At 39.8% G+C, this 288,358-nt stretch overlaps 1 non-coding gene and 1 pseudogene across 1 annotated transcript; both read right to left on the bottom strand.

The window, feature by feature from the left end:
• Positions 1–1,257: 1,257 nt before the first annotated feature.
• On the bottom strand, positions 1,258–3,877 carry LOC148142207 (uncharacterized; annotated as a pseudogene).
• Positions 3,878–150,660: 146,783 nt separating this feature from the next.
• Positions 150,661–150,743, bottom strand: trnas-uga (transfer RNA serine (anticodon UGA)). Its single transcript has one exon. It is a non-coding gene; the product is annotated as a tRNA-Ser (tRNA).
• Between the last annotated feature and the right edge of the window lie 137,615 nt (positions 150,744–288,358).

Below are 288,358 nucleotides of genomic sequence, written 5' to 3'. Positions count from 1 at the left end.
TCAGGATTAATCATTAATGGTATTGTTTGGAGATTTGACTTTAATGTCTAACACATATGGGCAGCTGACCAAGGCAGGCAAGACAGGAGGGAGAGTACAAAATCAGGCCACCGAGAGATTTGAAAGGGAAATCGTTTAAATAGGATTGTGGATTGTTTAAGGGCCAATTTTGGTCATGGGGGTCAGGGGATGATAGATTAGTGGGACCAGATATCAGCGTATCAGTCCGATTCTGGTTTTTGTTAGGGTGCACGTTGGACGGTTCGAATAGTCATCCAATCACGAGGAATAATATAAACGGGGAGTGCTGAGAAGTGAATGAAGTGAAACAAGGAGTGAGGTGATGGTTCCCATCTGAAAGGAAAATATTCGTACTGATTGCATGAGTATCTGTCAGAATCTCACCTCACTGTCAAATATGGGTAATGTATGATTAGTCAGGACCATCAAGAAAGAAATTGCATGCTGAGGGGTGAAAATTGTGAGCTGCCATGAAGCTACGACTAAAGGATTGTCATGTGCAGGAATCACGTCATCTCACTGCTAAATAACACCCATCTTCAATCAAAAGATAAATAGAACCCAAAACTCTAATGTCCACTGCTGAGTTAACAAAGTGCTATGGGATATGGAAAACAAAACTTGTGACAAGCAATTTAGTTTATGTCAATGAAGTAACGCATAATCTTTTCTTTATATGCCATACGTTTAGTGAGGTGAGAAAACAGATAATACATTGCACTTTGATTTGATAGCAGCATAATACCAATACTTTCTCTTCAGATGTGAGAAATGTGAAATTCGAAACACAGGACTTGGAGGCGAGATAATTACTTCGTCCTGACTTCCTTGTCTTCAGTGAAGATTTTGATTGTTTTCTTTCCACCCCGTTCTCAGAAGCATCAACTTGCAATTTTGATGCATTTTTTAGAATTTCAATGATCCAAAATTAAGCCTTGTATTAATCATGGCATCCTGTTAACAAGCCACCTTTGCAAATTCTGTGATGGGGGCTGCTTTCTACTCCTAAAGCTTTTGATGACTAAGTAAAATTTTCTCGCGATTTGACATTCAACATTTTTTTCTTAACTTGATGCAAAATGGCTTCGCGGTTATCTGAGGACAAATTATATCCTATGGTTCACACTTTTTGACATTCACCTACATTTTTTCATTATTTTGAACAGAACCACGCTTCTCCCTTCGGTTCTTTTATAATCTATGTTAACATTATATATAATTATCTTTGTGTGGCTCTCATTTCCTGTGATTATTGATGCATTTAACAAGGAATATGACGGGATATTTCAATGCACTCTTCAACTGTTGTCTGAACATGGTTTGCGTTGTCTCATAAATAAACGTGTTTGTGCAGCAACTTAAATTCCGCAGCATATAGGATAAGTTGTCAAATATATCATTAGGGTCGTCGATATGGTCATCAATATCAAAAAAATCTAAGATATAAACAAACCACAATAAAATGAAACTGATTGATATGGTGAAGAGTAAAATCATCGACTTCCGTCTGCTCTCCATCTCAGGGTCACTGCGATTCTCTCCCTTACCCTGACCTTTCAGTGATTTACGAACTCGACTGCCCATTAATATGTGTTTGACTGTCAGAGCGTTCAGCAAAATAAGCAAAGCAAACGGTAGCAATGGCGATAAAGCTTTTTCAAACATTCTAAATCCAATCCATCCCGGGTCAGTAAAATAGTTTTGCCTATTCGAACAGCGCCACTCCATATTGTCAATTATCTACCTATTTTTATATCTAAATAGGTAGGGATGTTTTTCAAACAGAAGAAAACCCCAGTTGTTCCAAGAACAACAGCCGCAGTTTTCCTGTTACAATATTTACTTTTCAGCTTTTGGCAGCAAATGGCAACAAATCAGTCAAAGGTGAAAGTAACAGTGAACCAGACAGAGCAGTCTATAGATGATCTGACCAAGACATAAAGAGGGCGATACACAGATGTGAGTTTCAGGAAGTTTAAAGGGAATAAATAATTATTTATTCGACGAAGAACCACTTCAGTAATAATCGTCAGAAGATCTGCTGCTGCCATAGCCACCAGGTAGTAAGTCGTACACTTGGAGAGCCCGCACTTTCCCCTGGATAAAATAACCAATGCTGTTAAATTAACTGCAAGAGGAACAGATGGAAGAAGAGATTAGCAATCACAGGCATACCTTCACACTTTCTGAGCACAAACAGTCAGGACATTTGCCTCAGTGTATGTGATTTGGGAACGCATATGCTAATAACTTGAATAATCAGCTGATCTTATCGCCAGTTTGCCTGTGTTCAGTAATACCGTAGAAGTTTACTGTAGTGAAAGAAATAGCTGAAAATGCGCCACTTTGATGTCTAAACATGTTAGCGAAGAATCATAGAATATCCAGCAGTCCAGAAAAACTTCGGTACAGTTTGTGAGGAGTGGAAAATGTCAGGTCACGGTTCTGAGCCTATCTTCAACAGTAATCTGCTGTGGACCACTCTCTGAGTTTGAAACACAGGGATCTGCATTTAAATGAACTTATAAAGAGGAAAGAAACTCAAAGCAATAATGCAAGTGAAGAAATCACTGACGTTTATTTCGATTGAAAGATTAAAAGAGGAAGATATCGGTGTCCACTGAGATAGAACCGTATATTCTGCACACTTAGGATAAAATACGCAATATTTGCATGACTGCTATCGTGGATGCAGTTGCATAACGGGTTGTCGCCTTTATGTAATGAAGAATCATACAATAACTGAGGATCATGATACGTAGGGATGTATTGCGACTTTATTGTATATGGACAAAGGCCAAGAAGTGAACCAGTCTTGGGTAAGAAAGTAATCAAAGAATAACTAGAGCAATGATCGAGAAGTTATTCCCAGTATGATGTTGCCCTATCCTGAAATTCGTCAAAATAGTTCAGTCAAAAATAAATCCAGCTTTAAAAAATACATATTTATTTCTAGAATGATGAGAACGTGGTAGAGAATCACGTGGAGAAGTTCAAATGAGAAGCACTGAGGAGGAAATTATGCATTCGTATTAGAGAACCAGAAATGAAACGTCAGGCTGACAACGAAATGGAAATGGAACTGGAATGTGGCTCTCCCACAGCAAGAAGACAGTAATTGCCCAGATTTGCCAAATGGCCTCATTGTGGTCTATCAAATATATAGCAGGAAATAAATATCGATAGCCTGCAGGGTATTTTTCACAATTATGATGCAGAGTATTTTTGAAAACATCATTTTGCTCTATTGGTTTTCAGAACTGTGACTGAGAAAGTGGATTCGTACTTATCTGAAAGAACTTTTGGAAATGACTGTACTTAAGTAGATTTCAAATGTACACAAATGTATAGCGACAAGTCCTTCCAAACATTCATAATCGCTCTTGTTAGGTTTTACAAATATAGAGTCAGCCAAATTCAGTAAAAATTTGGAGAAGCAGATAGACAATGCAATGAATGCCCACAGTTGCCAATGGTGGAAAAAGGCTCGACATTAACCAATAATGCAAGGAAATGTTTTTTTCTCAAAGCATTTGCTGCTTTAGGTTCTGTTTCCAAAGAACAAAATGATCCATGAAATCAATGAAAATACAGATTCTTGCGAGAAAGTAACAGTGTAGAAAGCAGAACTGAGATAAGTCAATAAACAGCAGAAACTTCATTATATCATTAAATGTGTCTGTATATGACGGTGAACATTTTATCCTATATATCTTTAATATTCAGCGTTAAATATCAGAAACCATTCTACATGCACGTTTGCACAGCTTCATTTGTTGTAGCACTTATCAGGGACACCAACTATCGCAAGAATCACATAGTACACATTCCGGACCCATTGAATTGGTAGATGCATCTTCCGTGTGAAGTGATCTTTTTATAAAGCAGTCTGCTGCGAACCTCGTCTCCAAACTAAATTTTGAGGATGGATATTCTGAGCAGCAGCTTTATAACTGTCAGGGCTACTGGGGACCCAAAATTGCAAAATTATTTATCTGCCTTTCATAATCATTGCACAAGCAGATTGCGACAGTTGTAATCCTTCCCTGATGGTGTGACATAATTAACACTGAATTGGAGTGCACTCAACATTTAAGTAAGAAATATTGGTGAGCAAAACTGATAACTGATAAAAACAAACGCAGTTACGCAGCACTGGCTAATTGCCTTCAAGAAAATTCAACTGCATCTCTGTATCTTCATCTTGGTTATGTGATTGTCCTCAGCCTGCAGGGCTATTTGGTAATTCTGCAACAAAAATACAAAATAGGCCAGGCTTGTACAAATGTAATCTTGGATATATCCTTTCTCTTGACTTGTAGCGATCATCTTGGAAAAATCATCTGTTCGCAAAATAAATCAGTTTTTAGATTACAACCTTTGCATTGCATTGCCCATCTTGCGTAAGCTGTCCACAAGAGCAACCCTGTTTATCTCACACCTGCATCACAATTTGGCTTACGTGTTCCCTTAAATATTTTTCACTTTGTTTCACTTGAAATGAGGTTTAAACTAATTCTCAGTCAATATACTAAAGAACACAAATCAACTGCTTAGATCTAGAGGTTTCCCTTTGTTTCAAATGTCTTTCGTTTAATTCTGTACGCTTAAACATTCAATATCTCTGTCAATTGGAAAACCTCCTTCCTATGACCACCAGCACACCCCCGACCCCCCTCCACCCCACGGTTCTGTTAAATTTCTTCTCAACATGTTTTTCACTAAAGACAATTTAAAAAAAGGTTTCTTGCATCTGATGTCAAGACAGAAGCCTCTCATTACTGGGGAATATAAATGTCTTTTTAAGTACTTTCTTTAAGCGCTGACATTGCACTGGTGATGCACAATAAACTGTATTCAAATTCTTGCTCTTTGCCTCGTGTACTCTGAGTTGTCCGACTTGCTTGTTGCATCTCGCCAGAAACTAATCTGATCCTTTATTTCTGACAAACCCTTGTTTAATAATGAAGCTAAAAATGTAATGAAGTTACTTTTAATTGTGTTTGGCTTCACGTTAAACTGTTTCCTTGTCAATAATTTCCCGAATTCAGTTTCTGAATCGCATGGGCTAATTTTGTATCAGAGCTTACATTAATACTTGGCATTACAGCACCTAAAGACTCTTCCATCGACCTCAACATTGCTTCAATGTATTACAATTTGTAATGTCTGCTGAATTTTCTGGAGTTTTATTTCCACATATTATTCAGTCTTCCAACGGCACACTCTTTTTATTTGATTTGAATTCTTTTCGTCATATGTCTCTTAGTACAGTGAAAAGCCTGGTTTTGCGAGCGTTACACGCAGGTCACAGAAATAAAGGACATACAGATCCTTTATTTATTATGACTGATTAGAAAGCGCGAGGCATACAAGTTACAAATGCAAATGGCATGCGTGAAGAAAGATCAACATTCTAATGATGGCAGGCAAAAAAAATTCTTCGAAAACCTGTTGATTTATGTGGTCAAGCTTCTGCACCTTCTGCAAGGCTGAGGACTTTGCTGGAGCATTGACGGGGTGCGATGGGTCTTTGTTGAATTTGCCAGTCGTTGGGCAGGAGAAGAACAGTCAATGGAAGCTATGGCTGGGACGTTGGCTTCCGTGATAATCTGGGTTGTGCATACCATCTTCTTCTTGTTCTGGTCAGAGAAGTTGCCAAACCAGACTGTTATGCACCCGGACAGAATGCTTTCAATGGCGAATCTTTAAACCTTGGTGAGGGGTCCTTATGCATATGCCAAGTATTTCTGAGCCACCTCAGGAAACAGAGGCATTACCGTGCCTTTTTGACAGTTGCATCTGTGTCGCGAGTCCAGGGCAGTTTTTGGTTATCCTCACTCCTCGGAACGTGACGCTCATGATCCGCTCAAACTGGCTGAATTTATTAAGACAGCGGCGTGTTGTCTTCCTTTCTTCCTGAAGCCAATGGTCAGTCATCCAGTTTTGCAGGCACTGGCAAAAAAGCGGTTCGTATTGCACGACGACACTAAACCCTCTATCTCCTTTCAGTAATCTGACTCATCGTTGTTTCACATCCGCCCTCCCATGGTGGTATCATCACCAAATATGTAATTTATTTTTGTTTGGAATATGGCTCACAGGCCTGGGTATACCTGAAGTACAGAAGGCGGCTGAGAACACAAACGTGGGTGTGGGAGTACAGTTTTATTGATGAAGAGATGCAGTTATCTATTTTCATTGATTGCGGTCTGTGGATGAGAAAGCTGAGGATCCAGTTGCAGAGAGCAGAGACGAGCCGAACCCAAAGTGATACACTTCTGAGATCAGTCTTCAGGGGATTATGGAGTTGGAAGCTGAGGTGTATTCGATGATTAGGAGTCTGACATAGACGTTTTTGTTATCAAGATGATGAATGTAAGGCCAGGGAAATATCCTCCACTATGGATCTGCTTTGTTGGGAGGTAAATCGTCACGGATTGAATCAGAGTCGATGTGGGCCATGAATAGCCTCTCAAAACATTTCATGCTTATGGACGTCAGAGCTACTGAGCCAAAGTCATTAAGCACGTTGCAGATACTTCCTTTGGTACTGGAATGATGGTATGTTCTTGAAGCAGGCAGAAACCTCACCTTGGAGGATAGAAAGGTTGAACACCGGTGTCAGCTGGTTTGCACAGAAGATGAGTCGTATCTCTGCAATTGTGACATCGGGAAAAGGTGTACTCGGGCTGTCAGAGCATAATGTACTGCGCTGCTTGCATTTTGCTCAAACTGAGCATTGAAAGCATTGAACGCAATAGGGATGGATGTGGGTTTGTCCACTACCATGTTCTGTTCATTTTGCTTCACATTATGCTTTGCAGGGCTTACCACAGGAGATGACTATCAGTCTGTTTGTTTTGACTAACTTGACTAGTTACCTCCTCTTGGCATCTCTGGAGGCTTTGCGAAGATCATGTCTGAATTTTCGATTTGGGTCTAGGTCTTCTACAAACATATGAATATTACAAACATATGAATAACGTTTGATTCACTGAATCAATGATTAAAGTTAGATTCAATGAGTCAAGATTTCAGTTTGTTTCTATGAATGAAAGCGTAAAGCTTGACACATTGAATGAATGAGAGAAGCTCTTCTCATTAAATTAATACGGGCAGTTTGGTTCATGTCGCGAACGTGTGCGATTTGATAGAGACCATGCGTGAAACCTGTGCCATTGAATGATTGAGAGTAGCTCTACTCATTGAATTGACAAGTGCAGCCTCTTTAATTGAATGTACGTGTGCAGTCTCTTTCTTTAAATAAGGATGATAGGCTTGTTCCATTGAAACAAGGAATAAGGTTTGATTCATTGAATCAATGATTGTAGTTTGTTTCATTGAATGAAAGCACTAAGCTTGACACAATAACTGAATGAGAGTCGCTCTACACATTGAATTGACAAATGCAGCCTGTTTCATTGAATGTATGTGTGCAATCACTTTCACTAAATAAGGGTGATAGGTTTGTTCCATTGAAACAAGGACTAAGGTGTGATTCATTGACTCAATGATTGTAGTTTGATTCTATGAATGCAGTTTGTTTCATTGAATGAAAGCGTTAAGATTGACACAATGACTGAATGAGAGTCGCTCTACACATTGAATTGACAAGTGCAGCCTGTTTCATTGACTGTACGTGTGCAGTCTCTTTAACTAAATAAGCGTGATAGGTTTGTCCATTGAAACATTGAATAACGTTAGATTCACTGAAACAATCATTAAAGTTAGATTCAATGAATCAAGAATGCAGTTGGTTTCCTTTTATGAAAGCGTGAAGCTTGACACATTGAACGAATGAGAGAAGCTCTACTCATTGAATTAACACGTGCAGTTTGGTTCATGGAGTGAATGTGTGCAGTTTGAATAAGACAATGTATGAAGCTTGTGATATTGTATGAATGAGTTGCAGTATTCATGGAATTGACAAATGCAGTTTGATTCATGAACTAAACGTGTGCAATTTGTTTGATTGAATCAATGCGTTCAGCTTGTAGCTTTGAACGGTTGAGAGAATCTCTACTCATTGAATTATCATGTGTAGTTTGTTTCATTGAATGAATGAGTGCAGGAGGATTCACTAAATAAGTGAGTTACGTTTGTTCCATTGAAACAAGGAATAATCGTAGTTAATTTCAATGATTCGATGAATGCAGTTTCTTTAATTGAATGGAAGCGTTGAGCTTGATACATTGAATGAATGAGAAAAGCTATTTCTTTGAATTACCACGAGCAGTTTGGGTCATAGAGTGAATGTGTGCAGATTGATTGAGACAATGTACGAAGCTTGTGATATTGTATGAATGAGTTGCAGTATTCATGGAATTGACAAATGCAGTTTGATTCATGAACTAAACCTGTGCAATTTGTTTGATTGAATCAATGCGTTCAGCTTGTGGCATTGAACGAATGAGAATACGTCTAACTCATTGAATTATCATGTGTAGTCTGTTTCATTGAATGACCGAGTGTAGTAGGATTCACTAAAAAAGTGAGATAGTTTGTTCAAGTGAAACAAGATATAAGATTTGATTCTTTGAATCAATGATTGTAGTTTGATTCAATGATTCAATGAATGCAGCTTGTTACATTAAATGAAAACGATGAGATTGACACAGTGAATGGATGAGAGAAGCTCTACTCATTGAATTAACAAATGCATTGAATGACCGAGTGTCGTAGGATTCACTAAATGAGTGAAATGGTTTGCTCGATTGAAACAAGGAATAAGGTTTGATTTATTGAATCAATGATTGTAGTTTGATTCAATGATTTTCAGTTTGTTTCCTTAGATGAAAACGGTGAGATTGACACATTGAATGGATGAGAGAAGCTCTACTCATTGAATTAACACATTCAGTTTGTTTCATGGACTAAATGTATGCAGTTTGTTTGATTGAATCAATGCGTTAAGCTTGTAGCTCTGAACGGTTGAGTGAATCTCTACTCATTGAATTATCATGTGTAGTCTGTTTCATTGAATGAATGAGTGCAGGAGGATTTACTAAATAAGTGAGTTACGTTTGTTCCATTGAAACAAGGAATAATCGTAGTTAGATTCAATGATTCAATGAATGCAATTTGTATAATTGAATGGAAGCGTTGAGTTTGGAACATTGAATGATGCGAAAAACTGTCTCTTTGAATTAACACGAGCAGTTTGGTTCATGGAGTGAATGTGTGCAGATTGATTGAGACAATGTATGAAGCTTGTGATATTGTATGAATGAGTTGCAGTATTCATGGAATTGACAAATGCAGTTTGATTCATGAACTAAACCTATGCAATTTGTTTGATTGAATCAATGCGTTCAGCTTGTGGCATTGAACGAATGAGAATACGTCTAACTCATTGAATTATCATGTGTAGTCTGTTTCATTGAATGACCGAGTGTAGTAGGTTTCACTAAATAAGTGAGATAGTTTGTTCAAGTGAAACAAGATATAAGATTTGATTCATTGAATCAATGATTGTAGTTTGATTCAATGATTCAATGAATGCAGCTTGTTTCATTAAATGAAAACGGTGAGATTGACACAGTGAATGGATGAGAGAAGCTCTACTCATTGAATTAACAAATGCAGTTTGTTTCATGGACTAAACGTATGCAGTTTGATTGAATCAATGCGTTAAGCTTGTAGCTTTGAACGGTGAGAGAATCTCTACTCATTGAATTATCATGTGTAGTCTGTTTCATTGAATGAATGAGTGCAGGAGGATTCACTAAATAAGTGAGTTACGTTTGTTCCATTGAAACAAGGAATAATCGTAGTTAGATTCAATGATTCGATGAATGCAGTTTGTATAATTGAATGGAAGCGTTGAGCTTGATACATTGAATGAGTGAGAAAAGCTATCTCTTTGAATTAACACGAGCAGTTTGGTTCATGGAGTGAATGTGTGCAGATCGATTGAGACAATGTATGAAGCTTGTGATATTGTATGAATGAGTTGCAGTATTCATGGAATTGACAAATGCAGTTTGATTCATGAACTAAACCTGTGCAATTTGTTTGATTGAATCAATGCGTTCAGCTTGTGGCATTGAACGAATGAGAATACGTCTAACTCATTGAATTATCATGTTGTAGTCTGTTTTATTGAATGACCGAGTGTAGTAGGATTCACTAAATAAGTGAGATAGTTTGTTCAAGTGAAACAAGATATAAGATTTGATTCATTGAATCAATGATTGTAGTTTGATTCAATGATTCAATGAATGCAGCTTGTTTCATTAAATGAAAACGGTGAGATTGACACAGTGAATGGATGAGAGAAGCTCTACTCATTGAATTAACAAATGCAGTTTGTTTCATGGACTAAACGTATGCAGTTTGTTTGATTGAATCAATGCGTTAAGCTTGTAGCTTTGAACGGTTGAGAGAATCTCTACTCATTGAATTATCATGTGTAGTCTGTTTCATTGAATGAATGAGTGCAGGAGGATTCACTAAATAAGTGAGTTACGTTTGTTCCATTGAAACAAGGAATAATCGTAGTTAGATTCAATGATTCGATGAATGCAGTTTGTATAATTGAATGGAAGCGTTGAGCTTGATACATTGAATGAGTGAGAAAAGCTATCTCTTTGAATTAACACGAGCAGTTTGGTTCATGGAGTGAATGTGTGCAGATCGATTGAGACAATGTATGAAGCTTGTGATATTGTATGAATGAGTTGCAGTATTCATGGAATTGACAAATGCAGTTTGATTCATGAACTAAACCTGTGCAATTTGTTTGATTGAATCAATGCGTTCAGCTTGTGGCATTGAACGAATGAGAATACGTCTAACTCATTGAATTATCATGTTGTAGTCTGTTTCATTGAATGACCGAGTGTAGTAGGATTCACTAAATAAGTGAGATAGTTTGTTCAAGTGAAACAAGATATAAGATTTGATTCATTGAATCAATGATTGTAGTTTGATTCAATGATTCAATGAATGCAGCTTGTTTCATTAAATGAAAACGGTGAGATTGACACAGTGAATGGATGAGAGAAGCTCTACTCATTGAATTAACAAATGCAGTTTGTTTCATGGACTAAACGTATGCAGTTTGATTGAATCAATGCGTTAAGCTTGTAGCTTTGAACGGTTGAGAGAATCTCTACTCATTGAATTATCATGTGCAGTCTGTTTCATTGAATGAATGAGTGCAGGAGGATTCACTAAATAAGTGAGTTACGTTTGTTCCATTGAAACAAGTAATAATCGTAGTTAGATTCAATGATTCGATGAATGCAGTTTGTATAATTGAATGGAAGCGTTGAGCTTGATACATTGAATGAATGAGAAAAGCTATCTCTTTGAATTAACACGAGCAGTTTGGTTCATCGAATGAATGTGTGCGGATTGATTGAGACAATGTTTGAAGGTTGTGACATTGGGAGAATGAGAGTAGCTGTATTCTATGAATTGACAAATGTTGTTTGCTTCATGAACCAAATGTGTGCAATTTGATTGATTGCATCAATGCGTTAAGCTTGAAGCATTGAACGAAATAGAGTGCCTCTAAGTGCAGCCACTTCATTGAATGAACTAAAAAACCGTTTGTTTCATTGAAACATTGAAAAACGTGTGATTCACTGAATCGATCATTAAAGTTTGATTCAATGAATCAAGATTGCAGTTTGTTTCTATGAATGAAAGCGTTAAGCTTGACACTTTGAATGAATGAGAGAAGCTCTTCTCATTGTATTAAGACGGGCAGTTTGGTTCATGTTGTCAACGTGTGCTGTTTGATAGAGACAATGCGTGAAACTTGTGCCATTGAATGATTGAGAGTAGCTCTACTCATTGAATTGAGAAGTGCAGCCTCTTTAATTGAATGTATGTGTGCAGTCTCTTTCACAAAATAAGGGGGAGAAGTTTGATCCATTGAAACAAGAAATAAGGTTTGATTCATTGAATCAATGATTGTAGTTTGACACAATGACTGAATGAGAGTCGCTCTACACATTGAATTGACAAGTGCAGTCTGTTTCTTTGAATGTACGTGTACAGTCTCTTTCACTAAATAAGGGTGATAGGTCTGTTCCATTGAAACAAGGAATAAGGTTTGATTCATTGAATCAATGATTGTAGTTTGATTCAATGAATGCAGTTTGGTACATTGAATGAAAGCGTTAAGCTTGGCACATTAAGAGAATGAGAGTCGCTGTACTCATTGAATTGACAAGTGCAGCCTCTTTCATTGAATGATCGTGTGCAGTCTCTTTCATTAAATAAGCGTGTTTAGTTTGTTTAATTGATACATTGAATAACGTTTGATTCACTGAAACAATCATTAAAGTTAGATTCAATGAATCAAGAATGCAGTTTATTTCATTGTATGAAAGCGTTAAGCTTGACACATTGAATGAATGAGAAAAGCTCTACTCATTGAATTAACACATGCAGTTTGTTTCATGGACTAAATGTATGCATTCTTTTATTGAATCATTGCGTTAAGCTTGTGGCTTTGAAGGATTGAGACAACCTCTACTCATTGAATTATCACGTGCAGTCTGTTTCATTGAATGACCGAGTGTCATAGGATTCACTAAATGAGTGAAATGGTTTGTTCGATTGAAACAAGGAATAAGGTTTGATTTATTGAATCAATGATTGTAGTTTGATTCAATGATTTTCAGTTTGTTTCCTTAGATGAAAACGGTGAGATTGACACATTGAATGGATGAGAGAAGCTCTACTCACTGAATTAACACATTCAGTTTGTTTCATGGACTATATGTATGCAGTTTGTTTGATTGAATCAATGCGTTAAGCTAGTAGCTTTGAACGGTTGAGAGAATCTCTACTCATTGAATTATCATGTGTAGTCTGTTTCATTGAATGAATGAGTGCAGGAGGATTCACTAAATAAGTGAGTTACGTTTGTTCCATTGAAACAAGGAATAATCGTAGTTAGATTCAATGATTCAATGAATGCAATTTGTATAATTGAATGGAAGCGTTGAGTTTGGAACATTGAATGATGCGAAAAACTGTCTCTTTGAATTAACGCGAGCAGTTTGGTTCATGAAGTGAATGTGTGCAGATTGATTGAGACAATGTGTGAAGCTTTTGACATTGAATGAATGGGTATCTGTATGCATTTAATTGAAAAATGCAGTTTGCTTCATGAACTAAATGTGTGCAATTTGTTTGATTGAATCAATGCGTTAAGAGAACCTCTGCTCTTTGAATTATCATGTGCAGTGTGTTTCAATGAATGAATGAATGTCGTAGGAATCATTAAATAAGTGAGTTAGGTTTGTTCGATTGAAACAAGGAATAAGGTTTGATTCATTGAATCAATGATTGTAGTTTGATTCAATGATTCAATGAATGCAGTTTGTTTCATTGAAGGAAAGCGTTAAGCTTGACACATTGAATGATTGTAAGAAGCTCCTTTCATTGAATTAAGATGGGCAGTTTGGTTCATGTAGAGAACGTTTGTAGTTTGATAGAGACAATGCGTGAAACTTGTGCCATTCAATGAATGCAAGTAGCTCTACTCATTGAATTGACAAGTTCAGCCTTTTGCATTGAATGAACGTGTGCAGTTTCATTCACTAAAATAGGAGAAAGTGAGGTCTGCAGATGCTGGAGATCAAAGTTGAAACTTTATTGCTGGAACAGCACAGCAGGTCAGGCAGCATCCAGGGAACAGGAGACTCGACGTTTCGGGCACAGGCCCTTCTTCAGGAATGAGCAGAGAGTGTTCAGCAGGAGAAGAAAAAAGGTAGGGAGGAGGGACTTGGAGGAGGGGCGTTGGAAATGTGATAGGTGGAAAGAGGTCAAGGTGAGGGTGATAGGTCGGAGTAGGATGGAGGCGGAGAGGTCACGAAGAAGACTGCAGGTCAGGAAGGCGGTGCCAGGCTGGAGGGATCCGGCTGAGACAAGGTGGGGGGAGGGGGGATGAAGAAACTGGTGAAGTCCAAGTTCATCCCCTGCGGTTGGAGGGTTCCCAGTCGGAAGATAAGACGCTCCTCCTCCGACCGTCGGGTTGTTGTGGTTTGGCGGTGGATGAGTCCAATGACCTGCATATCCTCGGTGGAGTGGGAGGGGGAGTTGAAATGCTGTGCTACAGGTTGGTTGGGTTGGTTCGTCCGGGTGGCCCAGAGGTGCTCTCTGAATCGCTCCGCAAGTAGGCGGCCTGTCTCCCCAATATAGAGGAGGCCACACCGGCTGCAGCGGATGCAGTAGATGATGTGGGTGGAGGTGCAGGTGCATCTGCTGCAGCCGGTGTGGCCTCCTCTATATTGGGGAGACAGGCCGCCTACTTGCGGAGCGATTCAGAGAGCACCTCTGGGCCACCCGGACGAACCAACCCAACCAACCTGTAGCACAGCATTTCAACTCCCCCTCCCACTCCACCAAGGATATGCAGGTCATTGGACTCATCCACCGCCAAACCACAACAACCCGACGGTCGGAGGAGGAGCGTCTTATCTTCCGACTGGGAACCCTCCAACCGCAGGGGATGAACTTGGACTTCACCAGTTTCTTCATCCCCCCTCTCCCCACCTTGTCTCAGCCGGATCCCTCCAGCCCGGCACCGCCTTCCTGACCTGCAGTCTTCTTCGTGACCTCTCCGCCTCCATCCTACTCCGACCTATCATCCTCACCTTGACCTCTTTCCACCTATCACATTTCCAACGCCCCTCCTCCAAGTCCCTCCTCCCTGCCTTTTATCTTCTCCTGCTGAACACTCTCTGCTCATTCCTGAAGAAGGGCCTGTGCCCGAAACGTCGAGTCTCCTGTTCCCTGGATGCTGCCTGACCTGCTGTGCTGTTCCAGCAATAAAGTTTCAACATTCACTAAAATAAGCATGTTATATTTGTTTCATTGAAACATTGGATATCGTTTGATTCACTGAATCAATCATTAAAGTTTGATTCAATGAATCGAGGATGCACATTGTAACATTGTATGAAAGCGTTAAGCTTGACACATTGAATGAATGAGAGAAGCTCTTCTCATTGTATTAAGACAGGCAGTTTGGTTGATGTCGTGAACTTATACTGTTTGATGAAGACAATGCGTGACACTTGTGCCATTGAATGATTGAGAGTAGCTCTACTCATTGAATTGACAAGTGCAGCCTCTTTAATTGAATGTACGTGTGCAGTCTCTTTCATTAAATAAGGGTGGTAGGTTGGTACCAATGAAACAAGGAATAAGATTTGATTCATTGAATTAATGATTGTAGTTTGATTCAATGAATGCAGTTTGTTTCATTGAATGAAAGCGTTAAGCTTGACACAAAAACTGAATAAGAATCGCTCTACACATTGAATTGACAAGTGCAGCCTGTTTCATTGAATGTGCGTGTGCAGTCACTTTCACTAAATAAGGGTGATAGATTTGTTCCATTGAAACAAGGAATAAGGTTGGATTCATTGAACCAATGATTGTAGTTTGATTCAATGAATGCAGTTTGGCACATTGAATGAAAGCCTTAAGCTTGGCACATTGAGAGAATGAGAGTCGCTGCACTCATTGAATCAATCTTTCATTGATTTAAGGTGTGCAGTTTCTTTCACTAAATAGGCGTGTTAAGGTTGTTTCATTGAAACATTGAATCACGCTTGATTCACTGAAACAATCATTAAAGTTAGATTCAATGAATCAAGCATGCAGTTTATGTCATTCTATGAAAGCGTGAAGCTTGACACATTGAATAAATGAGACAAGCTCTACTCATTGAATGTAGACGGGCAGTTTGGTTCATGGAGTGAATCTGTGCAGTTTTACTGAGACAATGTGTGAAGCTTGACTCATTGAATGAATGAGTAACTGCATGCATTTGATTGACAAATGCAGTTTGCTTCATGAACTAAATGTGTGCAATTTGTTTGATTGCTTTAATGCGTTAAATGAGTACCTCTATTCATTGAATTATCACGTGCAGTGTGTTTCATTTAATGAACGAGTGTAGTCATTAAATAAGTGAGGAATCATTAAATAAGTGAGTTATGTTAGTTCTATTGAAACAAGGAATAAGGGTTGATTCATTGAATCACTGATTGTAGTTTGATTCAATGATTCACTGAATGCAGTTTGTTTCCTTAAATATAAATGGTGAGCTTGACACATTGAATGAATGAGAGAAACTCTACTCATTCAATTAAGACGGGCAGTTTGGTTCATGAATTGAACGTGTGCAGATTGATAGAGACAATCACAACTTGTCTGAATGAATGAGAGTACCTCTACTCATTGAATTGACAAGTGCAGCCTCTTTCATTGAATTAACTTCTGCAGTTTCATTCACTAAATTGCGTGTTAAGATTGTTTCATTGAAACATTGAATCACGCTTGATTCACTGAAACAATCATTAAAGTTAGATTCAATGAATCAAGCATGCAGTTTGTTTCATTGTATGAAAGCGTGAAGCTTGACACATTGAATGAATGATACAAGCTCTACTAATTGAATTAAGACGGGCAGTTTGGTTCATGGAGTGAATGTGTGCAGTTTGAATGAGACAATGTGTGAAGCTTGTGATATTGCATGATTGAATGATGCGAAAAACTGTCTCTTTGAATTAACACGAGCAGTTTGATTCATGGAGTGAATGTGTGCAGATTGATTGAGACAATGTATGAAGCTTGTGATATTGTATGAATGAGTTGCAGTATTCATTGAATTGACAAATGCAGTTTGCTTCATGAACTAAACGTGTGCAATTTGTTTGATTGAATCAATGCGTTCAGCTTGTGGCATTGAACGAATGAGAATTCGTCTACTCATTGAATTATCATTGAATTATCAATGATTGTAGTTTGATTCAATGATTCAATGAATGCAGCTTGTTTCATTCAATGAAAACGGAGAGATTGACACAGTGAATGAATGAGAGAAGCTCTACTCATTGAATTAACAAATGCATTGAATGACCGAGTGTCGTAGGATTCACTAAATGAGTGAAATGGTTTGTTCGATTGAAACAAGGAATACGGTTTGATTTATTGAATCAATGATTGTAGTTTGATTCAATGATATTCAGTTTGTTTCCTTAGATGAAAACGGTGAGATTGACACATTGAATGGATGAGAGAAGCTCTACTCACTGAATTAACACATTCAGTTTGTTTCATGGACTAAATGTATGCAGTTTGTTTGATTGAATCAATGCGTTAAGCTAGTAGCTTTGAACGGTTGAGAGAATCTCTACTCATTGAATTATCATGTGTAGTCTGTTTCATTGAATGAATGAGTGCAGGAGGATTCACTAAATAAGTGAGTTACGTTTGTTCCATTGAAACAAGGAATAATCGTAGTTAGATTCAATGATTCAATGAATGCAATTTGTATAATTGAATGGAAGCGTTGAGTTTGGAACATTGAATGATGAGAAAAACTGTCTCTTTGAATTAACACGAGCAGTTTGATTCATGGAGTGAATGTGTGCAGATTGATTGAGACAATGTATGAAGCTTGTGATATTGTATGAATGAGTTGCAGTATTCATGGAATTGACATATGCAGTTTGATTCATGAACTAAACGTGTGCAATTTGTTTGATTGAATCAATGCGTTCAGCTTGTGGCATTGAACGAATGAGAATACGTCTAACTCATTGAATTATCATGTTTAATCTGTTTCATTGAATGACCGAGTGTAGTAGGATTCACTAAATAAGTGAGATAGTTTGTTCAAGTGAAACAAGATATAAGATTTGATTCATTGAATCAATGATTGTAGTTTGATTCAATGATTCAATGAATGCAGCTTGTTTCATTAAATGAAAACGGTGAGATTGACACAGTGAATGGATGAGAGAAGCTCTACTCATTGAATTAACAAATGCAGTTTGTTTCATGGACTAAACGTATGCAGTTTGATTGAATCAATGCGTTAAGCTTGTAGCTTTGAACGGTTGAGAGAATCTCTACTCATCGAATTATCATGTGTAGTCTGTTTCATTGAATGAATGAGTGCAGGAGGATTCACTAAATAAGTGAGTTACGTTTGTTCCATTGAAACAAGGAATAATCGTAGTTAGATTCAATGATTCGATGAAGGCAGTTTGTATAATTGAATGGAAGCGTTGTGCTTGATACATTGAATGAATGAGAAAAGCTATGTCTTTCAATTAACACGAGCAGTTTCATTCATGTGTGCAGATTGATTGAGACAATGTGTGAAGCTTGTTTCATTGAGTGAATGAGAGTAGCTGTATTCATTGAATCGACAAATGCTGTTTGCTTCATGAACCAAATGTGTGCAATTTGATTGATTGCATCAATGCGTTGAAGCATTGAACGAATCAGAGTACCTCTAACTCTTTGAATTGACAAGTGCAGACTCTTTCATTGAATGAACGTTTGCAGTTTCATTCGCTTAAATAAGCGTGTTTAGTTTGTTTAATTGAATATTGAATAACGTTTGATTCACTGAATCAATCATTAAAGTTAGATTCAATGAATCAAGAGCGCAGTTTGTTTCTATGAATGAAAGCGTTAAGCTTGACACATTGAATGAATGAGAGAAGCTCTTCTCATTGTATTAAGACAGGCGGTTTGGTTGATGTCGTGAACATATACTGTTTGATGAAGACAATGCGTGAAACTTGTGCCATTGAATGATTGAGAGTAGCTCTACTCATTGAATTGACAAGTGCAGCCTGTTTCATTGAATGTACGTGTGCAGTCACTTTCACTAAATAAGGGTGATAGGTTTGTTCCATTGAAACAAGGAATAAGGTTGGATTCATTGAATCAATGATTGTAGTTTGATTCAATGAATGCAGTTTGGTACATTGAATGAAAGCGTTAAGCTTGGCACATTGAGAGAATGAGAGTCGCTGCACTCATTGAATTGACAAGGGTAGCCTCTTTCTTTGAATTAACGTGTGCAGTTTCTTTCACTAAATAGGCGTGTTAAGGTTGTTTCATTGAAACATTGAATCACGCTTGATTCACTGAAACAATCATTAACGTTAGATTCAATGAATCAAGCATGCAGTTTGTTTCATTGTATGAAAGCGTTAAGCTTGACACATTGAATGAATGAGACAAGCTCTACTCATTGAATGTAGACGGGCAGTTTGGTTCATGGAGTGTATGCGTGCAGTTTGATTGAGACAATGTGTCAATCTTGACTCATTGAATGAATGAGTAACTGCATGCATTTGATTGACAAATGCAGTTTGCTTCATGAACTAAATGTGTGCAATTTGTTTGATTGCTTCAATGCGTTAAAAGAGTACCTCTATTCATTGAATTATCACGTGCAATGTGTTTCATTTAATGAACGAGTGTCGTAGGAATCATTAAATAAGTGAGTTGTGTTAGTTCGATTGAAACAAGGAATAAGGTTTGATTCATTGAATCAATGATTATAGTTTGATTCAATGATTCACTGAATGCAGTTTGTTTCCTTAACTATAAATGGTGAGCTTGACACATTGAATGAAAGAGAGAAGCTCTACTCATTGAATTAACACGTGCAGTTTGGTGCATGGAGTGAACATGTGCAAATTCTTTCACTAATTAAGCGTGTTGAGTATGTTTCATTCAAACATTGAATCACGCTGATTTCACTGAAACAATCAGTCAAGTTAGATTCAATGAATCAAGCATGCAGTTTGTTTCATTGTATGAAAGCGTGAAGCTTGACACATTGAATGAATGATACAAGCTCTACTCATTGAATTAACACGCGCAGTTTGATTCATGGAGTGAATGTGTGCAGTTTGAATGAGACAATGTGTGAAGCTTGTGATATTGTATGAATGAGTTGCTGTATTCATTGAATTGACAAATGCAGTTTGCTTCATGAACTAAACGTGTGCAATTTGTTTGATTGTTTCAATGCGTGTATATTGTGTAGTCTGTTTCATTGAATGACCGACTGTAGTAGGATTCACTAAATAAGTGAGATGGTTTGTTCGATTGAAACAAGGAATAAGGTTTGATTCATTGAATCAATGATTGTAGTTTGATTCAATGATTCAATGAATGCAGTTTGTTTCATTGAAGGAAAGCGTTAAGCTTGACACATTGAATGATTGTAAGAAGCTCCTCTCATTGAATTAAGACGGGCAGTTTGGTCCATGTAGAGAACGTTTATAGTTTGATAGAGACAATGCGTGTAAATTGTGCCATTGAATGTATGCAAGTAGCTCTACTCATTGAATTGACAAGTGCAGCCTTTTGCATTGAATGAACGTGTGCAGTTTCATTCACTAAAATAAGCATGTTATGTTTGTTTCATTGAAACATTGGATATCGTTTGATTCACTGAATCAATCATTAAAGTTTGATTCAATGAATCAAGAATGCAGTTTGTTTCATTGTATGAAAGCGTTAAACTTGACACATTGAATGATTAAGAGAAGCTCTGCTCATTGAATTAACACATGCAGTTTGGTGCATGGCGTGAACATGTGCAATTTCTTTCACTAAATAAGCGTGTTGAGTTTGTTTCATTGAAACATTGAATCAAGCTGGATTCACTGAAACAATCAGTAAAGTTAGATTCAATGAATCAAGAATGCAGTTTGTTTCATTGTATGAAAGCGTTAAGCTTGACACATTGAATGAATGAGACAAGCTCTACTCATTGAATGTAGACGGGCAGTTTGGTTCATGGAGAGAAGCTGTGCAGTTTGACTGAGACAATGTGTGAAGCTTGACTCATTGAATGAATGAGTAACTGCATGCATTTGATTGACAAATGCAGTTTGCTTCATGAACTAAATGTGTGCAATTTGTTTGATTACTTTAATGCGTTAAAATAGTACCCTGCAGGGTATTTTTTTACATGACATTCATTTTGTTGGTACATTGGTATCTGTTTCAGTGTGTTGGTAGATTGTGTGCTACCATGATGCTCAGGGGTTGGAGTAGTCTAGTAGTTATCTTTGAGATGTCTTTGAAATCTCTTCCTGGCATAATTTGTTAACCATTTCTCATGCTTATAACTTTCTCTATCACCTTACCCTCTCTCCTTGATTTATTTCATCATCCCAAATTTTACAGCTTGTGCCAATTTTTGTGGAAAAACTCACTGTCTTACTGAATCACTCTGCTCACAACTTTTACGTTGTTTAGCTAAATTATTATTATTATTTTCAGGTTTCACTTCTTAATTTGGTGCCTTGATCATTATACTGACAAACACAGAAACTCTTTATTCATCCTGCCTGTGTTATTGTTACCTATACAGAAAAGCTGGGGAGCTGGAAAGAGCACAGTAGGTCAAACAGCATCAGAGGAGGAGGGGAGTCATGCATCAGGTCGCAACCTTTCATTAGTATCTGCATGGATCACTATGAGTCAGTCCAAACCCCCATTCCTTCTTTTTCAATTTCCTTTTCAACCCTGAGCAGGTAACTCAAGTTCTGGTACCTGGTAGGCAAAATAGCTTCGCTGATTGCTACTTCTTTGCTGAAGACAGCGCTGACAATCCTTATTACAGTGGTTCAAAGTCAGATTATATTAACATTTTCTTTTTTATTACCCCTCCCTACATCCACTAGCCATATTTTGAATGGCTTCTTGAACTACAATATCAATTTCAGTATTTTCAGTAAACAAGCAGGAGACCAGAAGAACACAGCAGGCCAGCTCTAAGAGGTGGAGGAGTCAACTTTTTGGGTGTAACCCTTCTTCAGGACGGAGGGTGGGGGTAAGGGGAACTGCATTTAAGGGACTACATGGAGGACAGTTTTGGGTCGGGAGAGGGCGCTTTGGCGAGGTACGGATAGGTGGACAGTACAACCTGGTTGCTCGATGGGAGTAATGAATCCGGTTGTTAGCTGGAAGGAAGGGTCAGAGGAATGGAAGAGAGGAAGAGGGACTGGGAAGGGAGCCAGAGGATGGGTGGGAATGCTATTTGAAATTGGATAACTCAATATTGAGTCCTCCGGGCTGCAGCTGCCTAGGCGGGATGACGAGGTGTTGTTCGTCCAATTATAGTGTGATTCACTGTGGCAATGGAGGAGGCCAAGGATGGACATGTTGGAGAGGGACTGGGAAGGGGACTTGAAATGGGTAGTGGTTGGGAGATCAGGCTGAGATGTATTTTCAACCCCCTGCAGCTCTCACTCATTTAAACAAGTTGAAGTAACTAGAAACCTGTCAAAGGTTTGCACCTGCTGGGCCTTCTGTCATCTTACGTCCCTCTTACTTCCCTCATTTAGTGTCACATTCACTTATCCTAGATCGCGGACCAACTCAGATCTCCAAAGGGATGCTAAACGATTCTATGGCTCCCTCATAGAATCCAGATACTTACTACAATCGTGATGTGTCACAGAATCTGCACCTGCAACTCCAGTTCATAAACCCTGCACTGAAGTTCTTCTGGTCACCAGTCCCTAATGCAGATGTGTCCTTACAGGATCAGACTGGAGTCCAAGAGCACCCACATGCTGCATTCATAATGCAACACCCGGTTCAACCATCCTTAATGTGTTTTGATGAAGTACTTGTTCTTTTTGTCTTGACAGAATAATGTTAAATTATACATAACTGTCTAAACATGCCAGCAACTGCTATGTTGGAATATAACTGATTACTAGATGCTCACCAGCTGTTATGTTTTAAACAAATTTTGTAAAGCATGGTGATGTTAGAAAATAAAGGAATGCAAGTGACAAGCTCCTACTCCTTTCCAAGTATTTTCCAAAATCGCCAGTTTATCTGGAATTAGAGCATAGACCATTACAGCACAGAAGAGTCCCTTCGACCCTCGATGTTGCGCCGAACTGTGAAGCCAAACTGAAACACATTCAACTTACACTATGCCACGATATGTTTATCCAATGACAATGTAAACTCCCTGAAAGTTGGTGAGTCTCCTACTGTTGCAGCCAGGGTGTTCCACACCACTACAATCTGAGTAAAGAAACTACCTCTGCCATCTGGCCTATATGTTTTTTTCTAGCAGAGAGCGGCTGGAGCTGGGTGGAAGTCAGGTCGGAGCTGTTAGGAAGGCAAGTGATTGCTATTTAGGGCCTCTCTCCCACCCTTCATCGAAACAAGAGTCCACAGATTCGCAGCAGGAAGAGCGGGAGCATCGATTAGGGGGCCGACAGGGAAGGTGAATCATTGCTTTATAAGGTTTCAAAAAACCTTAATTACCTCGACTGGCAGAGCCCTCCATTTCTGTTCCGGCAGCGGGAAAAGCGGGAGCTCTAACCAAGAACGACTCTAACCAAAGATCAGTAAGGCGGCCTTTGTGTGGAGCCACAGAAAATGGGGGAGATACTAAATGAATATTTTGCATCAGTATTTACTCTGGAAAAGGATATGGAAGATATAGACTGTAGGGAAATAGATGGTGACATCTTGAAAAATGTCCAGATTACAGGAAGTGCTGGATGTCTTGAACTGGTTAAAGGTGGATAAACCCCCAGGACCTGATCAGGTGTACTCGGGAACTCTGTGAGAGTTCTCTGCTAGTGAAGTGATTGCTGGGCCTATTGCTGAGATATTTGAATCATCGATAATCACAGGTGAGGTGCCGGAAGACTGGAGGTTGGCAAATGTGGTGTCACTGTTTAAGAAGGGCGGTAAAGACAAGCCAGGTATAGACCGGTGAGCCTGAACTCGGTGGTGGGCAATTTGTTGGAGGGAATCCTGAGGGACAGGATATACCTGTATTTGTAAAGGCAAGGGCTGAATCTGGATAGTCAACATGGCTTTGTGCGTGGGAAATCATGTCTCACAAACTTGATTACATTTTTTGGAGAAGTAACAAAGAAGATTGATGAGGGCAGAACAGTAAGACGTTCGACAAGGTTCCCAATGGGAGACTGATTAGCAAGGTTTGATCTCATGGAATAGAGGGAGAACTAGTCATTTGGATACAGAACTGGCTCAAAGGTTGAAGACGGAGGATGGTGGTGGAGGGTTGAAGGAGAATACCAACAGACTGGTCAGCTCTGCAGAACAATGATAAATAGAATTCACCTTGGAATGGAGTGAGATGTTATAATGTGAGAGGTCATTAAGGCTGACAATGAGTAATTTGGTACAAAATTCCATAGATAACTGAAGGTTCAGCGCAGATAGGTAAAATGATTAAGAAGGCAGATGGAATACTTGTATTTATTATTCAAGGCATCGAATAAAAGAGTAAGGAGAAACTACTGTAATTGACCACAATTGGTACAGTTGAACACCACACTATAGGAAGAACACTTCTATTTCTTTTCCTTCCTCAGAAGGCTAGGGAAATTTGGCAAGTCCACAATAACTCTTATCAATTTATATAAAAGCACCATCCAATCAAGATGCATCATACTTGGTATGGCAACTGCTCTGCCCAAGACTGCATGAAGTTACAGTCGTGAATACAAACAATTTTCCATCCATTGACTCCATCTACATTTTCTGCTGCATTCAGAAATCAGCCAACGTAATCAAAGTCCCGACCCACCCTGATTATAATCTCTTTGACACTCTTGGGGCGACATGGTGGCACAGTAGCACAGTGGTTAGCACTGCTGCCTCACAAAACCAGAGATCCGGGTTCCATTCCCGCCTCAGACGACTTTCTGTGTGGAGTTTTCACATTCGCCCCGTGTCTGCATGGGTTTCCTCCGGATACTCAGGTTTCCTTCCACAACCCAAAAATGTGCAGGTTAGATGAATTGGCCATGCTAAATTGCCCGTTGTGTTAGTTGAACGGACAAATGTAGGTGAATGGGTTTGGGTGGGTTGCACTTCGGTGGGTTGGTGTGGACTTGTTGGGCTGAAGGGCCTGTTTCCACATTGTAAGTAATCTAATCTAATCTCTTCTATTGGAAAGAACACACAAAACATTCAAGACCGCTTATTTCCTGCTGTTAAAAGATTTAGGAATGGACATCTCATATTTCAGAGTTGATCTTTTATCTGCACCTTTTTGTCTAACTGTAATACGATATAAACTTGATAGCAAGTACTGGATAGCACACAAAACAATGCTTTTCACTGGATCTTGGTACACGTGACAATAATAAATCCAATCAAATCAAATAATCTTATCATACTTTGGGGGAATCTGGTCTGGTCCATAACACCCTAAGTCTTTATCCCTCCATAGTTGACATTTCTACCCTGGGGTAAAGACTCTGACTAGCTATTCTATCCATGCCTTCATAATTTATAAACTTACATCAGATCACCCCTCAACCTCAACATTCAAGTGAAAACAGTGATTTGTTAAATTGCACACAGCCATTCGTGATGGAGGTGACAGGTTTGCAGACTTTATGTCTGATCCATAGGTTGTGGAATCCCTTAACCCTGTCTACCTGTTGCTTTGTATGGTTCCTTACATTCAAGTATTTATTTGTTGTAGTTTCACCAGGTTAACACTTTACATTTAGATATACCTAGTGAACACATTTTTCATTTAACCAAGTTTGATCGCTGGTCCCATGTATAATCTTCCCATTCATCTGCCTTCCCTGTTAGTTGTCATGTGTTTGGAATGTACTTTCTTCAGATCCTTCGTAAATTTGTGCAGCGCATCTTATCAATGGTCCACACTTCTGCTTCTGAGCATCAGTGGGGCAGGGAGTGAATATTTGTGGATAGGGTGGCAATCAAGGGGGTGGCTTCGTCAAGCTTCTTGAGTGTTGCTGGAACTGTACCCATCCAGGTAGAGGAATATTCCATTACACAGATGGTGAACAGACCTTGAGAGTCAACAGTGGTGTTATCTTTTGCAGGAGACTTAACCTCGATCTCCTTTGGAGCCACAACCCGTCTGCTCACAATCCTGTGCAAGACCGCCCCCCTGTTCTTGCCCTGCCCACCCCAATCCCGTCCAAAACCCCACCGCATCCGCCCCCACCTGCCCTGAACCCCACAGCCCCAACCCGCAACCCCATCCATGTCCACCCACCACCTGACCCCCATCCGCATCACTGCCCCCTCATCTGACCCACTCCCCCATCTGCCCTCACACCCCACTCTCTCCTCCAGGGGAGCCGGACTGTACACCAACAGTACCCTGCAGCTGCCTTTGTCGGGTAAGTCTCCAAACAGACAAACAGACACACACACAGCTTTTTGACAGTTCCACCTGAGCCCTGTACAGGGCAATGTTGGAGAGATTATCTGGGGAAGGGGGAGTTTAGAGTTAACCCCTGTGTAGAACTCCAGGGAGAGTATGGAAGAAGAGAGTGAGGGAAAGAGTGCCTGGACTGTCCAGGACTATTCTCGGCATTCGTTGAATCATTGAATCAAACTTTAATGATTGTTTCAATGAATCAAACGTTATTCAATTTTTCAATGAAACAAACGTAACACGCTTATTTAGTGAATGAAATGCACACGTTCATTCAATGAAAGAGGCTGCACTTGTCAATTCAAAGAGTTAGAGGTACTCTCTTTCGTTCAATGCTTCAAGCTTAACGCACTGATGCAATCAATCAAATTGCACACATTTGGTTCATGAAGCAAACAGCATTTGTCAAATCAATGAATACAGCTACTCATTCATTCAATGTAACAAGCTTCACACATTCTTGAAATATCAAACTGCACACATTCACTTCATGAAGCAAACTGCACGGGTTAAGTCAATAAGTAGAGCTTCTCTAATTCAGTCAATGTGTCAAGCTTAACGCTTTCATTCAATGAAACAAACTGCATTCTTGATTCATTGAATCAAACTTTAATGCTCGATCAAGTAAATCAAACGTTATTCAATGTTTCAATTAAACAAACTTAACACGCTTTATGGAGTGAACGAAACTGCTCACGTTCAAACAATGAAAGAGGTTGTACTTGTAAATTCAGTGAGTAGAGCGACTCTCATTCAGTCAATGTGTCAAGCTTAACGCTTTTATTCAATGAAACAAACTGCATTCATTGAATCAAACTTTAATGATTGGTTCAATGAAACTGTAATCAATCAATTACATTTGTTTCTTTGAATTAATGATTGAAATATGAATCAATGAAACAGACTGCATTCTTGATTCATTGAATCTAACTTTAATGATTGTTTCAGTGAATCAAACGTTATTCAATGTTTCAATGAAACAAACTTAACATGCTTATTTAGTGAAAGAAACTGCACACGTTCATTCAATGAAACAGGCTGCACTTGTCAATTCAATGAGTAGGAGAAAGTGAGGTCTGCAGATGCTGGAGATCAGAGATGGAAATGTGTTGCTGGAAAAGCGCAGCAGGTCAGGCAGCATCTAGGGAACAGGAGAATCGACGTTTCGGGCATTAGCCCTTCGAAGGGCTAATGCCCGAAACGTCGATTCTCCTGTTCCCTAAATGCTGCCTGACCTGCTGCGCTTTTCCAGCAACACATTTCCATCTCTCAATTCAATGAGTAGAGCTACTCTCATTCATTCAATGGCACAAGTTTCAGGCAATGTCTCCATCAAACTGCACACGTTTACTACATGAACCAAACTGCCCGTCTTCATTCAATGAGTGGAGCTTCTCTCATTCATTCAATGTGTCAAGCTCACCTTTTCATTTAATAAAACAAACTGCATTCATTGAATCATTGAGTCAAACTACAATCGTTGATTCAATGAATCAAACCTTATTCCTTGTTTCGAAGGAACAACCCTATCTCTCTTTATTAGTGAAACAAACTGCATACGTTCATTCAATGAAAGAGGCTGCACTTGCCAATTCAATTAGTAGAGCTACTCCCATTCATTGAATGGCACAAGTTTCATGCATTGTCTCTATCAAACTGCACACGTTCAATACACGAACCAAACTGCCGGTCTTAATTCAACGAGTAGAGCTTCTCTCATTCATTCAATGTGTCAAGCTCACCATTTATATTTAAGGAAACAAACTGCATTCAGTGAATTATTGAATCAAACTACAATCATTGATTCAATGAATCAAACCTTATTCCTTGTTTCAATTGAACATTCCGAACTCACTTATTTAATGATTCCTATGACACTCGTTCATTCAATGAAACACACTGCACGTGATAATTCAATGAGTAGGGTTACTCTTGACGCATTGATTCACTCAAACAAATTGCACACATATAGTTTATGAAGCAAACTGCATTTGTCAATCAAATGCATACAGTTACTCATTCATTCAATGTCACAAGCTTCACACATTGTCTCAGTCAAACAGCACGCATTCACTCCATGAATCAAACTGCCCGACTTAATTCAATGAGTAGAGCTTCTCTCATTCATTCAATGTGTTAAGCTTAACGCTTTCATACAATGAAACAAACTGCATTCTTGACTCATTGAATCTAACTTAAATGATTGTTTCAGTAAATCAAGCGATACACACAAGCACTCCTGTACATACATACTCACTCACACACCCCTGTACACTCACACACAGACACACCTCAAAGAAGGCTGATCTTGCTAAGAATGACATCTAAGCCATGGTCTTCATCAATACATTCGCCACATGCCTGACTAGGATGTGAGAAACAGAACTAAGTAATTCTACAACAAATTGGATGGGGCAATGGGCTGAGGAGTGGTGGATGGGATTTTATTTAGATAAATGTGAAATGCTGCATTTTGGAAAGGCAAATCAGGACAGGACTTATACACTTAATGGTGAGGTCCTGAGGAATGTTGGTGAACAAAGGGACTTTGAGTGCAGGTTCATTGCTCCTTGGAAGGGAGTCACAGCTGGACAGAATTGTGAAGAAGACCTTTAGTACGCAAACAACCAGAAAAACTCACTTTGCTTCATAATCTGTTCAAATATAAGTGACAGAGAACACTAAAATTCCACTATTTAAGAAAACAATATCAATGTATTCTTTAATAACTGTTCACAACTCAATGTATTCTTTAATAACTGTTCACAACTCAAAGCCCCCTGCTTATTATCTGCCTCCAAATCTATAACAATATGTTGTTCTAGTAAAACATTTCATTATATCAACTTAATTTCAAAACCACAGGCTCTGTTTTCTTTTGTGTCTTCACTCTTCTGGCTGATCTCTCTGGGTCTTCTTAATTCTTTTTACTGCAAGTATGTTTCTCACGAAAAGGTACCTTTGATGGAGAGTGCTTTCTAATTTCTTTGAGTGCAAAATGTTCGAAGGGCGATTAGCTCTCCAGGAGTTTCTATCTCTCCAGTAGTTGCTCTCAGACCAATTTTCAAAATTCTGCAATCTTATACCCCCAACATCAGATCATCTCATTGGTTTGATGTTGGCCAAACAATATATTCAAACTTTATTGGTTTTTAATTTCCTGGGGCAAAATTAATTAAATTCAAGTTGTTGTCACAATAGCAACCAAAACTCAGGTATCGAATTCACAGCCAAAATTTTCAATTTTCCAATGCACTCTCGGTCTGCCATCTAGTCACATACGCAGATGATTGGAAGCACTCAGTTGAGAACAGCATTGTCTCTCTGTTAAGGGGACAGTACATGCCTTCAACATCGTAACAATTGAATGTAGAAGTTTGGAGGTCATGTTGCGGCTGTCCAGGACATTGGTTAGGACATTTTTGGAAATCTGGTCTCCCTGCGAGAGGAAGGATGTTGTGAAACTTGAAAGAGTTCAGAAAAGATTTACAAGGACGCTGCCAGGTTTGGAGGCTTTGAGTTAGAGGGAGGGGCTGAATAGGCTGGCACTATTTTCCCTTGAGAGTTGGAGGCTGAGGGGTTATCTCATAGAGATTTATAAGGTCATAAAGGGCATAGATAGGATAAATAGCCAAGGTCTTTCCCCGGGGTGGGGAAGTCCCAACTGGGAGGGCACAGGTTTAGAGTGAGAGGGGAAAGATTTAAAAGGAACATAAGGGACAAATCTTTCACACAGATGGTGGTGCGTATATGGAATGAGCTGAAATGAAATGAATTTAAAAGGATGGTTATTTGAATAGGAAGCATTTAGAGCGAAGTGCGACTAATGCTGGCAAATCAGACTATATTCATTTAGCATATCTGGTTGGCGTGGACAAGTTCAACCGAAGGGTCTTTTTCTTTGTTGTACATTTCTACGTCTTTGTGACTCTTTGACGTCATCTAAGTCCTACAGACCTGCCCTATCCAGTTATGAATGATGGTGAACAATTAAACAACTCATTGCAGGAGCAGGCTCCACATTTATCACCAATAATAATTTACAATGGTAGAGCCAAAACATCAGTGCAAAGATCAGGCTAAATCCATTGGCACAAATGTTCAGACAGAAATGTTGATGTCTTGCTCCAAATTGACCTCCTCTCGCGGACAAAGGCTGAAGCTCTGACAACATTCCAGCAATGGGACAGATGACATGTACTCCAGTATTTGTTGTATCCTGAGACAAGCAGTTCCTGCTGAAGCACAGTACTGGCTTTTACCTGAGAGAGTGGAAACTTGACATGTGATGTGCAAAAAAAGCAGGACAAGCCAACCCAGTGAATTAGAGCCCCAGCTCAATCATGAAAATGTGAAGGAAAGCTTCACATACAGTGTTATGAAGCAGCATCTGCTCAGCAACAACTCCTGATCACATTTCAACCTTTGGTCAAACATGGACAGAAAGAATTGAATTCCAGAGGTGGGGGAATCTGATTGTGCTTAATGTAACAATATGGCAGTGAACCCTTGTTAATTGAAGGAAACAGGGAGAAGGTGAGGACTGCAGATGCTGGAGACCAGAGTTGAAAAGTGTGGTGCTGAGTGTGGACGCTCCTGGATCAATGAGTTCGACACGCGGCTAGACATCGAGCATTTCTTCGGCCGCCTTCGCCTCCACGCTTTCTTCTTCAACCAGGACTCTCGCCCACCCTCTGACGACCCCTTCTCCCGCCTCCAACGCACCCCATTCACCTGGACACCCCATGCTGGCCTCTTACCCACCCTCGATCTCTTCATATCCAACTGCCGCCGTGACATTGACTGCCTCAATCTGTCCACCCCTCTCACCCACTCCAACCTCTCACCCTCACAATGCGCAGCCCTCCACTCCCTTTGCTCCATCCCCAACCTCGCCATCAAACCGGCAGACAAGGGAGGCGCAGTGGTAGTTTGGCGGACCGATCTTTACATCGCTGAAGCTAGATGCCAACTTGCGGACACCTCCTCCTACTGCCCCCTTGACCATGACCCCACCTCCCACCACCAAAGCATTTATTGGAGGAGGGATAGAATTTTGGAGACACACGATCATACTGCAGGTGCACAAAACTCAGGTGTGACCACACTTGGAGTACTGCGTATGTTTCTGCTTGCTGCAGAAACATGGAGCGTTTGGAAAGGGTTCAAAAGAGATTTACGAGGATGTTGCCTGATTTGGAGGGAAGGTCTTAGAAGGAAAGTCTGAGGTAGTTGCCGCTGTTTTCATTTGAATTTATCTATATAAGATAATCAGAGGGTTAGATAGGGTGGACAGTGTTATGATTTTTTAAGTGTACCATACCTTCAAGAGAGTTGAAAGGCTCCCCAGAGTACTGGAAAAATGAAAAATGTAATGTTTGGTTAAACAGCTAGCTGTATCTGGATTGCTATGAGAAAAATTCAAATTCAAATTCAGCCAATCAGTTTAAATAATGTGTCAAAATGCCAAATGCTAATCAAGTTTGCAGTGTTTTGACAATATTAAAACCAATGAAACAATCCAATCTTTTGGGGTATAAATATCAAACATTTTTAACAGTTTGCCAGAGCGGCAAAGTGCAGCAATCCGCCAACAAGTCCGGCCTGGTAGCATAAAGATCTGCTCTCTTACAGTTACCTTTATCAGCCAAAGACCTGGGAAGCAGAATCCCCAAGAATAAGAAAAGAAGACAGGAATATGGAGAAGAATCGACAGCTGGCTGGTTTTGAAATAAGATTTTTTTTTAAATCGTAATCAGGATTTTTTGATCGGACTATTATTATAGAGGTGGAGGTATCAGTGTGCATATCAGTCAATTGGTGCGTAAAAACGGCGAACTTGCAAAATTTTGGGCAATGCCATGATGACCTTTGAAAAGGTAAGGTGCTTTTCGGTGATTAAACAGAAGAACAAATGTCTGTGGGTAAACAGTTTGCAGGTGCCCAAATTGACAGAATGGATCAAACCCGTTCAGTTATCAGGCCCAAGCAGCATTTTTACCCAGGCAACAGTTCAAATGCTGCCAATTAACTTAAAACGGCACTTAGAGATTAAGGATCCATTTTAGAATTAACAATATGAAATCAATCATATAACAAGAATTTCTTGTGTCAAGGAGATATATATATATAACAGAGAGGCAATTGGACAGAGGGGTAGAGTCCACTGCTCTCTGAAAAATTATGACAGGGACGTGACATCTGTGAAAGAAATATTGGGGTCTCAGAAAAAATCTCCATGCTCTGCCTAAAAAGCTCTATCCATCAATAAAGATGCACAACACGCTGAGCAAATATTCTTGAAACTAGAAAACAACTGAGAAGGCATTTCAGACAGAGAAAGATGAGGGAATAAGATACAGAAATATCAAGAGAGTCCATTCTGGATAAACTTTGAGAAACTAAGTTTAATTTTGTTCTTACTACTAATGGATTTATGAGTGGACTCCGTATTAGTGAAACCGCATATCAGGAAAATCTTGTTTTATTCCAGAATAAGTAATTAGTTACAGAGAGACTGTTCAGTTTGTTGGTGGTTTGTTCACTGTTAAAGTTAGAATCATAGAATCCCTAGAGTAGAGAAACAGGCCCTTCAGACGAACAAGGACCACACTGACCCTCCAAAGAGTAAACCATTTAGATGCATTCCTCTACCCTATGAACTATAGGTTAACTATATTTACCCCTGACTAATGCACCTAACTTACACAACCGTGAACACTATGGCCAACTTAGCATGCCCAATTCAAGTAACCTGCACATCTTTGGATTGTGAGAGGAAACAGGAGCACGTGTTTGAAGCCCACCCAGACACGTGTAGAATGTGATAACTAAACATAGAGGCTGGAATCGAACTTGGGTCTTTAGCGTTGTGAGGCAGCAGTGCTAGCCCCTGAGCCCGGTTTCACCCCTAGACAGGAAAATAGTAATTGTTAATTACAGAAAGCGTGAAAGGATTCCATTTCATTGAACCACTTCTTTATAACAAACTGGGTGTCCTAAAGAAGGTGGGTTACATCACTTGTCACACTCCCTTACCATATTATAAGGTGAGGAGATCTTCGCTGGATGCATTGCTTTTAATTATTAAATGGATGTTGACCTACACTTCATAATATTATACAGAGTTCAAAGTGTGTAAAATGAATGATATATTGGTATTTGGGGCATAGCAGGAAAAATGTGTCTGTGTTTGAATAGATTGGAGGTTTGAATGGAAAAACAGTGTATTAATCCAATGGAGAGATTGCAAAGCTGAGGAACAGAGGAATCAGGCAACTGGATCGCAAAAAAAACACATTGCGTGCACAGCATAGGGAGGCAATATAAATCTTCAAACCTTTTGAAGACAATACATTGAGGAGTAGGGAAGATTTCCTACAGTTTTGCAGGGAACGGTGAGACTACTTCAGGAGAGCTGAGGGCCCAATGACATGAAAAGCAGTCCAGAGAAGATTTACACAACTGATTCCTGTGAAGAGCATTTATCTCCGGAGGAAACAAAGTCAGATTGGCCTTGGATCAGTTGGAGTTTAGGCAAATGACGCATGATCCCATTTGAACCCATAATATTCTGAGTAGTCTATTCAAGGTGAATGCTGAAACAATATTTCAATTTGTGCGAGTGATTTCCAGAAATGGATGGACTCCTGGAAACTGGAGAATATCCCAGTGAAGGAGTTGGTGATTGTGTTAACCATCTCAAAGTGATCTGCGTCTGTGGGAACTTCCCTCCCAGAGAGGGATGCAAGGTAAGACATTGAATATTCTTAAGACACAGTCAGTTTATCGGCTATAATTTATGAATTAAAGTTATAGGGCATAGCAGGAATGTGTGTTTCTGGCCACAGTCAGAGCATTCATGATCTTATCACATGGCAGACTTGGTTCAAGTTGTCCAATCACTTACTCCTAATCTTAGTTTCTACGTTGCTATTGCCTTTAGATACTGACAAATAATGAACGCATTCTCAAGCGGACAAAGGCTCTCCCTTTCAGAATGATGAGCACAACTTGTGATTTTTAATCAGCACTGCGAAAGCACTTGTGGAAGTTTCATGGAGTTACAGAAAGATCAGATGCTTAGGTCAAAGTTAAAGCCTCATTAAAACTGCGTTAGAAATCAGATAGGTTAGAATGGATGCCTTTAATAGAGCAGATTCCTGTCAGTTGCTCTTGTAAGGTGAATTACGTTAGCAAGACCAACATTTATTGCCTGTGTCTAATTTCCATTCAGAATAGTAAGCCCCAGTGATCCTCGTGGTGCAGGGACACTAACTGTTATGTTTCAAAGAGAGCCACAGGATTATGAACAAGTGACAGTGAATGGACAATGATATTGATTCAAGCCAGGATGCTATGTGACCTTGGAACTTGTATTCCTCACCACACGATGCTCACAGCGATGGAAATAGTGGGACAGTCTCTTGCTGTTCTTATTTTGGGGAATTTACAGTGATGTAGTTAAGGTCTTTTCTGAGGGAGTCGGAAATAGCATTTTGAACACAGCGCTGAACTCTCCTTTTACCTACGCTCTGCCACCTCTGCATATTTTATTTATAAAGCTTGTGAATAATTTAGGATGGACTAGGATTTAGCACTTTGCACTGGAACATTTGTATTTTCCGTGACACTGAAGTATGTCCTTTGTAACATTCCCAACGATCATCAGAGCTGAAAAATATCTGCGGAATTTACGGTTTCATTCATTTTTTGTTTGAAAGAGTGAGTGTGATGAGGGTAAAGATTCAATTAAATTGCACGCAATGGACAGACTTTCCGAGTTCAAATAATATTCTCACGTTTTCCTTGAATTGGAAGCAAATTATTAGAACAAACGCCCATTGTTGCACGTATTGCAAAAAAAAAAAGAAACATTGAGGCACGCACTAGGCGAGAAAATAGATGTCGTCTGCACTTGATGGAGTTACAGAAATTCAGGATAGCTGCACAATCTGAACAAGAATCAAGTGATAGAAAAAACGTATAACAAGTCTTAGACCATGACCCCCACCATCGCACATCAGGCCATTGTATCAACTGCGATAATTGATCTAATTTCTCCTGGTGATGCCCTCCCCCACCCCCACACTGCCCTCCCAACCCCAGCCAATGGCCCAAAGCTGATGACCCTCTGATAGCACAGTTCGTTTCCATCTCCTCCATATATCCACAAACAGGGTGGCCCAGGAAGCCGCATTGCTTCAGTCTGCACCTGCTACAAACAACTCATCTCTTCCTACTTTGACTCAGTAATCCCTCCTGGTCCAGTCTTTGCCCATCTTCATCCGTGATTCATCTGACACTTTATACCACTTTCAGAATTTCCATTTTGCAGATTCCATCGACCTCCTCTTCCCCATGGTCGTACCATCCCATTATACATCCACCAATATCCCTCCCCAACCCCCACCCCCATTATGATGGTCTCAGGACTCTCTGCTCTTCCTGGAACAAAGGCCTTAACTGCACCCAAACACCACCACCATCCTCCAACGGGCTGAGCCCGTCCTCACTCTCAACAAACTTTCTTTTTAACATCCCCATGATCACTCTAACTTTGCCTTTCCTACACATCTTTGCTCTCTTCTGGTGGATCTTGTGCCCCAGCTCCTGACTACTGTTTGGAGGCCTGTACAAGCCTCCAGTTATGTTTTTTTCACTTTTTCGATACCTCAATTCTACCCACACAGATTCCCCATCATCTGACCCTACTCAATTTCTTACTATTAATTTAGTTTTATTTCTTACCAATAAGGCAACCCTACATCTCCGCCCACCTGCCTATCTTTTCATTAAGATGTATATCCTTGAATATCCAGCTCACATCCTGATACCCTTGCAGTCATGTCTCCGTGATGCCCGTCACGTCATATCTGCCAATTCTGATCTGCGTCACTAGCTCATTTACTCTATTCCTTCCACTGCATACATTCAGATATAACACCTTCAGTCCTGTATTAACCGTTCCTCTTCACGTTGTCATTCGTTTGTCCAGTGTGCTTGAAGTTTGATTGCTAACACTCTCCATACACTCTGTTATATTTATGTCTGTGTTGGAGATTTTAATAACTTCTCCTGAGTTCAGCACTCTTACATCCTCTATAACTCGGGTTTTCTAATTCCGCCAATATCTGACCTTGCCCACACTCGCCCTATTTAGTTTAAAGCCCTGTCTCCAGGCCTGGATGTGTGATCCCCTAGTCCTCTGGTCCAAGCACCGTTTGGAAGAAGACCACGCCATTGGATGCCAATCAGTCCGTTTACTCTGCTTTGCGAATCAATTGGATTGTAGTTATTCTGTTCCTTTCAATAGCAGGGTCTTTACACAGCAACCCTAGTGGGTCACAAAGTGCCCAGTGTCTTTGTGTCCACAGCCCTGCTTAGGGAGCATCCAGTGCCAAGCAATGAGTTCTAAGGAGTCTCAGGAGTGGCTCTAGGAAAGGCTGCATGCAGTAATGGCTGGACCGAGGGACTGAGAGGAATAACTTGGGAACCAGTGACATTGCACTCACACAAGTGGCCAGTCAAGTATCCTGAACACCCAGGGCATCCTGAACACCAGGGTCGCTTTTACGAAAACCGGTTGCATTTGCCGCATTTCTTCATCGACCTGAAACAGAAATACTGCTGATGGCATAAACACGGAGATAGACAGTGGAGAGACGAAAGGAGCTAATGCTCCTAATGCAAACATGGGGAGATTGTACAAAGGCCACAGACATAGGCTCCAGAGATTGGAATTGAACCCGAATCCCTGGCACCGTGAGGCAGCAGAGCTATGTCACCAAGCCACCCAATGATGGCTAACAGGATTAGTGTAGTGTAGTTGCATGTTGCCTTCTGCAGTCAATTCCCTGGAATACTCTCCCTCAGTCCCGAAAGGGAAGCCTTTCTACAGTAGCAGAGGATAATTTAAAATAAACAATAAGGTGGAAAATATGGAACGTATAAGCTAGCTCCCCATATGAAAAGAGACTGCAAGAGTTTAGTTAAGATCTATAACAGGAAGAGATGCAAAAGTGAACATTGGACAACTTGAAAACAGCTACAGAGAAATGGAGGACAAAGAATTGCAGGATGAAATGAATAGGTGCTTTGCATCAGTCCTCATAATGGTTGGCAACTAGCAGCATTCCAGAACGTCAAGACAGTCAAGGGCGAGAGATGAGTGTAGTGGTCGATGCTGATGAGAATGTGGTGTGGAAGCTGCAATGTTTGAAGATGGATACATCACACAGACTGGAAGGCTAACAACCCAAACTTCTGAAGGAAATAGAGGAGAAAATTGTGGAGGCAGTGGTGATGGATTTTCAGAAATAAATGTCCTCAGGGAGCGTCGCAGAGAACTGGAAAATCAGAATGTAAAATCTCTGTGCAAGGAAAGAAGGGAGGCAAAAGACAAGAAATCATAAGGCAGTTAGCCTGACATCGGTCACTAATCGGGTTTTCGAGCCCACTATTAACAATGAGGCCGCAGAGTAGAGTCATAGAGATGTACAGCACGGAAACAGACCCTTCGGTCCATCTTGTCCATGCCGAACCAGATATCCCAATCTCATATCGTCCCATTTGCCAGCATCCAGCCCATATCCCTCTAAACCCTTTTTAATCATATACCCATCCTGATGCATTTTAAATGTTGCAATTGTACCAGCCTCATTAGCCATGGTTGATTTATCTCTTCAATTAGATTTTTATACATTTGATGAATGTATAATGTTATTAATGATGTATCTTTTCAAATTCGAGCTATTGCCTGTCTCCTGGCAAAGCGTTTAGTGATTTGCTGAAGACACCAACTTGCCAACTCAGCCAACTTGCCACTCATACCCTCTTAGTTTCCTTTGTTCAGATTCCAATTTCTAGTTTCAGAATGAACTACGGTACTGTCAGATCTCACAGGGTCCATTGTAGTAACGTTATTAATTAGACTTCCTCATTGTATAGGACTAAATCTAAAGTAGCCCAATCTCTAATTGATTGTGCTATGTTAAATTTCAACTGAGGAATTGTGGGTGGTATTAATTGCACAATTGTCATCGAACATTCCCACTTTTGAACTTATGATGGAGGGAAACGTATTGATGAAGCAGCTGTAGATGGCTTGGTCTGGGATATTTCGCTGAAGAACTGGGCCCTTGTAATGCAGTACTTGGAGGTGCATAGTAAAATAGGGCTGAGTCAGCATGACTTCTGAATTTTGTTCATCTATTGTTTACAAGTTGCATAAGCAGAGATATAAAAACAGTTAAATTAATAAAAAAAACAAATTCAGCACTAGCTAAATACAATAACGATGGCGGGTCGGGGCATGTGTTGTTTCTGCATCATGTGGTAGCTGGAGACATTCACTGTCTCACTCAGCAATCCTAACCTGCGTTGTGACGAGTTCACTGAACGTGCTAACCACTACCTCCTCAGCATCGCAGATGCTCCACAGTGAGTCAATCCTTAGCTCCAGAGCTGTCATGCGGTCAAACAACAGCTGCAGCTGGATACATTTCTTACAAGTGTAAGAGTCAGGAACGTCAGGCACGTTCCTAAGGTCTCACATCAAGCAATAGTCACATGCCACGGGTTTGCGGCACTGCCATTGTAAGCTTAACTTTATACGAACTAACTAAAACCAAACAATACACTTAAATAAATGAAAAAGACGGATAAGAAATAAAAGCCTTACCTTACAGGATCTTTTTCTTCTGGTTAGTTGGGGGGGAGGGGGGGTGGCGTTAGGGAGATTTACGTGTAGTATCTTGGTATAGCCACTGCCCAAATATAAATTAAGCCCTAAACCTCCCGGCAGCCCTCACTTCACTCCTCCTTCTCTCCTCGCCGCTCTGGAAAAATAGAGTTCGTTGTCAAGTAGGTTTGGTGGAGGTGATAGATAACAGATCCTGTCATCACTGGACTGATTCAGAGGACTCCTCTTTCCCAGTTAATGAACTCACTCTTCAGTATTTATTGTTGAGTCTGTCCATTTTAAAGAAAAAAGTAATTTCCGGAGTTGTGCTGAAATGATATTTAAAATTTCATGCAACAAGACTCTTCAATGTGGCAATGAGGTTAGGAATAGGATGGTAGTAGAGTTAAATACATGGACAAAGAACTGGTAGAGGAGGCAGCACTTCCGATATGTGTACCATTGGAATTCCCGAGTCCCTCTCTCAATCAAATTTCTATAATATTAATATCGCAGTTATATATACCGACCCAAGCTCCAAGTTCATCCGTCTTGCCTGTCATACTCCTCACATTATAATCAGCGCACTTCAGACTGCCAGGCCTATTGTGTTCAGTAACCTCTGTCTGTTTGTTGTTGGTCTTAGCTGTACTTGGATTAGTCACCAATCCCGCCTCAGTCGTGTACTTGTGAACCTACTGCTCTGGTTCCCACTGTTCCCCCCTCCCTCCAACGACCACACGAGCTTAAACCCTTCTGTTTGACAACAGCAAACCTGCCTGCCAGGAGATTGCTGCCCGTTCAGGTCCATCCCGTTCTTCTTGCGAACATCCTACCGACCTGCAAATCCCAATGATCCACATATCGGAGATTGCTGTCAATTAAGTTCCATCCCGTCCATCTTGTATATATACTATCGACTCAGGATCTGATGGCATTGGGCTGAAGTGTGTTTCTGTCAACGCAATGATTATTATGGGTAAGGCAGATGAGCTTACAGCCTGATTCAATACATGGGACCATTATGTTGCAGCCATTACAGGCACTTAATTTGGAGAGGGACAGGACTGGGCGTTCAACGTTCCAGGGTATTGTTGTGTTAGGTGAGATAGAAAGGAAGGTAAAAGTGGTGGAAGAGCTGTATTAATAATCAGGGATCATGTTGCATTTGCACTCAGAGAGGTCGTACTGGAGGGCTCATCCACTGAGACAATATGAGTAGAGCACAAAAATAAGATTGATGCAATTACTGTATTCGGATTATACTATACTCCTTTCAACAGCCACCGAGGCTTTGGGAACACATGTGTGGGCCAGTTATGGAAAGGTGTAATAAAAACAGAGATGTCACAGTAAGTGACTTCAACATCCCCAATATTGACTAGAACTCCCTGAGAGCAATGGCTTAGATGGGGCAGAATTTGTTTGGTGCATCCAAGTGGGTTACTTGAAACGGTATGTGCATAGTCCACTACAGAAGGGTCATACTGGACCTCGTGTTGGCTCATGAGCCTTCAGGTGACTGACATTGCATGGGGACAGCATTGCGGAATCATTTTGGAAACTCCTTCAGTTTTACGATAGCTAAGAACATGGATAAGTCAGGATCTTTTGAGAAGCTATGGAATTGGAGTAAGGCAAGTTATGTCAGTATCAGGCAGGAGCTAGGGAGTATTAATTGCGAGGAGTAGCTATCAAGCAAATCCACATTTTGTGTGTGGCCACTGTTTATTGTGTCCTTCACTGAATCAGTTTGTCTCTACAGGCACATAACATTTTTATTGTGGGTCAGAGAACCTCAGAATTAATAGCGCACAGATAGAAGCCGTTCAGACTTTCGTACGAGCTCTCCAACTACGCTGTCTGAAGGCAGAGAGAGTTATTGGAGATAGACAGAGAGAGAGAGAGAGAGAGAGAGAATGAAATAGAGAGAAAGAACGTGAAGGGAGATAAACAGAGAGAAGAGAAAACGAAATTCCAGAGAGAGTAAGAAATGAAGAGGTGTGAATCGGGGATGAAATGAGATAGATCAGGAGACAGCATGAGGAGAAATAGACAGAAGATGGAAGTTTTATATAAACATTCCCCCTGAACTGCAAGCCCTTTGTTTGGGAGCCATACCCTCTGAGCACCATGCTGACACTGGTTGTGATCCGAGATCATTTATCTCCTATAATATTACAGAGTTGAGTGGATGACAGCTAAACAGAATACAATAGACCAATTGACCGACTCCAGAGAGAAGGTGGATTAATTTAAATACACTGTGTCAATAATAGCAGGAACTGATAACCCCCTGAGACGCTGTGCGAGAGACTGGGCCAGAGAATCTCAATGAGGGGGATCACTGTCAGAGGGGAAATCAGCATCTCAGCTGTGGGTCAAGTAATGACTGAAAAAGTTTGCATACCACTTCCATGGTTTAGTAATCCACATTTCACTTCATATAGCTCGATATCATGAGTGTATTTTAACAATCTTATCTCTTTGTACATTTCATATTTTGGTTTGCGAGAAAATCATTTTGTCCCTGTATTTTGTGTTGAATAAATGCATTTCATTTCTGGGGAAGAAAGGACCTGTTCTGATGGGACAGCCTTTATCGGATCCATGCTGGGACCAGAGTCCGAATGAAATGCATAACTAGGGCGGTAGCCAGGGATGTAAATGGAATAGGAGTTGTGGTGGGTATTGGGGAACGTGAATCAGTTATAGGGGTAATTAGAAACCTGAATTAATAGAGGAGGTAAGAGTGCAGAATTCAGGATGGATTATTAAAATCTCCATCACAGACATAAATAGGATAGAGTATTTAGAAATGATTAATAAACAAACTTCAATCACTCTGGAATACGAATGACAATGAGAGGAGGGTTGGTTAATACAGGACTGACAGAGTTACATCTGAATGCATGCAGTATGAGGAATAGGGTAAATGAATTCGTGACCCAGATCGAAATTGGCAGGTATGACGTGATGGGCATCATGGATACATGGCTGCAAGGGGATCAGGATTGGGAGCTAAATATTCAAGGATATGCACCCTATCCAAAAGATAGGCTGGTGGGCTGACGATGTGGGGTTGCCTTATCAGTAAGAAATGAAATTAAATCAATAGCAAGAAATAACATAGGGTCAGATGGTGTAGCATTTGCATGGGTAAAATTGAGGAAGCACAATGTTAAAGCAACCATAATTGGAGTCTTATACAAGCCTCCAAACAGTAGTGAGGAGCTGGGCTATCAGATATATCAGGAGATAGAAAAGATGTGTAGGAAAAGCAAGGTTACAGTGATCATTGGCGATGTCAATATTCAGGGGGACTGGGAAAATCAGATTGGTAGTGGATTGTAAGAAAAGAAATTCATGAAATGTCTACAAGATTTTATTTTGAGAAGCTTGTGGTGCAATCCACGAGGGAACAGGCAATACTGGATTTAGTGTTGTGCGAAGAGGCAGACTAGATAAGAGATCTAGTCAACAGATTGAGGGGAAGAACGGAGTATGGTGATCATCACCAAAGAGAACGGTTTAGAAAACTGAATGGCCTGAATGCAGATAAATCATCTGGACCAGAGGCACTACACCCAAGCCTTGTAAGTGAGATAGCTGAAGGTGTAGTGCAAGCATTAGTTGTGATCTTTCAGGAATGACTAGAATCAGGAAACGGCAAAGTGGACTGGAAAATCGCTAACGTGACACCCCGTTTAACAAGGGATTAAGGCAGAAGACGGAAAATTACAGACTGATTAACCTAACCTCAGTTGTGGGTAATACTCTGAAAACCATCATGAAGGATGCGATTTCTGAATACTTGGATGTAGATGGTAAAATAGGACAGAGTTAGCATGGTTTCATCAAGGGGCAGTCATGCCTGACGTACGACTCTCTGACTAAACAACTCACATTGCGCCGAACTGAGATATCCAGGCTTGGCACACGATGAATTAGTTTGATATTTCATTCTGAGCATAATTCACCTGGCACAACAATTTGCAAAGATCCAGCTCATTCCTCCCAATCACAAATAACATAATTCACATCTTTCAACATTACAATCTATTTAACACTTGTCCCGGCATTTAAGATTCAACCTGAATATTTTCATATGAAGTGATTTCCAGTCACTCTGGCAGACAGTAAATCAGTCGGAAAATTACCTTTGGAAACCCAATCATTTCTGTTTACAGTATTGGGAATTTCCCATCTGCTGACAAGACAGAGTCCTCACAATCAACATTTTCTTTGTTCTTCCTGCCTAAAACGTGTACCACTTCTTATTTTCAAGACAGCAGTTTTGTTTATCAGACGTTCAAAGAACAGGAACAATCTACCAATCTCGGGAAGCCGTTTCCAATTTAAAATGGAAGTTTTTTTCCTTTCCCACAGGAGGAGTAGTTAATGAGAAAGGAGTTTCCACGAGCTGTATCCCAGGGTTTGGCAGGAAGCCCTGATTGAAGCTGAAGTGGTTGCTTTCATTTGGCATCGGGGGATTGGAGATCATGGTGTCGTATTCTGCTGTGTGTAAACGTCTTGCTCCCTGTGGACTCGGGGTGAATCATTTGTCTCCTAAATTACTCTTAGAGCCTCTTGCCATTGCTGTTCTACTATCTTTTCTGCGAGGCTACTGTCCCCGTCAATTCTACCCAGCTTCTCCCTTATGCTCTGCAGTTGCCTTTATTCAGCTGAAGTACTGTTGCCTCGTATTCTATCTTCTGCCTCTCGAATTGCAGTATAAATTCAACCATGTTATGATCGCTGCTTCCTTCAGTTTAAGATCTCTTATCTAGTCTGCCTCTTCGCACAACACTAAATCCAGTATTGCCTGTTCCCTCGTGGATTGCACCACAAGCTACTCAAAATAAAATCTTGTAGACATTTCATGAATTTCTTTTCTTACAATCCACTACCAATCTGATTTTCCCAGTCCCCCTGAATATTGACATCGCCAATGATCACTGTAACCTTGCTTTTCCTACACATCTTTTCTATCTCCTGATATATCTGATAGCCCAGCTCCTCACTACTGTTTGGAGGCTTGTATAAGACTCCAATTATGGTTGCTTTAACATTGTGCTTCCTCAATTTTACCCATGCAAATGCTACACCATCTGACCCTATGTTATTTCTTGCTATTGATTTAATTTCATTTCTTACTGATAAGGCAACCCCACATCGTCAGCCCACCAGCGTATCTTTTGGATAGGGTGCATATCCTTGAATATTTAGCTCCCAATCCTGATCCCCTTGCAGCCATGTATCCATGATGCCCATCACGTCATACCTGCCAATTTCGATCTGGGTCACGAATTCATTTACCCTATTCCTCATACTGCATGCATTCAGATGTAACTCTGTCAGTCCTGTATTAACCAACCCCCCTCTCATTGTCATTCGTATTCCAGAGTGATTGAAGTTTGTTTATTAATCATTTCTAAATACTCTATCCTATTTATGTCTGTGATGGAGATTTTAATAATCCATCCTGAATTCTGCACTCTTACCTCCTCTATTAATTCAGGTTTCTAATTACCCCTATAACTGATTCACGTTCCCCAATACCCACCACAACTCCTATTCCATTTACATCCCTGGCTACTGCCCTAGTTATGCATTTCATTCGGACTCTGGTCCCAGCATGGATCCGATAAAGGCTGTCCCATCAGAACAGGTCCTTTCTTCCCCAGAAATGAAATGCATTTATTCAACACAAAATACAGGGACAAAATGATTTTCTCGCAAACCAAAATATGAAATGTACAAAGAGATAAGATTGTTAAAATACACTCATGATATCGAGCTATATGAAGTGAAATGTGGATTACTAAACCATGGAAGTGGTATGCAAACTTTTTCAGTCATTACTTGACCCACAGCTGAGATGCTGATTTCCCCTCTGACAGTGATCCCCCTCATTGAGATTCTCTGGCCCAGTCTCTCGCACAGCGTCTCAGGGGGTTATCAGTTCCTGCTATTATTGACACAGTGTATTTAAATTAATCCACCTTCTCTCTGGAGTCGGTCAATTGGTCTATTGTATTCTGTTTAGCTGTCATCCACTCAACTCTGTAATATTATAGGAGATAAATGATCTCGGATCACAACCAGTGTCAGCATGGTGCTCAGAGGGTATGGCTCCCAAACAAAGGGCTTGCAGTTCAGGGGAAATGTTTATATAAAACTTCCATCTTCTGTCTATTTCTCCTCATGCTGTCTCCTGATCTATCTCATTTCATCCCCGATTCACACCTCTTCATTTCTTACTCTCTCTGGCATTTCGTTTTCTCTTCTCTCTGTTTATCTCCCTTCACGTTCTTTCTCTCTATTTCATTCTCTCTCTCTCTCTCTCTCTGTCAATCTCCAATAACTCTCTCTGATTTCAGACAGCGTAGTTGGAGAGCTCGTGGATGCATGGTGGTACAGAGATGTAAATTTTTTGGAGCCCATTTACTGTCATTCATAATATGGGCTGCAAATCGGCCCATGCTTGGCAGAAATCCAGCTCAAGTATAGCAGCAAGAAAATGGCAAAGGTTTGCAATACTCCCCATGCCGAACAGATAGTCCAACTTACTGAGCAGTACACTGGCATCATCTGCACAACTTCCCATGCTGGGCTGTTACCTTGGCCCAACTTTATGATGTCTGGAATGGTTCCGTGGGGAGATTCAGAATTGGATGTAACAAACGATCAATCTGTATCTGCTCCAGCAGCTATATCACTCCACATCTGTCAGGCTTACTCTGTAACTGTTCCAGCAGTGATATCACTCCCAATCTGTCAGGGTTACTCTGTAACTGCTCCAGCAGCGATGTCACTCCCCATCTGTCAGGCCCACTCTATATCTACTCCAGCCGTGATATCACTGCCCATCTGTCAGGCTCACTCTGTAACTGCTCCATCAGCGATATCACTGCCCGTCTGTCAGGCTCATCTGTAACTGCTCCAGCAGCGATATCACACCCTATCCATCAGGTTTACTCTGTAACTGTTCCAGCAGCTATATCACTCCCCATCTGTCCGTCCTACACTGAAAATGCTCCAGCAGCTGTATCACTGCCCATCTGTCAGGCATACTGTGTAACTGCTCCATCAGCTATATCAGTCCCCATCTGTCAGGCCAACTATGTCACTGCACCAGCATCTATATCACTCCCCATCTGTCAGGCCTAATGTATAACTGCTCCAGCAAACACACCACTCCCCATCTGTCACACCTACTCTGTTACTGATCCATTTTTTATATCACTCCCAATATGTCTGGCCCAGTCCATAATTGCTCCAGCAGCTATATCACTCCCCATCTGTCTGAGCTTCTCCAGTCCTCACAGACTGTGGAGGCCATTGTCTCAATAATCTGCTCCAGACCCTGAAAGTCTCCGTGTACTCAGTGTACGTCTCCAGCCACAACAACACTGCACATCTCTGTCTGCCCGTCCACTCTCTCCAGCACCTCAAACGCTGTCTGTTTGTCTGACTCTGCAACTGTCCCTCTGCGTTCCCTATTACGGTCCCTAAAATTATTCTTGTATCTGTAATTCTTTGTGATATACCTAAGTGATTTGGAGGAAGGTGTAGATTTCTCATCCGCGGTTTGTCGATGCGACTAAGGTGGGTGGAGTAGCAGATAGTGAAGGGGACTGTCAGAGAATGCAGCAGAATATAGATAGCTTGGAGAGTTGGGCATAGAAATGGCAGATCTAGTTCAATCTGGACAAATGTGAGGTGATGTATTTTGGAAGATGCAATCGCAAAGCGATCAATACAATAAATGAAAAAGTCCTGGCAAACGAAAATGTACAAAGAGAGCTAGGTGTGCAGATCCATTGCTTCCTCAGTAGAGTGGTCAAGAAGTCATGCTTTCCTTCATCGGATAAGGTATTGAGCACAAGGATTGGCAGCTCATGTTACAGTTGCACAGGACTTTGCTTCGGCAACATTTCGAATGCTGCTTACATTTCTGGTCACCACATTAACAAAAGGCTGTGGACGCTTTGCAAAAGGTGCAGTGGAGGTTCACCTGAATGTTGCCTATTATGGAGGGTGCTAGCTATGAAGCGAGATTGAGTAGATTAGGATTAGTTACATTGGAAAGGAAGAGGTTGAGGGGGACCTGTTTGAGGTAGACACAATCATGAGTGTTATTGACACGGTGGACAGCAAGAAACATTTTCCCAGAGTCAAGGACTCAATTATTAGGGGTCATGAGTTCAAATTGAGAGGGGAAATGTTTACGGCAGATATACTTGGGAAGTTCTTTAAGCAGAGGGTGGTAGATGCTTAGAATGCATTGCCAGCAGAGGTGGTAGGGAAGGCAGCAGTAGCGTCATTGAAGATGTATCTAGACAGGTATATGAATGGGAAGGGAGCAAAGGAATATAGATCGTTAGAAAATAGGTGGCAGGTTTAAATACAGGATCTGGATCGGTGCAAACTTGAGGGCCGAAGGACCTGCTCCTGTGCTGTAATTTCTTCGTTCTTTGATCTTTTTTTTCTGCAACTCTCACTCTGCGTTCCGTATTACTGTTTCTGTGAACTCCTACAGCTCCAACATCTGTGTTATTTCCTCCAGTCCTCAAAGTGTGCAGAAATTATAATTCTCCCGATTTGTGTTATCCTCTGACGTCTCTGCAACCTTTCTGATCTGTAAAACCCACTCCACTGCCTGTAACTTTTCTCATCCAGTTCCTACAACACCCACTATCTATGTAACACCCTCCCGTCCTTATCACCGACCCTGTCAATGCACGCTTCTCCAGTATCTCCATGCATCTACTGATCTGTACCACCATCTCCAGTTCTTATCCAAAAATCTGCGTAAACATCACCCTCCTCTACAACCCTCCCTACAACAGCAACCTCCTCCAATTTGTGCAATGCTCCCTATCTAAGTGTCTCCAGGCCTTAATGCTTTTCCTATGTCTGTAAGCTTTGCCAATTTTCCAGCCTTCCCATTGATATAACATCCAGATCCTCAGCATCCGATATCATCAAATGCCTTCATTCACTGCAGCCTTCCAGATCTCTGTTAGTGCCTCAATTCTACACAACTCTCTTTGACTATGTAAATAGCACCATTCCATAAAATTCTCCCCATCTGTGTAAACTACCCCCATCCTACACTGAGAAACTTCATTGTCCTTTTAATCACCTGTAGTCCTTTCAGATCTCCCTGTGTCTTTCCTGAGTCCAGTGCCTACAGCTCATCTCATGTTGTAACTCCTCTCGCTCAAATGTTGCTCCCCATCTCTGTGATATTCTTCAGGCCCTGCAATTCTCTTTCTTTTTCTCCAGACCTCCCAATCCCCCTGATCTATGTGAGGTTATTGATGTGTTGCTGGAAAAGCGCAGCAGGTCAGGCAGCATCCAAGGAGCAGGAGAATAGACGTTTCGGGCAGAAGCCCTTCTTCAGGAGTGAGGAGGGTCTGCCAAGCAGGCTAAGATAAAAGGTAGGGAGGAGTGACTTGGGGGAGGGGCGTTGGGAATGCGACAGGTGGAAGGAGGTTAAGGTGAGGGTGATAGACCGGAGAGGGGGTGGGGGCGGAGTGGTCGGGAAGAAGACTGCAGGTCAAGACGGCGGTGCTGAGTCCGAGGATTGGGACTGAGATAAGGCGGGGGGAGGGGAAATGAGGAAGTTGGAGAAATCTGCATTCATCCCTTGTGGTTGGAGGGTTCCTAGGCGGAACATTAGGCACTCTTCCTCCAGGCATCGTGTTGCCATGGTTTGGCGATGAAGGAGGCTAAGGGCCTTTATGTCCTTGGCGGAGTGGGAGGGGGAGTTAAAGTGTTCAGCCATGGGGCGGTTGGGTTGGTTGGTGCGGGTATCCCAGAGGTGTTCTCTGAAACATTCTGCAAGGAGGCGGTCTGTCTCCCCAATGTAGAGGAGGCCACATCGGGTGCAGCGGATTCAGTAAATGACGTGTGTGGAGGTGCAGGTGAATTTATGACGGATATGGAAGGATCCCTTGGGGCCTTGGAGGGAAGTGAGGGGGGAGGTGTGCGCGCAAGTTTTGCATTTCTTGCGGTTGCAGGGGAAGGTGCCGGGAGTGCAGGTTGACAGAACCCCACTGGTCCTCACCTACCACCCCACTAACCTCCAGATACATCGTATCATCCTTCATCATTTCTGCCACCTCCAAACAGACCCCACCACCAAGGATATATTTCCCTCCCCTTCCCTATCAGCGTTCTGGAAAGACCACTCCCTCCGTGACTCCCTCGTCAGGTCCACACACCCACCAACCCAACCTCCAATCCCGGCACCTTCCCCTGCAACCACAAGAAATGCAACACTTGCGCCCACACCTCCCCCCTCACTTCCCTCCAAGGCCCCAAGGAATCCTTCCATATCCGTCAGTACATTGACAGGCCGACGAGGGGAAAGACCATTCTGGACTTGATGCTCGGAAACGAGCCGAGGCAGGTATCAGATCTTGTGGTGGGAGAGCATTTTGGTGATAGTGACCACAACTGCCTCACATTCTACATAGCTCTGGAGAAGGAGAGGATTAGGCAAAATGGGAGGATACTTAATTGGGGAAGAGGAAACTATGATGCGATTAGACATGAGTTAGGAAGCATGGATTGGGAGCAATTGTTCCATAGTAAAGGCACTATACCGTGGAGACTGTTTAAGGGACAGTTGTTGCAAGTGATGAATAAATATGTCCCTCTGAGACAGGCAAGAAGTGGTAAGATAAAGGAACCTTGGATGATGAGAGCGGGGGAGCTTCTCATCAAAAGGAAAAAAGGTAGCTTACATAAGATGGAGGAGGCTAGGGTCAAGCTCAGCTCTAGAGGATTACAGGCAGGCGAGGAAGGAGCTCAGAAATGGTCTGAGGAGAGCCAGGAGGGGGCACGAGAAAGGCTTGGCAGAACGGATTAGGGAGAACACAAAGGCATTTTACACTTATGTGAGGAATAAGAGAATGGTCAAAGTAAGAGTAGGGCCGATCAGTGACAGCATAGGGAATTTGTGTGTGGAGTCTGAGGAGGTAGCAGAAGCCCTAAATGAGTTTTTTGCTTCTGTATTTACGAAAGAAACGAACTTTGTAGTGAATGAAACCTTTGAAGATAAGGTGTGCATGCTGGAATGGATAGAGATAGAGGAAGCTGATGCGCTGAAAATTTTGTCAAGCATTAAGATTGACAAGTCGCCAGGCCCGGATGAGATTTGTCCTCGCCTGCTTTGGAAAACGAGAAATGCAATTGCTTCGCCACTTGCGAAGATCTTTTCATCCTCGCTCTCCAGTGGAGTCGTACCTGAGGACTGGAGAGAGGCAAATGTAATTCCTCTCTTCAAGAAAGGAAATAGGGAAATCCCCGGCAATTACAGACCAGTAAGTCTCACGTCTGTCGTCTTTAAGGTGTTTGAAAGGATTCTGAGGGATAGGATTTATGACCATCTGGAAGTGCATGACTTGATTAAATGCAGTCAACACGGCTTTGTGAGGGGCAGGTCATGCCTCACAAACCTTATCGAGTTATTTGAGGATGTGACTAGAAACGTCGATGAGGGTCGAGCTGTAGATGTGGTGTATATGGACTTCAGCAAGGCATTTGATAAGGTTCCCCATGGTAGGCTCATTCAGAAGGTCAGGAGGAATGGGATTCAGGGGAACATAGCTGTCTGGATACAGAATTAGCTGGCCAATAGAAGACAGCGAGTGGTAGTAGAAGGAAAATATTCTGCCTGGAAGTCTGTGGTGAGTGGTGTTCTACAGGGCTCTGTCCTTGGGCCTCTACTGTTTGTAATTTTATTAATGACTTGGATGAGGGGATTGAAGGATGGGCCAGCAAGTTTGCAGACGACACAAAGGTTGGAGGTGTCGTTGACAGTATAGAGGGCTGTTGTAGGCTGCAGTGGGACATTGACAGGTTACAGAGATGGGCTGAGAGGTGGCAGATGGAGTTCAACCTCGATAAATGCGAGGTGATGCATTTTGGAAGGTCGAATTTGAAAGCTGAGTACAGGATTAAGGATAGGATTCTGGTGTGGAGGAACAGAGGGATCTTGGTGTGCAGGCACATAGATCCCTTAAATTTGCCACCCAAATGGACATGTTTGTTAAGAAAGCATATGGTGTTTTGGCTTTCATTAACAGGGGGATTGAGTTTAACAGTCTTGAGATCTTGTTGCGGCTCTATAAAACTTTGGTTAGACCGCACTTGGAATACTGTGACCAGTTCTGGTCGGCCTAATATAGGAAAGATGTGTATGCCTTGGAGAGGGTTCAGAGGAAGTTTACCAGGATGCTGCCTGGACTGGAGGGCTTATCTTAGGTTGACTGAGCTCGAAATTTTTTCATTGGAGAAAAGGAGGAGAAGAGGGGACCTAATTGAGGTATACAAGATAATGAGAGGCATAGAATCGATATCCAGTGACTAATTCCCAGGGCAGAAATGACTAACACGAGGGGTCATAGTTTTAAGCTGGTTGGAGGAAAGTATAAAGGGGATGTCAGAGGCGGGTTCTTTACACAGAGAGTTGTGAGAGCATGCAATGCGTTGCCAGCAGCCGTTGTTGAAGCAAGGTCATTAGGGACATTTAAGAGACTACTGAACATGCATATGGCCACAGAAATTTAAGGGTGCATACATGAGGATCAGTAGTCAGAACAACATCGTGGGCTGAAGGGCCTGTTCTGTGCTGTACTGTTATATGTTCTATGTTCTATGTTAACCCCTGTTAACTCGAAATGTATTGAGCGAATCGCAAAACTGAAAGCATTTAACATGGAACACACACAAAACTGGCAAACCTAATGCTTTTTCAGACACAGCGAAGCATGAGTGCTAAATGTGAGACAGTCCGAGGGCATGAGTCATAAAGTAATCTCACAACTAACAACAGGGCAATTCCAAACTACTTTTTCAAACATACTGCAGCCTTAGTGCACCACCACTTCCCAGACAATGCTGTAAAGAGAGAAAGAAAGAACATAATAAGAATTAGCCATAAAAAGTGAATTTCACCAATCACAATCTCGATTAGATTACCTTTCCCTTCCGATGTCTCCAGGACGGAAATGAAGGACCTGGGAGAAATTCAATAACGTATGACATCGAAATTCATTGGAACGATTTTCCCATTGGCCAGAAAGCAAATAACGACGAGTAGAGTCACCGCAGGACTTTGTTTTTCACTACAGCGATGAAATAACAGTCTCCATTCGGTTCCAGTAAAAGCTCAACTTGCCTGGAACGGCAGAGCTGTTTGCGATTATCCGCGCAGGAGGCGAACACGATCATGACAGCAGAGAAACTATGAAATATTTGGCACTATCCCACACCACAGTTAATACCTTGGAAGCAAACCCATTTTACTTTTGTTTTCAACATAAACATACAGTGGGGACCGAAACAGCATTTTAACAAGCGGCAGTGTTGGAGATGACAGGGACATGTGGCTGGGGTGAGATTCGAACCCACGCTACCAGCTGGCCGCGCTCCCCATTTTCTTGCATTTCCAATTGTGCTCCTGAATAACAACACGTGCAAAGTCGCATGTAAAGGGCTCCATGATCCCTCTCCAACTCGCACGGCTGCTGGGATGTGCCCGGCTGCAATGTCAATTTCGCAGCAGATAACCCATCAATCCAGACAAAAATCAATGGTAAGCTGAGTCTATCTTCTCAGACTGTTTTCAGCTGCAAATGTATCTGTGAGTGCGTGAGAATATATGTTCGCTTATGATTTGGTCAAATAACCATGAGCTGCTTGACATTACTGCAATTTCGATTCTTGCTTTGCTAAACGATTTCACACATTGCTCGAAACAGGACAACTTTCACGTTTACACGGAACACGAAACACACCGGACTACAGGGAAAATGCACAAAGCTGAGCAGGCCGTGTTCCACATCATACCGTGCAGCATAGTTTCAGTCACTGTGTCTGTTTTGCAGAATAAGAGTCCCAAAGAATGTTCTCCACCCTGGCATTACAATCCGAGAACGACAGATCACATTGTGAGGATGCTCTGACCTCGGAGCCAGTTCGAGATGCCACTTTCCTTGCCTTTTACCTTAACCGAGCAATTTAGTGCAGAGATGTTCACTCCTGGACATGAGCCACATGGATACCAACTGAGTTGGAAACCTGTGTGGGAATCGACGAGAAGCGACTCAATAAATTTTGATAAATTCCACGGTGCTTCTTTAGAAATGCAGTTTCTGTTCACCTCAATCTAAAAGGCAGTTTCTGAACATAGTAACAGAAGTCAAAAGGTAATTACCTCACCCCACCCCAACTCCGGAAGAGGTGCTAACTGCCCTTGAGTGCTTTTTGTTCTCGATGTGAACAGCTCTCACGCCTGAGTCACCTTCACGTCTCTGGCTGCTGAGTGAATCACAAAGAAGGAATTTCACCAGAGCTGCAACTGCCTCACTTCTCTACTCGCCCTCCCCGTTTATATTTTCCTGCTCATCAGTGATTTAAAGAAAACCAAATGAATGCGATGTCATTCTGTAGCCTCTCTGTCAATTCCTCCGTTTCAGTTCCAACATGACTTAGATCTCGGGGCGCACCTTAATACAAGCCTATGAAAGCACAGGTCCAAAGGTTCGTCTGAGAGTGTGATTTCTTTCATTGCTGTTGCTGATTGAATGAGCCACTAATGTGCGAATTGCTCCAAAACATGATTCAGGACGTCTGGTGCCAAATCTCGCACGTTGAATAACGACAGACAGCTTCCAAATGAGGTCTTTCAGAGACGACTTTGGGGTACATTTGACAGATAGACAAGTTCAGGAATTCGTGGTGCGCTGTGACACCAGAGCATCTGCCTTTTTCCTGTCTATGAACCGGGCCGCCTGCGCAAGGAATGCAAATGCGGTACTGCTTTTCGTGGAAGGATCAGAACGCGGTAACGTCACACTCAAACAGAATGGCATATGATCAGAACCAGGTTGGAGATAAAAACTTTACAATGCTTTGCACAGTTCATTCACTAATTGCCATGGCCAGCTGTCCCTAGTAGCTATACGTACAGACAGCAAGCATCCTTGAGAGCCACACAACAGTGATAGGACAGGGCAATCAGAAGGCAGCCAGAGAATTTCTAGAAGCAGGGCACCCATCCATGAATTCCATCAAGAAACACATTGATCAGGATCCAATCTGCAACACCAACATCCGGACCCAGCGGCAATGAAACTAAATCAATTCCAACCGCCACAGGGCAGTAGGCTTCACAACAGGCTCTACAACGCTGAACTGTGAGGATTCCACTTCCCAGCTCCGCACAACATTCCAACAACATCTCCATGAAGCACACGGTCTTCGCATCTTTCTGCTCCAAAGAACTCCGATCTTTCACAGCAGACAATTGTACAGTGAACTCCCGCATGCAAGGTGAGGATGCCAAACCCAACACGATCAATAATGGCAGTGAGAGCGAGGGCAACAAGTTCCATTGTCATATGGACAGCCACAAGTACTCTCTTTGAAAGGTACCTTTAAATATGGTAGTCTGTGCAGCAGATTAATCGGGGAACCAAGTAGCCTGCGCTGGGTATTCATATTTCAGACAATTTCTTTTGTTCACCGTTTTCGCTGAAAGTGAATGGATATTACTATTTCATTGCTGATATGAAACCAGATTCTGCATTGTATCTGCTCGCCGTTTTTGTTGTTGCAGTGGCGAAAAGGTTGGCAATCGCGATGAGAAATGTTTTTTTGTATTTCTCTCATTTCCTTCATTACTGTCCTGGTGAAGGGGGCTGGTGATTGGTCCTCTCAATCAGATGGAGTCATCAGCGCATTGTTGACCTAATTTCATCACGAGTGCAATTGGTAAACTTCATTTTTCATGGGTTATTGCTGTTCCGTTTTGTTTTATGTTTGTTGAGCACTTCCTGTGACTTGGCAATGCACTAAATCTCCAGGATGTCCTGAATTGCCTCGCTGCTATTTCTCTGAGCAGTTCATGACATAATCGGCTTGCACTGCATCAAAGGCAGTATGCATGCTTCGGTGTGTCTGGCAATGGTCCACCCTTTCTGTTTTGCTACTGTTCCACATGAAGAGCTGTCAGTTTCTGGATTCGTTGGAGAGCTGAGGGGGGTAACATTACCCCAGCGGTATTATTCTTCAGCCAAACTCTTTGATGGCAAAGTTGGGAAGGTGCCAAACGAATGGTCATTGGCAGCAGAAGTCCGGAAAGAGCTTCATCGCTGGGTCAGCTCGTCCCATCCACCCTCCAGAAAGAGAGGCAAATTCGCTGACTGCGTAACAAACAGAGTGTATTTTTTTGCAAATGCTCCATTAAAACTGGTGTCAGCTGCTGGGGCACATCAAAGTTGCCGAGCATGGAAAGAGACCCTACTATTGAACCTGTCCCTGCTGAACAGGTAACCGAAATTAATTGAACCATATTTGCCAAAATGTGTTCCTTACCTCTCCGAACCCTTCCTGTCTATATAACCATTCGGATGCCATTGAATTTGCCTTAAATGTGGCAAATCATTCTGCACACACAAAAATGTCTGTTTGAACTCGCTGAATTTCTGCATGACACCATGACCAAACTTTGGGCCAAAGGTGGAAACTGCGACTAGAGTAGATGGCTCTCTGATTAGCCGCAATGCACAATTAGCGGAATGGCCTTTTCCCACTTTATAAATCTTCGAAGACAAGTTGAAAATAATCTGCAACGAAAATGTTCAGAAATGGTGTTTTATTTACATCAAATGCGATAGTATCTATCGTCTTGTCTTGTTATTTAATTGTGAGGATTCGGTACTCTCAGCACCGTGGCCCCGATCGTATTCCCGCTCATGGAATGGTTGTATTGTTCAGCAAACATATCGGTGTATCAGTACTTCTGCCGATTTTCCGATGCTAGCAGGTCATTGGTTTTGTCATAAACATTATGAAGGTAAGATAAAACAAATAGCTGCAGTTGCTGGAAATCTGAGCCAAAAACGAAAATTGTTTGTGGCACACAGCAAGTCTGGCAACAGAAACGTCGACTTTCCTACTCTTCGGATGCTGCCTGACCTGCTGTGCTTTTGCAGCATCATTCTGATCTAAAATCTGGTTTCCAGCATCTGCAGTCCTCACTTTTGCCTAGTTCCGTCAGTGTCGCAGGTTCCCAATTCAAGAACACCATCTCTAGCGGTTTCATGTCTGTACCTCCATGCTGAGGAGTTGAAGAGTGAAGAAAGGTAACTCAACCCCTCCATCTCTGGAGTAATTAGGGACTGAAAATGAATTGTGTCACATTGAAATATATCTACATGCAACTTAATCTCTGTCTTTTATTGGGAACCATCTCTTGTATTGTAACCATCAGGAAAGAACATTTCGTTCGCCAGACAAAGAAATGAATATGTCACTAACCTTTGTTTCATGTTCAAGAATACTCAAATCAATAGCTCCCTTGATTACCTCTGCTGGTCATGTTCGCAAAGAGATCTAGCAAATTGCCAAGCGTGATTTTCCTTTCCATCAATAATTTTGACTCAGTTTGGCTGCAAATATCTTTTCCTAACTTTGTGCTTTTCTTCTTTTACATTGGTGTCTCGCACCTTACAAATGACAGCAAAGGAATGAAAGGGGATGGAAGCATTTTCCTCATCAAATCAGCGACAGCTTTCAATGAGCTCACGGCTAATTTGGTCAATGCTCAACGCTGCTGCTCTGTCTGTATTCATGGCCGAGTCGTTAAAGGCGATGGATTATAAATCCTTTGGGGTTTCCCCGCGTAGCTTTGAAACCATCTGCTTCGTTATGAATGCTTTCCTGCTGGAACAATTTTCGCTTAAAGTTCAGAAAACTTATTTTGCAAACCAGGCCGGTAATTTGATTTGACTTGGGAACCTCGAGATCTTCATCAGAAATGTTCCATATTTAAAACATTATCTCTGTTTCTCTTTCCGACACATCGGGTTTCTGCAGTTGTTATTGGACGTCCTGAGCAGAAGTGCTGCTTTTCATTAGATTCCTTTAATCCCTGTCTCTGACTCTGGTGAGTGGCAACACTTCCTCCTGCTCGTCAAAGTGCTCATTCCCCACCGCTCCCTCTCCCATCATTACAAACAACGGCAGGAAATTGCCACTTAACCATCTTTGTTCCAAAGTGAAACTCACCAGGCTCGGGAATCTCTCCACCAATCTCTCCACCATCCCTGGACATGGTGCAAGCCAGAGGATTGTGAAGAGATACTGTTTGTAGTTGGAAAAATGTGTAGGAAGCAAACCATATAATTTAGGCTGCAGCTTTGGAAATCTTGAGAAACTCCTTGGGAAATGGAATCAGAGGAGAATTAAGAAGTGTGAGCTGTCGGACCGAGTAGAGGACGGGACATTGACTCTGATGTTTTCGGGACAGGAACTGATCTGAGACATTGAAAGAATTCTCGCTCCCGTGCGTGAGGAATACAAACTTCATCTAGACTCTGGGACAATGAAAAACTCTGGAACACTCAAGACAATATCCAAATATTGATTGGGATCACTACAGTACGAGTACTATAGAGGGGTCAGTTTTTGTCCAGTGCGTGCAGGAGGGCTTCCTGACACAGTATGTAGACATGCCTTCAAGGGACGAAGCAACTTTCGATTTAGTACTGGGTAACGAGCCTGGCCAGGTTTTAGATTTGGAAGTAGGTGAGCACTTTGGAGACAGCGATCACAATTCTCTCAGGTTTACTTTCGTGATGGAAAGGGATAGGTGTACTCCACGGAGCAAGAGTTTCAGCTGGTGGAAGGGAAATTACGATGCAATGAGGTAAGATTTAGGAAGCGTAGAATGGGGTAGGAAACTGCAGGGGGTGAGCACATTAAAAACGTGGAGCTTATTCAAGGAAAAGCTCCTTTGTGTCCTAGATAAGTCAGGCAGGGAGGAAGATATAGAACCCGTGAGCCGTGGTTTACGAAGGAAGTGGAATCTCTGGTCAAGAAGACCAAGAAGTCTTATGTTAGGACAAAATGTGAAAACTCAGTTAGAGCGCTCGAGAGTTCCAACGATATCAGGAAAGACCTAAAAAGAGAGCTGAGAAGAGCCAGGAGGAGACATGAGAAGTTGTTGGCAGATAGGATCAGGGTTAACCCTAAGGCTTTCCATAGGTATGTCAGGAATAAAAGAATGACGAGAGTTAAATTTGGGACAATCATGGATAATGGTGGGAAATTGTGTGTGGAGTCAGAGGAGATATGGGAAGCACTAAATAAACATTTTTCGACAGTGTTCATTATAGAAAATGAAAATGTTGGCGAGGAAGATACAGAGATACTTGCGTCTAGACTAGAAGAGATTGAGGTTCACAAGGAAGAGATATTAGAAATACTGCAGAGTGTGAAAATAGATAAGTCAGCTGGGCCGGATGGGATCTATCTGATGTTGTTTAGCAAATGCACTGCAGGAAGGTACAAATCAAGCTGATGCTAACAACGGCTCGTTTTGAGCCGCTAATTTGCACTGAAGTGGCAGCGCCAATAAAAGGTGTCACGCATCTCGTCTAATTCCACATCCTGAGCTCGAAATGACCAGAGGTCTCTCGCTGAGTTTCGGCAGGGTCTTGCTTGGACGACACCATGACACGTTTTCACTGGAGTGGACCATGAAATCGCGTCGTGACTGTGAATAAAACGATGGAAACTTCCAGCAGAGTCGGAGGCGACCCTGAAGCAGGCAGCTGAGGACAAGTGTTTCTCCTTTGCCAGTGAAAGGCACTGCTTCACAAATTGGAAACTTCGAAGTGAAGCAGTGTGGGTGATTATCTTCGCTGCTTGTTCACCTTTTTAATTCTGATTCCGTGAAAGTCCATGGCATTACAGTTCGACATTCTGCCAACATTCGGCTGATCTTTTGGGCCAGTGGCGTAATGGATAACGCGTCTGACTTCTCATCAGAAGATTGTCGCTCCGCGTCCTACCTGGCTCGCGGGGAATGTCTCTCTTTAACCGTGGTCCACAGTGACGTTCCTCTGTCGGGACGTCGCCTCTGTGCTTCCGCATTTAAAACTTGCATTTGTCCTATTGTCCATTTCAAATTCCAGCTCACCACAACGGACACCTCTGTCGGTTTGGGGGTGAAGTTTTGGGTGAAGTTGAGCATGAGTTCCTCAAAAGAGTTACAATTCGTTGTGAAAGTGTCATTCTTCTGTCCCATTATTGTGCCATTTAAGAACACAGGATAAACTCATTGACATTTGCCCTGGAAACATTAGAACACACGAGACTTTGGGCCAAAGTTGGAAACTGCGACTAGAATAGATGGCTCTCTGATTAGCCACAATGCTCACAGGCGGAATGGCCTTTTCCAACTTTGTTAATCTTCAAAGACAAGTTGAAAATAATCTGCAATGAAAATGTTCAGAAAGGATGTTTTATTTACACCAAAAACGATAGTCGGAGCTAAAGTAAGAAAGTCGTTCGTTTCTGCAGTGTTTCACAATACTACCTTTCCCATGAGCAGTCAAACAGACTAAATGATTGGGCCACAGACTGCTCACGGAAAACTCCGCTAAAAAGTAATCCATTAAAGCCGGTGAAAGCAACACGACGTTATTGGCGTACTCCGCGAGGAAACAGATTCTTCGGTGTATCTCGTCCATGCTCACCACATAGCCGAAATTGAACAAGTCCCGTTCCCCAGCATTTGCCCCCAATCCCTCTAAACCCATCCTATCCAGAAACTCATCCGATTACCTTTGCAAATTTTTTCCTCTGGTAGCTCATTCCAAACACGCACAACCTTCTGTGTGGGAAATGTGCCTCAGGTCCTTTGTCAATTTCAGCCCACTCACCTTAACCCTATGTTCTCGAGTTTTCAACTCACCCCAACTTGAGTAAAACACTTAAAGACTCAGTTTACAACCCTTCCATAAGATCATGTCGCAGCCGTTACGCTGCAGGGAAAGTCGTCCCAGCATATTCCACCTCACCCTGAGGTCCAAACATTGACGACATCTTTGTCTATATTTTGTCAACAATTTAACGTGTCTTTTTTTTTACGTTTTCAAGATGTCAATTACGCTGGACAACAACGAGCTATAGGAAACAGAAAGGTGAAACGTAGAATGGCTTCAACTTTCAGTGCTGGATGCCACTGAGCCGCAGCACAGGCGGCTGTGGCTTGTTTCTGTAGTGTAGTAGTCATCACGTTCGCTTCACTCGTGAAAAATCCCCAGTTTGAAACTGGGCCGAAACTGCATTGTTCTTCAACTGCAGCCTTTTACATGGACAAGAACGGAACTTTCTTGCTTGCTTTCCTATCTGCAAACCTGCCTTCGAATTTGCTTGAACGAATCTGCTCTCGTAGTGAAATTTAATGCAATTCCATTTAATTACTGTGCAAAGCATTGTAAAGTTTGTTCTCCAACCTGGTTCTGATCGTATGCCATTCTGTTTGAGAGTGACGTTACCGCGTTCTGATCCTTCCATGAAAAACAGTACCGCATTTGCATTCCTTGTGCAGGCGGCCCGGTTCATAGACAGGAAAGAAGCTGATGCTCTGGTGTCACAACGCACCACGAATTCCTGAACTTGTCTGTCTGTTAGAAGGGGCTTGAAACAGGTGATTCCGGATTTAACAAATGGTTAATAACTGATGGTTTTCTCAGAACTTTCACTGTGGTTGAGGAGGAGACTGGGATATCATGATGTTGGTATTGGATAGGATTAGTGAGTGGGGATGATATTGAAATGTACATCTGTGCAGGGCTCAAGGATTATAGAGTTTCGGAACAGTCTGGTTCATCCTTGCATATTGGTGAGTAATTTGTAAATAGTAATTTGCTAATTACAAATAGTGAGCAAAGGCATTTTTAATTGGAACTGAAAATATTAACTTACACCTTTCCAAATGTTAAATAATGTGAGCAGCAATTAAGTTTAACCTGGTTTAACAGACAGATGCAATGACTTAACAGGAACACCAACTTTCGCGAGGATGGGATAATACCCAGCTCGAATAACCATCATAGATCTGCAATTCTAATTATATCGAAGGCTGAGAAAACCAGTAAAGACGCTCGGATAAACTCCTGTCAATTGCTGGAACTTTTCAGTTTAATATTCTCAGATTATGATCTCTCCTCCCCCTCTCTCTGGAGCTGCTGATCCCTGTTAGTCCAGTCGGTGATGCTCCTGCCCATACTATGGGATAGCTCATTGAACCAAGGCCCTAATTAATAGAAGACGCAAACCCTTCAGTGTCACATTTATGATCCACGGAGAGTGACATCAATCGCAGTCACTGAACAAATAGTTCCAGCCAACACTTTTCAAGTCAATACTATTTTATTCAAACTCAAGACACTGATTAAAACTTACACATTCTGAATGGGATATATGAGGGTGACTGAGGGAACGAATGTGGGGCTGATAGATCCATTGAGTGTAGCCATTCAATCTGCCTTGGATATGAGAGTAATGCCAAAGGTTTATTGGAACATCAACATGCTTCTCTGTTGATAAATGGAAACATATATCCTGTATCTACTGCTCAGGCATTACAATATCAGTAAGAGATTGATAGAAATTTTACAGTACATGATCCGAACAGAAACTGTGCATAAAACAATGTGGGGTTATAGCAGGCAGACGGCATGGATATGCTAACAGAGAATTGTACCTAAGTAACAATGAGAACTGCAGATGCTGGAGAATTCAGTGTAGATAAAGCATGGCATGGAAAAGGCACAGCTGGTCAGGCAGTAGCCGAGGAGCAAGAGAGTCAATGTTTCAGGCAGGACTCTTCTTCAGGACTGGGGAGGGGAAAGGGGACTGAGAGAAAATGGGTGGTGGGGGTGAGGCTGGGTGAAAGGTAGGCAATACGTGGATGAAGGTGGGAGGAGACAGTGATAGGTCGGTGGGGAGTGGATAGGTGGGAAGGAAGGCAGACAGGTAGATTTCCTTGAGAGGGCAGATCTGAGTCAGAGGGCTGGATCTGGAATCTGGATTAAATCAGTTAATCCAATGTTCATGTCGTGTGATTGTAGGATTTTGAGGCAGAAGATAAGGTTTTCCTGGCAATATCCTGGTAAATCTCATCTAAACCCTCTTCAGCTTAATAATCTCCTTCCTACAACAGAAGAGGCTTTATCAATGTCCTGCACAACCGCAGCCTGCCTTTCCAACTTCTAACCTCAATGGTTTGAGCAATGAAGGCACCTGTGCATATGTGCTGCAAACTTCAAAGCAGCTGCTGGTCCCTCCTTTTTACAACACTACCAACGCATTACCATTATTTGTATAAGTTCTCCCCTTGTTTATTTTACCAAAATGCATTAACGCACGTTTCTCCAAGTTAAACTCCATCTGCCATACCACAGCCCAGTGAGTGATATAACTGCACCCTCCCCCTCCCCATTCAGATTTAAAAGACCCTCTCCTCTCCAGAAGGCCTACAAACAGCAGCCTTTATTTTGCCAAAGACCTAGAGCGCAGGGTCTTTGCACTGGCAAAGGGAGGAGTGGGTAAGGAGAGCCTCGAAAGAAAACAATTGCCTTGTATCAATAAATGATTTTATGAAGAAGAAAACCCATATTAGAAGTTGTAAATAGTGATCGTGTTTTTGGCCAGAAGATGTGCTATTTCTTCGTCTTTGCTGTTCAGTACTGATAACGTTTCGAAATTCTTCATAGTGCAGAGTGTGTCTGCAGGATTTATTTCCCTAATATTGCAGACTAGAGGTAATAACCAATTAAGCTGGAAAACATAGACAAGTAATTAAAAATGTTCATAGTTTATCTCGATGGCATAGCACATAAACTCAACATCCTACAGCTGAGGCTAATACATTTTATTTGTTAAACAATGAGAACTGTTGCCTGTGTCTTTCTGTCATGTTAATTAGAATTTAATAAATCCATGCAGAGCTGAAACCTGACACTTAAAATATGACCCAGATTCTGGGCATGGTTTAAGTCTTGTGTAAGTATAGCACCCTTGTCTCTGAGCCAGAGCCCTGACTTTGATTCCTGTCCATGAACTTGTGGTAGTATCATAATCTCTGGAGCAGATGATCTGGATTCAAGTCGTGCCTGTTGTGGAGGTATGTCACAGCATGTCAAAACAGGCTGATGAACAAACACACAGGAGATTCATGCAGCGTTAAGGGCTATTGCTGAGTGGTGGTAGTGACCCTACCTCTGAGCCTGAAGGTCTAGGTTCAAATCCTACAGAGATGTTTCATTATATGTCAGAACTTTGATTAGATTCCCTACAATGTGGAAATAGGTCCTTGAGCACAACAAATCGGCACCGAACCTCTGAAGAGCAACCCACCCAGACATCTGATTAATGCACTTAATTCTAATGACAATTTAGCATGGTCAATTTAGCATGTCGCAGCCGTTACGCTGCAGGGAATGTCGTCCCAGCATATTCCACCTCGCCCTGAGGTCCAAACATTGACAACATCTTTGTCTATATTTTGTCAACAATTTAACGTGTCTTTTTTTTTTACGTTTTCAAGATGTCAATTACGCTGGACAACAACGAGCTATAGGAAACAGAAAGGTGAAACGTAGAATGGCTTCAACTTTCAGTGCTGGATGCCACTGAGCCGCAGCACAGGCGGCTGTGGCTTGTTTCTGTAGTGTAGTAGTCATCACGTTCGCTTCACTCGTGAAAAATCCCCAGTTTGAAACTGGGCCGAAACTGCATTGTTCTTCAACTGCAGCCTTTTACATGGACAAGAACGGAACTTTCTTGCTTGCTTTCCTATCTGCAAACCTGCCTTCGAATTTGCTTGAACGAATCTGCTCTCGTAATGAAATTTAATGCAATTCCATTTAATTACTGTGCAAAGCATTGTAAAGTTTGTTCTCCAACCTGGTTCTGATCGTATGTCATTCTGTTTGAGAGTGACGTTACCGCGTTCTGATCCTTCCACGAAAAACAGTACCGCATTTGCATTCCTTGTGCAGGCGGCCCGGTTCAAAGACAGGAAAGAAGCTGATGCTCTGGTGTCACAACGCACCACGAATTCCTGAACTTGTCTGTCTGTTAGAAGGGGCTCGAAACAGGTGATTTCGGATTTAACAAATGGTTAATAACTGATGGTTTTCCCAGAACTTTCACTGTGCTTGAGGAGGAGACTGGGATATCATGATGTTGGTATTGGATAGGATTAGTGAGTGGGGATGATATTGAAATGTACATCTGTGCAGGGCTAAAGGATTATAGAGTTTCGGAACAGTCTGGTTCATCCTTGCATATTGGTGAGTAATTTGTAAATAGTAATTTGCTAATTACAAATAGTGAGCAAAGGCATTTTTAATTGGAACTGAAAATGTTAACTTACACCTTTCCAAATGTTAAATAATGTGAGCAGCAATTAAGTTTAACCTGGTTTAACAGACAGATGCAATGACTTAACAGGAACACCAACTTTCGCGAGGATGGGATAATACCCAGCTTGAATAACCATCATAGATCTGCAATTCTAATTATATCGAAGGCTGAGACAACCAGTAAAGACGCTCGGATAAACTCCTGTCAATTGCTGGAACTTTTCAGTTTAATATTCTCAGATTATGATCTCTCCTCCCCCTCTCTCTGGAGCTGCTGATCCCTGTTAGTCCAGTCGGTGATGCTCCTGCCCATACTATGGGATAGCTCATTGAACCAAGGCCCTAATTAATAGAAGACGCAAACCCTTCAGTGTCACATTTATGATCCACGGAGAGTGACATCAATCGCAGTCACTGAACAAATAGTTCCAGCCAACACTTTTCAAGTCAATACTATTTTATTCAAACTCAAGACACTGATTAAAATTACACATTCTGAATGGGATATATGAGGGTGACTGAGGGAACGAATGTGGGGCTGATAGATCCATTGAGTGTAGCCATTCAATCTGCCTTGGATATGAGAGTAATGCCAAAGGTTTATTGGAACATCAACATGCTTCTCTGTTGATAAATGGAAACATATATCCTGTATCTACTGCTCAGGCATTACAATATCAGTAAGAGATTGATAGAAATTTTACAGTACATGATCCGAACAGAAACTGTGCGTAAAACAATGTGGGGTTATAGCAGGCAGACGGCATGGATATGCTCTCAGAGAATTGTACCTAAGTAACAATGAGAACTGCAGATGCTGGAGAATTCAGCGTAGATAAAGCATGGCAGTGGAAAAGGCACAGCTGGTCAGGCAGTAGCCGAGAAGCAAGAGAGTCAATGTTTCAGGCAGGACCCTTCTTCAGGACTGGGGAGGGGAAAGGGGACTGAGAGAAAATGGGTGGTGGGGGTGAGGCTGGGTGAAAGGTAGGCAATACGTGGATGAAGGTGGGAGGTGACAGTGATAGGTCGGTGGGGATTGGATAGGTGGGAAGGAAGGCAGACAGGTAGATTTCCTTGAGAGGGCAGATCTGAGTCAGAGGGCTGGATCTGGAATCTGGTTTAAATCAGTTAATCCAATGTTCATGTCGTGTGATTGTAGGATTTTGAGGCAGAAGATAAGGTTTTCCTGGTAAATCTCATCTAAACCCTCTTCAGCTTAATAATCTCCTTCCTACAACAGAAGAGGCTTTATCAATGTCCTGCACAAACGCAGCCTGCCTTTCCAACTTCTAACCTCAATGGTTTGAGCAATGAAGGCACCTGTGCATATGTGCTGCAAACTTCAAAGCAGCTGTGGGTCCCTCCTTTTTACAACACTACCAACGCATTACCATTATTTGTATAAGTCCTCCCCTTGTTTATTTTACCAAAATGCATTAACGCACGTTTCTCCAAGTTAAACTCCATCTGCCATACCACAGCCCAGTGAGTGATATAACTGCACCCTCCCCCTCCCCATTCAGATTTAAAAGACCCTCTCCTCTCCAGAAGGCCTACAAACAGCAGCCTTTATTTTGCCAAAGACCCAGAGCGCAGGGTCTTTGCACTGGCAAAGGGAGGAGTGGGTAAGGAGAGCCTTGAAAGAAAACAATTGCCTTGTATCAATAAATGATTTTATGAAGAGGAAAACCCCATATTAGAAGTTGTAAATAGTGATCGTGTTTTTGGCCAGAAGATGTGCTATTTCTTCGTCTTTGCTGTTCAGTACTGATAACGTTTCGAAATTCTTCATAGTGCAGAATGTGTCTGCAGGATTTATTTCCCTAATATTGCAGACTAGAGGTAATAACCAATTAAGCTGGAAATCATAGACATGTAATTAAAAATGTTCATAGTTTATCTCGATGGCATAGCACATAAACTCAACATCCTACAGCTGAGGCTAATACATTTTATTTGTTAAACAATGAGAATTGTTGCCTGTGTCTTTCTGTCATGTTAATTAGAATTTAATAAATCCATGCAGAGCTGAAACCTGACACTTAAAATATGACCCAGATTCTGGGCATGGTTTAAGTCTTGTGTATGTATAGCACCATTGTCTCTGAGCCAGAGCCCTGACTTTGATTCCTGCCCATGAACTTGTGGTAGTATCATAATCTCTGGAGCAGATGATCTGGATTCAAGTCGTGTCTGTTGTGGAGGTGTGTCACAGCATGTCAAAACAGGCTGATGAACAAACACACAGGAGATTCATGCAGCGTTAAGGGCTATTGCTGAGTGGTGGTAGTGACCCTATCTCTGAACCTGAAGGTCTAGGTTCAAATCCTACAGAGATGTTTCACTATATGTCAGAACTTTGATTAGATTCCCTACAGTGTGGAAATAGGTCCTTGAGCACAACAAATCGACACCGAACCTCTGAAGAGCAACCCACCCAGACATCTGATTAATGCACTTAATTCTAATGACAATTTAGCATGGTCAATCCACCTGACCTGCTTATTTTTGGATTGTGGGAGGAAACCAGATCACCTGGAGGAAGCCCACTGTGATACAGGGAGACTGTGCAAACTCCACACAGACAGTCACCCGAGTCTGGAACATGTTGATTAAAATTATTTTGGAATTGTGATTTAATGGAGAAGGAAGAGATGACAGTATTGAGTTTCAGAATTTTGGCCTGGGATGACTGAAAGCACAACCATTACTGTTGATTGGAGTCACATCTGCACTTGCTAGACGTTTATAAAATTATGGGAAGAGTGAATAGTCAAGGTCTATTTCCCAGGGTAGGGGAGTCCAAAACTACAGGGCATAGGTTTAAGGTGGGAAGAGAAAGATTAAGAGGGACGTAAATGACAACTTTTTCAGGCAGTGGTTGGTGCCAGTATGGAATGATTAGATTAGATTAGATTAGATTAGATTACAGGAATAGAGATTCGAGGAATAGGGAGAGAGAACAATTAAATGCGTGGCTTCAGGGATGGTGCAGGAGGGAGGGGTTCCAGTTTTTGGATAACTGGGGTTCTTTCTGGGGACGGTGGGACCTCTATAAACAGGATGGTCTACACCTGAACCTGAGGGGAACCAGTATCCTTGGGGGGAGGTTTGCTAGTGCTCTTGGGGGGGGTTTAAACTAACTCGGCAGGGGCATGGGAACCCAGATTGTAGCTTCAGGGTGCAGGGCCTGGAGTGTAGGGAGGTGAGGAACATGGCATCAATTTCCAAGGAGGGTGCCTGTAAACAGGGAAGTGGCTTGAAGTGTGTATACTTCAATGCAAGAAGTATACGAAATAAGGTAGGTGAACTTGCAGCGTTGGTTGGTACCTGGGACTTCGATGTTGTGGCTATTACGGAGACATGGCTAGAACCGGGACAGGATTGGCTGTTGCAGGTTCCGGGATTTAAATGTTTTAGTAGGTTTAGAGGTGGGGGTAAAAGAGGGGGAGGTGTGGCATTGCTTGTCAAAGATAGTATTACAGCGGTGGAAAGGACGATGGATGAGGACTTGCCATCTGAGGTAGTTTGGGCTGAGGTTAGGAATAGGAAAGGTGAGGTCACCCTGTTAGGAGTCTTTTACAGGCCTCCTAATAGTCCTAGAATCATTGAAGAAAGGATAGGGAAGGTGATTCAGGAGATGAGTGACAGTAATAGGGTGGTTGTTATGGGGGACTTTAACTTTCCTGATATTGATTGGGAAAGCTATAGCTCAAGTTCTTTAGATGGGTCAGTGTTTGTTCAATGTGTGCAGGAGAGTTTCCTGACACAATATGTAGACAGGCCAACAAGAGGTGAGGCCATACTGGATTTGGTTCTGGGTAACGAACCAGGCCAGGTGTTAGAATTAGAGGTAGGTGAGCACTTTGGGGATAGTGACCATAATTCGGTGATTTTTACACTCGTGATGGAGAGGGATAAGTGTGTACTACAGGGCAAGAATTATAGCTGGGGTAAGGGAAATTATGATGCGGTGAGGCATGACTTAGGATGTGTGGCTTGGAAAAGTAGACTCCAAGGCAAGAGTGTAAATGATATGTGGAACTTGTTCAAGGGGCAACTATTGAGTGTCCTTGATAATCATGTACCTGTCAGGCAGGTAGGAAAGGGTCGTGCGAGGGAGCCGTGGTTTAATAAGGAATTGGAATCCCTTGTTAAATGGAAGAGGGCGGCCTATCTCAAGATGAGACGTGAAGGTTCAATTGGGGCGATTGAGAGTTATAGGGTAGCCAGGAAGGACCTGAAGAGAGAGCTAAAAGCAGCAAGGAGGGGACATGAAAGGTCCTTAGTAGATAGGATTAGGGAAAACCCTAAGGCTTTCTATAGGTATGTTAGGAATAAAAGAATGACTAGGGTAGGAATAGGTCCAGTCAAGGATAGTAGGGGGAAGTTGCGTGTGGAGGCGGAAGAGATTGGGGAGACAATGAATGAATACTTTTCTTCAGTATTCACTCAGGAACAGGGCATTGTTGTCGATGAGAATACTGAGGCACAAATAAGTAGAATGGATGGCTTTGAGGTATGTAGAGAAGAGGTGTTGGAAATCCTGGAAAAGGTGAAAATAGATAAGTCCCCTGGGCCTGATGGCATTTATCCTAGGATTCTCTGGGAAGCAAGGGAGGAGATTGCAGAGCCATTGGCCTTGATTTTTATGTCCTCTTTGTCTACAGGAGTAGTCCCAGAAGACTGGAGGATAGCAAATGTGGTTCCCTTGTTCAAAAAGGGGAGTAGGGATAGCCCTAGTAACTATAGGCCGGTGAGTCTCACTTCTGTTGTGGGCAAAGTCTTAGAGAGAATTGTAAGGGATAGGATTTATGCACATCTAGATAGGAATAATGTGATCAAGGATAGTCAGCATGGTTTTGTGAAGGGCAAGTCGTGCCTCACAAACCTTATTGAATTCTTTGAAAAGGTGACGAAGGAGGTTGATGAGGGGAAAGCGGTAGATGTGGTATATATGGATTTTAGTAAGGCGTTTGATAAGGTTCCCCATGGTAGGCTACTGCAGAAAATACGGAGATATGGCATTGAGGGTGAGTTGGAGGTTTGGATTAGGAATTGGCTGGATGGAAGAAGACAGAGGGTAGTAGTTGATGGCAAAGTTTCTTCATGGAGTGCCGTCACTAGCGGTGTTCCGCAAGGATCTGTTTTGGGACCATTGCTGTTTGTCATTTTTATAAATGACCTGGAAGAGGGGTTAGAAGGTTGGGTGAGCAAGTTTGCGGATGACACGAAAGTCGGAGGAGTTGTTGACAGTGAGGAAGCATGTGGCAGGTTACAGCAGGATATAGAGAAGCTGCAGAACTGGGCAGAAAGGTGGCAGATGGAATTCAATGTAGCTAAGTGCGAGGTGATTCACTTTGGGAAGAATAACAAAAAGATGGGGTACTGGGCTAATGGTCGGATACTTGGTAGTGTGGATGAGCAGAGGGATCTTGGTGTCCATGTACACAGATCTCTGAAAGTTGCCACCCAGGTAAATAGTGCGGTGAGGAAGGCATATGGCGTACTGGCTTTTATCGGTAGAGGAATTGAGTTCCGGAGTCCTGAGGTCATGATGCAGTTGTATAAGACTCTGGTACGGCCGCATCTGGAATATTGTGTGCAGTTTTGGTCGCCATACTATAGGAAGGATGTGGAGGCATTGGAACGGGTGCAGAGGAGGTTTACCAGGATGTTGCCTGGTATGGAAGGAAAATCGTATGAGGAAAGACTGAGGCACTTGGGGCTGTTTTCACTAGAGAAAAGAAGGTTTAGGGGTGACTTGATTGAGGTGTACAAGATGATTAGGGGGTTAGATAGGGTCGACAGTATGAACCTTTTCCCGCGTATTGAGTCGGGTATTACAAGGGGGCATAGCTTTAAATTAAGGGGGGGTAGATATAGGACTGATGTTAGGGGTAGGTTCTTCACTCAGCGAGTCGTTAGTTCATGGAATGCCCTGCCAGTAACAGTGGTGGACTCTCCCTCTTTATGGGCATTTAAGAGGGCATTGGATAGGTATATGGAGGATAGTGGGTTAGTGTAGTTTAGGTGGGCTTGGATCGGCGCAACATCGAGGGCCCAAGGGCCTGTACTGCGCTGTATTCTTCTATGTTCTATGTTCTATGTACAGTGTGGAAACAGGCCCTTCGGCCCAACAAGTCCACACCGACCCGCCGAAGCGAAACCCACCCATACCCCTACATTTACCCCTTATCTAACACTACGGGCAATTTAGTACGGCCAATTCACCTGACCCTGCACATCTTTTGGATTGTGGGAGGAAATCGGAGCACCCGGAGGAAACCCACGCAGACACGGGGAGAACGTGCAAACTCCACACAGTCAGTCGCCTGAGTCGGGAATTGAACCCGGGTCTCTGGCGCTGCGAGACAGCAGTGCTAACCACTGTGCCACCGTGCCGCCCACAAAGACTTTATAGAATTGAAATATCACCTTCTGCTCTGGTGGGATTTGAACCCATGTCCCTAGAACATTAGCCTGAGGTCCTTGATTACTACTCCAGTAACATTACCACTACGCTACACTATTCTTTCCTATGAACTGCCAGAGGAAGTGATGGAGGCTGGCACAAGCACAAAGGCATGAGTATATTAATACGAAGGGTTTAGAAGGATATGGGACAAATGCTGGCAAATGGGACTGGATTAATTCAGAATATCTGGTCGGCTTGGATATGTCAAAGGGTCTGTTTCTCTGATGTACATCTCTCTGATTCACTGCTATAAGAGATCAAGGTCTCTTTGTAATCTTCGAGTGTTAAGCATTATACAATCCCTGTCCAATATACAACTAATCGTGATGTAATCTGCAAATTTGCTAATCATGCCTTCTGAAATACTCACCTAAATCATTTATAGAAATGACAAGAAACGTGGATCCAACATATGCAGGTAGGAGCAGTGTGCAAATTGATTAGCATCACAATAATACTGTTTCTATCACTTATACACAATGCTACTTCACTGTGTTGACCTATTTATCCTTTCTGTAGAACTGGGGAAAACCAGTTCTAGTCGTGGTCACACTGTAGCCCCATCTCCATAATGACAGCTTCTCCTAATCTTGTTCACACTACTGAAAGCTCCCATTTTATGGGTCTTGTTGAAACGTTAGGAAGGAATTCAGGGATGGCAGCAAGTGCCAGAGTCAAGGATGGCTATAAGGTCCAGAGGAGGTTGCAGAGATAGGAAGGTGTGTGAGCAGGCTGGGGGATATTACAGGGATATAGATTGTTCTTGCGACTGAAGGAGATTACAAAGACAAGAATAGTTTTAGGGTTTGGTTGAAGTGAAAGTGGAGTTGGACCAGCCATATCAACATTTTGGCAACAAGAGCCTTGTAGAGAGAAACTCTCCCTGAAACCTGATGAAAATATTACCTGGTCAATGTATCACATGATATAGGTCTCTGTGTCTGTCTGCACCAGATATAAACATTCTGCCCAATGTGCCAACAAACTGCCAGTCTTTGGAACATCCTTCATGTTCCATGACCCTTCCCACTTCTGTCAACCCACTAGTTTCTACAACCATTCCTATTTTTGTAAAGGTCTCCATGCCCTATGAAGCTCCCTGCTACGAAAACCTCTTCCTCCTTGTGGAGAAGGTCACACACAAACGGCAAATTGAATGTTTGGAAGTGGTTAGAGATTAGTAAGAGACGTTCTGGGTGAAGGACGTTGAGATCCAGAGTTTGCAGAAACCAGAAACCAGAAAAAAAGCTTGTACTGATCGTGCATGAGATTGATAACATGAGAGTCTACTGCAAGTACAGGACTATCTTTGGAGAATTTTGCAGAGACAGCATTGGAGAAACTGGAGGAGGACTCAGAGACTAGCAGATTGTAGGTGTGAATGAACATTAGAGATACGTGAATGTTTTATAGTGATTGGAACGAGGTCAGTCAGGTAAACCTCATTAATACGTGTTCCTTGATTGGACCAGGTTAACAGGCCCAATCAGGAAATCCTGGATGACAGAAATAAATAGGAGTGTCAGGGGCTCTGTTCAGTATAGGAGCCGTTTCTGAGCTAGTGTGGGTCAGTGCCATGTATCGTACATGTAGAAATAAAAGATGACTTGGTGACGGGATACCGACCTCTGTGGAGTTATTGCAGTTATAACATCTGGTAGATATTACAGAGAGAGGAAGGGCTAGAGGTGTTTCCACAGATCGGGATGGATTGAGAATCTTCAGGTTGCAGAGACAGTGAGCTGTGTCAGGGCAGAAGCTGGTTACAGAATCAGGAGCACGGTTGGGACTACAGGGTGTTACATAGGTGATTAGATATTGGAGTAGATTACACAGTACTCTGTTCTCGGGTTTACTACCGGTGCCACGAGATAGCGAGGCGAGGAACAGCGATCAGGCACAGCTTAACATGTGGCTGCGCAGCTGGTGTAAGAGGGAGGGCTTCAGATATGTAGATAATTGGGATGCTTTCTGGGGAAGGTGGAACCTGTACATGAAGGACGGGTTGCACCTGAACTGGAAGAGGAAAAATATAATTGCTCTCTTCAAGAAAGGAAATAGGGAAATCCCCGGCAATTACAGACCAGTCAGTCTCACGTCTGTCGACTTCAAGGTGTTAACATTCTGAGGGATAGGATTTATGACCATCTGGAAGAGCATGGCTTGATTAACGGCTTATGCCCGAAACGTCTATTCTCCTGATCATTGGATGTTGCCTGACCTGCTGCGCTTTTCCAGTAACACATTTTTCAGCTCTGATCTCCAGCATCTGCAGCCCTCACTTTCTCCTAGTGATGTTGTTGATTCCTTTCAACATGTTTAATACCTGTAGCAGTCTCCAACCCTTCAATGCATCATGTCCCTCTAACCTCCTCAAATACTACAGCTTTGCAATATCTTCCAGCATCTACAATGCTCTTGATTTCTGTAACCTCATCCAGAACAGTACACCACATCTCTGCATAAATGAGGGGAATGTTGCAAACCTGGCTCCACAGCCCTCACTAACTCTCTGAAATCCTGCTATCCGAACACCCTCAGCATCTCTGGCTCCTCCAATCCCTACAATTCTCCCTGGCTCTGTGAACTGATCCTGTCCCTTCGAACCTTCCTAACTCATTAAATTCCTGCACAGCCAACGAACATCCCTACCAGTATAAGGCCTAGCCCCTACATTCCTCCCTACCTCTGTAGCTCCTACAGCTCTAACTACTACCCTCCCTATCATTGTAACTCCTTCTGGACTGATAGCCCTGTACCTCTCTGTGACATTTTGCATCCCCACAACCTTTCTGATCATGAACCACGAAAAGTGACCTCAACCCACCCGAATTCTGCAACACCCTCCAGTCTCTACAACGCTGCTTTTGTTTGGAACCTTCCCTCGTCCCTGTATTCCCCTTTATCTCCGCTTAGAGATCCTTCTTCAGTGAAATAACGTCTCAGTACAAATCCTGTAAGAACTCGAAAGAATCCTCGATGCATCATTAAATTTGTCTAATTTTCTACATTCTCATGAGTTCAATTTCAACCTTCTCCACCTTTTCTGAACTGTATCCCTCCATTTTGAGGAACAGTGTGATGAAACTTCTCTGGGCTGCCTCCAATGCAAGAACATTTTCTCTCTAGGTAGGGGACTAGACCTGCTCAGAGTATTCTCAGTGTGGGCTGACTGGAGCCCTTAATACTTGTTACAAGCCTTCCCTATTTGTATTCTCCATTCCCTTTGGAATCAATGCCAGCATTCCATTTGCCTTCTCTATGACCTGCTGATCCTGTATACCACCTTTCTGAGATTTATACACAAGGATCCCCAAGTTACTCTGTTGTGTAGCTTTCTGCAGTCGAGCTGAAACCAAAAGTGACCGTAATAATCAGGAAAGTGTTGGTAAACGATGGTAAACTATATACCAGAAATGATAACTGGAAAATTGGAAACCTCATGAAGAAGCACAGACCGTAACACCATCTGGATGGCACTAAGGCACCATGCTGCCTCAGTGATTAGCACTGCTGCCTCACAGCGCCAGCGATCCGGCTTCTATTCCAGCCTTGGACTATTGGCAATGTGGAGATTTTACGTTCTCCCTGCGTCTGTGTGGGTTTCCTCCAGGTCGTCCCACGGTCCAAAGGATTGCAGGTTAGGTGAGTTGGCCATGGGAAATTGTCCACCCTGTAAGTTTTCTGTAATTCTATGATCAGATATAGGAGTAGGCCACTTGGACCATCGAGTCTATTCCACTATTCGATTATGGCTGAATTGTTTTTCAACCCCGTTCTCTTACCTACCACTTGTAACCCTTGATTCCCTTACTCATCACGAACCTATCTATCAGGTGAAAGTGAGGACTGCAGGTACTGGAGATTAGAGTCGACAGAGTGGTGCTGGAAAAGCACAGCAGGTCAGGAAGTATCCGAGCAGGAGAATCGACGTTTTGTGCAAAAGACTGTCATCAGCCCTTTTCTGACGAAGGGCTTTTGACCGAAACTTCTATTCTTCTGCTCCACAGATGCTGCCTGACCTGCTGTATTTTTCCAGCACCACATCCTGACAAGAGCCTATCTATCTCTGAGTTAAATACACTGAATTATTTACATCCACATCCTCCTGAGGCAATAAGTTCCACAGATTCGTCACCTTCTGGCTGAATACATCTCCACATCTCCAATCTAAAGGGGCGTTCCGTCACTCTGAAACTCTCTCATTGGGCCTAAGTCTCCCTTAATCATGGAGACAACTTCCCCATGTCCACTTCTATCCAGATCCCTCAGTATTTTATACGTTTGAATCCGATTCTGCCACCTCCACTGAAACCTCATCGATTGCAGGCCCAGTATCTTCACTGCTCCTCATATGACAAGTATTTCATTCCTGGGATCTTTCTGACTAACCTGTTTCCATTATTCCCTCACATCCCTCATCCAGACTGTTAATGTATAGCATTGACAGTGTGGGGGTCAAGCACTAATCCATTTAATCCCGCTTAGTTTTCTGTCTGTTGAAGAATTCCCAATCCATGCCAGTATATTTCATCCACAAGTCTCAATCTTGCTTATCGACCTCTTCAGTGGGACCTTGTTGAAAATCCAATAAACCATTCCTCCGTTTTATCTACCCTGTTGTCTACAGCAGACACGAAAACAAATCCACCAGTGTTTGTGAAATGACATCTCGCTCTCAGAACAATATGCATAGCACTGTCAGAAAACAGAGAGCGGGTATAAAGGAGTAAGCCAGTGACAAGTGGAGCTCCACAGCGGTCAGTGTTTGGACCACACTGTACATGCTATACATGAACAGTCTGGATGAGGGATGTGAGGGGATAATGGAAACAGGTTACTCAGGAAGATCCCAGGAATGAAATACTTGTCATATGAGGAGCAGTGAAGATACTGGGTCTGCACTCGATGACGTTTCAGTGGGGGTGGCAGAATCGGATTCAAACGTATAAAATACTGAGGGACCTGGATAGAAGCGGACATGGGGAAGATGCCTCCATGATTAAGAGAGACTTAGGCCCAATGAGAGAGTTTCAGAGTGAAGGAACGCCCCTTTAGAGTGGAGATGTGGAACAATTTATTCAGCCAGAAGGTGACGAATCTGTGGAACTTATTGCCTCAGGAGGATGTGGATGTAAATAATTCAGTGTATTTAACTCAGAGATAGATAGGCTCTTGTCAGGATGTGGTGCTGGAAAAATACAGCAGGTCAGGCAGCATCTGTGGAGCAGAAGAATAGAAGTTTCGGTCAAAAGCCCTTCGTCAGAAATGGGCTGATGACAGTCTTTTGCACAAAACGTCGATTCTCCTGCTCGGATACTTCCTGACCTGCTGTGCTTTTCCAGCACCACTCTGTCGACTCTAATCTCCAGTACCTGCAGTCCTCACTTTCACCTGATAGATAGGTTCGTGATGAGTAAGGGAATCAAGGGTTACAAATGGTAGGTAAGAGAACGGGGTTGAAAAACAATTCAGCCATAATCGAATAGTGGAATAGACTCGATGGTCCAAGTGGCCTACTCCTATATCTGATCATAGAATTACAGAAAACTTACAGGGTGGACAATTTCCCATGGCCAACTCACCTAACCTGCAATCCTTTGGACCGTGGGACGAAACAGTAACACCTGGAGGAAACCCACACAGACGCAGGGAGAATGTAAAATCTCCACATTGCCAACAGTCCAAGGCTGGAATAGAAGCCGGATCGCTGGCGCTGTGAGGCAGCAGTGCTAATCACTGAGGCAGCATGGTGCCTTAGTGCCATCCAGATGGCGTTACGGTCTGTGCGTCTTCATGAGGTTTCCAATTTTCCAGTTATCATTTCTGGTATATAGTTTACCATCGTTTACAAACACTTTCCTGATTATTACGGTCACTTTTGGTTTCAGCTCGACTGCAGAAAGCTACACCACAGAGTAACTTGGGGATCCTTGTGTTTTAATCTCAGAAAGGTGGTATACAGGATCAGCAGGTCATAGAGAAGGCAAATGGAATGCTGGCATTGATTCCAAAGGGAATGGAGAATACAAATAGGGAAGGCTTGTAACAAGTATTAAGGGCTCCAGTCAGCCCACACTGAGAATACTCTGAGCAGGTCTAGTCCTCTACCTAGAGAGAAAATGTTCTTGCATTGGAGGCAGCCCAGAGAAGTTTCACCACACTGTTCCTCAAAATGGAGGGATACAGTTGAGAAAAGATGGAGAAGGTTGAAATTGAACTCATGAGAATGTAGAAAATTAGACAAATTTAATGATGCATCGAGGATTCTTTGAAGTTCTTGAGAAAAACAGCGTTGTAGAGCTGTAGGAGCTACAGAGGTAGGGAGGAATGTAGGGGCTAGGCCTTATACTGATAGGGATGTTCATTGGCTGTGCAGGAATTCAATGAGTTAGGAAGGTTCGAAGGGGCAGGATCAGTTCACAGAGCCAGGGAGAATTGTAGGGATTGGAGGAGCCAGAGATGCTGAGGGTGTTCGGATAGCAGGATTTCAGAGAGTTAGTGAGGGCTGTGGAGCCAGGTTTGCAACATTCCCCTCATTTATGCAGAGATGTGGTGTACTGTTCTGGATGAGGTTACAGAAATCAAGAGCGTTGTAGATGCTGGAAGATATTGCAAAGCTGTAGTATTTGAGGAGGTTAGAGGGACATGATGCATTGAAGGGTTGGAGACTGCTACAGGTATTAAACATGCTGAAAGGAATCAACAACATCACTAGGAGAAAGTGAGGACTGCAGATGCTGGAGATCAGAGCTGAAAAATGTGTTACTGGAAAAGCGCAGCAGGTCAGGCAACATCCAATGATCAGGAGAATAGACGTTTCGGGCATAAGCCGTTAATCAAGCCGTGCTCTTCCAGATGGTCATAAATCCTATCCCTCAGAATGTTAACACCTTGAAGTCGACAGACGTGAGACTGACTGGTCTGTAATTGCCGGGGATTTCCCTATTTCCTTGCTTGAAGAGAGCAATTATATTTTCCCTCTTCCAGTTCAGGTGCAACCCGTCCTTCATGTACAGGTTCCACCTTCCCCAGAAAGCATCCCAATTATCTACATATCTGAAGCCCTCCCTCTTACACCAGCTGCGCAGCCACATGTTAAGCTGTGCCTGATCGCTGTTCCTCGCCTCGCTATCTCGTGGCACCGGTAGTAAACCCGAGAACAGTACTCTGTTCGTCCTGCTCTGCAGCTTCCACCATAACTCCCTGAAATCACTTTTTATATCCTCAATCCTTTTCCTGGCTATATCATTGATGCCAGTATTAACACGATTTTTGGCTGTTCGCCCTCCCCTTTCAGAATCTTATTCACCCGATCGAAGACTTCGCGGACCCTAGCACCAACATACCTTCCGGGAATCCCGATCCTGACCACAAAATCTCCTAACAATTCTCCTAACAATCAAATCTCCTACCACTACCGCTTTTCTATTCTGCCCCCTTCCCTTCTGGGCTACAGTGTCAGGCTCAGTGCCAGAGAACTGAACACTATGGCTTTCCTCTGGTAGATCATCCCTGCCCCGGCATATACTTATTGCAGAGGGGAATGTCCACAAGGGATCTCTGCACTGTCTGTCTGTCCACTTTCCTCCCCCTGACTGACAATAGATAATAGACAATAGGTGCAGGTGTAGGCCATTCTGCCTTTCGAGCCTGGACCGCCATTCAATATGATCATGGCTGATCCTTAATCAGTATCCTGTTCCTGCCTTATCTCCATAACCCTTGATTCCACAATCCTCGAGAGATCTATCCAACGCTTTCTTTAATGAATCCAGAGACTGGGCCTCCACTGCCCTCTGGGGCAGAGCATTCCACACAGCCACCACGCTGTGGGTGAAGAAGTTTCTCCTCATCTCTCTCCTAAATGGTCTACACCGTATTTTTAAGCTGTGACCTCTGGTTCGGCACTCACCCATCAGCGGAAACATGTTTCCTGCCTCCAGAGTGTCCAATCCTTTAATAATCTTATATGTCTCAATTATATCCCCTCTCAGTCTTCTAAACGCAAGGGTATACAAGCCCAGTCGCTCCAGTCTTTCAGTGTAAGGTAATCCTGCCATTCCAGGAATTGATCTCGTGAACCTACGCTGCACTCCCTCAATAGCCAGAATGTCTTTCCTCAAATTTGGAAACCAGAACTGCAGACAGTACTCCAGGTGTGGTCTCACCTTGGCCCTGTACAGCTGCAGAAGAACTTGTTTGCTTCTATACTCAATCCCTCTTGTTATGAAGGCCAGCATGCTATTAGCCTTCTTCACTACCGGCTGTACCTGCATGCTTACCTTCATTGACTGGTGTATAAGAGCACCCAGATCACTCTGTACTGCCCCTTTACCTAAATTGATTCCATTTAGGTAGTAATCTGCCTTCCTGTTCTTGCCACCAAAGTGGATAACCATACATTTATCCACATTAAACTGCATCTGCCATGCATCTGACCACTCATCTAACTTGTTCAGGTACCCTGTAATCTCCTAACATCCTCATCACATTTCACCCTGCCACCCAGCTTAGTATCATCAGCAAAATTGCTAATGTTATTACTAATACCATCTTCTATATCATGAACATATATTGTAAAAAGCTGCGGTCCAAGTACTGATCCCTGCGGTACCCCACTGGTCACTGCTTGCCATTCCAATGGCAACCTATCTATCCTTATCCTGAGCTTCAAGAGTGACCAACTATTGGTAACTTCTCTCAATTAACCCCTCAGCCTCCCGAATGATCCGCAGTTCATCCAGCTCCAGCTCCAAGTTCCTAACACGGTTTTCAAGGAGCTGGAGTTGGGTGCACTTCCTGCAGATGTCTCTCACCTGCCACATTCTGCAGGAGGATCAAGCAACTGCCCTAGCATCCATACCCCACTTATCTGAACGCCCACACAGTACTAAACAAGAAAGCTTAATTCAATTGCTGTAAAATCAAGCAATAAACTTATATTCAATAAAGGAAGTTTAGAAATGAACCGTACCTTATTAACTTGGTTAGAGGAGGAGGGCAGGTGGGAGACACTACGGTAGTTGTGCCTCAGGTTTAGCCGCCTTGCTAATATATATGGTCACTTACTTTCCTTCCTGGCAGCCCCTCTGGTCCGCGTCACTGCCGCCGCTGCTCCCGCTCCTACTGTGGACTACTGGTAATAAATTTTACAAATCTCCCTTACCTTGGCTGTAGCCTTCCTGGTTCGCTTTACCTCCGCTGCTGCTCCCACTCAAAAAGGTGGCTGGCGTCGAAGAGTAAATACTTATACTCACTCCTTTCCTTCACGGCGGCCCCTCTGTTCCGCATCACTTCCGCCTCTCCTCTCGCGCCTACACTTGTTGCTGAGCAGGGACTGCTTGATAGCACTGTTGATGACCCCTTCCATCATTTTACTGTTAGTGGACAGTAGACTGATGGCCGTGTTGAATTTGTCCTGCCTGTTATGACAAATTTGTCCTGACTGAAGAATTTTGTGAAAGCTTCAGCCTAATCTTTTGCACTGATGTTCTGGGCTCTTTCATCATTGAAAATGGGGATATTTATGGAGACGCCGACTCTGGTGAGTTGTTTAATTGTCCACCACCATCCACGATCTGATTGGAAGGACTGCAGAGCTTAGATCTGATGGATTGGTTGTGGGATCGCTTAGCTCTGTCTGTACCTTGTTCCTTTTGCTGCTGTCTGTCTGCTTGGAAACTTAAGCAGATTAATGTTTTGTCTATATATATATACCTGGTTCAGCTCCTGGCCTGCCCTCCTGCATTCTCCATTGAAGCAGAGTTGATCCTCTGGCTTGATAGTAATGGTTGAGTGGTGGATATGCTGGACCGTGACGTTACAGATTGTGCTGGAGTACAATTCTGCTATTGATTGTCACATGGATTCTCAGTCTTGAGTTGCGAGATCTGTTCGAAGTCTGCACCATTTAGCATGTTGATAGTGACACAAACATAATAGAGTTTATTCTCAAGGAGAAGTTGACACTTTCTCTCCACAACGACAGTTTGGTGGTCACTTTTACAGATACTGTCATGGACAGATACATCTGCAGTTGGTAGATTAGTAAGGATGATGTCAGGTAAGTTTTTATCGCTGTCATTCATTCCCTCACCACCAGCTGCAGACCAAATCTAGTAGCTATGCCCTTCAGGGCCCAACCAGCGTGCTCAGTAGTTCTGCTGCCAAACTACTCTCGGTGGTCTACTTTGAAATCCCACATCCAGAATACTTTTGGTGTCCTTTCCACAGTTAGTGTTTTAACAAGAAGGAGTACTGGTTCAGATGAGGAACGATGTTACATGGTAATCAGTAAGAGGCTTCTTTGGCCACATTTAGCCTGAGGCCATTTCCCATCCGGATCACACTGAGCTGCCCCCTCTGCTGGATCAGTCTTGTCTTTGGGACAGAACATATCCAGGAATGGTGATGATGATGTCTGGGTTATTTCTGCAAGGTATGATTTCATGAGTATGACTATGTCAGGCTGTTGCTTGACTAGTCTATAAGGCAGTTGTCCCAATGTTGGTACTAGCCCTCAGATGTTAGTAAGAAGGACATTGCAGTTTCGACAGAGATGTTTCTAATGTTGACTTTTCTAGTGCACAGTTTGTTCCAGCTGGTTTCATTTCTTTGAGACTTTGGAACGACTGGTACAACTGAAGGATTTGCTGGACCATTTCAGAGGGCGATTGAGAGTCAATGATATTGCTTTTGGTCTGGAGTCACATGTCGGCCAGACCAGAGGAGCACGCAACTGCCCTAGCATCCATACCCCACTTATCCGAACGCCACACAATACTAAACAAGAAAGCTGAATTCAATTGCTTTAAAATCACGCAATAAACTTATATTCAATAAAGGAAGTTTAGAAATGAACCGTACCTTATTAACTTGGTTAGAGGAGGAGACACTGCAGTAGTAGTGCCTCGGGTTTAGCCGCCTTGCTAATAAGGGTCGCTTACTTTCCTTCCCGGCAGCCCCTCTGGTCCATGTCACTTCCACTGCTGCTCCCGCTCCTACTGTGGAGAAAAAACACCACTGGCCACTACCGGTAATTAATTTTACAAGTCTCCCTTACATTAGCTGTAGCCTTCCTGATTCGCCTTACCCCCGCTGCTGCTCCCACTGAAAACGGTCGCTGGCGTTGAAGGGTATGGATCAGAAACTGAGAACATTAGACTGGAGTTTTACAGCAAAAGCCAAGAGTTATTCATTTATGTTTGATATCTTCCTCCATATTATGAACAGATTTCATTATCGTCGTGAAACTTGTACGCAGTTTTGGTTTTTATTGTTTTGATTATCCTATCGTGGTTATCGTTGGTGCCCCGGGTAAGTCTCACTGTTCATAGAACATGGAACATAGAAATGTACACCACAGAACAGGCCCTTTGGCCCACGCTGTCGTACCTAGGATTAGTCCTAATGTAATAAAATAACTTAACCTACACACTCATCAATTCACTGCTATCCATGTGCATGTCCAGCAGTCGCATAAATGTCCCTAATGACTGTGCTTCCACCACCACCACTGGCAATGCATGCCATGCATTCATAATTCTTTGCAGAAAGATCCCTTCATCTGATGTCCCCTCGATACCTTATTCCTAATATCTTAAAACTATGACCCCTTGTGCCAAGCTCTCCTGCCACGGCTATTGACTCTGTCCATTCCTCTCATTATTTTGAACACCACGATCAGATCACCTCTCTTCCTCCTTCTCTCCAGTGAGAGAATTCCGAACTTTTAAAACGTCCCTTCAAAAGGCAGTACAGACAGCATCCTGTTAAACCATCTTTGTACCCTCTCCAAAGCCTCTGTATCTTTCCTAGAATAGAGCGACCATAACTGGACACAATATTCTAAGTGTGGTTTCATCAGGGACATGTACAACTGTACAAGGAAAATCACACTTGGCAATTTGCTAGATCTCTTTGCGAACATGACCAGTCGAGGTAATCAAGGAGCTATTGATCTGAGTATTCTTGAACATGAAACAAACAAAGTTTAGTGACATATTCATTTCTTATTCTGGCGAACGAAATGGTCTTTCATGACGGTTACCATGAAAGAGATGGTTCCCAATAAAAGACAGAGATTAAGTCGCATGTAGATATACTTCAATATTATACGATTCACTTTCAGTCCCTAATTACCCCAGAGATGGAGGGGGTGAGTTACTTTTCTTCACTCTTCAACTCCTCAGCATGGGGGTACAGACATGAAACCGCTAGAGATGGAGTTCTTGAATTGGGAACCAGCGACACTGAAGGAACTAGGCAAAAGTGAGGACTGCAGATGCTGGAAACGAGATTTTAGATCAGAATGATGCTGCAAAAGCACAGCAGGTCAGGCAGCGTCCGAAGAGTAGGAATGTCGACGAAAGATTAAGAGGGACGTAAATGACAACTTTTTCAGGCAGTGGTTGGTGCCAGTATGGAATGAACTGCCAGAGGAAGTGATGGAGGCTGGCACAAGCACAAAGGCATGAGTATATTAATACGAAGGGTTTAGACGGATATGGGACAAATGCTGGCAAATGGGACTGGATTAATTCAGAATATCTGGTCGGCTTGGATATGTCAAAGGGTCTGTTTCTCTGATGTACATCTCTCTGATTCACTGCTATAAGAGATCAAGGTCTCTTTGTAATCTTCGAGTGTTAAGCATTATACAAACCCTGTCCAACATAAAACTAATCTTGATGTAATCTGCAAATTTGCTAATCATACCTTCTGAAATACTCACCTAAATCATTTATAGAAATGACAAGAAACGTGGATCCAACATATGCAGGTAGGAGCAGTGTGCAAATTGATTAGCATCACAATAATACTGTTTCTATCACTTATACACAATGCTACTTCACTGTGTTGACCTAGTTATCCTTTCTGTAGAACCCTAAAACTATTCTTGTCTTTGTAATCTCCTTCAGTCGCAAGAACAATCTATATCCCTGTAATATCCCCCAGCCTGCTCACACACCTTCCTATCTCTGTAACCTCCTCTGGACCTTATAGCCATCCTTGACTCTGGCACTTGCTGCCATCCCTGAATTCCTTCCTAACGTTTCAACAAGACCCATAAAATGGGAGCTTTAAGTAGTGTGAACAAGATTAGGAGTAGCTGTCATTATGGAGATGGGGCTACAGTGTGACCACGACTAGAACTGGTTTTCCCCAGTTCTAAAAACGAGTCTTTAAGTGTTTTACTCAAGTTGGGGTGAGTTGAAAACTCGAGAACATAGGGTTAAGGTGAGTGGGCTGAAATTGACAAAGGACCTGCGGCACATTTCCCACACAGAAGGTTGTGCGTGTTTGGCATGAGCTACCAGAGGAAAAAATTTGCAAAGGTAATCGGATGAGTTTCTGGATAGGATGGGTTTAGAGGGATTGGGGGCAAATGCTGGGGAACGGGACTTGTTCAATTTCGGCTATGTGGTGAGCATGGACGAGATACACCGAAGAATCTGTTTCCACGCGGAGTACGCCAATAACGTCGTGTTGCTTTCACCGGCTTTAATGGATTACTTTTTAGCGGAGTTTTCCGTGAGCAGTCTGTGGCCCAATCATTTAGTCTGTTTGACTGCTCACGGGAAAGGTAGTATTGTGAAACACTGCAGAAACGAACGACTTCCTTACTTTAGCTCCGACTATCGTTTTTGGTGTAAATAAAACATCCTTTCTGAACATTTTCATTGCAGATTATTTTCAACTTGTCTTTGAAGATTAACAAAGTTGGAAAAGGCCATTCCGCCTGTGAGCATTGTGGCTAATCAGAGAGCCATCTATTCTAGTCGCAGTTTCCAACTTTGGCCCAAAGTCTCGTGTGTTCTAATGTTTCCAGGGCAAATGTCAATGAGTTTATCCTGTGTTCTTAAATGGCACAATAATGGGGCAGAAGAATGACACTTTCACAACGAATTGTAACTCTTTTGAGGAACTCATGCTCAACTTCACCCAAAACTTCACCCCCAAACCGACAGAGGTGTCCGTTGTGGTGAGCTGGAATTTGAAATGGACAATAGGACAAATGCAAGTTTTAAATGCGGAAGCACAGAGGCGACGTCCCGACAGAGGAACGTCACTGTGGACCACGGTTAAAGATAGACATTCCCCGCGAGCCAGGTAGGACTCGAAGCGACAATCTTCTGATGCGAAGTCAGACGCGTTATCCATTACGCCACTGGCCCAAAAGATCAGCCGAATGTTGGCAGAATGTCGAACTGTAATGCCATGGACTTTCACGGAATCAGAATTAAAAAGGTGAACAAGCAGCGAAGATAATCACCCACACTGCTTCACTTCGAAGTTTCCAATTTGTGAAGCAGTGCCTTTCACTGGCAAAGGAGAAACACTTGTCCTCAGCTGCCTGCTTCAGGGTCGCCTCCGTCTCTGCTGGAAGTTTCCATCGTTTTATTCACAGTCACGACGCGATTTCATGGTCCACTCCAGTGAAAACGTGTCATGGTGTCGTCCAAGCAAGACCCTGCCGAAACTCAGCGAGAGACCTCTGGTCATTTCGAGCTCAGGATGTGGAATTAGACGAGATGCGTGACACCTTTTATTGGCGCTGCCACTTCAGTGCAAATTAGCGGCTCAAAACGAGCCATTGTTAGCATCAGCTTGATTTGTACCTTCCTGCAGTGCATTTGCTAAACAACATCAGATAGATCCCATCCGGCCCAGCTGACTTATCTATTTTCACACTCTGCAGTATTTCTAATATCTCTTCCTTGTGAACCTCAATCTCTTCTAGTCTAGACGCAAGTATCTCTGTATCTTCCTCGCCAACATTTTCATTTTCTATAATGAACACTGTCGAAAAATGTTTATTTAGTGCTTCCCATATCTCCTCTGACTCCACACACAATTTCCCACCATTATCCATGATTGTCCCAAATTTAACTCTCGTCATTCTTTTATTCCTGACATACCTATGGAAAGCCTTAGGGTTAACCCTGATCCTATCTGCCAACAACTTCTCATGTCTCCTCCTGGCTCTTCTCAGCTCTCTTTTTAGGTCTTTCCTGATATCGTTGGAACTCTCGAGCGCTCTAACTGAGTTTTCACATTTTGTCCTAACATAAGACTTCTTGTTCTTCTTGACCAGGGATTCCACTTCCTTCGTAAACCACGGCTCACGGGTTCCATATCTTCCTCCCTGCCTGACTTATCTAGGACACAAAGGAGCTTTTCCTTGAATAAGCTCCACGTTTTTAATGTGCTCACCCCCTGCAGTTTCCTACCCCATTCTTCGCTTCCTAAATCTTACCTCATTGCATCGTAATTTCCCTTCCACCAGCTGAAACTCTTGCTCCGTGGAGTACACCTATCCCTTTCCATCACGAAAGTAAACCTGAGAGAATTGTAATCGCTGTCTCCAAAGTGCTCACCTACTTCCAAATCTAAAACCTGGCCAGGCTCGTTACCCAGTACTAAATCGAAAGTTGCTTCGTCCCTTGAAGGCATGTCTACATACTGTGTCAGGAAGCCCTCCTGCACACACTGGACAAAAACTGACCCATCTATAGTACTCGTACTGTAGTGATCCCAATCAATATTTGGATATTGTCTTGAGTGTTCCAGAGTTTTTCATTGTCCCAGAGTCTAGATGAAGTTTGTATTCCTCATGCACGGGTGCGAGAATTCTTTCAATGTCTCAGATCAGTTCCTGTCCCGAAAACATCAGAGTCAATGTCTCGTCCTCTACTCGGTCCGACAGCTCACACTTCTTAATTCTCCTCTGATTCCATTTCCCAAGGAGTTTCTCAAGATTTCCAAAGCTGCAGCCTAAATTATATGGTTTGCTTCCAACTCATTTTTCCAACTACAAACAGTATCTCTTCACAATCCTCTGGCTTGCACCATGTCCAGGGATGAGAAGCCCCGTTTGGTGGAGAGATTCCCGAGCCTGGTGAGTTTCACTTTGGAACAAAGATGGTTAAGTGGCAATTTCCTGCCGTTGTTTGTAATGATGGGAGAGGGAGCGGTGGGGAATGAGCACTTTGACGAGCAGGAGGAAGTGTTGCCACTCACCAGAGTCAGAGACAGGGATTAAAGGAATCTAATGAAAAGCAGCACTTCTGCTCAGGACGTCCAATAACAACTGCAGAAACCCGATGTGTCGGAAAGAGAAACAGAGATAATGTTTTAAATATGGAACATTTCTGATGAAGATCTCGAGGTTCCCAAGTCAAATCAAATTACCGGCCTGGTTTGCAAAATAAGTTTTCTGAACTTTAAGCGAAAATTGTTCCAGCAGGAAAGCATTCATAACGAAGCAGACGGATTCAAAGCTACGCGGGGAAACCCCAAAGGATTTATAATCCATCGCCTTTAACGACTCGGCCATGAATACAGACAGAGCAGCAGCGTTGAGCATTGACCAAATTAGCCGTGAGCTCATTGAAAGCTGTCGCTGATTTGATGAGGAAAATGCTTCCATCCCCTTTCATTCCTTTGCTGTCATTTGTAAGGTGCGAGACACCAATGTAAAAGAAGAAAAGCACAAAGTTAGGAAAAGATATTTGCAGCCAAACTGAGTCAAAATTATTGATGGAAAGGAAAATCACGCTTGGCAATTTGCTAGATCTCTTTGCGAACATGACCAGCAGAGGTAATCAAGGGAGCTATTGATTTGAGTATTCTTGAACATGAAACAAAGGTTAGTGACATATTCATTTCTTTGTCTGGCGAACAAAATGTTCTTTCCTGATGGTTACAATACAAGAGATGGTTCCCAATAAAAGACAGAGATTAAGTTGCATGTAGATATATTTCAATGTGACACAATTCATTTTCAGTCCCTAATTACTCCAGAGATGGAGGGGTTGAGTTACCTTTCTTCACTCTTCAACTCCTCAGCATGGAGGTACAGACATGAAACCGCTAGAGATGGTGTTCTTGAATTGGGAACCTGCGACACTGACGGAACTAGGCAAAAGTGAGGACTGCAGATGCTGGAAACCAGATTTTAGATCAGAATGATGCTGCAAAAGCACAGCAGGTCAGGCAGCATCCGAAGAGTAGGAAAGTCGACGTTTCTGTTGCCAGACTTGCTGTGTGCCACAAACAATTTTCGTTTTTGGCTCAGATTTCCAGCAACTGCAGCTATTTGTTTTATCTTACCTTCATAATGTTTATGACAAAACCAATGACCTGCTAGCATCGGAAAATCGGCAGAAGTACTGATACACCGATATGTTTGCTGAACAATACAACCATTCCATGAGCGGGAATACGATCGGGGCCACGGTGCTGAGAGTACCGAATCCTCACAATTAAATAACAAGACAAGACGATAGATACTATCGCATTTGATGTAAATAAAACACCATTTCTGAACATTTTCGTTGCAGATTATTTTCAACTTGTCTTCGAAGATTTATAAAGTGGGAAAAGGCCATTCCGCTAATTGTGCATTGCGGCTAATCAGAGAGCCATCTATTCTAGTCGCAGTTTCCACCTTTGGCCCAAAGTTTGGTCATGGTGTCATGCAGAAATTCAGCGAGTTCAAACAGACATTTTTGTGTGTGCAGAATGATTTGCCACATTTAAGGCAAATTCAATGGCATCCGAATGGTTATATAGACAGGAAGGGTTCGGAGAGGTAAGGAACACATTTTGGCAAATATGGTTCAATTAATTTCGGTTACCTGTTCAGCAGGGACAGGTTCAATAGTAGGGTCTCTTTCCATGCTCGGCAACTTTGATGTGCCCCAGCAGCTGACACCAGTTTTAATGGAGCATTTGCAAAAAAATACACTCTGTTTGTTACGCAGTCAGCGAATTTGCCTCTCTTTCTGGAGGGTGGATGAGACGAGCTGACACAGCGATGAAGCTCTTTCCGGACTTCTGCTGCCAATGACCATTCGTTTGGCACCTTCCCAACTTTGCCATCAAAGAGTTTGGCTGAAGAATAATACCGCTGGGATAATGTTACCCCCCTCAGCTCTCCAACGAATCCAGAAACTGACAGCTCTTCATGTAGAACAGTAGCAAAACAGAAAGGGTGGACCATTGCCAGACACACCGAAGCATGCATGCTGCCTTTGATGCAGTGCAAGCCGATTATGTCATGAACTGCTCAGAGAAATAGCAGCGAGGCAATTCAGGACATCCTGGAGATTTAGTGCATTGCCAAGTCACAGGAAGTGCTCAACAAACATAAAACAAAACGGAACAGCAATAACCCATGAAAAATGAAGTTTACCAATTGCACTCGTGATGATATTAGGTCAACAATGCGCTGATGACTCCATCTGATTGAGAGGACCAATCACCAGCCCCCTTCACCAGGACAGTAATGAAGGAAATGAGAGAAATACAAAAAACATTTCTCATCGCGATTGCCAACCTTTTCGCCACTGCAACAACAAAAACGGCGAGCAGATACAATGCAGAATCTGGTTTCATATCAGCAATGAAATAGTAATATCCATTCACTTTCAGCGAAAACGGTGAACAAAAGAAATTGTCTGAAATATGAATACCCAGCGCAGGCTACTTGGTTCCCCGATTAATCTGCTGCACAGACTACCATATTTAAAGGTACCTTTCAAAGAGAGTACTTGTGGCTGTCCATATGACAATGGAACTTGTTGCCCTCACTCTCACTGCCATTATTGATCGTGTTGGGTTGGCATCCTCACCTTGCATGCGGGAGTTCACTGTACAATTGTCTGCTGTGAAAGATCGGAGTTCTTTGGAGCAGAAAGATGCGAAGACCGTGTGCTTCATGGAGATGTTGTTGGAATGTTGTGCGGAGCTGGGAAGTGGAATCCTCACAGTTCAGCGTTGTAGAGCCTGTTGTGAAGCCTACTGCCCTGTGGCGGTTGGAATTGATTTAGTTTCATTGCCGCTGGGTCCGGATGTTGGTGTTGCAGATTGGATCCTGATCAATGTGTTTCTTGATGGAATTCATGGATGGGTGCCCTGCTTCTAGAAATTCTCTGGCTGCCTTCTGATTGCCCTGTCCTATCACTGTTGTGTGGCTCTCAAGGATGCTTGCTGTCTGTACGTATAGCTACTAGGGACAGCTGGCCATGGCAATTAGTGAATGAACTGTGCAAAGCATTGTAAAGTTTTTATCTCCAACCTGGTTCTGATCATATGCCATTCTGTTTGAGTGTGACGTTACCGCGTTCTGATCCTTCCACGAAAAGCAGTACCGCATTTGCATTCCTTGCGCAGGCGGCCCGGTTCATAGACAGGAAAGAAGCAGATGCTCTGGTGTCACAGCGCACCACGAATTCCTGAACTTGTCTATCTGTCAAATGTACCCCAAAGTCGTCTCTGAAAGACCTCATTTGGAAGCTGTCTGTCGTTATTCAACGTGCGAGATTTGGCACCAGACGTCCTGAATCATGTTTTGGAGCAATTCGCACGTTAGTGGCTCATTCAATCAGCAACAGCAATGAAAGAAATTACACTCTCAGACGAACCTTTGGACCTGTGCTTTCATAGCGTCGCTAGTATTAAGGTGCGCCCCGAGATCTAAGTCATGTTGAAACTGAAACGGAGGAATTGACAGAGAGGCTACAGAATGACATCGCATTCATTTGGTTTTCTTTAAATCACTGATGAGCAGGAAAATATAAACGGGGAGGGCGAGTAGAGAAGTGAGGCAGTTGCAGCTCTGGTGAAATTCCTTCTTTGTGATTCACTCAGCAGCCAGAGACGTGAAGGTGACTCAGGCGTGAGAGCTGTTCACATCGAGAACAAAAAGCACTCAAGGGCAGTTAGCGCCTCTTCTGGAGTGGGGGTGGGGTGAGGTAATTACCTTTTGACTTCTGTTACTATGTTCAGAAACTGCCTTTTAGATTGAGGTGAACAGAAACTGCATTTCTAAAGAAGCACCGTGGAATTTATCAAAATTTATTGAGTCGCTTCTCGTCGATTCCCACACAGGTTTCCAACTCAGTTGGTATCCATGTGGCTCATGTCCAGGAGTGAACATCTCTGCACTAAATTGCACGGTTAAGGTAAAAGGCAAGGAAAGTGGCATCTCGAACTGGCTCCGAGGTCAGAGCATCCTCACAATGTGATCTGTCGTTCTCGGATTGTAATGCCAGGGTGGAGAACATTCCTGAAGAAGGGCCTGTGCCCGAAACGTCGAATCTCCTGTTCCCTGGATGCTGCCTGACCTGCTGTGCTGTTCCAGCAATAAAGTTTCAACATTCTTTGGGACTCTTATTCTGCAAAACAGACACAGTGACTGAAACTATGCTGCACGGTATGATGTGGAACACGGCCTGCTCAGCTTTGTGCATTTTCCCTGTAGTCCGGTGTGTTTCGTGTTCCGTGTAAACGTGAAAGTTTTCCTGTTTCGAGCAATGTGTGAAATCGATTAGCAAAGCAAGAATCGAAATTGCAGTAATGTCAAGCAGCTCATGGTTATTTGACCAAATCATAAGCGAACATATATTCTCATGCACTCACAGATACATTTGTAGCTGAAAACAGTCTGAGAAGATAGACTCAGCTTACCATTGATTTTTGTCTGGATTGATGGATTATCTGCTGCGAAATTGACATTGCAGCCGGGCACATCCCAGCAGCCGTGCGAGTTGGAGAGGGATCATGGAGCCCTTTACATGCGACTTTGCACGTGTTGTTATTCAGGAGCACAATTGGAAATGCAAGAAAATGGGGAGCGCGGCCAGCTGGTGGCGTGGGTTCGAATCTCACCAGTCACTTGTCCCTGTCATCTCCAACACTGCCGCTTGTTAAAATGCTGTTTCGGTCCCCACTGTATGTTTATGTTGAAAACAAAAGTAAAATGGGTTTGCTTCCCAGGGTATTAACTGTGGTGTGGGATAGTGCCAAATATTTCAAAGTTTCTCTGCTGTCATGATCGTGTTCGCCTCCTGCGCGGAAAATCGCAAACAGCTCTGCCGTTCCAGGCAAGTTGAGCTTTTACTGGAACCGAATGGAGACTGTTATTTCATCGCTGTAGTGAAAACAAAGTCCTGCGGTAACTCTACTCGTCGTTATTTGCTTTCTGGCCAATGGGAAAATCGTTCCAATGAATTTCGATGTCATACGTTATTGAATTTCTCCCAGGTCCTTCATTTCCGTCCTGGAGACATCGGAAGGGAAAGGTAATCTAATCGAGATTGTGATTGGTGAAGTTCACTTTTTATGGCTAATTCTTATTATGTTCTTTCTTTCTCTCTTTACAGCATTGTCTGGGAAGTGGTGGTGCACTAAGGCTGCAGTATGTTTGAAAGAGTAGTTTGGAATTGCCCTGTTGTTAGTTGTGAGATTACTTTATGACTCATGCCCTCGGACTGTCTCACATTTAGCACTCATGCTTCGCTGTGTCTGAAAAAGCATTAGGTTTGCCAGTTTTGTGTGTGTTCCGTGTTAAATGATTTCTGTTTTGCAATTCGCTCAATACATTTCGAGTTAACAGGGGTTAACATAGAACATAGAACAGTACAGCACAGAACAGGCCCTTCAGCCCAGGGCGATTTGGCTATCTGGATTCAGAATCGGTTGGCTGACAGAAGGAAGAGCGTGGTTCTGGCTGGAAAGTATTCTGCCAGGAGGTCAGTACTGATTGGGTCCTGCATGGCTCTGTTCTTGGGCCTCTGCTCTTTGGACTTTATAAAAATAACATGGATGAGGAGGTTGAAGGGTTGGTGAGTAAATTTCCGGATGACACAAAGGTTGGCGGTGCCTTTGATAGTATTGAGGGCTGTTGCAGGCAGCAGCGCGACATTGACAAGATGCAGAGCTGGGCTGAGAAATGGCAAATGGAATGCAACCTGGATAAATGCGAAGTGATGCATTTTGGAAAGTCGACCTCGAATGCTGAATATAGGATGAAGAACAGGGTTCTTGGCAGTGTGCAGGAACAGAGGGATCTTAGTGTTCAAGTACATAGATCACTCAAAGTTGGCAAGTGGATAGGGTTGTAAAGATATGGTGTTTTGGCTTTCATTAACATGGGGATCGAGTTTAAGAGCCGCGAGGTTTTGCTACAGTTGTACATGTCCCTGATGAAACCACACTTAGAATATTGTGTCCAGTTATGGTCGCTCTATTCTAGGAAAGATACAGAGGCTTTGGAGGGGGTGCAAAGATGGTTTAACAGGATGCTGTCTGTACTGGAGGGATTGCCTTTTGAAGGGACGTTTTAAAAGTTCGGAATTCTCTCTCTGGAGAGAAGGAGGAAGAGAGGTGATCTGATCGTGGTGTTCAAAATAATGAGAGGAATGGACAGAGTCAATAGCCGTGGCAGGAGAGCTTGGCACGAGGGGTCATAGTTTTAAGATATTAGGAATAAGGTATCGAGGGGACATCAGATGAAGGGATCTTTCCGCAAAGAATTATGAATGCATGGCATGCGTTGCCAGTGGTGGTGGTGGAAGCACAGTCATTAGGGACATTTATGCGACTGCTGGACATGCACATGGATAGCAGTGAATTGAGGAGTGTGTAGGTTGTTATTTTATTTTACATTAGGACTAATCCTAGGTATGACATCGTGGGCCAAAGGGCCTGTTCTGTGGTGTACATTTCTATGTTCCATGTTCTATGAACAGTGAGACTTACCCGGGGCACCAACGATAACCACGATAGGATAATCAAAACAATAAAAACCAAAACTGCATACAAGTTTCACGACGATAATGAAATCTGTTCATAATATGGAGGAAGATATCAAACATAAATGAATAACTCTTGGCTTTTGCTGTAAAACTCCAGTCTAATGTTCTCAGTTTCTGATCCATACCCTTCAACGCCAGCGACCGTTTTCAGTGGGAGCAGCAGCGGGGGTAAGGCGAATCAGGAAGGCTACAGCTAATGTAAGGGAGACTTGTAAAATTAATTACCGGTAGTGGCCAGTGATGTTTTTTCCCCACAGTAGGAGCGGGAGCAGCAGTGGAAATGACATTGACCAGAGGGGCTGCCGGGAAGGTAAGTAAGCGACCCTTATTAGCAAGGCGGCTAAACCCGAGGCACTACTACTGCAGTGTCTCCTTCTCTAACCAAGTTAATAAGGTACGGTTCATTTCTAAACTTCCTTTATTGAATATAAGTTTATTGCGTGATTTTAAAGCAATTGAATTAAGCTTTCTTGTTTAGTATTGTGTGGGCGTTCGGATAAGTGGGGTATGGATGCTAGGGCAGTTGCGTGCTCCTCTGGTCTGGCCGACATGTGACTCCAGACCAAAAGCAATATCATTGACTCTCAATCGCCCTCTGAAATGGTCCAGCAAATCCTTCAATTTTACCAGTCGTTCCAAAGTCTCAAAGAAATGAAACCAGCTGGAACAAACTGTGCACCAGAAAAGTCAACATTAGAAACATCTCTGTCGAAACTGCAATGTCCTTCTTACTAACATCTGAGGGCTAGTACAGCTCCAACATCACTCTTTATCTGTGTTATTTCCTCCAGTCCTCAAAGTGTGCAGAAATTATAATTCCCCCTATTTGTGTTATCCTCTGAGGTCTCTGCAACCTTTCTGATCTGTAAAACCCACTCCACTGCCTGTAACTTTTCTCATCCAGTTCCTACAACACCCACTATCTATGTCACACCCTCCCGTCCTTATCACCCACCCTGTCAATGCACGCTTCTCCAGTATCTCCATGCAACTACTGATCTGTATCACCATCTCCAGTTCTTATCCATCAATCTTATCCAATCCCCCTATGTGAGGTTATTGATGTGTTGCTGGAAAAGCGCAGCAGGTCAGGCAGCATCCAAGGAGCAGGAGAATAGACGTTTCGGGCATAAGCCCTTCTTCAGGAGTGAGGAGGGTCTGCCAAGCAGGCTAAGATAAAAGGTAGGGAGGAGTGACTTGGGGGAGGGGCGTTGGGAATGCGATAGGTGGAAGGAGGTTAAGGTGAGGGTGATAGACCGGAGAGGGGTGGGGGCGGAGTGGTCGGGAAGAAGACTGCAGGTCAAGACGGCAGTGCTGAGTCCGAGGACTGGGACTGAGATAAGGCGGGGGTAGGGGAAATGAGGAAGTTGGAGAAATCTGCATTCATCCCTTGTGGTTGGAGGGTTCCTAGGCGTAAGATGAGGCGCTCTTCCTCCAGGCATCGTGTTGCCATGGTCTGGCGATGAAGGAGGCTAAGGGCCTTTATGTCCTTGGCGGAGTGGGAGGGGGAGTTAAAGTGTTCAGCCATGGGGCAGTTGGGTTGGTTGGTGCGGGAGTCCCAGAGGTGTTCTCTGAAATGTTCCGCAAGTAGGTGGCCTGTCTCCCCAAAGTAGAGGAGGCCACATCGGGTGCAGCGGATGCAGTAAATGATGTGTGTGGAGGTGCAGGTGAATTTAGAACATAGAACATAGAATAATACAGCACAGAACAGGCCCTTCAGCCCACGATGTTGTTCCGACTACTGATCCTCATGTATGCACCCTCAAATTTCTGTGGCCATATGCATGTTCAGTAGTCTCTTAAATGTCCCTAATGACCTTGCTTCGACAACTGCTGCTGGCAACGCATTCCATGCTCTCACAACTCTCTGTGTAAAGAACCCGCCTCTGACATCCCCTTTATACTTTCCTCCAACCAGCTTAAACCTATGACCCCTCGTGTTAGTCATTTCTGCCCTGCGAAATAGTCACTGGATATCGATTCTATGCCTCTCATTATCTTGTATACCTCAATTAGGTCCCCTCTTCTCCTCCTTTTCTCCAATGAAAAAAGTTCGAGCTCAGTCAACCTAAGATAAGCCCTCCAGTCCAGGCAGCATCCTGGTAAACTTCCTCTGAACCCTCTCCAAGGCATACACATCTTTCCTATATTAGGCCGACCAGAACTGGACACAGTATTCCAAGTGCAGTCTAACCAAAGTTTTATAGAGCCGCAACAAGATCTCACAACTGTTAAACTCAATCCCCCTGTTAATGAAAGCCAAAACACCATATGCTTTCTTAACAAACATGTCCATTTGGGTGGCAAATGTAAGGGATCTATGTGCCTGCACACCAAGATCCCTCTGTTCCTCCACACCAGAATCCTATCCTTAATCCTGTACTCAGCTTTCAAATTCGACCTTCCAAAATGCATCACCTCGCATTTATCGAGGTTGAACTCCATCTGCCACCTCTCAGCCCATCTCTGTAACCTGTCAATGTCCCACTGCAGCCTACAACAGCCCTCTATACTGTCAACGACACCTCCAACCTTTGTGTCGTCTGCAAACTTGCTGGCCCATCCTTCAATCCCCTCATCCAAGTCATTAATAAAAAGTACAAACAGTAGAGGCCCAAGGACAGAGCCCTATAGAACACCACTCACCACAGACTTCCAGGCAGAATATTTTCCTTCTACTACCACTCGCTGTCTTCTATTGGCCAGCTAATTCTGTATCCAGACAGCTATGTTCCCCTGAATCCCATTCCTCCTGACCTTCTGAATGAGCCTACCATGGGGAACCTTATCAAATGCCTTGCTGAAGTCCATATACACCACATCGACAGCTCGACCCTCATCGACGTTTCTAGTCACATCCTCAAATAACTCGATAAGGTTTGTGAGGCATGACCTGCCCCTCACAAAGCCGTGTTGATTGCATTTAATCAAGTCATGCACTTCCAGATGGTCATAAATCCTATCCCTCAGAATCCTTTCAAACACCTTAAAGACGACAGACGTGAGACTTAGTCGTCTGTAATTGCCGGGGATTTCCCTATTTCCTTTCTTGAAGAGAGGAATTACATTTGCCTCTCTCCAGTCCTCAGGTACGACTCCACTGGAGAGCGAGGATGAAAAGATCTTCGCAAGTGGCGAAGCAATTGCATTTCTCGTTTTCCAAAGCAGGCGAGGACAAATCTCGTCCAGGCCTGGCGATTTGTCAATCTTAATGCTTGACAAAATTTTCAGCGCATCAGCTTCCTCTATCTCTATCCATTCCAGCATGCTTACCTGCTCTTCAAAGGTTTATTCACTACAAAATTCGTTTCTTTCGTAAATACAGAAGCAAAAAACTCATTTAGGGCTTCCGCTACCTCCTCAGACTCCACACACAAATTCCCTATGCTGTCACTGATCGGCCCTACTCTTACTTTGACCATTCTCTTATTCCTCACATAAGTGTAAAATGCCTTTGTGTTCTCCCTAATCCGTTCTGCCAAGCCTTTCTCGTGCCCCCTCCTGGCTCTCCTCAGACCATTTCTGAGCTCCTTCCTCGCCTGCCTGTAATCCTCTAGAGCTGAGCTTGACCCTAACCTCCTCCATCTTATGTAAGCTACCTTTTTTCCTTTTGACGAGAAGCTCCACCGCTCTCATCATCCAAGGTTCCTTTATCTTACCACTTCTTGCCTGTCTCAGAGGGACATATTTATTCATCACTTGCAACAACTGTCCCTTAAACAGTCTCCACGGTATAGTGCCTTTACTATGGAACAATTGATCCCAATCCATGCTTCCTAACTCATGTCTAATCGCATCATAGTTTCCTCTTCCCCAATTAAGTATCCTCCCATTTTGCCTAATCCTCTCCTTCTCCATAGCTATGTAGAATGTGAGGCAGTTGTGGTCACTATCACCAAAATGCTCTCCCATCACAAGATCTGATACCTGCCTCGGCTCGTTTCCGAGCATCAAGTCCAGAATGGTCGTTCCCCTCGTCGGCCTGTCAACGTACTGACGGATATGGAAGGATTCCTTGGGGCCTTGGAGGGAAGTGAAGGGGGAGGTGTGGGCGCAAGTGTTGCATTTCTTGTGGTTGCAGGGGAAGGTGCCGGGATTGGAGGTTGGGTTGGTGGGTGTGTGGACCTGACGAGGGAGTCACGGAGGGAGTGGTCTTTCCAGAACACTGATAGGGAAGGGGAGGGAAACTTGGTGGTGGGGTCTGTTTGGAGGTGGCAGAAATGATGAAGGATGATACGATGAATCTGGAGGTTAGTGGGGTGGTAGGTGAGGACCAGTGGGGTTCTGTCAACCTACACTCCCGGCACCTTCCCCTGCAACCGCAAGAAATGCAAAACTTGTGCCCACACCTCCCCCCCTCACTTCCCTCCAAGGCCCCAAGGGATCCTTCCATATCCGTCATAAATTCATCTGCACCTCCACACACGTCATTTACTGCATCCGCTGCACCCGATGTGGCCTCCTCTACATTGGGGAGACAGGCCGCCTCCTTGCAGAATGTTTCAGAGAACACCTCTGGGATACCCGCACCAACCAACCCAACCGCCCCGTGGCTGAACACTTTAACTCCCCCTCCCACTCCACCAAGGACATGCAGGTCCTTGGCCTCCATCGCCAGACCATGGCAACACGACGTCTGGAGGAAGAGCGCCTCATCTTCCACCTCAGACCCCTCCAACCACAAGGGATGAATGCAGATTTCTCCAGCTTCCTCATTTCCCTTCCCCCCACCTTATCTCAGTCACAACCCGTGAACTCACGGGTTCTTGACCGGCAATCTTCTTTCCGACCACTCTGCCCCCATCCCCACTCCGGCCTATCACCCTCACCTTAACCTCCTTTCACCTATCGCATTCCCAATGCCCCTCCCCCAAGACCCTCCTCCCAACCTTTTATCTTAGCTTGCTTGGCAGACCCTCCTCATTCCTGAAGAACGGGTTATGCCCGAAACGTCTATTCTCCTGCTCCTTGGATGCTGCCTGACCTGCTGCGCTTTTCCAGCAACACATTTTTCAGCTCTGATCTCCAGCATCTGCAGTCCTCACTTTCTCCTAGTGATGGTGTTGATTTCTTTCAGCATGTTTAATACCTGTAGCAGTCTCCAACCCTTCAATGCATCATGTCCCTCTAACCTCCTCAAATACTACAGCTTTGCAATATCTTCCAGCATCTACAACGCTCTTGATTTCTGTAACCTCATCCAGAACAGTACACCACATCTCTGCATAAATGAGAGGAATGCTGCAAACCTGGCTCCACAGCCCTCACTAACTCTCTGAAATCCTGCTATCCGAACACCCTCAGCATCTCTGGCTCCTCGAATCCCTACAATTCTCCCTGGCTCTGTGAACTGATCCTGCCCCTTCGAACCTTCCTAACTCATTAAATTCCTGCACAGCCAACGAACATCCCTATCAGTATAAGGCCTAGCCCCTACATTCCTCCCTACCTCTGTAGCTCCTACAGCTCTAACTACTACCCTCCCTATCATTGTAACTCCTTCTGGACTGATAGCCCTGTACCTCTCTGTGACATTTTGCATCCCAACAACCTTTCTGATCATGAACCACCAAAAGTGACCTCAACCCACCCGAATTCTGTAACATCCTCCAGTCTCTACAACGCTGCTTTTCTTTGTAACCTTCCCTCGTCCCTGTATTCCCCTTTATCTCCGCTTAGAGATCTTTCTTCAGTGAAATAACGTCTCAGTACAAATCCTGTAAGAACTCCAAAGAATCCTCGATGCATCATTAAATTTGTCTAATTTTCTACATTCTCATGAGTTCAATTTCAACCTTCTCCACCTTTTCTCAACTGTATCCCTCCATTTTGAGGAACAGTGTGGTGAAACTTCTCTGGGCTGCCTCCAATGCAAGAACATTGTCTCTCTAGGTAGGGGACTAGACCTGCTCAGAGTATTCTCAGTATGGGCTGACTGGAGCCCTTAATACTTGTTACAAGCCTTCCCTATTTGTATTCTCCATTCCCTTTGGAATCAATGCCAGCATTCCTTTTGCCTTCTCTATGACCTGCTGATCCTGTATACCACCTTTCTGAGATTTATACACAAGGGTCCCCAAGTTAGTCTGTGGTGTAGCTTTCTGCAGTCGAGCTGAAACCAAAAGTGACCGTAATAATCAGGAATGTGTTGGTAAACGATGGTAAACTATATACCAGAAATGATAACTGGAAAATTGGAAACCTCATGAAGAAGCACAGACCGTAACGCCATCTGGATGGCACTACGGCACCATGCTGCCTCAGTGATTAGCACTGCTGCCTCACAGCACCAGCGATCCAGCTTCTATTCCAGCCTTGGACTGTTGGCAATGTGGAGATTTTACGTTCTCCCTGCGTCTGTGTGGGTTTCCTCCAGGTGTTACTATTTCGTCCCACGGTCCAAAGGATTGCAGGTTAGGTGAGTTGGCCACGGGAAATTGTCCATCCTGTAAGTTTTCTGTAATTCTATGATCAGATATAGGAGTAGGCCACTTGGACCATCGAGTCTGTTCCACTATTCGATTATGGCTGAATTGTTTTTCAACCCCGTTCTCTTACCTACCACTTGTAACCCTTGATTCCCTTACTCACCACGAACCTATCTATCAGGTGAAAGTGAGGACTGCAGGTACTGGAGATTAGAGTCGACAGAGTGGTGCTGGAAAAGCACAGCAGGTCAGGATGTATCCGAGCAAGAATATCGACGTTTTGTGCAAAAGACTGTCATCAGCCCTTTTCTGACGAAGGGCTTTTGACCGAAACTTCTATTCTTCTGCTCCACAGATGCTGCCTGACCTGCTGTATTTTTCCAGCACCACATCCTGACAAGAGCCTATCTATCTCTGAGTTAAATACACTGAATTATTTACATCCACATCCTCCTGAGGCAATAAGTTCCACAGATTCGTCACCTTCTGGCTGAATACATTGTTCCACATCTCCACTCTAAAGGGGCGTTCCTTCACTCTGAAACTCTCTCATTGGGCCTAAGTCTCTCTTAATCATGGAGACATCTTCCCCATGTCCGCTTCTATCCAGGTCCCTCAGTATTTTATACGTTTGAATCCGATTCTGCCACCCCCACTGAAACCTCAGCGAGTGCAGACCCAGTATCTTCACTCCTCCTCATATGACAAGTATTTCATTCCTGGGATCTTTCTGAATAACCTGTTTCCATTATCCCCTCACATCCCTCATCCAGACTGTTATTGTATAGCATGTACAGTGTGGTCCAAACACTGACCGTTGTGGAGCTCCACTTGTCACTGGCTTACTCCTTTATATCCGCTCTCTGTTTTCTGACAGTGCTATGCATATTGTTCTGAGAGCGAGATGTCATTTCACAAACACTGGTGGATTTGTTTTCATGTCTGCTGTAGACAACAGGGTAGATAAAACGGAGGAATGGTTTATTGGATTTTCAACAAGGTCCCACTGAAGAGGTCGATAAGCAAGATTGAGACTTGTGGATGAAATATGGATTGGGAATTCTTCAACAGACAGAAAACTAAGCGGGATTAAATGGATTAGTGCTTGACCCCCAACTAATCTCAAATGGATTTGATGGATGGACAAAATCTAATGTTCCATATTTGTTGGTGATACAAAATTAGCTGGGAATGTGGGTTGTATGGAGGAAGCAAAGGGGACGTGAACAGTCTGTGAATTGCCCACTTTTAATTCAATGATGTGCTGTGGCCATCAGTGGCAAGGCCATAATTTCTTTCCCATCTGTAATTAACTGGAGAAGTTGGTGGTGAGCTGCCTTCCTGACCAACTGCAATGCTTTGGGTATAGGGACAGACACAGTGCTGGGAGGATGGAGTGTGGTTTGGAGGGTACCTTGGAAATGCCGGATTTCCTGTGCACCTGGAACTCCTGTCATTCTAAGTTATAGTTGTTCCGAGTTTGTGAAGTGTTGTTGAAAGTGCCTTCCTGAGTGACCTCAGTGCAGCTCGTTGATTTATTTTTAAAAATCCTTCCTTCATTCATTCCTTCATGGACATGAGCATTGTTGGCTTTTGAGTTGTCCCTGAGAAAGTGGTGGTGCGCTGCCTTCTTGAGTGACGACACTAACCGTTTGAACTGTTGCTATCTGTGTACCCTCCAGCAGGCGCTGCAACACTCCTTATATTAAATTAGATTAGATTAGATTACTTACAGTGTGGAAACAGGCCCTTCGGCCCAACAAGTCCACACACCCCCGCCGAAGCGCAACTCACCCATAACCCTACATTTACCCCTTACCTAACACTAGGGGCAATTTAGCATGGCCAATTCCCCTGACCTGCACATCTTTGGACTGTGGGAGGAAACCGGAGTACCCGAAGGAAACCCACGCAGACACGGGGAGAATGTGCAAACTCCACACAGTCAGTCTCCTGAGGCGGGAATTGAACCCGGGTCTCTGGCGCTGTGAGGCAGCAGTGCTAACCACTGTGCCACCGTGCTCACCCAAAACCCTTATATCTGTAACATATTCCACACGTGCTAATGTAACAGCATACAGACCATGCAGCTCTCTCTTTATAGGTGACATACTCCTCTAACTACAACTCTTACAGTTCCTCACAATATCTCAGCTCATCCATTCCCTTCTGCACTGTTGATCTTTCAAATTGATGTTATTCCTGTTTAAACTTCTGACCTTCTTACAAAGTCCGTGCAGGCAGGAACCGGCAGCAGAAAAGTGTTTCTGTGATTCCCAGGTATGATGGATGGACAAAATCAAATATTCCACATTTGTTGGTGATACAAAATTAGCTGGGCATGTGGATTGTATGGAGGAAGCAAAGGGAACGTGAACAGTCTGTGAATTGCCCACTTTTAATTCAATAATGGGATGTGGCCATCAGTGGCAAGTCTTTTTTAAATTTGTAGCCTCTCAGTATCTGTATACCTCCATGTCACTGTAACAAATTACAGCACAGCTTCCCCTCCTTAAACCTCTACGAATTACAGCTGCTGGATGTGTTAAATTCGCACTTTTCTCCCACCTTATCCATCTCACTTCATCCAGCCCCTACATCCCCACCATTTTGGAATGCTTCCATTCTCTGCACCTCCTCATGTCATGAGGGTCCTTGAATACGACCAGTGCTCCAACGATCTATACCATCCCAGGCATTGCAAGTCTTCTAAGTCTGTAACATCCAACAGTCTCCAGTATCTTCGTGGCTGTCAATTTGCATTTGTTGAAGTCATTCTATCTCTGCAAGCAGCTAAAAAGAAGCCCTTTAGCCTCTACAAAGCTCCATCACCAATAAACCACCTTCTCTCTCTTTCCATTGCGTTCTTCAGTACCTACAACTCTCGCTGTATCTTCCAGTAACCTGCTTTAGGCACCGCAGATATGCCTACCTCTCCAGATAACCTTATCCATCCCCTACAGATCGTTCAATCACTGTAACACCCTCTGCAAACTCTAATCATCCTTTTTACCACTGCATTTCCCGGCACAACGGTGCACCTGTGAGGGAGCTGTGCGGAATGGGATGTTATATATCACAGCTGAACTTTGAGGCCTACTGGGAGATGGAGTTGGAGAAGCAGCAGAGCAGGAGCCTGGAAATTAGCACCGAGTAACAGAGGGCGTGACAATGTGAGGAAGCAACTTGGAGCAGGAGCTTGTGGCTAACTCACACCTGGGAGTTACAGAGGCAGCAAATTGGGAGGATTTAAATCAGCACTGAGGATCGAAGCCTAGTCGTACCAGGGAGTCACAGAGACGGTGACCCTGTGAGGGAGCAGAGTGGAGTGTGAATTGGAGGATTGGAGAAACACTTTTCTGCGGATGTGCCCTGCCTGCACGGAGTTTGGAAGAAGTGCAAGAGCCATCACAGAAAACACTGTAATTTCATTGGCTAATAATACAGTTCTTAGTAAATTTATTTTTTTCAACTTCTGAAAGAAGGATTGAACTGAGAAATAAGACAAAATCTCATTCAATGTGCTAAAGTAATCTCAGTAAGCCACAGTTGGATAATGGACTTAACTGCCATGTTATTTCCCAGATGTTAACGTTATACTCAGTTAATACTTAACTAGGACTAGCTATGTTACAGTTTAAGACATGGCAGCATGTATTTCTCAAGTGGAAAATGTGTTCTGTTGCATTGGGAAGTCGTAGCCCTTGCTGGCGTTCCAGATGAACACCGGATCATAAAGCACAGATAGTGACTGGAGCATCTGTGATGCATCGGTGATACTGAGAGTTATGTGGATAGCACACATAGAGAGGGTGTCACCCTGCAGACTGACGCCCTGGAAGAAAGAAGGGAATGGATACCCAATCAATCGAAGAGAAACAGTCAGGGAATCTGAGAACAGCCTGGTGTCTCCCTCACAATTCAGTTTCCCAATTTTAAAGCTGATGAAGATGTTGGCTGCTCAGGGGAGGACAGTCAGAGCCATGTTTGCGGCACCACAAGCAGCCTGTCTGTACAGGAGCGGAGGGAGAAGGAAGGAGGAGCACTGGTCACGGGGGACCCTGGAAATTGAAGAAGGTGTCAGTGTTTCTGTGACTGTCAATGTGATTCCAGGATGGTGGGCTCAAGAATGTCACTGTGCCTGCATTACATTCGTCTGGGGGACAGTGAACAGTCAAATGCCATATCATTCCTATCAACATGGACGTGTGTAGGAACTGTGAAGTGGTCTCGGAATCAGAATTCAGGGCGCTAGGTGGATAGTTAGCAAGTGTTACTTCTAATGTAGCAATTCCTGGAATATTCCCAGTGCTGTGTTCAAGTGAGAACCGAACTCGGAGTTTCAGGTAGATGAGTTGTTACTGGAACGATGACCTGGGATTCCTGGGACATTAGGGCTGGTTCTGGGGAAATCAGCACCTGTACAACCTAGTTAGGGTAACAAGTGACAGAGCTGGGACTGAATTCCTTGTGGGGTGGGTAGGAGAGATTGAAAATAACTTGGCGTGTGTATAGGATCCTAAAAGGAATAATAGACGAGACTACCAGGATTTACAAATTACTTGGAGATGTAGCTGGCACTAATTTACAGCAACAAGTCAAACAGTGAAAGATGGAGTAAGAAAGAGAGTCAACATTTCAGGTACTCTGCATAGACGTGAATACTCGGAGTCTGTGGAGTTACTGATGCAGATTGGTGTGTGGAAATCTGATGTACTGAACACTGAGAGCTGGCTGAAGGAACGACCGGACTGGGTGTTAAATATTGCTGGGTATAAAGCATTTCAAAACGATCGAAGGGAAGGGAAAGGATGAAGGTAGAAATATTGAATTTGATTAGCGTCAGCAAAGGAGTCCAAGGACTGAATGAACTTGGCTGGAGATACAAAACAAAAAGTTACAATTAAACTGTGAGGTACAGTTTGTAGGCCAGCAATCATTGGAAAGGATGGAGAGAATAAATGTGCAAGGTCATGGGAGTTCGATGACAATACTACAGAGTAGTTACGTTGAAGAAGTTAAATGATCCAATTAAATAGACTGGAATAGAGTGGTGCAGGGTTATGGGAGCGAGTGTTCCTGGATTACATGGAAGAGAGCTCACTGCAGGAGTATATGATATTGGACCTGGTCCTTGCAAAGAAGTGGGGCAAGTGGATCCAGTGTCAGGAGGGGAAATTTATGGTGCACTGTGATCATTTTATTATAAAGTTCAGGATGATGGTAGAGAAAGATATGCAATAATTGAGAGTGAAAGAAATTGGTTGACCGAGAGCAGCCTTCAATGGGGCAAGAATGAAGCTGGGAAGGCTTGACTGGAACACCAAGTTGGTCAGAAAAAGACAAAGTGAACAATGGGCTTCCTTCAAGGAGGAGATGGTTTGGGTTCAGTCGAGGAATGGCCCCACAAATAGGAAAGGCAGGATAAACAAATCCAACGTATCCTGAATGACGGGGAAGAACAATAGAATCAGTGTAGATGGAGAATCGGATTGGGAATCAGGAGGAATGCTGAAGGTTCAGAGGGGAAATGGAAGAGCAAGGGGCAATTATGGGAAAACCGAGATCCAACACAAAGCTGTCCCAGAATCTGCTGTGGGCACCTCATTGTGAGTTCGTCAAAGGATGGAGTAAGGCTGCCTCGAAACTCAAAAGCGGATTTATACCTGGAAAAGATGTTTACAAGTAGTTATGATGCTCTTAGATGCATTGCAGATGCATGTTTGACTGAAATATTCAGGAGTTGATTAGATGATTTTGATTTTAAAAATGTGTACGGATGTGAGGGATGGAGGAGATCATTACTCAGCAAAGAGTTCAGTTGAAGAGCTGGTGTAACCATGATCCCTTCTGTGTCTTAAGGCGTCTGTGTCTTTCAGTGCAATGTCTTGAGAGTCCTCCAAATCCAGAAATACTTGTTCTTGTAACTTTGTCGATCCTGTATTACACATTCTAATCTCTGCAACCTCCACCACCCAATTAGCCCTCCTTATCTCTGTAACTCACACAGGCCATATAGCCTTTCGTTCTCTGGAGTCTCCTCCAGTCCCACTAACCTTTCCTCTCTTTAAATATTTCTCACGCCATTGCACCTCTCCCCCCCCCCCACCCCCGCAACTACTCTGATCCATAGAAACCTAGTCTTTGCAATCTCCTCCAATCAATACAACAATCAACGTTACTAACTGCCCTGACACATCGCAGTATCTCCATAACTCAAGCCACTACAGTATTCATTATATCTTCTTCCAGCACTGACAACCCTGCCCATCTCTTTTCTTTACTCCAGTCCCTACAATTTTCTCTGGCGTGTAACCTACTCCAATATCTAATCACCTATGTAACACCCTGTCGTCCCAACCGTGCTCCTGATTCTGTAACCAGTTTCTGCCCTGACACAGCTCACCACTCCTGAATATTTCTGTCAAACATGCATCTACAACGCATCTAAGAGCATCATAACTACTTGTAAACATCTTTTCCAGGTATAAATCCGCTTTCGAGTTTCGAGGCAGCCTTACTCCATCCTTTGACGAACTCACAATGAGGTGCCCACAGCAGATTCTGGGACAGCTTTGTGTTGGATCTCGGTTTTCCCATAATTGCCCCTTGCTCTTCCATTTCCCCTCTGAACCTTCAGCATTCCTCCTGATTCCCAATCCGATTCTCCATCTACACTGATTCTATTGTTCTTCCCCGTCATTCAGGATACGTTGGATTTGTTTATCCTGCCTTTCCTATTTGTGGGGCCATTCCTCGACTGAACCCAAACCATCTCCTCCTTGAAGGAAGCCCATTGTTCACTTTGTCTTTTTCTGACCAACTTGGTGTTCCAGTCAAGCCTTCCCAGCTTCATTCTTGCCCCATTGAAGGCTGCTCTCGGTCAACCAATTTCTTTCACTCTCAATTATTGCATATCTTTCTCTACCATCATCCTGAACTTTATAATAAAATGATCACAGTGCACCATAAATTTCCCCTCCTGACACTGGATCCACTTGCCCCACTTCTTTGCAAGGACCAGGTCCAATATCATATACTCCTGCAGTGAGCTCTCTTCCATGTAATCCAGGAACACTCGCTCCCATAACCCTGCACCACTCTATTCCAGTCTATTTAACTGGATCATTTAACTTCTTCAACGTAACTACTCTGTAATATTGTCATCGAACTCCCATGACCTTGCACATTTATTCTCTCCATCCTTTCCAATGATTGCTGGCCTACAACTGTACCTCACAGTTTAATTGTAACTTTTTGTTTTGTATCTCCAGCCAAGTTCATTCTGTCCTTGGACTCCTTTGCTGACGCTAATCAAATTCAATATTTCTACCTTCATCCTTTCCCTTCCCTTCGATCGTTTTGAAATGCTTTATACTCAGCAATATTTAACACCCAGTCCGGCCGTTCCTTCAGCCAGCTCTCAGTGTTCAGTACATCAGATTTCCACACACCAATCTGCATCAGTAACTCCACAGACTCCGAGTATTCACGTCTATGCAGAGTACCTGAAATGTTGACTCTCTTTCTTACTCCATCTTTCACTGTTTGACTTGTTGCTGTAAATTAGTGCCAGCTACATCTCCAAGTAATTTGTAAATCCTGGTAGTCTCGTCTATTATTCCTTTTAGGATCCTATACACACGCCAAGTTATTTTCAATCTCTCCTACCCACCCCACAAGGAATTCAGTCCCAGCTCTGTCACTTGTTACCCTAACTAGGTTGTACAGGTGCTGATTTCCCCAGAACCAGCCCTAATGTCCCAGGAATCCCAGGTCATCGTTCCAGTAACAACTCATCTACCTGAAACTCCGAGTTCGGTTCTCACTTGAACACAGCGCTGGGAGTATTCCAGGGATTGCTACATTAGAAGTAACACTTGCTAACTATCCACCTAGCGGCCTGAATTCTGATTCCCAGACCACTTCACAGTTCCTACACACGTCCATGTTGATAGGAATGATATGGCATTTGACTGTTCACTGTCCCCCAGACGAATGTAATGCAGGCACAGTGACATTCTTGAGCCCACCATCCTGGAATCACATTGACAGTCACAGAAACACTGACACCTTCTTCAATTTCCAGGGTCCCCCGTGACCAGTGCTCCTCCTTCCTTCTCCCTCCGCTCCTGTACAGACAGGCTGCTTGTGGTGCCGCAAACATGTCTCTGACTGTTCTCCCCTGAGCAGCCAACATCTTCATCAGCTTTAAAATTGGGAAACTGAATTGTGAGGGAGACACCAGGCTGTTCTCAGATTCCCTGACTGTTTCTCTTCGATTGACTGGGTACCCATTCCCTTCTTTCTTCCAGGGCGTCAGTCTGCAGGGTGACACCCTCTCTGTGTGTGCTATCCACATAACTCTCAGTATCACCGATGCATCACAGATGCTCCAGTCACTATCTGTGCTTTATGATCCGGTGTTCATCTGGAACGCCAGCAAGGGCTACGACTTCCCAATGCAACAGAACACATTTTCCACTTGAGAAATACATGCTGCCATGTCTTAAACTGCAACATAGCTAGTCTTAGTTAAATATTAACTGAGTATAACGTTAACATCTGGGAAATAACATGGCAGTTAAGTCCATTATCCAACTGTGGCTTACTGAGATTACTTTAGCACATTGAATGAGATTTTGTCTTATTTCTCAGTTCAATCCTTCTTTCAGAAGTTGAAAAAAATAAATTTACTAAGAACTGTATTATTAGCCAATGAAATTACAGTTTTTTCTGTGACGGCTCTTGCACTTCTTCCAAACTCCGTGCAGGCAGGGGCACATCCGCAGAAAAGTGTTTCTCCAATCCTCCAATTCACACTCCACTCTGCTCCCTCACAGGGTCACCGTCTCTGTGACTCCCTGGTACGACTAGGCTTCGATCCTCAGTGCTGATTTATATCCTCCCAATTTGCTGCCTCTGTAACTCCCAGGTGTGAGTTAGCCACAAGCTCCTGCTCCAAGTTGCTTCCTCACATGGTCACGCCCTCTGTTACTTGGTGCGAATTTCCAGCCTCCTGCTCTGCTGCTTCTCCAACTCATTCTCCCAGGAGGCCACAAAGTTCAGCTGTGATATATAACATCCCATTCCGCACTGCTCCCTCACAGGTGCACCGTTGTGCCAGGAAATGCAGTGGAAAAAAGGATGATTAGAGTTTGCAGAGGGTGTTACAGTGATTGAACGATCTGTAGGGGATGGATAAGGTTATCTGGAGAGGTAGGCATATCTGCGGTGCCTAAAGCAGGTTACTGGAAGATACAGCGAGAGTTGTCGGCACTGAAGAACGCAATGGAAAGAGAGAGAAGGTGGTTTATTGGTGATGGAGCTTTGTAGAGGTTAAAGGGCTTCTTTTTAGCTGCTTGCAGAGATAGAATGACTTCAACAAATGCAAATTGACAGCCACGAAGATACTTGAGACTGTTGGATGTTACAGACTTAGAAGACTTGCAATGCCTGGGATGGCATAGATCGTTGGAGCACTGGTCGTATTCAAGGACCCTCATGACATGAGGAGGTGCAGAGAATGGAAGCATTCCAAAATGGTGGGGATGTAGGGTTTGGATGAAGTGAGATGGATAAGGCGGGAGAAAAGTGCGAATTTAACACATCCAGCAGCTGTAATTCGTAGAGGTTTAAGGAGGGGAAGCTGTGCTGTAATTTGTTACAGTGACATGGAGGTATACAGATACTGAGAGGCTACAAATTTAAAAAGGACTTGCCACTGATGGCCACATCCCATTATTGAATTAAAAGTGGGCAATTCACATACTGCTCACGTTCCCTTTGCTTCCTCCATACAATCAACATGCCCAGCTAATTTTGTATCACCAACAAATGTGGAATATTTGATTTTGTCCATTCATCATACCTGGGAATCACAGAAACACTTTTCTGCTGCCGGTTCCTGCCTGCACGGACTTCGTAAGAAGATCAGAAGTTTAAACAGCTGCATGGTCTGTATGCTGTTACATTGGCACGTGTGGAATATGTTACAGATATAAGGAGTGTTGCAGCGCCTGCTGGAGGGTACACAGATAGCAACAGTTCAAACGGCTGGTGTACTCACTCAAGAAGGCAGCGCACCACCACTTTCTCAGGGACAACTCAAAAGCCAACAATGCTCATGTCCACGAAGGAATGAATGAAGGAAGGATTTTTAAAAATAAATCAACGAGCTGCACTGAGGTCACTCAGGAAGGCACTTTCAACAACACTTCACAAACTCGGAACAACTATAACTTAGAATGACAGGAGTTCCAGGTGCACAGGAAATCCAGCATTTCCAAGGTACCCTCCAAACCACACTCCATCCTCCCAGCACTGTGTCTGTCCCTATACCCAAAGCATTGCAGTTGGTCAGGAAGGCAGCTCACCACCAACTTCTCCAGGAAATGACAGATGGGAAAGAAATTATGGCCTTGCCACTGATGGCCACATCACATCATTGAATTAAAAATGGGCAATTCACAAACTGTTCACGTCCCCTTTGCTTCCTCCATACAACCCACATTCCCAGCTAATTTTGTATCACCAACAAATATGGAATATTAGATTTTGTCCATCCATCAAATCCATTTGAGATTAGTTGGGGGTCAAGCACTAATCCATTTAATCCCGCTTAGTTTTCTGTCTGTTGAAGAATTCCCAATCCATGCCAGTATATTTCATCCACAAGTCTCAATCTTGCTTATCGACCTCTTCAGTGGGACCTTGTTGAAAATCCAATAAACCATTCCTCCGTTTTATCTACCCTGTTGTCTACAGCAGACATGAAAACAATTCCACCAGTGTTTGTGAAATGACATCTCGCTCTCAGAACAATATGCATAGCACTGTCAGAAAACAGAGAGCGGGTATAAAGGAGTAAGCCAGTGACAAGTGGAGCTCCACAGCGGTCAGTGTTTGGACCACACTGTACATGCTATACATTAACAGTCTGGATGAGGGATGTGAGGGAATAATGGAAACAGGTTACTCAGAAAGATCCCAGGAATGAAATACTTGTCATATGGGGAGCAGTGAAGATACTGGGTCTGCACTCGATGAGGTTTCAGTTGGGGTGGCAGAATCAGATTCAAACGTATAAAATACTGAGGGATCTGGATAGAAGCGGACATGGGGAAGATGTCTCCATGATTAAGAGAGACTTAGGCCCAATGAGAGAGTTTCAGAGTGAAGGAACGCCCCTTTAGAGTGGAGATGTGGAACAATTTATTCAGCCAGAAGGTGACGAATCTGTGGAACTTATTGCCTCAGGAGGATGTGGATGTAAATAATTCAGTGTATTTAACTCAGAGATAGATAGGCTCTTGTCAGGATGTGGTGCTGGAAAAATACAGCAGGTCAGGCAGCATCTGTGGAGCAGAAGAATAGAAGTTTCGGTCAAAAGCCCTTCGTCAGAAAAGGGCTGATGACAGTCTTTTGCACAAAACGTCGATTCTCCTGCTCGGATACTTCCTGACCTGCTGTGCTTTTCCAGCACCACTCTGTCGACTCTAATCTCCAGTACCTGCAGTCCTCACTTTCACCTGATAGATAGATTCGTGATGAGTAAGGGAATCAAGGGTTACAAGTGGTAGGTAAGAGAACGGGGTTGAAAAACAATTCAGCCATAATCGAATTGTGGAATAGACTCGATGGTCCAAGTGGCCTACTCCTATATCTGATCATAGAATTACAGAAAACTTACAGGGTGGACAATTTCCCATGGCCAACTCACCTAACCTGCAATCCTTTGGACTGTGGGACGAAACAGTAACACCTGGAGGAAACCCACACAGACGCAGGGAGAATGTAAAATCTCCACATTGCCAACAGTCCAAGGCTGGAATAGAAGCCGGATCGCTGGCGCTGTGAGGCAGCAGTGCTAATCACTGAGGCAGCATGGTGCCGTAGTGCCATCCAGATGGCGTTACGGTCTGTGCTTCTTCATGAGGTTTCCAATGTTCCAGTTATCATTTCTGGTATATAGTTTACCATCGTTTACAAACACTTTCCTGATTATTACGGTCACTTTTGGTTTCAGCTCGACTGCAGAAAGCTACACCACAGAGTAATTTGGGGATCCTTGTGTATAAATCTCAGAAAGGTGGTATACAGGATCAGCAGGTCATAGAGAAGGCAAATGGAATGCTGGCATTGATTCCAAAGGGAATGGAGAATAAAAATAGGGAAGGCTTGTAACAAGTATTAAGAGCTCCAGTCAGCCCACACTGAGAATACTCTGAGCAGGTCTAGTCCCCTACCTAGAGAGAAAATGTTCTTGCATTGGAGGCAGCCCAGAGAAGTTTCACCACACTGTTCCTCAAAATGGAGGGATACAGTTGAGAAAAGGTGGAGAAGGTTGAAATTGAACTCATGAGAATGTAGAAAATTAGACAAATTTAATGATGCATCGAGGATTCTTTGGAGTTCTTACAGGATTTGTACTGAGACGTTATTTCACTGAAGAAGGATCTCTAAGCGGAGATAAAGGGGAATACAGGGACGAGGGAAGGTTCCAAACAAAAGCAGCGTTGTAGAGACTGGAGGGTGTTGCAGAATTCGGGTGGGTTGAGGTCACTTTTCATGATCAGAAAGGTTGTTGGGATGCAAAATGTCACAGAGAGGTACAGGGCTATCAGTCCAGAAGGAGTTACAATGATAGGGAGGGTAGTAGTTAGAGCTGTAGGAGCTACACAGGTAGGGAGGAATGTAGGGGCTAGGCCTTATACTGATAGGGATGTTCGTTGGCGGTGCAGGAATTTAATGAGTTAGGAAGGTTCGAAGGGGCAGGATCAGTTCACAGAGCCAGGGAGAAATGCAGGGATTGGAGGAGCCAGTGATGCTGAGGGTGTTCGGATAGCAGGATTTCAGAGAGTTAGTGAGGGCTGTGGAGCCAGGTTTGCAGCATTCCCCTCATTTATGCAGAGATGTGGTGTACTGTTCTGGATGAGGTTACAGAAATCAAGAGCGTTGTAGATGCTGGAAGATATTGAAAAGCTGTAGTATTTGAGGAGGTTAGAGGGACATGATGTATTGAAGGGTTGGAGACTGCTACAGGTATTAAACATGCTGAAAGGAATCAACAACATCACTAGGAGAAAGTGAGGACTGCAGATGCTGGAGATCAGAGCTGAAAAATGTGTTGCTGGAAAAGCGCAGCAGGTCAGGCAGCATCCAAGGAGCAGGAGAATAGACGTTTCGGGCATAAGCCGTTAATCAAGCCATGCTCTTCCAGATGGTCATAAATCCTATCCCTCAGAATGTGAACACCTTGAAGTCGACAGACGTGAGACTGACTGGTCTGTAATTGCCGGGGATTTCCCTATTTCCTTGCTTGAAGAGAGCAATTATATTTTCCCTCTTCCAGTTCAGGTGCAACCCGTCCTTCATGTACAGGTTCCACCTTCCCCAGAAAGCATCCCAATTATCTACATATCTGAAGCCCTCCCTCTTACACCAGCTGCGCAGCCACATGTTAAGCTGTGCCTGATCGCTGTTCCTCGCCTCGCTATCTCGTGGCACCGGTAGTAAACCCGAGAACAGAGTACTGTGTAACCTACTCCAATATCTAATCACCTATGTAACACCCTGTAGTCCCAACCGTGCTCCTGATTCTGTAACCAGCTTCTGCCCTGACACAGCTCACTGTCTCTGCAACCTGAAGATTCTCAATCCATCCCGATCTGTGGAAACACCTCCAGCCCTTCCTCTCTCTGTAATATCTACCAGATGTTATAACTGCAATAACTCCACAGAGGTCGGTATCCCGTCACCAAGTCATCTTTTATTTCTACATGTACGATACATGGCACTGACCCACACTAGCTCAGAAACGGCTCCTATACTGAACAGAGCCCCTGACACTCCTATTTATTTCTGTCATCCAGGATTTCCTGATTGGGCCTGTTAACCTGGTCCAATCAAGGAACACGTATTAATGAGGTTTACCTGACTGACCTCGTTCTCATCACTATCAAACATTCACGTATCTCTAATGTTCATTCACTCCTACAATCTCCTAGTCTCTGAGTCCTCCTCCAGTTTCTCCAATGCTGTCTCTGCAAAATTCTCCAAAGATAGTCCTGTACTTGCAGTAGACTCTCATGTTATCAATCTCATGCACAATCAGTACAAGCTTTTTTTCTGGTTTCTGGTTTCTGCAAACTCTAGATCTCAACGTCCTTCACCCAGAACGTCTCTTACTAATCTCTAACCACTTCCAAACATTCAATTTGCCGTTTGTGTGTGACCTTCTCCACAAGGAGGAAGAGGTTTTCGTAGCAGGGAGCTTCATAGGGCATGGAGACCTTTACAAAAATAGGAATGGTTGTAGAAACTAGTGGGTTGACAGAAGTGGGAAGGGTCATGGAACATGAAGGATGTTCCAAAGACTGGCAGTTTGTTGGCACATTGGGCAGAATGTTTATATCTGGTGCAGACAGACACAGAGACCTAAATCATGTGATACATTGACCAGGTAATATTTTTATCAGGTTTCAGGGAGAGTTTCTCTCTACAAGGCTCTTGTTGCCAAAATGTTGATATGGCTGGTCCAACTCCACTTTCACTTCAACCAAACCCTAAAACTATTCTTGTCTTTGTAATCTCCTTCAGTCGCAAGAACAATCTATATCCCTGTAATATCCCCCAGCCTGCTCACACACCTTCCTATCTCTGTAACCTCCTCTGGACCTTATAGCCATCCTTGACTCTGGCACTTGCTGCCATCCCTGAATTCCTTCCTAACGTTTCAACAAGACCCATAAAATGGGAGCTTTAAGTAGTGTGAACAAGATTAGGAGAAGCTGTCATTATGGAGATGGGGCTACAGTGTGACCACGACTAGAACTGGTTTTCCCCAGTTCTACAGAAAGGATAAATAGGTCAACACAGTGAAGTAGCATTGTGTATAAGTGATAGAAACAGTATTATTGTGATGCTAGTCAATTTGCACACTGCTCCTACCTGCATATGTTGGATCCACGTTTCTTGTCATTTCTATAAATGATTTAGGTGAGTATTTCAGAAGGCATGATTAGCAAATTTGCAGATTACATCAAGATTAGTTGTATATTGGACAGGGTTTGTATAATGCTTAACACTCGAAGATTACAAAGAGACCTTGATCTCATATAGCAGTGAATCAGAGAGATGTACATCAGAGAAACAGACCCTTTGACATATCCAAGCCGACCAGATATTCTGAATTAATCCAGTCCCATTTGCCAGCATTTGTCCCATATCCCTCTAAACCCTTCGTATTAATATACTCATGCCTTTGTGCTTGTGCCAGCCTCCATCACTTCCTCTGGCAGTTCATTCCATACTGGCACAAACCACTGCCTGAAAAAGTTGTCATTTACGTCCCTCTTAATCTTTCGTCGATATTCCTACTCTTCGGATGCTGCCTGACCTGCTGTGCTTTTGCAGCATCATTCTGATCTAAAATCTCATTTCCAGCATCTGCAGTCCTCACTTTTACCGAGTTCCTTCAGTGTCGCTGGTTCCCAATTCAAGAACTCCATCTCTAGCGGTTTCATGTCTGTACCCCCATGCTGAGGAGTTGAAGAGTGAAGAAAAGTAACTCACCCCCTCCATCTCTGGGGTAATTAGGGACTGAAAGTGAATCGTATAATATTGAAGTATATCTACATGCGACTTAATCTCTGTCTTTTATTGGGAACCATCTCTTTCATGGTAACCATCATGAAAGACCATTTCGTTCGCCAGAATAAGAAATGAATATGTCACTAAACTTTGTTTGTTTCATGTTCAAGAATACTCAGATCAATAGCTCCTTGATTACCTCGGCTGGTCATGTTCGCAAAGAGATCTACCAAATTGCCAAGTGTGATTTTCCTTGTACAGTTGTACATGCCCCTGATGAAACCACACTTAGAATATTGTGTCCAGTTATGGTCGCTCTATTCTAGGAAAGATACAGAGGCTTTGGAGAGGGTACAAAGATGGTTTAACAGGATGCTGTCTGTACTGCCTTTTGAAGGGACATTTTAAAAGTTCGGAATTCTCTCACTGGAGAGAAGGAGGAAGAGAGGTGATCTGATCGTGGTGTTCAAAATAATGAGAGGAATGGATAGAGTCAATAGCCGTGGCAGGAGAGCTTGGCACGAGGGGTCATAGTTTTAAGATATTAGGAATAAGGTATCGAGGGGACATCAGATGAAGGGATCTTTCTGCAAAGAATTATGAATGCATGGCATGTGTTGCCAGTGGTGGTGGTGGAAGCACAGTCATTAGGGACATTTATGCGACTGCTGGACATGCACATGGATAGCAGTGAATTGATGAGTGTGTAGGTTAAGTTATTTTATTACATTAGCACTAATCCTAGGTACGACAGCGTGGGCCAAAGGGCCTGTTCTGTGGTGTACATTTCTATGTTCCATGTTCTATGAACAGTGAGACTTACCCGGGGCACCAACGATAACCACGATAGGATAATCAAAACAATAAAAACCAAAACTGCGTACAAGTTTCACGACGATAATGAAATCTGTTCATAATATGGAGGAAGATATCAAACATAAATGAATAACTCTTGGCTTTTGCTGTAAAACTCCAGTCTAATGTTCTCAGTTTCTGATCCATACCCTTCAACGCCAGCGACGGTTTTCAGTGGGAGCAGCAGCGGGGGGTAAGGCGAATCAGGAAGGCTACAGCTAATGTAAGGGAGACTTGTAAAATTAATTACCGGTAGTGGCCAGTGGTGTTTTTTCTCCACAGTAGGAGCGGGAGCAGCAGTGGAAGTGACATGGACCAGAGGGGCTGCCGGGAAGGAAAGTAAGCGACCCTTATTAGCAAGGCGGCTAAACCCGAGGCACTACTACTGCAGTGTCTCCTCCTCTAACCAAGTTAATAAGGTACGGTTCATTTCTAAACTTCCTTTATTGAATATAAGTTTATTGCGTGATTTTAAAGCAATTGAATTCAGCTTTCTTGTTTAGTATTGTGTGGGCGTTCGGATAAGTGGGGTATGGATGCTAGGGCAGTTGCATGCTCCTCTGGTCTGGCCGACATGTGACTCCAGACCAAAAGCAATATCATTGACTCTCAATCGCCCTCTGAAATGGTCCAGCAAATCCTTCAGTTGTACCAGTCGTTCCAAAGTCTCAAAGAAATGAAACCAGCTGGAACAAACTGTGCACTAGAAAAGTCAACATTAGAAACATCTCTGTCGAAACTGCAATGTCCTTCTTACTAACATCTGAGGGCTAGTACCAACATTGGGACAACTGCCTTATAGACTAGTCAAGCAACAGCCTGACATAGTCATACTCATGAAATCATACCTTGCAGAAATAACCCAGACATCATCATCACCATTCCTGGATATGTTCTGTCCCAAAGACAAGACTGATCCAGCAGAGGGGGCAGCTCAGTGTGATCCGGATGGGAAATGGCCTCAGGCTAAATGTGGCCAAAGAAGCCTCTTACTGATTACCACGTAACATCGTTCCTCATCTGAACCAGTACCCCTTCTTGTTAAAACACTAACTGTGGAAAGGACACCAAAAGTATTCTGGATGTGGGATTTCAAAGTAGACCACCGAGAGTAGTTTGGCAGCAGAACTACTGAGCATGCTGGTTGGGCCCTGAAGGGCATAGCTACTAGATTTGGTCTGCAGCTGGTGGTGAGGGAATGAATGACAGCGATAAAAACTTACCTAACATCATCCTTACTAATCTACCAACTGCAGATGTATCTGTCCATGACAGTATCTGTAAAAGTGACCACCAAACTGTCGTTGTGGAGAGAAAGTGTCAACTTCTCCTTGAGAAAAAACTCTATTATGTTTGTGTCACTATCAACATGCTAAATGGTGCAGACTCGAACAGATCTCGCAACTCAAGACTGAGAATCCATGTGACAATCAATAGCAGAATTGTACTCCAGCACAATCTGTAACGTCACGGTCCAGCATATCCACCACTCAACCATTACTATCAAGCCAGAGGATCAACTCTGCTTCAATGGAGAATGCAGGAGGGCAGGCCAGGAGCTGAACCAGGTATATATATATATATATATATATATAGACAAAACATTAATCTGCTTAAGTTTCCAAGCAGACAGACAGCAGCAAAAGGAACAAGGTACAGACAGAGCTAAGCGATCCCACAACCAATCCATCAGATCTAAGCTCTGCAGTCCTTCCAATCAGATCGTGGATGGTGGTGGACAATTAAACAACTCACCAGAATCGGCGTCTCCATAAATATCCCCATTTTCAATGATGAAAGAGCCCAGAACATCAGTGCAAAGGATTAGGCTGAAGCTTTCACAAAATTCTTCAGTCAGGACAAATTTGTCATAACTGGCAGGACAAATTCAACACGGCCATCAGTCTACTGTCCACTAACAGTAAAATGATGGAAGGGGTCATCAACAGTGCTATCAAGCAGTCCCTGCTCAGCAACAAGTGTAGGCGCGAGAGGAGAGGCGGAAGTGATGCGGAACAGAGGGGCCGCCGTGAAGGAAAGGAGTGAGTATAAGTATTTACTCTTCGACGCCAGCCACCTTTTTGAATGGGAGCAGCAGTGGAGGTAAAGCTAACCAGGAAGGCTACAGCTAAGGTAAGGGAGATTTGTAAAATTTATTACCAGTAGTCCACAGGAGGAGCGGGAGCAGCGGCGGCAGTGACGCGGACCAGAGGGGCTGCCAGGAAGGAAAGTAAGTGACCATATATATTAGCAAGGTGGCTAAACCTGAGGCACAACTACCGTAGTGTCTCCCACCTGCCCTCCTCCTCTAACCAAGTTAATAAGGTATGGTTCATTTCTAAACTTCCTTTATTGAATATAAGTTTATTGCTTGATTTTACAGCAATTGAATTAAGCTTTCTTGTTTAGTACTGTGTGGGCGTTCAGATAAGTGGGGTATGGATGCTAGGGCAGTTGCTTGATCCTCCTGCAGAATGTGGCAGGTGAGAGACATCTGCGGGAAGTGCACCCAACTCCAGCTCCTTGGAAAACCGCGTTAGGAACTTGGAGCTGGAGCTGGATGAACTTCGGATCATTCGGGAGGCTGAGGGGTTAATTGAGAGAAGTTACCAATAGTTGGTCACTCTTGAAGCTCAGGATAAGGATAGATAGGTTGCCATCGGAATGGCAAGCAGTGACCAGTGGGGTACCGCAGGGATCAGTACTTGGACCGCAGCTTTTTACAATATATGTTAATGATATAGAAGATGGTATTAGTAATAACATTAGCAAATTTGCTGATGATACTAAGCTGGGTGGCAGGGTGAAATGTGATGAGGATGTTAGGAGATTACAGGGTACCTGGACAAGTTAGATGAGTGGTCAGATGCATGGCAGATGCAGTTTAATGTGGATAAATGTATGGTTATCCACTTTGGTGGCAAGAACAGGAAGGCAGATGACTACCTAAATGGAATCAATTTAGGTAAAGGGGCAGTACAGAGTGATCTGGGTGCTCTTATACACCAGTCAATGAAGATAAGCATGCAGGTACAGCCGGTAGTGAAGAAGGCTAATAGCATGCTGGCCTTCATAACAAGAGGGATTGAGTATAGAAGCAAACAAGTTCTTCTGCAGCTGTACAGGGCCAAGGTGAGACCACACCTGGAGTACTGTCTGCAGTTCTGGTTTCCAAATTTGAGGAAAGACATTCTGGCTATTGAGGGAGTGCAGCGTAGGTTCACGAGATCAATTCCTGGAATGGCAGGATTACCTTACACTGAAAGACTGGAGCGACTGGGCTTGTATACCCTTGCATTTAGAAGACTGAGAGGGGATATAATTGAGACATATAAGATTATTAAAGGATTGGATACTCTGGAGGCAGGAAACATGTTTCCACTGATGGGTGAGTGCCGAACCAGAGGTCACAGCTTAAAAATACGGTGTAGACCATTTAGGAGAGAGATGAGGAGAAACTTCTTCACCCACAGCGTGGTGGCTGTGTGGAATGCTCTGCCCCAGAGGGCAGTGGAGGCCCAGTCTCTGGATTCATTAAAGAAAGAGTTGGATAGATCTCTCGAGGATTGTGGAATCAAGGGTTATGGAGATAAGGCAGGAACAGGATACTGATTAAGGATCAGCCATGATCATATTGAATGGTGGTCCAGGCTCGAAAGGCAGAATGGCCTACACCTGCACCTATTGTCTATTGTCTATTGTCAGTCAGGGGGAGGAAAGTGGACAGACAGACAGTGCAGAGATCCCTTGTGGACATTCCCCTCTGCAATAAGTATATGCCGGGGCAGGGATGATCTACCAGAGGAAAGCCATAGTGTTCAGTTCTCTGGCACTGAGCCTGACACTGTAGCCCAGAAGGGAAGGGGGCAGAATAGAAAAGAGGTAGTGGTAGGAGATTTGATTGTTAGGAGAATTGACAGGAGATTTTGTGGTCAGGATCGGGATTCCCGGAAGGTATGTTGGTGCTAGGGTCCGCGAAGTCTTCGATCGGGTGTATAAGATTCTGAAAGGGGAGGGCGAACAGCCATAAATCGTGTTAATACTGGCATCAATGATATAGCCAGGAAAAGGATTTAGGATATAAAAAGTGATTTCAGGAAGTTATGGTGGAAGCTGCAGAGCAGGACGCACAGAGTACTATTCTCGGGTTTACTACGGGTGCCACAAGATAGCGAGGCGAGGAACAGCGATCAGGCACAGCTTAACATGTGGCTGCGCAGCTGGTGTAAGAGGAAGGGCTTCAGATATGTAGATAATTGGGATGCTTTCTGGGGAAGGTGGAACCTGTACATGAAGGACGGGTTGCACCTGAACTGGAAGAGGAAAAATATAATTGCTCTCTTCAAGAAAGGAAATAGGGAAATCCCCGGCAATTACAGACCAGTCAGTCTCACGTCTGTCGACTTCAAGGTGTTAACATTCTGAGGGATAGGATTTATGACCATCTGGAAGAGCATGGCTTGATTAACGGCTTATGCCCGAAACGTCTATTCTCCTGCTCCGTGGATGTTGCCTGACCTGCTGCGCTTTTCCAGCAACACATTCTTCAGCTCTGATCTCCAGCATCTGCAGTCCTCACTTTCTCCTAGTGATGTTGTTGATTCCTTTCAGCATGTTTAATACCTGTAGCAGTCTCCAACCCTTCAATGCATCATGTCCCTCTAACCTCCTCAAATACTACAGCTTTGCAATATCTTCCAGCATCTACAACGCTCTTGATTTCTGTAACCTCATCCAGAACAGTACACCACATCTCTGCATAAATGAGGGGAATGCTGCAAACCTGGCTCCACAGCCCTCACTAACTCTCTGAAATCCTGCTATCCGAACACCCTCAGCATCTCTGGCTCCTCGAATCCCTACAATTCTCCCTGGCTCTGTGAACTGATCCTGCCCCTTCGAACCTTCCTAACTCATTAAATTCCTGCACAGCCAACGAACATCCCTATCAGTATAAGGCCGAGCCCCTACATTCCTCCCTACCTCTGTAGCTCCTACAGCTCTACAACGCTGTTTTTCTTTGTAACCTTCCCTCGTGCCTGTGATCCCCTTTATCTCCGGTTAGAGATCCTTCTTCAGTGAAATAACGTCTCAGTACAAATCCTGTAAGAACTCCAAAGAATCCTCGATGCATCATTAAATTTGTCTAATTTTCTACATTCTCATGAGTTCAATTTCAACCTTCTCCACCTTTTCTCAACTGTATCCCTCCATTTTGAGGAACAGTGTGGTGAAACTTCTCTGGGCTGCCTCCAATGCAAGAACATTTTCTCTCTAGGTAGGGGACTAGACCTGCTCAGAGTATTCTCAGTGTGGGCTGACTGGAGCCCTTAATACTTGTTACAAGCCTTCCCTATTTTTATTCTCCATTCCCTTTGGAATCAATGCCAGCATTCCATTTGCCTTCTCTATGACCTGCTGATCCTGTATACCACCTTTCTGAGATTTATACACAAGGGTCCCCAAGTTAGTCTGTGGTGTAGCTTTCTGCAGTCGAGCTGAAACCAAAAGTGACCATAATAATCAGGAAAGTGTTGGTAAACGATGGTAAACTATATACCAGAAATGATAACTGGAAAATTGGAAACCTCATGAAGACGCAGAGACCGTAACGCCATCTGGATGGCACTAAGGCACCATGCTGCCTCAGTGATTAGCACTGCTGCCTCACAGCACCAGCGATCCGGCTTCTATTCCAGCCTTGGACTGTTGGCAATGTGGAGATTTTACATTCTCCCTGCGTCTGTGTGGGGTTCCTCCAGGTGTTACTGTTTCGTCCCACAGTCCAAAGGATTGGAGGTTAGGTGAGTTGGCCATGGGAAATTGTCCACCCTGTAAGTTTTCTGTAATTCTATGATCAGATATAGGAGTAGGCCACTTGGACCATCGAGTCTATTCCACTATTCGATTATGGCTGAATTGTTTTTCAACCCCGTTCTCTTACCTACCACTTGTAACCCTTGATTCCCTTACTCATCACGAACCTATCTATCAGGTGAAAGTGAGGACTGCAGGTACTGGAGATTAGAGTCGACGGAGTGGTGCTGGAAAAGCACAGCAGGTCAGGAAGTATCCGAGCAGGAGAATCGACGCTTTGTGCAAAAGACTGTCATCAGCCCTTTTCTGACGCAGGGCTTTTGACCGAAACTTCTATTCTTCTGCTCCACAGATGCTGCCTGACCTGCTGTATTTTTCCAGCACCACATCCTGACAAGAGCCTATCTATCTCTGAGTTAAATACACTGAATTATTTACATCCACATCCTCCTGAGGCAATAAGTTCCACAGATTCGTCACCTTCTGGCTGAATAAATTGTTCCACATCTCCACTCTAAAGGGGCGTTCCTTCACTCTGAAACTCTCTCATTGGGCCTAGGTCTCTCTTAATCATGGAGGCATCTTCCCCATGTCCGCTTCTATCCAGGTCCCTCAGTATTTTATACGTTTGAATCCGATTCTGCCACCCCCACTGAAACCTCATCGAGTGCAGACCCAGTATCTTCACTGCTCCTCATTTGACAAGTATTTCATTCCTGGGATCTTTCTGAGTAACCTGTTTCCATTATCCCCTCACATCCCTCATCCAGACTGTTAATGTATAGCATGTACAGTGTGGTCCAAACACTGACCGCTGTGGAGCTCCACTTGTCACTGGCTTACTCCTTTATATCCGCTCTCTGTTTTCTGACAGTGCTATGCATATTGTTCTGAGAGCGAGATGTCATTTCACAAACACTGGTGGATTTGTTTTCATGTCTGCTGTAGACAACAGGGTAGATAAAACGGAGGAATGGTTTATTGGATTTTCAACAAGGTCCCACTGAAGAGGTCGATAAGCAAGATTGAGACTTGTGGATGAAATATACTGGCATGGATTGGGAATTCTTCAACAGACAGAAAACTAAGCGGGATTAAATGGATTAGTGCTTGACCCCCAACTAATCTCAAATGGATTTGATGGATGGACAAAATCTAATGTTCCATATTTGTTGGTGATACAAAATTAGCTGGGAATGTGGGTTGTATGGAGGAAGCAAAGGGGACGTGAACAGTCTGTGAATTGCCCATTTTTAATTCAATGATGTGATGTGACCATCAGTGGCAAGGCCATAATTTCTTTCCCATCTGTAATTAAATGGAGAAGTTGGTGGTGAGCTGCCTTCCTGACCAACTGCAATGCTTTGGGTATAGGGACAGACACAGTGCTGGGAGGATGGAGTGTGGTTTGGAGGGTACCTTGGAAATGCCGGATTTCCTGTGCACCTGGAACTCCTGTCATTCTAAGTTATAGTTGTTCCGAGTTTGTGAAGTGTTGTTGAAAGTGCCTTCCTGAGTGACCTCAGTGCAGCTCGTTGATTTATTTTTAAAAATCCTTCCTTCATTCATTCCTTCATGGACATGAGCATTGATGGCTTTTGAGTTGTCCCTGAGAAAGTGATGGTGCGCTGCCTTCTTGAGTGACTACACCAGCCGTTTGAACTGTTGCTGTCTGTGTACCCTCCAGCAGGCGCTGCAACACTCCTTATATCTGTCACATATTCCACACGTGCTTATGTAACAGCATACAGACCATGCAGCTCTCTCTTTATAGGTGACATACTCCTCTAACTACAACTCTTACAGTTCCTCACAATATCTCATCCATTCCCTTCTGCACTGTTGATCTTTCAAATTGATATTATTCCTGTTTAAACTTCTGATCTTCTTACAAAGTCCGTGCAGGCAGGAACCGGCAGCAGAAAAGTGTTTCTGTGATTCCCAGGTATGATGGATGGACAAAATCAAATATTCCACATTTGTTGGTGATACAAAATTAGCTGGGCATGTGGATTGTATGGAGGAAGCAAAGGGAACGTGAACAGTCTTTGAATTGCCCACTTTTAATTCAATAATGGGATGTGGCCATCAGTGGCAAGTCTTTTTTAAATTTGTAGCCTCTCAGTATCTGTATACCTCCATGTCACTGTAACTAATTACAGCACAGCTTCCCCTCCTTAAACCTCTACGAATTACAGCTGTTATATTCGCACTTTTCTCCCACCTTATCCATCTCACTTCATCCAGCCCCTACATCCCCACCATTTTGGAATGCTTCCATTCTCTGCACCTCCTCATGTCATGAGGGTCCTTGAATACGACCAGTGCTCCAACGATCTATACCATCCCAGGCATTGCAAGTCTTCTAAGTCTGTAACATCTGCAGTCTCCAGTATCTTCGTGGCTGTCAATTTGCATTTGTTGAAGTCATTCTATCTCTGCAAGCAGCTAAAAAGAAGCCCTTTAACCTCTACAAAGCTCCATCACCAATAAACCACCTTCTCTCTCTTTCCATTGCGTTCTTCAGTACCTACAACTCTCGCTGTATCTTCCAGTAACCTGCTTTAGGCACCGCAGATATGCCTACCTCTCCAGATAACCTTGTCCATCCCCGACAGATCGTTCAATCACTGTAACACCCTCTTCAAACTCTAATCATTCTTTTTACCACTGCATTTCCCGGCAAAACGGTGCACCTGTGAGGGAGCTGTGCGGAATGGGATGTTATATATCACAGCTGAACTTTGAGGCCTACTGGAAGATGGAGTTGGAGAAGCAACAGAGCAGGAGGCTGGAAATTAGCACCGAGTAACAGAGGGCGTGACCATGTGAGGAAGCAACTTGGAGCAGGAGCTTGTGGCTAACTCACACCTGGGAGTTACAGAGGCAGCAAATTGGGAGGATTTAAATCAGCACTGAGGATCGAAGCCTAGTCGTACCAGGGAGTCACAGAGACGGTGACCCTGTGAGGGAGCAGAGTGGAGTGTGAATTGGAAGATTGGAGAAACACTTTTCTGCGGATGTGCCCTGCCTGCACGGAGTTTGGAAGAAGTGCAAGAGCCATCACAGAAAACACTGTAATTTCATTGGCTAATAATACAGTTCTTAGTAAATTTATTTTTTTCAACTTCTGAAAGAAGGATTGAACTGAGAAATAAGACAAAATCTCATTCAATGTGCTAAAGTAATCTCAGTAAGCCACAGTTGGATAATGGACTTAACTGCCATGTTATTTCCCAGATGTTAACGTTATACTCAGTTAATACTTAACTAGGACTAGCTATGTTGCAGTTTAAGACATGGCAGCATGTATTTCTCAAGTGGAAAATGTGTTCTGTTGCATTGGGAAGTCGTAGCCCTTGCTGGCGTTCCAGATGAACACCGGATCATAAAGCACAGATAGTGACTGGAGCATCTGTGATGCATCGGTGATACTGAGAGTTATGTAGATAGCACACACAGAGAGGGTGTCACCCTGCAGACTGACGCCCTGGAAGAAAGAAGGGAATGGATACCCAGTCAATCAAAGAGAAACAGTCAGGGAATCTGAGAACAGCCTGGTGTCTCCCTCACAATTCAGTTTCCCAATTTTAAAGCTGATGAAGATGTTGGCTGCTCAGGGAGGACAGTCAGAGCCATGTTTGCGGCACCACAAGCAGCCTGTCTGTACAGGAGCGGAGGGAGAAGGAAGGAGGAGCACTGGTCACGGGGGACCCTGGAAATTGAAGAAGGTGTCAGTGTTTCTGTGACTGTCAATGTGATTCCAGGATGGTGGGCTCAAGAATGTCACTGTGCCTGCATTACATTCGTCTGGGGGACAGTGAACAGTCAAATGCCATATCATTCCTATCAACATGGACGTGTGTAGGAACTGTGAAGTGGTCTGGGAATCAGAATTCAGGGCGCTAGGTGGATAGTTAGCAAGTGTTACTTCTAATGTAGCAATCCCTGGAATACTCCCAGTGCTGTGTTCAAGTGAGAACCGAACTCGGAGTTTCAGGTAGATGAGTTGTTACTGGAACGATGACCTGGGATTCCTGGGACATTAGGGCTGGTTCTGGGGAAATCAGCACCTGTACAACCTAGTTAGGGTAACAAGTGACAGAGCTGGGACTGAATTCCTTGTGGGGTGGGTAGGAGAGATTGAAAATAACTTGGCGTGTGTATAGGATCCTAAAAGGAATAATAGACGAGACTACCAGGATTTACAAATTACTTGGAGATGTAGCTGGCACTAATTTACAGCAACAAGTCAAACAGTGAAAGATGGAGTAAGAAAGAGAGTCAACATTTCAGGTACTCTGCATAGACGTGAATACTCTGAGTCTGTGGAGTTACTGATGCAGATTGGTGTGTGGAAATCTGATGTACTGAACACTGAGAGCTGGCTGAAGGAACGGCCGGACTGGGTGTTAAATATTGCTGGGTATAAAGCATTTCAAAACGATCGAAGGGAAGGGAAAGGATGAAGGGAAGGTTCATTTTGAATTTGATTAGCGTCAGCAAAGGAGTCCAAGGACTGAATGAACTTGGCTGGAGATACAAAACAAAAAGTTACAATTAAACTGTGAGGTACAGTTTGTAGGCCAGCAATCATTGGAAAGGATGGAGAGAATAAATGTGCAAGGTCATGGGAGTTCGATGACAATACTACAGAGTAGTTACGTTGAAGAAGTTAAATGATCCAGTTAAATAGACTGGAATAGAGTGGTGCAGGGTTATGGGAGCGAGTGTTCCTGGATTACATGGAAGAGAGCTCACTGCAGGAGTATATGATATTGGACCTGGTCCTTGCAAAGAAGTGGGGCAAGTGGATCCAGTGTCAGGAGGGGAAATTTATGGTGCACTGTGATCATTTTATTATAAAGTTCAGGATGATGGTAGAGAAAGATATGCAATAATTGAGAGTGAAAGAAATTGGTTGACCGAGAGCAGGCTTCAATGGGGCAAGAATGAAGCTGGGAAGGCTTGACTGGAACACCAAGTTGGTCAGAAAAAGACAAAGTGAACAATGGGCTTCCTTCAAGGAGGAGATGGTTTGGGTTCAGTCGAGGAATGGCCCAACAAATAGGAAAGGCAGGATAAACAAATCCAACGTATCCTGAATGACGGGGAAGAACAATAGAATCAGTGTAGATGGAGAATCGGATTGGGAATCAGGAGGAATGCTGAAGGTTCAGAGGGGAAATGGAAGAGCAAGGGGCAATTATGGGAAAACCGAGATCCAACACAAAGCTGTCCCAGAATCTGCTGTGGGCACCTCATTGTGAGTTCGTCAAAGGATGGAGTAAGGCTGCCTCGAAACTCGAAAGCGGATTTATACCTGGAAAAGATGTTTACAAGTAGTTATGATGCTCTTAGATGCGTTGCAGATGCATATTTGATTGAAATATTCAGGAGTTGATTAGATGATTTTGATTTTAAAAATGTGTACAGATGTGAGGGATGGAGGAGATCATTACTCAGCAAAGAGTTCAGTTGAAGAGCTGGTGTAACCATGATCCCCTTCTGTGTCTTAAGGCGTCTGTGTCTTTCAGTGCAATGTCTTGAGAGTCCTCCAAATCCAGAAATAGTTGCTATTGTAACTTTGTCGATCCTGTATTACACATTCTAATCTCTGCAACCTCCACCACCCAATTAGCCCTCCTTATCTCTGCAACTCACACAGGCCATATAACCTTTCGTTCTCTGGAGTCTCCTCCAGTCCCACTAACCTTTCCTCTCTTTAAATATTTCTCACGCCATTGCACCTCTCCACCCACCCCCCGCCCGCAACTACTCTGATCCATAGAAACCTAGTCTTTGCAATCTCCTCCAATCAATACAACAATCAACGTTACTAACTGCCCTGACACATCACAGTATCTCCATAACTCCAACCACTACAGTATTCATTATATCTTCTTCCAGCACTGACAACCCTGCCCATCTCTTTTCTTTACTCCAGTCCCTACAATTTTCCCTGGCGTGTAACCTACTCCAATATCTAATCACCTATGTAACACCCTGTCGTCCCAACCGTGCTCCTGATTCAGTAACCAGCTTCTGCCCTGACACAGCTCACCACTCCTGAATATTTCTGTCAAACATGCATCTACAACGCATCTAAGAGCATCATAACTACTTGTAAACATCTTTTCCAGGTATAAATCCGCTTTCGAGTTTCGAGGCAGCCTTACTCCATCCTTTGACGAACTCGCAATGAGGTGCCCACAGCAGATTCTGGGACAGCTTTGTGTTGGATCTCGGTTTTCCCATAATTGCCCCTTGCTCTACCATTTCCCCTCTGAACCTTCAGCATTACTCCTGATTCCCAATCCGATTCTCTATCTACACTGATTCTATTGTTCTTCCCCGTCATTCAGGGAACGTTGGATTTGTTTATCCTGCCTTTCCTATTTGTTGGGCCATTCCTCGACTGAACCCAAACCATCTCCTCCTTGAAGGAAGCCCATTGTTCACTTTGTCTTTTTCTGACCAACTTGGTGTTCCAGTCAAGCCTTCCCAGCTTCATTCTTGCCCCATTAGAGCCGATCTCGGTCAACCAATTTCTTTCACTCTCAATTATTGCATATCTTTCTCTACCGTCATCCTGAACTTTATAATAAAATGATCACAGTGCACCATAAATTTCCCCTCCTGACACTGGATCCACTTGCCCCACTTCTTTGCAAGGACCAGGTCCAATATCATATACTCCTGCAGTGAGCTCTCTTCCATGTAATCCAGGAACACTCGCTCCCATAACCCTGCACCACTCTATTCCAGTCTATTTCTGGATAATTTAAATTCTTCGACGTAACTACTCTGTAGTATTGTCATCGAACTCCCATGGCCTTGTACATTTATTGTCTCCATCCTTTCCAATGATGGCTGGCCTACAAATGTACCTCACAGTTTAATTGTAACTTTTTGTTTTGTATCTCCAACCAAGTTCATTCTGTCCTTGGACGGATCCTGTTTCTCTTGGACTCCTTTGCTGACGCTAATCAAATTCAATATTTCTACCTGCATCCTTTCCCTTCCCTTCGATCGTTTTGAAATGCTTTATACCCAGCAATATTTAACTCCCAGTCCGGCCGTTCCTTCAACCAGCTCTCAGTGTTCAGTACATCAGATTTCCACACACCAATCTGCATCAGTAACTCCACAGACTCAGAGTATTCACGTCTATGCAGAGTACCTGAAATGTTGACTCTCTTTCTTACTCCATCTTTCACTGTTTGACTTGTTGCTGTAAATTAGTGCCAGCTACATCTCCAAGTATTTTGTAAATCCTGGTAGTCTCGTCTATTATTCCTTTTAGGATCCTATACACACGCCAAGTTATTTTCAATCTCTCCTACCCACCCCACAAGGAATTCAGTCCCAGCTCTGTCACTTGTTACCCTAACTAGGTTGTACAGGTGCTGATTTCCCCAGAACCAGACCCAATGTCCCAGGAATCCCAGGTCATCGTTCCAGTAACAACTCATCTACCTGAAACTCCGAGTTCGGTTCTCACTTGAACACAGCACTGGGAATATTCCAGGAATTGCTACATTAGAAGTAACACTTGCTAACTATCCACCTAGCGCCCTGAATTCTGAATCCCAGACCACTTCACAGTTCCTACACACGTCCATGTTGATAGGAATGATATGGCATTTGACTGTTCACTGTCCCCCAGACGAATGTAATGCAGGCACAGTGACATTCTTGAGCCCACCATCCTGGAATCACATTGACAGTCACAGAAACACTGACACCTTCTTCAATTTCCAGGGTCCCCCGTGACCAGTGCTCCTCCTTCCTTCTCCCTCCGCTCCTGTACAGACAGGCTGCTTGTGGTGCCGCAAACATGGCTCTGACTGTCCTCCCCTGAGCAGCCAGCATCTTCATCAGCTTTAAAATTGGGAAACTGAATTGTGAGGGAGACACCAGGCTGTTCTCAGATTCCCTGACTGTTTCTCTTTGATTGACTGGGTACCCATTCCCTTCTTTCTTCCAGGGCGCCAGTCTGCAGGGTGACACCCTCTCTGTGTGTGCTACCACATAACTATCAATATCACCGATGCATCACAGATGCTCCAGTCACTATCTGTGCTTTATGATCCGGTGTTCATCTGGAACGCCAGCAAGGGCTACGACTTCCCAATGCAACAGAACACATTTCCACTTGAGAAATACATGCTGCCATGTCTTAAACTGCAACATAGCTAGTCTTAGTTAAATATTAACTGAGTATAACGTTAACATCTGGGAAATAACATGGCAGTTAAGTCCATTATCCAACTGTGGCTTACTGAGATTACTTTAGCACATTGAATGAGATTTTGACTTATTCCTCTTATTTCTCAGTTCAATCCTTCTTTCAGAAGTTGAAAAAAAATAAATTTACTAAGAACTGTATTATTAGCCAATGAAATTACAGTTTTTTCTGTGATGGCTCTTGCACTTCTTCCAAACTCCTTGTAGGTCAGGGCACATCCGCAGAAAAGTGTTTCTCCAATCCTCCAATTCACACTCCACTCTGCTCCCTCACAGGGTCACCGTCTCTGTGACACCCTGGTACGACTAGGCTTCGATCCTCAGTGCTGATTTATATCCTCCCAATTTGCTGCCTCTGTAACTCCCAGGTGTGAGTTAGCCACAAGCTCCTGCTCCAAGTTGCTTCCTCACATGGTCACGCCCTCTGTTACTTGGTGCGAATTTCCAGCCTCCTGCTCTGCTGCTTCTCCAACTCATTCTCCCAGGAGGCCACAAAGTTCAGCTGTGATATATAACATCCCATTCCGCACTGCTCCCTCACAGGTGCACCGTTGTGCCGGGAAATGCAGTAGAAAAAAGGATGATTAAAGTTTGCAGAGTGTGTTACAGTGATTGAACGATCTGTAGGGGATGGATAAGGTTATCTGGAGAGGTAGGCATATCTGCGGTGCCTAAAGCAGGTTACTGGAAGATACAGCAAGAGTTGTAGGCACTGAAGAACGCAATGGAAAGAGAGAGAAGGTGGTTTATTGGTGATGGAGCTTTGTAGAGGCTAAAGGGCTTCTTTTTGGCTGCTTGCAGAGATAGAATGACTTCAACAAATGCAAATTGACAGCCACGAAGATACTGGAGACTGTTGGATGTTACAGACTTAGAAGACTTGCAATGCCTGGGATGGTATAGATCGTTGGAGCACTGGTTGTATTCAAGGACCCTCAGGACATGAGGAGGTGCAGAGAATGGAAGCATTCCAAAATGGTGGGGATGTAGGGGCTGGATGAAGTGAGATGGATAAGGTGGGAGAAAAGTGCGAATATAACACATCCAGCAGCTGTAATTCGTAGAGGTTTAAGGAGGGGAAGCTGTGCTGTAATTAGTTACAGTGACATGGAGGTATACAGATACTGAGAGGGTACAAATTTACAAAGGACTTGCCACTGATGGCCACATCCCATTATTGAATTAAAAGTGGGCAATTCACAGACTGCTCACGTTCCCTTTGCTTCCTCCATACAATCCACATGCCCAGCTAATTTTGTATCACCAACAAATGTGGAATATTTGATTTTGTCCTTCCAACATACCTGGGAATCACAGAAACACTTTTCTGCTGCCGGTTCCTGCCTGCACGGAATTTGTAAGAAGATCAGAAGTTTAAACAGGAATTATATCAATTTGAAAGATCAACAGTGCAGAAGGGAATGGATGAGCTGAGATATTGTGAGGAACTGTAAGAGTTGTAGTTAGAGGAGTATGTCACCTATAAAGAGAGGGCTGCATGGTCTGTATGCTGTTACATAAGCACGTGTGGAATATGTTACAGATATAAGGAGTGTTGCAGCGCCTGCTGGAGGGTACACAGATAGCAACAGTTCAAACGGCTGGTGTCGTCACTCAAGAAGGCAGCGCACCACCACTTTCTCAGGGACAACTCAAAAGCCAACAATGCTCATGTCCATGAAGGAATGAATGAAGGAAGGATTTTTAAAAATAAATCAACGAGCTGCACTGAGGTCACTCAGGAAGGCACTTTCAACAACACTTCACAAACTCGGAACAACTATAACTTAGAATGACAGGAGTTCCAGGTGCACAGGAAATCCGGCATTTCCAAGGTACCCTCCAAACCACACTCCATCCTCCCAGCACTGTGTCTGTCCCTATACCCAAAGCATTGCAGTTTGTCAGGAAGGCAGCTCACCACCAACTTCTCCAGTTAATTACAGATGGGAAAGAAATGATGGCCTTGCCACTGATGGCCACATCACATCATTGAATTGAAAATGGGCAATTCACAGACTGTTCACGTCCCCTTTGCTTCCTCCATACAACCCACATTCCCAGCTAATTTTGTATCACCAACAAATATGAAACATTAGATTTTGTCCATCCATCAAATCCATTTGTGATTAGTTGGGGGTCAAGCACTAATCCATTTAATCCCGCTTAGTTTTCTGTCTGTTGAAGAATTCCCAATCCATGCCAGTATATTTCATCCACAAGTCTCAATCTTGCTTATCGACCTCTTCAGTGGGACCTTGTTGAAAATCCAATAAACCATTCCTCCGTTTTATCTACCCTGTTGTCTACAGCAGACATGAAAACAATTCCACCAGTGTTTGTGAAATGACATCTCGCTCTCAGAACAATATGCATAGCACTGTCAGAAAACAGAGAGCGGGTATAAAGGAGTAAGCCAGTGACAAGTGGAGCTCCACAACGGTCAGTGTTTGGACCACACTGTACATGCTATACATTAACAGTCTGGATGAGGGATGTGAGGGGATAATGGAAACAGGTTACTCAGAAAGATCCCAGGAATGAAATACTTGTCATATGGGGAGCAGTGAAGATACTGGGTCTGTACTCGATGAGGTTTCAGTGGGGGTGGCAGAATTGGATTCAAACGTATAAAATACTGAGGGACCTGGATAGAAGCGGACATGGGGAAGATGTCTCCATGATTAAGAGAGACCTAGGCTCAATGAGAGAGTTTCAGAGTGAAGGAACGCCCCTTTAGAGTGGAGATGTGGAACAATTTATTCAGCCAGAAGGTGACGAATCTGTGGAACTTATTGCCTCAGGAGGATGTGGATGTAAATAATTCAGTGTATTTAACTCAGAGATAGATAGGCTCTTGTCAGGATGTGGTGCTGGAAAAATACAGCAGGTCAGGCAGCATCTGTGGAGCAGACGAATAGAAGTTTCGGTCAAAAGCCCTTCGTCAGAAAAGGGCTGATGACAGTCTTTTGCACAAAACGTCGATTTTCCAGCTCGGATACTTCCTGACCTGCTGTGCTTTTACAGCAGGTCGACTCTAATCTCCAGTACCTGCAGTCCTCACTTTCACCTGATAGATAGGTTCGTGATGAGTAAGGGAATCAAGGGTTACAAGTGGTAGGTAAGAGAACGGGGTTGAAAAACAATTCAGCCATAATCGAATAGTGGAACAGACTCGATGGTCCAAGTGGCCTACTCCTATATCTGATCATAGAATTACAGAAAACTTACAGGATGGACAATTGCCCATGGGCAACTCACCTAACCTGCAATCCTTTGGACCGTGGGACGAAACAGTAACACAAGGAGGAAACCCACACAGACGCAGGGAGAATGTAAAATCTCCACATTGCCAACAGTCCAAGGCTGGAATAGAAGCCGGATCGCTGGCGCTGTGAGGCAGCAGTGCTAATCACTGAGGCAGCATGGTGCCTTAGTGCCATCCAGATGGCGTTATGGTCTGTGCTTCTTCATGAGGTTTCCAATTTTCCAGTTATCATTTCTGGTATATAGTTTACCATCGTTTACCAACACTTTCCTGATTATTACGGTCACTTTTGGTTTCAGCTCGACTGCAGAAAGCTACACCACAGACTAACTTGGGGACCCTTGTGTATAAATCTCAGAAAGGTGGTATACAGGATCAGCAGGTCATAGAGAAGGCAAATGGAATGCTGGCATTGATTCCAAAGGGAATGGAGAATACAAATAGGGAAGGCTTGTAACAAGTATTAAGGGCTCCAGTCTTCCCTTTATTAAAATAAATTTCTGGAAACTGATTGCTAGACTCCTCTGAACACTCGGATTTACGACAGCACATAAATCAACAGCCTCGCTGAGGGAAAGCTCACCAGAAAACAATATCCAATGCCCATCTTGTGCAGGACAAATGTGGCTGTCAAGATTCCACGCAGGGACTGCACGAAACGCTATATCAGAGAGACAGTCGGACAACTAGCGAGCTGCAATCATGAACTTCAATCAGCCCGTATACGCCACGGGAAGCTGTTCTTGTAGTTGTATGTAGGGCTTTGAGTGTTTCTGATTCAGGGGCTTGGACCGTCTGCAGCACTGGTTAATTCCCTGTGTTGTAACTACTGTTGGAACATATGTAAAACTCGATTGCTCATTGAGAAGTACATCCAAAATATTAGCCGAGAGAAGTATTTTAGTGGTTTTTCTGGTGCTGTTCCTGTCATGCCCTCTGGAACTGGACTTATTGTGTGCTTCCTGACGGTTCAGCGCATGCTTCCATGATCGTATTGTGGGCAGAAACCTGCGTTTTAGCTGCAATAACGTGCGTTTGCAAATCTGGTACACCTCCCTGTATTTTGTTATCTCTTATTGTGTGCAATTGCAACACGGCAAATTATTAATTAACATTGGAAGGTGACAAACGGAGGCATGTGAAATGCCAAGGTATTAGTGACATTTATCCAATGGTTGCATATTACTTTCATTCAGGAGATAAGGATGTAAAACGTGTTTGTGTAGAAATGAGGAACGGTGAGGAAAGAAGTCATCCGCAGGTGAAGTTTACAAGTACACTCGCAGTAACCACTACGTACAAGAAAAAAATACTACACGTGAGTGATAAAAGATGGCAATAGTTACGGGTGATCTTAGTTTCCCATCTCCCACTCACGGTTCAATGGTAAAAAAAAGTTTGGATAACAATAATCAATAAATCATATATGTCCCAGAGAACAACGCGAGCCATATTTTGGTCATCGATTAGTTTACTTAGTCTCTGTCTTTTCTTGGAAACCATCTCCTTTGTTGTGACCATCAGGAAAGACATGACTTTTGGCATAAAGAAAATGAAGATGATGTCACTAATCTTTGTTTGTTTCATGCACAAGTACAATCAGGCAACCTTGATCAACTCTGCTCGTCATACTAGCAAAGAAATCTGGAAAAATGCCAAGTGTGATTTTTCTCTCAATAAATAATTTTGATTCAGTTTGACTGAAACCACCTCTCCCGAAAGTTGTGCTTTTCTTCTTTTAAAATGGTGCCCGGCATCTTCCAAATGACAGCAAAGATACGAGAGCAGATGGAAGCAATTTAGCCTATCAAGTCTGCGACAAAATTCAATGAGATCTTGGCTGATTTGGTTAATTCTCAACCCCCGTTTTTATCCTCACCTCCGTGATGCTCCATGTCTGTCTATCACAGCCTTGAATATACCTCGCCTTCACAGCCCTCTGTTGTTAGGAAACCCTCAGATTTTCTACCCTCTCAAAGAGTGAATATCCTCCTTATTATTTTCTTAAATGTTTGATCCCTTCAGCTGTGATAACGCACTCTCGTTCCAATTTCTCGCGGGTGTACATCAGGGCAGAATAAGCCCCTGAAGGTAGGTCTGCACTCTCCACTGCCGCTCCGTGTATTTTAAACAATTTCATATTTTGATCTCTGATTAAAAATAGTAGACCTAATTTGCACATCAGATTTGCCAGCAGTGAAAGGGCTAGACAAATGCAAGGACATTTTTCTTTCGCGATTCAGTGCTGTGTTTATTCCCCTCTCTGCACATGAAAATGGATTCTACCCATCCACTTTATCTCTCATCAATATGTGTGCAATTCAAATTGATGTAGCCATGACTACACACGCGCAATGCTGTCTTAATATGTCTTATGTAATGGAAAGTTCCAACCTGAAACACCACGATTTGGCTTTTCCTGGCACCCCAGCATCCTTCTCCTTTCGAAAGCAAGAGAGTGTGACAGCGAATACTGGGGTACCAGGAAAAGCCAAGTCCTGGTGTTTCAGGTTGGAAATTTCCGTTACATCAGACATACTGAGACAGCATTGCGCGCGTGTAGTCACGGCCGCGTGATACAGGTGATGGATTAGGAATCCATTGGGGCTTCCCTCCACAGGTTCGAATTCTGCTGGCTCAGTTTTCAGTGATGTCATACAGGACGAGTTTTCACTCATAGTTCAGAAACCTCGTCTCAACAAACAAGTTGATTAGACTTAGCAAACTCAAGTTATTAATCAAAAATGCAACACACTTAAAACATTATCTCCGTTTCTGTTTGCACAGTTACTGCCAGACCCATCGAGATTTTGCAGTATTCTTTGAATGTACTGTGAATCTATTCAAAAGTGCTGCTTTTGAATAGATTCCTTTTACCCCAGTCCTCCGTTCACTAACTCTGGTCAGTGGCAACACTTCCCCCCGCTCGTCGAAGAGCTAATCCCCACCACTAATTTTCCCATCATTACAAATAGCCGCAGGAAATTGCTGACAAACCATCTTTGCTCCAAAGCGAAACTCACCAACATCGGGAATCCCTCCACACTACGGGAATTCTCATCCCTGGACATGATGAAATACAGACGATTGTGAACAGATTTTGGGAAAATATTGCCACTTGTCAGGTGAAAAAAATGTTAAGGAGGTAAAGCACGTCACCCAGTCTCCAGCTTCGTGAATTTTCAGAAACTCTTTGGGAAAAGGACTCAGAGGAGAATTAAGAAGGGTGAACTGTCAGACTGATCGGAAACAGTCAGGACAACTTCCCGTTCTTTCAGAGGACGGGACATTGATTCTGATGTTCTCAGGACATGAACTGATTGGAGACATTGAAGTAATTGTCGGTCAAGTACATGAGGAATACAAACCTCATATGGACAGTGGGACAATGAAAATACTCGATACCACACAAGATACTGAGAGGTTCGAAGAGAGATATTCCCGATTAGAGCAGAGCTGGTTCCCAGTAACATGGGTGTGTCTGCCGTGGATGGGATCAGACTGTTCCCATGTCTCCATTATGAATGTCACAGTCCTTATTTCGGAAAAGTAAAACTGATAGAGGACAGTTGTCGTTATGAGAATGTCAGCTTGAAGTTGGAGGTCAATCACAGACTGCTTTCGAGGATCGTCCAAGGTGTTAGGTTGGAAGTATCAGCTCATTCGACTGTTAAATGAAATGTTACTGGTTCAGTGGCCCCAGGGCGACAGTGATTGATGTTCATAATGCATCTGTTTTCTGTGCTGCATCATTTCGTGTTTCTAATGGGGTCAGGAAAATGTTCTCCAAACAGAAACTTTTGGTATGACGAACAATTAAAAAAGTTTCAGCATTGCTTTAATGGTTAATGTAAAGAACTGTGGATTCTGGGAATCTGAAGCAAAAACAGAAACTGTTGTCGAAACTAACCAGTTTGGCAGTGCCAGTGGGAGATTACCGAGTTCTGATGAGGTTTTGAAATATTTGTCTCTAATTCTCTCTGAATAGACACTGTTAAATCTGCTGAGATTCTCCTGGTATTTCAGTTCGTGGTTTTAACTGAATGCCTATTTCATTTATATGGATGATACAACCGAATGCACCAACCACTGCCTGAAAAAGTTGTCATTTACGTCCCTCTTAATCTTTCTCTTCCCACCTTAAACCTATGCCCTGTAGTTTTGGACTCCCCTATCCTGGGAAATAGACCTTGACTATTCACTCTTCCCATAATTTTATAAACGTCTAGCAAGTGCAGATGTGACTCCAATCAACAGTAATGGTTGTGCTTTCAGTCATCCCAGGCCAAAATTCTGAAATTCAATACTGTCATCTCTTCCTTCTCCATTAAATCACAATTCCAAAATAATTTTAATCAACATGTTCCAGACTCGGGTGACTGTCTGTGTGGAGTTTGCACAGTCTCCCTGTATCACAGTGGGCTTCCTCCAGGTGATCTGGTTTCCTCCCACAATCCAAAAATAAGCAGGTCAGGTGGATTGACCATGCTAAATTGTCATTAGAATTAAGTGCATTAATCAGATGTCTGGGTGGGTTGCTCTTCAGAGGTTCGGTGTCGATTTGTTGTGCTCAAGGACCTATTTCCACACTGTAGGGAATCTAATCAAAGTTCTGACATATAGTGAAACATCTCTGTAGGATTTGAACCTAGACCTTCAGGCTCAGAGGTAGGGTAACTACCACCACTCAGCAATAGCCCTTAACGCTGCATGAATCTCCTGTGTGTTTGTTCATCAGCCTGTTTTGACATGCTGTGACACACCTCCACAACAGGCACGACTTGAATCCAGATCATCTGCTCCAGAGATTATGATACTACCACAAGTTCATGGGCAGGAATCAAAGTCAGGGCTCTGGTTCAGAGACAATGGTGCTATACATACACAAGACTTAAACCATGCCCAGAACCTGGGTCATATTTTAAGTGTCAGGTTTCAGCTCTGCATGGATTTATTAAATTCTAATTAACATGACAGAAAGACACAGGCAACAGTTCTCATTGTTTAACAAATAAAATGTATTAGCCTCAGCTGTAGGATGTTGAGTTTATGTGCTATGCATCGAGATAAACTATGAACATTTTTAATTACATGTCTATGATTTCCAGCTTAATTGGTTATTACCTCTAGTCTGCAATATTAGGGAAATAAATCCTGCAGACACACTCTGCACTATGAAGAATTTCGAAACGTTATCAGTACTGAACAGCAAAGACGAAGAAATAGCACATCTTCTGGCCAAAAACACGATCACTATTTCCAACTTCTAATATGGGGGTTTCCTCTTCATAAAATCATTTATTGATACAAGGCAATTGTTTTCTTTCGAGGCTCTCCTTACCCACTCCTCCCTTTGCCAGTGCAAAGACCCTGCGCTCTGGGTCTTTGGCAAAATAAAGGCTGCTGTTTGTAGGCCTTCTGGAGAGGAGAGGGTCTTTTAAATCTGAATGGGGAGGGGGAGGGTGCAGTTATATCACTCACTGGGCTGTGGTATGGCAGATGGAGTTTAACTTGGAGAAACGTGCGTTAATGAATTTTGGTAAAATAAACAAGGGGAGGACTTATACAAATAATGGTAATGCGTTGGTAGTGTTGTAAAAAGGAGGGACCCGCAGCTGCTTTGAAGTTTGCAGCACATATGCACAGGTGCCTTCATTGCTCAAACCATTGAGGTTAGAAGTTGGAAAGGCAGGCTGCGGTTGTGCAGGACATTGATAAAGCCTCTTCTGTTGTAGGAAGGAGATTATTAAGCTGAAGAGGGTTTAGATGAGATTTACCAGGATATTGCCAGGAAAACCTTATCTTCTGCCTCAAAATCCTACAATCACACGACATGAACATTGGATTAACTGATTTAATCCAGATTCCAGATCCAGCCCTCTGACTCAGATCTGCCCTCTCAAGGAAATCTACCTGTCTGCCTTCCTTCCCACCTATCCACTCCCCACTCCCCACCGACCTATCACTGTCACCTCCCACCTTCATCCACGTATTGCCTACCTTTCACCCAGCCTCACCCCCACCACGCATTTTCTCTCAGTCCCCTTTCCCCTCCCCAATCCTGAAGAAGGGTCCTGCCTGAAACATTGACTCTCTTGCTCCTCGGCTACTGCCTGACCAGCTGTGCCTTTTCCACTGCCATGCTTTATCTACACTGAATTCTCCAGCATCTGCAGTTCTCATTGTTACTTAGGTACAATTCTCTGTTAGCATATCCATGCCGTCTGCCTGCTATAACCCCACATTGTTTTATGCACAGTTTCTGTTCGGATCATGTACTGTAAAATTTCTGTCAATCTCTTACTGATATTGTAATGCCTGAGCAGTAGATACAGGAGCCTGCTGAGATTTTCCAGCATTTTCATTTGTTGATTCTGAAACAGAAGATGGGAGTGATCCTGGACCAATCAGCTCTCCCATGTTCTGGGAATATTTGACTTACCCGTTCGATCAGATCACGTCTGTCCCACACTGAAACCTCAGAATCCTTTCCCACCCCCACACTCGTTACTGGCAATAAACTGTTCATTTCATAAACGTACATGAGCACACAACAAGAACAATTGCAAAATGTACAGGGAGAGCTCCGTTCCGTTCCATAAACACATTCTGAATCAGTTAATTTTTGATCAGGAGCCATGAGACATTAAGCCGTCTCTGTCAGACCACGAACAAATGGCCATTCGCTTTATGTGTGTTTGAACAGTTTGGATGATGCACGGATGTAGTGGAATCTCACGTTTTGAAATGGACATCATTCATAGTATTTTCAGCTGCACTGATAAAATTGTCACTGGCGCTTCCAGTAAAGTGCAGACAGTTTTCACTCTGAAACCGACATGTGATCAAAGCAGGAGGACGTATGTGTCAACGAAAGCAACAAGAATGCTCCACCAGCGTTGGTTTGCAATTCTGCATGTGGAACGAAGAGCTGGAACTCTATTAAACAGTGAAAACGACTATTATGGGGCTTGGACGCACGACTCTCTGATTAAACAACTCACATTGCGCTGAACTGAGATATCCAGGCTTGGCACACGATGAATTAGTTTGATATTTCATTCTGAGCATAATTCACCTGGCACAGCAATTTGCAAAGATCCAGCTCATTCCTCCCAATCACAAATAACATAATTCACATCTTTCAACATTACAATCTATTTAACACTTGTCCCGGCATTTAAGATTCAACCTGAATATTTTCATATGAAGTGATTTCCAGTCACTCTGGCAGACAGTAAACCAGTCGGAAAATTACCTTTGGAAACCCAATCATTTCTGTTTACAGTATTGGGAATTTCCCATCTGCTGACAAGACAGAGTCCTCACAATCAACATTTTCTTTGTTCTTCCTGCCTAAAACGTGTACCACTTCTTATTTTCAAGACAGCAGTTTTGTTAATCAGACGTTCAAAGAACAGGAACAATCTACCAATCTCCTGTAGCCGTTTCCAATTTAAAATGGAAGTTTTGTTCCTTTCCCACGGGAGGAGTAGTTAATGAGAAAGGAGTTTCCACGAGCTGTGTCCCAGGGTTTGGCAGGAAGCCCTGATTGAAGCTGCAGTGGCGGCTTTCATTTGGCATCGGGCGATTGGAGATCATGGTGTCGTATTCTGCTGTGTGTAAACGTCTTGCTCCCTGTGGACTCGGGGTGAATCATGGATGAGTTTTCGGAACAACACTGCCTTCCAGTCTCTGGCCATCTAAGGAAATAGAAAGAGAGTTATTTGTTCAGTTAGAAGTCCTGGGCAATGTGAAAGATGGAACAGTTCTGATACAAAATTGGAGACTGGGAAAATGGTTGGAGAGGAAGTAACAATACAGAAGCTGACATAAAGTTGGAAGTCAGGAGACATTCAATAAAAAGGAAAAGCGTGCAAAAGCAGGTGGAGATAGACATGGAAAAGAAGTGTCACTAGTCCCGAAGTCTTAAATCGATTTATATTTCCACGATGCTACCAGACTTGCTGAGATTTTCCAGTAATTTCATTTGTTGGTTTAGAAACAGAAGATGGCAGTGATCCTGGACCAAACAGTTCTCCCGTGTTCTGGGGATATTTGACTTACTGTGTCTATGTCCCACACTGAAACCTCACGATCCTGCCGCACCTCCACCCCCGTTACTGACAATATACTGTTCATTACGTTAAACACAAGAAGAACAATTGCAAAACGTTGAGGGAGAGTACCCTTCGGTTTCCATCAGAACAATCTGAATCACTGAAAATTGGTTCAGGACCCATGTGACATTGATCCGTCACTGTCAGACCCCTAGCAAGTGGCTATTCGCTTTCCGTGCCTTTGAACACTTTGGGTGGTGCACGGTTGGTTTGGAACCTCATGTTTTGAAACGGACATCATTCATTGTATTTTCGGCTGCACTGATAAAGTTGTCTCTGGCGCCTCCAGTAAAATGGAAACAGTGTTCACTCAGAAACCGACGTGTGATCAAAAGCAGGCGGACAATGAAAGCAGCAAGAACATTTCCCTGCGAAGGTTTGCAATACTGCACGTGGAACGAAGAGCCGGAATTGTATTAGGCAGTAAAAGCGCCCATTGTGAAGCTTGCACCCACCACCCTCAGATTAAGCATCTCACACTGCACCGACTGAGCTAACCAAGCAGGGTGCACTGTGGATTAGTTTGCTATTACATTGCGAGCATAATTCATCAGCAATTTGTTCGGATCCAGTTCATTCCTCCTAATCACAAAAATATCATTCACACCTTTCATTTCAATTATTCCTTCAAAGCATTACAAACTATTCAGCACTTGTCCCGGGATTTAAGGTTCAACCTTAATATCTTCATATTTTTACCCTGACCTTTATGTCGCTGATGTGATTTCCAATCACTCTGACAGACAGGAAATCAGTCGGGAAATTACCTAAGGAAACCCAATCATTTCCGTTTACAGTGTTGGGCATTTCCCATCTGCTGACGAGACAGAGTCGTCTCAATCAACACTTTCTTTGTTCTTTCTACCTAAAACCTTTACTACTTCTTATTTACAAGTCAGGAGGTTTATTTATAACATGTTCCAAGAACTGGAGCAACATTCCAATGTCCTGAAGCCCTTTCCAATTTAAAGTGAAAGTTTTGCTCCTTTCACACGGAAAGAGCTGTTACTAAGGAAGGAGTTTCCACGAGTTATTTCCCATGGCTTGGCAGAAAGTCGCTGATTGAAGCTGCAGCGGCCGCTTTCTGTTGGCATCGGGAGCTTGGAGAATGTGATGTCGTATCCTGCTGCGTGTAAACGTCTCACTCCCTGCGGACTTGGGGTGAATCATGGATGAGTTTTCCCAGTTACAATGTCAATACGTGGTCGGCGTAAATGCTTGTGCTGAAATATTTGAGACTTATTCCCTGGGTGGGCTCGAACCACCAACATTTCAGCCAACTGCGCTGACCATTTGAGATACAGAAACTGGCAACACAGATATCCAAAAGCAATGTCATCGACGGGATATGAGGATACGTCGGACAGCCTTGTTTTCAGAGACGGTCGCTGATTTCATTACCGAGAGGGTAGGCACACTGAGGAGCTGCAAACACTCAAATTAAAAGGCATCCACACATGCGCAGTTCGCTCACATACATCTCCACATAGTAGCTCACTTACGATGCTGATATTTGAAGCCACGATTCGATAGAAACTGAAGCTTAAAATCCAGCATTTTAGACTGCTCGACCACGCTACCACACAAAAGTCAACGCTCAGATTTGTTATGACTAGTGTTTCAGCATCGATTCACTTCAGGCACTTAGACCTCGCAGATTATGTAATGAAATTGGCGTAAATTAAGAAGAAAGACTAAAGAAAATGTACAGACAAGGAACAGGCCCTTCATCCATTCAAGCCTGAGCCGATCCAAATCTACTGTTTAAATCTGTCACCCAATTCCTAAGCATCTGTATCCCTCTGCTCCCCACATACTCATCCATCTGTCCAGATGTATCTTAAATGTATCTACCGTGATTACCTCCCCCGTCTCTGCTGGGAACGCGTTCCAGACACCCACCACCCGCTGTGTCAAGTAGTTGCCGCGCGTATCGCTCTTAAACTTTTCACCTCTCACCTTGAACGCGTGACCTCTCGGTATTTAATCCTTCAACTGGGAAATAAAACTTTTCTCTATCTACCCTGTCTGTACCCTTCATGATTTTGTAAGCCTCAAAAAGGTCCCCCTCAAACTCCTTGTTTCTAATGAAAACAAACCTAACCTACTCAACCTCTCTTCCTAGATTGCATCTTCCATACGAGGCAATCTCTGCTTAAACTTTTTACCGCCCTCTCCAAAGCGTCCACATCCTTTTGGTAATGTGGCGACCAGAAATTTGCACAGTATTCTAAGTGTGGCCAGACCAATGTATTGTTCAATTTTAACATGACTTGCCAGCCATTTTATTCAATACCCCATCCAATGAAGCCAAGCATACTATATGCCTGCTTGACTACTCTATCCACCTGTGCCGCAACCTTCAGTGTATAATGGACCTGCACTCACAGATCTCTCTGTCCATCAATTTTGATTTTCCCAAAGCTCTTCCGTTCATTGTATAACCCCATCTAGAATTAGACTGACCGGAATGCGTCACCTCACAGTTGTCTGTTTTGAACTCCAGCTGCCACTTTTCTGCCCAACTTTCCAGTATATCTATATCCTCCTGTATTCTTTAACAGTCAAGTATACTTTCTGCTAGTCCAGAGTTCTTCGTGTCATCTGCAAACTTTCTGATCATTCCAACAGTGCTCTCTTCCAGATCATTTATGTATAATCACAAACAACAGTGGCCACAACACTGACCCCTGTGGAGCACTACTGGTCATCTTTCTCCATTTCCAGAAACTCCATTCAACTGCCATTCTCTCTCTCCTATTGCTCAACTAATTCTTTATCCACCTGTCTGGAACACCCTGCACACAATGTTACTTCACGTTCTGTATTTGGTTACCAGGGGGAATCTTATCTAACTCCATACTGTAGTGCATGTATATGTCATCAACAGCCTTTCCTTCATCTATCAACTTGGGCACTTCCCCGAAAAACTCTGTGCCTCTCACTGATATGCACATTATTTTCTAAATATGAATAGATCCTATCCCTCAGTACCTTCTCCAGCAACTTTCCCAACGCTGATGTTAGGCGCCTTGTTCTGTAGTTATCCAGAATATCCCTACTGTCCTTCTTGTACAGGGGACAATATGAGCAACGTTCCAGTCGGCCAGAACCTCACCTGTGCTGAAGGATGCCACGAAGATATCTGTCAGGGCCCCAGCTATTTCCTCTCTCACCTCACTCAGGAACCGGGGATAGATCCCATCCGTTCCTGGGGATTTGTCCACATTAATTACCCCTACCCTGCCCAACACAGTTTCCCTACTTATGTCAACATGATCCAGACTAATCAAATGTCTTACTCTAGACTCAACATTCATCATGTTCCTCTCCTCAGTGAACAATGATGCAAAATAATCATTCAGAATCATACCCACTCTCTCAGATTCGACATGCAGCCTTCCTTCATTTTCCTTTAGTGGACCAATCCTTTCTCTGGTTACCCACTTGCTTCTTATATATGAATAATAGGCTTTAGGATTCTCCTTAATTGTGCTAGCGTGAAGTTGTTTCATGACCCCTTGATTCCTCGTTTACGACTTGTCCTACTCTTCTCATGTTCCTCCAGGAAACATTATGTTCTTGGCTGCCGAAGCACCCTTTTCCTCTTGGAGATTCGTACAATTGTCCTGTCATCAACAGTTCACGAATATTGCCTTACAAATCCTTTGCCTTCAACGGGACATGCCTATCCTGCACTATATTTAACCTATCTTTGAAAGCCTGTCACATATGAACTGTGGACCTTCCTACAAATAGCTGTGTCCAATCCACATTTCCGACCTCCTGCATAATTTTGATATAATTAGCTTTAGCCCAGTTTAGTACTCTTTCCTCATGACCACTCTCATCTTTGTCAATGAGTATTCTAACACTTACAGAATAATGGACACTTCCCAAAGAAATCACTCACCGCAACTGCTATCACCAGCCCTGGCTTAATCCACAATATCAGTTCCAATATGGCCTATTCCGTCGTCGGACTATTGATATACCACTCCAGAAAACTCACCTGGAGGCTTCTTACAAATGGTATCCCATCCAGACCTCTGACGTGAAGAGTATCCCGGTCAATGTTGGGAAAATAGAAATCTTCAATCAACACTAAATTATTGCCTCTACGTCTTTGCATGATCTGTTTAACTATTTTTTTTCTTGCATCTCACGCTCACTGTAATACAGCCTCAAAAATCTAACCTCACCCTTCTTATTTCACTGCTCCATCCATAGTGTCTCACGACCCAAGCCCTACATGATGTCCTCCTTTCGCACAGCCATGATATCATCCCTGACCAGCAATGCAACTCCTTCCCCTTTTTTCTCTCCCTGTCCCGTCTGAAGCGTCTATATCCTCGAACATTTGGTTGCCAACCATGCCCTTCCTTCAACTAAATCTCTGTGATCGCAACAACGTCATATTCCCAGGCACCAACATAAGCCCTAAGTTCATCTGTCTATACTCCATGCATTAAAGTAGATGCATTTCAGGCCACCGGTTCTTTTGCATTCATCTGCTCTCTGCCTACTCTTCCCATTATTAATGCTATCTTCCTGATTCTTAGCGTTTCCAGTTTCTACCTCACTGCCGACTTGTTTAATCGTGTGGTTCCCAGCCCCCTGCCACATTAGTATAAAATCTCCCCAACAGCAGTAGCAAAAACTCCCGAAAGGACATTGGTTCCCATCTGGTTCAGATGTTGATCGTCAATTTTCTTATCATCCCACATTCCCCAGAACTGGTCACAAAATCCAACAAATCTGAAACCCGCCCTGCAGCACCATTCCTCAAGTCACGTGTTCATCGTGCCTTTTTTATTCATTTTTACGCTGGCAGTCACATGGCACCGGCAGTAACCCCGAGATTACTACCTTTGAGGTCCTCCTCTTTAATTTCTCTCCTAGCTCCCTGAATTCTCCCTGCAGGTCCACATCTCGTTTTTTTTTCGTTGGTGCCTGTATGCACCAAGACAACTGGCTGTTCACGATCCCCTTTTCGAATGCTCTTCAGCCGATGGGCAACATCCCTGGCACCCGGCCTGAGCACCTGGGAGGCAACATAACTCTCCAGAATTGCTGATGCTCCACAGTGAGTCCACCCGCATCTCCAGAGTGGCCACGCGGTCAAACAAGTGCTGCAGCTGGACACACTTCTTGCAAGTGAAAGTTTATAAAACCTTTACAAGGATTGGCAAGGTTTGCACTTCTTGGACATGAGAACGAAACTGAATAGGCTTGGTCAGATTCCCAGGAGATTCAGTATGGCCTCACAGAAGCTTATAAAATCTTGTTATGTCCTGTAAACTAGTAAAAACTATTTACTAGTTAAAAAGAGCAACATACACTACTGGATTTAAACCTGGAAACTGAAGCCGGAACTCTAAATCAGAATATAAAGCAATTCAAACAGACACTGAGTTTCTCGATCAGCAACACAATACTTGCGAGAAATAACGAGCTTTCAATATAATGAGCAGGCACCAGTGTGATGGGAGGTGCTTCCACCAGCTAAGCCACGGCGCCACGTTAAAAGTCAGATTTGTCGTCCATATGTGCAATGTCTGAACCACTTGATCACAGGAATTCGAAAACGCGTTTTCTGTATTAGCGTTGCTCAGTATGAATGGCAATCAAACTCTGCTTGTGCAAAAGCAGACATTTCAATGCTGAGCATGCCCCACTGAAATGGCACAGAAAAAGACAGTATCCTCTTGCATTGGCATCCAAAAGATATTTTCATCTGTTTAAACTGACAGAATAAAGAGGATGTGCTGATCTCCTCTCGCGTCCCATTAAACACGTTAATACACACGCAGGGATTTTCAAACCAGGATGAACAGGCTCATTGTTGCGAATTGACAGCAGTGGTGTGTGAGTCATTGCGAACAGTGAGAAATAAATGCTGAACCAATAGCACTGACACTGAGTCTTGCACCATCAGCTCCACATTCACATCTTGTGTCATGTCTCCTCGGCATCAGTGCATTTGACTTTAATTATTCTACCCTGCACCTCTCCTCAAATTATTCCCGACGGCTTGCAGTGTCGAATTAGTACATGCAATTATTAGAAATGCATTTCTGGGACACAGTTGTCTTTCAATTAGATAAGATTCACTGCCCATCCCTAATTATCCCAAAGATGTAGGGGACGAGTTACTTTTGTCAACTCCTCAAAGACGCCACTCCTGACGCCACTCTGTCAATGTAACTCACTGAGGGAAGAGCAAACTGCCGCCACTCAGTCAGTGTTACTCACCCAGGGAAGGGCAGACTGACCCCACACTCTCAGTGTAATTCAGCAGACTGATCCCACACTGTCAATATAAGTCATTCTCTGAAGAGCAGTCTGACCTCACTCTATAAATGTAATTCCCTCAGGGAAGAGCAGACTGATCCCATTCTGTCTATGGCACTCACCCAATGAATGAACACTAACCCCACTCTACCAATGTAACTCGCCAGGGAAGAGCAGATGGAAGCCACACTGTCAACATAAATTATCGAGGGAAGAGAATACTGACCCCGCTCTTTCTATTTCACTCAGGCAGGGAAGAGCAGACTGTCACCACTCTGTGAAAGAAATTCGCCCAGGGAAGGGCAGATTGACCCTACTGCATCTGCGTGACTGACACAGGTAAGAGCAACTAACCCAACCCTGTCAACGTATCTCCCTCAGGGAAGAAGACCCTGACCCCTCTCTGTCCATGTAGCTCACCCAGGAAACAGCAGACTAACCCCACTCTATCTATTGAAGTTCACAAAAATCCTCTGAAGTACGTCCTATCCAGACACTCCTATTAGAGAGACATCACTGTCTCTGTAACCGTGTGCATTCAATGGCAATTACAAATAACCTGCAAATGTTTAGAATGTGGCAGCAAACCAGAGCAACCACACAGAAATTGGGCGAATGTGCAAACTTCCATTAGGCTGTCACCTAAACCTGGAATGGAAACCAAACGGCGGCACGGTGGCACAGTGGTTAGCACTGCTGCCTCACAGCGCCAGAGACCCGGGTTCAATTCCCGACACAGGCGACTGACTGTGTGGAGTTTGCAGGTTCTCCCCGTGTCTGCGTGGGTTTCCTCCGGGTGCTCCGGTTTCCTCCCACAGTCCAAAGATGTGCAGGTCAGGTGAATTGGCCATGCTAAATTGCCCGTAGTGTTAGGTAAGGGGTAAATGTAGAGGTATGGGTGGGTTGCGCTTCGGCGGGGCGGTGTGGACTTGTTGGGCCGAAGGGCCTTTTTCCACACTGTATGTAATCTAATCTAATCTAATCTAATCAAACCCGACAGCAGTCGTGATTATAAAATGGCAGAACAGAAACCTAGCAAAAAGAATTGCGTCCCTGTGTGTTGCAACGATTCTGAGTATTAATTAAGCCCCCCTCACTGTAGTTAATTTCCATTTTCATCACTGCCAACCTTCTTCAAAGCAAAGCACGCACTTGCTTTTTTCAGACTTCCTATATCCCGCTTTCATCCCGCATTTTACCTAATCATATTTCTGACTTTACAAACTACGTCATAACAGGTTGACACTGCAGAATGAGCTTTGTTCCGTTCTCCACTGATGTTGATAGTAGTAATCCGGCATATTCGAGTAGGACTTGAGGCACTTACGGGTGGTGTATTCACGGCATTTTGGCTTCTTTTTTCATTTTCGGTCTACTATTTCGAGTTCATTGAGCAGACTTCTGAAGAAGACGTTTTGGAGTCGAAATGGTAACTGTGTTTTCTCTCGCAAGACAGACGTAGCTTTATTTCTGTTCTCTTATAAATTGATCTTCTTCTGATCTTTGCAAGTGAAATAGGGTGCATTACTATTGCTCGGTTTTAGTTTCAAAATCAAGAGAAACATGAAGGAGAGAATATCAAAGAACACAAAGTTCTGAGTTGTTAAGATAATTTTTGCAGCAATGGTGGACATGAAGGTCAAATTAAGATAACGGTTCAAGAACATTTAGTCTGTGGAAATGGTATGTGACTTTAGTTCCAAATATATGTTTCCGTTTTTCCATTACATCTTTTTGACTCCCAGAAAACATTGATTGTTTTCTGTTTCACTTTGTTTCGTGACATCTTTCTTCTGGTCGACCAGGGACAACTTGAATTTGCGTCTGCATTGAATAAGACAAGGTTTTCGAGGAGGAAACCTGTGCATTATGTGCCACTTATCATGCTGATGGCTAAGAAGTTCAAAATGAATTACGGTGTATGGATCGTGAGCAAGAATGAAGTGATCCACTTGCGAACAGATGTCACCACGCCCTATTCCTACATCGGGCCTGAACGGTCTATTGGCAGAGTCTGCAGACAGGAAATGTCTAAGTGACTAGTCCTTTGTTTAGTTTGATTTGGTAGTGCTGTTTTGGTGCAGAAATGCGTCAACATCTCTGCCGTTAGAGTCAAAATTTAAGTCACATCTACTCCATGGAGTGTCTTCTCATATCGGAAAATGCTGACATGAAAACATCTAACTCTGATAGCAAAGGTTTTTTCATTAAACTGGGAGTATGTTTAACTAAGCAATTCAGACAGCCAGGATGAATAATTGGCATTTCGTTCTTCAAGCTGAGCTCTCCACACCAACTGCTCCAACGAAGGCCGTGGATAAGTTCCCCATCGATTATTTTGCTCAATTTTAGCCTCAACGACAACCTATTGTTCTGAACAATGCTACACCACAAGCAGAGGGCTAAGTCTGATTTTCATCGTTAATTTTCAATTTCAGTTCTTAATGCACAGTTTCTTACGAATGTGGACAGCAGAAGACCAGTAACATTCCATTTCTAATATTTCCATAAAATTCTACTCCGATGATATCGCCTTGCCTTTTCACATCGCAAGCCAGGAACTCAGTCGAGTTCCTTTCCACACAAGGAGTTGCTTTTTTCTAATTCATTGACTGCTGATATAATAGATTATTGGCCTTGAGAGTCAGCTGTAAATTAGGTTGAACTTTCTCAGCTTAACTTTCAACTGATCCTAAAAAAATCATCACCTGCAGATAAATGTATTGCATTGCTTTTTGTTTTGCTGAATTCCACCCCCCGAACATCCAAATTTCACGATAGTTCGACAAATGTGCTGAAACTGATTCGTGTTGGAAGTTGGTGGCTTTTTGTGTCTCGACATATAATTTATTCAATTAGATGACTGGGTCAGTCTTGAAATTACTTCGGATTATTCACAGTTGAAAGTTTACTTTCGATTGAATGCAAAGCTCAAGCTCCACGAAATCCAAATCCTGCAAAGGAATTAATGACTTTTAAAAGATTCGACGCTGTGAACAGGATTACGAACCTGCGCAGGGAGACCCCATCGGATTTCAAATCCAACGCCTTAACCTCTCGGCCATCACAGCTGCGAAGAAGCTGTCAATTTTCATAGTAAAACAACTGAATTCATTTGTTGGAAGAACAAATTGTCAAGACCCAAAGATTTCGCCAAATCCTTTGCAGAGACCCAGACGAGCGTTACCTTAGCAGATTGACAGGCTTTCACCGCAAACTAGATTCTGACACAGCTGAAGTTGTGCGAATGATTCTTCGTCGAATTATAGAGTCACGGATGTTCACCACACGAAGAGAGGATCATTGTCTCACTGCGTCCGATCGATTTTGACTCAATTGCTCATCATCTGGTGCCAAATTAGATATGCTGTTGAGTTTTAATATTCATCGAAATATGGTATTAGAAAAATTGATGCTAAGTCCATAAACACTAGCTACATTCGTAAAAAAAAATCGGAATTAGAAAGAATGCAGAACCAATTTACAGGAATGAATCCAACAACGAATCCGTAAGTGCTGACATCAGGTAATGAACTTGTGAGCACAAGAGAGGAAGATTAACCGAAGATTTGGAACTTGAAATTGTCTTGACGGAATTATTTACAAAGTTTTTGCGGTTGTTCTAGAGTCATCAAGTCGTTGAACAATACAACACGGAAAGTGGCCCTTCTTTCCAACATGACCATGGTGGACAGATATCCTAAATTAATAGGTCCCTTTTGCCAACATTTGGCCCAATCCCTCTAAACCTTGTTATTCACATATCCATCCAGATGCCATTCAATGCTACAGTTGTACCAGTCTCCACCAATTTCTCTGGCAGCTCATTCTGGACACGTCTGAAAAAGTTGCCACTGACGTCCCTTTTAAATCCTTACCCACTAATTTTAAACCGATGTTTTCTAAATTTTGACTTCCTCACCAGCCGGAAAACACCTTGACAAGTCAACATATCCATGTCCCTCATGATCTAATAAATAGCAACGATTTGACTTTATCATACTTGTCAGGAGGGAAATGCGTGGAGATTATTCGACCCAGGAGACCCAAAGAATGTTCTCCAACCTAAAACCGGAGGTATCATTACAATCCGAGAACGACAGATCACATTGTGAGGATGCTCTGACCTCGGAGCCAGTTCGAGATGCCACTTTCCTTGCCTGTTACCTTAACCGTGCAATTTGCTGCAGAGATGTTCACTCCTGGACATGAGCCACATGGATACCGACTGAGTTGGAAACCTGTGTGGGAATCGACGAGAAGCGACTCAATAAATTTTGATAAATTCCACGGTGCTTCTTTAGAAATGCAGTTTCTGTTCACCTCAATCTAAAAGGCAGTTTCTGAACATAGAAGTCAAAAGGTAATTACCTCACCCCACCCCAACTCCGGAAGAGGTGCTAACTGCCCTTGAGTGCTTTTTGTTCTCGATGTGAAGAGCTCTCACGCCTGAGTCACCTTCACGTCTCTGGCTGCTGAGTGAATCACAAAGAAGGAATTTCACCAGAGCTGCAACTGCCTCACTTCTCTACTCGCCCTCCCCGTTTATATTTTCCTGCTCATCAGTGATTTAAAGAAAACCAAATGAATGCGATGTCATTCTGTAGCCTCTCTGTCAATTCCTCCGTTTCAGTTCCAACATGACTTCGATCTCGGGGCGCACCTTAATACTAGCGACGCTATGAAAGCACAGGTCCAAAGGTTCGTCTGAGAGTGTAATTTATTTCATTGCTGTTGCTGATTGAATGAGCCACTGACGTGCGAATTGCTCCAAAACATGATTCAGGACCTCTGGTGCCAATTCTCGCACGTTGAATAACGACAGACAGCTTCCAAATGAGGTCTTTCAGAGACGACTTTGCGGTACATTTGACAGACAGACAAGTTCAGGAATTCGTTGTGCGCTGTGACACCAGAGCATCAGCTGCTTTCCTGTCTTTGAACCGGGCCGCCTGCGCAAGGATTACAAATGCGGTACTGTTTTTTGTGGAAGGATCAGAACACGGTAACGTCACTCTCAAACAGAATGGCATATGATCAGAACCAGGTTGGAGAACAAACTTTACAATGCTTTGCACAGTAATTAAATGGAATTGCATTAAATTTCACTACGAGAGCAGATTCGTTCAAGCAAATTCGAAGGCAGGTTTGCAGATGGGAAAGCAAGCAAGAAAGTTCCGTTCTTGTCCATGTAAAAGGCTGCAGTTGAAGACCAAAGCAGTTTCGGCCCAGTTTCGAATTGGGGACATTTCGCATGTGAAGCGTGTGACCACTACACTACAGAAACAAGCCACAGGCGCCTTTGCTGCGGATCAGTGGCATCCAGCACTGAAAGTTGAAGCAATTCTACGTTTCACCTTTCTGTTTCCAATAGCTCGTTGTTGTCCAGCGTAATTTCGGTCAGTTATCTAAACTCCAGGACCACACTTCAGGAATTATTCATGGTTCTGGTCGTTAATAAATGTCCAGAGTTCAGCCGCATTCTTACCTCCTCAACTCCTGAAGCATTCCATTTCACAATGCAGCAGAATTCTGGCAATGTGAAGGCCTGGGCAGACAAGTAAAATGAAATTCACACATCCCGATTAAGATAATTTAATCAACACATCTGGAAATTCAATAGTGTTGCCATTACCTAGTCTTCAACTATCAACAATCTGGGAGGTCAAAGCGATCACCACAGTTGTAACTTGTCTGTTCCAGCCTTAGATATTGGGCAAGCATGGGATGGTGTCAGAGGAAGAAAGTGGAGTTTGTAACCAGGATAGAAGACAATGACCTCCATGTTCGCAATATGTAAACAACGAGGGCAGTGAAGCAACATTGCCTTCTGTCAGAGATCAGAGCTGAAACTACCAGTTCAACAGGGGTATTGCCAGAAGCAAAGAGGAAGAGAGTGAATGAACAATTGCCTGATGCAGTTAGTTGTGGCTTGAAGAGTGAATATCTGGACTCTGACTCTCAGCAGGGACCGTAACAGCACCAAGAAGAGCAGAGTAAATGAGAAGAACTATAATACAGTCATACATGGATTATAGAAATATTAACAGAACTTTCTATCAGGAGGTGACAAGCCATGTCGACGAAATTCGAACAGTAGATGTAGTGTACATGACTTCAGTAAGGCATTTGGCAAGGTTCTGCATGGTAGGCTCATTCATAAAGTCAGGAAAAACGGGATACAGGGCGATTTGGCTATCTGGATTCAGAATCGGTTGGCTGACAGAAGGAAGAGCGTGGTTCTGGCTGGAAAGTATTTTGCCAGGAGGTCAGTACTGATTGGGTCCTGCAGGGCTCTGTTCTTGGGCCTCTGCTCTTTGGACTTTATAAAAATAACATGGATGAGGAGGTTGAAGGGTTGGTTAGTAAATTTCCGGATGACACAAAGGTTGGCGGTGCCTTTGATAGTATTGAGGGCTGTTGCAGGCAGCAGCGCGACATTGACAAGATGCAGAGCTGGGCTGAGAAATGGCAAATGGAATGCAACCTGGATAAATGCGAAGTGATGCATTTTGGAAAGTCGACCTCGAATGCTGAATATAGGATGAAGAACAGGGTTCTTGGCAGTGTGCAGGAACAGAGGGATCTTAGTGTTCAAGTACATAGATCATTCAAAGTTGGCAAGTGGATAGGGTTGTAAAGATAAGGTGTTTTGGCTTTCATTAACACGGGGATCGAGTTTAAGAGCCGCGAGGTTTTGCTACAGTTGTACATGTCCCTGATGAAACCACACTTAGAATATTGTGTCCAGTTATGGTCGCTCTGTTCTAGGAAAGATACAGAGGCTTTGGAGAGGGTGCAAAGATGGTTTAACAGGATGCTGCCTGTACTGGAGGGCTTGCCTTTTGAAGGGACGTTTTAAAAGTTCAGAATTCTCTCTCTGGAGAGAAGGAGGAAGAGAGGTGATCTGATCGGGGTGTTCAAAATAATGAGAGGAATGGACAGAGTCAATAGCCGTGGCAGGAGAGCTTGGCACGAGGGGTCATAGTTTTAAGATATTAGGAATAAGGTATCGAGAGGACATCAGATGAAGGGATCTTTCCGCAAAGAATTATGAATGCATGGCATGCGTTGCCAGTGGTGGTGGTGGAAGCACAGTCATTAGGGACATTTATGCTGGACATGCACATGGATAGCAGTGAATTGAGGAGTGTGTAGGTTAAGTTATTTTATTTTACATTAGGACTAATCGTAGGTACGACATCGTGGGCCAAAGGGCCTGTTCTGTGGTGTACATTTCTATGTTCCATGTTCTATGAACAGTGAGACTTACCCGGGGCACCAACGATAACCACGATAGGATAATCAAAACAATAAAAACCAAAACTGCGTACAAGTTTCACGACGATAATGAAATCTGTTCATAATATGGAGGAAGATATCAAACATAAATGAATAACTCTTGGCTTTTGCTGTAAAACTCCAGTCTAATGTTCTCAGTTTCTGATCCATACCCTTCAACGCCAGCGACCGTTTTCAGTGGGAGCAGCAGCGGGGGTAAGGCGAATCAGGAAGGCTACAGCTAATGTAAGGGAGACTTGTAAAATTAATTACCGGTAGTGGCCAGTGGTGTTTTTTCTCCACAGTAGGAGCGGGAGCAGCGGTGGAAGTGACATTGACCAGAGGGGCTGCCGGGAAGGTAAGTAAGCGACCCTTATTAGCAAGGCGGCTAAACCCGAGGCACTACTACTGCAGTGTCTCCTTCTCTAACCAAGTTAATAAGGTACGGTTCATTTCTAAACTTCCTTTATTGAATATAAGTTTATTGCGTGATTTTAAAGCAATTGAATGAAGCTTTCTTGTTTAGTATTGTGTGGGCGTTCGGATAAGTGGGGTATGGATGCTAGGGCAGTTGCGTGCTCCTCTGGTCTGGCCGACATGTGACTCCAGACCAAAAGCAATATCATTGACTCTCAATCGCCCTCTGAAATGGTCCAGCAAATCCTTCAGTTTTACCAGTCGTTCCAAAGTCTCAAAGAAATGAAACCAGCTGGAACAAACTGTGCACCAGAAAAGTCAACATGAGAAACATCTCTGTCGAAACTGCAATGTCCTTCTTACTAACATCTGAGGGCTAGTACAGCTCCAACATCACTCTTTATCTGTGTTATTTCCTCCAGTCCTCAAAGTGTGCAGAAATTATAATTCTCCCTATTTGTGTTATCCTCTGAGGTCTCTGCAACCTTTCTGATCTGTAAAACCCACTCCACTGCCTGTAACTTTTCTCATCCAGTTCCTACAACACCCACTATCTATGTAACACCCTCCCGTCCTTATCACCCACCCTGTCAATGCACGCTTCTCCAGTATCTCCATGCAACTACTGATCTGTATCACCATCTCCAGTTCATATCCACCAATCTTATCCAATCCCCCTATGTGAGATTATTGATGTGTTGCTGGAAAAGCGCAGCAGGTCAGGCAGCATCCAAGGAGCAGGAGAATAGACGTTTCGGGCATAAGCCCTTCTTCAGGAGTGAGGAGGGTCTGCCAAGCAGGCTAAGATAAAAGGTAGGGAGGAGTGACTTGGGGGAGGGGCGTTGGGAATGCGATAGGTGGAAGGAGGTTAAGGTGAGGGTGATAGACCGGAGAGGGGTGGGGGCGGAGTGGTCGGGAAGAAGACTGCAGGTCAAGACGGCGGTGCTGAGTCCGAGGATTGGGACTGAGATAAGGCGGGGTTAGGGGAAATGAGGAAGTTGGAGAAATCTGCATTCATCCCTTGTGGTTGGAGGGTTCCTAGGCGTAAGATGAGGCGCTCTTCCTCCAGGCATCGTGTTGCCATGGTCTGGCGATGAAGGAGGCTCAGGGCCTTTATGTCCTTGGCGGAGTGGGAGGGGGAGAAAATGTGTTCAGCCATGGGGCGGTTGGGTTGGTTGGTGCGGGAGTCCCAGAGGTGTTCTCTGAAATGTTCCGCAAGTAGGTGGCCTGTCTCCCCAAAGTAGAGGAGGCCACATAGGGTGCAGCGGATGCAGTAAATGATGTGTGTGGAGGTGCAGGTTAATTTAGAACATAGAACATAGAACAGTACAGCACAGAACAGGCCCTTCAGCCCACGATGTTGTTCCGACTACTGATCCTCATGTATGCACCCTCAAATTTCTGTGGCCATATGCATGTTCAGTAGTCTCTTAAATGTCCCTAATGACCTTGCTTCGACAACTGCTGCTGGCAACGCATTCCATGCTCTCACAACTCTCTGTGTAAAGAACCCGCCTCTGACATCCCCTTTATACTTTCCTCCAACCAGCTTAAACCTATGACCCCTCGTGTTAGTCATTTCTGCCCTGGGAAATAGTCACTGGATATCGATTCTATGCCTCTCATTATCTTGGATACCTCAATTAGGTCCCCTCTTCTCCTCCTTTTCTCCAATGAAAAAAGTTCGAGCTCAGTCAACCTAAGATAAGCCCTCCAGTCCAGGCAGCATCCTGGTAAACTTCCTCTGAACCCTCTCCAAGGCATCCACATCTTTCCTATATTAGGCCGACCAGAACTGGACACAGTATTCCAAGTGCGGTCTAACCAAAGTTTTATAGAGCCGCAACAAGATCTCACGACTGTTAAACTCAATCCCCCTGTTAATGAAAGCCAAAACACCATATGCTTTCTTAACAAACATGTCCATTTGGGTGGCAAATTTAAGGGATCTATGTGCCTGCACACCAAGATCCCTCTTTTCCTCCACACCAGAATCCTATCCTTAATCCTGTACTCAGCTTTCAAATTCGACCTTCCAAAATGCATCACCTCGCATTTATCGAGGTTGAACTCCATCTGCCACCTCTCAGCCCATCTCTGTAACCTGTCAATGTCCCACTGCAGCCTACAACAGCCCTCTATACTGTCAACGACACCTCCAACCTTTGTGTCGTCTGCAAACTGGCTGGCCCATCCTTCAATCCCCTCATCCAAGTCATTAATAAAAAGTACAAACAGTAGAGGCCCAAGGACAGAGCCCTATAGAACACCACTCACCACAGACTTCCAGGCAGAATATTTTCCTTCTACTACCACGCGCTGTCTTCTGTTGGCCAGCTAATTCTGTATCCAGACAGCTATGTTCCCCTGAATCCCATTCCTCCTGACCTTCTGAATGAGCCTACCATGGGGAACCTTATCAAATGCCTTGCTGAAGTCCATATACACCACATCTACAGCTCGACCCTCATCGACGTTTCTAGTCACATCCTCAAATAACTCGATAAGGTTTGTGAGGCATGACCTGCCCCTCACAAAGCCGTGTTGACTGCATTTAATCAAGTCATGCACTTCCAGATGGTCATAAATCCTATCCCTCAGAATCCTTTCAAACACCTTAAAGACGACAGACGTGAGACTTAGTGGTCTGTAATTGCCGGGGATTTCCCTATTTCCTTTCTTGAAGAGAGGAATTACATTTGCCTCTCTCCAGTCCTCAGGTACGACTCCACTGGAGAGCGAGGATGAAAAGATCTTCGCAAGTGGCGAAGCAATTGCATTTCTCGTTTTCCAAAGCAGGCGAGGACAAATCTCGTCCAGGCCTGGCGATTTGTCAATCTTAATGCTTGACAAAATTTTCAGCACATCAGCTTCCTCTATCTCTATCCATTCCAGCATGCACACCTGCTCTTCAAAGGTTTCATTCACTACAAAATTCGTTTCTTTCGTAAATACAGAAGCAAAAAACTCATTTAGGGCTTCTGCTACATCCTCAGACTCCACACACAAATTCCCTATGCTGTCACTGATCGGCCCTACTCTTACTTTGACCATTCTCTTATTCCTCACATAAGTGTAAAATGCCTTTGTTTTCTCCCTAATCCGTTCTGCCAAGCCTTTCTCGTGCCCCCTCCTGGCTCTCCTCAGACCATTTCTGAGCTCCTTCCTCGCCTGCCTGTAATCCTCTAGAGCTGAGCTTGACCCTAACCTCCTCCATCTTATGTAAGCTACCTTTTTTCCTTTTGACGAGAAGCTCCACCGCTCTCATCATCCAAGGTTCCTTTATCTTACCACTTCTTGCCTGTCTCAGAGGGACATATTTATTCATCACTTGCAACAACTGTCCCTTAAACAGTCTCCACGGTATAGTGCCTTTACTATGGAACAATTGCTCCCAATCCATGCTTCCTAACTCATGTCTGATCGCATCATAGTTTCCTCTTCCCCAATTAAGTATCCTCCCATTTTGCCTAATCCTCTCCTTCTCCATAGCTATGTAGAATGTGAGGCAGTTGTGGTCACTATCACCAAAATGCTCTCCCACCACAAGATCTTATACCTGCCTCGGCTCGTTTCCGAGCATCAAGTCCAGAATGGTCTTTCCCCTCGTCGGCCTGTCAACGTACTGACGGATATGGAAGGATCCCTTGGGGCCTTGGAGGGAAGTAAGGGGGGAGGTGTGGGCGCAAGTGTTGCATTTCTTGTGGTTGCAGGGGAAGGTGCCGGGATTGGAGGTTGGGTTGGTGGGTGTGTGGACCTGACGAGGGAGTCACAGAGGGAGTGGTCTTTCCAGAACGCTGATAGGGAAGGGGAGGGAAATATATCCTTGGTGGTGGGGTCTGTTTGGAGGTGGCAGAAATGATGAAGGATGATACGATGTATCTGGAGATTAGTGGGGTGGCAGGTGAGGACCAGTGGGGTTCTGTCAACCTGCACTCCTGGCACCTTCCCCTGCAACCGCAAGAAATGCAAAACTTGTGCCCACACCTCCCCCCTCACTTCCCTCCAAGGCCCCAAGGGATCCTTCCATATCCGTCATAAATTCACCTGCACCTCCACACACGTCATTTACTGCATCCGCTGCACCCGATGTGGCCTCCTCTACATTGGGGAGACAGGCCGCCTCCTTGCAGAATGTTTCAGAGAACACCTCTGGGATACCCGCACCAACCAACCCAACCGCCCCGTGGCTGAACACTTTAACTCCCCCTCCCACTCCGCCAAGGACATGCAGGTCCTTGGCCTCCATCCCCAGACCATGGCAACACGACGTCTGGAGGAAGAGCGCCTCATCTTCCGCATAAGAACCCTCTAACCACAAGGGATGAATGCAGATTTCTCCAGCTTCCTCATTTCCCTTCCCCCCACCTTATCTCAGTCACAACCCGTGAACTCACGGGTTCTTGACCTGCAATCTTCTTTCCGACCACTCTGCCCCCATCCCCACTCCGGCCTATCACCCTCACCTTAACCTCCTTTCACCTATCGCATTCCCAACGCCCCTCCCCCAAGTCCCTCCTCCCTACCTTTTATCTTAGCTTGCTTGGCAGACCCTCCTCATTCCTGAAGAACGGGTTATGCCCGAAACGTCTATTCTCCTGCTCCTTGGAAGCTGCCTGACCTGCTGCGCTTTTCCAGCAACACATTTTTCAGCTCTGATCTCCAGCATCTGCAGTCCTCACTTTCTCCTAGTGATGGTGTTGATTCCTTTCAGCATGTTTAATACCTGTAGCAGTCTCCAACCCTTCAATGCATCATGTCCCTCTAACCTCCTCAAATACTACAGCTTTGCAATATCTTCCAGCATCTACAACGCTCTTGATTTCTGTAACCTCATCCAGAACAGTACACCACATCTCTGCATAAATGAGGGGAATGCTGCAAACCTGGCTCCACAGCCCTCACTAACTCTCTGAAATCCTGCTATCCGAACACCCTCAGCATCTCTGGCTCCTCGAATCCCTACAATTCTCCCTGGCTCTGTGAACTGATCCTGCCCCTTCGAACCTTCCTAACTCATTAAATTCCTGCACAGCCAACGAACATCCCTATCAGTATAAGGCCTAGCCCCTACATTCCTCCCTACCTCTGTAGCTCCAACAGCTCTAACTACTACCCTCCCTATCATTGTAACTCCTTCTGGACTGATAGCCCTGTACCTCTCTGTGACATTTTGCATCCCAACAACCTTTCTGATCATGAACCACCAAAAGTGACCTCAATCCACCCGAATTCTGTAACATCCTCCAGTCTCTACAACGCTGCTTTTCTTTGCAACCTTCCCTCGTGCCTGTATTCCCCTTTATCTCCGGTGAGAGATCCTTCTTCAGTGAAATAACGTCTCATTACAAATCCTGTAAGAACTCCAAAGAATCCTCGATGCATCATTAAATTTGTCTAATTTTCTCCATTCTCATGAGTTCAATTTCAACCTTCTCCACCTTTTCTCAACTGTATCCCTCCATTTTGAGGAACAGTGTGGTGAAACGTCTCTGGGCTGCCTCCAATGCAAGAACATTTTCTCTCTAGGTAGGGGACTAGACCTACTCAGAGTATTCTCAGTGTGGTTTTTCCATTGCTTTATGGTATATCCTAGTTGACAATTTAGTGTGCCAGACATCTGGGAATGCAGTTGTGGGATACATATTCTTGGCAAAGAATTTGTGTGGCCGTCACTAATTGCCATGGCCAGCTGTCCCTAGTAGCTATACGTACAGACAGCAAGCATCCTTGAGAGCAGCACAACAGTGATAGGACAGGGAAATCAGAAGGCAGCCAGAGAATTTCTAGAAGCAGGGCACCCATCCATGAATTCCATCAATAAACACATTGATCAGGATCCAATCTGCAACACCAACAACTGGACCCAGCGGCAATGAAACTAAATCAATTCCAACCGCCACAGTACAGTAGGCTTCACAACAGGCTCTACAACCCGGAGGATGTTACCCAGAACTGTGAGGATTCCACTTCCCAGCTCCGCACAACATTCCAACAACATCTCCATGAAGCACACGTTCTTCGCATCTTTCTGCTCCAAAGAACTCCGATCTTTCACAGCAGACAATTGTACAGTGAACTCCCGCATGCAAGGTGAGGATGCCAAACCCAACACGATCAATAATGGCAGTGAGAGCGAGGGCAACAAGTTCCATTGTCATATGGACAGCCACAAGTACTCTCTTTGAAAGGTACCTTTAAATATGGTAGTCTGTGCAGCAGATTAATCGGGGAACCAAGTAGCCTGCGCTGGGTATTCATATTTCAGACAATTTCTTTTGTTCACCGTTTTCGCTGAAAGTGAATGGATATTACTATTTCATTGCTGATATGAAACCAGATTCTGCATTGTATCTGCTCGCCGTTTTTGTTGTTGCAGTGGCGAAAAGGTTGGCAATCGCGATGAGAAATGTTTTTTGTATTTCTCTCATTTCCTTCATTACTGTCCTGGTGAAGGGGGCTGGTGATTGGTCCTCTCAATCAGATGGAGTCATCAGCGCATTGTTGACCTAATTTCATCACGAGTGCAATTGGTAAACTTCATTTTTCATGGGTTATTGCTGTTCCGTTTTGTTTTATGTTTGTTGAGCACTTCCTGTGACTTGGCAATGCACTAAATCTCCAGGATGTCCTGAATTGCCTCGCTGCTATTTCTCTGAGCAGTTCATGACATAATCGGCTTGCACTGCATCAAAGGCAGCATGCATGCTTCGGTGTGTCTGGCAATGGTCCACCCTTTCTGTTTTGCTACTGTTCCACATGAAGAGCTGTCAGTTTCTGGATTCGTTGGAGAGCTGAGGGGGGTAACATTATCCCAGCGGTATTATTCTTCAGCCAAACTCTTTGATGGCAAAGTTGGGAAGGTGCCAAACGAATGGTCATTGGCAGCAGAAGTCCGGAAAGAGCTTCATCGCCGGGTCAGCTCGTCCCATCCACCCTCCAGAAAGAGAGGCAAATGCGCTGACTGCGTAACAAACAGAGTGTTTTTTTTGCAAATGCTCCATTAAAACTGGTGTCAGCTGCTGGGGCACATCAAAGTTGCCGAGCATGGAAAGAGACCCTACTATCAAACCTGTCCCTGCTGAACAGGAAACCGAAATTAATTGAACCATATTTGCCAAAATGTGTTCCTTACCTCTCCGAACCCTTCCTGTCTATATAACCATTCGGGTGCCATTGAATTTGCCTTAAATGTGGGCGGCACGGTGGCAAAGTGGTTAGCACTGCTGCCTCACAGCGCCAGAGACCCGGGTTCAATACCCGCCTCAGGCGACTGACTGTGAGGAGTTTGCACGTTCTCCCCGTGTCTGCGTGGGTTTCCTCCGGGTGCTCCGGTTTCCTCCCACAGTCCAAAGATGTGCAGGTCAGGTGAATTGGCCATGCTAAATTGCCCGTAGTGTTAGGTAAGGGCTTGTTTCCACATTGTAAGTAATCTAATCTAATCTAAATGTCTGTGTGAACTCGCTGAATTTCTGCATGACACCATGACCAAACTTTGGGCCAAAGGCGGAAACTGCAACTAGAATAGATGGCTCTCTGATTAGCCGCAATGCACAATAAACAGACAGAGGTTACTGAACACAATGGGCCTGGCAGTCTGAAGTGCGCTGATTATAATGTGAGGAGTATGACAGGCAAGACGGATGAACTTGGAGCTTGGGTCAGTATATATAACTGCGATAATAATATTATAGAGATTTAATTGAGAGAGGGACTCGGGAATTCCAATGGTACACATATCGGAAGTGCTGCCTCCTCTACCAGTTCTTTGCCCATGTATTTAACTCTACTACCATCCTATTCCTAACCTCATTGGCACATTGAAGAGTCTTGTTGCATGAAATTTTAAATATCATTTCAGCACAACTCCGGAAATTACTTTTTTCTTTAAAATGGACAGACTCAACAATAAATACTGAAGAGTGAGTTCATTAACTGGGAAAGAGGAGTCCTCTGAATCAGTCCAGTGATGACAGGATCTGTTATCTATTACCTCCACCAAACCTACTTGACAACGAACTCTATTTTTCCAGAGCGGCAAGGAGAGAAGGAGGAGTGAAGTAAGGGCTGCCGGTAAGTTTAGGACTTAATTTATATTTGGGCAGTGGCTATACCAAGGTACTACACGTAAATCTCCCTAACGCCCCCCTCCCCCCAACTAACCAGAAGAAAAAGATCCTGTAAGGTAAGGCTTTTATTTCTTATCCGTCTTTTTCATTTATTTAAGTGTATTGTTTGGTTTTAGTTAGTTCGTATAAAGTTAAGCTTACAATGGCAGTGCCTCAAACCCGTGGCATGTGACTATTGCTTGATGTGGGACCTTAGGAACGTGTCTGACGTTCCTGACTCTTACACTTGTAAGAAATGTATCCAGCTGCAGCTGTTGTTTGACCGCATGACGGCTCTGGAGCTAAGGATTGACTCACTGTGGAGCATCTGCGATGCTGAGGAGGTAGTGGATAGCACGTTCAGTGAACTCGTCACAACGCAAGTTAGGATTGCTGAATGAGACAGTGAATATCTCCAGCTACCACGTTATGCAGAAACAACACATGCCCCGACCCGCCATCGTTATTGTATTTAGCTAGTGCTGAATTTGTTTTTTTATTAATTTAACTGTTTTTATATCTCTACTTATGCAACTTGTAAACAATAGATGAACAAAATTCAGAAGTCATGCTGACTCAGCCCTATTTTACTATGCACCTCCAAGTACTGCATTACAAGGGCCCAGTTCTTCAGCGAAATATCCCAGACCAAGCCATCTACAGCTGCTTCATCAATACGTTTCCCTCCATCATAAGTTCAAAAGTGGGAATGTTCGATGACAATTGTGCAATTAATACCACCCACAATTCCTCAGTTGAAATTTAACATAGCACAATCAATTAGAGATTTAGTCCTATACAATGAGGAAGTCTAATTAATAACGTTACTACAATGGACCCTGTGAGATCTGACAGTACCGTAGTTCATTCTGAAACTAGAAATTGGTATCTGAACAAAGGAAACTAAGAGGGTATGAGTGGCAAGTTGGCTGAGTTGGCAAGTTGGTGTCTTGGGCAAATCACTAAAAGCTTTGCCAGGAGACAGGCAATAGCTCGAATTTGAAAAGATACATCATTAATAACATTATACATTCATCAAATGTATAAAAATCTAATTGAAGAGATAAATCAACCATGGCTAATGAGGCTGGTACAATGGCAACATTTAAAATGCATCAGGATGGGAATATGATTAAAAAGGGTTTAGAGGGATATGGGCTGGATGCTGGCAAATGGGACGATATGAGATTGGGATATCTGGTTTGGCATGGACAAGATGGACCGAAGGGTCTGTTTCCGTGCTGTACATCTCTATGACTCTACTCTGCGGCCTCATTGTTACTAGTGGGCTCGAAAACCCGATTAGTGACCGATGTCAGGCTAACTGCCTTATGATTTCTTGTCTTTTGCCTCCCTTCTTTCCTTGCACAGAGATTTTACATTCTGATTTTCCAGTTCTCTGCGACGCTCCCTGAGGACATTTATTTCTGAAAATCCATCACCACTGCCTCCACAATTTTCTCCTCTATTTCCTTCAGAAGTTTGGGTTGTTAGCCTTCCAGTCTGTGTGATGTATCCATCTTCAAATATTGCAGCTTCCACACCACATTCTCATCAGCATCGACCACTACACTCATCTCTCGCCCTTGACTGTCTTGACGTTCTGGAATGCTGCTAGTTGCCAACCATTATGAGGACTGATGCAAAGCATCTATTCATTTCATCCTGCAATTCTTTGTCCTCCATTTCTCTGTAGCTGGCCTCGTTTTCAAGTTGTCCAATGTTCACTTTTGCATCTCTTCCTGTTATAGATCTTAACTAAACTCTTGCAGTCTCTTTTCATATGGGGAGCTAGCTTATACATTCCATATTTTCCACCTTATTGTTTATTTTAAATTATCCTCTGCTAATCAGGCTTCCCAGTCTTATCGGGACTGAGGGAGAGTATTCCAGGGAATTGACTGCAGAAGGCAACATGCAACTACACTACACTAATCCTGTTAGCCATCGTTGGGTGGCTTGGTGACATAGCTCTGCTGCCTCACGGTGCCAGGGATTCGGGTTCAATTCCAATCTCTGGAGCCTATGTCTGTGGCCTTTGTACAATCTCCCCATGTTTGCATTAGGAGCATTAGCTCCTTTCGTCTCTCCACTGTCTATCTGCTTGTTTGTGCCATTTCTGTTTCAGGTCGATGAAGAAATGCGGCAAATGCAACCGATTTTCGTAAAAGTGACCCTGGTGTTCAGGATACCCTGGGTGTTCAGGATACTTGCCTGGCCACTTGTGTGAGTGCAATGTCACTGGTTCCCAAGTTATTCCTCTCAGTCCCTCGGTCCAACCATTACTGCATGCAGCCTTTCCTAGAGCCACTCCTGAGACTCCTTAGAACTCATTGCTTGGCACTGGATGCTCCCTGAGCAGGGCTGTGGACACAAAGACACTGGGCACTTTGTGACCCACTAGGGTTGCTGTGTAAAGACCCTGCTATTGAAAGGAACAGAATAACAACAATCCAATTGATTCGCAAAGCAGAGTAAACGGACAGATTGGCATCCAATGGCGTGGTCTTCTTCCAAACCGTGCTTGGACCAGAGTACTAGGGGATCGATTTAGTACCTCTACTCATTGAATTATCATGTGCTGTCTGTTTGATAGAGTGTAGTAGGATTCACTAAATAAGTGAGTTAACTTGTTCGATTGAAGCAAGAAATAAGCTTTGACTCATTGAATCAATGATTGGAGTTTGATTCAATGATTCAATGACAGCAGTTTGTTTTATTAAATGAAAACGGCGAGCTTGACACATTGAATGAATGAGAGAAGCTATACTCATTGAATTAAGACGAGCAGTTTGGTTCATGTAGTGAACGTGTGCAGTTTGTTAGAGACAATGCGGGAGACTTGTGCCATTGAATGAATGAGAGTAGTTCTATCATTAAATTGACAAGTGCAGCCGCGTTCATTAATTAACGTATGCAGTTTGGTTCACTAGATAGGTTTGTTTGATTGTAACAAGAATAAGGTTTTATTCATTGAATCAATGATTGTAGTTTGATTCAATGTTTCAATGAACGCAGTTTGTTTCATTGAATGAAAGCGTTAAGCTTGACCCATTGAATGAATGAGAAAAGCTCTACTCATTGAATTAAGTCGTGGTCTGCATCTTTGAATAAACAATCATTACAGTTTGTTTCAATCAATTAAGAATGCAGTTCGTTTCTTTAAATTTAAGAGTTAAGGTTGACCCAATTGAATGAATGAGAGAAGCTTTACTCATTGAATTACGACGTGCAGTTTGGTTCATGGAGTGAATGTGTGCAGTCTGATTGAGACAATATGTGAAGCTTGTGACATTGAATGAATGAGTAGCTGTATTCATTGAATTGACAAGTGCAGTTTGCCTCATGAATTAAATGTGTGCAATATGGTTAATTGAATCAATGCGTTAACCTTGTGGCATTGAACGAGTGAGAGTACCTCTACTCATTGAATTATCATGTGCTGTCTGTTTGATAGCCTGTAGTAGGAGTCACTAAATAAGTGAGTTAACTTGTTCGATTGAAGCAGGAAATAAGGTTTGATTGATTGAATAAATGATTGGAGTTTGATTCAATGATTCAATGACTGCAGTTTGTTTTATTAAATGAAAACGGTGAGCATGACACATTGAATGAATGAGAGAAGCTATACTCATTGAATTAAGACGGGCAGTTTGGTTCATGTAGTGAACGTGTGCAGTTTGTTAGAGACAATGCGGGAAACTTGTGCCATTGAATGAATGAGAGTAGCTCTACTCATTGAATTGACAAGTGCAGCCTCGTTCATTGAATGAACGTATGCAGTTTGGTTCACTAAATAAGGGAGATAGGTTTGTTTGATTGTAACAAGGAATAAGGTTTTATTCATTGAATCAATGATTGTAGTTTGATTCAATTTTTCAATGAATGCAGTTTGTTTCATTGAATGAAAGCGTTAAGCTTGACCCATTGAATGAATGTGAAAAGCTCTACTCATTGAATTAAGACGTGGTCTGCATCTTTGAATATATGAGTGCAGTTTGCACCATTGAATGAATGCGTTTTGCTCGTGCATTGAATGAATGGCCGGAGCGCTACTCTTTGAATAAAGACATACAGTGCATTTCATTGAATGAATGGGTGCAGTTTGATTCACGAAGTAAATGAGTTAAGTTTGTTTGATTTAATCCATTAATACTGTTTGATTCATTGACTCAATGATTGCAGTTTGATTCAATGATTGATTCAATGCAGTTGGTTTCATTGAATGAAAGTGCTAAGCTCGAGACATTGAATAAAGAAGAAAAGCTTTACTCATTGAATTTACACGTGCAGTCTGTTTCATTTCATAAATTCATGCAGTTTGTATTATTGAATGAACTCGTGCAGTTTCTTTCATTGAATGAATGGCAAAAGCTAGATTCATTGGAATAGAACTTGCAGTCTTCCTCATTGAATAAATGTTTTCAGTTTGTTTCATTAATTGCATGAATGCTGTTACGTCCACAAGAGAGTGAAATTTCGACCATTAAATCAATAAATTACGACTGTTTTTATCAATCCAAGATTGAAATATGAATGAATGAATTAATGAATGAATGAATGAATGAATGAATGAATGAATGAATGAATGAATGAATGAAGGTTGTTTCATTGAAGTAAAGCGTTAAGCACGAGGCATTGAATGATAGAGAAGAGCTCAACTCTTTGAATGAACGGGTGCACTTTGTTTCATGGACTAAATGTGTGCAGTTTGTTTGATTGAATCAATGCGTTAAGCTTTGAACGAATGCGTGAAACTCCTTCATTGAATCATCACATGCAGTCTGTTTCATTAAATGAATGAGTGCAGTAGGATTCACAGTTACATTTGTTCTATTGAAACAACCGAATAATCGTAGTTAGAGTCAATGATACAATGAATGCAGTTTGTATAATTGAATGGAAGCGTTGAGTTTGAAACGTTGAATGAATGAGAGAATCTCTCTGATTGAATTAACACTTACAGTTTGGTTCATGGAGTGCATGTGTACAGTTTGATTGAGACAATGTGTGAATCTTGTGACATTGAGAGAAAGAGAGTAGCTGTATTCATTGAATTTACAAATGCAGTTTGCTTCATGAACAACATGTGTGCAATTTGTTTGATAGAATCAATGCGTTAAGCTTGAGGCATTGAACGAAGTTGAGAATCTCTACTCTTTGAATTGACAACGGCAGTTTCATTCATTAAATAAGCGTGTTGAGTTTGTTTCATTGAAACATTGAATAACGTTTGATTCATTGAAACAATCATTACAGTTTGTTTCAATCAATTAAGAATGCAGTTTGTTTCTTTAAATTTAAGAGTTAAGAGTTAACCCAATTGAATGAATGAGAGAAGCTTTACTCATTGATTTACGACGTGCAGTTTGGTTCATGGAGTGAATGTGTGCAGTCTGATTGAGACAATATGTGAAGCTTGTGACATTGAATGAATGAGTAGCTGTATTCATTGAATTGACAAGCGCAGTTTGCCTCATGAATTAAATGTGTGCAATATGGTTAATTGAATCAATGCGTTAACCTTGTGGCATTGAACGAGTGAGAGTACCTCTACTCATTGAATTATCATGTGCTGTCTGTTTGAGAGCGTGTAGTAGGAGTCACTAAATAAGTGAGTTAACTTGTTCGATTGAAGCAGGAAATAAGGTTTGATTGATTGAATAAATGATTGGAGTTTGATTCAATGATTCAATGACTGCAGTTTGTTTTATTAAATGAAAACGGTGAGCATGACACATTGAATGAATGAGAGAAGCTATACTCATTGAATTAAGACGGGCAGTTTGGTTCATGTAGTGAACGTGTGCAGTTTGTTAGAGACAATGCGGCAGATTTGTGCCATTGAATGAATGAGAGTAGCTCTACTCATTGAATTGACAAGTGCAGCCTCGTTCATTGAATGAACGTATGCAGTTTGGTTCACTAAATAAGGGAGATAGGTTTGTTTGATTGTAACAAGGAATAAGGTTTTATTCATTGAATCAATGATTGTAGTTTGATTCAATTTTTCAATGAATGCAGTTTGTTTCATTGAATGAAAGCGTTAAGCTTGACCCATTGAATGAATGTGAAAAGCTCTACTCATTGAATTAAGACGTGGTCTGCATCTTTGAATATATGAGTGCAGTTTGCACCATTGAATGAATGCGTTTTGCTCGTGCATTGAATGAATGGCCGGAGCGCTACTCTTTGAATAAAGACATACAGTGCATTTCATTGAATGAATGGGTGCAGTTTGATTCACGAAGTAAATGAGTTAAGTTTGTTTGATTTAATGAATTAATACTGTTTTATTCATTGACTCAATGATTGCAGTTTGATTCAATGATTGATTCAATGCAGTTGGTTTCATTGAATGAAAGTGCTCAGCTCGAGACATTGAATAAAGAAGAAAAGCTTTACTCATTGAATTTACACGTGCAGTCTGTTTCATTTAATAAATTCATGCAGTTTGTATTATTGAATGAACTCGTGCAGTTTCTTTCATTGAATGAATGGCAAAAGCTAGATTCATTGGAATAGGACTTGCAGTGTTCCTCATTGAATAAATGTTTTCAGTTTGTTTCATTAATTGCATGAATGCTGTTACCTCCACAAGAGAGTGAAATTTCGACCATTAAATCAATAAATTACGACTGTTTTTATCAATCCAAGATTGAAATATGAATGAATGAATGAATGAATGAATGAATGAATTAATTAATTAATTAATTAATGAATGAATGAATGAATTAAGGTTGTTTCATTGAAGTAAAGCGTTAAGCACGAGGCATTGAATGATAGAGAAGAGCTCTACTCTTTGAATGAACGGGTGCACTTTGTTTCATGGACTAAATGTGTGCAGTTTGTTTGATTGAATCAATGCGTTAAGCTTTGAACGAATGCGTGAAACTCCTTCATTGAATCATCATATGCAGTCTGTTTCATTAAATGAATGAGTGCAGTAGGATTCACAGTTACATTTGTTCTATTGAAACAACCGAATAATCGTAGTTAGATTCAATGATACAATGAATGCAGTTTGTATAATTGAATGGAAGCGTTGAGTTTGAAGCGTTGAATGAATGAGAGAATCTCTCTGATTGAATTAACACTTACAGTTTGGTTCATGGAGTGCATGTGTACAGTTTGATTGAGACAATGTGTGAATCTTGTGACATTGAGAGAAAGAGAGTAGCTGTATTCATTGAATTTACAAATGCAGTTTGCTTCATGAACAAAATGTGTGCAATTTGTTTGACAGAATCAATGCGTTAAGCTTGAGGCATTGAACGAAGTTGAGAATCTCTACTCTTTGAATTGACAACGGCAGTTTCATTCACTAAATAAGCGTGTTGAGTTTGTTTCATTGAAACATTGAATAACGTTTGATTCATTGAAACAATCATTACAGTTTGTTTCAATCAATAAAGAATGCAGTTTGTTTCTTTAAATTTAAGAGTTAAAGTTGACCCAATTGAATGAATGAGAGAAGCTTTACTCATTGATTTACGACGTGCAGTTTGGTTCATGGAGTGAATGTGTGCAGTCTGATTGAGACAATATGTGAAGCTTGTGACATTGAATGAATGAGTAGCTGTATTCATTGAATTGACAAGTGCAGTTTGCCTCATGAATTAAATGTGTGCAATATGGTTAATTGAATCAATGCGTTAACCTTGTGGCATTGAACGAATGAGAGTACCTCTACTCATTGAATTATCATGTGCTGTCTGTTTGATAGCCTATAGTAGGAGTCACTAAATAAGTGAGTTAACTTGTTCGATTGAAGCAGGAAATAAAGTTTGATTGATTGAATAAATGATTGGAGTTTGATTCAATGATTCAATGACTGCAGTTTGTTTTATTAAATGAAAACGGTGAGCATGACACATTGAATGAATGAGAGAAGCTATACTCATTGAATTAAGACGGGCAGTTTGGTTCATGTAGTGAACGTGTGCAGTTTGTTAGAGACAATGCGGGAAACTTGTGCCATTGAATGAATGAGAGTAGCTCTACTCATTGAATTGACAAGTGCAGCCTCGTTCATTGAATGAACGTATGCAGTTTGGTTCACTAAATAAGGGAGATAGGTTTGTTTGATTGTAACAAGGAATAAGGTTTTATTCATTGAATCAATGATTGTAGTTTGATTCAATTTTTCAATGAATGCAGTTTGTTTCATTGAATGAAAGCGTTAACTTGACCCATTGAATGAATGTGTAAAGCTCTACTCATTGAATTAAGACGTGGTCTGCATCTTTGAATATATGAATGCAGTTTGCACCATTGAATGAATGCGTTTTGCTCGTGCATTGAATGAATGGCCGGAGCGCTACTCTTTGAATAAAGACATACAGTGCATTTCATTGAATGAATGGGTGCAGTTTGATTCACGAAGTAAATGAGTTAAGTTTGTTTGATTTAATCCATTAATACTGTTTGATTCATTGACTCAATGATTGCAGTTTGATTCAATGATTGATTCAATGCAGTTGGTTTCATTGAATGAAAGTGCTAAGCTCGAGACATTGAATAAAGAAGAAAAGCTTTACTCATTGAATTAACACGTGCAGTCTGTTTCATTTAATAAATTCATGCAGTTTGTATTATTGAATGAACTCGTGCAGTTTCTTTCATTGAATGAATGGCAAAAGCGAGATTCATTGGAATAGGACTTGCAGTGTTCCTCATTGAATAAATGTTTTCAGTTTGTTTCATTAATTGCATGAATGCTGTTACCTCCACAAGAGAGTGAAATTTCGACCATTAAATCAATAAATTACGACTGTTTTTATCAATCCAAGATTGAAATATGAATGAATGAATGAATGAATGAATGAATGAATGAATGACTGAATTAATTAAGGTTGTTACATTGAAGTAAAGCGTTAAGCACGAGGCATTGAATGATAGAGAAGAGCTCTACTCTTTGAATGAACGGGTGCACTTTGTTTCATGGACTAAATGTGTGCAGTTTGTTTGATTGAATCAATGCGTTAAGCTTTGAACGAATGCGTGAAACTCCTTCATTGAATCATCATATGCAGTCTGTTTCATTAAATGAATGAGTGCAGTAGGATTCACAGTTACATTTGTTCTATTGAAACAACCGAATAATCGTAGTTAGATTCAATGATACAATGAATGCAGTTTGTATAATTGAATGGAAGCGTTGAGTTTGAAACGTTGAATGAATGAGAGAATCTCTCTGATTGAATTAACACTTACAGTTTGGTTCATGGAGTGCATGTGTACAGTTTGATTGAGACAATGTGTGAATCTTGTGACATTGAGAGAAAGAGAGTAGCTGTATTCATTGAATTTACAAATGCAGTTTGCTTCATGAACAACATGTGTGCAATTTGTTTGATAGAATCAATGCGTTAAGCTTGAGGCATTGAACGAAGTTGAGAATCTCTACTCTTTGAATTGACAACGGCAGTTTCATTCACTAAATAAGCGTGTTGAGTTTGTTTCATTGAAACATTGAATAACGTTTGATTCATTGAAACAATCATTACAGTTTGTTTCAATCAATTAAGAATGCAGTTCGTTTCTTTAAATTTAAGAGTTAAGGTTGACCCAATTGAATGAATGAGAGAAGCTTTACTCATTGAATTACGACGTGCAGTTTGGTTCATGGAGTGAATGTGTGCAGTCTGATTGAGACAATATGTGAAGCTTGTGACATTGAATGAATGAGTAGCTGTATTCATTGAATTGACAAGTGCAGTTTGCCTCATGAATTAAATGTGTGCAATATGGTTAATTGAATCAATGCGTTAACTTGTGGCATTGAACGAGTGAGAGTCCCTCTACTCATTGAATTATCATGTGCTGTCTGTTTGATAGCGTGTAGTAGGAGTCACTAAATAAGTGAGTTAACTTGTTCGATTGAAGCAGGAAATAAGGTTTGATTGATTGAATAAATGATTGGAGTTTGATTCAATGATTCAATGACTGCAGTTTGTTTTATTAAATGAAAACGGTGAGCATGACACATTGAATGAATGAGAGAAGCTATACTCATTGAATTAAGACGGGCAGTTTGGTTCATGTAGTGAACGTGTGCAGTTTGTTAGAGACAATGCGGGAAACTTGTGCCATTGAATGAATGAGAGTAGCTCTACTCATTGAATTGACAAGTGCAGCCTCGTTCATTGAATGAACGTATGCAGTTTGGTTCACTAAATAAGGGAGATAGGTTTGTTTGATTGTAACAAGGAATAAGGTTTTATTCATTGAATCAATGATTGTAGTTTGATTCAATTTTTCAATGAATGCAGTTTGTTTCATTGAATGAAAGCGTTAAGCTTGACCCATTGAATGAATGTGAAAAGCTCTACTCATTGAATTAAGACGTGGTCTGCATCTTTGAATATATGAGTGCAGTTTTCACCATTGAATGAATGCGTTTTACTCGTGCATTGAATGAATGGCCGGAGCGCTACTCTTTGAATAAAGACATACAGTGCATTTCATTGAATGAATGGGTGCAGTTTGATTCACGAAGTAAATGAGTTAAGTTTGTTTGATTTAATCCATTAATACTGTTTGATTCCTTGACTCAATGATTGCAGTTTGATTCAATGATTGATTCAATGCAGTTGGTTTCATTGAATGAAAGTGCTAAGCTCGAGACATTGAATAAAGAAGAAAAGCTTTACTCATTGAATTTACACGTGCAGTCTGTTTCATTTAATAAATTCATGCAGTTTGTATTATTGAATGAACTCGTGCAGTTTCTTTCATTGAATGAATGGCAAAAGCTAGATTCATTGGAATAGGACTTGCAGTGTTCCTCATTGAATAAATGTTTTCAGTTTGTTTCATTAATTGCATGAATGCTGTTACCTCCACAAGAGAGTGAAATTTTGACCATTAGATCAATAAATTATGACTGTTTTTATCAATCCAAGATTGAAATATGAATGAATGAATGAATGAATGAATGACTGAATGAATTAAGGTTGTTTCATTGAAGTAAAGCGTTAAGCACGAGGCATTGAATGATAGAGAAGAGCTCTACTCTTTGAATGAACGGGTGCACGTTGTTTCATGGACTAAATGTGTGCAGTTTGTTTGATTGAATCAATGCGTTAAGCTTTGAACGAATGCGTGAAACTTCTTCATTGAATCATCATATGCAGTCTGTTTCATGAAATGAATGAGTGCAGTAGGATTCACAGTTACATTTGTTCTATTGAAACAACCGAATAATCGTAGTTAGATTCAATGATACAATGATATGCAGTTTGTATAATTGAATGGAAGCGTTGAGTTTGAAGCGTTGAATGAATGAGAGAATCTCTCTGATTGAATTAACACTTCCAGTTTGGTTCATGGAGTGCATGTGTACAGTTTGATTGAGACAATGTGTGAATCTTGTGACATTGAGAGAAAGAGAGTAGCTGTATTCATTGAATTTACAAATGCAGTTTGCTTCATGAACAAAATGTGTGCAATTTGTTTGATAGAATCAATGCGTTAAGCTTGAGGCATTGAACGAAGTTGAGAATCTCTACTCTTTGAATTGACAACGGCAGTTTCATTCACTAAATAAGCGTGTTGAGTTTGTTTCATTGAAACATTGAATAACGTTTGATTCATTGAAACAATCATTACAGTTTGTTTCAATCAATTAAGAATGCAGTTTGTTTCTTTAAATTTAAGAGTTAAGGTTGACCCAATTGAATGAATGAGAGAAGCTTTACTCATTGATTTACGACGTGCAGTTTGGTTCATGGAGTGAATGTGTGCAGTCTGATTGAGACAATATGTGAAGCTTGTGACATTGAATGAATGAGTAGCTGTATTCATTGAATTGACAAGTGCAGTTTGCCTCATGAATTAAATGTGTGCAATATGGTTAATTGAATCAATGCGTTAACCTTGTGGCATTGAACGAGTGAGAGTACCTCTACTCATTGAATTATCATGTGCTGTCTGTTTGATAGCCTGTAGTAGGAGTCACTAAATAAGTGAGTTAACTTGTTCGATTGAAGCAGGAAATAAGGTTTGATTGATTGAATAAATGATTGGAGTTTGATTCAATGATTCAATGACTGCAGTTGGTTTTGTTAAATGAAAACGGTGAGCATGACACATTGAATGAATGAGAGAAGCTATACTCATTGAATTAAGACGGGCAGTTTGGTTCATGTAGTGAACGTGTGCAGTTTGTTAGAGACAATGCGGCAGATTTGTGCCATTGAATGAATGAGAGTAGCTCTACTCATTGAATTGACAAGTGCAGCCTCGTTCATTGAATGAACGTATGCAGTTTGGTTCACTAAATAAGGGAGATAGGTTTGTTTGATTGTAACAAGGAATAAGGTTTTATTCATTGAATCAATGATTGTAGTTTGATTCAATTTTTCAATGAATGCAGTTTGTTTCTTTGAATGAAAGCGTTCAGCTTGACCCATTGAATGAATGTGAAAAGCTCTACTCATTGAATTAAGACGTGGTCTGCATCTTTGAATATATGAGTGCAGTTTGCACCATTGAATGAATGCGTTTTGCTCGTGCATTGAATGAATGGCCGGAGCGCTACTCCTTGAATAAAGACATACAGTGCATTTCATTGAATGAATGGGTGCAGTTTGATTCACGAAGTAAATGAGTTAAGTTTGTTTGATTTAATCCATAAATACTGTTTGATTCATTGACTCAATGATTGCAGTTTGATTCAATGATTGATTCAATGCAGTCGGTTTCATTGAATGAAAGTGCTAAGCTCGAGACATTGAATAAAGAAGAAAAGCTTTACTCATTGAATTTACACGTGCAGTCTGTTTCATTTCATAAATTCATGCAGTTTGTATTATTGAATGAACTCGTGCAGTTTCTGTCATTGGAAAAGCTAGATTCATTGGAATAGGACTTGCAGTCTTCCTCATTGAATAAATGTTTTCAGTTTGTTTCATTAATTGCATGAATGCTGTTACCTCCACAAGAGAGTGAAATTTCGACCATTAAATCAATAAATTAAGACTGTTTTTATCAATCCAAGATTGAAATATGAATGAATGAATGAATGACTGAATGAATGAATGAATGACTGAATGAATTAAGGTTGTTTCATTGAAGTAAAGCGTTAAGCACGAGGCATTGAATGATAGAGAAGAGCTCTACTCTTTGAATGAACGGGTGCACTTTGTTTCATGGACTAAATGTGTGCAGTTTGTTTGATTGAATCAATGCGTTAAGCTTTGAACGAATGCGTGAAACTCCTTCATTGAATCATCATATGCAGTCTGTTTCATTAAATGAATGAGTGCAGTAGGATTCACAGTTACATTTGTTCTATTGAAACAACCGAATAATCGTAGTTAGATTCAATGATACAATGAATGCAGTTTGTATAATTGAATGGAAGCGTTGAGTTTGAAGCGTTGAATGAATGAGAGAATCTCTCTGATTGAATTAACACTTACAGTTTGCTTCATGGAGTGCATGTGTACAGTTTGATTGAGACAATGTGTGAATCTTGTGACATTGAGAGAAAGAGAGTAGCTGTATTCATTGAATTTACAAATGCAGTTTGCTTCATGAACAAAATGTGTGCAATTTGTTTGATAGAATCAATGCGTTAAGCTTGAGGCATTGAACGAAGTTGAGAATCTCTACTCTTTGAATTGACAACGGCAGTTTCATTCACTAAATAAGCGTGTTGAGTTTGTTTCATTGAAACATTGAATAACGTTTGATTCATTGAAACAATCATTACAGTTTGTTTCAATCAATTAAGAATGCAGTTTGTTTCTTTAAATTTAAGAGTTAAGGTTGACCCAATTGAATGAATGAGAGAAGCTTTACTCATTGATTTACGACGTGCAGTTTGGTTCATGGAGTGAATGTGTGCAGTCTGATTGAGACAATATGTGAAGCTTGTGACATTGAATGAATGAGTAGCTGTATTCATTGAATTGACAAGTGCAGTTTGCCTCATGAATTAAATGTGTGCAATATGGTTAATTGAATCAATGCGTTAACCTTGTGGCATTGAACGAGTGAGAGTACCTCTACTCATTGAATTATCATGTGCTGTCTGTTTGATAGCCTGTAGTAGGAGTCACTAAATAAGTGAGTTAACTTGTTCGATTGAAGCAGGAAATAAGGTTTGATTGATTGAATAAATGATTGGAGTTTGATTCAATGATTCAATGACTGCAGTTTGTTTTGTTAAATGAAAACGGTGAGCATGACACATTGAATGAATGAGAGAAGCTATACTCATTGAATTAAGACGGGCAGTTTGGTTCATGTAGTGAACTTGTGCAGTTTGTTAGAGACAATGCGGCAGATTTGTGCCATTGAATGAATGAGAGTAGCTCTACTCATTGAATTGACAAGTGCAGCCTCGTTCATTGAATGAACGTATGCAGTTTGGTTCACTAAATAAGGGAGATAGGTTTGTTTGATTGTAACAAGGAATAAGGTTTTATTCATTGAATCAATGATTGTAGTTTGATTCAATTTTTCAATGAATGCAGTTTGTTTCATTGAATGAAAGCGTTAAGCTTGACCCATTGAATGAATGTGAAAAGCTCTACTCATTGAATTAAGACGTGGTCTGCATCTTTGAATATATGAGTGCAGTTTGCACCATTGAATGAATGCGTTTTGCTCGTGCATTGAATGAATGGCCGGAGCGCTACTCTTTGAATAAAGACATGCAGTGCATTTCATTGAATGAATGGGTGCAGTTTGATTCACGAAGTAAATGAGTTAAGTTTGTTTGATTTAATCCATTAATACTGTTTGATTCATTGACTCAATGATTGCAGTTTGATTCAATGATTGATTCAATGCAGTTGGTTTCATTGAATGAAAGTGCTAAGCTCGAGACATTGAATAAAGAAGAAAAGCTTTACTCATTGAATTTACACGTGCAGTCTGTTTCATTTAATAAATTCATGCAGTTTGTATTATTGAATGAACTCGTGCAGTTTCTTTCATTGAATGAATGGCAAAAGCTAGATTCATTGGAATAGGACTTGCAGTCTTCCTCATTGAATAAATGTTTTCAGTTTGTTTCATTAATTGCATGAATGCTGTTACCTCCACAAGAGAGTGAAATTTCGACCATGAAATCAATAAATTAAGACTGTTTTTATCAATCCAAGATTGAAATATGAATGAATGAATGAATGACTGAATGAATGAATGAATGACTGAATGAATTAAGGTTGTTTCATTGAAGTAAAGCGTTAAGCACGAGGCATTGAATGATAGAGAAGAGCTCTACTCTTTGAATGAACGGGTGCACTTTGTTTCATGGACTAAATGTGTGCAGTTTGTTTGATTGAATCAATGCGTTAAGCTTTGAACGAATGCGTGAAACTCCTTCATTGAATCATCATATGCAGTCTGTTTCATTAAATGAATGAGTGCAGTAGGATTCACAGTTACATTTGTTCTATTGAAACAACCGAATAATCGTAGTTAGATTCAATGATACAATGAATGCAGTTTGTATAATTGAATGGAAGCGTTGAGTTTGAAGCGTTGAATGAATGAGAGAATCTCTCTGATTGAATTAACACTTACAGTTTGGTTCATGGAGTGCATGTGTACAGTTTGATTGAGACAATGTGTGAATCTTGTGACATTGAGAGAAAGAGAGTAGCTGTATTCATTGAATTTACAAATGCAGTTTGCTTCATGAACAAAATGTGTGCAATTTGTTTGATAGAATCAATGCGTTAAGCTTGAGGCATTGAACGAAGTTGAGAATCTCTACTCTTTGAATTGACAACGGCAGTTTCATTCACTAAATAAGCGTGTTGAGTTTGTTTCATTGAAACATTGAATAACGTTTGATTCATTGAAACAATCATTACAGTTTGTTTCAATCAATTAAGAATGCAGTTTGTTTCTTTAAATTTAAGAGTTAAGGTTGACCCAATTGAATGAATGAGAGAAGCTTTACTCATTGATTTACGACGTGCAGTTTGGTTCATGGAGTGAATGTGTGCAGTCTGATTGAGACAATATGTGAAGCTTGTGACATTGAATGAATGAGTAGCTGTATTCATTGAATTGACAAGTGCAGTTTGCCTCATGAATTAAATGTGTGCAATATGGTTAATTGAATCAATGCGTTAACCTTGTGGCATTGAACGAGTGAGAGTACCTCTACTCATTGAATTATCATGTGCTGTCTGTTTGATAGCCTGTAGTAGGAGTCACTAAATAAGTGAGTTAACTTGTTCGATTGAAGCAGGAAATAAGGTTTGATTGATTGAATAAATGATTGGAGTTTGATTCAATGATTCAATGACTGCAGTTTGTTTTGTTAAATGAAAACGGTGAGCATGACACATTGAATGAATGAGAGAAGCTATACTCATTGAATTAAGACGGGCAGTTTGGTTCATGTAGTGAACTTGTGCAGTTTGTTAGAGACAATGCGGCAGATTTGTGCCATTGAATGAATGAGAGTAGCTCTACTCATTGAATTGACAAGTGCAGCCTCGTTCATTGAATGAACGTATGCAGTTTGGTTCACTAAATAAGGGAGATAGGTTTGTTTGATTGTAACAAGGAATAAGGTTTTATTCATTGAATCAATGATTGTAGTTTGATTCAATTTTTCAATGAATGCAGTTTGTTTCATTGAATGAAAGCGTTAAGCTTGACCCATTGAATGAATGTGAAAAGCTCTACTCATTGAATTAAGACGTGGTCTGCATCTTTGAATATATGAGTGCAGTTTGCACCATTGAATGAATGCGTTTTGCTCGTGCATTGAATGAATGGCCGGAGCGCTACTCTTTGAATAAAGACATGCAGTGCATTTCATTGAATGAATGGGTGCAGTTTGATTCACGAAGTAAATGAGTTAAGTTTGTTTGATTTAATCCATTAATACTGTTTGATTCATTGACTCAATGATTGCAGTTTGATTCAATGATTGATTCAATGCAGTTGGTTTCATTGAATGAAAGTGCTAAGCTCGAGACATTGAATAAAGAAGAAAAGCTTTACTCATTGAATTTACACGTGCAGTCTGTTTCATTTAATAAATTCATGCAGTTTGTATTATTGAATGAACTCGTGCAGTTTCTTTCATTGAATGAATGGCAAAAGCTAGATTCATTGGAATAGGACTTGCAGTCTTCCTCATTGAATAAATGTTTTCAGTTTGTTTCATTAATTGCATGAATGCTGTTACCTCCACAAGAGAGTGAAATTTCGACCATTAAATCAATAAATTACGACTGTTTTTATCAATCCAAGATTGAAATATGAATGAATGAATGAATGAATGAATGAATGAATGACTGAATGAATTAAGGTTGTTTCATTTAAGTAAAGCGTTAAGCACGAGGCATTGAATGATAGAGAAGAGCTCTACTCTTTGAATGAACGGGTGCACTTTGTTTCATGGACTAAATGTGTGCAGTTTGTTTGATTGAATCAATGCGTTAAGCTTTGAACGAATGCGTGAAACTCCTTCATTGAATCATCATATGCAGTCTGTTTCATTAAATGAATGAGTGCAGTAGGATTCACAGTTACATTTGTTCTATTGAAACAACCGAATTATCGTAGTTAGATTCAATGATGCAATGAATGCAGTTTGTATAATTGAATGGAAGCGTTGAGTTTGAAACGTTGAATGAATGAGAGAATCTCTCTGATTGAATTAACACTTACAGTTTGGTTCATGGAGTGCATGTGTACAGCTTGATTGAGACAATGTTTGAATCTTGTGACATTGAGAGAAAGAGAGTAGCTGTATTCATTGAATTTACAAATGCAGTTTGCTTCATGAACAAAATGTGTGCAATTTGTTTGATAGAATCAATGCGTTAAGCTTGAGGCATTGAACGAAGTTGAGAATCTCTACTCTTTGAATTGACAACGGCAGTTTCATTCACTAAATAAGCGTGTTGAGTTTGTTTCATTGAAACATTGAATAACGTTTGATTCATTGAAACAATCATTACAGTTTGTTTCAATCAATTAAGAATGCAGTTTGTTTCTTTAAATTTAAGAGTTAAGGTTGACCCAATTGAATGAATGAGAGAAGCTTTACTCATTGATTTACGACGTGCAGTTTGGTTCATGGAGTGAATGTGTGCAGTCTGATTGAGACAATATGTGAAGCTTGTGACATTGAATGAATGAGTAGCTGTATTCATTGAATTGACAAGTGCAGTTTGCCTCATGAATTAAATGTGTGCAATATGGTTAATTGAATCAATGCGTTAACCTTGTGGCATTGAACGAGTGAGAGTACCTCTACTCATTGAATTATCATGTGCTGTCTGTTTGATAGCGTGTAGTAGGAGTCACTAAATAAGTGAGTTAACTTGTTCGATTGAAGCAGGAAATAAGGTTTGATTGATTGAATAAATGATTGGAGTTTGATTCAATGATTCAATGACTGCAGTTTGTTTTATTAAATGAAAACGGTGAGCATGACACATTGAATTAATGAGAGAAGCTATACTCATTGAATTAAGACGGGCAGTTTGGTTCATGTAGTGAACGTGTGCAGTTTGTTAGAGACAATGCGGCAGATTTGTGCCATTGAATGAATGCGAGTAACTCTACTCATTGAATTGACCAGTGCAGCCTCGTTCACTGAATGAACGTATGCAGTTTGGTTCAGTAAATAAGGGAGATAGGTTTGTTTGATTGTAACAAGGAATAAGGTTTTATTCATTGAATCAATGATTGTAGTTTGATTCAATTTTTCAATGAATGCAGTTTGTTTCATTGAATGAAAGCGTTAAGCTTGACCCATTGAATGAATGTGAAAAGCTCTACTCATTGAATTAAGACGTGGTCTGCATCTTTGAATATGAGTGCAGTTTGCACCATTGAATGAATGCGTTTTGCTCGTGCATTGAATGAATGGCCGGAGCGCTACTCTTTGAATAAAGACATACAGTGCATTTCATTGAATGAATGGGTGCAGTTTGATTCACGAAGTAAATGAGTTAAGTTTGTTTGATTTAATCCATAAATACTGTTTGATTCATTGACTCAATGATTGCAGTTTGATTCAATGATTGATTCAATGCAGTTGGTTTCATTGAATGAAAGTGCTAAGCTCGAGACATTGAATAAAGAAGAAAAGCTTTACTCATTGAATTTACACGTGCAGTCTGTTTCATTTCATAAATTCATGCAGTTTGTATTATTGAATGAACTCGTGCAGTTTCTTTCATTGAATGAATGGCAAAAGCTAGATTCATTGGAATAGGACTTGCAGTCTGCCTCATTGAACAAATGTTTTCAGTTTGTTTCATTAATTGCATGAATGCTGTTACCTCCACAAGAGAGTGAAATTTCGACCATTAAATCAATAAATTATGACTGTTTTTATCAATCCAAGATTGAAATATGAATGAATGAATGAATGAATGAATGAATGAATGAATGAATGAATGACTGAATTAAGGTTGTTTCATTGAAGTAAAGCGTTAAGCACGAGGCATTGAATGATAGAGAAGAGCTCTACTCTTTGAATGAACGGGTGCACTTTGTTTCATGGACTAAATGTGTGCAGTTTGTTTGATTGAATCAATGCGTTAAGCTTTGAACGAATGCGTGAAACTCCTTCATTGAATCGTCATATGCAGTCTGTTTCATTAAATGAATGAGTGCAGTAGGATTCACAGTTACATTTGTTCTATTGAAACAACCGAATAATCGTAGTTAGATTCAATGATACAATGAATGCAGTTTGTATAATTGAATGGAAGCGTTGAGTTTGAAACGTTGAATGAATGAGAGAATCTCTCTGATTGAATTAACATTTACAGTTTGGTTCATGGAGTGCATGTGTACAGTTTGATTAAAACAATGTGTGAATCTTGTGACATTGAGAGAAAGAGAGTAGCTGTATTCATTGAATTTACAAATGCAGTTTGCTTCATGAACAAAATGTGTGCAATTTGTTTGAGAGAATCAATGCGTTAAGCTTGAGGCATTGAACGAAGTTGAGAATCTCTACTCTTTGAATTGACAACGGCAGTTTCATTCACTCAATAAGCGTGTTGAGTTTGTTTCATTGAAACATTGAATAACGTTTGATTCTATGAAACAATCATTACAGTTTGTTTCAATCAATTAAGAATGCAGTTTGTTTCTTTAAATTTAAGAGTTAAGGTTGACCCAATTGAATGAATGAGAGAAGCTTTACTCATTGATTTACGACGTGCAGTTTGGTTCATGGAGTGAATGTGTGCAGTCTGATTGAGACAATATGTGAAGCTTGTGACATTGAATGAATGAGTAGCTGTATTCATTGAATTGACAAGTGCAGTTTGCCTCATGAATTAAATGTGTGCAATATGGTTAATTGAATCAATGCGTTAACCTTGTGGCATTGAACGAGTGAGAGTACCTCTACTCATTGAATTATCATGTGCTGTCTGTTTGATAGCGTGTAGTAGGAGTCACTAAATAAGTGAGTTAACTTGTTCGATTGAAGCAGGAAATAAGGTTTGATTGATTGAATAAATGATTGGAGTTTGATTCAATGATTCAATGACTGCAGTTTGTTTTATTAAATGAAAACGGTGAGCATGACACATTGAATGAATGAGAGAAGCTATACTCATTGAATTAAGACGGGCAGTTTGGTTCATGTAGTGAACGTGTGCAGTTTGTTAGAGACAATGCGGCAAATTTGTGCCATTGAATGAATGAGAGTAGCTCTACTCATTGAATTGACAAGTGCAGCCTCGTTCATTGAATGAACGTATGCAGTTTGGTTCACTAAATAAGGGAGATAGGTTTGTTTGATTGTAACAAGGAATAAGGTTTTATTCATTGAATCAATGATTGTAGTTTGATTCAATTTTTCAATGAATGCAGTTTGTTTCATTGAATGAAAGCGTTAAGCTTGACCCATTGAATGAATGTGAAAAGCTCTACTCATTGAATTAAGACGTGGTCTGCATCTTTGAATATGAGTGCAGTTTGCACCATTGAATGAATGCGTTTTGCTCGTGCATTGAATGAATGGCCGGAGCGCTACTCTTTGTATAAAGACATACAGTGCATTTCATTGAATGAATGGGTGCAGTTTGATTCACGAAGTAAATGAGTTAAGTTTGTTTGATTTAATCCATTAATACTGTTTGATTCATTGACTCAATGATTGCAGTTTGATTCAATGATTGATTCAATGCAGTTGGTTTCATTGAATGAAAGTGCTAAGCTCGAGACATTGAATAAAGAAGAAAAGCTTTACTCATTGAATTTACACGTGCAGTCTGTTTCATTTAATAAATTCATGCAGTTTGTATTATTGAATGAACTCGTGCAGTTTCTTTCATTGAATGAATGGCAAAAGCTAGATTCATTGGAATAGGACTTGCAGTCTTCCTCATTGAATAAATGTTTTCAGTTTGTTTCATTAATTGCATGAATGCTGTTACGTCCACAAGAGAGTGAAATTTCGACCATTAAATCAATAAATTACGACTGTTTTTATCAATCCAAGATTGAAATATGAATGAATGAATGAATGAATGAATGACTGAATGAATTAAGGTTGTTTCATTGAAGTAAAGCGTTAAGCACGAGGCATTGAATGATAGAGAAGAGCTCTACTCTTTGAATGAACGGGTGCACTTTGTTTCATGGACTAAATGTGTGCAGTTTGTTTGATTGAATCAATGCATTAAGCTTTGAACGAATGCGTGAAACTCCTTCATTGAATCATCATATGCAGTCTGTTTCATTAAATGAATGAGTGCAGTAGGATTCACAGTTACATTTGTTCTATTGAAACAACCGAATAATCGTAGTTAGATTCAATGATACAATGAATGCAGTTTGTATAATTGAATGGAAGCGTTGAGTTTGAAACGTTGAATGAATGAGAGAATCTCTCTGATTGAATTAACATTTACAGTTTGGTTCATGGAGTGCATGTGTACAGTTTGATTGAGACAATGTGTGAATCTTGTGACATTGAGAGAAAGAGAGTAGCTGTATTCATTGAATTTACAAATGCAGTTTGCTTCATGAACAAAATGTGTGCAATTTGTTTGATAGAATCAATGCGTTAAGCTTTGGGCATTGAACGAAGTTGAGAATCTCTACTCTTTGAATTGACAACGGCAGTTTCATTCACTAAATAAGCGTGTTGAGTTTGTTTCATTGAAACATTGAATAACGTTTGATTCATTGAAACAATCGTTACAGTTTGTTTCAATCAATTAAGAATGCAGTTTGTTTCTTTAAATTTAAGAGTTAAGGTTGACCCAATTGAATGAATGAGAGAAGCTTTACTCATTGATTTACGACGAGCAGTTTGGTTCATGGAGTGAATGTGTGCAGTCTGATTGAGACAATATGTGAAGCTTGTGACATTGAATGAATGAGTAGCTGTATTCATTGAATTGACAAGTGCAGTTTGCCTCATGAATTAAATGTGTGCAATATGGTTAATTGAATCAATGCGTTAACCTTGTGGCATTGAACGAGTGAGAGTACCTCTACTCATTGAATTATCATGTGCTGTCTGTTTGATAGCCTGTAGTAGGAGTCACTAAATAAGTGAGTTAACTTGTTCGATTGAAGCAGGAAATAAGGTTTGATTGATTGAATAAATGATTGGAGTTTGATTCAATGATTCAATGACTGCAGTTTGTTTTATTAAATGAAAACGGTGAGCATGACACATTGAATGAATGAGAGAAGCTATACTCATTGAATTAACACGGGCAGTCTGGTTCATGTAGTGAACGTGTGCAGTTTGTTAGAGACAATGCGGCAGATTTGTGCCATTGAATGAATGAGAGTAGCTCTACTTATTGAATTGACAAGTGCAGCCTCGTTCATTGAATGAACGTATGCAGTTTGGTTCACTAAATAAGGGAGATAGGTTTGTTTGATTGTAACAAGGAATAAGGTTTTATTCATTGAATCAATGATTGTAGTTTGATTCAATTTTTCAATGAATGCAGTTTGTTTCATTGAATGAAAGCGTTAAGCTTGACCCATTGAATGAATGTGAAAAGCTCTACTCATTGAATTAAGACGTTGTGTGCATCTTTGAATATGAGTGCAGTTTGCACCATTGAATGATTGCGTTTTGCTCGTGCATTGAATGAATGGCCGGAGCGCTACTCTTTGAATAAAGACATACAGTGCATTTCATTGAATGAATGGGTGCAGTTTGATTCACGAAGTAAATGAGTTAAGTTTGTTTGATTTAATCCATTAATACTGTTTGATTCATTGACTCAATGATTGCAGTTTGATTCAATGATTGATTCAATGCAGTTGGTTTCATTGAATGAAAGTGCTAAGCTCGAGACATTGAATAAAGAAGAAAAGCTTTACTCATTGAATTTACACGTGCAGTCTGTTTCATTTCATAAATTCATGCAGTTTGTATTATTGAATGAACTCGTGCAGTTTCTTTCATTGAATGAATGGCAAAAGCTAGATTCATTGGAATAGGACTTGCAGTCTTCCTCATTGAATAAATGTTTTCAGTTTGTTTCATTAATTGCATGAATGCTGTCACCTCCACAAGAGAGTGAAATTTCGACCATTAAATCAATAAATTATGACTGTTTTTATCAATCCAAGATTGAAATATGAATGAATGAATGAATGAATGAATGACTGAATGAATTAAGGTTGTTTCATTGAAGTAAAGCGTTAAGCACAAGGCATTGAATGATAGAGAAGAGCTCTACTCTTTGAATGAACGGGTGCACTTTGTTTCATGGAGTAAATGTGTGCAGTTTGTTTGATTGAATCAATGCGTTAAGCTTTGAACGAATGCGTGAAACTCCTTCATTGAATCATCATATGCAGTCTGTTTCATTAAATGAATGAGTGCAGTAGGATTCACAGTTACATTTGTTCTATTGAAACAACCGAATAATCGTAGTTAGATTCAATGATACAATGAATGCAGTTTGTATAATTGAATGGAAGCGTTGAGTTTGAAACGTTGAATGAATGAGAGAATCTCTCTGATTGAATTAACACTTACAGTTTGGTTCATGGAGTGCATGTGTACAGTTTGATTGAGACAATGTGTGAATCTTGTGACATTGAGAGAAAGAGAGTAGCTGTATTCATTGAATTTACAAATGCAGTTTGCTTCATGAACAAAATGTGTGCAATTTGTTTGATAGAATCAATGCGTTAAGCTTGAGGCATTGAACGAAGTTGAGAATCTCTACTCTTTGAATTGACAACGGCAGTTTCATTCACTAAATAAGCGTGTTGAGTTTGTTTCATTGAAACATTGAATAACGTTTGATTCATTGAAACAATCATTACAGTTTGTTTCAATCAATTAAGAATGCAGTTTGTTTCTTTAAATTTAAGAGTTAAGGTTGACCCAATTGAATGAATGAGAGAAGCTTTACTCATTGATTTACGACGTGCAGTTTGGTTCATGGAGTGAAAGTGTGCAGTCTGATTGAGACAATATGTGAAGCTTGTGACATTGAATGAATGAGTAGCTGTATTCATTGAATTGACAAGTGCAGTTTGCCTCATGAATTAAATGTGTGCAATATGGTTAATTGAATCAATGCGTTAACCTTGTGGCATTGAACGAGTGAGAGTACCTCTACTCATTGAATTATCGTGTGCTGTCTGTTTGATAGCGTGTAGTAGGAGTCACTAAATAAGTGTGCTAACTTGTTCGATTGAAGTGGGAAATAAGGTTTTGATTGATTGAATAAATGATTGGAGTTTGATTCAATGATTCAATGACTGCAGTTTGTTTTATTAAATGAAAACGGTGAGCATGACACATTGAATGAATGAGAGAAGCTATACTCATTGAATTAAGACGGGCAGTTTGGTTCATGTAGTGAACGTGTGCAGTTTGTTAGAGACAATGCGGCAGATTTGTGCCATTGAATGAATGAGAGTAGCTCTACTCATTGAATTGACAAGTGCAGCCTCGTTCATTGAATGAACGTATGCAGTTTGGTTCACTAAATAAGGGAGATAGGTTTGTTTGATTGTAACAAGGAATAAGGTTTTATTCATTGAATCAATGATTGTAGTTTGATTCAATTTTTCAATGAATGCAGTTTGTTTCATTGAATGAAAGCGTTAAGCTTGACCCATTGAATGAATGTGAAAAGCTCTACTCATTGAATTAAGACGTGGTCTGCATCTTTGAATGTATGAGTGCAGTTTGCTCCATTGAATGAATGCGTTTTGCTCGTGCATTGAATGAATGGCCGGAGCGCTACTCTTTGAATAAAGACATACAGTGCATTTCATTGAATGAATGGGTGCAGTTTGATTCACGAAGTAAATGAGTTAAGTTTGTTTGATTTAATCCATTAATACTGTTTGATTCATTGACTCAATGATTGCAGTTTGATTCAATGATTGATTCAATGCAGTTGGTTTCATTGAATGAAAGTGCTAAGCTCGAGACATTGAATAAAGAAGAAAAGCTTTACTCATTGAATTTACACGTGCAGTCTGTTTCATTTAATAAATTCATGCAGTTTGTATTATTGAATGAACTCGTGCAGTTTCTTTCATTGAATGAATGGCAAAAGCTAGATTCATTGGAATAGGACTTGCAGTCTTCCTCATTGAATAAATGTTTTCAGTTTGTTTCATTAATTGCATGAATGCTGTTACGTCCACAAGAGAGTGAAATTTCGACCATTAAATCAATAAATTACGACTGTTTTTATCAATCCAAGATTGAAATATGAATGAATGAATGAATGAATGAATTAATTAATTAATTAATTAAGGTTGTTTCATTGAAGTAAAGCGTTAAGCACGAGGCATTAAGCATTGAATGATAGAGAAGAGCTCTACTCTTTGAATGAACGGGTGCACTTTGTTTCATGGACTAAATGTGTGCAGTTTGTTTGATTGAATCAATGCGTTAAGCTTTGAACGAATGCGTGAAAGTCCTTCATTGAATCATCATATGCAGTCTGTTTCATTAAATGAATGAGTGCAGTAGCATTCACAGTTACATTTGTTCTATTGAAACAACCGAATAATCGTAGTTAGAGTCAATGATACAATGAATGCAGTTTGTATAATTGAATGGAAGCGTTGAGTTTGAAACGTTGAATGAATGAGAGAATCTCTCTGATTGAATTAACACTTACAGTTTGGTTCATGGAGTGCATGTGTACAGTTTGATTGAGACAATGTGTGAATCTTGTGACATTGAGAGAAAGAGAGTAGCTGTATTCATTGAATTTACAAATGCAGTTTGCTTCATGAACAAAATGTGTGCAATTTGTTTGATAGAATCAATGCGTTAAGCTTGAGGCATTAAACGAGGTTGAGAATCTCTACTCTTTGAATTGACAACGGCAGTTTCATTCACTAAATAAGCGTGTTGAGTTTGTTTCATTGAAACATTGAATAACGTTTGATTCATTGAAACAATCATTACAGTTTGTTTCAATCAATTAAGAATGCAGTTTGTTTCTTTAAATTTAAGAGTTTAGGTTGACCCAATTGAATGAATGAGAGAAGCTTTACTCATTGATTTACGACGTGCAGTTTGGTTCATGGAGTGAATGTGTGCAGTCTGATTGAGACAATATGTGAAGCTTGTGACATTGAATGAATGAGTAGCTGTATTCATTGAATTGACAAGTGCAGTTTGCCTCATGAATTAAATGTGTGCAATATGGTTAATTGAATCAATGCGTTAACCTTGTGGCATTGAACGAGTGAGAGTACCTCTACTCATTGAATTATCATGTGCTGTCTGTTTGATAGCCTGTAGTAGGAGTCACTAAATAAGTGAGTTAACTTGTTCGATTGAAGCAGGAAATAAGGTTTGATTGATTGAATAAATGATTGGAGTTTGATTCAATGATTCAATGACTGCAGTTTGTTTTATTAAATGAAAACGGTGAGCATGACACATTGAATGAATGAGAGAAGCTATACTCATTGAATTAAGACGGGCAGTTTGGTTCATGTAGTGAACGTGTGCAGTTTGTTAGAGACAATGCGGCAGATTTGTGCCATTGAATGAATGAGAGTAGCTCTACTCATTGAATTGACAAGTGCAGCCTCGTTCATTGAATGAACGTATGCAGTTTGGTTCACTAAATAAGGGAGATAGGTTTGTTTGATTGTAACAAGGAATAAGGTTTTATTCATTGAATCAATGATTGTGGTTTGATTCAATTTTTCAATGAATGCAGTTTGTTTCATTGAATGAAAGCGTTAAGCTTGACCCATTGAATGAATGTGAAAAGCTCTACTCATTGAATTAAGACGTGGTCTGAATCTTTGAATGTATGAGTGCAGTTTGCACCATTGAATGAATGCGTTTTGCTCGTGCATTGAATGAATGACCGGAGCGCTACTCTTTGAATAAAGACATACAGTGCATTTCATTGAATGAATGGGGGCAGTTTGATTCACGAAGTAAATGAGTTAAGTTTGTTTGATTTAATCCTTAAATACTGTTTGATTCATTGACTCAATGATTGCAGTTTGATTCAATGATTGATTCAATGCAGTTGGTTTCATTGAATGAAAGTGCTAAGCTCGAGACATTGAATAAAGAAGAAAAGCTTTACTCATTGAATTTACACGTGCAGTCTGTTTCATTTCATAAATTCATGCAGTTTGTATTATTGAATGAACTCGTGCAGTTTCTTTCATTGAATGAATGGCAAAAGCTAGATTCATTGGAATAGGACTTGCAGTCTTCCTCATTGAATAAATGTTTTCAGTTTGTTTCATTAATTGCATGAATGCTGTTACCTCCACAAGAGAGTGAAATTTCGACCATTAAATCAATAAATTACGACTGTTTTTATCAATCCAAGATTGAAATATGAATGAATGAATGAATGAATGAATGAATGAATGACTGAATGAATTAAGGTTGTTTCATTGAAGTAAAGCGTTAAGCACGAGGCATTGAATGATAGAGAAGAGCTCTACTCTTTGAATGAACGGGTGCACTTTGTATCATGGACTAAATGTGTGCAGTTTGTTTGATTGAATCAATGCGTTAAGCTTTGAACGAATGCGTGAAACTCCTTCATTGACTCATCATATGCAGTCTGTTTCATTAAATGAATGAGTGCAGTAGGATTCACAGTTACATTTGTTCTATTGAAACAACCGAATAATCGTAGTTAGATTCAATGATACAATGAATGCAGTTTGTATAATTGAATGGAAGCGTTGAGTTTGAAGCGTTGAATGAATGAGAGAATCTCTCTGATTGAATTAACACTTCCACTTTGGTTCATGGAGTGCATGTGTACAGTTTGATTGAGACAATGTGTGAATCTTGTGACATTGAGAGAAAGAGAGGAGCTGTATTCATTGAATTTACAAATGCAGTTTGCTTCATGAACAAAATGTGTGCAATTTGTTTGATAGAATCAATGCGTTAAGCTTGAGGCATTGAACGAAGTTGAGAATCTCTACTCTTTGAATTGACAACGGCAGTTTCATTCACTAAATAAGTGTGTTGAGTTTGTTTCATTGAAACATTGAATAACGTTTGATTCATTGAAACAATCATTACAGTTTGTTTCAATCAATTAAGAATGCAGTTTGTTTCTTTAAATTTAAGAGTTAAGGTTGACCCAATTGAATGAATGAGAGAAGCTTTACTCATTGATTTACGACGTGCAGTTTGGTTCATGGAGTGAATGTGTGCAGTCTGATTGAGACAATATGTGAAGCTTGTGACATTGAATGAATGAGTAGCTGTATTCATTGAATTGACAAGTGCAGTTTGCCTCATGAATTAAATGTGTGCAATATGGTTAATTGAATCAATGCGTTAACCTTGTGGCATTGAACGAGTGAGAGTACCTCTACTCATTGAATTATCATGTGCTGTCTGTTTGATAGCCTGTAGTAGGAGTCACTAAATAAGTGAGTTAACTTGTTCGATTGAAGCAGGAAATAAGGTTTGATTGATTGAATAAATGATTGGAGTTTGATTCAATGATTCAATGACTGCAGTTTGTTTTGTTAAATGAAAACGGTGAGCATGACACATTGAATGAATGAGAGAAGCTATACTCATTGAATTAAGACGGGCAGTTTGGTTCATGGAGTGAACGTGTGCAGTTTGTTAGAGACAATGCGGCAGATTTGTGCCATTGAATGAATGAGAGTAGCTCTACTCATTGAATTGACAAGTGCAGCCTCGTTCATTGAATGAACGTATGCAGTTTGTTTCACTAAATAAGAGAGATAGGTTTGTTTGATTGTAACAAGGAATAAGGTCTTATTCATTGAATCAATGATTGTAGATTGATTCAATTTTTCAATGAATGCAGTTTGTTTCATTGAATGAAAGCGTTAAGCTTGACCCATTGAATGAATGTGAAAAGCTCTACTCATTGAATTAAGACGTGGTCTGCATCTTTGAATATATGAGTGCAGTTTGCACCATTGAATGAATGCGTTTTGCTCGTGCATTGAATGAATGGCCGGAGCGCTACTCTTTGAATAAAGACATACAGTGCATTTCATTGAATGAATGGGTGCAGTTTGATTCACGAAGTAAATGAGTTAAGTTTGTTTGATTTAATCCATTAATACTGTTTGATTCATTGACTCAATGATTGCAGTTTGATTCAATGATTGATTCAATGCAGTTGGTTTCATTGAATGAAAGTGCTAAGCTCGAGACATTGAATAAAGAAGAAAAGCTTTACTCATTGAATTTACACGTGCAGTCTGTTTCATTTCATAAATTCATGCAGTTTGTATTATTGAATGAACTCGTGCAGTTTCTTTCATTGAATGAATGGCAAAAGCTAGATTCATTGGAATAGGACTTGCAGTCTTACTCATTGAATAAATGTTTTCAGTTTGTTTCATTAATTGCATGAATGCTGTTACGTCCACAAGAGAGTGAAATTTCGACCATTAAATCAATAAATTACGACTGTTTTTATCAATCCAAGATTGAAATATGAATGAATGAATGAATGAATGAATGACTGAATGAATTAAGGTTGTTTCATTGAAGTAAAGCGTTAAGCACGAGGCATTGAATGATAGAGAAGAGCTCTACTCTTTGAATGAACGGGTGCACTTTGTTTCATGGACTAAATGTGTGCAGTTTGTTTGATTGAATCAATGCGTTACGCTTTGAACGAATGCGTGAAACTCCTTCATTGAATCATCATATGCAGTCTGTTTCATTAAATGAATGAGTGCAGTAGGATTCACAGTTACATTTGTTCTATTGAAACAACCGAATAATCGTAGTTAGATTCAATGATACAATGAATGCAGTTTGTATAATTGAATGGAAGCGTTGAGTTTGAAACGTTGAATGAATGAGAGAATCTCTCTGATTGAATTAACATTTACAGTTTGGTTCATGGAGTGCATGTGTACAGTTTGATTGAGACAATGTGTGAATCTTGTGACATTGAGAGAAAGAGAGTAGCTGTATTCATTGAATTTACAAATGCAGTTTGCTTCATGAACAAAATGTGTGCAATTTGTTTGAGAGAATCAATGCGTTAAGCTTGAGGCATTGAACGAAGTTGAGAATCTCTACTCTTTGAATTGACAACGGCAGTTTCATTCACTAAATAAGCGTGTTGAGTTTGTTTCATTGAAACATTGAATAACGTTTGATTCATTGAAACAATCGTTACAGTTTGTTTCAATCAATTAAGAATGCAGTTTGTTTCTTTAAATTTAAGAGTTAAGGTTGACCCAATTGAATGAATGAGAGAAGCTTTACTCATTGATTTACAACGTGCAGTTTGGTTCATGGAGTGAATGTGTGCAGTCTGATTGAGACAATATGTGAAGCTTGTGACATTGAATGAATGAGTAGCTGTATTCATTGAATTGACAAGTGCAGTTTGCCTCATGAATTAAATGTGTGCAATATGGTTAATTGAATCAATGCGTTAACCTTGTGGCATTGAACGAGTGAGAGTACCTCTACTCATTGAATTATCATGTGCTGTCTGTTTGATAGCGTGTAGTAGGAGTCACTAAATAAGTGAGTTAACTTGTTCGATTGAAGCAGGAAATAAGGTTTGATTGATTGAATAAATGATTGGAGTTTGATTCAATGATTCAATGACTGCAGTTTGTTTTATTAAATGAAAACGGTGAGCATGACACATTGAATGAATGAGAGAAGCTATACTCATTGAATTAAGACTGGCAGTTTGGTTCATGTAGTGAACGTGTGCAGTTTGTTAGAGACAATGCGGCAGATTTGTGCCATTGAATGAATGAGAGTAGCTCTACTCATTGAATTGACAAGTGCAGCCTCGTTCATTGAATGAACGTATGCAGTTTGGTTCACTAAATAAGGGAGATAGGTTTGTTTGATTGTAACAAGGAATAAGGTTTTATTCATTGAATCAATGATTGTAGTTTGATTCAATTTTTCAATGAATGCAGTTTGTTTCATTGAATGAAAGCGTTAAGCTTGACCCATTGAATGAATGTGAAAAGCTCTACTCATTGAATTAAGACGTGGTCTGCATCTTTGAATATATGAGTGCAGTTTGCACCATTGAATGAATGCGTTTTGCTCGTGCATTGAATGAATGGCCGGAGCGCTACTCTTTGAATAAAGACATACAGTGCATTTCATTGAATGAATGGGTGCAGTTTGATTCACGAAGTAAATGAGTTAAGTTTGTTTGATTTAATCCATTAATACTGTTTGATTCATTGACTCAATGATTGCAGTTTGATTCAATGATTGATTCAATGCAGTTGGTTTCATTGAATGAAAGTGCTAAGCTCGAGACATTGAATAAAGAAGAAAAGCTTTACTCATTGAATTTACACGTGCAGTCTGTTTCATTTAATAAATTCATGCAGTTTGTATTATTGAATGAACTCGTGCAGTTTCTTTCATTGAATGAATGGCAAAAGCTAGATTCATTGGAATAGGACTTGCAGTGTTCCTCATTGAATAAATGTTTTCAGTTTGTTTCATTAATTGCATGAATGCTGTTACGTCCACAAGAGAGTGAAATTTCGACCATTAAATCAATAAATTACGACTGTTTTTATCAATCCAAGATTGAAATATGAATGAATGAATGAATGAATGACTGAATGAATTAAGGTTGTTTCATTGAAGTAAAGCGTTAAGCACGAGGCATTGAATGATAGAGAAGAGCTCTACTCTTTGAATGAACGGGTGCACTTTGTTTCATGGACTAAATGTGTGCAGTTTGTTTGATTGAATCAATGCATTAAGCTTTGAACGAATGAGTGAAACTCCTTCATTGAATCATCATATGCAGTCTGTTTCATTAAATGAATGAGTGCAGTAGGATTCACAGTTACATTTGTTCTATTGAAACAACCGAATAATCGTAGTTAGATTCAATGATACAATGAATGCAGTTTGTATAATTGAATGGAAGCGTTGAGTTTGAAGCGTTGAATGAATGAGAGAATCTCTCTGATTGAATTAACACTTCCAGTTTGGTTCATGGAGTGCATGTGTACAGTTTGATTGAGACAATGTGTGAATCTTGTGACATTGAGAGAAAGAGAGTAGCTGTATTCATTGAATTTACAAATGCAGTTTGCTTCATGAACAAAATGTGTGCAATTTGTTTGATAGAATCAATGCGTTAAGCTTGAGGCATTGAACGAAGTTGAGAATCTCTACTCTTTGAATTGACAACGGCAGTTTCATTCACTAAATAAGCGTGTTGAGTTTGTTTCATTGAAACATTGAATAACGTTTGATTCATTGAAACAATCATTACAGTTTGTTTCAATCAATTAAGAATGCAGTTTGTTTCTTTAAATTTAAGAGTTAAGGTTGACCCAATTGAATGAATGAGAGAAGCTTTACTCATTGATTTACGACGTGCAGTTTGGTTCATGGAGTGAAAGTGTGCAGTCTGATTGAGACAATATGTGAAGCTTGTGACATTGAATGAATGAGTAGCTGTATTCATTGAATTGACAAGTGCAGTTTGCCTCATGAATTAAATGTGTGCAATATGGTTAATTGAATCAATGCGTTAACCTTGTGGCATTGAACGAGTGAGAGTACCTCTACTCATTGAATTATCGTGTGCTGTCTGTTTGATAGCGTGTAGTAGGAGTCACTAAATAAGTGTGCTAACTTGTTCGATTGAAGTGGGAAATAAGGTTTTGATTGATTGAATAAATGATTGGAGTTTGATTCAATGATTCAATGACTGCAGTTTGTTTTATTAAATGAAAACGGTGAGCATGACACATTGAATGAATGAGAGAAGCTATACTCATTGAATTAAGACGGGCAGTTTGGTTCATGTAGTGAACGTGTGCAGTTTGTTAGAGACAATGCGGCAGATTTGTGCCATTGAAAGAATGAGAGTAGCTCTACTCATTGAATTGACAAGTGCAGCCTCGTTCATTGAATGAACGTATGCAGTTTGGTTCACTAAATAAGGGAGATAGGTTTGTTTGATTGTAACAAGGAATAAGGTTTTATTCATTGAATCAATGATTGTAGTTTGATTCAATTTTTCAATGAATGCAGTTTGTTTCATTGAATGAAAGCGTTAAGCTTGACCCATTGAATGAATGTGAAAAGCTCTACTCATTGAATTAAGACGTGGTCTGCATCTTTGAATGTATGAGTGCAGTTTGCTCCATTGAATGAATGCGTTTTGCTCGTGCATTGAATGAATGGCCGGAGCGCTACTCTTTGAATAAAGACATACAGTGCATTTCATTGAATGAATGGGTGCAGTTTGATTCACGAAGTAAATGAGTTAAGTTTGTTTGATTTAATCCATTAATACTGTTTGATTCATTGACTCAATGATTGCAGTTTGATTCAATGATTGATTCAATGCAGTTGGTTTCATTGAATGAAAGTGCTAAGCTCGAGACATTGAATAAAGAAGAAAAGCTTTACTCATTGAATTTACACGTGCAGTCTGTTTCATTTAATAAATTCATGCAGTTTGTATTATTGAATGAACTCGTGCAGTTTCTTTCATTGAATGAATGGCAAAAGCTAGATTCATTGGAATAGGACTTGCAGTCTTCCTCATTGAATAAATGTTTTCAGTTTGTTTCATTAATTGCATGAATGCTGTTACGTCCACAAGAGAGTGAAATTTCGACCATGAAATCAATAAATTACGACTGTTTTTATCAATCCAAGATTGAAATATGAATGAATGAATGAATGAATGAATTAATTAATTAATTAATTAAGGTTGTTTCATTGAAGTAAAGCGTTAAGCACGAGGCATTAAGCATTGAATGATAGAGAAGAGCTCTACTCTTTGAATGAACGGGTGCACTTTGTTTCATGGACTAAATGTGTGCAGTTTGTTTGATTGAATCAATGCGTTAAGCTTTGAACGAATGCGTGAAAGTCCTTCATTGAATCATCATATGCAGTCTGTTTCATTAAATGAATGAGTGCAGTAGGATTCACAGTTACATTTGTTCTATTGAAACAACCGAATAATCGTAGTTAGAGTCAATGATACAATGAATGCAGTTTGTATAATTGAATGGAAGCGTTGAGTTTGAAACGTTGAATGAATGAGAGAATCTCTCTGATTGAATTAACACTTACAGTTTGGTTCATGGAGTGCATGTGTACAGTTTGATTGAGACAATGTGTGAATCTTGTGACATTGAGAGAAAGAGAGTAGCTGTATTCATTGAATTTACAAATGCAGTTTGCTTCATGAACAAAATGTGTGCAATTTGTTTGATAGAATCAATGCGTTAAGCTTGAGGCATTAAACGAGGTTGAGAATCTCTACTCTTTGAATTGACAACGGCAGTTTCATTCACTAAATAAGCGTGTTGAGTTTGTTTCATTGAAACATTGAATAACGTTTGATTCATTGAAACAATCATTACAGTTTGTTTCAATCAATTAAGAATGCAGTTTGTTTCTTTAAATTTAAGAGTTTAGGTTGACCCAATTGAATGAATGAGAGAAGCTTTACTCATTGATTTACGACGTGCAGTTTGGTTCATGGAGTGAATGTGTGCAGTCTGATTGAGACAATATGTGAAGCTTGTGACATTGAATGAATGAGTAGCTGTATTCATTGAATTGACAAGTGCAGTTTGCCTCATGAATTAAATGTGTGCAATATGGTTAATTGAATCAATGCGTTAACCTTGTGGCATTGAACGAGTGAGAGTACCTCTACTCATTGAATTATCATGTGCTGTCTGTTTGATAGCGTGTAGTAGGAGTCACTAAATAAGTGAGTTAACTTGTTCGATTGAAGCAGGAAATAAGGTTTGATTGATTGAATAAATGATTGGAGTTTGATTCAATGATTCAATGACTGCAGTTTGTTTTATTAAATGAAAACGGTGAGCATGACACATTGAATGAATGAGAGAAGCTATACTCATTGAATTAAGACGGGCAGTTTGGTTCATGTAGTGAACGTGTGCAGTTTGTTAGAGACAATGCGGCAGATTTGTGCCATTGAATGAATGAGAGTAGCTCTACTCATTGAATTGACAAGTGCAGCCTCGTTCATTGAATGAACGTATGCAGTTTGGTTCACTAAATAAGGGAGATAGGTTTGTTTGATTGTAACAAGGAATAAGGTTTTATTCATTGAATCAATGATTGTGGTTTGATTCAATTTTTCAATGAATGCAGTTTGTTTCATTGAATGAAAGCGTTAAGCTTGACCCATTGAATGAATGTGAAAAGCTCTACTCATTGAATTAAGACGTGGTCTGAATCTTTGAATGTATGAGTGCAGTTTGCACCATTGAATGAATGCGTTTTGCTCGTGCATTGAATGAATGACCGGAGCGCTACTCTTTGAATAAAGACATACAGTGCATTTCATTGAATGAATGGGGGCAGTTTGATTCACGAAGTAAATGAGTTAAGTTTGTTTGATTTAATCCTTAAATACTGTTTGATTCATTGACTCAATGATTGCAGTTTGATTCAATGATTGATTCAATGCAGTTGGTTTCATTGAATGAAAGTGCTAAGCTCGAGACATTGAATAAAGAAGAAAAGCTTTACTCATTGAATTTACACGTGCAGTCTGTTTCATTTCATAAATTCATGCAGTTTGTATTATTGAATGAACTCGTGCAGTTTCTTTCATTGAATGAATGGCAAAAGCTAGATTCATTGGAATAGGACTTGCAGTCTTCCTCATTGAATAAAAGTTTTCAGTTTGTTTCATTAATTGCATGAATGCTGTTACCTCCACAAGAGAGTGAAATTTCGACCATTAAATCAATAAATTACGACTGTTTTTATCAATCCAAGATTGAAATATGAATGAATGAATGAATGAATGAATGAATGAATGACTGAATGAATTAAGGTTGTTTCATTGAAGTAAAGCGTTAAGCACGAGGCATTGAATGATAGAGAAGAGCTCTACTCTTTGAATGAACGGGTGCACTTTGTATCATGGACTAAATGTGTGCAGTTTGTTTGATTGAATCAATGCGTTAAGCTTTGAACGAATGCGTGAAACTCCTTCATTGACTCATCATATGCAGTCTGTTTCATTAAATGAATGAGTGCAGTAGGATTCACAGTTACATTTGTTCTATTGAAACAACCGAATAATCGTAGTTAGATTCAATGATACAATGAATGCAGTTTGTATAATTGAATGGAAGCGTTGAGTTTGAAGCGTTGAATGAATGAGAGAATCTCTCTGATTGAATTAACACTTCCAGTTTGGTTCATGGAGTGCATGTGTACAGTTTGATTGAGACAATGTGTGAATCTTGTGACATTGAGAGAAAGAGAGGAGCTGTATTCATTGAATTTACAAATGCAGTTTGCTTCATGAACAAAATGTGTGCAATTTGTTTGATAGAATCAATGCGTTAAGCTTGAGGCATTGAACGAAGTTGAGAATCTCTACTCTTTGAATTGACAACGGCAGTTTCATTCACTAAATAAGTGTGTTGAGTTTGTTTCATTGAAACATTGAATAACGTTTGATTCATTGAAACAATCATTACAGTTTGTTTCAATCAATTAAGAATGCAGTTTGTTTCTTTAAATTTAAGAGTTAAGGTTGACCCAATTGAATGAATGAGAGAAGCTTTACTCATTGATTTACGACGTGCAGTTTGGTTCATGGAGTGAATGTGTGCAGTCTGATTGAGACAATATGTGAAGCTTGTGACATTGAATGAATGAGTAGCTGTATTCATTGAATTGACAAGTGCAGTTTGCCTCATGAATTAAATGTGTGCAATATGGTTAATTGAATCAATGCGTTAACCTTGTGGCATTGAACGAGTGAGAGTACCTCTACTCATTGAATTATCATGTGCTGTCTGTTTGATAGCCTGTAGTAGGAGTCACTAAATAAGTGAGTTAACTTGTTCGATTGAAGCAGGAAATAAGGTTTGATTGATTGAATAAATGATTGGAGTTTGATTCAATGATTCAATGACTGCAGTTTGTTTTGTTAAATGAAAACGGTGAGCATGACACATTGAATGAATGAGAGAAGCTATACTCATTGAATTAAGACGGGCAGTTTGGTTCATGGAGTGAACGTGTGCAGTTTGTGAGAGACAATGCGGCAGATTTGTGCCATTGAATGAATGAGAGTAGCTCTACTCATTGAATTGACAAGTGCAGCCTCGTTCATTGAATGAACGTATGCAGTTTGTTTCACTAAATAAGAGAGATAGGTTTGTTTGATTGTAACAAGGAATAAGGTCTTATTCATTGAATCAATGATTGTAGATTGATTCAATTTTTCAATGAATGCAGTTTGTTTCATTGAATGAAAGCGTTAAGCTTGACCCATTGAATGAATGTGAAAAGCTCTACTCATTGAATTAAGACGTGGTCTGCATCTTTGAATATATGAGTGCAGTTTGCACCATTGAATGAATGCGTTTTGCTCGTGCATTGAATGAATGGCCGGAGCGCTACTCTTTGAATAAAGACATACAGTGCATTTCATTGAATGAATGGGTGCAGTTTGATTCACGAAGTAAATGAGTTAAGTTTGTTTGATTTAATCCATTAATACTGTTTGATTCATTGACTCAATGATTGCAGTTTGATTCAATGATTGATTCAATGCAGTTGGTTTCATTGAATGAAAGTGCTAAGCTCGAGACATTGAATAAAGAAGAAAAGCTTTACTCATTGAATTTACACGTGCAGTCTGTTTCATTTCATAAATTCATGCAGTTTGTATTATTGAATGAACTCGTGCAGTTTCTTTCATTGAATGAATGGCAAAAGCTAGATTCATTGGAATAGGACTTGCAGTCTTACTCATTGAATAAATGTTTTCAGTTTGTTTCATTAATTGCATGAATGCTGTTACGTCCACAAGAGAGTGAAATTTCGACCATTAAATCAATAAATTACGACTGTTTTTATCAATCCAAGATTGAAATATGAATGAATGAATGAATGAATGAATGACTGAATGAATTAAGGTTGTTTCATTGAAGTAAAGCGTTAAGCACGAGGCATTGAATGATAGAGAAGAGCTCTACTCTTTGAATGAACGGGTGCACTTTGTTTCATGGACTAAATGTGTGCAGTTTGTTTGATTGAATCAATGCGTTACGCTTTGAACGAATGCGTGAAACTCCTTCATTGAATCATCATATGCAGTCTGTTTCATTAAATGAATGAGTGCAGTAGGATTCACAGTTACATTTGTTCTATTGAAACAACCGAATAATCGTAGTTAGATTCAATGATACAATGAATGCAGTTTGTATAATTGAATGGAAGCGTTGAGTTTGAAACGTTGAATGAATGAGAGAATCTCTCTGATTGAATTAACATTTACAGTTTGGTTCATGGAGTGCATGTGTACAGTTTGATTGAGACAATGTGTGAATCTTGTGACATTGAGAGAAAGAGAGTAGCTGTATTCATTGAATTTACAAATGCAGTTTGCTTCATGAACAAAATGTGTGCAATTTGTTTGAGAGAATCAATGCGTTAAGCTTGAGGCATTGAACGAAGTTGAGAATCTCTACTCTTTGAATTGACAACGGCAGTTTCATTCACTAAATAAGCGTGTTGAGTTTGTTTCATTGAAACATTGAATAACGTTTGATTCATTGAAACAATCGTTACAGTTTGTTTCAATCAATTAAGAATGCAGTTTGTTTCTTTAAATTTAAGAGTTAAGGTTGACCCAATTGAATGAATGAGAGAAACTTTACTCATTGATTTACGACGTGCAGTTTGGTTCATGGAGTGAATGTGTGCAGTCTGATTGAGACATTTTGTGAAGCTTGTGACATTGAATGAATGAGTAGCTGTATTCATTGAATTGACAAGTGCAGTTTGCCTCATGAATTAAATGTGTGCAATATGGTTAATTGAATCAATGCGTTAACCTTGTGGCATTGAACGAGTGAGAGTACCTCTACTCATTGAATTATCATGTGCTGCCTGTTTGAGTCACTAAATAAGTGAGTTAACTTGTTCGATTGAAGCAGGAAATAAGGTTTGATTGATTGAATAAATGATTGGAGTTTGATTCAATGATTCAATGACTGCAGTTTGTTGTATTAAATGAAAACGGTGAGCATGACACATTGAATGAATGAGAGAAGCTATACTCATTGAATTAAGACGGGCAGTTTGGTTCATGTAGTGAACGTGTGCAGTTTGTTAGAGACAATGCGGCAGATTTGTGCCATTGAATGAATGAGAGTAGCTCTACTCATTGAATTGACAAGTGCAGCCTCGTTCTTTGAATGAACGTATGCAGTTTGGTTCACGAAATAAGGGAGATAGGTTTGTTTGATTGTAACAAGGAATAAGGTTTTATTCATTGAATCAATGATTGTAGTTTGATTCAATTTTTCAATGAATGCAGTTTGTTTCATTGAATGAAAGCGTTAAGCTTGACCCATTGAATGAATGTGAAAAGCTCTACTCATTGAATTAAGACATGGTCTGCATCTTTGAGTGCAGTTTGCACCATTGAATGAATGCGTTTTGCTCGTGCATTGAATGAATGGCCGGAGCTCTACTCTTTGAATAAAGACATACAGTGCATTTCATTGAATGAATGGGTGCAGTTTGATTCACGAAGTAAATGAGTTAAGTTTGTTTGATTTAATCCATTAATACTGTTTGATTCATTGACTCAATGATTGCAGTTTGATTCAATGATTGATTCAATGCAGTTGGTTTCATTGAATGAAAGTGCTAAGCTCGAGACATTGAATAAAGAAGAAAAGCTTTACTCATTGAATTTACACGTGCAGTCTGTTTCATTTAATAAATTCATGCAGTTTGTATTATTGAATGAACTCGTGCAGTTTCTTTCATTGAATGAATGGCAAAAGCTAGATTCATTGGAATAGGACTTGCAGTCTTCCTCATTGAATAAATGTTTTCAGTTTGTTTCATTAATTGCATGAATGCTGTTACCTCCACAAGAGAGTGAAATTTCGACCATTAAATCAATAAATTAAGACTGTTTTTATCAATCCAAGATTGAAATATGAATGAATGAATGAATGAATTAATTAATTAATTAATTAATGTTATTTCATTGAAGTAAAGCGTTAAGCACGAGGCATTAAGCATTGAATGATAAAGAAAAGCTCTACTCTTTGAATGAACGGGTGCACTTTGTTTCATGGACTAAATGTGTGCAGTTTGTTTGATTGAATCAATGCGTTAAGCTTTGAACGAATGCGTGAAACTCCTTCATTGAATCATCATATGCAGTCTGTTTCATTAAATGAATGAGTGCAGTAGGATTCACAGTTACACTTGTTCTGTTGAAACAACCGAATAATCGTAGTTAGATTCAATGATACAATGAATGCAGTTTGTATAATTGAATGGAAGCGTTGAGTTTGAAACGTTGAATGAATGGGAGAATCTCTCTGATTGAATTAACACTTACAGTTTGGTTCATGGAGTGCATGTGTACAGTTTGATTGAGACAATGTGTGAGTCTTGTGACATTGAGAGAAAGAGAGTAGCTGTATTCATTGAATTTACAAATGCAGTTTGCTTCATGAACAAAATGTGTGCAATTTGTTTGATCGAATCAATGCGTTAAGCTTGAGGCATTGAACGAAGTTGAGAATCTCTACTCTTTGAATTGACAACGGCAGTTTCATTCACTAAATAAGCGTGTTGAGTTTGTTTCATTGAAACATTGAATAACGTTTGATTCATTGAAACAATCATTACAGTTTGTTTCAATCAATTAAGAATGCAGTTTGTTTCATTAAATTTAAGAGTTAAGGTTGACCCAATTGAATGAATGAGAGAAGCTTTACTCATTGATTTACGACGTGCAGTTTGGTTCATGGAGTGAATGTGTGCAGCCTGATTGAGACAATATGTGAAGCTTGTGACATTGAATGAATGAGTAGCTGTATTCATTGAATTGACAAGTGCAGTTTGCCTCATGAATTAAATGTGTGCAATATGGTTAATTGAATCAATGCGTTAACCTTGTGGCATTGAACGAGTGAGAGTACCTCTACTCATTGAATTATCATGTGCTGTCTGTTTGATAGCGTGTAGTAGGAGTCACTAAATAAGTGAGTTAACTTGTTCGATTGAAGCAGGAAATAAGGTTTGATTGATTGAATAAATGATTGGAGTTTGATTCAATGATTCAATGACTGCAGTTTGTTTTATTAAATGAAAACGGTGAGCATGACACATTGAATGAATGAGAGAAGCTATACTCATTGAATTAAGACGGGCAGTTTGGTTCATGTAGTGAACGTGTGCAGTTTGTTAGAGACAATGCGGCAGATTTGTGCCATTGAATGAATGAGAGTAGCTCTACTCATTGAATTGACAAGTGCAGCCTCGTTCATTGAATGAACGTATGCAGTTTGGTTCACGAAATAAGGGAGATAGGTTTGTTTGATTGTAACAAGGAATAAGGTTTTATTCATTGAATCAATGATTGTAGTTTGATTCAATTTTTCAATGAATGCAGTTTGTTTCATTGAATGAAAGCGTTAAGCTTGACCCATTGAATGAATGTGAAAAGCTCTACTCATTGAATTAAGACGTGGTCTGCATCTTTGAATATATGAGTGCAGTTTGCACCATTGAATGAATGCGTTTTGCTCGTGCATTGAATGAATGGCCGGAGCGCTACTCTTTGAATAAAGACATACAGTGCATTTCATTGAATGAATGGGTGCAGTTTGATTCACGAAGTAAATGAATTAAGTTTGTTTGATTTAATCCATTAATACTGTTTGATTCATTGACTCAATGATTGCAGTTTGATTCAATGATTGATTCAATGCAGTTGGTTTCATTGAATGAAAGTGCTAAGCTCGAGACATTGAATAAAGAAGAAAAGCTTTACTCATTGAATTTACACGTGCAGTCTGTTTCATTTAATAAATTCATGCAGTTTGTATTATTGAATGAACTCGTGCAGTTTCTTTCATTGAATGAATGGCAAAAGCTAGATTCATTGGAATAGGACTTGCAGTGTTCCTCATTGAATAAATGTTTTCAGTTTGTTTCATTAATTGCATGAATGCTGTTACGTCCACAAGAGAGTGAAATTTCGACCATTAAATCAATAAATTACGACTGTTTTTATCAATCCAAGATTGAAATATGAATGAATGAATGAATGAATGACTGAATGAATTAAGGTTGTTTCATTGAAGTAAAGCGTTAAGCACAAGGCATTGAATGATAGAGAAGAGCTCTACTCTTTGAATGAACGGGTGCACTTTGTTTCATGGACTAAATGTGTACAGTGTGTTTGATTGAATCAATGCGTTAAGCTTTGAACGAATGCGTGAAACTCCTTCATTGAATCATCATATGCAGTCTGTTTCATTAAATGAATGAGTGCAGTAGGATTCACAGTTACATTTGTTCTATTGAAACAACCGAATAATCGTAGTTAGATTCAATGATACAATGAATGCAGTTTGTATAATTGAATGGAAGCGTTGAGTTTGAAACGTTGAATGAATGAGAGAATCTCTCTGATTGAATTAACACTTACAGTTTGGTTCATGGAGTGCATGTGTACAGTTTGATTGAGACAATGTGTGAATCTTGTGACATTGAGAAAAAGAGAGTAGCTGTATTCATTGAATTTACAAATGCAGTTTGCTTCATGAACAAAATGTGTGCAATTTGTTTGATAGAATCAATGCGTTAAGCTTGAGGCATTGAACGAAGTTGAGAATCTCTACTCTTTGAATTGACAACGGCAGTTTCATTCACTAAATAAGCGTGTTGAGTTTGTTTCATTGAAACATTGAATAACGTTTGATTCATTGAAACAATCATTACAGTTTGTTTCAATCAATTAAGAATGCAGTTTGTTTCTTTAAATTTAAGAGTTAAGGTTGACCCAATTGAATGAATGAGAGAAGCTTTACTCATTGATTTACGACGTGCAGTTTGGTTCATGGAGTGAAAGTGTGCAGTCTGATTGAGACAATATGTGAAGCTTGTGACATTGAATGAATGAGTAGCTGTATTCATTGAATTGACAAGTGCAGTTTGCCTCATGAATTAAATGTGTGCAATATGGTTAATTGAATCAATGCGTTAACCTTGTGGCATTGAACGAGTGAGAGTACCTCTACTCATTGAATTATCATGTGCTGTCTGTTTGATAGCGTGTAGTAGGAGTCACTAAATAAGTGTGTTAACTTGTTCGATTGAAGTAGGAAATAAGGTTTTGATTGATTGAATAAATGATTGGAGTTTGATTCAATGATTCAATGACTGCAGTTTGTTTTATTAAATGAAAACGGTGAGCATGACACATTGAATGAATGAGAGAAGCTATACTCATTGAATTAAGACGGGCAGTTTGGTTCATGTAGTGAACGTGTGCAGTTTGTTAGAGACAATGCGGCAGATTTGTGCCATTGAATGAATGAGAGTAGCTCTACTCATTGAATTGACAAGTGCAGCCTCGTTCATTGAATGAACGTATGCAGTTTGGTTCACTAAATAAGGGAGATAGGTTTGTTTAATTGTAACAAGGAATAAGGTTTTATTCATTGAATCAATGATTGTAGTTTGATTCAATTTTTCAATGAATGCAGTTTGTTTCATTGAATGAAAGCGTTAAGCTTGACCCATTGAATGAATGTGAAAAGCTCTACTCATTGAATTAAGACGTGGTCTGCATCTTTGAATGTATGAGTGCAGTTTGCACCATTGAACGAATGCGTTTTGCTCGTGCATTGAATGAATGGCCGGAGCGCTACTCTTTGAATAAAGACATACAGTGCATTTCATTGAATGAATGGGTGCAGTTTGATTCACGAAGTAAATGAGTTAAGTTTGTTTGATTTAATCCATTAATACTGTTTGATTCATTGACTCAATGATTGCAGTTTGATTCAATGATTGATTCAATGCAGTTGGTTTCATTGAATGAAAGTGCTAAGCTCGAGACATTGAATAAAGAAGAAAAGCTTTACTCATTGAATTTACACGTGCAGTCTGTTTCATTTAATAAATTCATGCAGTTTGTATTATTGAATGAACTCGTGCAGTTTCTTTCATTGAATGAATGGCAAAAACTAGATTCATTGGAATAGGACTTGCAGTCTTCCTCATTGAATAAATGTTTTCAGTTTGTTTCATTAATTGCATGAATGCTGTTACCTCCACAAGAGAGTGAAATTTCGACCATTAAATCAATAAATTACGACTGTTTTTATCAATTGAAATATGAATGAATGAATGAATGAATGAATGAATGACTGAATGAATTAAGGTTGTTTCATTGAAGTAAAGCGTTAAGCACGAGGCATTGAATGATAGAGAAGAGCTCTACTCTTTGAATGAACGGGTGCACTTTGTTTCATGGACTAAATGTGTGCAGTTTGTTTGATTGAATCAATGCGTTAAGCTTTGAACGAATGCGTGAAACTCCTTCATTGAATCATCATATGCAGTCTGTTTCATTAAATGAATGAGTGCAGTAGGATTCACAGTTACATTTGTTCTATTGAAACAACCGAATAATCGTAGTTAGATTCAATGATACAATGAATGCAGTTTGTATAATTGAATGGAAGCGTTGAGTTTGAAACGTTGAATGAATGAGAGAATCTCTCTGATTGAATTAACATTTACAGTTTGTTTCATGGAGTGCATGTGTACAGTTTGATTGAGACAATGTGTGAATCTTGTGACATTGAGCGAAAGAGAGTAGCTGTATTCATTGAATTTACAAATGCAGTTTGCTTCATGAACAAAATGTGTGCAATTTGTTTGATAGAATCAATGCGTTAAGCTTTGGGCATTGAACGAAGTTGAGAATCTCTACTCTTTGAATTGACAACGGCAGTTTCATTCACTAAATAAGCGTGTTGAGTTTGTTTCATTGAAACATTGAATAACGTTTGATTCATTGAAACAATCGTTACAGTTTGTTTCAATCAATTAAGAATGCAGTTTGTTTCTTTAAATTTAAGAGTTAAGGTTGACCCAATTGAATGAATGAGAGAAGCTTTACTCATTGATTTACGACGTGCAGTTTGGTTCATGGAGTGAATGTGTGCAGTCTGATTGAGACAATATGTGAAGCTTGTGACATTGAATGAATGAGTAGCTGTATTCATTGAATTGACAAGTGCAGTTTGCCTCATGAATTAAATGTGTGCAATATGGTTAATTGAATCAATGCGTTAACCTTGTGGCATTGAACGAGTGAGAGTTATCATTGAATTATCATGTGCTGTCTGTTTGATAGCGTGTAGTAGGAGTCACTAAATAAGTGAGTTAACTTGTTCGATTGAAGCAGGAAATAAGGTTTGATTGATTGAATAAATGATTGGAGTTTGATTCAATGATTCAATGACTGCAGTTTGTTTTATTAAATGAAAACGGTGAGCATGACACATTGAATGAATGAGAGAAGCTATACTCATTGAATTAAGACGGGCAGTTTGGTTCATGTAGTGAACGTGTGCAGTTTGTTAGAGACAATGCGGCAGATTTGTGCCATTGAATGAATGAGAGTAGCTCTACTCATTGAAATGACAAGTGCAGCCTCGTTCATTGAATGAACGTATGCAGTTTGGTTCACTAAATAAGGGAGATAGGTTTGTTTGATTGTAACAAGGAATAAGGTTTTATTCATTGAATCAATGATTGTAGTTTGATTCAATTTTTCAATGAATGCAGATTGTTTCATTGAATGAAAGCGTTAAGCTTGACCCATTGAATGAATGTGAAAAGCTCTACTCATTGAATTAAGACGTGGTCTGCATCTTTGAATATATGAGTGCAATTTGCACCATTGAATGAATGCGTTTTGCTCGTGCATTGAATGAATGGCCGGAGCGCTACTCTTTGAATAAAGACATACAGTGCATTTCATTGAATGAATGGGTGCAGTTTGATTCACGAAGTAAATGAGTTAAGTTTGTTTGATTTAATCCATTAATACTGTTTGATTCATTGACTCAATGATTGCAGTTTGATTCAATGATTGATTCAATGTAGTTGGTTTCATTGAATGAAAGTGCTAAGCTCGAGACATTGAAGAAAGAAGAAAAGCTTTACTCATTGAATTTACACGTGCAGTCTGTTTCATTTAATAAATTCATGCAGTTTGTATTATTGAATGAACCCGTGCAGTTTCTTTCATTGAATGAATGGCAAAAGCTAGATTCATTGGAAAGGACTTGCAGTCTTCCTCATTGAATAAATGTTTTCAGTTTGATTCATTAATTGCATGAATGCTGTTACCTCCACAAGAGAGTGAAATTTCGACCATTAAATCAATAAATTACGACTGTTTTTATCAATCCAAGATTGAAATATGAATGCATGAATGAATGAATGCATGAATGAATGAATGAATGAAAGAATGAATGAATTAAGGTTGTTTCATTGAAGTGAAGCGTTAAGCACGAGGCATTGAATGATAGAGAAGAGCTCTACTCTTTGAATGATCGGGTGCACTTTGTTTCATGGACTAAATGTGTGCAGTTTGTTTGATTGAATCAATGCGTTAAGCTTAGAAAGAATGAGTGAAACTCCTTCATTGAATCATCATATGCAGTCTGTTTCATTAAATGAATGAGTGCAGTAGGATTCACAGTTACATTTGTTCTATTGAAACAACCGAATAATCGTAGTTAGATTCAATGATTGAATGCAGTTTGTAAAATTGAATGGAAGCGTTGAGTTTGAAACGTTGAATGAATGAGAGAATCTCTCTGATTGAATTAACACTTACAGTTTGGTTCATGGAGTGCATGTGTACAGTTTGATTGAGACAATGTGTGAATCTTGTGACAGTGAGAGAAAGAGAGTAGCTGTATTCATTGAATTTACAAATGCAGTTTGCTTCATGAATAAAATGTGTGCAATTTGTTTGATAGAATCAATGCGTTAAGCTTGAGGCATTGAACGAAGTTGAGAATCTCTACTCTTTGAATTGACAACGGCAGTTTCATTCACTAAATAAGCGTGTTGAGTTTGTTTCATTGAAACATTGAATAACGTTTGATTCATTGAAACAATCATTACAGTTTGTTTCAATCAATTAAGAATGCAGTTTGTTTCTTTAAATTTAAGAGTTAAGGTTGACCCAATTGAATGAATGAGAGAAGCTTTACTCATTGAATTAAGACGTGCAGTTTGGTTCATCGAGTGAAGGTGTGCAGTCTGATTGAGACAATATGTGAAGCTTGTGACATTGAATGAATGAGTAGCTGTATTCATTGAATTGACAAGTGCAGTTTGCCTCATGAATTAAATGTGTGCAATATGGTTAATTGAATCAATGCGTTAACCTTGTGGCATTGAACGAGTGAGAGTACCTCTACTCATTGAATTATCATGTGCTGTCTGTTTGAGAGCGTGTAGTAGGAGTCACTAAATAAGTGAGTTAACTTGTTCGATTGAAGCAGGAAATAAGGTTTGATTGATTGAATGAATGATTGGAGTTTGATTCAATGATTCAATGACTGCAGTTTGTTTTATTAAATGAAAACGGTGAGCATGACACATTGAATGAATGAGAGAAGCTATACTCATTGAATTAAGACGGGCAGTTTGGTTCATGTAGTGAACGTGTGCAGTTTGTTAGAGACAATGCGGCAAATTTGTGCCATTGAATGAATGAGAGTAGCTCTACTCATTGAATTGACAAGTGCAGCCTCGTTCATTGAATGAACGTATGCAGTTTGGTTCACTAAATAAGGGAGATAGGTTTGTTTGATTGTAACAAGGAATAAGGTTTTATTCATTGAATCAATGATTGTAGTTTGATTCAATTTTTCAATGAATGCAGTTTGTTTCATTGAATGAAAGCGTTAAGCTTGACCCATTGAATGAATGTGAAAAGCTCTACTCATTGAATTAAGACGTGGTCTGCATCTTTGAATATATGAGTGCAGTTTGCTCCATTGAATGAATGCGTTTTGCTCGTGCATTGAATGAATGGCCGGAGCGCTACTCTTTTAATAAAGACATACAGTGCATTTCATTGAATGAATGGGTGCAGTTTGATTCACGAAGTAAATGAGTTAAGTTTGTTTGATTTAATCCATTAATACTGTTTGATTCATTGACTCAATGATTGCAGTTTGATTCAATGATTGATTCAATGCAGTTGGTTTCATTGAATGAAAGTGCTAAGCTCGAGACATTGAATAAAGAAGAAAAGCTTTACTCGTTGAATTTACACGTGCAGTCTGTTTCATTTCATAAATTCATGCAGTTTGTATTATTGAATGAACTCGTGCAGTTTCTTTCATTGAATGAATGGCAAAAGCTAGATTCATTGGAATAGGACTTGCAGTCTTCCTCATTGAATAAATGTTTTCAGTTTGTTTCATTAATTGCATGAATGCTGTTACGTCCACAAGAGAGTGAAATTTCGACCATTAAATCAATAAATTACGACTGTTTTATCAATCCAAGATTGAAATATGAATGCATGAATGAATGAATGAATGAATGAATGAATGAATGAATTAAGGTTGTTTCATTGAAGTAAAGCGTTAAGCACAAGGCATTGAATGATAGAGAAGAGCTCTACTCTTTGAATGATCGGGTGCACTTTGTTTCATGGACTAAATGTGTGCAGTTTGTTTGATTGAATCAATGCGTTAAGCTTTGAAAGAATGAGTGAAACTCCTTCATTGAATCATCATATGCAGTCTGTTTCATTAAATGAATGAGTGCAGTAGGATTCACAGTTACATTTGTTCTATTGAAACAACCGAATAATCGTAGTTAGATTCAATGATTGAATGCAGTTTGTATAATTGAATGGAAGCGTTGAGTTTGAAAGGTTGAATGAATGAGAGAATCTCTCTAATTGAATTAACACTTACAGTTTGGTTCATGGAGTGCATGTGTACAGTTTGATTGAGACAATGTGTGAATCTTGTGACATTGAGAGAAAGAGAGTAGCTGTATTCATTGAATTTACAAATGCAGTTTGCTTCATGAACAAAATGTGTGCAATTTGTTTGATAGAATCAATGCGTTAAGCTTGAGGCATTGAACGAAGTTGAGAATCTCTACTCTTTGAATTGACAACGGCAGTTTCATTCACTAAATAAGCGTGTTGAGTTTGTTTCATTGAAACATTGAATAACGTTTGATTCATTGAAACAATCATTACAGTTTGTTTCAATCAATTAAGAATGCAGTTTGTTTCTTTAAATTTAAGAGTTAAGGTTGACCCAATTGAATGAATGAGAGAAGCTTTACTCATTGATTTACGACGTGCAGTTTGGTTCATGGAGTGAATGTGTGCAGTCTGATTGAGACAATATGTGAAGCTTGTGACATTGAATGAATGAGTAGCTGTGTTCATTGAATTGACAAGTGCAGATTGCCTCATGAATTAAATGTGTGCAATATGGTTAATTGAATCAATGCGTTAACCTTGTGGCATTGAACGAGTGAGAGTACCTCTACTCATTGAATTATCATGTGCTGTCTGTTTGATAGCGTGTAGTAGGAGTCACTACATAAGTGAGTTAACTTGTTCGATTGAAGCAGGAAATAAGGTTTGATTGATTGAATAAATGATTGGAGTTTGATTCAATGATTCAATGACTGCAGTTTGTTTTATTAAATGAAAACGGTGAGCATGACACATTGAATGAATGAGAGAAGCTATACTCATTGAATTAAGACGGGCAGTTTGGTTCATGTAGTGAACGTGTGCAGTTTGTGAGAGACAATGCGGCAGATTTGTGCCATTGAATGAATGAGAGTAGCTCTACTCATTGAATTGACAAGTGCAGCCTCGTTCATTGAATGAACGTATGCAGTTTGGTTCACTAAATAAGGGAGATAGGTTTGTTTGATTGTAACAAGGAATCAGGTTTTATTCATTGAATCAATGATTGTAGTTTGATTCAATTTTTCAATGAATGCAGTTTGTTTCATTGAATGAAAGCGTTAAGCTTGACCCATTGAATGAATGTGAAAAGCTCTACTCATTGAATTAAGACGTGGTCTGCATCTTTGAATATATGAGTGCAGTTTGCTCCATTGAATGAATGCGTTTTGCTCGTGCATTGAATGAATGGCCGGAGCGCTACTCTTTTTATAAAGACATACAGTGCATTTCATTGAATGAATGGGTGCAGTTTGATTCACGAAGTAAATGAGTTAAGTTTGTTTGATGTAATCCATTAATACTGTTTGATTCATTGACTCAATGATTGCAGTTTGATTCAATGATTGATTCAATGCAGTTGGTTTCATTGAATGAAAGTGCTAAGCTCGAGACATTGAATAAAGAAGAAAAGCTTTACTCGTTGAATTTACACGTGCAGTCTGTTTCATTTCATAAATTCATGCAGTTTGTATTATTGAATGAACTCGTGCAGTTTATTTCATTGAATGAATGGCAAAAGCTAGATTCATTGGAATAGGACTTGCAGTGTTCCTCATTGAATAAATGTTTTCAGTTTGTTTCATTAATTGCATGAATGCTGTTAACTCCACAAGAGAGTGAAATTTCGACCATTAAATCAATAAATTACGACTGTTTTTATCAATCCAAGATTGAAATATGAATGAATGAATGAATGAATGAATGAATGAATGAATGACTGAATGAATTAAGGTTGTTTCATTGAAGTAAAGCGTTAAGCACGAGGCATTGAATGATAGAGAAGAGCTCTACTCTTTGAATGAACGGGTGCACTCTGTTTCATGGACTAAATGTGTGCAGTTTGTTTGATTGAATCAATGCGTTAAGCTTTGAACGAATGCGTGAAACTCCTTCATTGAATCATCATATGCAGTCTGTTTCATTAAATGAATGAGTGCAGTAGGATTCACAGTTACATTTGTTCTATTGAAACAACCGAATAATCGTAGTTAGATTCAATGATACAATGAATGCAGTTTGTATAATTGAATGGAAGCGTTGAGTTTGAAACGTTGAATCAATGAGAGAATCTCTCTGATTGAATTAACACTTTCTGTTTGGTTCATAGAGTGCATGTGTACAGTTTGATTGAGACAATGTGTGAATCTTGTGACATTGAGAGAAAGAGAGTAGCTGTATTCATTGAATTTACAAATGCAGTTTGCTTCATGAACAAAATGTGTGCAATTTGTTTGATAGAATCAATGCGTTAAGCTTGAGGCATTGAACGAAGTTGAGAATCTCTACTCTTTGAATTGACAACGGCAGTTTCATTCACTAAATAAGCGTGTTGAGTTTGTTTCATTGAAACATTGAATAACGTTTGATTCATTGAAACAATCATTACAGTTTGTTTCAATCAATTAAGAATGCAGTTTGTTTCTTTAAATTTAAGAGTTAAGGTTGACCCAATTGAATGAATGAGAGAAGCTTTACTCATTGATTTACGACGTGCAGTTTGGTTCATGGAGTGAATGTGTGCAGTCTGATTGAGACAATATGTGAAGCTTGTGACATTGAATAAATGAGAAGCTGTATTCATTGAATTGACAAGTGCAGTTTGCCTCATGAATTAAATGTGTGCAATATGGTTAATTGAATCAATGCGTTAACCTTGTGGCATTGAACGAGTGAGAGTACCTCTACTCATTGAATTATCATGTGCTGTCTGTTTGATAGCGTGTAGTAGGAGTCACTAAATAAGTGAGTTAACTTGTTCGATTGAAGCAGGAAATAAGGTTTGATTGATTGAATAAATGATTGGAGTTTGATTCAATGATTCAATGACTGCAGTTTGTTTTATTAAATGAAAACGGTGAGCATGACACATTGAATGAATGAGAGAAGCTATACTCATTGAATTAAGACGGGCAGTTTGGTTCATGTAGTGAACGTGTGCAGTTTGTTAGAGACAATGCGGCAGATTTGTGCCATTGAATGAATGAGAGTAGCTCTACTCATTGAATTGACAAGTGCAGCCTCGTTCATTGAATGAACGTATGCAGTTTGGTTCACTAAATAAGGGAGATAGGTTTGTTTGATTGAAACAAGGAATAAGGTTTTATTCATTGAATCAATGATTGTAGTTTGATTCAATTTTTCAATGAATGCAGTTTGTTTCATTGAATGAAAGCGTTAAGCTTGACCCATTGAATGAATGTGAAAAGCTCTACTCATTGAATTAAGACGTGGTCTGCATCTTTGAATATATGAGTGCAGTTTGCACCATTGAATGAATGCGTTTTGCTCGTGCATTGAATGAATGGCCGGAGCGCTACTCTTTTAATAAAGACATACAGTGCATTTCATTGAATGAATGGGTGTAGTTTGATTCACGAAGTAAATGAGTTAAGTTTGTTTGATTTAATCCATTAATACTGTTTGATTCATTGACTCAATGATTGCAGTTTGATTCAATGATTGATTCAATGCAGTTGGTTTCATTGAATGAAAGTGCTAAGCTCGAGACATTGAATAAAGAAGAAAAGCTTTACTCATTGAATTTACACGTGCAGTCTGTTTCATTTAATAAATTCATGCAGTTTGTATTATTGAATGAACTCGTGCAGTTTCTTTCATTGAATGAAGGGCAAAAGCTAGATTCATTGGAAAGGACTTGCAGTCTTCCTCATTGAATAAATGTTTTCAGTTTGATTCATTAATTGCATGAATGCTGTTACCTCCACAAGAGAGTGAAATTTCGAACATTAAATCAATAAATTACGACTGTTTTATCAATCCAAGATTGAAATATGAATGAATGAATGAATGAATGAATGAATGAATGAATGAATGAATGAATTAAGGTTGTTTCATTGAAGTGAAGCGTTAAGCACGAGGCATTGAATGATAGAGAAGAGCTCTACTCTTTGAATGATCGGGAGCACTTTGTTTCATGGACTAAATGTGTGCAGTTTGTTTGATTGAATCAATGTGTTAAGCTTTGAACGAATGAGTGAAACTCCTTCATTGAATCATCATATGCAGTCTGTTTCATTAAATGAATGAGTGCAGTAGGATTCACAGTTACATTTGTTCTATTGAAACAACCGAATAATCGTAGTTAGATTCAATGATTGAATGCAGTTTGTAAAATTGAATGGAAGCGTTGAGTTTGAAACGTTGAATGAATGAGAGAATCTCTCTGATTGAATTAACACTTACAGTTTGGTTCATGGAGTGCATGTGTACAGTTTGATTGAGACAATGTGTGAATCTTGTGACATTGAGAGCAAGAGAGTAGCTGTATTCATTGAATTTACAAATGCAGTTTGCTTCATGAACAAAATGTGTGCAATTTGTTTGATAGAATCAATGCGTTAAGCTTGAGGCATTGAACGAAGTTGAGAATCTCTACTCTTTGAATTGACAACGGCAGTTTCATTCACTAAATAAGCGTGTTGAGTTTGTTTCATTGAAACATTGAATAACGTTTGATTCATTGAAACAATCATTACAGTTTGTTTCAATCAATTAAGAATGCAGTTTGTTTCTTTAAATTTAAGAGTTAAGGTTGACCCAATTGAATGAATGAGAGAAGCTTTACTCATTGAATTAAGACGTGCAGTTTGGTTCATCGAGTGAAGGTGTGCAGTCTGATTGAGACAATATGTGAAGCTTGTGACATTGAATGAATGAGTAGCTGTATTCATTGAATTGACAAGTGCAGTTTGCCTCATGAATTAAATGTGTGCAATATGGTTAATTGAATCAATGCGTTAACCTTGTGGCATTGAACGAGTGAGATTACCTCTACTCATTGAATTATCATGTGCTGTCTGTTTGAGAGCGTGTAGTAGGAGTCACTAAATAAGTGAGTTAACTTGTTAGATTGAAGCAGGAAATAAGGTTTGATTGACTGAATAAATGATTGGAGTTTGATTCAATGATTCAATGACTGCAGTTTGTTTTATTAAATGAAAACGGTGAGCATGACACATTGATTGAATGAGAGAAGCTATACTCATTGAATTAAGACGGGCAGTTTGGTTCATGTAGTGAACGTGTGCAGTTTGTTAGAGACAATGCGGCAGATTTGTGCCATTGAATGAATGAGAGTAGCTCTACTCATTGAATTGACAAGTGCAGCCTCGTTCATTGAATGAACGTATGCAGTTTGGTTCACTAAATAAGGGAGATAGGTTTGTTTGATTGTAACAAGGAATAAGGTTTTATTCATTGAATCAATGATTGTAGTTTGATTCAATTTTTCAATGAATGCAGTTTGTTTCATTGAATGAAAGCGTTAAGCTTGACCCATTGAATGAATGAGAAAAGCTCTACTCATTGAATTAAGACGTGGTCTGCATCTTTGAATATATGAGTGCAGTTTGCTCCATTGAATGAATGCGTTTTGCTCGTGCATTGAATGAATGGCCGGAGCGCGACTCTTTTAATAAAGACATACAGTGCATTTCATTGAATGAATGGGTGCAGTTTGATTCACGAAGTAAATGAGTTAAGTTTGTTTGATTTAATCCATTAATACTGTTTGATTCATTGACTCAATGATTGCAGTTTGATTCAATGATTGATTCAATGCAGTTGGTTTCATTGAATGAAAGTGCTAAGCTCGAGACATTGAATAAAGAAGAAAAGCTTTACTCGTTGAATTTACACGTGCAGTCTGTTTCATTTCATAAATTCATGCAGTTTGTATTATTGAATGAACTCGTGCAGTTTCTTTCATTGAATGAATGGCAAAAGCTAGATTCATTGGAATAGGACTTGCAGTGTTCCTCATTGAATAAATGTTTTCAGTTTGTTTCATTAATTGCATGAATGCTGTTACCTCCACAAGAGAGTGAAATTTCGACCATTAAATCAATAAATTACGACTGTTTTATCAATCCAAGATTGAAATATGAATGCATGAATGAATGAATGAATGAATGAATGAATTAAGGTTGTTTCATTGAAGTAAAGCGTTAAGCACAAGGCATTGAATGATAGAGAAGAGTTCTACTCTTTGAATGATCGGGTGCACTTTGTTTCATGGACTACATGTGTGCAGTTTGTTTGATTGAATCAATGCGTTAAGCTTTGAACGAATGAGTGAAACTCCTTCATTGAATCATCATATGCAGTCTGTTTCATTAAATGAATGAGTGCAGTAGGATTCACAGTTACATTTGTTCTATTGAAACAACCGAATAATCGTAGTTAGATTCAATGATTGAATGCAGTTTGTATAATTGAATGGAAGCGTTGAGTTTGAAACGTTGAATGAATGAGAGAATCTCTCTGATTGAATTAACACTTACAGTTTGGTTCATGGAGTGCATGTGTACAGTTTGATTGAGACAATGTGTGAATCTTGTGACATTGAGAGAAAGAGAGTAGCTGTATTCATTGAATTTACAAATGCAGTTTGCTTCATGAACAAAATGTGTGCAATTTGTTTGATAGAATCAATGCGTTAAGCTTGAGGCATTGAACGAAGTTGAGAATCTCTACTCTTTGAATTGACAACGGCAGTTTCATTCACTAAATAAGCGTGTTGAGTTTGTTTCATTGAAACATTGAATAACGTTTGATTCATTGAAACAATCATTACAGTTTGTTTCAATCAATTAAGAATGCAGTTTGTTTCTTTAAATTTAAGAGTTAAGGTTGACCCAATTGAATGAATGAGAGAAGCTTTACTCATTGATTTACGACGTGCAGTTTGGTTCATGGAGTGAATGTGTGCAGTCTGATTGAGACAATATGTGAAGCTTGTGACATTGAATGAATGAGTAGCTGTATTCATTGAATTGACAAGTGCAGTTTGCCTCATGAATTAAATGTGTGCAATATGGTTAATTGAATCAATGCATTAACCTTGTGGCATTGAACGAGTGAGAGTACCTCTACTCATTGAATTATCATGTGCTGTCTGTTTGATAGCGTGTAGTAGGGGTCACTAAATAAGTGAGTTAACTTGTTCGATTGAAGCAGGAAATAAGGTTTGATTGATTGAATAAATGATTGGAGTTTGATTCAATGATTTAATGACTGCAGTTTGTTTTATTAAATGAAAACGGTGAGCATGACACATTGAATGAATGAGAGAAGCTATACTCATTGAATTAAGACGGGCAGTTTGGTTCATGTAGTGAACGTGTGCAGTTTGTTAGAGACAATGCGGCAGATTTGTGCCATTGAATGAATGAGAGTAGCTCTACTCATTGAATTGACAAGTGCAGCCTCGTTCATTGAATGAACGTATGCAGTTTGGTTCACGAAATAAGGGAGATAGGTTTGTTTGATTGTAACAAGGAATAAGGTTTTATTCATTGAATCAATGATTGTAGTTTGATTCAATTTTTCAATGAATGCAGTTTGTTTCATTGAATGAAAGCGTTAAGCTTGACCCATTGAATGAATGAGAAAAGCTCTACTCATTGAATTAAGACGTGGTCTGCATCTTTGAATATATGAGTGCAGTTTGCTCCATTGAATGAATGCGTTTTGCTCGTGCATTGAATGAATGGCCGGAGCGCTACTCTTTTAATAAAGACATACAGTGCATTTCATTGAATGAATGGGTGCAGTTTGATTCACGAAGTAAATGAGTTAAGTTTGTTTGATTTAATCCATTAATACTGTTTGATTCATTGACTCAATGATTGCAGTTTGATTCAATGATTGATTCAATGCAGTTGGTTTCATTGAATGAAAGTGCTAAGCTCGAGACATTGAATAAAGAAGAAAAGCTTTACTCGTTGAATTTACACGTGCAGTCTGTTTCATTTCATAAATTCATGCAGTTTGTATTATTGAATGAACTCGTGCAGTTTCTTTCATTGAATGAATGGCAAAAGCTAGATTCATTGGAATAGGACTTGCAGTCTTCCTCATTGAATAAATGTTTTCAGTTTGTTTCATTAATTGCATGAATGCTGTTACGTCCACAAGAGAGTGAAATGTCGACCATTAAATCAATACATTACGACTGTTTTATCAATCCAAGATTGACATATGAATGCATGAATGAATAAATGAATGAATGAATGAATTAAGGTTGTTTCATTGAAGTAAAGCGTTAAGCACAAGGCATTGAATGATAGAGAAGAGCTCTACTCTTTGAATGATCGGGTGCACTTTGTTTCATGGACTAAATGTGTGCAGTTTGTTTGATTGAATCAATGCGTTAAGCTTTGAACGAATGAGTGAAACTCCTTCATTGAATCATCATATGCAGTCTGTTTCATTAAATGAATGAGTGCAGTAGGATTCACAGTTACATGTGTTCTATTGAAACATCCGAATAATCGTAGTTAGATTCAATGATTGAATGCAGTTTGTATAATTGAATGGAAGCGTTGAGTTTGAAACGTTGAATGAATTAGAGAATCTCTCTGATTGAATTAACACTTACAGTTTGGTTCATGGAGTGCATGTGTACAGTTTGATTGAGACAATGTGTGAATCTTGTGACATTGAGAGCAAGAGAGTAGCTGTATTCATTGAATTTACAAATGCAGTTTGCTTCATGAACAAAATGTGTGCAATTTGTTTGATAGAATCAATGCGTTAAGCTTGAGGCATTGAACGAAGTTGAGAATCTCTACTCTTTGAATTGACAACGGCAGTTTCATTCACTAAATAAGCGTGTTGAGTTTGTTTCATTGAAACATTGAATAACGTTTGATTCATTGAAACAATCATTACAGTTTGTTTCAATCAATTAAGAATGCAGTTTGTTTCTTTAAATTTAAGAGTTAAGGTTGACCCAATTGAATGAATGAGAGAAGCTTTACTCATTGATTTACGACGTGCAGTTTGGTTCATGGAGTGAATGTGTGCAGTCTGATTGAGACAATATGTGAAGCTTGTGACATTGAATGAATGAGTAGCTGTATTCATTGAATTGACAAGTGCAGTTTGCCTCATGAATTAAATGTGTGCAATATGGTTAATTGAATCAATGCGTTAACCTTGTGGCATTGAACGAGTGAGCGTACCTCTACTCATTGAATTATCATGTGCTGTCTGTTTGATAGCGTGTAGTAGGAGTCACTACATAAGTGAGTTAACTTGTTCGATTGAAGCAGGAAATAAGGTTTGATTGATTGAATAAATGATTGGAGTTTGATTCAATGATTCAATGACTGCAGTTTGTTTTATTAAATGAAAACGGTGAGCATGACACATTGAATGAATGAGAGAAGCTATACTCATTGAATTAAGACGGGCAGTTTGGTTCATGTAGTGAACGTGTGCAGTTTGTTAGAGACAATGCGGCAGATTTGTGCCATTGAATGAATGAGAGTAGCTCTACTCATTGAATTGACAAGTGCAGCCTCGTTCATTGAATGAACGTATGCAGTTTGGTTCACTAAATAAGGGAGATAGGTTTGTTTGATTGTAACAAGGAATAAGGTTTTATTCATTGAATCAATGATTGTAGTTTGATTCAATTTTTCAATGAATGCAGTTTGTTTCATTGAATGAAAGCGTTAAGCTTGACCCATTGAATGAATGAGAAAAGCTCTACTCATTGAATTAAGACGTGGTCTGCATCTTTGAATATATGAGTGCAGTTTGCTCCATTGAATGAATGCGTTTTGCTCGTGCATTGAATGAATGGCCGGAGCGCTACTCTTTTAATAAAGACATACAGTGCATTTCATTGAATGAATGGGTGCAGTTTGATTCACGAAGTAAATGAGTTAAGTTTGTTTGATTGAATCCATTAATACCGTTGGATTCATTGACTCAATGATTGCAGTTTGATTCAATGATTGAATCAATGCAGTTGGTTTCATTGAATGAAGGAGTTTGGCTCGCGACATTGAATAAACAAGAAAAGCTTTACTTATTGAATTTACACATGCAGTCTGTTTCATTTTATAAATTCATGCAGTTTGTATTATTGAATGAACTCGTGCAGTTTCTTTCATTGAATGAATGGCAAAAGCTAGAGTCATTGGAATAGGACTTGCAGTGTTCCTCATTGAATGAATGTTTGCAGTTCGATTCATTAATTGCATGAATGCAGTTAAATCCACGAGAGAGTGAAATTTCTACAATTAAATCAATGAATTGCGTTTGTTTCTTTCAATGAATGATTAAAATATGAATCAATGAATGAATGAATGCAGGTTTTTTCATTGAAGTAAAGCGTTAAGCACGAGGCATTGAATGAAAGATAAGAGCTCTAGTCATTGAAAGAACAGGTGCAGTTTGTTTCATGAACTAAATGTGTGCAGTTTGTTTGATTGAATCAATGCGTTAAGCTTGTGGCTTTGAACGAATGAGAGAAACTCCAGTCATTGAATCATCATATGCAGTCTGTTTCATTGAATGAATGAGTGCAGTAGGATTCACAGTTACATTTGTTCTATTGAAACAACCGAATAATCGTAGTTAGATTCAATGATTGAATGCATTTTGTATAATTGAATGGAAGCGTTGAGTTTGAAACGTTGAATGAATGAGAGAATCTCTCTGATTGAATTAACACTTACAGTTTGGTTCATGGAGTGCATGTGTACAGTTTGATTGAGACAATGTGTGAATCTTGTGACATTGAGAGCAAGAGAGTAGCTGTATTCATTGAATTTACAAATGCAGTTTGCTTCATGAACAAAATGTGTGCAATTTGTTTGATAGAATCAATGCGTTAAGCTTGAGGCATTGAACGAAGTTGAGAATCTCTACTCTTTGAATTGACAACGGCAGTTTCATTCACTAAATAAGCGTGTTGAGTTTGTTTCATTGAAACATTGAATAACGTTTGATTCATTGAAACAATCATTACAGTTTGTTTCAATCAATTAAGAATGCAGTTTGTTTCTTTAAATTTAAGAGTTAAGGTTGACCCAATTGAATGAATGAGAGAAGCTTTACTCATTGATTTACAACGTGCAGTTTGGTTCATGGAGTGAATGTGTGCAGTCTGATTGAGACAATATGTGAAGCTTGTGACATTGAATGAATGAGTAGCTGTATTCATTGAATTGACAAGTGCAGTTTGCCTCATGAATTAAATGTGTGCAATATGGTTAATTGAATCAATGCGTTAACCTTGTGGCATTGAACGAGTGAGCGTACCTCTACTCATTGAATTATCATGTGCTGTCTGTTTGATAGCGTGTAGTAGGAGTCACTACATAAGTGAGTTAACTTGTTCGATTGAAGCAGGAAATAAGGTTTGATTGATTGAATAAATGATTGGAGTTTGATTCAATGATTCAATGACTGCAGTTTGTTTTATTAAATGAAAACGGTGAGCATGACACATTGAATGAATGAGAGAAGCTATACTCATTGAATTAAGACGGGCAGTTTGGTTCATGTAGTGAACGTGTGCAGTTTGTTAGAGACAATGCGGCAGATTTGTGCCATTGAATGAATGAGAGTAGCTCTACTCATTGAATTGACAAGTGCAGCCTCGTTCATTGAATGAACGTATGCAGTTTGGTTCACTAAATAAGGGAGATAGGTTTGTTTGATTGTAACAAGGAATAAGGTTTTATTCATTGAATCAATGATTGTAGTTTGATTCAATTTTTCAATGAATGCAGTTTGTTTCATTGAATGAAAGCGTTAAGCTTGACCCATTGAATGAATGAGAAAAGCTCTACTCATTGAATTAAGACGTGGTCTGCATCTTTGAATATATGAGTGCAGTTTGCTCCATTGAATGAATGCGTTTTGCTCGTGCATTGAATGAATGGCCGGAGCGCTACTCTTTTAATAAAGACATACAGTGCATTTCATTGAATGAATGGGTGCAGTTTGATTCACGAAGTAAATGAGTTAAGTTTGTTTGATTTAATCCATTAATACTGTTTGATTCATTGACTCAATGATTGCAGTTTGATTCAATGATTGATTCAATGCAGTTGGTTTCATTGAATGAAAGTGCTAAGCTCGAGACATTGAATAAAGAAGAAAAGCTTTACTCGTTGAATTTACACGTGCAGTCTGTTTCATTTAATAAATTCATGCAGTTTGTATTATTGAATGAACTCGTGCAGTTTCTTTCATTGAATGAATGGCAAAAGCTAGATTCATTGGAATAGGACTTGCAGTCTTCCTCATTGAATAAATGTTTTCAGTTTGTTTCATTAATTGCATGAATGCTGTTACGTCCACAAGAGAGTGAAATTTCGACCATTAAATCAATAAATTACGACTGTTTTATCAATCCAAGATTGAAATATGAATGCATGAATGAATGAATGAATGAATGAATGAATGAATGAATTAAGGTTGTTTCATTGAAGTAAAGCGTTAAGCACAAGGCATTGAATGATAGAGAAGAGCTCTACTCTTTGAATGATCGGGTGCACTTTGTTTCATGGACTAAATGTGTGCAGTTTGTTTGATTGAATCAATGCGTTAAGCTTTGAAAGAATGAGTGAAACTCCTTCATTGAATCATCATATGCAGTCTGTTTCATTAAATGAATGAGTGCAGTAGGATTCACAGTTACATTTGTTCTATTGAAACAACCGAATAATCGTAGTTAGATTCAATGATTGAATGCAGTTTGTATAATTGAATGGAAGCGTTGAGTTTGAAAGGTTGAATGAATGAGAGAATCTCTCTAATTGAATTAACACTTACAGTTTGGTTCATGGAGTGCATGTGTACAGTTTGATTGAGACAATGTGTGAATCTTGTGACATTGAGAGAAAGAGAGTAGCTGTATTCATTGAATTTACAAATGCAGTTTGCTTCATGAACAAAATGTGTGCAATTTGTTTGATAGAATCAATGCGTTAAGCTTGAGGCATTGAACGAAGTGGAGAATCTCTACTCTTTGAATTGACAACGGCAGTTTCATTCACTAAATAAGCGTGTTGAGTTTGTTTCATTGAAACATTGAATAACGTTTGATTCATTGAAACAATCATTACAGTTTGTTTCAATCAATTAAGAATGCAGTTTGTTTCTTTAAATTTAAGAGTTAAGGTTGACCCAATTGAATGAATGAGAGAAGCTTTACTCATTGATTTACGACGTGCAGTTTGGTTCATGGAGTGAATGTGTGCAGTCTGATTGAGACAATATGTGAAGCTTGTGACATTGAATGAATGAGTAGCTGTGTTCATTGAATTGACAAGTGCAGATTGCCTCATGAATTAAATGTGTGCAATATGGTTAATTGAATCAATGCGTTAACCTTGTGGCATTGAACGAGTGAGAGTACCTCTACTCATTGAATTATCATGTGCTGTCTGTTTGATAGCGTGTAGTAGGAGTCACTACATAAGTGAGTTAACTTGTTCGATTGAAGCAGGAAATAAGGTTTGATTGATTGAATAAATGATTGGAGTTTGATTCAATGATTCAATGACTGCAGTTTGTTTTATTAAATGAAAACGGTGAGCATGACACATTGAATGAATGAGAGAAGCTATACTCATTGAATTAAGACGGGCAGTTTGGTTCATGTAGTGAACGTGTGCAGTTTGTGAGAGACAATGCGGCAGATTTGTGCCATTGAATGAATGAGAGTAGCTCTACTCATTGAATTGACAAGTGCAGCCTCGTTCATTGAATGAACGTATGCAGTTTGGTTCACTAAATAAGGGAGATAGGTTTGTTTGATTGTAACAAGGAATCAGGTTTTATTCATTGAATCAATGATTGTAGTTTGATTCAATTTTTCAATGAATGCAGTTTGTTTCATTGAATGAAAGCGTTAAGCTTGACCCATTGAATGAATGTGAAAAGCTCTACTCATTGAATTAAGACGTGGTCTGCATCTTTGAATATATGAGTGCAGTTTGCTCCATTGAATGAATGCGTTTTGCTCGTGCATTGAATGAATGGCCGGAGCGCTACTCTTTTTATAAAGACATACAGTGCATTTCATTGAATGAATGGGTGCAGTTTGATTCACGAAGTAAATGAGTTAAGTTTGTTTGATGTAATCCATTAATACTGTTTGATTCATTGACTCAATGATTGCAGTTTGATTCAATGATTGATTCAATGCAGTTGGTTTCATTGAATGAAAGTGCTAAGCTCGAGACATTGAATAAAGAAGAAAAGCTTTACTCGTTGAATTTACACGTGCAGTCTGTTTCATTTCATAAATTCATGCAGTTTGTATTATTGAATGAACTCGTGCAGTTTATTTCATTGAATGAATGGCAAAAGCTAGATTCATTGGAATAGGACTTGCAGTGTTCCTCATTGAATAAATGTTTTCAGTTTGTTTCATTAATTGCATGAATGCTGTTAACTCCACAAGAGAGTGAAATTTCGACCATTAAATCAATAAATTACGACTGTTTTTATCAATCCAAGATTGAAATATGAATGAATGAATGAATGAATGAATGAATGAATGAATGAATGAATGAATTAAGGTTGTTTCATTGAAGTAAAGCGTTAAGCACGAGGCATTGAATGATAGAGAAGAGCTCTACTCTTTGAATGAACGGGTGCACTCTGTTTCATGGACTAAATGTGTGCAGTTTGTTTGATTGAATCAATGCGTTAAGCTTTGAACGAATGCGTGAAACTCCTTCATTGAATCATCATATGCAGTCTGTTTCATTAAATGAATGAGTGCAGTAGGATTCACAGTTACATTTGTTCTATTGAAACAACCGAATAATCGTAGTTAGATTCAATGATACAATGAATGCAGTTTGTATAATTGAATGGAAGCGTTGAGTTTGAAACGTTGAATCAATGAGAGAATCTCTCTGATTGAATTAACACTTTCTGTTTGGTTCATAGAGTGCATGTGTACAGTTTGATTGAGACAATGTGTGAATCTTGTGACATTGAGAGAAAGAGAGTAGCTGTATTCATTGAATTTACAAATGCAGTTTGCTTCATGAACAAAATGTGTGCAATTTGTTTGATAGAATCAATGCGTTAAGCTTGAGGCATTGAACGAAGTTGAGAATCTCTACTCTTTGAATTGACAACGGCAGTTTCATTCACTAAATAAGCGTGTTGAGTTTGTTTCATTGAAACATTGAATAACGTTTGATTCATTGAAACAATCATTACAGTTTGTTTCAATCAATTAAGAATGCAGTTTGTTTCTTTAAATTTAAGAGTTAAGGTTGACCCAATTGAATGAATGAGAGAAGCTTTACTCATTGATTTACGACGTGCAGTTTGGTTCATGGAGTGAATGTGTGCAGTCTGATTGAGACAATATGTGAAGCTTGTGACATTGAATAAATGAGAAGCTGTATTCATTGAATTGACAAGTGCAGTTTGCCTCATGAATTAAATGTGTGCAATATGGTTAATTGAATCAATGCGTTAACCTTGTGGCATTGAACGAGTGAGAGTACCTCTACTCATTGAATTATCATGTGCTGTCTGTTTGATAGCGTGTAGTAGGAGTCACTAAATAAGTGAGTTAACTTGTTCGATTGAAGCAGGAAATAAGGTTTGATTGATTGAATAAATGATTGGAGTTTGATTCAATGATTCAATGACTGCAGTTTGTTTTATTAAATGAAAACGGTGAGCATGACACATTGAATGAATGAGAGAAGCTATACTCATTGAATTAAGACGGGCAGTTTGGTTCATGTAGTGAACGTGTGCAGTTTGTTAGAGACAATGCGGCAGATTTGTGCCATTGAATGAATGAGAGTAGCTCTACTCATTGAATTGACAAGTGCAGCCTCGTTCATTGAATGAACGTATGCAGTTTGGTTCACTAAATAAGGGAGATAGGTTTGTTTGATTGAAACAAGGAATAAGGTTTTATTCATTGAATCAATGATTGTAGTTTGATTCAATTTTTCAATGAATGCAGTTTGTTTCATTGAATGAAAGCGTTAAGCTTGACCCATTGAATGAATGTGAAAAGCTCTACTCATTGAATTAAGACGTGGTCTGCATCTTTGAATATATGAGTGCAGTTTGCTCCATTGAATGAATGCGTTTTGCTCGTGCATTGAATGAATGGCCGGAGCGCTACTCTTTTAATAAAGACATACAGTGCATTTCATTGAATGAATGGGTGTAGTTTGATTCACGAAGTAAATGAGTTAAGTTTGTTTGATTTAATCCATTAATACTGTTTGATTCATTGACTCAATGATTGCAGTTTGATTCAATGATTGATTCAATGCAGTTGGTTTCATTGAATGAAAGTGCTAAGCTCGAGACATTGAATAAAGAAGAAAAGCTTTACTCATTGAATTTACACGTGCAGTCTGTTTCATTTAATAAATTCATGCAGTTTGTATTATTGAATGAACTCGTGCAGTTTCTTTCATTGAATGAATGGCAAAAGCTAGATTCATTGGAAAGGACTTGCAGTCTTCCTCATTGAATAAATGTTTTCAGTTTGATTCATTAATTGCATGAATGCTGTTACCTCCACAAGAGAGTGAAATTTCGACCATTAAATCAATAAATTACGACTGTTTTATCAATCCAAGATTGAAATATGAATGAATGAATGAATGAATGAATGAATGAATGAATGAATGAATGAATTAAGGTTGTTTCATTGAAGTGAAGCGTTAAGCACGAGGCATTGAATGATAGAGAAGAGCTCTACTCTTTGAATGATCGGGAGCACTTTGTTTCATGGACTAAATGTGTGCAGTTTGTTTGATTGAATCAATGTGTTAAGCTTTGAACGAATGAGTGAAACTCCTTCATTGAATCATCATATGCAGTCTGTTTCATTAAATGAATGAGTGCAGTAGGATTCACAGTTACATTTGTTCTATTGAAACAACCGAATAATCGTAGTTAGATTCAATGATTGAATGCAGTTTGTAAAATTGAATGGAAGCGTTGAGTTTGAAACGTTGAATGAATGAGAGAATCTCTCTGATTGAATTAACACTTACAGTTTGGTTCATGGAGTGCATGTGTACAGTTTGATTGAGACAATGTGTGAATCTTGTGACATTGAGAGCAAGAGAGTAGCTGTATTCATTGAATTTACAAATGCAGTTTGCTTCATGAACAAAATGTGTGCAATTTGTTTGATAGAATCAATGCGTTAAGCTTGAGGCATTGAACGAAGTTGAGAATCTCTACTCTTTGAATTGACAACGGCAGTTTCATTCACTAAATAAGCGTGTTGAGTTTGTTTCATTGAAACATTGAATAACGTTTGATTCATTGAAACAATCATTACAGTTTGTTTCAATCAATTAAGAATGCAGTTTGTTTCTTTAAATTTAAGAGTTAAGGTTGACCCAATTGAATGAATGAGAGAAGCTTTACTCATTGAATTAAGACGTGCAGTTTGGTTCATGGAGTGAATGTGTGCAGTCTGATTGAGACAATATGTGAAGCTTGTGACATTGAATGAATGAGTAGCTGTATTCATTGAATTGACAAGTGCAGTTTGCCTCATGAATTAAATGTGTGCAATATGGTTAATTGAATCAATGCATTAACCTTGTGGCATTGAACGAGTGAGAGTACCTCTACTCATTGAATTATCATGTGCTGTCTGTTTGATAGCGTGTAGTAGGGGTCACTAAATAAGTGAGTTAACTTGTTCGATTGAAGCAGGAAATAAGGTTTGATTGATTGAATAAATGATTGGAGTTTGATTCAATGATTTAATGACTGCAGTTTGTTTTATTAAATGAAAACGGTGAGCATGACACATTGAATGAATGAGAGAAGCTATACTCATTGAATTAAGACGGGCAGTTTGGTTCATGTAGTGAACGTGTGCAGTTTGTTAGAGACAATGCGGCAGATTTGTGCCATTGAATGAATGAGAGTAGCTCTACTCATTGAATTGACAAGTGCAGCCTCGTTCATTGAATGAACGTATGCAGTTTGGTTCACTAAATAAGGGAGATAGGTTTGTTTGATTGTAACAAGGAATAAGGTTTTATTCATTGAATCAATGATTGTAGTTTGATTCAATTTTTCAATGAATGCAGTTTGTTTCATTGAATGAAAGCGTTAAGCTTGACCCATTGAATGAATGAGAAAAGCTCTACTCATTGAATTAAGACGTGGTCTGCATCTTTGAATATATGAGTGCAGTTTGCTCCATTGAATGAATGCGTTTTGCTCGTGCATTGAATGAATGGCCGGAGCGCTACTCTTTTAATAAAGACATACAGTGCATTTCATTGAATGAATGGGTGCAGTTTGATTCACGAAGTAAATGAGTTAAGTTTGTTTGATTTAATCCATTAATACTGTTTGATTCATTGACTCAATGATTGCAGTTTGATTCAATGATTGATTCAATGCAGTTGGTTTCATTGAATGAAAGTGCTAAGCTCGAGACATTGAATAAAGAAGAAAAGCTTTACTCGTTGAATTTACACGTGCAGTCTGTTTCATTTCATAAATTCATGCAGTTTGTATTATTGAATGAACTCGTGCAGTTTCTTTCATTGAATGAATGGCAAAAGCTAGATTCATTGGAATAGGACTTGCAGTGTTCCTCATTGAATAAATGTTTTCAGTTTGTTTCATTAATTGCATGAATGCTGTTACGTCCACAAGAGAGTGAAATGTCGACCATTAAATCAATACATTACGACTGTTTTATCAATCCAAGATTGACATATGAATGCATGAATGAATAAATGAATGAATGAATGAATTAAGGTTGTTTCATTGAAGTAAAGCGTTAAGCACAAGGCATTGAATGATAGAGAAGAGCTCTACTCTTTGAATGATCGGGTGCACTTTGTTTCATGGACTAAATGTGTGCAGTTTGTTTGATTGAATCAATGCGTTAAGCTTTGAACGAATGAGTGAAACTCCTTCATTGAATCATCATATGCAGTCTGTTTCATTAAATGAATGAGTGCAGTAGGATTCACAGTTACATGTGTTCTATTGAAACATCCGAATAATCGTAGTTAGATTCAATGATTGAATGCAGTTTGTATAATTGAATGGAAGCGTTGAGTTTGAAACGTTGAATGAATGAGAGAATCTCTCTGATTGAATTAACACTTACAGTTTGGTTCATGGAGTGCATGTGTACAGTTTGATTGAGACAATGTGTGAATCTTGTGACATTGAGAGCAAGAGAGTAGCTGTATTCATTGAATTTACAAATGCAGTTTGCTTCATGAACAAAATGTGTGCAATTTGTTTGATAGAATCAATGCGTTAAGCTTGAGGCATTGAACGAAGTTGAGAATCTCTACTCTTTGAATTGACAACGGCAGTTTCATTCACTAAATAAGCGTGTTGAGTTTGTTTCATTGAAACATTGAATAACGTTTGATTCATTGAAACAATCATTACAGTTTGTTTCAATCAATTAAGAATGCAGTTTGTTTCTTTAAATTTAAGAGTTAAGGTTGACCCAATTGAATGAATGAGAGAAGCTTTACTCATTGATTTACGACGTGCAGTTTGGTTCATGGAGTGAATGTGTGCAGTCTGATTGAGACAATATGTGAAGCTTGTGACATTGAATGAATGAGTAGCTGTATTCATTGAATTGACAAGTGCAGTTTGCCTCATGAATTAAATGTGTGCAATATGGTTAATTGAATCAATGCGTTAACCTTGTGGCATTGAACGAGTGAGCGTACCTCTACTCATTGAATTATCATGTGCTGTCTGTTTGATAGCGTGTAGTAGGAGTCACTACATAAGTGAGTTAACTTGTTCGATTGAAGCAGGAAATAAGGTTTGATTGATTGAATAAATGATTGGAGTTTGATTCAATGATTCAATGACTGCAGTTTGTTTTATTAAATGAAAACGGTGAGCATGACACATTGAATGAATGAGAGAAGCTATACTCATTGAATTAAGACGGGCAGTTTGGTTCATGTAGTGAACGTGTGCAGTTTGTTAGAGACAATGCGGCAGATTTGTGCCATTGAATGAATGAGAGTAGCTCTACTCATTGAATTGACAAGTGCAGCCTCGTTCATTGAATGAACGTATGCAGTTTGGTTCACTAAATAAGGGAGATAGGTTTGTTTGATTGTAACAAGGAATAAGGTTTTATTCATTGAATCAATGATTGTAGTTTGATTCAATTTTTCAATGAATGCAGTTTGTTTCATTGAATGAAAGCGTTAAGCTTGACCCATTGAATGAATGAGAAAAGCTCTACTCATTGAATTAAGACGTGGTCTGCATCTTTGAATATATGAGTGCAGTTTGCTCCATTGAATGAATGCGTTTTGCTCGTGCATTGAATGAATGGCCGGAGCGCTACTCTTTTAATAAAGACATACAGTGCATTTCATTGAATGAATGGGTGCAGTTTGATTCACGAAGTAAATGAGTTAAGTTTGTTTGATTTAATCCATTAATACTGTTTGATTCATTGACTCAATGATTGCAGTTTGATTCAATGATTGATTCAATGCAGTTGGTTTCATTGAATGGAAGTGCTAAGCTCGAGACATTGAATGAAGAAGAAAAGCTTTACTCGTTGAATTTACACGTGCAGTCTGTTTCATTTAATAAATTCATGCAGTTTGTATTATTGAATGAACTCGTGCAGTTTCTTTCATTGAATGAATGGCAAAAGCTAGATTCATTGGAATAGGACTTGCAGTGTTCCTCATTGAATAAATGTTTTCAGTTTGTTTCATTAATTGCATGAATGCTGTTACGTCCACAAGAGAGTGAAATTTCGACCATCAAATCAATAAATTACGACTGTTTTTATCAATCAAAGATTGAAATATGAATCAATGAATGAATGAATTAAGGTTGTTTCATTGAAATAAAGCGTTAAGCACGAGGCATTGAATGATCGAGAAGAGCTCTACTCTTTGAATGAACGGGTGCACTTTGTTTCATGGACTAAATGTGTGCAGTTTGTTTGATTGAATCAATGCGTTAAGCTTGTGGCTTTGAACGAATGAGAGAAACTCCAGTCATTGAATCATCATATGCAGTCTGTTTCATTGAATGAATGAGTGCAGTAGGATTCACAGTTACATTTGTTCTATTGAAACAACCGAATAATCGTAGTTAGATTCAATGATTGAATGCAGTTTGTATAATTGAATGGAAGCGTTGAGTTTGAAACGTTGAATGAATGAGAGAATCTCTCTGATTGAATTAACACTTACAGTTTGGTTCATGGAGTGCATGTGTACAGTTTGATTGAGACAATGTGTGAATCTTGTGACATTGAGAGCAAGAGAGTAGCTGTATTCATTGAATTTACAAATGCAGTTTGCTTCATGAACAAAATGTGTGCAATTTGTTTGATAGAATCAATGCGTTAAGCTTGAGGCATTGAACGAAGTTGAGAATCTCTACTCTTTGAATTGACAACGGCAGTTTCATTCACTAAATAAGCGTGTTGAGTTTGTTTCATTGAAACATTGAATAACGTTTGATTCATTGAAACAATCATTACAGTTTGTTTCAATCAATTAAGAATGCAGTTTGTTTCTTTAAATTTAAGAGTTAAGGTTGACCCAATTGAATGAATGAGAGAAGCTTTACTCATTGATTTACAACGTGCAGTTTGGTTCATGGAGTGAATGTGTGCAGTCTGATTGAGACAATATGTGAAGCTTGTGACATTGAATGAATGAGTAGCTGTATTCATTGAATTGACAAGTGCAGTTTGCCTCATGAATTAAATGTGTGCAATATGGTTAATTGAATCAATGCGTTAACCTTGTGGCATTGAACGAGTGAGCGTACCTCTACTCATTGAATTATCATGTGCTGTCTGTTTGATAGCGTGTAGTAGGAGTCACTACATAAGTGAGTTAACTTGTTCGATTGAAGCAGGAAATAAGGTTTGATTGATTGAATAAATGATTGGAGTTTGATTCAATGATTCAATGACTGCAGTTTGTTTTATTAAATGAAAACGGTGAGCATGACACATTGAATGAATGAGAGAAGCTATACTCATTGAATTAAGACGGGCAGTTTGGTTCATGTAGTGAACGTGTGCAGTTTGTTAGAGACAATGCGGCAGATTTGTGCCATTGAATGAATGAGAGTAGCTCTACTCATTGAATTGACAAGTGCAGCCTCGTTCATTGAATGAACGTATGCAGTTTGGTTCACTAAATAAGGGAGATAGGTTTGTTTGATTGTAACAAGGAATAAGGTTTTATTCATTGAATCAATGATTGTAGTTTGATTCAATTTTTCAATGAATGCAGTTTGTTTCATTGAATGAAAGCGTTAAGCTTGACCCATTGAATGAATGAGAAAAGCTCTACTCATTGAATTAAGACGTGGTCTGCATCTTTGAATATATGAGTGCAGTTTGCTCCATTGAATGAATGCGTTTTGCTCGTGCATTGAATGAATGGCCGGAGCGCTACTCTTTTAATAAAGACATACAGTGCATTTCATTGAATGAATGGGTGCAGTTTGATTCACGAAGTAAATGAGTTAAGTTTGTTTGATTTAATCCATTAATACTGTTTGATTCATTGACTCAATGATTGCAGTTTGATTCAATGATTGATTCAATGCAGTTGGTTTCATTGAATGGAAGTGCTAAGCTCGAGACATTGAATAAAGAAGAAAAGCTTTATTCGTTGAATTTACACGTGCAGTCTGTTTCATTTAATAAATTCATGCAGTTTGTATTATTGAATGAACTCGTGCAGTTTCTTTCATTGAATGAATGGCAAAAGCTAGATTCATTGGAATAGGACTTGCAGTGTTCCTCATTGAATAAATGTTTTCAGTTTGTTTCATTAATTGCATGAATGCTGTTACGTCCACAAGAGAGTGAAATGTCGACCATTAAATCAATACATTACGACTGTTTTATCAATCCAAGATTGACATATGAATGCATGAATGAATAAATGAATGAATGAATGAATTAAGGTTGTTTCATTGAAGTAAAGCGTTAAGCACAAGGCATTGAATGATAGAGAAGAGCTCTACTCTTTGAATGATCGGGTGCACTTTGTTTCATGGACTAAATGTGTGCAGTTTGTTTGATTGAATCAATGCGTTAAGCTTTGAACGAATGAGTGAAACTCCTTCATTGAATCATCATATGCAGTCTGTTTCATTAAATGAATGAGTGCAGTAGGATTCACAGTTACATGTGTTCTATTGAAACATCCGAATAATCGTAGTTAGATTCAATGATTGAATGCAGTTTGTATAATTGAATGGAAGCGTTGAGTTTGAAACGTTGAATGAATGAGAGAATCTCTCTGATTGAATTAACACTTACAGTTTGGTTCATGGAGTGCATGTGTACAGTTTGATTGAGACAATGTGTGAATCTTGTGACATTGAGAGCAAGAGAGTAGCTGTATTCATTGAATTTACAAATGCAGTTTGCTTCATGAACAAAATGTGTGCAATTTGTTTGATAGAATCAATGCGTTAAGCTTGAGGCATTGAACGAAGTTGAGAATCTCTACTCTTTGAATTGACAACGGCAGTTTCATTCACTAAATAAGCGTGTTGAGTTTGTTTCATTGAAACATTGAATAACGTTTGATTCATTGAAACAATCATTACAGTTTGTTTCAATCAATTAAGAATGCAGTTTGTTTCTTTAAATTTAAGAGTTAAGGTTGACCCAATTGAATGAATGAGAGAAGCTTTACTCATTGATTTACGACGTGCAGTTTGGTTCATGGAGTGAATGTGTGCAGTCTGATTGAGACAATATGTGAAGCTTGTGACATTGAATGAATGAGTAGCTGTATTCATTGAATTGACAAGTGCAGTTTGCCTCATGAATTAAATGTGTGCAATATGGTTAATTGAATCAATGCGTTAACCTTGTGGCATTGAACGAGTGAGCGTACCTCTACTCATTGAATTATCATGTGCTGTCTGTTTGATAGCGTGTAGTAGGAGTCACTACATAAGTGAGTTAACTTGTTCGATTGAAGCAGGAAATAAGGTTTGATTGATTGAATAAATGATTGGAGTTTGATTCAATGATTCAATGACTGCAGTTTGTTTTATTAAATGAAAACGGTGAGCATGACACATTGAATGAATGAGAGAAGCTATACTCATTGAATTAAGACGGGCAGTTTGGTTCATGTAGTGAACGTGTGCAGTTTGTTAGAGACAATGCGGCAGATTTGTGCCATTGAATGAATGAGAGTAGCTCTACTCATTGAATTGACAAGTGCAGCCTCGTTCATTGAATGAACGTATGCAGTTTGGTTCACTAAATAAGGGAGATAGGTTTGTTTGATTGTAACAAGGAATAAGGTTTTATTCATTGAATCAATGATTGTAGTTTGATTCAATTTTTCAATGAATGCAGTTTGTTTCATTGAATGAAAGCGTTAAGCTTGACCCATTGAATGAATGAGAAAAGCTCTACTCATTGAATTAAGACGTGGTCTGCATCTTTGAATATATGAGTGCAGTTTGCTCCATTGAATGAATGCGTTTTGCTCGTGCATTGAATGAATGGCCGGAGCGCTACTCTTTTAATAAAGACATACAGTGCATTTCATTGAATGAATGGGTGCAGTTTGATTCACGAAGTAAATGAGTTAAGTTTGTTTGATTTAATCCATTAATACTGTTTGATTCATTGACTCAATGATTGCAGTTTGATTCAATGATTGATTCAATGCAGTTGGTTTCATTGAATGGAAGTGCTAAGCTCGAGACATTGAATGAAGAAGAAAAGCTTTACTCGTTGAATTTACACGTGCAGTCTGTTTCATTTAATAAATTCATGCAGTTTGTATTATTGAATGAACTCGTGCAGTTTCTTTCATTGAATGAATGGCAAAAGCTAGATTCATTGGAATAGGACTTGCAGTGTTCCTCATTGAATAAATGTTTTCAGTTTGTTTCATTAATTGCATGAATGCTGTTACGTCCACAAGAGAGTGAAATTTCGACCATCAAATCAATAAATTACGACTGTTTTTATCAATCAAAGATTGAAATATGAATCAATGAATGAATGAATTAAGGTTGTTTCATTGAAATAAAGCGTTAAGCACGAGGCATTGAATGATCGAGAAGAGCTCTACTCTTTGAATGAACGGGTGCACTTTGTTTCATGGACTAAATGTGTGCAGTTTGTTTGATTGAATCAATGCGTTAAGCTTGTGGCTTTGAACGAATGAGAGAAACTCCAGTCATTGAATCATCATATGCAGTCTGTTTCATTGAATGAATGAGTGCAGTAGGATTCACAGTTACATTTGTTCTATTGAAACAACCGAATAATCGTAGTTAGATTCAATGATTGAATGCAGTTTGTATAATTGAATGGAAGCGTTGAGTTTGAAACGTTGAATGAATGAGAGAATCTCTCTGATTGAATTAACACTTACAGTTTGGTTCATGGAGTGCATGTGTACAGTTTGATTGAGACAATGTGTGAATCTTGTGACATTGAGAGCAAGAGAGTAGCTGTATTCATTGAATTTACAAATGCAGTTTGCTTCATGAACAAAATGTGTGCAATTTGTTTGATAGAATCAATGCGTTAAGCTTGAGGCATTGAACGAAGTTGAGAATCTCTACTCTTTGAATTGACAACGGCAGTTTCATTCACTAAATAAGCGTGTTGAGTTTGTTTCATTGAAACATTGAATAACGTTTGATTCATTGAAACAATCATTACAGTTTGTTTCAATCAATTAAGAATGCAGTTTGTTTCTTTAAATTTAAGAGTTAAGGTTGACCCAATTGAATGAATGAGAGAAGCTTTACTCATTGATTTACAACGTGCAGTTTGGTTCATGGAGTGAATGTGTGCAGTCTGATTGAGACAATATGTGAAGCTTGTGACATTGAATGAATGAGTAGCTGTATTCATTGAATTGACAAGTGCAGTTTGCCTCATGAATTAAATGTGTGCAATATGGTTAATTGAATCAATGCGTTAACCTTGTGGCATTGAACGAGTGAGCGTACCTCTACTCATTGAATTATCATGTGCTGTCTGTTTGATAGCGTGTAGTAGGAGTCACTACATAAGTGAGTTAACTTGTTCGATTGAAGCAGGAAATAAGGTTTGATTGATTGAATAAATGATTGGAGTTTGATTCAATGATTCAATGACTGCAGTTTGTTTTATTAAATGAAAACGGTGAGCATGACACATTGAATGAATGAGAGAAGCTATACTCATTGAATTAAGACGGGCAGTTTGGTTCATGTAGTGAACGTGTGCAGTTTGTTAGAGACAATGCGGCAGATTTGTGCCATTGAATGAATGAGAGTAGCTCTACTCATTGAATTGACAAGTGCAGCCTCGTTCATTGAATGAACGTATGCAGTTTGGTTCACTAAATAAGGGAGATAGGTTTGTTTGATTGTAACAAGGAATAAGGTTTTATTCATTGAATCAATGATTGTAGTTTGATTCAATTTTTCAATGAATGCAGTTTGTTTCATTGAATGAAAGCGTTAAGCTTGACCCATTGAATGAATGAGAAAAGCTCTACTCATTGAATTAAGACGTGGTCTGCATCTTTGAATATATGAGTGCAGTTTGCTCCATTGAATGAATGCGTTTTGCTCGTGCATTGAATGAATGGCCGGAGCGCTACTCTTTTAATAAAGACATACAGTGCATTTCATTGAATGAATGGGTGCAGTTTGATTCACGAAGTAAATGAGTTAAGTTTGTTTGATTTAATCCATTAATACTGTTTGATTCATTGACTCAATGATTGCAGTTTGATTCAATGATTGATTCAATGCAGTTGGTTTCATTGAATGGAAGTGCTAAGCTCGAGACATTGAATAAAGAAGAAAAGCTTTATTCGTTGAATTTACACGTGCAGTCTGTTTCATTTAATAAATTCATGCAGTTTGTATTATTGAATGAACTCGTGCAGTTTCTTTCATTGAATGAATGGCAAAAGCTAGATTCATTGGAATAGGACTTGCAGTGTTCCTCATTGAATAAATGTTTTCAGTTTGTTTCATTAATTGCATGAATGCTGTTACGTCCACAAGAGAGTGAAATTTCGACCATCAAATCAATAAATTACGACTGTTTTTATCAATCAAAGATTGAAATATGAATCAATGAATGAATGAATTAAGGTTGTTTCATTGAAATAAAGCGTTAAGCACGAGGCATTGAATGATCGAGAAGAGCTCTACTCTTTGAATGAACGGGTGCACTTTGTTTCATGGACTAAATGTGTGCAGTTTGTTTGATTGAATCAATGCGTTAAGCTTGTGGCTTTGAACGAATGAGAGAAACTCCAGTCATTGAATCATCATATGCAGTCTGTTTCATTGAATGAATGAGTGCAGTAGGATTCACAGTTACATTTGTTCTATTGAAACAACCGAATAATCGTAGTTAGATTCAATGATTGAATGCAGTTTGTATAATTGAATGGAAGCGTTGAGTTTGAAACGTTGAATGAATGAGAGAATCTCTCTGATTGAATTAACACTTACAGTTTGGTTCATGGAGTGCATGTGTACAGTTTGATTGAGACAATGTGTGAATCTTGTGACATTGAGAGCAAGAGAGTAGCTGTATTCATTGAATTTACAAATGCAGTTTGCTTCATGAACAAAATGTGTGCAATTTGTTTGATAGAATCAATGCGTTAAGCTTGAGGCATTGAACGAAGTTGAGAATCTCTACTCTTTGAATTGACAACGGCAGTTTCATTCACTAAATAAGCGTGTTGAGTTTGTTTCATTGAAACATTGAATAACGTTTGATTCATTGAAACAATCATTACAGTTTGTTTCAATCAATTAAGAATGCAGTTTGTTTCTTTAAATTTAAGAGTTAAGGTTGACCCAATTGAATGAATGAGAGAAGCTTTACTCATTGATTTACAACGTGCAGTTTGGTTCATGGAGTGAATGTGTGCAGTCTGATTGAGACAATATGTGAAGCTTGTGACATTGAATGAATGAGTAGCTGTATTCATTGAATTGACAAGTGCAGTTTGCCTCATGAATTAAATGTGTGCAATATGGTTAATTGAATCAATGCGTTAACCTTGTGGCATTGAACGAGTGAGCGTACCTCTACTCATTGAATTATCATGTGCTGTCTGTTTGATAGCGTGTAGTAGGAGTCACTACATAAGTGAGTTAACTTGTTCGATTGAAGCAGGAAATAAGGTTTGATTGATTGAATAAATGATTGGAGTTTGATTCAATGATTCAATGACTGCAGTTTGTTTTATTAAATGAAAACGGTGAGCATGACACATTGAATGAATGAGAGAAGCTCTCCTCATTGAATTAAGACGGGCAGTTTGGTTCATGTAGTGAACGTGTGCAGTTTGTTAGAGACAATGCGGCAGATTTGTGCCATTGAATGAATGAGAGTAGCTCTACTCATTGAATTGACAAGTGCAGCCTCGTTCATTGAATGAACGTATGCAGTTTGGTTCACTAAATAAGGGAGATAGGTTTGTTTGATTGTAACAAGGAATAAGGTTTTATTCATTGAATCAATGATTGTAGTTTGATTCAATTTTTCAATGAATGCAGTTTGTTTCATTGAATGAAAGCGTTAAGCTTGACCCATTGAATGAATGAGAAAAGCTCTACTCATTGAATTAAGACGTGGTCTGCATCTTTGAATATATGAGTGCAGTTTGCTCCATTGAATGAATGCGTTTTGCTCGTGCATTGAATGAATGGCCGGAGCGCTACTCTTTTAATAAAGACATACAGTGCATTTCATTGAATGAATGGGTGCAGTTTGATTCACGAAGTAAATGAGTTAAGTTTGTTTGATTTAATCCATTAATACTGTTTGATTCATTGACTCAATGATTGCAGTTTGATTCAATGATTGATTCAATGCAGTTGGTTTCATTGAATGGAAGTGCTAAGCTCGAGACATTGAATAAAGAAGAAAAGCTTTACTCGTTGAATTTACACGTGCAGTCTGTTTCATTTAATAAATTCATGCAGTTTGTATTATTGAATGAACTCGTGCAGTTTCTTTCATTGAATGAATGGCAAAAGCTAGATTCATTGGAATAGGACTTGCAGTGTTCCTCATTGAATAAATGTTTTCAGTTTGTTTCATTAATTGCATGAATGCTGTTACGTCCACAAGAGAGTGAAATTTCGACCATCAAATCAATAAATTACGACTGTTTTTATCAATCAAAGATTGAAATATGAATCAATGAATGAATGAATTAAGGTTGTTTCATTGAAATAAAGCGTTAAGCACGAGGCATTGAATGATCGAGAAGAGCTCTACTCTTTGAATGAACGGGTGCACTTTGTTTCATGGACTAAATGTGTGCAGTTTGTTTGATTGAATCAATGCGTTAAGCTTGTGGCTTTGAACGAATGAGAGAAACTCCAGTCATTGAATCATCATATGCAGTCTGTTTCATTGAATGAATGAGTGCAGTAGGATTCACAGTTACATTTGTTCTATTGAAACAACCGAATAATCGTAGTTAGATTCAATGATTGAATGCAGTTTGTATAATTGAATGGAAGCGTTGAGTTTGAAACGTTGAATGAATGAGAGAATCTCTCTGATTGAATTAACACTTACAGTTTGGTTCATGGAGTGCATGTGTACAGTTTGATTGAGACAATGTGTGAATCTTGTGACATTGAGAGCAAGAGAGTAGCTGTATTCATTGAATTTACAAATGCAGTTTGCTTCATGAACAAAATGTGTGCAATTTGTTTGATAGAATCAATGCGTTAAGCTTGAGGCATTGAACGAAGTTGAGAATCTCTACTCTTTGAATTGACAACGGCAGTTTCATTCACTAAATAAGCGTGTTGAGTTTGTTTCATTGAAACATTGAATAACGTTTGATTCATTGAAACAATCATTACAGTTTGTTTCAATCAATTAAGAATGCAGTTTGTTTCTTTAAATTTAAGAGTTAAGGTTGACCCAATTGAATGAATGAGAGAAGCTTTACTCATTGATTTACAACGTGCAGTTTGGTTCATGGAGTGAATGTGTGCAGTCTGATTGAGACAATATGTGAAGCTTGTGACATTGAATGAATGAGTAGCTGTATTCATTGAATTGACAAGTGCAGTTTGCCTCATGAATTAAATGTGTGCAATATGGTTAATTGAATCAATGCGTTAACCTTGTGGCATTGAACGAGTGAGCGTACCTCTACTCATTGAATTATCATGTGCTGTCTGTTTGATAGCGTGTAGTAGGAGTCACTACATAAGTGAGTTAACTTGTTCGATTGAAGCAGGAAATAAGGTTTGATTGATTGAATAAATGATTGGAGTTTGATTCAATGATTCAATGACTGCAGTTTGTTTTATTAAATGAAAACGGTGAGCATGACACATTGAATGAATGAGAGAAGCTATACTCATTGAATTAAGACGGGCAGTTTGGTTCATGTAGTGAACGTGTGCAGTTTGTTAGAGACAATGCGGCAGATTTGTGCCATTGAATGAATGAGAGTAGCTCTACTCATTGAATTGACAAGTGCAGCCTCGTTCATTGAATGAACGTATGCAGTTTGGTTCACTAAATAAGGGAGATAGGTTTGTTTGATTGTAACAAGGAATAAGGTTTTATTCATTGAATCAATGATTGTAGTTTGATTCAATTTTTCAATGAATGCAGTTTGTTTCATTGAATGAAAGCGTTAAGCTTGACCCATTGAATGAATGAGAAAAGCTCTACTCATTGAATTAAGACGTGGTCTGCATCTTTGAATATATGAGTGCAGTTTGCTCCATTGAATGAATGCGTTTTGCTCGTGCATTGAATGAATGGCCGGAGCGCTACTCTTTTAATAAAGACATACAGTGCATTTCATTGAATGAATGGGTGCAGTTTGATTCACGAAGTAAATGAGTTAAGTTTGTTTGATTTAATCCATTAATACTGTTTGATTCATTGACTCAATGATTGCAGTTTGATTCAATGATTGATTCAATGCAGTTGGTTTCATTGAATGGAAGTGCTAAGCTCGAGACATTGAATGAAGAAGAAAAGCTTTACTCGTTGAATTTACACGTGCAGTCTGTTTCATTTAATAAATTCATGCAGTTTGTATTATTGAATGAACTCGTGCAGTTTCTTTCATTGAATGAATGGCAAAAGCTAGATTCATTGGAATAGGACTTGCAGTGTTCCTCATTGAATAAATGTTTTCAGTTTGTTTCATTAATTGCATGAATGCTGTTACGTCCACAAGAGAGTGAAATTTCGACCATCAAATCAATAAATTACGACTGTTTTTATCAATCAAAGATTGAAATATGAATCAATGAATGAATGAATTAAGGTTGTTTCATTGAAATAAAGCGTTAAGCACGAGGCATTGAATGATCGAGAAGAGCTCTACTCTTTGAATGAACGGGTGCACTTTGTTTCATGGACTAAATGTGTGCAGTTTGTTTGATTGAATCAATGCGTTAAGCTTTGAACGAATGAGTGAAACTCCTTCATTGAATCATCATATGCAGTCTGTTTCATTAAATGAATGAGTGCAGTAGGATTCACAGTTACATTTGTTCTATTGAAACAACCGAATAATCGTAGTTAGATTCAATGATACAATGAATGCAGTTTGTATAATTGAATGGAAGCGTTGAGTTTGAAACGTTGAATGAATGAGAGAATCTCTCTGATTGAATTAACACTTACAGTTTGGTTCATGGAGTGCATGTGTACAGTTTGATTGAGACAATGTGTGAATCTTGTGAGATTGAGAGAAAGAGAGTAGCTGTATTCATTGAATTTACAAATGCAGTTTGCTTCATGAACAAAATGTGTGCAATTTGTTTGATAGAATCAATGCGTTAAGCTTGAGGCATTGAACGAAAGAGAGAACCTCTACTCTTTGAATTGACAACCGCAGCCTCTTTCATTGAATAAACGGCAGTTTCATTCACTTAATAAGCGTGTTAAGTTTGTTTCATTGAAACATTGAATAACGTTTGATTCATTGAAACAATCATTACAGTTTGATTCAATCAATCAAGAATGCAGTTTGTTTCTTTAAATTTAAGAGTTAAGGTTGACCCAATTGAATGAATGAGAGAAGCTTTACTGATTGAATTAAGACGTGCAGTTTGGTTCATGGAGTGAATGTGTGCAGTCTGAATGAGACAATATGTGAAGCTTGTGACATTGAATGAATGACTAGCTGTATTCATTGAATTGACAAATGTAGTTTGCCTCATGAATTAAATGTGTGCAATATGTTTAATTGAATCAATGCGTTAGGCTTGTGGCCTTGAACGAATGAGAGTACCTTAGTCATTGAATTATCATGTGCTGTCTGTTTGATTGCGTGTACTAGGATTCACTAAATAAGTGAGTTAACTTGTTCGATTGAAACAAGGAATAAGGTTTGATTGACTGAATCAATGATTAGATTTTGATTCAATGAATGCAGTTTGCTGCATTTAATGAAAACGGTGAGATTGACACATTGAATGAATGAGAGAAGCTATACTCATTGAATTAAGACGGGCAGTTTGGTTCATGTAGTGAACGTGTGCAGTTTGTTAGAGACAATGCGGGAGATTTGTGCCAATGAATGAATGACAGTAGCTCTACTCATTGAATTGACAAGTGCAGCCTCGTTCATTGAATGAACGTATGCAGTTTGGTTCACAAAATAAGAGAGATAGGTTTGTTTGATTGTAACAAGGAATAAGGTTTTATTCATTGAATCAATGATTGTAGTTTGATTCAATTTTTCAATGAATGCAGTTTGTTTCATTGAATGAAAGCGTTAAGCTTGACCCATTGAATGAATGAGGAAAGCTCTCCTCATTGAATTAAGACGGGCAGTTTGGTTCATGTAGTGAACGTGTGCAGTTTGTTAGAGACAATGCGGGAAACCTGTGCCATTGAATGAATGAGAGTAGCTCTACTCATTGAATTGACAAGTGCAGCCTGGTGCATTGAATGAACGTATGCAGTTTAGTTCACTAAATAAGGGAGATCGGTTTGTTTCATTGTAGCAAGGAATAAGGTTTTATTCATTGAATCAATGATTGTAGTTTGATTCAATTTTTCAATGAATGCAGTTTGTTTCATTGAATGAAAGCGTTAAGCTTGACCCATTGAATGAATGAGAAAAGCTCTACTCATTGAATTAAGAAGTGGTCTGCATCTTTGAATAAATGAGTGCAGTTTGCTCCATTGAATGAATGCGTTTTGCTCGTGCATTGAATGAATGGCCGGAGCACTACTCTTTTAATAAAGACATACAGTACATTTCTTGAATGAATGGGTGTAGTTGATTCACGAAGTAAATGAGTTAAGTTTGTTTGATTGAATCCATTAATATTGTTTGATTCATTGACTCAATGATTGAATCATTGCAGTTGGTTTCATTGAATGAAAGAGTTTGGCTCGCGACATTGAAATAACAAGAAAAGCTTTACTTATTGAATTTACACGTGCAGTCTGTTTCATTTTATAAATGCATTCAGTTTGTATCATTGTATTAACGCGTGCAGTTTCTTTCATTGAATGAATGGCAAAAACTAGATTCATTGGAATAGGACTTGCAGTGTTCCTCATTGAATGAATGTTTGCAGTTCGATTCATTAATTGCATGAATGCAGTTAAATCCACAAGAGAGTGAAATTTCTACAATTAAATCAATGAATTGCGTTTGTTTCTTTCAATCTATAATCATATAATGAATGAATGCATGTTGTTTCATTGAAGTAAAGCGTTAAGCACGAGGCATTGAATGAAAGAGAAGAGCTCTATTCATTGAATGAACAGGTCCAGTTTGTTTCATGAACTAAATGTGTGTAATTTGTTTGATTGAATCAATGCGTTAAGCTTGTGGTTTTGAACGAATGAGAGAAACTCCAGTCATTGATTCATCATATGCAGTCTGTTTCATTGAATGAATGAGTGCAGTAGTATTCACAGTTACATTTGTTCTATTGAAACAACCGAATAATCGTAGTTAGATTCAATGATTCAATGAATGCAGTTTGTATAATTGAATGGAAGCGTTGAGGTTGAAACGTTGAATAAATGAGAGAATCTCTCTGATTGAATTAACAGTAAAGGTTTGGTTCATGGAGTGCATGTGTACAGTTTGATTGAGACAATGTGTGAATCTTGTGACTTTGAGAGAAAGAGAGTAGCTGTATTCATTGAATTTACAAATGCAGTTTTCTTCATGAACAAAATGTGTGCAATTTGTTTGATAGAATCAATGCGTTAAGCTTGAGGCATTGAACGAAAGTGAGAATCTGTACTCTTTGAATTGACAACCGCAGCCTCTTTCATTGAATAAACGGCAGTTTCATTCACTTAATAAGCGTGTTAAGTTTGTTTCATTGAAACATTGAATAACGTTTGATTCATTGAAACAATCATTACAGTTTGATTCAATCAATCAAGAATGCAGTTTGTTTCTTTAAATTTAAGAGTTAAGGTTGACCCAATTGAATGAATGAGAGAAGCTTTACTGATTGAATTAAGACGTGCAGTTTGGTTAATGGAGTGAATGTGTGAAGTCTGATTGAGACAATATGTGAAGCTTGTGACATTGAATGAATGACTAGCTGTATTGATTGAATTGACAAATGCAGTTTGCCTCATGAATTAAATGTGTGCAATATGTTTAATTGAATCAATGCGTTAGGCTTGTTGCCTTGAACGAATGAGAGTACCTTCGTCATTGAATTATCATGTGCTGTCTGTTTGATAGCGTGTACTAGGATTCACTAAATAAGTGAGTTAACTTGTTCGATTGAAACATGGAATAAGGTTTGATTGACTGAATCAATGATTAGATTTTGATTCAAGGATTCAATGAATGCAGTTTGCTGCATTTAATGAAAACGGTGAGATTGACACATTGAATGAATGAGAGAAGCTCTCCTCATTGAATTAAGATGGGCAGTTTGGTTCATGTAGTGAATGTGTGCAGTTTGTTAGAGACAATGCGGGAGACTTGTGCCTTTGAATGAATGAGAGTAGCTCTACTCATTGAATTGACAAGTGCAGCCTGGTGCATTGAATGAACGAATGCAGTTTAGTTCACTAAATAAGGGAGATCGGTTTGTTTCATTGTAGCAAGGAATAAGGTTTTATTCATTGAATCAATGATTGTAGTTTGATTCAATTTTTCAATGAATGCAGTTTGTTTCATTGAATGAAAGCGTTAAGCTTGACCCATTGAATGAATGTGAAAAGCTCTACTCTTTGAATTAAGACGTGGTCTGCATCTTTGAATAAATGAGTGCAGTTTGCTCCATTCAATGAATTCGTTTTGCTCGTGCATTGAATGAATGGCCGGAGCGCTTCTCTTTTAAGAAAGACATACAGTGCATTTCATTGAATGAATGGGTGTAGTTTGATTCACGAAGTAAATGAGTTAAGTTTGTTTGATTGAATCCATTAATATTGTTTGATTCATTGACTCAATGATTGCAGTTTGATTCAATGATTGATTCAATGCAGTTGGTTTCATTGAATGAAGGAGTTTCGCTCCCGACATTGAATAAACAAGAAAAGCTTTACTTATTGAATTCACACATGCAGTCTGTTTCATTTTATAAATGCACTCAGTTTGTATCATTGTATTAACGCGTGCAGTTTCTTTCATTGAATGAATGGCAAAAGCTAGATTCATTGGAATAGGACTTGCAGTGTTCCTCATTGAATAAATGTTTGCAGTTCGATTCATTAATTGCATGAATGCAGTTAAATCCACGAGAGAGTGAAATTTCTACAATTAAATCAATGAATTGCGTTTGTTTCTTTCAATGAATGATTAAAATATGAATCAATGAATGCAGGTTTTTTCATTGAAGCAAAGCGTTAAGCACGAGGCATTGAATGAAAGATAAGAGCTCTACTCATTGAATGAACAGTTGCAGTTTGTTTCATGAACTAAATGTGTGCAGTTTGTTTGATTGAATCAATGCGTTAAGCTTGTGGCTTTGAACGAATGAGAGAAACTCCAGTCATTCAATCATCATATGCAGTCTGTTTCATTGAATGAATGAGTGCAGGAGGATTCACAGTTACATTTGTTCTATTGAAACAACCGAATAATCGTAGTTAGATTCAATGATTCAATGAATGCAGTTTGTATAATTGAATGGAAGCGTTGAGGTTGAAATGTTGAATGAATGAGAGAATCTCTGTGATTGAATTAACAGTTACAGTTTGGTTCATGGAGTGCATGTGTACAGTTTGATTGAGACAATGTGTGAATCTTGTGACTTTGAGAGAAAGAGAGTAGCTGTATTCATTGAATTTACAAATGCAGTTTGCTTCATGAACAAAATGTGTGCAATTTGTTTGATAGAATCAATGCGTTAAGCTTGAGGCATTGAACGAAAGTGAGAATCTCTACTCTTTGAATTGACAACTGCAGCCTCTTTCATTGAATAAACGGCAGTTTCATTCACTAAATAAGCGTGTTAATTTTGTTTCATTGAAACATTGAATGCAGTTTGTTTCTTTAAATTTAAGAGTTAAGCTTGACCCAATTGAATGAATGAGAGAAGCTTTACTCATTGAATTAAGACGTGCAGTTTGGTTCATGGAGTGAATGTGTGCAGTCTGAATGAGACAATATGTGTAGCTTGTGACATTGAATGAATGACTAACTGTATTCATTGAATTGACAAATGCAATTTGCTTCATGAATTAAATGTGTGCAATATGTTTAATTGAATCATTGCGTTAGGCTTGTGGCATTGAACGAATGAGAGTACCTTAGTCATTGAATTATCATGTGCTGTCTGTTTGCTAGAGTGTAGTAGGATTCACTAAATGATTGAGTTAACTTGTTCGATTGACACAAGGTTTGATTGACTGAATCAATGATTAGATTTTGATTCAATGATTCAATGAATGCAGTTTGTTGCATTTAATGAAAAAGGTGAGACTGACACATTGAATGAATGAGAGAAGCTCTCCTCATTGAATTAAGACGGGCAGTTTGGTTCATGTAGTGAACGTGTGCAGTTTGTTAGAGACAATGCGGGAAACGTGTGCCATTGAATGAATGAGAGTAGCTCTACTCATTGATTTAACAAGTGCAGCCTCGTTCAATGAATGAACGTATGCAGTTTGGTTCACTAAATAAGGGAGATTGGTTTGTTTCATTGTAGCAAGGAATAAGGTTTGATGCAATTTTTGAATGAATGCAGTTTGTTTCATTGAATGAAAGCGTTAAGCTTGACCCATTGAATGAATAAGAAAAGCTCTACTCTTTGAATTAAGACGTGGTCTCCATCTTTGAATAAATGAGTGCAGTTTGCTCCATTGAATGAATGCGTTTTGCTCGTGCATTGAATGAATGGCCGGAGCGCTACTCTTTTAAGAAAGACATACAGTGCATTTCATTGAATGAATTAGTGTAGTTGATTCACGAAGTAAATGAGTTAAGTTTGTTTGATTGAATCCATTAATATTGTTTGATTCATTGACTCAATGTTTGCAGTTTGATACAATGACTGAATCAATGCAGTTGGTTTCATTGAATGAAGGAGTTTGGCTCGCGACATTGAATAAACAAGAAAAGCTTTACTTATTGAATTTACACGTGCAGTCTGTTTCATTTTATAAATGCATTCAGTTTGTATCATTGTATTAACGCGTGCAGTTTCTTTCATTGAATGAATGGCAAAAGCTAGATTCATTGGAATAGGACTTGCAGTGTTCCTCATTGAATGAATGTTTGCAGTTCGATTCATTAATTGCATGAATGCAGTTAAATCCACAAGTGAGTGAAATTTCTACAATTAAATCAATGAATTGCGTTTGTTTCTTTCAATCTATGATCAAAATATTAATCATATAATGAATGAATGCATGTTGTTTCATTGAAGTAAAGCGTTAAGCACGAGGCATTGAATGAAAGAGAAGAGCTCTATTCATTGAATGAACACGTCCAGTTTGTTTCATGAACTAAACGTGTGTAATTTGTTTGATTGAATCAATGCGTTAAGCTTGAGGCATTGAACGAAAGAGTGAATCTGTACTCTTTGAATTGACAACCGCAACCTCTTTCATTGAATAAACGGCAGTTTCATTCACTTAATAAGCGTGTTAAGTTTGTTTCATTGAAACATTGAATAACGTTTGATTCATTGGAACAATCATTACAGTTTGATTCAAACAATCAACAATGCAGTTTGTTTCTTTAAATTTAAGAGTTAAGGTTGACCCAATTGAATGAATGAGAGAAGCTTTACTCATTGAATTAAGACGTGCAGTTTGTTTCATGGAGTGAATGTGTGCAGTCTGATTGAGACAATATGTGAAGCTTGTGACATTGAATGAATGACTAGCTGTATTCATTGAATTGACAAATGCAGTTTGCCTCATGAATTAAATGTGTGCAATATGTTTAATTGAATCAATGCGTTAGGCTTGTGGCCTTGAACGAATGAGAGTACCTTAGTCATTGAATTATCATGTGCTGTCTGTTTGATAGCGTGTAGTAGGATTCACTAAATAAGTGAGGAAACTTGTTCGATTGAAACAAGGAATAAGGTTTGATTGACTGAATCAATGATTAGATTTTGATTCAATGATTCAATGAATGCAGTTTGCTGCATTTAATGAAAACGGTGAGATTGACACATTGAATGAATGAGAGAAGCTCTCCTCATTGAATTAAGACGGGCAGTTTGGTTCATGTAGTGAACGTGTGCAGTTTGTTAGAGACAATGCGGGAGACTTGTGCCATTGAATGAATGAGAGGAGCTCGACTCATTGAATTGACAAGTGCAGCCTCGTTCATTGAATGAACGTATGCAGTTTGGTTCACTAAATAAGGGAGATCGGTTTGTTTCATTGCAGCAAGGAATAAGGTTTGATTCATTGAATCAATGATTGTAGTTTGATTCAATTTTTCAATGAATGCAGTTTGTTTCTTTGAATGACAGCGTTAAGCTTGACCCATTGAATGAATGAGAAAAGCTCTACTCTTTGAATTAAGACGTGGTCTGCATCTTTGAATAAATGAGTGCAGTTTGCTCCATTCAATGAATTCGTTTTGCTCGTGCATTGAATGAATGGCCGGAGCGCTTCTCTTTTAAGAAAGACATACAGTGCATTTCATTGAATGAATGGGTGTAGTTTGATTCACGAAGTAAATGAGTTAAGTTTGTTTGATTGAATCCATTAATATTGTTTGATTCATTGACTCAATGATTGCAGTTTGATTCAATGATTGATTCAATGCAGTTGGTTTCATTGAATGAAGGAGTTTCGCTCCCGACATTGAATAAACAAGAAAAGCTTTACTTATTGAATTCACACATGCAGTCTGTTTCATTTTATAAATGCACTCAGTTTGTATCATTGTATTAACGCGTGCAGTTTCTTTCATTGAATGAATGGCAAAAGCTAGATTCATTGGAATAGGACTTGCAGTGTTCCTCATTGAATAAATGTTTGCAGTTCGATTCATTAATTGCATGAATGCAGTTAAATCCACGAGAGAGTGAAATTTCTACAATTAAATCAATGAATTGCGTTTGTTTCTTTCAATGAATGATTAAAATATGAATCAATGAATGAATGAATGCAGGTTTTTTCATTGAAGTAAAGCGTTAAGCACGAGGCATTGAATGAAAGATAAGAGCTCTACTCATTGAATGAACAGGTGCAGTTTGTCTCATGAACTAAATGTGTGCAGTTTGTTTGATTGAATCAATGCGTTAAGCTTGTGGCTTTGAACGAATGAGAGAAACTCCAGTCATTGAATCATCATATGCAGTCTGTTTCATTGAATGAATGAGTGCAGTTACATTTGTTCTCTTGAAACAACCGAATAATCGTAGTTAGATTCAATGATTCAAAGAATGCAGTTTGTATAATTGAATGGACGCGTTGAGGTTGAAACGTTGAATGAATGAGAGAATCTCTGTGATTGAATTAACAGTTACAGTTTGGTTCATGGAGTGCATGTGTACAGTTTGATTGAGACAATGTGTGAATCTTGTGACTTTGAGAGAAAGACAGTAGCTGTATTCATTGAATTTACAAATGCAGTTTGCTTCATGAACAAAATGTGTGCAATTTGTTTGATAGAATCAATGCGTTAAGCTTGAGGCATTGAACGAAAGAGAGAATCTGTACTCTTTGAATTGACAACCGCAGCCTCTTTCATTGAATAAACGGCAGTTTCATTCACTAAATAAGCGTGTTAAGTTTGTTTCATTGAAACATTGAATAACGTTTGATTCATTGAAACAATCATTACAGTTTGATTCAATCAATTAAGAATGCAGTTTGTTTCTTTAAATTTAAGAGTTAAGCTTGACCCAATTGAATGAATGAGAGAAGCTTTACTCATTGATTTACAACGTGCAGTTTGGTTCATGGAGTGAATGTGTGCAGTCTGTTAGAGACAATATGTGAAGCTTGTGACATTGAATGAATGACTAGCTGTATTCATTGAATTGACAAATGCAGTTTGCTTCATGAATTAAATGTGTGCAATATGTTTAATTGAATCATTGCGTTAGGCTTGCGGCATTGAACGAATGAGAGTACCTTAGTCATTGAATTATCATGTGCTGTCGGTTTGATAGAGTGTAGTAGGATTCACTAAATGAGTGAGTTAACTTGTTCGATTGAAACAAGGAATAAGGTTTAATTGACTGAATCAACGAGTAGAGTTTGATTCAATGATTCAATGAATGCAGTTTGTTGCATTTTTTGAGAATGGTGAGATTGACACATTGAATGAATGAGAGAAGCTATACTCATTGAATTAAGACGGGCAGATTGGTTCATGTAGTGAACGTGTGCAGTTTGTTAGAGACAATGCGGGAGACTTGTGCCATTGAATGAATGAGAGTAGCTCTACTCATTGAATTGACAAGTGCAGCCTCGTTCATTGAATGAACGTATGCAGTTTGTTTCACTAAATAAGGGAGATCGGTTTATTTCATTGCAGCAAGGAATAAGGTTTGATTCATTGAATCAATGATTGTAGTTTGATTCAATTTTTCAATGAATGCAGTTTGTTTCTTTGAATCAAAGCGTTAAGCTTGACCCATTGAATGAATGAGAAAACCTCTACTCTTTGAATTAAGACGTGGTCTGCATCTTTGAATATATGAGTGCAGTTTGCTCCATTGGATGAATTCGTTTTGCTCGTGCATTGAATGAATGGCCGGAGCGCTACTCTTTTTATAAAGACATATAGTGCATTTCATTGAATGAATGGGTGTAGTTTGATTCAATGATTGAATGATTGAATCAATGCAGTTGGTTTCATTGAATGAAGGAGTTTGGCTCACGACATTGAATAAACAAGAAAAGCTTTACTTATTGAATTTACACATGCAGTCTGTTTCATTTTATAAATGCATTCAGTTTGTGTCATTGTATTAACGCGTGCAGTTTCTTTCATTGAATGAATGGCAAAAGCTAGATTCATTGGAATAGGACTTGCAGTGTTCCTCATTGAATGAATGTTTGCAGTTCGATTCATTAATTACATGAATGAAGTGAGAGAATTTTCTACCATTAAATCAATGAATTACGATTGTTGCTTTCAATCAAAGATTGAAATATGAATCAATGAATGAATGAATTAAGGTTGTTTCATTGAAGTAAAGCGATAAGCACGAGGCATTGAATGATAGAGAAGAGCTCTACTCTTTGAATGAACGGGTGCACTTTGTTTCATGGACTAAATGTGTGCAGTGTGTTTGATTGAATCAATGCATTAAGCTTGTGGCTTTGAACGAATGAGAGAAACTCCAGTCATTGAATCATCATATGCAGTCTGTTTCATTGAATGAATGAGTGAAGTAGGATTCACAGTTACATTTGTTCTATTGAAACAACCGAATAATCGTAGTTAGATTCAATGATTCAATGAATGCAGTTTGTATAATTGAATGGAAGCGTTGAGCTTGAAACGTTGAAAGAATGAGAGAATCTCTGTGATTGAATGAACACGTACAGTTTGGTTCATGGAGTGAATGTGTACAGTTTGGTTGAGACAATGTGTGAATCTTGTGACATTGAGAGAAAGAGAGTAGCAGTGTTCATTGAATACAACAAAATGTGTGCAATTTGTTTGATTGAATCAATGCGTTAAGGTTGTGGTTTTGAACGAATGAGAGAAACTCCAGTCATTGAACCATCATTTGCAGTCTGTTTCATTGAATGAATGAGTGCAGTAGTATTCACAGTTACAGTTTTTCTCTTGGAACAACCGAATAATCGTAGTTAGATTCAATGATTCAATGAATGCAGTTTGTATAATTGAATGGAAGCGTTGAGGTTGAAACGTTGAATAAATGAGAGAATCTCTCTGATTGAATTAACAGTTACAGTTTGGTTCATGGAGAGCATGTGTACAGTTTGATTGAGACAATGTGTGAATCTTGTGACTTTGAGAGAAAGAGAGTAGCTGTATTCATTGAATTGACAAATGCAGTTTGCTTCATGAGCAAAATGTGTGCAATTTGCTTGATAGAATCAATGCGTTAAGCTTGAGCCATTGAACGAAAGAGAGAATCTGTACTCTTTGAATTGACAATCGCAGCCTCTTTCATTGAATAAACGGCAGTTTCATTCACTAAATAAGCGTGTTAAGTTTGTTTCATTGAAACATTGAATAACGTTTGATTCATTGAAACAATCATTACAGTTTTATTCAATCAATCAACAATGCAGTTTGTTTCTTTAAATGAATGAGTTAAACTTGACCCAATTGAATGAATGAGAGAAGCTTTACTCATTGAATTAAGACGTGCAGTTTGGTTCATGGAGTGAAAGTGTGCAGTCTGATTGAGACAATATGTGAAGCTTGTGACATTGAATTAATGACTAGCAGTATTCATTGAATTGATAAATGCAGTTTGCTTCATGAACAAAATGTTTGCAATTTGTTTGATAGAATCAATGCGTTAAGCTTGAGGCATTGAACGAAAGAGAGAATCGCTACTCTTTGAATTGACAACCGCAGCCTCTTTCATTGAATAAACGGCAGTTTCATTCACTTAATAAGCGTGTTAAGTTTGTTTCATTGAAACACTGAATAACGTTTGATTCATTGAAACAATCATTACAGTTTGATTCAATCAATTAACAATGCAGTTTGTTTCTTTAAATTTAAGAGTTAAGCTTGACCCAATTGAATGAATGAGAGAAGCTTTACTCATTGAATTAAGACGTGCAGTTTTGTTCATGGAGTGAATGTGTGCAGTCTGATTGAGACAATATGTGAAGCTTGTGACATTGAATGAATGACTAGCTGTATTCATTGAATTGACAAATGCAGTTTGCTTCATGCATTAAATGTGGGCAATATGTTTAATTGAATCATCGCGTTAGGCTTGTGGCATTGAACGAATGAGAGTACCTTAGTCATTGAATTATCATGTGCTGTCTGTTTGATAGAGTGTAGTAGGATTCACTAAATGATTGAGTTAACTTGTTCGATTGACACAAGGAATAAGGTTTGATTGACTGAATCAATGATTAGATTTTGATTCAATGATTCAATGAATGCAGTTTGTTGCATTTAATGAAAAAGGTGAGATTGACACATTGAATGAATGAGAGAAGCTCTCCTCATTGAATTAAGACGGGCAGTTTGGTTCATGTAGTGAACGTGTGCAGTTTGTTAGAGACAATGCGGGAAACTTGTGCCATTGAATGAATGAGAGTAGCTCTACTCATTGATTTGACAAGTGCAGCCTCGTTCATTGAATGAACGTATGCAGTTTGGTTCACTAAATAAGGGAGATTGGTTTGTTTCATTGCAGCAAGGAATAAGGTTTGATTCAATTTTTGAATGAATGCAGTTTGTTTCATTGAATGAAAGCGTTAAGCTTGACCCATTGAATGAATAAGAAAAGCTCTACTCTTTGAATTAAGACGTGGTCTCCATCTTTGAATAAATGAGTGCAGTTTGCTCCATTGAATGAATGCGTTTTGCTCGTGCATTGAATGAATGGCCGGAGCGCTACTCTTTTAAGAAAGACATACAGTGCATTTCATTGAATGAATTGGTGTAGTTGATTCACGAAGTAAATGAGTTAAGTTTGTTTGATTGAATCCATTAATACCGTTTGATTCATTGACTCAATGATTGTAGTTTGATTCAATGATTGAATCAATGCAGTTGGTTTCATTGAATGAAAGAGTTTGGCTCGCGACATTAAATAAACAAGAAAAGCTTAACTTATTGAATTTACACGAGAAGGCTGTTTCATTTAATAAATCCATGCAGTTTGTATTATTGAATGAACGCGTGCAGTTTCTTTCATTGAATGAATGGCAAAAGCTAGATTCATTGGAATAGGACTTGCAGTGTTCCTCTTTGAATGAATGTTTGCAGTTCGATTCATTAATTACATGAATGCAGTTAAATCCACAAGTGAGTGAATTTTCTACCATTAAATCAATGAATTACGATTGTTTCTTTCAATCAAAGATTGAAATATGAATCAATGAATGAATGAATTAAGGTTGTTTCATTGAAATAAAGCGTTAAGCACGAGGCATTGAATGATAGAGAAGAGCTCTACTCTTTGAATGAACGGGTGCACTTTGTTTCATGGACTAAATGTGTGCAGTTTGTTTGATTGAATCAATGCATTAAGCTTGTGGCTTTGAACGAATGAGAGAAACTCCAGTCATTGAATCATCATATGCAGTCTGTTTCATTGAATGAATGAGTGCAGTAGGATTCACAGTTACATTTGTTCTATTGAAACAACCGAATAATCGTAGTTAGATTCAACGATTCAATGAATGCAGTCTGTATAATTGAATGGAAGCGTTGAGGTTGAAACGTTGAATAAATGAGAGAATCTCTCCTAATTGAAATAACAGTTACAGTTTGGTTCATGAAGTGCATGTGTACAGTTTGATAGAGACAATGCGTGAATCTTGTGACTTTGAGAGAAAGAGAGTAGCTATATTCATTGAATTTACAAATGCAGTTTGCTTCATGAACAAAATGTGTGCAATTTGTTTGATAGAATCAATGCGTTAAGCTTGAGGCATTGAACGAAAGAGAGAATCTGTACTCTTTGAATTGACAACCGCAGCCTCTTTCATTGAATAAACGGCAGTTTCATTCACTTAATAAGCGTGTTAAGTTTGTTTCATTGAAACATTGAATAACGTTTGATTCATTGAAACAATCATTACAGTTTGATTCAATCAATCAACAATGCCGTTTGTTTCTTTAAATTTCAGAGTTAATCTTGTCGCAATTGAATGAATGAGAGAAGCTTTACTCATTGAATTAAGACGTGCAGTTTGGTTCATGGAGTGAATGTGTGCAGTCTGAATGAGACAATATGTGAAGCCCGTGACATTGAATGAATGACTAGCTGTATTAATTGAATTGACAAATGCAGTTTGCTTCATGAATTGAATATGTGCAATATGTTTAATTGAATCAATGCGTTATGCTTGTGGCATTGAACGAATGAGAGTACCTTAGTCATTGAATTATCATGTGCTGTCTGTTTGATTGAGTGTAGTAGGATTCACTAAATGAGTGAGTTAACTTGTTCGATTGAAACAAGGAATAAGGTTTGATTGACTGAATCAACGAGTAGAGTTTGATTCAATGATTCAATGAATGCAGTTTGTTGCATTTTTTGAGAATGGTGAGATTGACACATTGAATGAATGAGAGAAGCTATACCTATTGAATTAAGACGGGCAGATTGGTTCATGTAGTGAACGTGTGCAGTTTGTTAGAGACAATGCGGGAGACTGTGCCATTGAATGAATGAGAGTACCTCTACTCATTGAATTCACAATTGCAGACTCGTTCATTGAATGAACGTATGCAATTTGGTTCACTAATTAAGGTAGATCGGTTTGTTTCATTGCAGCAAGGAATAAGGTTTGATTCATTGAATCAATGATTGTAGTTTGATTTAATTTTTCAATGAATGCAGTTTGTTTCATTGAATGAAAGCGTTAAGCTTGACCAATTGAATGAATAAGAAAAGCTCTACTCATTGAATTAAGAAGTGGTCTGCATCTTTGAATAAATTAGTGCAGTTTGCTGCATTGAATGAATGCGTTTTGCTCGTGCATTGAATGAATGGCCGGAGCGCTACTCTATTAATAAAGACATACAGTGCATTTCATTGAATGAATTGGTGTAGTTGATTCACGAAGAAAATGAGTTTAGTTTGTTTGATTGAATCCATTAATACCGTTTGATTCATTGACTCAATGATTGTAGTTTGATTCAATGATTGAATCAATGCAGTTGGTTTCATTGAATGAAAGAGTTTGGCTCGCGACATTAAATAAACAAGAAAAGCTTAACTTATTGAATTTACACGAGAAGGCTGTTTCATTTAATAAATCCATGCAGTTTGTATTATTTAATGAACGCGTGCAGTTTCTTTCATTGAATGAATGGCAAAAGCTAGATTCATTGGAATAGGACTTGCAGTGTTCCTCATTGAATGAATGTTTGCAGTTCGATTCATTAATTACATGAATGCAGTTAAATCCACAAGTGAGTGAATTTTCTACCATTAAATCAATGAATTACGATTGTTTCTTTCAATCAAAGATTGAAATATGAATCAATGAATGAATGAATTAAGGTTGTTTCATTGAAATAAAGCGTTAAGCACGAGGCATTGAATGATAGAGAAGAGCTCTACTCTTTGAATGAACGGGTGCACTTTGTTTCATGGACTAAATGTGTGCAGTTTGTTTGATTGAATCAATGCATTAAGCTTGTGGCTTTGAACGAATGAGAGAAACTCCAGTCATTGAATCATCACATGCAGTCTGTTTCATTGAATGAATGAGTGCAGTAGGATTCACAGTTACACTTATTCTATTGAAACAACCGAATAATCGTAGTTAGATTCAATGATTCAATGAATGCAGTTTGTATAATTGAATGGAAGCGTTGAGGTTGAAACTTTGAAAGAATGAGAGAATCTCTGTGATTGAATGAACACGTACAGTTTGGTTCATGGAGTGAATGTGAACAGTTTGGTTGAGACAATGTGTGAATCTTGTGACATTGAGAGAAAGAGAGTAGCAGTGTTCATTGAATTCAACAAAATGTGTGCAATTTGTTTGATAGAATCAATGCGTTAAGCTTGTGGTTTTGAAAGAATGAGAGAAACTCCAGTCATTGAACCATCATTTGCAGTCTGTTTCATTGAATGAATGAGTGCAGTAGTATTCACAGTTACATTTGTTCTCTTGAAACAACCGAATAATCGTAGTTAGATTCAATGATTCAATGAATGCAGTTTGTATAATTGAATGGAAGCGTTGAGCTTGAAACGTTGAATGAATGATTGAATTAACAGTTACAGTTTGGTTCATGGAGTGCACGTGTACAGTTTGATTGAGACAATGTGTGAATCTTGTGACTTTGAGAGAAAGAGAGTAGCTGTATTCATTGAATTTACAAATGCAGTTTGCTTCATGAACAAAATGTGTGCAATTTGTTTGATAGAATCAATGCGTTAAGCTTGAGGCATTGAACGAAAGAGAGAATCTATACTCTTTGATTTGACAACCGAAGCCTCTTTCAATGAATAAACGGCAGTTTTTACTCATTGAATTAAGACGTGCAGTTTGGTTCATGGAGTGAATGTGTGCAGTCTGATTGAGACAATATGTGATGCTTGTGACATTGAATGAATGACTAGCAGTATTCATTGAATTGATAAATGCAGTTTGCTTCATGAACAAAATGTGTGCAATTTGTTTGATAGAATCAATGCGTTAAGCTTGAGGCATTGAATGAATGAGAGTACCTGAGTCATTGAATTATCATGTGCTGTCTGTTTGATAGAGTGTAGTAGGATTCACTAAATGATTGAGTTAACTTGTTCGATTGAAACAAGGAATAAGGTTTGATTGACTGAATCAATGATTAGATTTTGATTCAATGATTCAATGAATGCAGTTTGTTGCATTTAATGAAAAAGGTGAGATTGACACATTGAATGAATGAGAGAAGCTCTCCTCATTGTATTAAGACGGGCAGTTTGGTTCATGTAGTGAACGTGTGCAGTTTGTTAGAGACAATGCGGGAAACTTGTGCCATTGAATGAATGAGAGTAGCTCTACTCATTGATTTGACAAGTGCAGCCTCGTTCATTGAATGAACGTATGCAGTTTGGTTCACTAAATAAGGGAGATTGGTTTGTTTCATTGTAGCAAGGAATAAGGTTTGATTCAATTTTTGAATGAATGCAGTTTGTTTCATTGAATGAAAGCGTTAAGCTTGACCCATTGAATGAATAAGAAAAGCTCTACTCTTTGAATTAAGACGTGGTCTCCATCTTTGAATAAATGAGTGCAGTTTGCTCCATTGAATGAATGCGTTTTGCTCGTGCATTGAATGAATGGCCGGAGCGCTACTCTTTTAAGAAAGACATACAGTGCATTTCATTGAATGAATTGGTGTAGTTGATTCACGAAGTAAATGAGTTAAGTTTGTTTGATTGAATCCATTAATACCGTTTGATTCATTGACTCAATGATTGTAGTTTGATTCAATGATTGAATCAATGCAGTTGGTTTCATTGAATGAAAGAGTTTGGCTCGCGACATTAAATAAACAAGAAAAGCTTAACTTATTGAATTTACACGAGAAGGCTGTTTCATTTAATAAATCCATGCGGTCTGTATTATTGAATGAACGCGTGCAGTTTCTTTCATTGAATGAATGGCAAAAGCTAGATTCATTGGAATAGGACTTGCAGTGTTCCTCTTTGAATGAATGTTTGCAGTTCGATTCATTAATTACATGAATGCAGTTAAATCCACAAGTGAGTGAATTTTCTACCATTAAATCAATGAATTACGATTGTTTCTTTCAATCAAAGATTGAAATATGAATCAATGAATGAATGAATTAAGGTTGTTTCATTGAAATAAAGCGTTAAGCACGAGGCATTGAATGATAGAGAAGAGCTCTACTCTTTGAATGAACGGGTGCACTTTGTTTCATGGACTAAATGTGTGCAGTTTGTTTGATTGAATCAATGCGTTAAGCTTGTGGCTTTGAACGAATGAGAGAAACTCCAGTCATTGAATCATCATATGCAGTCTGTTTCATTGAATGAATGAGTGAAGTAGGATTCACAGTTACATTTGTTCTATTAAAACAACCGAATAATCGTAGTTAGATTCAATGATTCAATGAATGCAGTCTGTATAATTGAATGGAAGCGTTGAGGTTGAAACGTTGAATAAATGAGAGAATCTCACTGATTGAAATAACAGTTACAGTTTGGTTCATGGAGTGCATGTGTACAGTTTGATTGAGACAATGCGTGAATCTTGTGACTTTGAGAGAAAGAGAGTAGCTGTATTCATTGAATTTACAAATGCAGTTTGCTTCATGAACAAAATGTGTGCAATTGTTTTGATAGAATCAATGCGTTAAGCTTGAGGCATTGAACGAAAGAGAGAATCTGTACTCTTTGAATTGACAACCGCAGCCTCTTTCATTGAATAAACGGCAGTTTCATTCACTTAATAAGCGTGTTAAATTTGTTTCATTGAAACATTGAATAACGTTTGATTCATTGCAACAATCATTACAGTTTGATTCAATCAATCAACAATGCCGTTTGGTTCTTTAAATTTCAGAGTTAATCTTGTCGCAATTGAATGAATGAGAGAAGCTTTACTCATTGAATTAAGACGTGCAGTTTGGTTCATGGAGTGAATGTGTGCAGTCTGAATGAGACAATATGTGAAGCTTGTGACATTGAATGAATGACTAGCTGTATTAATTGAATTGACAAATGCAGTTTGCTTCATGAATTGAATGTGTGCAATATGTTTAATTGAATCAATGCGTTATGCTTGTAGCATTGAACGAATGAGAGTACCTTAGTCATTGAATTATCATGTGCTGTCTGTTTGATTGAGTGTAGTAGGATTCACTAAATGAGTGAGTTAACTTGTTCGATTGACACAAGGAATAAGGTTTGATTGACTGAATCAACGAGTAGAGTTTGATTCAATGATTCAATGAATGCAGTTTGTTGCATTTTTTGAGAATGGTGAGATTGACACATTGAATGAATGAGAGAAGCTATACCTATTGAATTAAGACGGGCAGATTGGTTCATGTAGTGAACGTGTGCAGTTTGTTAGAGACAATGCGGGAGACTGTGCCATTGAATGAATGAGAGTAGCTCTACTCATTGAATTGACAATTGCAGCCTCGTTCATTGAATGAACGTATGCAATTTGGTTCACTAAATAAGGGAGATCGGTTTGTTTCATTGCAGCAAGGAATAAGGTTTGATTCATTGAATCAATGATTGTAGTTTGATTTAATTTTTCAATGAATGCAGTTTGTTTCATTGAATGAAAGCGTTAAGCTTGACCAATTGAATGAATAAGAAAAGCTCTACTCATTGAATTAAGAAGTGGTCTGCATCTTTGAATAAATGAGTGCAGTTTGCTGCATTGAATGAATGCGTTTTGCTCGTGCATTGAATGAATGGCCGGAGCGCTACTCTATTAATAAAGACATACAGTGCATTTCATTGAATGAATTGGTGTAGTTGATTCACGAAGAAAATGAGTTTAGTTTGTTTGATTGAATCCATTAATACCGTTTGATTCATTGACTCAATGATTGTAGTTTGATTCAATGATTGAATCAATGCAGTTGGTTTCATTGAATGAAAGAGTTTGGCTCGCGACATTAAATAAACAAGAAAAGCTTAACTTATTGAATTTACACGAGAAGGCTGTTTCATTTAATAAATCCATGCAGTTTGTATTATTTAATGAACGCGTGCAGTTTCTTTCATTGAATGAATGGCAAAAGCTAGATTCATTGGAATAGGACTTGCAGTGTTCCTCATTGAATGAATGTTTGCAGTTCGATTCATTAATTACATGAATGCAGTTAAATCCACAAGTGAGTGAATTTTCTACCATTAAATCAATGAATTACGATTGTTTCTTTCAATCAAAGATTGAAATATGAATCAATGAATGAATGAATTAAGGTTGTTTCATTGAAATAAAGCGTTAAGCACGAGGCATTGAATGATAGAGAAGAGCTCTACTCTTTGAATGAACGGGTGCACTTTGTTTCATGGACTAAATGTGTGCAGTTTGTTTGATTGAATCAATGCATTAAGCTTGTGGCTTTGAACGAATGAGAGAAACTCCAGTCATTGAATCATCACATGCAGTCTGTTTCATTGAATGAATGAGTGCAGTAGGATTCACAGTTACACTTATTCTATTGAAACAACCGAATAATCGTAGTTAGATTCAATGATTCAATGAATGCAGTTTGTATAATTGAATGGAAGCGTTGAGGTTGAAACTTTGAAAGAATGAGAGAATCTCTGTGATTGAATTAACACGTACAGTTTGGTTCATGGAGTGAATGTGAACAGTTTGGTTGAGACAATGTGTGAATCTTGTGACATTGAGAGAAAGAGAGTAGCAGTGTTCATTGAATTCAACAAAATGTGTGCAATTTGTTTGATAGAATCAATGCGTTAAGCTTGTGGTTTTGAAAGAATGAGAGAAACTCCAGTCATTGAACCATCATTTGCAGTCTGTTTCATTGAATGAATGAGTGCAGTAGTATTCACAGTTACATTTGTTCTCTTGAAACAACCGAATAATCGTAGTTAGATTCAATGATTCAATGAATGCAGTTTGTATAATTGAATGGAAGCGTTGAGCTTGAAACGTTGAATGAATGATTGAATTAACAGTTACAGTTTGGTTCATGGAGTGCACGTGTACAGTTTGATTGAGACAATGTGTGAATCTTGTGACTTTGAGAGAAAGAGAGTAGCTGTATTCATTGAATTTACAAATGCAGTTTGCTTCATGAACAAAATGTGTGCAATTTGTTTGATAGAATCAATGCGTTAAGCTTGAGGCATTGAACGAAAGAGAAAATCTATACTCTTTGATTTGACAACCGCAGCCTCTTTCAATGAATAAACGGCAGTTTTTACTCATTGAATTAAGACGTGCAGTTTGGTTCATGGAGTGAATGTGTGCAGTCTGATTGAGACAATATGTGATGCTTGTGACATTGAATGAATGACTAGCAGTATTCATTGAATTGATAAATGCAGTTTGCTTCATGAACAAAATGTGTGCAATTTGTTTGATAATATCAATGCGTTAAGCTTGAGGCATTGAATGAATGAGAGTACCTTAGTCATTGAATTATCATGTGCTGTCTGTTTGATAGAGTGTAGTAGGATTCACTAAATGATTGAGTTAACTTGTTCGATTGAAACAAGGAATAAGGTTTGATTGACTGAATCAATGATTAGATTTTGATTCAATGATTCAATAAATGCAGTTTGTTGCATTTAATGGAAAAGATGAGATAGACACATTGAATGAATGAGAGAAGCTCTCCTCATTGAATTAAGACGGGCAGTTTGGTTCATGTAGTGAACGTGTGCAGTTTGTTCGAGACAATGCGGGAAACTTGTGCCATTGAATGAATGAGAGTAGCTCTACTCATTGATTTGACAAGTGCAGCCTCGTTCATTGAATGAACGTATGCAGTTTGGTTCACTAAATAAGGGAGATTGGTTTGTTTCATTGTAGCAAGGAATAAGGTTTGATTCAATTTTTGAATGAATGCAGTTTGTTTCATTGAATGAAAGCGTTAAGCTTGACCCATTGAATGAATAAGAAAAGCTCTACTCTTTGAATTAAGACGTGGTCTCCATCTTTGAATAAATGAGTGCAGTTTGCTCCATTGAATGAATGCGTTTTGCTCGTGCATTGAATGAATGGCCGGAGCGCTACTCTTTTAAGAAAGACATACAGTGCATTTCATTGAATGAATTGGTGTAGTTGATTCACGAAGTAAATGAGTTAAGTTTGTTTGATTGAATCCATTAATACCGTTTGATTCATTGACTCAATGATTGTAGTTTGATTCAATGATTGAATCAATGCAGTTGGTTTCATTGAATGAAAGAGTTTGGCTCGCGACATTAAATAAACAAGAAAAGCTTAACTTATTGAATTTACACGAGAAGGCTGTTTCATTTAATAAATCCATGCGGTTTGTATTATTGAATGAACGCGTGCAGTTTCTTTCATTGAATGAATGGCAAAAGCTAGATTCATTGGAATAGGACTTGCAGTGTTCCTCTTTGAATGAATGTTTGCAGTTCGATTCATTAATTACATGAATGCAGTTAAATCCACAAGTGAGTGAATTTTCTACCATTAAATCAATGAATTACGATTGTTTCTTTCAATCAAAGATTGAAATATGAATCAATGAATGAATGAATTATGGTTGTTTCATTGAAATAAAGCGTTAAGCACGAGGCATTGAATGATAGAGAAGAGCTCTACTCTTTGAATGAACGGGTGCAGTTTGTTTCATGGACTAAATGTGTGCAGTTTGTTTGATTGAATCAATGCATTAAGCTTGTGGCTTTGAACGAATGAGAGAAACTCCAGTCATTGAATCATCATATGCAGTCTGTTTCATTGAATGAATGAATGAGTTACATTTGTTCTATTGAAACAACCGAATAATCGTAGTTAGATTCAATGATTCAATGAATGCAGTTTGTATAATTGAATGGAAGCGTTGAGGTTGAAACGTTGAATAAATGAGAGAATCTCTCTGATTGAATTAACAGTTACAGTTTGGTTCATGGAGAGCATGTGTACAGTTTGATTGAGACAATGTGTGAATCTTGTGACTTTGAGAGAAAGAGAGTAGCTGTATTCATTGAATTGACAAATGCAGTTTGCTTCATGAGCAAAATGTGTGCAATTTGCTTGATAGAATCAATGCGTTAAGCTTGAGCCATTGAACGAAAGAGAGAATCTGGACTCTTTGAATTGACAATCGCAGCCTCTTTCATTGAATAAACGGCAGTTTCATTCACTAAATAAGCGTGTTAAGTTTGTTTCATTGAAACATTGAATAACGTTTGATTCATTGAAACAATCATTACAGTTTTATTCAATCAATCAACAATGCAGTTTGTTTCTTTAAATGAATGAGTTAAACTTGACCCAATTGAATGAATGAGAGAAGCTTTACTCATTGAATTAAGACGTGCAGTTTGGTTCATGGAGTGAATGTGTGCAGTCTGATTGAGACAATATGTGAAGCTTGTGACATTGAATTAATGACTAGCAGTATTCATTGAATTGATAAATGCAGTTTGCTTCATGAACAAAATGTTTGCAATTTGTTTGATAGAATCAATGCGTTAAGCTTGAGGCATTGAACGAAAGAGAGAATCGCTACTCTTTGAATTGACAACCGCAGCCTCTTTCATTGAATAAACGGCAGTTTCATTCACTAAATAAGCGTGTTAAGTTTGTTTCATTGAAACACTGAATAACGTTTGATTCATTGAAACAATCATTACAGTTTGATTCAATCAATTAACAATGCAGTTTGTTTCTTTAAATTTAAGAGTTAAGCTTGACCCAATTGAATGAATGAGAGAAGCTTTACTCATTGAATTAAGACGTGCAGTTTTGTTCATGGAGTGAATGTGTGCAGTCTGATTGAGACAATATGTGAAGCTTGTGACATTGAATGAATGACTAGCTGTATTCATTGAATTGACAAATGCAGTTTGCTTCATGCATTAAATGTGGGCAATATGTTTAATTGAATCATCGCGTTAGGCTTGTGGCATTGAACGAATGAGAGTACCTTAGTCATTGAATTATCATGTGCTGTCTGTTTGATAGAGTGTAGTAGGATTCACTAAATGATTGAGTTAACTTGTTCGATTGACACAAGGAATAAGGTTTGATTGACTGAATCAATGATTAGATTTTGATTCAATGATTCAATGAATGCAGTTTGTTGCATTTAATGAAAAAGGTGAGATTGACACATTGAATGAATGAGAGAAGCTCTCCTCATTGAATTAAAACGGGCAGTTTGGTTCATGTAGTGAACGTGTGCAGTTTGTTAGAGACAATGCGGGAAACTTGTGCCATTGAATGAATGAGAGTAGCTCTACTCATTGATTTGACAAGTGCAGCATCGTTCATTGAATGAACGTATGCAGTTTGGTTCACTAAATAAGGGAGATTGGTTTGTTTCATTGCAGCAAGGAATAAGGTTTGATTCAATTTTTGAATGAATGCAGTTTGTTTCATTGAATGAAAGCGTTAAGCTTGACCCATTGAATGAATAAGAAAAGCTCTACTCTTTGAATTAAGACGTGGTCTCCATCTTTGAATAAATGAGTGCAGTTTGCTCCATTGAATGAATGCGTTTTGCTCGTGCATTGAATGAATGGCCGGAGCGCTACTCTTTTAAGAAAGACATACAGTGCATTTCATTGAATGAATTGGTGTAGTTGATTCACGAAGTAAATGAGTTAAGTTTGTTTGATTGAATCCATTAATACCGTTTGATTCATTGACTCAATGATTGTAGTTTGATTCAATGATTGAATCAATGCAGTTGGTTTCATTGAATGAAAGAGTTTGGCTCGCGACATTAAATAAACAAGAAAAGCTTAACTTATTGAATTTACACGAGAAGGCTGTTTCATTTAATAAATCCATGCAGTTTGTATTATTGAATGAACGCGTGCAGTTTCTTTCATTGAATGAATGGCAAAAGCTAGATTCATTGGAATAGGACTTGCAGTGTTCCTCTTTGAATGAATGTTTGCAGTTCGATTCATTAATTACATGAATGCAGTTAAATCCACAAGTGAGTGAATTTTCTACCATTAAATCAATGAATTACGATTGTTTCTTTCAATCAAAGATTGAAATATGAATCAATGAATGAATGAATTAAGGTTGTTTCATTGAAATAATGCGTTAAGCACGAGGCATTGAATGATAGAGAAGAGCTCTACTCTTTGAATGAACGGGTGCACTTTGTTTCATGGACTAAATGTGTGCAGTTTGTTTGATTGAATCAATGCATTAAGCTTGTGGCTTTGAACGAATGAGAGAAACTCCAGTCATTGAATCATCATATGCAGTCTGTTTCATTGAATGAATGAGTGCAGTAGGATTCACAGTTACATTTGTTCTATTGAAACAACCGAATAATCGTAGTTAGATTCAACGATTCAATGAATGCAGTCTGTATAATTGAATGGAAGCGTTGAGGTTGAAACGTTGAATAAATGAGAGAATCTCTCCTAATTGAAATAACAGTTACAGTTTGGTTCATGAAGTGCATGTGTACAGTTTGATAGAGACAATGCGTGAATCTTGTGACTTTGAGAGAAAGAGAGTAGCTATATTCATTGAATTTACAAATGCAGTTTGCTTCATGAACAAAATGTGTGCAATTTGTTTGATAGAATCAATGCGTTAAGCTTGAGGCATTGAACGAAAGAGAGAATCTGTACTCTTTGAATTGACAACCGCAGCCTCTTTCATTGAATAAACGGCAGTTTCATTCACTTAATAAGCGTGTTAAGTTTGTTTCATTGAAACATTGAATAACGTTTGATTCATTGAAACAATCATTACAGTTTGATTCAATCAATCAACAATGCCGTTTGTTTCTTTAAATTTCAGAGTTAATCTTGTCGCAATTGAATGAATGAGAGAAGCTTTACTCATTGAATTAAGACGTGCAGTTTGGTTCATGGAGTGAATGTGTGCAGTCTGAATGAGACAATATGTGAAGCCCGTGACATTGAATGAATGACTAGCTGTATTAATTGAATTGACAAATGCAGTTTGCTTCATGAATTGAATATGTGCAATATGTTTAATTGAATCAATGCGTTATGCTTGTGGCATTGAACGAATGAGAGTACCTTAGTCATTGAATTATCATGTGCTGTCTGTTTGATTGAGTGTAGTAGGATTCACTAAATGAGTGAGTTAACTTGTTCGATTGAAACAAGGAATAAGGTTTGATTGACTGAATCAACGAGTAGAGTTTGATTCAATGATTCAATGAATGCAGTTTGTTGCATTTTTTGAGAATGGTGAGATTGACACATTGAATGAATGAGAGAAGCTATACCTATTGAATTAAGACGGGCAGATTGGTTCATGTAGTGAACGTGTGCAGTTTGTTAGAGACAATGCGGGAGACTGTGCCATTGAATGAATGAGAGTAGCTCTACTCATTGAATTCACAATTGCAGACTCGTTCATTGAATGAACGTATGCAATTTGGTTCACTAATTAAGGTAGATCGGTTTGTTTCATTGCAGCAAGGAATAAGGTTTGATTCATTGAATCAATGATTGTAGTTTGATTTAATTTTTCAATGAATGCAGTTTGTTTCATTGAATGAAAGCGTTAAGCTTGACCAATTGAATGAATAAGAAAAGCTCTACTCATTGAATTAAGAAGTGGTCTGCATCTTTGAATAAATGAGTGCAGTTTGCTGCATTGAATGAATGCGTTTTGCTCGTGCATTGAATGAATGGCCGGAGCGCTACTCTATTAATAAAGACATACAGTGCATTTCATTGAATGAATTGGTGTAGTTGATTCGCGAAGAAAATGAGTTTAGTTTGTTTGATTGAATCCATTAATACCGTTTGATTCATTGACTCAATGATTGTAGTTTGATTCAATGATTGAATCAATGCAGTTGGTTTCATTGAATGAAAGAGTTTGGCTCGCGACATTAAATAAACAAGAAAAGCTTAACTTATTGAATTTACACGAGAAGGCTGTTTCATTTAATAAATCCATGCAGTTTGTATTATTTAATGAACGCGTGCAGTTTCTTTCATTGAATGAATGGCAAAAGCTAGATTCATTGGAATAGGACTTGCAGTGTTCCTCATTGAATGAATGTTTGCAGTTCGATTCATTAATTACATGAATGCAGTTAAATCCACAAGTGAGTGAATTTTCTACCATTAAATCAATGAATTACGATTGTTTCTTTCAATCAAAGATTGAAATATGAATCAATGAATGAATGAATTAAGGTTGTTTCATTGAAATAAAGCGTTAAGCACGAGGCATTGAATGATAGAGAAGAGCTCTACTCTTTGAATGAACGGGTGCACTTTGTTTCATGGACTAAATGTGTGCAGTTTGTTTGATTGAATCAATGCATTAAGCTTGTGGCTTTGAACGAATGAGAGAAACTCCAGTCATTGAATCATCACATGCAGTCTGTTTCATTGAATGAATGAGTGCAGTAGGATTCACAGTTACACTTATTCTATTGAAACAACCGAATAATCGTAGTTAGATTCAATGATTCAATGAATGCAGTTTGTATAATTGAATGGAAGCGTTGAGGTTGAAACTTTGAAAGAATGAGAGAATCTCTGTGATTGAATTAACACGTACAGTTTGGTTCATGGAGTGAATGTGAACAGTTTGGTTGAGACAATGTGTGAATCTTGTGACATTGAGAGAAAGAGAGTAGCAGTGTTCATTGAATTCAACAAAATGTGTGCAATTTGTTTGATAGAATCAATGCGTTAAGCTTGTGGTTTTGAAAGAATGAGAGAAACTCCAGTCATTGAACCATCATTTGCAGTCTGTTTCATTGAATGAATGAGTGCAGTAGTATTCACAGTTACATTTGTTCTCTTGAAACAACCGAATAATCGTAGTTAGATTCAATGATTCAATGAATGCAGTTTGTATAATTGAATGGAAGCGTTGAGCTTGAAACGTTGAATGAATGATTGAATTAACAGTTACAGTTTGGTTCATGGAGTGCACGTGTACAGTTTGATTGAGACAATGTGTGAATCTTGTGACTTTGAGAGAAAGAGAGTAGCTGTATTCATTGAATTTACAAATGCAGTTTGCTTCATGAACAAAATGTGTGCAATTTGTTTGATAGAATCAATGCGTTAAGCTTGAGGCATTGAACGAAAGAGAGAATCTATACTCTTTGATTTGACAACCGCAGCCTCTTTCAATGAATAAACGGCAGTTTTTACTCATTGAATTAAGACGTGCAGTTTGGTTCATGGAGTGAATGTGTGCAGTCTGATTGAGACAATATGTGATGCTTGTGACATTGAATGAATGACTAGCAGTATTCATTGAATTGATAAATGCAGTTTGCTTCATGAACAAAATGTGTGCAATTTGTTTGATAGAATCAATGCGTTAAGCTTGAGGCATTGAATGAATGAGAGTACCTTAGTCATTGAATTATCATGTGCTGTCTGTTTGATAGAGTGTAGTAGGATTCACTAAATGATTGAGTTAACTTGTTCGATTGAAACAAGGAATAAGGTTTGATTGACTGAATCAATGATTAGATTTTGATTCAATGATTCAATAAATGCAGTTTGTTGCATTTAATGAAAAAGATGAGATAGACACATTGAATGAATGAGAGAAGCTCTCCTCATTGAATTAAGACGGGCAGTTTGGTTCATGTAGTGAACGTGTGCAGTTTGTTCGAGACAATGCGGGAAACTTGTGCCATTGAATGAATGAGAGTAGCTCTACTCATTGATTTGACAAGTGCAGCCTCGTTCAATGAATGAACGTATGCAGTTTGGTTCACTAAATAAGGGAGATTGGTTTGTTTCATTGTAGCAAGGAATAAGGTTTGATTCAATTTTTGAATGAATGCAGTTTGTTTCATTGAATGAAAGCGTTAAGCTTGACCCATTGAATGAATAAGAAAAGCTCTACTCTTTGAATTAAGACGTGGTCTCCATCTTTGAATAAATGAGTGCAGTTTGCTCCATTGAATGAATGCGTTTTGCTCGTGCATTGAATGAATGGCCGGAGCGCTACTCTTTTAAGAAAGACATACAGTGCATTTCATTGAATGAATTGGTGTAGTTGATTCACGAAGTAAATGAGTTAAGTTTGTTTGATTGAATCCATTAATACCGTTTGATTCATTGACTCAATGATTGTAGTTTGATTCAATGATTGAATCAATGCAGTTGGTTTCATTGAATGAAAGAGTTTGGCTCGCGACATTAAATAAACAAGAAAAGCTTAACTTATTGAATTTACACGAGAAGGCTGTTTCATTTAATAAATCCATGCGGTTTGTATTATTGAATGAACGCGTGCAGTTTCTTTCATTGAATGAATGGCAAAAGCTAGATTCATTGGAATAGGACTTGCAGTGTTCCTCTTTGAATGAATGTTTGCAGTTCGATTCATTAATTACATGAATGCAGTTAAATCCACAAGTGAGTGAATTTTCTACCATTAAAACAATGAATTACGATTGTTTCTTTCAATCAAAGATTGAAATATGAATCAATGAATGAATGAATTATGGTTGTTTCATTGAAATAAAGCGTTAAGCACGAGGCATTGAATGATAGAGAAGAGCTCTACTCTTTGAATGAACGGGTGCAGTTTGTTTCATGGACTAAATGTGTGCAGTTTGTTTGATTGAATCAATGCATTAAGCTTGTGGCTTTGAACGAATGAGAGAAACTCCAGTCATTGAATCATCATATGCAGTCTGTTTCATTGAATGAATGAATGAGTTACATTTGTTCTATTGAAACAACCGAATAATCGTAGTTAGATTCAATGATTCAATGAATGCAGTCTGTATAATCGAATGGAAGCGTTGAGGTTGAAACGTTGAATAAATGAGAGAATCTCACTGATTGAAATAACAGTTACAGTTTGGTTCATGGAGTGCATGTGTACAGTTTGATTGAGACAATGCGTGAATCTTGTGACTTTGAGAGAAAGAGAGTAGCTGTATTCATTGAATTTACAAATGCAGTTTGCTTCATGAACAAAATGTGTGCAATTGTTTTGATAGAATCAATGCGTTAAGCTTGAGGCATTGAACGAAAGAGAGAATCTGTACTCTTTGAATTGACAACCGCAGCCTCTTTCATTGAATAAACGGCAGTTTCATTCACTTAATAAGCGTGTTAAATCTGTTTCATTGAAGCATTGAATAACGTTTGATTCATTGAAACAATCATTACCGTTTGTTTCTTTAAATTTCAGAGTTAATCTTGTCGCAATTGAATGAATGAGAGAAGCTTTACTCATTGAATTAAGACGTGCAGTTTGGTTCGTGGAGTGAATGTGTGCAGTCTGAATGAGACAATATGTGAAGCTTGTGACATTGAATGAATGACTAGCTGTATTAATTGAATTGACAAATGCAGTTTGCTTCATGAATTGAATGTGTGCAATATGTTTAATTGAATCAATGCGTTATGCTTGTGGCATTGAACGAATGAGAGACCTTAGTCATTGAATTATCATGTGCCGTCTGTTTGATTGAGTGTAGTAGGATTCACTAAATGAGTGAGTTAACTTGTTCGATTGAAACAAGGAATAAGGTTTGATTGACTGAATCAACGAGTAGAGTTTGATTCAATGATTCAATGAATGCAGTTTGTTGCATTTTTTGAGAATGGTGAGATTGACACATTGAATGAATGAGAGAAGCTATACCTATTGAATTAAGACGGGCAGATTGGTTCATGTAGTGAACGTGTGCAGATTGTTAGAGACAATGCGGGAGACTGTGCCATTGAATGAATGAGAGTAGCTCTACTCATTGACTTGACAATTGCAGCCTCGTTCATTGAATGAACGTATGCAATTTGGTTCACTAAATAAGGGAGATCGGTTTGTTTCATTGCAGCAAGGAATAAGGTTTGATTCATTGAATCAATGATTGTAGTTTGATTCAATTTTTCAATGAATGCAGTTTGTTTCATTGAATGAAAGCGTTAAGCTTGACCAATTGAATGAATAAGAAAAGCTCTACTCATTGAATTAAGAAGTGGTCTGCATCTTTGAATAAATGAGTGCAGTTTGCTGCATTGAATGAATGCGTTTTGCTCGTGCATTGAATGAATGGCCGGAGCGCTACTCTATTAATAAAGACATACAGTGCATTTCATTGAATGAATTGGTGTAGTTGATTCACGAAGAAAATGAGTTTAGTTTGTTTGATTGAATCCATTAATACCGTTTGATTCATTGACTCAATGATTGTAGTTTGATTCAATGATTGAATCAATGCAGTTGGTTTCATTGAATGAAAGAGTTTGGCTCGCGACATTAAATAAACAAGAAAAGCTTAACTTATTGAATTTACACGAGAAGGCTGTTTCATTTAATAAATCCATGCAGTTTGTATTATTTAATGAACGCGTGCAGTTTCTTTCATTGAATGAATGGCAAAAGCTAGATTCATTGGAATAGGACTTGCAGTGTTCCTCATTGAATGAATGTTTGCAGTTCGATTCATTAATTACATGAATGCAGTTAAATCCACAAGTGAGTGAATTTTCTACCATTAAATCAATGAATTACGATTGTTTCTTTCAATCAAAGATTGAAATATGAATCAATGAATGAATGAATTAAGGTTGTTTCATTGAAATAAAGCGTTAAGCACGAGGCATTGAATGATAGAGAAGAGCTCTACTCTTTGAATGAACGGGTGCACTTTGTTTCATGGACTAAATGTGTGCAGCTTGTTTGATTGAATCAATGCATTAAGCTTGTGGCTTTGAACGAATGAGAGAAACTCCAGTCATTGAATCATCACATGCAGTCTGTTTCATTGAATGAATGAGTGCAGTAGGATTCACAGTTACACTTATTCTATTGAAACAACCGAATAATCGTAGTTAGATTCAATGATTCAATGAATGCAGTTTGTATAATTGAATGGAAGCGTTGAGGTTGAAACTTTGAAAGAATGAGAGAATCTCTGTGATTGAATTAACACGTACAGTTTGGTTCATGGAGTGAATGTGAACAGTTTGGTTGAGACAATGTGTGAATCTTGTGACATTGAGAGAAAGAGAGTAGCAGTGTTCATTGAATTCAACAAAATGTGTGCAATTTGTTTGATAGAATCAATGCGTTAAGCTTGTGGTTTTGAACGAATGAGAGAAACTCCAGTCATTGAACCATCATTTGCAGTCTGTTTCATTGAATGAATGAGTGCAGTAGTATTCACAGTTACATTTGTTCTCTTGAAACAACCGAATAATCGTAGTTAGATTCAATGATTCAATGAATGCAGTTTGTATAATTGAATGGAAGCGTTGAGCTTGAAACGTTGAATGAATGATTGAATTAACAGTTACAGTTTGGTTCATGGAGTGCACGTGTACAGTTTGATTGAGACAATGTGTGAATCTTGTGACTTTGAGAGAAAGAGAGTAGCTGTATTCATTGAATTTACAAATGCAGTTTGCTTCATGAACAAAATGTGTGCAATTTGTTTGATAGAATCAATACGTTAAGCTTGAGGCATTGAACGAAAGAGAGAACCTATACTCTTTGATTTGACAACCGCAGCCTCTTTCAATGAATAAACGGCAGTTTTTACTCATTGAATTAAGACGTGCAGTTTGGTTCATGGAGTGAATGTGTGCAGTCTGATTGAGACAATATGTGAAGCTTGTGACATTGAATGAATGACTAGCAGTATTCATTGAATTGATAAATGCAGTTTGCTTCATGAACAAAATGTGTGCAATTTGTTTGATAGAATCAATGCGTTAAGCTTGAGGCATTGAACGAATGAGAGTACCTTAGTCATTGAATTATCATGTGCTGTCTGTTTGATAGAGTGTAGTAGGATTCACTAAATGATTGAGTTAACTTGTTCGATTGAAACAAGGAATAAGGTTTGATTGACTGAATCAATGATTAGATTTTGATTCAATGATTCAATGAATGCAGTTTGTTGCATTTAATGAAAAAGGTGAGATTGACACATTGAATGAATGAGAGAAGCTCTCCTCATTGAATTAAGACGGGCAGTTTGGTTCATGTAGTGAACGTGTGCAGTTTGTTAGAGACAATGCGGGAAACTTGTGCCATTGAATGAATGAGAGTAGCTCTACTCATTGATTTGACAAGTGCAGCCTCGTTCATTGAATGCGTTAAGCTTGAGGCATTGAACGAAAGAGAGAATCTGTACTCTTTGAATTGACAACCGCAGCCTCTTTCATTGAATAAACGGCAGTTTCATTCACTTAATAAGCGTGTTAAGTTTGTTTCATTGAAACATTGAATAACGTTTGATTCATTGAAACAATCATTACAGTTTGATTCAATCAATCAACAATGCAGTTTGTTTCTTTAAATTTAAGAGTTAAGCTTGACCCAATTGAATGAATGAGAGAAGCTTTACTCATTGAATTAAGACGTGCAGTTTGGTTCATGGAGTGAATGTGTGCAGTCTGATTGAGTCAATATGTGAAGCTTGTGACATTGAATTGACAAATGCAGTTTGCTTCATGAATTAAATGTGTGCAATATGTTTAATTGAATCAATGCATTATGCTTGTGGTTTTGAACGAATGAGAGTACCTTAGTCATTGAATTATCATGTGCTGTCTGTTTGATCGAGTGTAGTAGGATTCACTAAATGAGTGAGTTAACTTGTTCGATTGAAACAAGGAATAAGGTTTGATTGACTGAATCAACGAGTAGAGTTTGATTCAATGATTCAATGAATGCAGTTTGTTGCATTTTTTGAGAATGGTGAGATTGACACATTGAATGAATGAGAGAAGCTATACTCATTGAATTAAGACGGGCAGATTGGTTCATGTAGTGAACGTGTGCAGTTTGTTAGAGACAATGCGGGAGACTGTACCATTGAATGAATGAGATGAGCTCTACTCATTGAATTGACAATTGCAGCCTCGTTCATTGAATGAACGTATGCAATTTGGTTCACTAAATAAGGGAGATCGGTTTGTTTCATTGCAGCAAGGAATAAGGTTTGATTCATTGAATCAATGATTGTAGTTTGATTCAATTTTTCAATGAATGCAGTTTGTTTCATTGAATGAAAGCGTTAAGCTTGACCAATTGAATGAATAAGAAAAGCTCTACTCATTGAATTAAGAAGTGGTCTGCATCTTTGAATAAATTAGTGCAGTTTGCTGCATTGAATGAATGCGTTTTGCTCGTGCATTGAATGAATGGCCGGAGCGCTACTCTTTTAATAAAGACATACAATGCATTTCATTGAATGAATTGGTGTAGTTGATTCACGAAGTAAATGAGTTTAGTTTGTTTGATTGAATCCATTAATACCGTTTGATTCATTGACTCAATGATTGTAGTTTGATTCAATGATTGAATCAATGCATTTGGTTTCATTGAATGAAAGAGTTTGGCTCGCGACATTAAATAAACAAGAAAAGCTTAACTTATTGAATTTACAAGAGAAGGCTGTTTCATTTAATAAATCCATGCAGTTTGTATTGTTTAATGAACGCGTGCAGTTTCTTTCATTGAATGAATGGCAAAAGCTAGATTCATTGGAATAGGACTTGCAGTGTTCCTCATTGAAGGAATGTTTGCAGCTCGATTCATTAATTACATGAATGCAGTTAAATCCACAAGTGAGTGAAATTTCTACAATTAAATCAATGAATTACGATTGTTTCTTTCAATCAAAGAATGAAATATGAATCAATGAGTGAATGAATTAAGGTTGTTTCATTGAAATAAAGCGTTAAGCACGAGGCATTGAATGATAGAGAAGAGCTCTACTCTTTGAATGAACGGGTGCACTTTGTTTCATGGACGAAATGTGTGCAGTTTGTTTGATTGAATCAATGCATTAAGCTTGTGGCTTTGAACGAATGAGAGAAACTCCAGTCATTGAATCATCACATGCAGTCTGTTTCATTGAATGAATGAGTGCAGTAGGATTCACAGTTACACTTATTCTATTGAAACAACCGAATAATCGTAGTTAGATTCAATGATTCAATGAATGCAGTTTGTATAATTGAATGGAAGCGTTGAGGTTGAAACTTTGAAAAAATGAGAGAATCTCTGTGATTGAATTAACAGTTACAGTTTGGTTCATGGAGTGAATGTGAACAGTTTGGTTGAGACAATGTGTGAATCTTGTGACATTGAGAGAAAGAGAGTAGCAGTGTTCATTGAATTCAACAAAATGTGTGCAATTTGTTTGATAGAATCAATGCGTTAAGATTGTGGTTTTGAAAGAATGAGAGAAACTCCAGTCATTGAACCATCATTTGCAGTCTGTTTCATTGAATGAATGAGTGCAGTAGTATTCACAGTTACATTTGTTCTCTTGAAACAACCGAATAATCGTAGTTAGATTCAATGATTCAATGAATGCAGTTTGTATAATTGAATGGAAGCGTTGAGTTGAATCGTTGAATGAATGATTGAATTAACAGTTACAGTTTGGTTCATGGAGTGCACGTGTACAGTTTGATTGAGACAATGTGTGAATCTTGTGACTTTGAGAGAAAGAGAGTAGCTGTATTCATTGAATTTACAAATGCAGTTTGCTTCATGAACAAAATGTGTGCAATTTGTTTGATAGAATCAATGCGTTAAGCTTGAGGCATTGAACGAAAGAGAGAATCTGTACTCTTTGAATTGACAACCGCAGCCTCTTTCATTGAATAAACGGCAGTTTCATTCACTTAATAAGCGTGTTAAGTTTGTTTCATTGGAACATTGAATAACGTTTGATTCATTGAAACAATCATTACAGTTTGATTCAAACAATTAACAATGCAGTTTGTTTCTTTAAATTTAAGAGTTAAGATTGACCCAATTGAATGAATGAGAGAAGCTTTACTTATTGAATTAAGACGTGCAGTTTGGTTCATGGAGTGAATGTGTGCAGTCTGAATGAGACAATATGTGAAGCTTGTGACATTGAATGAATGACTAGCTGTATTCATTGAATTGACAAATGCAGTTTGCTTCATGAATTTAATGTGTGCAATATGTTTAATTGAATCAATGCATTATGCTTGTGGCATTGAACGAATGAGAGTACCTTAGTCATTGAATTATCATGTGCTGTCTGTTTGATAGAGTGTAGTAGGATTCACTAAATGAGTGAGTTAACTTGTTCGATTGAAACAAGGAATAAGGTTTGTTTGACTGAATCAATGATTAGATTTTGATTCAATGATTCAATGAATGCAGTTTGATGCATTTTTTGAGACTGGTGAGATTAACACATTGAATGAATGAGAGAAGCGAAACTCATTGAATTAAGACGGGCAGATTGGTTCATGTAGTGAACGTGTGCAGTTTGTTAGAGACAATGCGGGAGACTGTGCCATTGAATGAATGAGAGTAGCTCTACTCATTGAATTGACAATTGCAGCCTCGTTCATTGAATGAACGTATGCAATTTGGTTCACTAAACAAGGGAGATCGGTTTGTTTCATTGCAGCAAGGAATAAGGTTTGATTCATTGAATCAATGATTGTAGCTTGATTCAATTTTTCAATGAATGCAGTTTGTTTCATTGAATGAAAGCGTTAAGCTTGACCAATTGAATGAATGAGAGAAGCTTTACTCATTGAATTAAGACGTGCAGTTTGGTTCATGGAGTGAATGTGTGCAGTCTGTTAGAGACAATATGTGAAGCTTGTGACATTGAATGAATGACTAGCTGTATTCATTGAATTGACAAATGCAATTTGCTTCATGAATTAAATGTGTGCAATATGTTTAATTGAATCATTGCGTTAGGCTTGTGGCATTGAACGAATGAGAGTACCTTAGTCATTGAATTATCATGTGCTGTCTGTTTGCTAGAGTGTAGTAGGATTCACTAAATGATTGAGTTAACTTGTTCGATTGACACAAGGTTTGATTGACTGAATCAATGATTAGATTTTGATTCAATGATTCAATGAATGCAGTTTGTTGCATTTAATGAAAAAGGTGAGACTGACACATTGAATGAATGAGAGAAGCTCTCCTCATTGAATTAAGACGGGCAGTTTGGTTCATGTAGTGAACGTGTGCAGTTTGTTAGAGACAATGCGGGAAACGTGTGCCATTGAATGAATGAGATTAGCTCTACTCATTGATTTAACAAGTGCAGCCTCGTTCAATGAATGAACGTATGCAGTTTGGTTCACTAAATAAGGGAGATTGGTTTGTTTCATTGTAGCAAGGAATAAGGTTTGATTCAATTTTTGAATGAATGCAGTTTGTTTCATTGAATGAAAGCGTTAAGCTTGACCCATTGAATGAATAAGAAAAGCTCTACTCTTTGAATTAAGACGTGGTCTCCATCTTTGAATAAATGAGTGCAGTTTGCTCCATTGAATGAATGCGTTTTGCTCGTGCATTGAATGAATGGCCGGAGCGCTACTCTTTTAAGAAAGACATACAGTGCATTTCATTGAATGAATTAGTGTAGTTGATTCACGAAGTAAATGAGTTAAGTTTGTTTGATTGAATCCATTAATATTGTTTGATTCATTGACTCAATGTTTGCAGTTTGATACAATGACTGAATCAATGCAGTTGGTTTCATTGAATGAAGGAGTTTGGCTCGCGACATTGAATAAACAAGAAAAGCTTTACTTATTGAATTTACACATGCAGTCTGTTTCATTTTATCAATGCATTCAGTTTGTATCATTGTATTAACGCGTGCAGTTTCTTTCATTGAATGAATGGCAAAAGCTAGATTCATTGGAATAGGGCTTGCAGTGTTCCTCATTGAATGAATGTTTGCAGTTCGATTCATTAATTGCATGAATGCAGTTAAATCCACAAGTGAGTGAATTTTCTACCATTAAATCAATGAATTACGATTGTTTCTTTCAATCAAAGATTGAAATATGAATCAATGAATGAATGAATTAAGGTTGTTTCATTGAAATAAAGCGTTAAGCACGAGGCATTGAATGATAGAGAAGAGCTCTACTCTTTGAATGAACGGGTGCACTTTGTTTCATGGACTAAATGTGTGCAGTTTGTTTGATTGAATCAATGCGTTAGGCTATGAACGAATGAGAGAAACTCCAGTCATTGAATCATCATATGCAGTCTGTTTCATTGAATGAATGAGTGCAGTAGGATTCACAGTTACATTTGTTCTATTGAAACAACCGAATAATCGTAGTTAGATTCAATGATTCAAAGGTTGACCCAATTGAATGAATGAGAAAAGCTTTACTCATTGAATTAAGACGTCAAGTTTGGTTCATGGAGTGAATGTGTGCAGTCTGATTGAGACAATATGTGAAGATTGTGACATTGAATGAATGACTAGCTGTATTCATTGAATTGACAAATGCAGTTTGCTTCATTAATTAAATGTGGGCAATATGTTTGATTGAATCAATGCGTTAGGCTTGTGGCCTTGAACGAATGAGAGTACCTTAGTCATTGAATTATCATGTGCTGTCTGTTTGATAGAGTGTAGTAGGATTCACTAAATGATTGAGTTAACTTGTTCGATTGAAACAAGGAATAAGGTTTGATTGACTGAATCAATGATTAGATTTTGATTCAATGATTCAATGAATGCAGTTTGTTGCATTTAATGAAAAAGGTGAGATTGACACATTGAATGAATGAGAGAAGCTCTCCTCATTGAATTAAGACGGGCAGTTTGGTTCATGTAGTGAACGTGTGCAGTTTGTTAGAGACAATGCGGGAAACTTGTGCCATTGAATGAATGAGAGTAGCTCTACTCATTGATTTGACAAGTGCAGCCTCGTTCATTGAATGCGTTAAGCTTGAGGCATTGAACGAAAGAGAGAATCTGTACTCTTTGAATTGACAACCGCAGCCTCTTTCATTGAATAAACGGCAGTTTCATTCACTTAATAAGCGTGTTAAGTTTGTTTCATTGAAACATTGAATAACGTTTGATTCATTGAAACAATCATTACAGTTTGATTCAATCAATCAACAATGCAGTTTGTTTCTTTAAATTTAAGAGTTAAGCTTGACCCAATTGAATGAATGAGAGAAGCTTTACTCATTGAATTAAGACGTGCAGTTTGGTTCATGGAGTGAATGTGTGCAGTCTGATTGAGTCAATATGTGAAGCTTGTGACATTGAATTGACAAATGCAGTTTGCTTCATGAATTAAATGTGTGCAATATGTTTAATTGAATCAATGCATTATGCTTGTGGTTTTGAACGAATGAGAGTACCTTAGTCATTGAATTATCATGTGCTGTCTGTTTGATAGAGTGTAGTAGGATTCACTAAATGAGTGAGTTAACTTGTTCGATTGAAACAAGGAATAAGGTTTGATTGACTGAATCAACGAGTAGAGTTTGATTCAATGATTCAATGAATGCAGTTTGTTGCATTTTTTGAGAATGGTGAGATTGACACATTGAATGAATGAGAGAAGCTATACTCATTGAATTAAGACGGGCAGATTGGTTCATGCAGTGAACGTGTGCAGTTTGTTAGAGACAATGCGGGAGACTGTACCATTGAATGAATGAGATGAGCTCTACTCATTGAATTGACAATTGCAGCCTCGTTCATTGAATGAACGTATGCAATTTGGTTCACTAAATAAGGGAGATCGGTTTGTTTCATTGCAGCAAGGAATAAGGTTTGATTCATTGAATCAATGATTGTAGTTTGATTCAATTTTTCAATGAATGCAGTTTGTTTCATTGAATGAAAGCGTTAAGCTTGACCAATTGAATGAATAAGAAAAGCTCTACTCATTGAATTAAGAAGTGGTCTGCATCTTTGAATAAATTAGTGCAGTTTGCTGCATTGAATGAATGCGTTTTGCTCGTGCATTGAATGAATGGCCGGAGCGCTACTCTTTTAATAAAGACATACAATGCATTTCATTGAATGAATTGGTGTAGTTGATTCACGAAGTAAATGAGTTTAGTTTGTTTGATTGAATCCATTAATACCGTTTGATTCATTGACTCAATGATTGTAGTTTGATTCAATGATTGAATCAATGCATTTGGTTTCATTGAATGAAAGAGTTTGGCTCGCGACATTAAATAAACAAGAAAAGCTTAACTTATTGAATTTACAAGAGAAGGCTGTTTCATTTAATAAATCCATGCAATTTGTATTGTTTAATGAACGCGTGCAGTTTCTTTCATTGAATGAATGGCAAAAGCTAGATTCATTGGAATAGGACTTGCAGTGTTCCTCATTGAATGAATGTTTGCAGCTCGATTCATTAATTACATGAATGCAGTTAAATCCACAAGTGAGTGAAATTTCTACAATTAAATCAATGAATTACGATTGTTTCTTTCAATCAAAGAATGAAATATGAATCAATGAGTGAATGAATTAAGGTTGTTTCATTGAAATAAAGCGTTAAGCACGAGGCATTGAATGATAGAGAAGAGCTCTACTCTTTGAATGAACGGGTGCACTTTGTTTCATGGACGAAATGTGTGCAGTTTGTTTGATTGAATCAATGCATTAAGCTTGTGGCTTTGAACGAATGAGAGAAACTCCAGTCATTGAATCATCACATGCAGTCTGTTTCATTGAATGAATGAGTGCAGTAGGATTCACAGTTACACTTATTCTATTGAAACAACCGAATAATCGTAGTTAGATTCAATGATTCAATGAATGCAGTTTGTATAATTGAATGGAAGCGTTGAGGTTGAAACTTTGAAAGAATGAGAGAATCTCTGTGATTGAATTAACAGTTACAGTTTGGTTCATGGAGTGAATGTGAACAGTTTGGTTGAGACAATGTGTGAATCTTGTGACATTGAGAGAAAGAGAGTAGCAGTGTTCATTGAATTCAACAAAATGTGTGCAATTTGTTTGATAGAATCAATGCGTTAAGATTGTGGTTTTGAAAGAATGAGAGAAACTCCAGTCATTGAACCATCATTTGCAGTCTGTTTCATTGAATGAATGAGTGCAGTAGTATTCACAGTTACATTTGTTCTCTTGAAACAACCGAATAATCGTAGTTAGATTCAATGATTCAATGAATGCAGTTTGTATAATTGAATGGAAGCGTTGAGTTGAATCGTTGAATGAATGATTGAATTAACAGTTACAGTTTGGTTCATGGAGTGCACGTGTACAGTTTGATTGAGACAATGTGTGAATCTTGTGACTTTGAGAGAAAGAGAGTAGCTGTATTCATTGAATTTACAAATGCAGTTTGCTTCATGAACAAAATGTGTGCAATTTGTTTGATAGAATCAATGCGTTAAGCTTGAGGCATTGAACGAAAGAGAGAATCTGTACTCTTTGAATTGACAACCGCAGCCTCTTTCATTGAATAAACGGCAGTTTCATTCACTTAATAAGCGTGTTAAGTTTGTTTCATTGGAACATTGAATAACGTTTGATTCATTGAAACAATCATTACAGTTTGATTCAAACAATTAACAATGCAGTTTGTTTCTTTAAATTTAAGAGTTAAGTTTGACCCAATTGAATGAATGAGAGAAGCTTTACTTATTGAATTAAGACGTGCAGTTTGGTTCATGGAGTGAATGTGTGCAGTCTGAATGAGACAATATGTGAAGCTTGTGACATTGAATGAATGACTAGCTGTATTCATTGAATTGACAAATGCAGTTTGCTTCATGAATTTAATGTGTGCAATATGTTTAATTGAATCAATGCATTATGCTTGTGGCATTGAACGAATGAGAGTACCTTAGTCATTGAATTATCATGTGCTGTCTGTTTGATAGAGTGTAGTAGGATTCACTAAATGATTGAGTTAACTTGTTCGATTGAAACAAGGAATAAGGTTTGTTTGACTGAATCAATGATTAGATTTTGATTCAATGATTCAATGAATGCAGTTTGATGCATTTTTTGAGACTGGTGAGATTAACACATTGAATGAATGAGAGAAGCGAAACTCATTGAATTAAGACGGGCAGATTGGTTCATGTAGTGAACGTGTGCAGTTTGTTAGAGACAATGCGGGAGACTGTGCCATTGAATGAATGAGAGTAGCTCTACTCATTGAATTGACAATTGCAGCCTCGTTCATTGAATGAACGTATGCAATTTGGTTCACTAAACAAGGGAGATCGGTTTGTTTCATTGCAGCAAGGAATAAGGTTTGATTCATTGAATCAATGATTGTAGCTTGATTCAATTTTTCAATGAATGCAGTTTGTTTCATTGAATGAAAGCGTTAAGCTTGACCAATTGAATGAATGAGAGAAGCTTTACTCATTGAATTAAGACGTGCAGTTTGGTTCATGGAGTGAATGTGTGCAGTCTGTTAGAGACAATATGTGAAGCTTGTGACATTGAATGAATGACTAGCTGTATTCATTGAATTGACAAATGCAGTTTGCTTCATGAATTAAATGTGTGCAATATGTTTAATTGAATCATTGCGTTAGGCTTGCGGCATTGAACGAATGAGAGTACCTTAGTCATTGAATTATCATGTGCTGTCGGTTTGATAGAGTGTAGTAGGATTCACTAAATGAGTGAGTTAACTTGTTCGATTGAAACAAGGAATAAGGTTTAATTGACTGAATCAACGAGTAGAGTTTGATTCAATGATTCAATGAATGCAGTTTGTTGCATTTTTTGAGAATGGTGAGATTGACACATTGAATGAATGAGAGAAGCTATACTCATTGAATTAAGACGGGCAGATTGGTTCATGTAGTGAACGTGTGCAGTTTGTTAGAGACAATGCGGGAGACTTGTGCCATTGAATGAATGAGAGTAGCTCTACTCATTGAATTGACAAGTGCAGCCTCGTTCATTGAATGAACGTATGCAGTTTGTTTCACTAAATAAGGGAGATCGGTTTATTTCATTGCAGCAAGGAATAAGGTTTGATTCATTGAATCAATGATTGTAGTTTGATTCAATTTTTCAATGAATGCAGTTTGTTTCATTGAATGAAAGCGTTAAGCTTGACCCATTGAATGAATGAGAAAAGCTCTACTCGTTGAATTAAGACGTGGTCTGCATCTTTGAATATATGAGTGCAGTTTGCTCCATTGAATGAATTCGTTTTGCTCGTGCATTGAATGAATGGCCGGAGCGCTTCTCTTTTAATAAAGACATATAGTGCATTTCATTGAATGAATGGGTGTAGTTTGATTCACGAAGTAAATGAGTTAAGTTTGTTTGATTGAATCCATTAATATTGTTTGATTCATTGACTCAATGTTTGCAGTTTGATTCAATGATTGAATCAATGCAGTTGGTTTCATTGAATGAAGGAGTTTGGCTCACGACATTGAATAAACAAGAAAAGCTTTACTTATTGAATTTACACATGCAGTCTGTTTCATTTTATAAATGCATTCAGTTTGTGTCATTGTATTAACGCGTGCAGTTTCTTTCATTGAATGAATGGCAAAAGCTAGATTCATTGGAATAGGACTTGCAGTGTTCCTCATTGAATGAATGTTTGCAGTTCGATTCATTAATTGCATGAATGCAGTTAAATCCACAAGAGAGTGAAATTTCTACAATTAAATCAATGAATTGCGTTTGTTTCTTTCAATGAATGATTAAAATATGAATCAATGAATGCAGGTTTTTTCATTGAAGCAAAGCGTTAAGCACGAGGCATTGAATGAAAGATAAGAGCTCTACTCATTGAATGAACAGTTGCAGTTTGTTTCATGAACTAAATGTGTGCAGTTTGTTTGATTGAATCAATGCGTTAAGCTTGTGGCTTTGAACGAATGAGAGAAACTCCAGTCATTCAATCATCATATGCAGTCTGTTTCATTGAATGAATGAGTGCAGGAGGATTCACAGTTACATTTGTTCTATTGAAACAACCGAATGATCGTAGTTAGATTCAATGATTCAATGAATGCAGTTTGTATAATTGAATGGAAGCGTTGAGGTTGAAATGTTGAATGAATGAGAGAATCTCTGTGATTGAATTAACAGTTACAGTTTGGTTCATGGAGTGCATGTGTACAGTTTGATTGAGACAATGTGTGAATCTTGTGACTTTGAGAGAAAGAGAGTAGCTGTATTCATTGAATTTACAAATGCAGTTTGCTTCATGAACAAAATGTGTGCAATTTGTTTGATAGAATCAATGCGTTAAGCTTGAGGCATTGAACGAAAGTGAGAATCTCTACTCTTTGAATTGACAACTGCAGCCTCTTTCATTGAATAAACGGCAGTTTCATTCACTAAATAAGCGTGTTAATTTTGTTTCATTGAAACATTGAATGCAGTTTGTTTCTTTAAATTTAAGAGTTAAGCTTGACCCAATTGAATGAATGAGAGAAGCTTTACTCATTGAATTAAGACGTGCAGTTTGGTTCATGGAGTGAATGTGTGCAGTCTGAATGAGACAATATGTGTAGCTTGTGACATTGAATGAATGACTAACTGTATTCATTGAATTGACAAATGCAATTTGCTTCATGAATTAAATGTGTGCAATATGTTTAATTGAATCATTGCGTTAGGCTTGTGGCATTGAACGAATGAGAGTACCTTAGTCATTGAATTATCATGTGCTGTCTGTTTGCTAGAGTGTAGTAGGATTCACTAAATGATTGAGTTAACTTGTTCGATTGACACAAGGTTTGATTGACTGAATCAATGATTAGATTTTGATTCAATGATTCAATGAATGCAGTTTGTTGCATTTAATGAAAAAGGTGAGACTGACACATTGAATGAATGAGAGAAGCTCTCCTCATTGAATTAAGACGGGCAGTTTGGTTCATGTAGTGAACGTGTGCAGTTTGTTAGAGACAATGCGGGAAACGTGTGCCATTGAATGAATGAGATTAGCTCTACTCATTGATTTAACAAGTGCAGCCTCGTTCAATGAATGAACGTATGCAGTTTGGTTCACTAAATAAGGGAGATTGGTTTGTTTCATTGTAGCAAGGAATAAGGTTTGATTCAATTTTTGAATGAATGCAGTTTGTTTCATTGAATGAAAGCGTTAAGCTTGACCCATTGAATGAATAAGAAAAGCTCTACTCTTTGAATTAAGACGTGGTCTCCATCTTTGAATAAATGAGTGCAGTTTGCTCCATTGAATGAATGCGTTTTGCTCGTGCATTGAATGAATGGCCGGAGCGCTACTCTTTTAAGAAAGACATACAGTGCATTTCATTGAATGAATTAGTGTAGTTGATTCACGAAGTAAATGAGT

Source organism: Chiloscyllium plagiosum, unplaced genomic scaffold, assembly GCF_037043375.1.
Source record: "Chiloscyllium plagiosum isolate Xiang-an unplaced genomic scaffold, Cpla_swu_hap1 HiC_scaffold_30, whole genome shotgun sequence".
NCBI classification, from domain to species: Eukaryota; Metazoa; Chordata; class Chondrichthyes; order Orectolobiformes; family Hemiscylliidae; genus Chiloscyllium; species Chiloscyllium plagiosum.
Note: the sequence above shows the minus strand (reverse complement) of the source record. Positions and strands in the feature narration are given on the sequence as shown.